General features: G+C 58.7%; 13 protein-coding genes and 1 long non-coding RNA gene across 60 annotated transcripts; 8 read left to right on the top strand and 6 right to left on the bottom strand.

The window, feature by feature from the left end:
* Positions 1-19,053: 19,053 nt before the first annotated feature.
* ABHD16B (abhydrolase domain containing 16B) lies at positions 19,054-20,730 on the top strand. The gene has a single exon (XM_074317627.2). It carries the CDS (start codon positions 19,054-19,056, stop codon positions 20,464-20,466), a length of 1,413 nt encoding a protein of 470 aa, XP_074173728.2. The 3' UTR covers positions 20,467-20,730.
* A 1,693-nt stretch (positions 20,731-22,423) lies between these two features.
* TPD52L2 (TPD52 like 2) lies at positions 22,424-38,020 on the top strand. Of its 3 annotated transcripts, none has more exons than XM_019753401.3 (9): positions 22,424-22,582; positions 24,998-25,143; positions 26,920-27,068; positions 27,945-28,004; positions 30,823-30,924; positions 34,034-34,060; positions 34,966-35,007; positions 35,966-36,014; positions 36,571-38,020. In XM_019753401.3, the coding sequence occupies exons 1-9, from the start codon at positions 22,564-22,566 to the stop codon at positions 36,664-36,666; spliced, it is 690 nt and encodes a 229-aa protein (XP_019608960.1). In that variant the 5' UTR covers positions 22,424-22,563; the 3' UTR covers positions 36,667-38,020. The 3 variants fall into 3 exon arrangements, with proteins under 3 accessions (XP_019608960.1, XP_019608963.1, XP_019608962.1); XM_019753404.3 differs by lacking the exon at positions 36,571-38,020 and adding an exon at positions 36,103-36,405; XM_019753403.3 differs by lacking the exons at positions 34,034-34,060; positions 34,966-35,007.
* A 2,576-nt stretch (positions 38,021-40,596) lies between these two features.
* DNAJC5 (DnaJ heat shock protein family (Hsp40) member C5) lies at positions 40,597-74,367 on the top strand. 5 transcript variants are annotated; one of them, XR_012491207.2, is made up of 6 exons: positions 40,597-41,133; positions 68,830-68,947; positions 69,708-69,921; positions 70,420-70,591; positions 70,673-70,747; positions 71,017-74,367. XR_012491207.2 is itself a non-coding variant. In XM_074317628.2 (6 exons), the coding sequence occupies exons 3-6, from the start codon at positions 68,841-68,843 to the stop codon at positions 71,118-71,120; spliced, it is 597 nt and encodes a 198-aa protein (XP_074173729.1). In that variant the 5' UTR covers positions 40,637-41,133; positions 68,595-68,618; positions 68,830-68,840; the 3' UTR covers positions 71,121-74,367. The 5 variants fall into 5 exon arrangements, 4 of the variants coding, with proteins under 4 accessions (XP_074173730.1, XP_074173729.1, XP_074173731.1 ...); XM_074317628.2 differs by lacking the exon at positions 70,673-70,747 and adding an exon at positions 68,595-68,618 and having other exon boundaries at positions 40,637-41,133; XM_074317630.2 differs by lacking the exon at positions 70,673-70,747 and adding an exon at positions 60,263-60,471 and having other exon boundaries at positions 40,637-41,133.
* A 5,496-nt stretch (positions 74,368-79,863) lies between these two features.
* Positions 79,864-90,841, bottom strand: UCKL1 (uridine-cytidine kinase 1 like 1). 15 transcript variants are annotated; one of them, XM_019753428.3, is made up of 15 exons: positions 90,684-90,841; positions 85,120-85,310; positions 84,777-84,883; positions 84,535-84,705; positions 84,390-84,461; positions 83,657-83,846; positions 83,512-83,573; positions 82,928-82,944; positions 81,111-81,209; positions 80,944-81,037; positions 80,797-80,859; positions 80,588-80,710; positions 80,398-80,505; positions 80,171-80,327; positions 79,864-80,085 (listed from the first exon to the last, which is right to left on the bottom strand). In XM_019753428.3, the coding sequence occupies exons 1-15, from the start codon at positions 90,794-90,796 to the stop codon at positions 80,006-80,008; spliced, it is 1,647 nt and encodes a 548-aa protein (XP_019608987.2). In that variant the 5' UTR covers positions 90,797-90,841; the 3' UTR covers positions 79,864-80,005. The 15 variants fall into 15 exon arrangements, with proteins under 15 accessions (XP_019608987.2, XP_019608986.2, XP_019608991.2 ...); XM_019753427.3 differs by lacking the exon at positions 82,928-82,944 and adding an exon at positions 81,817-81,836; XM_019753432.3 differs by lacking the exon at positions 82,928-82,944 and adding an exon at positions 81,817-81,836 and having other exon boundaries at positions 84,580-84,705.
* LOC141568269 (uncharacterized) lies at positions 89,777-91,075 on the top strand. Its single transcript, XR_012491376.2, has 2 exons — positions 89,777-89,910; positions 90,037-91,075. It is a non-coding gene; the product is annotated as an uncharacterized LOC141568269 (long non-coding RNA).
* LOC109459160 (sterile alpha motif domain-containing protein 10) lies at positions 91,038-108,708 on the bottom strand. Of its 6 annotated transcripts, XM_088789012.1 has the most exons (21): positions 108,408-108,694; positions 106,486-106,667; positions 106,237-106,408; positions 105,667-105,807; positions 99,673-99,798; positions 99,283-99,425; positions 98,810-98,938; positions 98,074-98,696; positions 97,739-97,965; positions 97,561-97,632; positions 97,318-97,464; positions 97,032-97,156; positions 96,866-96,958; positions 96,556-96,654; positions 96,302-96,472; positions 95,931-96,125; positions 95,639-95,740; positions 95,261-95,323; positions 94,759-94,857; positions 94,235-94,479; positions 91,038-91,207 (listed from the first exon to the last, which is right to left on the bottom strand). In XM_088789012.1, the coding sequence occupies exons 1-21, from the start codon at positions 108,496-108,498 to the stop codon at positions 91,060-91,062; spliced, it is 3,393 nt and encodes a 1,130-aa protein (XP_088645138.1). In that variant the 5' UTR covers positions 108,499-108,694; the 3' UTR covers positions 91,038-91,059. The 6 variants fall into 6 exon arrangements, with proteins under 6 accessions (XP_088645138.1, XP_074174068.1, XP_074174067.1 ...); XM_074317967.2 differs by lacking the exons at positions 105,667-105,807; positions 106,237-106,408; positions 106,486-106,667; positions 108,408-108,694 and adding exons at positions 101,388-101,447; positions 101,690-101,815 and having other exon boundaries at positions 91,038-94,037; XM_074317966.2 differs by lacking the exons at positions 105,667-105,807; positions 106,237-106,408; positions 106,486-106,667; positions 108,408-108,694 and adding an exon at positions 101,690-101,833 and having other exon boundaries at positions 91,038-94,037.
* Positions 108,709-110,188: 1,480 nt separating this feature from the next.
* Positions 110,189-146,662, top strand: PRPF6 (pre-mRNA processing factor 6). Its single transcript, XM_019753440.3, has 21 exons — positions 110,189-110,419; positions 112,023-112,191; positions 113,002-113,120; positions 115,523-115,601; positions 116,063-116,239; positions 116,441-116,596; positions 120,942-121,036; positions 121,495-121,651; positions 122,462-122,624; positions 127,680-127,798; positions 128,654-128,872; positions 134,866-134,988; positions 138,147-138,268; positions 139,740-139,878; positions 141,080-141,199; positions 141,529-141,705; positions 142,247-142,380; positions 143,086-143,177; positions 144,026-144,140; positions 145,820-145,946; positions 146,440-146,662. Exons 1-21 carry the CDS (start codon positions 110,349-110,351, stop codon positions 146,590-146,592), a joined length of 2,826 nt encoding a protein of 941 aa, XP_019608999.1. The 5' UTR covers positions 110,189-110,348; the 3' UTR covers positions 146,593-146,662.
* A 153-nt stretch (positions 146,663-146,815) lies between these two features.
* On the top strand, positions 146,816-150,967 carry C13H20orf204 (chromosome 13 C20orf204 homolog). Its single transcript, XM_074318199.2, has 4 exons — positions 146,816-148,431; positions 149,861-150,136; positions 150,227-150,379; positions 150,553-150,967. Exons 1-4 carry the CDS (start codon positions 148,429-148,431, stop codon positions 150,688-150,690), a joined length of 570 nt encoding a protein of 189 aa, XP_074174300.1. The 5' UTR covers positions 146,816-148,428; the 3' UTR covers positions 150,691-150,967.
* Positions 150,968-158,398: 7,431 nt separating this feature from the next.
* On the bottom strand, positions 158,399-160,519 carry SOX18 (SRY-box transcription factor 18). The gene is made up of 2 exons (XM_074317965.2): positions 159,820-160,519; positions 158,399-159,709 (listed from the first exon to the last, which is right to left on the bottom strand). The coding sequence occupies exons 1-2, from the start codon at positions 160,166-160,168 to the stop codon at positions 158,910-158,912; spliced, it is 1,149 nt and encodes a 382-aa protein (XP_074174066.1). The 5' UTR covers positions 160,169-160,519; the 3' UTR covers positions 158,399-158,909.
* Positions 160,520-163,829: 3,310 nt separating this feature from the next.
* On the top strand, positions 163,830-178,007 carry TCEA2 (transcription elongation factor A2). 3 transcript variants are annotated; one of them, XM_074317964.2, is made up of 11 exons: positions 163,830-164,078; positions 164,546-164,678; positions 173,273-173,335; positions 173,635-173,740; positions 174,700-174,790; positions 175,799-175,929; positions 176,154-176,210; positions 176,628-176,782; positions 176,848-176,994; positions 177,524-177,595; positions 177,788-178,007. In XM_074317964.2, exons 1-11 carry the CDS (start codon positions 163,894-163,896, stop codon positions 177,794-177,796), a joined length of 1,149 nt encoding a protein of 382 aa, XP_074174065.1. In that variant the 5' UTR covers positions 163,830-163,893; the 3' UTR covers positions 177,797-178,007. The 3 variants fall into 3 exon arrangements, with proteins under 3 accessions (XP_074174065.1, XP_019608971.1, XP_019608970.2); XM_019753412.2 differs by lacking the exon at positions 164,546-164,678 and having other exon boundaries at positions 163,931-164,078; XM_019753411.3 differs by lacking the exons at positions 163,830-164,078; positions 164,546-164,678 and adding an exon at positions 170,296-170,544.
* Positions 178,008-178,735: 728 nt separating this feature from the next.
* On the bottom strand, positions 178,736-184,550 carry RGS19 (regulator of G protein signaling 19). 14 transcript variants are annotated; one of them, XM_074317955.2, is made up of 7 exons: positions 184,322-184,454; positions 183,748-183,826; positions 181,273-181,367; positions 180,982-181,100; positions 179,899-179,973; positions 179,547-179,778; positions 178,736-179,480 (listed from the first exon to the last, which is right to left on the bottom strand). In XM_074317955.2, the coding sequence occupies exons 3-7, from the start codon at positions 181,300-181,302 to the stop codon at positions 179,289-179,291; spliced, it is 648 nt and encodes a 215-aa protein (XP_074174056.1). In that variant the 5' UTR covers positions 181,303-181,367; positions 183,748-183,826; positions 184,322-184,454; the 3' UTR covers positions 178,736-179,288. The 14 variants fall into 14 exon arrangements, with proteins under 14 accessions (XP_074174056.1, XP_074174055.1, XP_074174061.1 ...); XM_074317954.2 differs by having other exon boundaries at positions 179,547-179,781; positions 184,322-184,449; XM_074317960.2 differs by having other exon boundaries at positions 179,547-179,781; positions 183,748-184,097; positions 184,322-184,364.
* Positions 184,551-187,632: 3,082 nt separating this feature from the next.
* On the bottom strand, positions 187,633-188,812 carry LKAAEAR1 (LKAAEAR motif containing 1). 2 transcript variants are annotated; one of them, XM_074318092.2, is made up of 3 exons: positions 188,393-188,797; positions 188,080-188,202; positions 187,832-187,997 (listed from the first exon to the last, which is right to left on the bottom strand). In XM_074318092.2, the coding sequence occupies exons 1-3, from the start codon at positions 188,795-188,797 to the stop codon at positions 187,938-187,940; spliced, it is 588 nt and encodes a 195-aa protein (XP_074174193.1). In that variant the 3' UTR covers positions 187,832-187,937. The 2 variants fall into 2 exon arrangements, with proteins under 2 accessions (XP_088645137.1, XP_074174193.1); XM_088789011.1 differs by having other exon boundaries at positions 187,633-188,202; positions 188,393-188,812.
* Positions 188,813-192,767: 3,955 nt separating this feature from the next.
* Positions 192,768-200,635, top strand: OPRL1 (opioid related nociceptin receptor 1). Of its 6 annotated transcripts, none has more exons than XM_074317951.2 (5): positions 192,768-192,896; positions 195,158-195,395; positions 197,576-197,787; positions 198,200-198,555; positions 198,791-200,635. In XM_074317951.2, exons 1-5 carry the CDS (start codon positions 192,817-192,819, stop codon positions 199,312-199,314), a joined length of 1,410 nt encoding a protein of 469 aa, XP_074174052.1. In that variant the 5' UTR covers positions 192,768-192,816; the 3' UTR covers positions 199,315-200,635. The 6 variants fall into 6 exon arrangements, with proteins under 6 accessions (XP_074174052.1, XP_088645136.1, XP_019608967.1 ...); XM_088789010.1 differs by lacking the exon at positions 192,768-192,896 and adding an exon at positions 193,320-193,408; XM_074317952.2 differs by lacking the exon at positions 192,768-192,896 and adding an exon at positions 194,588-194,717.
* Positions 200,636-205,230: 4,595 nt separating this feature from the next.
* NPBWR2 (neuropeptides B and W receptor 2) lies at positions 205,231-206,867 on the bottom strand. Its single transcript, XM_019753358.3, has one exon. It carries the CDS (start codon positions 206,864-206,866, stop codon positions 205,862-205,864), a length of 1,005 nt encoding a protein of 334 aa, XP_019608917.3. The 5' UTR covers position 206,867; the 3' UTR covers positions 205,231-205,861.
* Positions 206,868-233,259: the final 26,392 nt, after the last annotated feature.

Genomic DNA, 233,259 nt, shown 5'->3' with positions numbered 1-233,259 from the left:
TGCTGGGCACAGCCACCCTGAGAAGTGGATGCCTCTAGGCCTCCAGGAGGGTCACCTGCCTCCTCCCTTTGAAAGGACAGGGCGTTCTCTGCAGGAGTCCCCCACCTGCCTACCTAGAGCACAGTTGTAGCCTCAGAGGAAAGGTGGCCAGGGAGACTAAGGCAGTTTTTGGAGTGCCCCCCAAACTCGGGAGAACCAGACCCCTATGCCTACCCGCTTCCCTCAGAGAGAGACCCAGCCTCTCCTAAGAAGGCTATGCGCATGTACACACACACACACACGCACACACACACACACACACACACACGCACACAAAACAGTCTTCAAGGAGAAGAACCTTGCTGGATGGCACGTTGTCCAGCTGCCTCCTTCAGAGCATACCGTGGTGTTCAGTCATTCCTCAGGAGGCTTGCCCATGAGAACCAAGACTGTGCCTCCGCAGGGCCCATGCCCCTGCCAGCCTGGGGCTTCCAGTCTTGGGAGAAAGCCTTGCTGAGTCCCTGGAGCCCTGGGACTCCCTCCCCACTCCCCTGTCCTGCATCATGAGGAATCGAGGTTACCCCATACTCTCCAACAGTCTTGCCAGTGACTGGGACTGAGACTCCCATTATTCCTGCTCCAACAACCAACAGAAGGGCAAGGAGCCTGAAGACGAGGCTGATACAGCAAAAGGCAGAAGCAAGGACAGCCCCAGCGAGCCCTGATCAAGCTGTGTCTGAAGGCCACCCTATCTCCAGACTGTCACTGTTCTGTGAGCTGATGACACCCTTTATGATTTAAAAAAAAAACAAAAAAGCAAAAGTACTAATAGCAGTAGCTGGACCTCCTGCAGCCAGCTCAGTGCATCTAGTCTGATGGGGGGTTGGGGGGTGCTGGCAACATGGCCCCAGGAACTCCACACTCAACAGTAACCAGTAGCAGCTAAGTTGCTACTGGGATTGGACTCACAATGGGCAGACGTCAGGCTGGGTTGCAAAGCCCCCTCTCTTGCTGGGGTCCCCTGGACCCGGTGAAGGTGACATATGCTGCACCTCTCCCTGAGGCCTGGCACAGACCCCAGGAAGCATCTGCTGCCTGACAACCAGCGGCCCTTCACTGCCCACAGATGGGCAGCTGTCCCCTGGAAGCAGCTCTGGGAGCAGGCAAGGACCAAGGGGTGGTCCTCAGTGGTGCTTTGACCAGGGCACCCAGTGTCCAGGGCCGGGAGAGCCAGCAGAGCCAGCAGATGGGTGTGTGGTAGGGCCCAGAGGATAAGGTACCTGTGAGTGCCGTGGTGAGGGCCAGGTGTGGCCCTGGCCTGGCTCGTGGACAAAACATCAACAAACGCATGGTCAGACTGTGCACTGATGAGGGCTGCGTGTGGTCACTCTGGAAATTCAGCCCCGCCACGTGGGTGAGCTGGCCCGAGGGATACCGTGATGCCTGTGAGGGTCTGGGGGCCTGGAGAGAAGGAGCAGAAGCACATGAGGGATGGGGACCTGGGGGCCCAGGGGCAGAAGCGGGCACCCGCCGCCCCAAGCCCAGCATCTGCCCCACCCCCACTCACAGACCTCAGACCTTTGAAGGACGGGCTCAATTCTGTGAGCTGTGTGGCTGGCAGGGCCCAGCCCTCTGCACCCACAGCCCTCTGCCTGCCCTCCGACCCCACTGTGGCTTCGGGGGATGGGGAGACCCAGCCTCATGCCCTGTGCCAGGTGCTCTAATGTCACCAAGGGAGCAGGGATCTGCCTCCCAGGTCCTAGCCTGTGAGGGGTCGCCTGGGAGGAGCTTTGGGAAAGAAGACGAGATGGACAACAGATACCCCATCACAACTTCCTTCCCAGTGTCCCCCTGGGCAGCCCCACCCGCCAGGGCCTTCACCACCACTCTCCACCTTCCCCCAAGGCAGCTTCCCCATCCACCCCTACCGGTTTGCTACCGCAGCCACTGGTCAGGGAACCTGCCAGTTTATTCTCCAGCCGTCCCCATGGCAACAGCCCTGGGAGTCCTGCCCCCTCCCCAGAACTGCCATAAGCTGTCCCTGTGCTCTCCAAGCCCCTGCTGGAAGTCCCACGGAGGGAGAGGCGCTGAGGGCAGGGTGGGGAGGGGACACAGCGCTGTGCTGCTGGGGGCCTGAGGATGTCTGGGCTGCTGCCAGGAAGCGCCCTCTGCATGCCATCCTGGTCCTGCCGGTGGACTGGGCCCTCCTGGGCTGCAGCAGAGCCCCACCCACAAGCCGAGCAAGGCTGCCGCTCAGTCTGGTGCCAGCTGGGCCTGCCCTCCTGCTGGGCCTCCCTAGACCACCCTCCGGAGCTGCTCTGGGCCAGGGGCTACCTGCCAACCCCACGGCTGCCCCACCCCAACTGTCCTCCGGGCTTGCGCCCCTGCCAAGCCCCAACTGCCGCTCCAGCTGCCACCGCCAACTGTCACCCCGTCTTCATTCCAAGTGCTCACCCCCAACCGTCCTTCCAAAACGCCACTGCCAACTGCCAGCCCCTTCCTTCCTGAGCCCCAGCTCCCACCACCACCCCCAGGCCTGGCACCACAGCTCTGCATTCCAAGCTGTCCCTCCAGGACAGAGGCTGGGCCACACCCGCCATGTGCCGGGGAGGGGCAGGGGGCAGAGGCAGAAAGCAGGAGAAGGGGCTGGGGGCTGAGGGCCGGCAGACAGAGAGGGGAAGGGTTGGGGAGAGAACAGGGCAGGAGCAGGGGAGGAGGTAAAGGGCACTGCCAGCTGTACAGCCAGGCCAGCACCGCTGTGGGACGGCAGCCAGGGCGTGGCCTGGGCAGGCCGAGGGGGCTGTGGCTGGAGCAGGGGCCTGTCCTCTGAGGGTCTGCGAACAGCCAGCCTGACCACCAACCTTGGCCTGGTCTGGCAATGGTCAGGAGAGCACTTGTTCTCCCCTCACCACCAGGCCTCTTTCTGGGGGCCAGCAGCCTTCCACAGTCCCAGGGGGCCCCAGCTCCTGGGTTTCAGCTGTCTGTGGTCACCCCAGCACCCTGGGCCAGCCTGGTCCCTTTATCCTCTGACCCCTGGCCACCTCTGTGGGTCCTAGCCTTCACCTGGCTGCCCCCCTTCCTCCTATACCTCCCTTTCCCTGTCCACCCTGTGGTCCCTTGCCCCCCCCAGATGGGACCTCTGGGCCCGGCTGCCCCTGGGCACAGAGCAGTCTACATATCCGAGTTGGTCCTCGCCTGGCAGAGCCAGGAGGCACTGCTGCCTGTCACAGGTGCGGGCCGGGGGCTGTAATTCCATCTCTGGCGGGTCCTGGAAAGTGGGAGGCGGCAGGGGACCAGCCAGTCAGCGCTGGGGCAGGGCGAGGAGCCCAGGGGCCCGGTCTCCGCTGGAGGAGCCCAGCTGCTCCCCAGGGCCCAGGCTCGCGTTGCACAGGCCGCTGATGCTGCAGATAGCCCTGGCAGGTGAAAGGGACACCGGCTCTCCCCAGTGTCCTGTCCAGGAGCTGCCAGGCCCAGACACAGTGGGGGAGGTATTGCAGGGCTCTGTCCGCAGAGCCTGACCAGGTTTGATCCCTGGAAGAAAGGGGAGACAGGGCAGGTCTGCTGAGCACATGCTCTGCGCCTCAAGGCTCTCCACATGGGGAGCAGTGGGGAAGCGCTTGCCCCTGTCACCGGGCTCGCCTCCTGTGCTAGGGGCTGGGACGACAGGAAAAGGAAGTGACTGTGCCCCCCCCCCTAGGCCTGCAGGATAAAGGACTCTGTCCTGCCCGGACGGTACAGCCTCTCCCCTCCCACTGGGGTCTTCTGGGGTCCCCTTGGTGGGCATGGAGTGACCCCAACTCTGTACAATGCCAGACTGCAGTCTCGACCTCATTCATTCATTCACTCACTCACTCACTCGGCAACATTCACAGAGCATATGGAACCCACCATGTGCCAGGGATGCTCTAAGTAGGAGCCAGATAAAATCCTTGAATCCCAGGAGGGAGCTGGTTGATAAACAGTCAGCCAAGGGGTTAGCCGGAGCATTTCAGATGGCAGGGTGGACCTGGGATGAGGGCTCAGTGGAGGAACAGCTGTACCAGAGCAGGGGCAGGGAAATGCAGGATGGAAGGGGTCAGGACACACCGTGCGGCCAGGACAGAGGACATGGGAGCTGATGGGAAAGATGTCAGAGCTGGGACCGCAAGAGCCCCAGAACAGCACATGCTGGGTTACCCAGCACTCATGAGGCACACATGCACGAGGCACGCTGACGTGACACAGGGCCACGAGAAAGTGAGTGTGAGCCGGGCCCCCCAGGACACAGGTGGTGTGTGGAATCTCCCTCTAGGAGGCGAGTGAGCTGTGAATGGAAAGTGAGAGGCCCGCCCATCACCAGGCTGTACCCCGACACACTGTGACAGGAAGGGCACCTCACCAAAACTCATGACCCCAGTGTTACCATGAGAAACGACATCACACAAGTCAAAGTGGGGGACATTCCACACACCCCCTGGATGGGTCCTCCTCACAGCTGTCCAGGGCGTGAGAAACAAGAGTGAGTGCCGTGGGGTACCCTGGACAGAAACGGAAAAACTGATGACATCCAAGTAGAGTCTGGGCGGCATTTAGGAAAATGTGCCAGTGTGGGCTTCTTCGTGCTCCTGCAACAGGAGACCATATAACATGGTGGGTGGGGTGGGGGGCACTGAAACTGGAGGGACACACAGGAACGCTGTACTTTGCAATGTTACAGCTTGTCTCTAACATTCCAAAATAAAAGGTTTATTTTTAAAAAGCAAAAACTTCAAAACCCAACCAGACAATCAAACAAAATGCCCTTCAGGCCGTGGTGTCGGGAGCCAAACAGCCCCCGAGTCCATCTGGCCAGCAGCTCACCAAAGGCTCAGGGTGTTCTGAGCTGCCCACTGCACGTGCTGCCAACTCGCCGGACACTGTGCTGAGGGCCGTGACGTGACCTCAGCCTGCTCTCCAGCGGCCCCGCCGGGTCCCTAAAGATCCCGAGCTGAGTCTGTGCTGCCAAACCGCACACAGCTTTGTCCCAGCTGGGCTGTCGGTCCTGTCCCCTCACTGCTCCCTGGGCGTCTGACCGCCTGCCCCGTTTTTCTCTGTCCTCCCTTCAAACCCCTGCTCCTTTTCACCTCCGTTGGAGCTGACGTTTGTGCTGGACGGTCCCCTGCAGCGGTCTGCCCTTCCACAGACGTGCGGTGCTCCTGCTGGGTGTGTGTCTGCACACGTGTCTGTGTTCCTGTTGGCGTGTGTGTGGCTGGGTCTGTGTGTGCAGGAGAGTCCGCCAGTGTGTGCCGTGCACACTTGTGCACGCTCCTCTCTCCTGACTGAACAAGCCCACACCTGTGCTGGACACTGGGCAGGAGATGGTCCTGCCCAAGCCTCGGGAATGACAGCAAGACACACCTGTGGATGGGGAGGGTGGGGGACGCAGCCGTGGACATGGACGAGGGCCAAGCATTTGGGTGGAGCCAGCATGACATGGTCTTGGTGGGCTGGGCCCAGAGGGTGCTGCTGGGGCCAGGTATTCAAAGGCCTGGGGCCACATGGGATGAGCCAGGCTCCAACAGCTACCAGGCTGGGGCTTCCAGGGGCTGCCGCAGGCTATAGGGGGCCACTGAGGACTTTTGAGCAGGAGGCAGACGATGTAACAATGGTTCCAGGAGTCTGTGAGGGTGGAGAGTTGAGTGTCCTGGAAGGAGCTAACAGAGGACATGAGCGCCGGCCACAGGAGGTGGTGGCTGCCTGTTCAGGGTGCAGGAAGCTGGGGAGGCACACGTGAGAGTCACCCTGGTCCACTGGCCCAAGTCTGAGGACAGAGGCCAGGTCTGCAGGGCAGCATGGCGGAGCGGAGGCCTCGAAGGCAGCGAGCGGGCTTGGGTCACTGTGACAAATGGGAAATCCCTTCCCTGGGATCACTGGGACATGCGGCCCCCACCCCAGCATGGCTGGGGTCAAGAGAGGCCATATGGCAGTGGGGTGACCTCAAGGCACCCCTTCCTTCTGCTCACCAGGTTTTCAGATGTCACTTGGACAGGGGCCCGGGCACAGCTGGGCCCTCAGGATGCCTGGACCCCTGTGGCTCCCACAGGCTGTGCCTGGAGATGAAGACTCCGCCCCCTGGTTACTCTTCAGTTTGGCCCAGGACTCCCTTAGCCCCTCCCAGGACACCCTCCTCGATGTGGGGGATCTGTTCTCTGGGCCTTGGGGTCCTCATTAAATGGGGCAAGGTGACCTCCAGTCCTTCCCAGGTGGGACCAGCCCTTGATGGACACTCCCTTCCCCCCACTGCTCCAAGACAGTGATGCTCCCTCACATGGAGCCTGGAGGGTCCCCCTGGGTCATCATGGCCTCAGGGGAGAAAGGGACCTCGGAAACAAAATAGAAAACTGCCTGCTCTGTCCGTCGTAGGTGCTTGGGCCTCCCTTACCTGCCACCAGCCTGCTCAGCCAGCCTCGGCCCACTGCCCTCACCGCCCACCACCAGGCTGTACCTGTGCCGGTCTCCTGATACCTGAACCCCAAGCCCACACACCCTGGTTTGGACAAGACAGTTTGCTAGCTGAGCTGGCGTCCACCCCGGCCCTCGGCTGCTGCCCGGCCTGCCAACACCCAAACCCCACCTGTCCTCGTCCCCCAGGGCATCTGTACCTTCTGTGCCCTCCACTGGGGTGCCTTTCCTGTGCCCACCCAGATGGTTCTCACCTATCCCTGGTCCCCTGCCTACCAAGTCACAGCCCCCCTCCTGCTGGGGAGAGGACCCCGCCCAGACAGGGCCCTGCCTCTGGCCTCAGGCCTGCTCTCTGGCCTTCGCCCTCCCCGTGCCCCAGGAGGACAGGGCCCTGTCCGGGCCCCTTTGTGTCCTGGGTCCTGCAGGCTCTGGGCCAGCCTGTGTAGACTGGGGTCAGCGCCACTGTGATTGGGCCAGTCGCTTCCTCCTCTGGGTCAGTCTGCACCTAGAGAGCCTGCCAGACAGGACACAAAAGCAGCGCAGAAGATGGTCCTTTCGGCGTTACTATCTAAAGGGGAGTTTGGCAAACACCGTGCAAGGTGGACGTGATGAAGGGTCCAGGGCTGGGTGGGCTCGGCTGCCTGCTGCGTTTTAAGTCTTGGGTGTCCTGTGGGCACCTCCTTCCTGCCGGAATGGGGCTGGAGTCATCCGGGAGGTCACTGGGAGCCCCAGGGCTGATAGACCCCAAGAAGAGTCCATGCTGGAAGGAAGGGCTTGCCTGGTGCTGGGAGCTGGCAGCTTGCCACGATCTGGCAGATGCCGGGCACTCTGAGAATTGCATGGGGAGGTACACCCCTCTGGGCCCTCTGCCCCCATAGGCTCAGGTAGGAAGAGCCCAGAGGGAGGGCCTGGGACCTTGGCCAAGGCCTTGGGGGAAGGGGATGCCCTGTTCAGGGGGCACGGTGGCTGGAAGGGGCTGGAAGGAGTAGCCGCCCCACCTGGTTTGACCACCTCTGTTTCACAGCCCGCAGGCCCCCCAGGGTCCAGGGCTGCTCAGAGCCCCTTCTCAGAGCCTCTCTGGGCTCTGCTATGCAGTGGTGGCAGTGGAGCACCAGGGACTAGGCTCCCCAGCTGCCACAGGCTGCGAGGGACTCCGGCTGTTCCTCCCCTGGGGGGTCCTGGTGCCGGGGTGGTTTTGAAGACCGGAGACTGAAGGTCCTTATCAGACCACAGGTTTTCCTGAGGAAGGAAGGGTGGATGTGGGCCTACGGGATGGGCGCCTCCTCTGGGCGTGCCCGGCCTGGTGGAGGGCGCTCACGCTGCCATCCCTCCTAAGGGGGCAGCCCGTCCCTGGGAGACCCCAGCCCAAGAGGCAGCTCAGTGAAGGACAAACAGGCTCCAAAGGCTGGGCCTCGAGTGTCAGGGCCGGGGGATGGGAGGGGCACTTCATGAAATCATGGGTAAATCCGAGATTGCTAGGCGTGTCCCCGTGCCCCCATCGGAGCCTCAGGGGATCTATGACCAGTTCAAACCATGGCCCCTCCACAGGGGTGCCCATGGGAAGTGGTGCTTAGCGTCACATACTGTTTAAAACCAGCCTATTTGTAATAGCCAAACTGGCAAAGCCGACATGCCCATCAGTCCTAGTGCCAGCCAACAAGTGTGGCCTCTCACACAGGGGGATGCGACTCCATGGGCCACCGTGGACTCCAGGCATGTGGCACCGACATGGGGGCAGAGCTGCATCATGACAGGCAGGTGGGACCAGAGGGGCCAATAGGACCTAACATTGGTGGCTTTGGGGTGTGGGCCCGAGAGAGCCTCCAGGGGCAGGCAATTTCCTGATTTCTTGAGCTGGGTGCTGGGGACAAGAAGCGCTCAGCTTATGACCATTTGGTGACCACATACTTACCGTGTGTGTACTTTTCTGTATGTATGTGGTACTTCAACCAAAAGTTACGAAAGAAAAGCCCAAACCCTCCACGGACCCCTCCCTGAAGGAGCAGTGTCCTTGGGGTCCTCTGCTTCCCTCCCTGCCCCATCCTGGACCTCCAGGGACCCTCCCTGGAGAGAGCAGGTGATGGGAGCCCAGAGGGGCTCCCACCAGGCCGACTGCCCAGGTCTGGCTCTGCCTTTCTCAAGGGCAGGGCCAAGAGGACCCAGCAGGGTCAGGGTGGGGGTCCTGAGCCTCGCAGGTGGGGCCTGGAGCCTGGCCCGCTGGCCTTGGCCAGCTGGTGTGGACCCCACCGCCCTGATCTGCTGGGCCAGGGGCGCCTGCCCCCCTTCTCCCACCCCTCCACCCCTTCCTCTCCCAGAGGCCCCGGGGCTATTTTTAGGCTCTTTTTAACTCAGCTGAGCTGCCTGTGCAGAAGGTGGACAGAAGGGGGGTGGGGCAACAGCTGCCTTCCTGTCCCACCTCTCTAGGGGTCTCTAGGCTTTCAGAGGGACTGTCATTCTGGACACTAGAGGGGAAATAGCACTGCACCCCACAAATATAGACAAACACAGAGGCCACACAGGTACCCCAAGATTCAGACACACACTTGGGATACAGATTTAAAGGCATGCGCACGCGCACACATGGGCAGACACACAGGCACGGAGACCACCAGCTGGGGCTGCAGGGAGGACCCTGAGGTCACACAAGCAGATTAATATGGGGAGGGGCCACAGGTGGGGGTGCTCAGCCTGCTCTGCTCCCTGCCGCCGCCCCGTTCAGGGGCCTCTCAGCACCCATCCCGTCAGGCCCCCACCCTCGGCCTGGCTTCTCCTCCATAGTGAGGGACAGTCCCCCATACTCTCACCCACACGGGGCTCAGGACAGGAAACCCAGGAGAGGGACAGGGAGGCAGTTCATGGAGAGGTGGCTTCAGAGCATGCTCAGCCCCTTCCTTTCTCTGCTCCCCACTTCCCCTCTCCTCCCCCAGCCTTTGTTCCGTGGAGCAGCTACCCCCACCCTGCTGGGGGACTGGAGTCTGTCCTGGAAAAACCCCAGGTGCTGGGCTGGGGGCCTCCTTCCCCTGCATCTGGGTCCAGGGGCGGAGGGAGCTGGGAGAGCAGGGGCTCAGGACCCAATGGTGAGTGCGGCCACCACTTTCGACTCCCCAGCACCCCCACATCCCCACCCCCAGCCTAGAGGCCCCAGGGATGGAGGAGGGAGGGCTGCAGGCCTGGAGGACAGGACATCCTCTTGGCAGGACAGAGGACGTAGGCCGGAGGTTCCCAGCCCCAGTCACGGCCACAGGGGAAAAGGTCACTGGGACCTGGGGCTCACCAATTCCAGGACCGACCAGGCCCCAAGGGCCAGTTACTCCCAGCAGTGACTCAGAGAACAGCAGCTCCAGCACCTATGAAATGCCTCAGGCCCTCACCCCGGGGCCCTACCATGGCCAGCCGGAGGCACCAGCCCCAGGACTTGCCCAGGGAGCCCCAGGGAGTGTGGGAGGTCACTGTCACACCATGTGGGGACCCTCCACCTCTTCTGGGGAGCCTACTGCTCTAGAGAAGAACCCTCGCTTGCCCAGGGCTGTCCAGAAGGGGTGAAGGCTGTGGGGACCCCGAGCTCCTGCACCTCCTGGCCTCCCTGAGCTGGCACCGCTGGTGGACACTGGCTGACAGTTTGCTTGCTGCCCGGAGATGAGGGTCCTAGGAGGTGCCTGAAGGCAGCAGATCAAAGGACTTGCTGTGCTTACCTGTCCAGGCTGCTAGGGTCGGGCCAGGGGCTCCCTGGGCATGGCCTCTGGGCCCCTGGAATCCAGACCAGAGCACCCTGCGTGTTGGGGGCCTAAGGGTCCCATCCCTCCTCCCACACCAGTGTCCTGGCCTCCGCCTCACGCCCATCACAGTGCCCTGGTCATTCACGGGAGCTTCTGCTGGGCTGTTACAGTTACCTGAGCAGGAAATGACGTCTCATCTGGAAACAGCCTAGAAAAATGAATTACCTCAACACACAGCTTGAGTCTGGATTTGCCTCTGTTTACCTAAGGCTAAAACTGCCAAAGGGGGTTTTCAGCATGGTTACCACATGACCCAGCCAGTCCACCCCCAGGTGGCCACCCAGAGAAAGGACACCTCTGCCAAGAAGCCAGCTGCCGAAACCCAGCCCTCGTCTCCTTCGCCACCACCTCCCCTCCTCATGTTTTTCATGCTTCCACTCACAATCTTTCCATCTTTTCACAAATCAAGCTTTATTGAAGTATATTTTACATACAGTGAATTCACCCATTTCAAGCGTAGTTTGATGAGATGGAGTCACGTGATCCCCACTGTCACGATAAAGAACACGTGTGTCACCCCAAAGCTCCCAAGTCTGCCAAACACAGACGTGCTCTCTGTCACTGGTGGTCTTTCCCAGGATTTCACACACACAAAATCACACAGTGTGCGGGACCCCACGCTTGTGCAGTCCATTCTGCACCCGCCGTCCGCTCCTTTTCTGCCCACCCTACAGATGGGCCACATTCGTTCATCTACTTCTGGTGGATTTGGGGTTTTCCACCTGGGGCCATTATGACTCACACTCACTGCACTGGAGCACAATTCTGTGTGAGCGTGTGTCGTGTTTTTTGGGTAAAGACCTAGGAGTGGTTTGCTCGGTCATCATTCTGCTTCTCGGTTTCTAAATCTTTTCACATGGTTGTTTGCAGTCTGTTCCCTTCCGCCCCCAGACGGTAGGTCCCCAAGGGTAGAGACCTCACTGGTGCTGCTGATCGCCATGCCCAGAACCTAACACAATTCCTAGCCGAGAGTCTGTTCTCAGCCAGTGGGTCCAGTGAGTGAACAATGTCGCTGCCTTCACATGAGGCTGGATTCCGGTGATGCTGCTGGGCAGGTGACGACACAGGTGATGATGATGGAGGTGACCGGTTAGGTGACAGTGGCAGCGGCTGTTGGTGGTGATGGAGGTGGTCCTGCGTAATGGTGAAGGCTGGAAAGGCCTCCTTTGTCCCTCCTTGGAAGTGTCAGGTACCAATGTTCTAAACACGCCCGCGGAGATGTCATATGGGTCCTTTTTCAGATGCCTCCTCCCCCGCCTCACCTCCACTGTCAGAGTCACACCTGTCTACCTTCTCCATCTGTGGCCTGCATCCAGCTTGCCACACAGCTGCGACACCCACTAAGCCCCCACTTTAGTGAAACAACCCTTTATCTCCCAAACTTGGCTTTCCCCTCTCTGGCTTCCTTCTTGTCCAGTTGAGATTTCATATTTTCTCTCAAATACACAGGCAGTATTAGCATTTCTGTCCTCTCATGGCACCATCTGGAAGAGCCCCAGCCACCCACTTTCTCCTTGCCAATACGTAAGCCACTGCTCACTGATAGGAAGATCAACCAGGGAAGACTGGGGCCACCAGGCAGCCTGGCCTGGGTGGACCCCTCAGCTCCTGGTCCCACCCAGGGCTTCCGTGCTGACCCTCCTCTGCCTTCCCTCCAGCGTAAGCTCTCCCACCCCCAGCTCTTCCTCCACAAGGGAGTGACTTCTCTGAAATGCAAATGTGAGTCTGGACCGGTCTTGCTGAGAATATTTCAGTGTTTTCTGAGAAGTGGCTTTCTTTCAAACTCCTCACCCATCTACAAAGCCTTACCAGCTCTGCCCCCCCATCCCTAGCCTCATTCCTGTACACCCCTTGCCCCCAGGTTCAAGCCACACAGGCCTTGTTCTTTTTCCTCCAAAATGCTAAGCTCCCTTCGGCCCCAGGGCCGCTCCCAGGGTCAAGCCGCCACTCCGCAGGCTAATTCACGGCGTGATTCCTACCCAGCAATCTGGTCTGACCCCTATCCTGACCCTCACCCCCCAGGTTGGCAACCACTGGACGTTTGCTTCCTGAAAAGCCCTCCTTGGGTTAAACTCTTACTTGTGCTCAGCAAGCAACCTGGGGGCAGAGACACATGCCCCTGCTCAGCCCTTCCCGGCCACCAGTGGCTGTCTGCTGAGCAGTTCTTGCTGGATTGCTAACGAGGGAGAATCTGAGGGTAGCACAGTTCAGGTCATCGCCAGGTGCAGACAATGACTGAGCAAGAAAGAACTACCCTCGTCCTGCCCTCCTGGTGTCCATGGCAGGAGACCATCCCAGGACCAAGAGGAGGTCATGGGCTGGGGGACGGCCCACCCTGAGGGATCCAGGAGACTCCTGCCCTATGCAGCTCTAAGGCACTGCCGGGGGCTTTCCAGGGGGCTGTGCCCGCTGACCAGAGCCTTTGCTGGGGGGCCCCCTGGGCACCGGGGCATTTCCTGCCTGGGCTGCCTCCTCCCTGCCACAGGACAGCAGCCCTGCTCCTTCCTCCCCCGCCCCAGGGGCTTTCCACAAAGCCAAGGCCGCTATTTTTAGCTGAGGGAGAAGCACCAAACCCTGGCCCCACTGCCTCACCCACAGGAGCCTGAGCAAAATTGGGACTGGGGTTGGGACCCAGAGGCTGGGGAGACAGCGGCCTGGCAGCCTCTGCCTTACTTGACCCCCCTCCCCCTCGCCCCAGCACACCTGGGCATCCAAGGTGGCTCAGGGGCCTGGGCGACATGCCCAGTGGGCAGGGGCTCAAGGCCTCGGTAGGGAGGGCCCAGGGCCTGGGTGGGCTGCCGCCCACTTCCTGCAGCCGCGCCCCAGCACTTCAAAGGCCGCTGGCTGCCCTGTGGTCACTCCCCGGCTCCCACGCAGCCGGAGGGGCGGGGCGCGCACGGATCCCTGGCAGTCGAGTTGGGCTCCAGCAGCTTCAAAGCAGCCGGGTGGGCAGCCCTGCGGTCAGTGACACCCCCAGGGCAGGATGGGGGACTCGCAGGAGGGCCAATGGGGCTCTCTCCTCTGCTTCTTCATCCTCCCCACCCCACTGCCTTCCTGGGTGGGCTCAGGGCAAAAGCTCAGACACTGTCCCGGCCCCCAGATCCTGTCCTGCAGCACGGGGCCACCTGGGGGTGGTGATGCCTTCCTGTCTGTAGGATGTATGTGGGGTCCAGGTGGGGTCACTCTGGAGTGCAGACCCCATTAGAGAAACCACAGAAACCAAGATGGGGGCACCCCTCCTGGACCCCTCGGGTTCCTGGCAGGGGTAGGGCAAGGCCCGACAGGCTTCCCTCTCGCACCCCTTCACCTCCACTCTCTCTACTTTTTTGCCTGAAGCCTGCACCCACGTGTGGGGGCACCAGGAGGGGAGGAGACAGAGGGAAGAAGGGCCTGCCTGTCCGCCCTGAAGCGGCCCTGCCCCCACCCACCGCAGAGGTGGGCTGGACGGGCTGCGGTGGGGTTGACCTTGTGCCAGCTCCCCAGAGACCCGCAGTGTAAGAAAGGTGGGGGAGCAAGAGCCTCCCGGTCGCCGCCCAGAGTTCAGCAGACTCGGAGAACACAGAGTGCCTGTGAGCAAGGGGGTGGGGGAGGAAGCTTTCAGGGTCCCCTGGGGTCAGCTCTGGGACAGTTGCCGTTTTTAATCTGTGCAAGAGACTTAGAAGGAGCCGCGAGGGCTGTAACCTAGATCCGCTCAGAGAAAGTCTGGGAGGTGCCAGCGGTGGGGCCCAAGCACAGCCCTCCCCCAGCTGTGAGCCCCGCAGGGCAGAGGGGACCCTGGCCGTCCTAGCACTGTCCTGCGGCCCGAGACCTGAGCTCACCATGGCCCTCCCTATCCGAGGTCCGCGGTAGGCTTGCAGGGTTCTGCCTCGCTGGGGGCTGTCCCCCCCCCCCCCCCCCAGCTTCCAGGGCCATCTCACGCTCCTCCAGTCTGGGTGCCGAGGTCTCCGGGGACCGGAGTGTGGCTACAGGACCTGGAGCTCCCCCGATTTAGGGTCATGAAGGAGCCCCACTCATGAGCCTGACGCCTGGGCCTAAGTGGAAGCCAGCTTTCAGCCCACTCACCCCCGCAGGCGGGAAACCTGCGCCCAGGGAAGACAGGCCTGGGGGTCTGTACTGGAGGCCACCGGGACTCCTGGCAACGCCCTCCGGGTCCCCACCGGGGACCCAGGCGGGCTCTTGGCAGCCAGCGACCACCCGGTCCTCGCCGACATTCCTGGCTCCTCCGGGCTCGAGGAGGGCTCGGCTCCGTAGACCCCCCCCACACACGTCACCGCCACCAATTTCTCGTCTTAGGGGTGACGGCGTGGAGGGGATGCTGGGAGGGGCTACGCAGAAACGCCCTCCCTGCGGCAAAACACGCGCCACAGCCGTCCGGCGGAGACTCGAGCCACAAGGCGGCGCGAGTAGGGCGACCAGGCGCTTGGGCGGGGACTGCAGGTCACCCCTCCATCTTCCTAGGGCCGCGGTGTGAACTGCCCCTTCGGCGAAACCTTCCACCTTCCCCGCGCGGCCTCCCACCTTGTGAAAAATGTCGACGGTTCCACGACTTGGAAGAACCAGGAAAGGCCGCGTCGGTGTGCTCTGGGGACCCCGGCCCCCTGGTGGAGTCGAGTCGCCAGGAGAGGCTCTGACCGGGAAACGCGGGCTCTGATTCAGCGGCTGGCGGCAAGCGGGCTCGGTGCCATCTCCGACGCTGGGCTGGGCCCTTTGCCCGCCCCCATTACTGGTTTTTGGGGTCCCATGCTGGCGAGGCAAAACGCGAGGTTCTGGAACGCCAAGTCCCGCCTTTGCGGCCAAGGCCAAAGGTCCCCATCCTTTCCATTCACTCCTCCCGGCGAAGCCAGGGTGGCTGGCTGGGCTCCAGGCCATAGTTTCTATCTGGCCACCACCAAGCCGCTGGCGCTGGGTCCCACAGGTAAGGGGTCTCTAGGAGGCAGAGAGAGAAAAGCGGGATGGATCCTCCAAGTGGTTGAAGGGCTTCTGGTACCGGCCTGGTCAGCGGGTCAGGCTCAGTGAACATTCATTAAACAGACGGCAAAACTGAAAACACCAGCTCCCTCACAGGACTCATAGGCCGGCACCAGCTTGTGGAAAAGCAGTGGCCCCATCTGGCCGTGAAAACACCGCACTTTGATTGCGGCAGGCCCCCGGAATCTGGTGTGTGGGCAAGAGCGCCAGGGGGCTCGTGGCATCCACCGTGCCAGTGACGAAACCACCCTTCTAGTCAGGACTGTAGCGGTGCGTGTAGGAAGGCAGAGCGGTGTGAGCTGACACCCAGCCAGGTCAGGATCTTTGTAGTCCAGGTAGGGTACTAGAAAGCACAGGCAACTTTTTTGTCCTGTCCCACTGGTTGCATTTGAATGACAGACAATCATTAGCCAGCTCACCTTACATCAAATCCTGCACTGGGTGTTACAGTGGTGGTGGGACAAGACCTTGTGCTGAGAGGCTCCTAAGCCAGGAGTGACACTGGGCCCCAGGGTACAGTGACCCTCCCAAGTTCATGTATGGGCCACAGAGGCCACCCCAGGAGGAGGGCTGAGGCTTGCACAGCTCCAGGGGGCGCTGGACTCTGCAGAAATATGCAGATTGTGCACCGTCCAGGGGACTGAGCCCAGGGGAACTCAGCCCCCAGCAGACGGCTGCGAGGCTCAACCCAACCCAACCCAGACCTGTCCCTGACATTGGGGGCAGCGTGAGGAGACTGAGCCCGGCCCTGCAGGGACGCAGGAAACAGAGGGCCTGAACATGCACCGCTCCCCCACCAACCCCACCATTCTCAAGGGCGCCGTGTGACTCTATGATTCCAGATGTCCAGCAGCTGTCCTGGCCATTTCCGCCCCTCTTTGACCCCGCATCCGCCAGGAAGCATCTCCTCCTGTCCTCAGGCTCTGAGCCAGCCCCCACCTTCCCAGCACCCCACTTCCTGAGCAGAGGCGTTTGTGCAGATTCAGCTCCCCCTCCCACGGGGTGGCTTCAGCCTTCCCAAGGCCCGGGCGCGGTTCCCAGAGCTCAGGGCTACTATGGTCGGCTCCCGCCGCCTGGCTGGACACCCTCTGCCAGGGGCTCTGATCCTGGCCCCAGCCCTTCCAGCCTCTGGGACTGGTTTTCTCTCTCTCCCTCCACTCGGCTCCAAGGTTGGCTGGCAGCTAGCTAGCAGCATAAATCAGGGCCTCCAGGGAGGTTAAGCACAACTGGCCAGTAGGAGCCCTGCCTCTGTGGGTTGCTGCTCTCTGGGGTGGCGTGCATACTTAGATGTCTGCCTGGCAACACGGGGCGAGGGAGGGGGTTGCCTCCTGGAACAGATCTGATAACTGGGGACACAGCCCCACCATTCCTGAGCAGATAGGGGCACAAGAGGTCACTGCTGCTGCAGCTGGTCCAGTCTGGGGGGCCCTTCTGGAGAGGGGACACCAGGAGGGCTCCCTTCCTGTCACATGCTTTCCTGTCTCAACAGAGCTGGTGGTTCTGAGGCACTCAGGCTCCTATGGGCTGGTGGGGGGGCGTCAGGGGCCACACCAGACCCAGGGTAAGGGCCCCAGGGGGCCAGCTGCTCTGGCCTGCTGACCTCTGCCCTCAGAATCCGGTCTCTGGTTCGCTTCCTGCTCTTCCAGGGGAGCCAAGGGTAGGTGGGCCTGGCTGAAAAAGCATCTATTTCCAAGCACAAGTCTCTGAACTCACCAAGCTGGGAAACGGTCCCCAGGAGGCTGAGACTCCCCCAAGCCCTATCTTTTCCTGGAGAATTAGGACAGGTGGCGTGGGCCACATGCTGTGTGGACAACCATCCAGGACGCCCCCACTGTGCCCGCTGTTGGCGGCACCCCTCTGGTCTCACAAAATGAGCCTGGAGTCTCTGGGTCTACATTGCCCCTCCCACTGGGATCAGCAGCATCTGAGTTTACGAAAGTGGCTCCTGGGCCAGTAACCTCCAGGCCACCAATCCCCACGGCAGCTCCACCCGCCCACCCCAGGTGTGGAGCTTCAGAAACAACCGAGATCACTCCCTTGACAAGACACATGACACAAGTGCACACCAACGTGCGTGTGTACCTAGGAAGCAGTGTCAGATTTCTCTCCATAAAGCAGTAGTTCTCCCCCAGAAATGATTCCCCCCACTGCCCCTCAGGCCCCAGTGAAGAGGGGAGGCGGTTGCAGGGCAAAGAGAACAGGAGGGGCCCTTGCCCAGTGCACCAGTGGACCGCCAGACACCCTCTTGGTCCCCAGGACTTGACCAATGAGCAGAGCAGTACGGTCCTGGATCAGCTGGCTGGGGGAGGGGTGCTAGGGTAGAGTGGCCAGATTTAGCAAAAACAACAATCAAACAAACACCAAAACAGGATTATCTGTCCAGTTATAAGTATATCCCATGTAATATTTAGGACATACTTATATTAAAAGTATCTGCTCTTTATGTGAAATTCAAATTTAACTGGGTACTCTGTATTATATCTGGAAACCCCGGGAGGACATTCAACCCTCCTAACCCACTCACGGCCACCTGACCCCTCCCGACCCCCCGCCCACGCCTAAGGACAGCAAATGTCCCCTGCTTTTCTCAACATCGTAGGGGCCGAGTGGGCCGGCAGCGCCCCTGACCCAGACACACAGGGGAGCAGAGAGGGGCTGCTGGCTCTGGAAGCCCCTCCCCAGAGGCTGGGGTCTCTGAGGCCGGCCTGGGTCCTGGGCTGCACTGGTCTCGCGGGGGTCGACAAACTCCCTGTTGCAGGCACAGCAACTGCTGAATGAGCCCCGAGTCCGACTCTTCCCTGGCTCCCCTGGGTGGCGTCTCTCCCTGTCACCTTTGCCCTCAGGTGGACTGGCCCTCTCTGATGCAGTAGAAAAAGGGGAACCCATCAGAGGCCTCTAGAAAAGAGGAAGGTACAGCTTGTGGGTGGTTTCAGGGGAGGAGTGCTCGACCAGGGGCTGAAAATGAGGAACCCTGGCCAGGCAGGACCCACCTGGAGAAGGTCATTGCCTCTGCTAGAACCAGAGGAAACAGGATCCAAACCAGACGGGGGTTTCCAATCTGCACTCACCCCCTTTCCTGGGAAGGAAGGTGTGGAGGGATGGGGGCCGCAAGCCATGAGCAAACAGCCTGGGGGCTCCAGCAGCAGCCCCACCAGCCGGCCTCTGCCGCTCCCCAGGGTGGTGCAGCGTGGGATTCCCTGGGCAGCTCCCTCGCACTAGGAGAGCTGGGGGCACCTAGCATAGGCCTGGGCAGGGAACTGCTACCCCCAGCCTTCTCCTGGACACGACTACATAGTCTTTGCCAAGTCTCACACAGCCTGATCCCAGAGCTGCTTCTGCCTGCCCGGCTCCCTTCCCAACCGCGTAGGGACCTCCAGAAGTTGGGGAAGGTCCCACAGCAAGCTTGGTTCAGGGTCACGGGAAGCCCTGCATTTTCCCCAGTGAGATCCCGGCCTCCGCTCAGGAAGAGGTTAAGGCTGTCAACTTCTGGCTTGTCTATCCACCTTCAGTTTGAGGAGAGGTGCTGCTCAAGGTGTGGGTGGCATGGGAGAGGGGAAGGTACAGGCGGAGGAGGGCCTGGGAAGGGTGTGGCCGCCACGGGTGGAAGGCTGTGTCCCGGGGCGGGGCACAACTTGAGGGCCCCCACACCTGGGAACCCTTTGTGAGCCAATCACTGGGTGTCGTGTCTCCCCCCAGCAACAGTGACTCACAAAGCCAGCCCGTGGGGCAGATGCCCATACCTCCTCTGGGCCCTTGAAGGCCCAGGTCACAAAGGCCATTAAGACCAAGCCCTGAGGAGGCATGTCCCAAGACAGCCCCGTGGCGGGCTGGGCCTGGGCCTCCCACCTCGACCCCGGCCCAGGGACTGGGCATTAGGTTCAGCGAGGAGCACCCAGTAGCTTCGACGCCCATGTGTGTCGTCTGCTTCGTGAAGGCGCTGGTGCACGTGTTCAAGATCTACCTGACCGCCAATTACACCTACAACTTCCGCAGCTGGCCGGTGGACTTCCGCTGGGATGACGTGCGCGCCGCCGGACGGGGTGGCAGCGCTTACGGCGCGCTAACATGCGCAGCGGCCGCAGCCGGTGTGTGGCTGCTACAGGGAGCGGCGCTGGGTGGGGACGCGCCTGGGAGGCCCATGCGGGGGGCGCGCAGCCAGGCGCTCTGCCTCCTGCAGCAGATCCGCGAGCTGCCGGGCCAGCTTGCCAGCTACGCACTGGCCCACTCCCTGGGCCGCTGGCTCGTGTACCCCGGCTCCATGTTCCTGATGACGCGCGCGCTGCTGCCGCTTCTGCAGCAGGGCCAAGAGCACCTCGTGGAGCGCTACCTCGGCCGGCGCGCCAAGCTGGTGGCCTGTGACGGCAACGAGATCGACACCATGTTCATGGATCGCCGGCAGCACCCGGGCAGCAGCGGCCGCGGCCTGCGCCTGGTCATCTGCTGCGAAGGCAACGCCGGCTTCTACGAGATGGGATGCCTGTCCGCGCCGCTGGAAGCCGGCTACTCGGTGCTGGGCTGGAACCACCCGGGCTTCGGAGGCAGCACCGGCGAGCCCTTCCCTCAGCACGACGCCAACGCCATGGACGTGGTGGTCAAGTACGCGCTGCACCGCCTGCACTTCCCGCCTGCACACGTGGTGGTCTATGGCTGGTCCATTGGCGGCTTCACGGCCACCTGGGCCACCATGACATACCCGGAGCTGGGCGCATTGGTCCTCGATGCCACCTTCGACGACCTCGTGCCGCTGGCCGTGAAGGTCATGCCCCACAGCTGGAAAGGACTGGTGGTGCGTACCGTGCGCGAGCACTTCAACCTCAATGTAGCAGAGCAGCTGTGCCGCTACCCCGGGCCGGTGCTGCTGCTCCGGCGCACGCAGGACGACGTGGTCAGCACTTCGGGCCACCTGCGCCCCCTGCCGTCCGGAGACGTGGAAAGCAATCGCGGCAACGAGCTCCTACTGCGCCTGTTACAGCACCGCTACCCGGCTGTGATGGCGCGTGAGGGCCTCGCCATCGTGACTCGCTGGCTGCGCGCTGGCAGCCTGGCACAGGAGGCCGCTTTCTACGCGCGCTACCGCGTGGACGACGAGTGGTGCCTGGAACTGCTGCGCTCCTACCGCGCGAGCTGCGAAGACAAGCAGGAGGACGAGGAGGCCTGGGGGCCCCACGGGCTCGCCTTCCCGTGGCTCGTGGGTCAGGGCCTCAGCCCACGGCGGCGCCGGCAGCTCGCGCTGTTCCTGGCGCGCAAGCATCTCAAGAACGTGGAGGCGACTCACTGCAGTCCGCTGGAGCCTGAGGACTTCCAGTTGCCCTGGACGCTGTAGCGCGTCCCCTCGCAGGGCCAGTTTGCATATTCGCACACCTTCTGGGCCTCAGGTCCGTTCTCCTCCCCACACCCCGACCAGTGAAGCTGGTCCTGCCTGGGGATCCCGACCTGGTGTCTGCGGGAGGGGAGGGTGTTCCCCACTCCCTTCTTTCTCTTCCTCCCTCGAACACTTGTGGATGTCCCAGTCTGCTCTCAACTCCTAAAGGGAATGCAAAGATTAAGCTGACCCAACTAATGGCAAGCTGTGTGATGGGTGCCTTGATCACCTCAAAAGGATGGTGGGAGACCTAGGCGGTGCCCTTCGCCTGGCCTGAGTTGCAGCATGGCTCTGGGAAGGATGGTGTGGAAAGGTCTGTGCAAGTCGCCCCTAGCTGTAAAGGACGTTGGCATTGGAGGTATATAGAGCAGGTCTTAGCAGCTGGCCCTTCCTAGAGTGTGATGCTGCTGCTCGGTAGGGTCCCCTCCCCCCCTCCGCTCCTAGCTTCTACCGGAGGCATGCACCGTGGGACCACAGTCTCAAAGAAACAGGTACACACAGCGGTATGCCCACATAGAGCTTCAGACACACCTGCATTGCCACTCACTGCCGAGCACCTCCTTGAGCCAGACCTGGGCTGGGCTTTGTTCCTGGCTCAGGGATGCAATACAGAAAGAGACAGACCCTCTGCTGACCACCACTTGTAATGTAGTTGCTTCCTTGCCATCTGCCCTGAACGGCATGAAGCAGGGACTGCTTGCTGGCTGTCCCTTGCCTCTGGGGACAAGGGCTGGCCAGGGTGGATTGAGCAAGAAACTCTGGAAAAACTGAAAAAGGTAAGCGGGGCGCACATACAAGTAACTGATCACACCAGCACAGGGTACAGCCACGATGCACCTTGGCCAGTGAAAGCAGAGGCAGGTACTTAAGGTGACCAAAGTACCAGGAAGATGTCTGTGACGAGGAAGTGAGCTTTGAGCTGAGACAGGAAGAGGAATTAGTAGGGGTGAGGGAAGGGGCTTGTGTGCCTAGGGATCAGAGTGGCTTGGTTGCAAGAAGAGTAGTCCCAGAAAGGTCAAATCCTAAAGGGTCTGAATACCATCTAAGGATTTGCTTCCAGGGGCAATTAGGTGACAAAGATGGTAAGTTGTAGGACTTGTCTCAGGGAGACAGGTTGCCAGACGGTTACACATATCTCCTATGAGAAGTTAGGCCAACTCTCATTCCAGAGTCTACTAGCTGAGTGACCTTGGGCAAGTGACTCTAACTTAAGTGTCCTCATCTGTAAAGCGGGGAGGGCTCCACCTGGTTCACCCGGTGGCTGTGAAAAAGAACTGCGAGAACACCGGCTGAACGCTGCACAGGGTTGGACCGATTCCCGGCAGGCGTGCTCATGCCCGTGTCAGCTGCGCGTGCATGACGCCCGGTGCCCGCCCGGGAACCTAGACGCCTCCAACCAGGTGAGGGCAGCGGCGCTTGCAGTGCAAGAGGACGGATCCTGGTCACATCTTTTTCTGCGCAACCCCCATACAATAAAAAAAAAAAATCTCCGTAAATGGACGGACTAAACAACAACAAAAAGCCAGACTGGGGGGAAAGGCTAACCCCAAAGTCAGGGAGTCGGGCCTTGGAGGGATCACAAGCGGTCTGAGTCTGACCCGTACAGCTGCGTGTGCTGTGGCGCTCGGAGGGAGCGGCAAGCATCCCCGAGACCTCCAAAGAGCGGGGGTGGAGAGGTTCCACGGCGCCATGTCGGACGGTCTTCCCACTTCCCACCTTCCCAGGGTTCCTTCGGACCGTTCTACCTGTGCGTCTCGCTGGTGGAGCCGGCCTGGGCGGGATTCCTGTCCGGCTTCGCCCTCAGCCTTGGCCAATCGGGTTGGAGCGGATGAACAGGGACTGGGCCAAGCAACGTCCTTATTGGACAGCGCTAGTGGGGGCGGGGCGAAGGCGGAGCGCACGTCAAAGCGGAAGTGGGCCGTCGCCTCGCTGATTACGTAATGTCGCGGCGGCTGAGGCGGTTCCGCTGGCTGGTGTGTGCGCGGCGAGCGACTCCCAGTGCGGCCCGCTCGGCTACTACAGCGCCCGCGACCCCGCAGGCCCGGCCGCCGCCTGAACATGGACTCTGCTGGCCAAGGTACCGGCGGGCGCGGCGCCTCCGTCGCCTACGGGCCCGGGCCGGCCCACGCTCCGCCCCTCCCCGGGATCGCGTCTCGGTCTCTCTGTCGCCTCCTCCGCCCGCCCGCCCGCCCCCCGGCCCGTGGTCAGCTCCCAGGCGCTCGACCACGAAGCTCCCGTGGTCGTGGCGAGGGTCTTCCGCCCGCGGCTTGAGCCACTTCTGTCCGCTGGGACCCTCCCCTCGTCCCCCGAGTTGTGGGTGTTCTCACTCCAGGCAGCTTTCGTTATGCCGCCGCCCGGCGCTTGCCCGCTCGGCCGCCCTCGGGCCGTGCCAGGGCCTTTGGAGACACTCCCGTCTGGATCTGGGCTGAGGCGTCGTGCGCGGCCCGCGGGCAGGGACGCGGAGCGGAGGGGACCCACCCTCGCGTGGAGCGCAGCGCCCTTGGGTGGCGACGCTGCCGGGGCCCAGCCGAGTTAGGGATTGTCTCGCGGAGGGACGGGTGCAGTGAGTCGGGCACACCCAGCACGCCTGGCCTGTTTCCAGAACAGACACCCCGAGCAGGCGGAGATGCCGCGGGGGTGTGGAGCGGGCCCGGAGATTAAAATCTGCAGAAGGGGATACGAGTCAGTCTTCATTCTGAGGCTCTAGGGAGGGGGTGCCGAAGCCTGTGCTGACATAACTTCACGAGAACGTCAGCTGCTTTCCTGCTGTTTGACCTCAAACATCAGAATTCCTGGCTTCTGATGACATTCTGTAGACTTTCCTACTTTTGACGACGGCTTATAGAATAGTTGAGCGTCAGAAGCCCAGGGCTTTGGTAGTTGAGGAGGCTGTTCACTGTTGGACTTGCACCTCTAATTTAGGTCAGTGTCACAAGCCCTGGGTTCTGACCAAGAGACTGACAGGAAACATTAACTGGGCACTAACTGTGTGCCAGACACCTTGCTAAGCTTGTGTGTCAAATGATCTTCTTCCACTTTCAGAATAACCCTGAGAGTAGCGTGCGCCTTGGCTTGGCCAGATGTTGCAGAGGATTATACAGGGGTAGAGAGCTGGGGCTCCCAGGGCGAAGGGCTCTGGCCCCCGACTTGCCTATGGCGCCAGCCCCACGCTGAGTCTCTGTGGGTCTTTTGGTAAGACGCTTGGCTGCCTCGGGTCCTCTGATGAGGCGCCCAGCTGCGGGGTGTGCTGCGGTGGTGTCACCAGCATGTCCAGTGCCTGGCATGTTTGGTAAGTGCCCACTTTCTACCTGGGGGTGACTTCCACGGGACCCAATTTTAGCTTGATAGCCAGATTAGAAGATAAAAACTGTGGAGTTTTCTTAAGGCATTTACTGAATTTGAGTGGGTTCAGCATAAGGGGTACAAATCATGAAGTAGTCAGGTAGGTGATTTCAGATAAACATCAGAATCAACTTCGTTTAGTAAACACCTACTGAGCACCAAGGAAGTGCACAGCTCCAGGTGCAGGACCTGTGGGGGGCTAAGAAGGCATCTTTGCTTTTGAGTGCACTCAGTCTGTATTTAGCAGACTAGGATTTCTACAGTGGACAAACATACCTGCCATTTAGGAGACTTCTACTGCTTTCTAAGCTCTGTGCCTTTTCTTCTAACCGATTTTTAAACGTGCCACACTCCATGCAGCATCTGTTTCTTCACAGAGTGTGCTGATCAAAGGGAGGGTGTTTTCAGCGCTGAGTGTATAAAAGTACTAAATGACAGTCGTATGTCTGGAGTTGGAAAGAACTGAGCAGACCCATGTTTCCTTGCGTGGGATCTTCCAAACTTCATGCAGACGGGAAGCTGAATTGACTGTGAACTGCAGGAACGTGAACCTGGTCTGGGCATAGCAGAGGGGTGGAGGCACTGTGCCCTCTGCACCCACTGGGAGCTGCGGGCCTGCTGGTGAGGGTCCAGGATGGACTCACAGGGACTTTTGTTTTGCCGACTCCCTGCGGGACTGATGACAAGCGTGTGCTCCGTGGCTGTGAGTGTGGTGTGCGCGCTGGCAGATCAGTTTTTGGAAAGTGGTGCTTGTTGTGTGTACAGCCGTATTGTGTTCCTTTGCTCTAAAAATGGCAGATCTGTTAGATTGGGCTGCTTTGTAGCGAAGGTTTCCTGTCTCAGTAGATAGCACTCCACAGGGGAAACAGAGTTAGGGTATGGCTGCTGTGCACCAAGTGTCTTGGGTCCTGAAGCAGCATCGGAGTGGACTGTGGTGTGGCTGCTGCAGTCCAGTGGCCACACCGTCCTCACAGACCCTTTGAGAGCAGAGGCACTGTTAGTCCCCGGCTCCCTCTCACATCCCCCTGCCCCTTGCCCCTGGCCCCCTGTCCTTTCAGCCTTGCTCTCTCCCTTGGTGGAGCCCTCTACCCTGTTTACTTCTCTGTACCTTCTTACTTGCCGCTCTCTGGCCTCATTTTGTCCCTGGCAGATATCAACCTGAATTCTCCTAACAAAGGCCTGCTGTCCGACTCCATGACAGATGTCCCTGTTGACACTGCAGTGGCTGCCCAGACTCCTGCCGTGGAGGGGCTGACGGAGGCCGAGGAGGAGGAGCTCAGGGCCGAGCTCACCAAGGTGCTGTCCTGGGTTACCAGCAGGGGAAGCCTGTAGGCTCATGAGGGACCGCGATGCTGGCTGTGCTGGCAGAAATTACTCTTGAGAGGCCGTCCCCGGAGCCCCAGAGAAACTGCCCTTTGCAGCCTGTGCTTTGTACATGCCTGGCACTGGTCGCTGCTGCCTGAGGATGGCCACACAGGGACAGCCACTCCGGGCACACCCTCTGCTGGCAGTCTCTCTGTTGGAATTAATACCATGTTTTCAAGACCCCACGAGTCTTATCTGCCCTCAATCTTAATTTCTCCTTCAGAAATACTTCTGTAAAAGGTGCCATGTGGTCTTTCTAAGACAGAGTCCCTTAAGAGGAAATAGGAGTTAAGAACAAAAGCCTCTAAGTGTAATTTGTATTAAAAGCAGCTGCCAAGAGTTTCTTTTCACCGTGTAATGCAGAGGGTAATAGTGACTCACTTGACATTCCAGAATCTGGAGAGATGAACTTGTTACCATCTGACCATAGCATCCAGTCAGGCAGAGGCTGACGCAGTGCTTGTCACAGGCCTTTGCTCTGTGTCCAGACAAGCCCTGTCTTGACACATCGTGGGTATGGCCATGGGTCTGAACAAAGCTAGGTGTGTCGATGAACCTACGCCCCTGGAGCAGGTTTTAGGTCACGGAAGCACGAATGAACAAAGGTTAAGAGAAGCAGCAGGAAGTGCGAGGACACTCACGCTTCACGTTTTATTTCCAATACGTTGGCTTAGAGACTAAAACCACAGGTCTTTTTCAGAGTGGAATTACAAAGTGAAGGCGCTCTTATGTCACTTACAATTTTCAACTTGCACGTTCCCCTAGGCAACTAGCCTATGTGCCCTTAAGCCCTGTCAGTCATTGCACCATAAATGAAACGTTCTCGTCACTGGTTGAAACTGCTTGAGTGACTAGTAATAGTTTGGTCTTTGATGACACTGTGTTTTTAAATTATTTCTTGTTTCAACTATTTCCTAAAGTAGAATTTAGTGACGTGCAGGACTCTAAGCTGTGTTTTAGTGCTTTGATCCAAACAAGCGCTCTTTTAGAATAGCTGTTTATATAGGAGCTGAAAATAGTGAGAGCTCTAAAGTAGTAAGGCTCCAACAATGCTCCCTTCTGGTCACATTGGTTTTTTGGTTTTTTTGTAAGACCTGAGGAGGTTCAGGATTTTATTGTCAGGATTCTTTCTGGTGTCCAACTTACATTGCCTTAAGCGCAAAAGCGAATTTGCTTTTGGCTGTGGGACTGGCTTTTGCTGAGGCCTGGAGCTGACCTCAGGGACACACGTCATAAGGGCTGTCTCTGTCACCTGGGTCTCTGGCCACCCATCTGTTTGTCAGCTCTGTTTCCTTACCACTGTATGTGGAACTCCTCCGTGCACGTGGGGACTGGCTGCCGGAAATTCCGGCTTCTGTTCTCCGAGCCCAGACCCAGATCCCCGAGGGACGGGCTTCTCCCCTAACACCTGTGCCCAGCCCCCAGGAAGAGCTCTGGCAGGCCTTGCTTCATCATCCACGGGTAGGCACAGTGACTGGTAGCCCCCTTGGAAGTACTTGTCCTGGGGATGAGCTAGTTCTGCAGAAGAAGCTCGGGTCCTGGTACCGGATAAAAACAGCAGGTGTCTGCCGCAGACTGTCCCTGAGACGATTATGTCTCTGTAGGCAAAAAGTGCTGCATAATTCTAGAGGCCTCCCAGCAGTGTGCAGGGCGCCGGCCACGTCTGCAGCTGTGGCAGCCGATCCTGTCCACTGCTTGCTTTTGCAGGTGGAAGAGGAGATCGTCACTCTGCGCCAGGTCCTGGCAGCTAAGGAGAGGCACTGTGGGGAGCTGAAGCGGAAGCTGGGCCTCTCCACCCTGGAGGGCCTGAGGCACAACCTGTCCCGCAGCTGGCATGACGTGCAGGTCTCTAACGCGTAGGTACCCTGATGCTGTGCGCCAGGCTGCCCCGGGTGTTCACCCTGTGGGCCCTCTGCCCAGAAGCCCCGGGACCTGGGGACGAGGCTGCCCTGAGTGCTTGACCGTGCTGCACCTGTGCTTGTATTGATTCAAATGGCTTGGAGTCTACACGTATTTTACAAGGCGGGTGGACGCCCATGCTAGTTGTCCAAGTGGGATGTGACAAGAAGATGTTTCAGGGTCCATATTGGGGACAGTCAGGTCCTTACTGAAGCCGACTTTCCTCTGGTCCCCATAGCTCAGTGTCTGCTGAAGTGGACATAAGTCCTTCTCATGAGTGTCATGTAGTCACCACGCCAGGACCTCCTAACCAAACATGACTCTGCTCTCTGAATTTGGGGGTGCAGCTGTGGGGCTCCTCTGAAATGTATCCTCCCACGTGAACGCACTGGGATTGTTCCCCATGACCCCACAGAAAGACAGATTGAATGGCATTTCCCAGGTCGTCTGTGCAGAGCCTGTTCCTGTCATAGCAAACTGTAGGTTTTGAATGCCAGGGGTGGCTGTCAGAGAGGAGTGTGGGGCCCCGGGCTGTGCCCTGTTGCTGCTCACAGCACTGCTGTCCCCCGAGACCCTCCTGCACTGAATGACACTAGCAGTCCCTCGGCCTGACAGGAGAAGAGCTGGTCGCTTGTGCCGACCCCTCCTCAGGCCTCACCTGGCCTGCATAGCAGGTCCTTGCACAAGTGCTGTCTGTTCTCTTGCAGGCTGGAGACCCAGCCAGCATCGTGCCAGCCGGAGCTTCTCCGTTTTAGCTGGAATTTCATGTTCAGTTTGAAACCTGAGTTGAAATAATTTTTCTCAATAATTTACCACAGACTTTCTGTTTTCAGCTATGTGAAAACTTCTGAGAAACTTGGAGAGTGGAATGAGAAAATGACCCAGTCAGACCTGTGAGTGCCTTTGCCCATAGCACCCCCTTCCCTCCTCCTCCCGATGCGCCTTACAGCCAGGCAGGCTGGGCACTGGGCACAGGCTGAGCCGGCTGTTTCCTGGCTGTTTTGTTTTAGAAGAGTTTTCTCCTCTCCAACACAAATGAAACGATCCTTTGGACTTGTGGGGTGGGCTGCAGTCGCTGAAGAGGTCCAGTCAGAACCTGGGCCGCACTGCAGACCCCTCTGCCTGGCACGGGGCCCTTAGATAAGAAGCCCTGCAGCATCTTTGGCTTTCAAAGTGGCCAAGTGGTCGAGTGCCATCGGGGCTGGTGTCAGTGGTGACTTTCGTTGGCCTCTCTCCTTCGCTGCAGACTGAGGTCCTGCTGAGCACTTCTCCAGAGCGTCACCAGCTCTTTAGCACTTTGGGGGTTCTTGGGTGTGGGGAGCGGTGTGGGCCGTGCTGCTGGGATCCTGAAGACCCCATGCTGTCAGCCACGCACACATTACCAGTACAGCACGTACGGACAGCGTCGCGTGCAGCCCTGGATGGCGTCTGGCATCTTATTTATCTGTGCTCCCACCTGATTGCAACTCTTTTCAACCGGGTGGGGCCATGTTTAAAAATAGTCATGTTCTGGGATTTTCCGTCTCTTGTTTAGAAGGAAGTGCTGTCGTGGTTTCCAGAGAACACAGCAGAAAGGCCTTTGTTGGGCTGAAAGGAAACGGGCTCTGCCAAGCTTGACTTGGAGGTGCCTGGGACCCCAGCTTGGCTGGCTGTGTGCATGGAGCCTCTGCAGCTGGGTGTGCCCAGGGGCCCCAGCAGGTCGCGTGTTCAGCTGTTAGTGTAACTTGACACACAGCCTGTCGCTGCGTAGGTGTTTAGGGGTGCTGGGAACCTTCGTTCTGCCCAGGATGGCTTTGTTCCCAGGTCAGCTTCTCCTCTGGTGCACGGGGCACCCAGCGCCACAGCCCAACACAAAGTGGCCTGATGGGACTCCCTATGGTCAGGAGCCATAAGCTCTTGCTGGCCGGACCGGGGTCAGAGTAGGGGTGGTGCAGCCCCCAAGGGAGATGCAGCAGAAGGTGCGTCCAGCAGACGCCACTCGCTGATGGCGGGAGGAGGCTGCTGGTCATGGGGCGCTCTGCCGGTGCCTTCCTGAGAGGTGGGAGTGACTCCCCAGGGGCACTGGCCGGGCAGCACCAACAAGAGGCAGGTGCTGCTGCCCGGGCTACATCTGCCTCGGCTTGGCGCTTCCTGAAGGAGACGCTTGTGACCCGTTTCTGCACCCCAGAAATGCCAGGGCTGCGGGGTGCTGCCCCCACGGCCGTCACCAAGGACTCCGGGCACAGGCTTACGCCGCTCTCCAGCCTGCGCCTCCCACACGTGGTCCTGAGCCACAGGGTTCCAGGAAGCTTTCTTTAAACCCTCTGCTTCAGGCCGTTTTATTCCGGCAAAGCAAGAGGGCGTTAACGTGATCGTCTGGACTTGCTGTTTGCGGGGCAACTGCGCTTGGAGACGTGTTCTGGATCTGTGTTTCTAACGACACGGCGCATCTTCAGTTACTCTGTACCTGGTGTTTCTCGTTACCGATGATCGCTCCAGGTGCACAGAAGCCTGTTTCTTGCAGATAATCTAAACTTAGCTCATTTTGAAATGAAAGCAATTTGTCAGGTTAGGTCTTAGTGTGGGGGCTAGCAGGCACTGCAAGTTAGGGGCCCCGGAGAAGGTTCTAGAGCCTTTCCTCAGCAGTCTGTGTGGTGTCACACCTGCCACAGGTGCTTCTTCACCATCATTGCCACTCTTGCCAGACCCTGAGACTGGTCATGGTGCAGGTGGCAGATCCAGGTAGAGATACTGTCAGGCTAGAGAGCAGGGTCCGTGGCAGAAACAGCCAACGTGGGCAGGCTGTAGTGGTCGGAGGCTGGCCTGAGGACGGAGGGAGGGCAGCAGGCACTCCCAAGGGGCCTTCTGCAGGCAGCGGTGGGGAGCAGGTGGGAGGGAAGGGCTCAGAGGACCCACTGCTGGTGCTGTTGGACCCCACGCTCAGCTGTCACCACCGACGCTGGCGAGGCGAGAAGGGCAGGCTGGCATCTTGGGAGCCCTGCCATCCCAAGCCATTACTTTATCGGGGTTGCCAGATTGGCCAGAAGGAGCTCTTGGGTTCAGGCTGCTGTGCCTTTGTTGTGGTAGCAGCTGGAGGAGGGCCGGCAGCTCCAGGCATTGGCTCTCCAGGTGGGCCCAGGCGTGTCCTTGCCATCCCTGTGGCCGAGGCACCCTGCCCGGCCCGCTGATGTTGGGGTCACGGAATCACGTCTCCTGTGATGCATATGTGTGAGGGTGGAATGGCGGAGGGCATAGACGGGGCGGTCCTTGCTGGGAGCCCACACCTCCCTGGAGCTGAATGGTGGCGTGGGACCGAGGTTCCCGGGTTCTGAAGCACGGGGGGTGGGTGGGGCTGGAGGACACTCGGGAGCGCACCCCTGTGGGTTGGGTGACCTGTGTTCTCCGCTGTGTGCTGTCACATGAGAAGAGCCAGGAGCGGCCTCCTGAGGCCGTGGGGAGCGGCCTGCTGGGGCCCTGTGCTTCCCCGGTCAGAGTTGCTGTGGGAGAACTGGTATCACAGTGGGGATACCCATCACAGGAAGGGTGTCTCGCAGGGCTGGGAGGTCTCAGCCTGGCAGTGCTGCTTCTGTCCCTCTGGGGGGCCTGGAGCTTGGACGCATGTCCCTTCCATGGTGACCGGGCGAGCGTTCTGTGGGCACTTTGTCTTGTTGGCTTATAGGTGGTAGCTGCCCCTCGTGTTTGGTTGGTTGAACTGGTGTTTCTTCTTGCCAGCTACAAGAAGACTCAGGAGACGCTGTCTCAGGCGGGGCAGAGGACGTCAGCTGCCTTGTCCACCGTGGGCTCTGCCATCAGCAGGAAGCTTGGAGACATGAGGTGAGGCCCTGACCCCGCCAGCCTCTCTTCCCTGAGGCCTGGCCCTTCGGGGAGGTTTTGGGGACTTTACATCTATTAGAGGGTCTGAGGGCAGCCTGCTGGAGCCCCAGGGCTCAGGACACTCAGGTGTGGCCATACCCACCCCAGACTCTCGTCTGCAGGCTGTGCTGCTCCGTTGGCGGCCTCTTTGCCGATTCTGTATTTCTTGGGAGGGACAGTTGTGGGTGTCTTTGGGTGACTTCTGGGGTTGGGGTTGGTGAAGGAGAGCGCTTCTCATTGAAGTTCCGTGGAGAGAGAAGGACTCGGGCCTGGGGGTCGGCATCAGGACAGGTGTGGGGTCTCCTCGGGTGTATGCCTGGCCCAGATTTCAGACAGTGTGCTCGCACGCCAGGGACCTCGACTGAGTGTCCTCTCCCAGAGGCTCACGCGACCCTCATGGCCACTGAAGGTGACTCTTGAGCAGGACCTGGGGGCCAGGGAGTTCAGTTTGGCTCGAGCACTTAGAGGACCCCAGCCTGATGGCCATGCCATCGCCCAGCTGGGCCTCTGGGCCTTGGAACCAGAGGCAACAGCATGATCCTGGCTCGGCTGCCTCCCTGTACCCTGGGGGTGTTAGGACTACCTCCCAGGGGTTGTTAGGACGAGGTGCGCATTGGAGAGTGACAGCCAGGCAGTGTGCCGTGTGTGTCACCGTCGCCAGCTCACTCCCCGCCTTCAGGGAGTGCCTCCCTGTAGCCCATCCTGAGAAAACCACATGGGGCATTGCCTGTGGGCTTGATGTGCCGAGCGTGATGTTGAATGTGCCCCCCACTCTCACCCCTCGCCAGCCTCTACCCTGGTGGGCTCCCTCCCTGCCTGCCCACCTCCCAGGCCTGGCGGTTGCCTGCTGGGGACTCTGCTCTGGCCACTTAGCCAGAGGCGAAGACAGGTGGTAACACCCCTGGGCACCTGCTCAGTCCCGCAAACGATGACCCATGCCCAGCACCCTGCCCACCTTTTATTTTGTTTGTATCACATAATTACCCCTCCCCAACTGTATCCTGACCGTTTTAAACCTTTAGAGAAGCTGAACAGTCATACGTGGTCTGTGTGTTAGCTCTGCGCATGAGGACTGTGGCCTCCGCTCCTGAGCAGCTGTGGCTGGGCGGGGGGGGGGGGTGTCCCTGTGGATCGCCTTATAAATGCAGGCCTTGCCCACCGTGGCTGTGATTTGGGCCCAGGAGACACCCAGCCCTCTCCCCGCCCCGTGACTCTGAGCTGGCAACAAGGGTCCTGCAGTGACTCCTCCCAGATGTCTCACACTGAGCTGCTAACACTTGCCTTGTGGCTGTGTTCCTGTAACAAATCTGCTTTAAAATAGATGACACTGTCACTGCTGTGCTCTGGGACACCTGCGTTGGCCACCTGAGCCGTGCCGTGGTAAGCCCAGTGACAGACTGATCACATGCCACTGGTGGCCTGGCCTCGCTCCAGGGACTGCGGGGCAGGCGGGGCAGGCCGTCCCAGCACCGCTGAAGCGAGCAGCATGTCAGGTTGTGCCCGCTCTTTCCTCAAAATGCTGGTCTGATGACAGCACTTGAAGGAGGCAGCCCGTCTGCTCTGCGTCACCCGGGACGTTCTCTTTTCCTTTTGGGTCACTCACTTTTGAGTTTGTTCAGACTGCCCTGGGTGGAAAGTGGTGGAGACGGCGGGCGCGGTGCTGATGGCAGTGGCTGTGGACGAGTCTGTCCCAGCCACTTTGATGGTGCAGATCTGCACAGTCTGCTCTGGGGACAGTGACGTATCCGCTTCTGCTCAGAGAACGGGGATTTGCTGCCGACTCGGGGCGTGCAGCTTCAGGTCACAGTGCGCAGGCCGTGGCCAGCAGTGAGCCGGTTTCCTGTCACAGTGATGCTGGGACGGCTCCGTCCCCGTGCCTGGCCTCACTGTGCCTCCCGTGTGTGGAATTGCCCCCTGTGCTCTGTGGGGCTCGCCAGGGCCTGGGACCAGGGGTCACTCAAGGTGCCTGGAGGGATCGTCCTATTTGCTGGGGTGTCTCACCATGGGGGCTTTCATCTCCCACTGGTTTTGTCCTTTTGTGTTTCAGTGGTGCTGTGAACTCTGACGTCTCAGGGTCCTTGATATACCCCACTGTGTCACCACGTGGTCTCAGGTGGTTTCTGAGGCCCTGGCTGTTAACTTCCCCAGTTTAGGGCTTGAGCGTGCGAGTCCATTGCTTCCTGAGAATGTAAACTGGGTCCAGGGAGGTTCTGCCATGAGTTTGGGCCAGTGACCCCTAACTGGTCACTGCATTGCGACCTTTAGGGCCAGGCCTTCAGGACAACTGTCCAGGCTGGAGTCCTCAGTGATCTGTCCAGGAGTAGCCTTGGGGCTTGAGGTGGCAGAACTGGGTTTGGGTCAGAGGATGGGTCTCGGTCCAGCTTGGGGACCTTTGACAAGGCACCCTCCTTCCTTCACCCCCTCCTCCAGCCCGAGGGGAACAGTTCCTGCTGCCTACCTGAGTGGGCCCTGGGGCTGTGTGTGTGGCTCTGAAAGGACCTCCCTGTGGGGCAGCCTCAGTATTAGAAGACCTGGCCTGGCTGGGAGTGGAGGGGGTTGTGCTGCCCCTCCCCGGGCCCTTGGACTCATGCTGGCTTCTAGGTCGACTCCTGTTGTCCGTGGTGATGGGGCCGGAGTGCCGAGTGCTCAGCCCTGACGGCGTCCCAAGTCCTGTCGCCCGGGGTCTGCAGGACGCAGGCCGCTCTGCCAAGGTGCGGTGTGCAGCTGAGCGGGGTGACTTGGTTCCGGGGCGCCTTGGCGCATCTCACACCTTTGCACTGCTCGACCCTTTGGGGCTTCTTCCCTCCAGCTTCCAAACAGGGTCATGGACGTGCAGGGAGGGCCCTTCTAGGTGACCACACCTGGGGGGACGGAGCTGTGGGGTGCGCAGGTGTCAGTTATTGGGCCAGAAAGCGGCAGCCCGCCCCTGAGTCGGGCTTGGGACACGTCCTGCTCTCCTTGGCGGTGTGAGGACTAGAGTGTGGCCTCCCGGAGCCCGAGCAGAGGGCTGGGCGGGCACTGGCCTCCCTTCCTAACCCTGCGTTTCTTCTCTCCTGCTGCCACCTTGCAGGGCTCGTCCGTTCTCGCACTCCTTTAGGTAAGCCTGACTCTGGACACACCTGTGGAGGGCTTTGCTCTGGCTCGGCAGGGCGGGCTCTGCTGGGCCGTGGAGGTGCTGGGTGAGGTGGTGAGGGGCCGTAGGCTGCCTGACATGGCCCCTCCCAGCACGAGAGAGCACACACTGGCTTCTTGAGCTGTGGCCCCCGCGGGCCGTCACCAGCGGCGTGGCAGGTGCAGGGCTCCTCCCCAGGCCTCCCTGCCACCTGGGCGCTGTGGCAGCCTGCCCCACCAGCCTCACAGCTGCCCATCTGCGTTCTCCCCATCTGTTCCCAAAGAGACACGCTCTTGTGTCCTATGCCCTGCACCCTCCTGAGAAGCAGCCCCCCCCCCCCACTTCAAGGGGCGCTCGTCTCATTTGTGACGCGTCTCATTTGTGACACGAGAGCGCACTCTGCATGGGGCAGCACCGAGACCCAGTCAGACCCCTCCCCCACTCCCCGCCGTCTCCCTCCAGTGACACCGGCACCAGTGTCACACACTGTTCTGGATGGGAGGTCTGCGACCTAAATTCAGAACACTCTGCGATGATAAATGTTTTTACCTTCTTGATCTGGTTGTTTCTCTTTTGCCAAAAAGTCATTTCACTTGCTGTGAGGTCAAGTAAGGACATCTGACAGCTGTTTGTTTCAAAAGCTTCTCTGGAGCCCCAGGCGTCAGTCTCCCTCAGCAGCGTCACACTTCTGGGGCGACTGGAGTGGGAGAGAGGAGCCTGGGGTTGCGTTCTCCTCCTGGTGGGGGCCTTACGAGGCTCCCTGGTACTGGTCCCAGATGTGCTGGGGGTGGGGCTCCCGCCACCCACCCCGCGGTGCGGTTTCTGCGCGACCCGAGCTGATGCGCCCTAACTCTTGCTTCCCTCTCTGCTTTTCCCACGCTTCCAAGCAGCAGCTCCGCCATCCGCCACTCGATAAGTATGCCGGCCATGAGGTAACGTAAGCTCCTCCCAGAGCCCGCGGGGCCGGGTGGGAGCGGGCGCCCCCTGCTGGTCAGCCTCACTTCCCGTCCCTGGACCAAGGACGACCCTTCCCCTGGCAGCCTCCTCTCGGATAATTTGGGGAAAGCTCCTTGTAGGCGGAAGAGCTAGTGGGGTTGAGGCGCAGAGGAGGCTGGTGTGCAAAACTGGTCTCTATCCGGAACGTTCCAGGGCAGCCCACAGGGTCGGGCCAGGGAGGGCCAAAGGCTCTGACCCATATCTGTCACCCATGAGGCCTGTGTGGTTTTATGTGCTCCTGGAATGGATCCCTGGTCTCCCGAGAGCCCCAGAAGTCGTGGCCTGTTCTCAAAGTCTCTACCTCTTTCCTCCCGCTCTGCTCCTGTCCTTGTTGCTGATGCCACACCCGAGAGCATGCTGGGAGTCCTCGCCAGGCTGCCTGCAGAGGCCTGGGGCTGGGTGGCGCTGGGGCTAGCCTACTTTCCCTCCTCTGCCTCCTTACCACCCCTGTCCCAGGATGCACTTGGTTGTTCTGTGCTTCACTCAGGGGAGATGTGTGAGGGACACGTGGCACTTTTCCTAAGCCAGCTCAGGTACACATAGGGGCAGCAGAAAGGTGCCCCACACCCACCCATGGTCCAGGTTGGGTCTGCAGCTCGGCCACGTGAGGCCTGGATCTTACCAGCTGGTGGCATGCGGACCTTCTGTCCCTGTGGTGGGCGAGTGTGGCTGACCTCGTCCTGACCTGGTGAAGCTTCCAAATGACCTCGGCTGGGCTCTCGTCGGGGGTGTGCCCCCCCCTTCTTCTGGCTTGTCACATTTGTGCAGTGCGACCTCAGGATGCCACTGGGGATCTTCCCGGAGGATGACCCTGACCCCGAGGCCCTTTACACTCAGGAGGACAACACAGCTGCTTGTCCCTTGTACCGACACCTCTTCCTTTTCTCTTTAAAGGAGCTCTGCAGCCTTCAAGTCGTTTGAAGACCGAGTTGGGACCATAAAGGTAACTGTTCCCGGACCGTTTGAGTCTCCGGCTAGGGTGTGACCTGGCACTTGGGTAAACTGTGTCATCATTGTATATTCACGAGCAGTTATAGGAAGCCATACAGAGGGCCCTGTACCTGTGGCAGTTTCCCCAGTGATGACATCGCAGTAGCACAGCCACGATGTGATGCGTGACAGTCAGGACAGCGAGCAGTTCCATCCCCACCGAGACCCTTCATGGTGCCCACCTCCCTTCCTCCTGCCCTGCCCTGGCAACCACGAGTCTGTTCTCCGTTTACATAGTTCTGTAACGTCAAGAAAGTCATACACCTGGAACTAAACAGTGTGTACCCTTTTGGGATTGGCTTTTGTCACTCTGCATAATTTCTAGGAGATATGTTCAGCCTGTTGCCTGTGTCAGTGGTTTGTTCTGTTTTATTGCTAAGTAGTGAGTATTCACATCTGGAAACTCACACAGAGAATTGAACACCTTGAGTTCCCAGCAGGGTCCTCCGATCAGCCTGGCGCTGTGTGCTCTGTCTCAGTTTTTTCTTTTTTGGTCTTTTTCTATGTAGTCTAAGGTGGTGGGTGGCAGAGAGAATGGCAGTGACAGCCTTCCGTCCCCGACTGGAAGTGACAACAAGCCCCTGCCCGAGCACACGCCTTTCTAAGCCCACAGCAGCTTTGCCCGGCCACAGGACAAGAAGACACCCTCACCGCCACACCTGCCACTGCAGCATGGAGCACCAGCCAGGCCGCGGGCAGGCGCAGTGAGCGGTTCTGAGGACAGTCGTGCCATCCACACGTAGACGTGGCCGCTGCGTCGCATGACTTAGACAGCAGTCTGCACACAGACGCTTTACACTGAAGTCGGTGATGTTGTCACAGGTCACCGCGCCTTCCTTCCTTGGGTGCAGGAAGTAGGCGGGGCAGAGGTCGCGGCCGAGCTCCCTTTGCAATCTTGTTAGTTCATCAGGATGCTGAAAGAACTGGAAGAGTGAGGAGTATCAGTGTCTTTTCTAACCTTGGTCTTCCCTGAGTCAGCTTCTGAGACCCTCCAAGAAGAAACAGATTATCAGCAGCTGCCTAATTGTTACAATAATGATCTAGCTTTAACAGAAGCAAATTCTTTATTTTTTAAATGCAGTGGATTTTTCAAAATTTAAAACTAAGCAAAGCAGCTTTAGCCTCATAGTTAGAAAATATTTGTTTGGACTCAAGCTGAAATACAAGCCTTATATCGCCTTATGCTTTATTTGTTTATAATGTTTTTATATATGAAAACGAGGGTTCCTTAGTGGGTTTTGAGCATAGGATTCTGCATTTAGCCCGAGGGCAGCATGCCTGTACCGTGGTGTGTTTTTTTTTCACTAACGCGCTCCATCCCAGTGGGTGAAACTCGCTTCTCTGTCCTCAATGACGGAGGCAGCTCCCGCTGGCCAGAGGGCTCCTGGGCTCCAGGAGAAGGAAAAGCCAGCACCCTTCATAGTGGTGTGGCCAGGCCCGGCCGGCGTGTCCCTGGTCAGTGGCTCCAACCTGCCTGTTTACCATATGCCAGGGCAAGGTGAGCAGCTGGTGGATCCTGCAGGCCGGGTCCAGGCTGGGTGTGGGGTCAGCTGGAACTCTGCTGTCACCTTTCTCAGGAGCTACAAAGATCTCTCCCATTTTGAAGCTGCCACAGCCCAGCAGCCTCTCACCCAGGGCCCCACATGGCGGCTGTGTCTGGAGGGCCAGCTGTGCCTTACTGGCTCTGAGGGATGGGGTGCACCCTAGCCTGCATGTGCATCTGTCTGTGCCCATCCTGGGGGCCTGTCCACTCAGTGTCCACTTTGGGGGACAGTGATGTGCTCTCTGGACCTGGGTGTCTGCTGCTCCACGCTGGTGCCATGGGAAGACTGCCATGCAGTGTCCTCTCTCCAGAGTTAGAATGTCTCAGATGGGCTGCGGAGAAGGCAAGATTTGTCTTCTCCTTGAAGTAAATATTGGGTACTCCGTCAATAAAGTACTCCTCTGGGGGCAAAGCCACTTTAGCTGTGTGTGTCTTACTTCATTCAGGAAGGTGACGAAAGTGGCGAACAAACCAATGGACACGATTGCTGTGGCGTGAGCCCACACCCCAGGGAGAGGCAGGCAGGAAGGAATGGTGTCAGACAAATTCCAGACCTTCAGTGCTGTGAAGAAAGACTGGCGTGCTGTGACAGCATATAAAGGTGATAAGCCTGTGGGCTCTGTGAAGAAGGGGCGTGGAGGACGAGGGGGAACCAGCAGGTCACCTCATGGGTCAGGTGAGCTGCAGGAGTTGGGCAAACCAGCCAGGAGGCACCCCTTGAAGGGGTGGCCTGGGCGAGGGCTGCCTCTAGCTGCTCTTAGAGCCACTGCTGTGAGCAGCGAGGCCACACGCATCCCTCGGCCAGGTGGCAGAGCTCACTGAGCAGTGGCCTCAGGAAGGAGAGGGTCCTGCTGCTCGGACCAGTGGTGTGCCGGCTGTGACCCCACTGTGCAGCCGGAGCCACAGGAAGAGGACCAGCAAGTGACTGGCCTGAAGAACACAGCAGAGCAGAGTGAATGTGAGCTCAGGCAGCACGGACCCTGCCTGGGGCCTGGGGCCTGGGGCCTCAGAGGGGAGGGCAGACAGCTGCCATGCGGCCTGGCTCGCGGCACTCTTGTCAAGTTTTAAGATGATCCGTCTACAGGATCTGAAACAAGCACAACCAGCCGTGCTCAGAACCCACCCAGCCTCTGACAACCGTTCATCCTACCAGCCTTTGTCCTGCACAAGCCAGCAAATGGAATGCACTCATTCCCGTCCCTTTCTTACCAGGAGATGGCATGCAGGGCCTGCGACCTGCTTTCCCTGCTTAGCGCCACGCTGCAGTGTCAGCCACACCCCCTGCCCAGGCCCTGCAGGGACAGCTGCCTGCTGCCTCGCAGGAGCCCACTGCCCGTCTCAGGTGTTCACAGTGGGAACCCCTTACCAGGGGCATCGACCTCCTTTGGGGTCAGGGAGCCAGGCCTGCCCCAGATGTGACAGGCGGGGAAGTTAGTGACTTGCAGTTTTCAGAAGCAGTCCCCGCATGACAGTCCAGTGCGACAGTGAGCTGGTACAAAGGGTGGGAAGCACCACAGCTGTGTGCAGTCAACAGTTACCCTCATTTATGCTGCAAGTGGGTGTCATGTGGTCTTCGTTTATTAAATGTCCTGGGGGAAGAGTCCACTGGGCTTTTGTGGGGTGCAAGGGTGAATTTGACATGGACCTAGGCCTCGGGAACTCTGCACTTCCGTTTGTGGGGAAGACGGTGTTTCCCTGAAGAACTGACTTGTGTGAGCCCAGGTCCTGCTCTCTAAAGCCTCAGTTCCCTCATCACAGGGTGAGGCTGATGGGTCCCCCTCACCCGATAAAAGGCCATGGGAAGCACACCGGTATCCTTCCTGTCATATTTTCTCCCAACAGGTTGGCTTGCTTGTTTATAAAGTATTTGTGATAAGGGACTTTAGGTAGCATGCGTCTTATTTTGCTCTCAGGAGCAAAGTAAGCCTTTGTGGCCGTTTTCCTTCTTAACTATACACCATTCCTTTTGAATGTGCTTACTTGTACAGTAGGCAGGTTTCCGTCTTCAGTGTTATATAAACACCAAGAGCTGCCTAGTGCTGACAGCTTTTCCTGTATTTGGGAACATTTTCTTAGGAAGAATGTCCCTAAAGCAGAACTCCTAGGTTGGGGGGGCCTCCCTAAGACCTGATTCATTTGTTTTTGTAGCTCCCAACACAGGCTGGACACGGCTTCAACTTCAGTCTGAAATTGGTGCCCACTCCTTGTTGTCTCATTTATCCTATGATTCTGGCCCCAGATCTTTCACCCGCTGAATCAACAGACACAGATATCAGCCTGGCCTTTCTGCTTCTTGGTTTTCATGGGCCTTTTCTTGCTGCCTGCTTGATATTGCACAATTGAATGACTGCCAGGAGACTTCCCGAGCTCTCTGCCACTTACAGGCCCAGAGCCTGGGACCAACTGGGCAGTCCAGGGCCAGCATGATGGTAAAGAGGTGTAAGAGGGCAGAGGTAGATGGGGGCTGGGGCTTGTTGGCCAAGAGTTTGAATTTTACTGTCATAGGAAGCCTTGGATGTCATCAGGTTTCTGTTATAAGAAGACAAATGGCCAATGGCAAGAGTGGAAGCCCGGAGGCAGGAGCACTGACCAGAAAAGCCTGTGGGAGTGGCTTTTAGGATGAAAACCGGCACAAACCGCTCTAGGAGGAACAGCAGGTACTCCGTTACAGGAGTCTAGATAGGGAAGGTCTCCCCTCCCTCGGGGTCAATGGGAGGAGCCAGGGAGGGAAGGGAGTGAAAGTTGGTTTCTGCCCTTCCACGCCGTTTGTAGGTGATTCTGGCGGGGGGGGGGGGGGGGGGAGAGGGTGACTGGATGATGGAAGTGGCCCTTTGGTGACTGCGCAGGAAGGAAGTCCTATCTCTGCGCTCTAGGGAGGAGCAAACGTCAGTCCCCAACAGTGGCTGGTTGTGGGGCGTCCGCCTCCGGGTCATCTCTCACCAGTTCCCTCTCGCGTTCTTTGATGACAATTACGTTTTCTCCACCTTACGTAAAGCGCTGCACACTCAGCTTCGAGACAAGTCCCCGCACCTCTTCTTCCGTGCGGCTCGCCGCAGCACCTGCCCGCTCACCTAGGAACACCTTGGGCATCCGCCGCAGGCCTCGCCACCGCCTGGCGGCTGGCGCTTCCGGCTCCACAGAACAAGCTCCGCCCACAGGTCTGGGGCCTCGGCCCCAGGGCTGTCATTTGGGACTCCGCCCCTAGGTGGGCGGAGCGTCTGCCTAGTGCTCTGGGCGCACGCGCGGCCTGCCTCGTCCGCGACTGCGACCCGCCGGAGCCCACGTCCTTCCGGGGGCGCGCGCGCCGGTGCGGGTGCGTGCGTGAGCGTGCGCGCCCCCGCCTCTGCCGGTACTGCTCCCGCGCCCTCTGCCGCTGCCCCCGCCGCTGCCGCCGACGCCCGGGGTCCCCGAGGTGCAGCCCCGGCTGAGGAGCGCGTCGGCCGGCTGCCCAGCAGCGTCGCGGAGCGGAGCCGCAGAGTCGCGGAGCCGCGGAGTCGGCGGGCGGGCGGGCGGACGGGCGCGCGGACAGGTGAGCTCGCGGCGGGCCCAGCGGGCCTCGCGTCAGACCCGGTGGGTGGCGGGCGCGGGGCGGGGCTGTGGCGGGGCTGTGCGGGGGCCTCGGAATGAAGTCGGGGGGCGGCCTGGTGTGACGGGGACCTCGGGGCGAGGGGCGGCGCGCCCGCGGCCGGAAATGGCGGCGACCCTCGCTCCGGGCCGGGGCTCGGGGTCTGCGGGAGGAGCTTCCCCGGAGCGCTGCTGCGGCGGGGGCCGGTGGCGCTGCGGTTTGGGCGGCGGACCCAGCGGCGGGGCGACCCCCGGGCGGGCGGAAAGGTGCGCCCACCGCGGGGGCCGGCGCCGCGCGTGTCTTTGTCAGGGTCGCCCCGCGGGGTCCGCGCCCGCCGGAAGACGCGGGGTGCCGCTGGGTGCGCAGGGTGCGGCGTGCCCTCGTCGGGGCCCCGAGCGGGCCGCGTTCGCGTGTGGGTGGGGTCGCACTCCGGGGTCTCGCGGGTCTGCGCGGGGCGCCGCCAGGCCATCCCGGCTCTGCGGGTCGCGGCGACCGCGCAGCCGTCTCTCCGCTCCCGCTGTCCCCGTGACAGAGGGTCCTTGCCTTCCTGGGTATCGGTGTCCGTGGGGCGGCTGGATTAAGGAGAGCCTCTCCCATGTGCCCGAGTGGTGGTTTCTCAAAATTCACTCAGTTGTGTCACGCAGGGAAAGGAAGCAAAAGTTTCCGGTTTCATTCTTTCTCTGTCCCGAGGTTTAGGCTTGACGGGGCGTTTTACCCAGCCGGTCAGAACCTAATCGGCGCTGTGTTTGGATTGTTAGACACCTTTTCCTGACTTAGTTGTCTGTTTGAAAAACGTCTTGATGACGAGATCATCGAATCAAAAAGTGGCCCCATCTGTTACCATGGTTGCGCAAAGGCGAAGCTAGGCAAAGGACCTGTGTTCATTTACTTGCTTTTCTCTTGTTAAATATTGTGCTGAATTTCAGGACTGAGGAATGTGTCAGATGGGAGATGAGATGCGAAGCCTTTGGGAGATGTCATACTGGACTGTTCTCCTGTCGCCTGTGTCGCGGTTCTGGGACTCGGTAGCATGGCCGGCCGGCTGTGTAGCAGACATGCCTGGGTGGTGCAGACGGCATTGTCTCCCAGGGTCATTGTGGGTGGTGATCGTGGACCAGCACTGGACTCCGGGAGATGAGCGTTACAGGGCCCCTTCAGCCATGGTGAAGGCAGAGTGTTGGAGGGGTTTTGGGCTGAGCAGACACTCGGGTGTGTGGGGGAGACTGTGAGCCACTGTGGCCTCTGGATGGGAGCCCCTGTTGGGCCGTCCCCAGCCCTGTGTGGCCTGTCTCCTGACTCACTGCCGCCTCCTGTTTGCTGCGCTCTGAGCAAACACACATGCTGTTTTCAGGTCTGCCCGGAACACTCAACTTCCTCACCCCCGTGCTCCCTGAGGCCAGGCCTTCCCTGACTACTCTCCCTCAAATTTCAGCCTGCTGCCTCCTGTTTCCTGTCTCCCTTCCCTGATTTCCCACAGCACCTGATTGTTTTAATGTCCTATTTAATTACACATGTTTGTTACACTTACTATTTTACTATGAGGTAGGGTCCATAGAGAGACTTTTCTGTGCAAAGAACAGTTGCAGGCAATACTGTGTGTCCAGTAAATACTTGTTGAGTGAATGAAAGCTACGAGCCTACTGACAGCTGGGTGATGCGATGACTTTGTCACTTGGAAGTCATCGTGTGTGAGTACTGAGCACTTGGGGGTACTGGGTTCCGAGGGAGGTCTGTGGCAAGTCGCCTCCCTTTGGGCACAACCAGTTACAGGTAGATCAGAGGTGCTTGGGGCCTCCCTGTGAATCTTTATGATTATTTCAAAATAATAAAGCTTTTAAAGTCAGATCTCCACTGGTGATAATGCTTTCAGAAATTTTGTGTTTGGTTATCCCCCCCAAAAAAACCCAAAATCCCACATGCTGGTCTTAATACCAGGTGACATGGGTTGGTTAAGTGGAGGGAGGTGGAGTAATCTGTTGGAAAGTGAGCTGTTGTCACTGTGCTGCTGTGACGAAGCCAAACTGGGTCCTGCTTTGTGACTGAAGGACTCTGGGGTCGTGTCTAGGACCTTCACCTTGTGCCCTTCTTAACTCAGAGCGGGTGGGTGGATGTTCCTGTGTTGCTCAGGCGACTCTTAATGTCCGGGGCTTGAATTTCTGCACCATCTTTGTCCTTGAGTCCCCTCACTTGCAGAGGGTGTGTGCCACTGTGCTCAGTTGTGAGGTACCCTGGAGACCAGTGCCTGCTCACTCTCAGACCTGGGGCTTGAATTCGGGCCTCATGTACTGGTCCGTGTCTGACCTCCTACCTGACACCACTACGCAGAATCCCATAGCCAGCTGCTGACCCAGATATGAGGGGCTCTCGTTGGTCCCGGGATGTAGCAGACGTTCAGTAGTGTTCGTTGAATGAATGACTAAAATGCAGTGAGCCTAGAGGTCATGATAAGGCATGTAAGATGGGAGTTTCCTTCTAGAGTCATGGTATGTACACTTACCGCCCTTGGAAAATGCCTGCCCCTTCCTGTAAAGTACACGGGGCAGGGCTGGAGCGTGCAATGCCCTAGGCAAACCAGACCTCAGCCCACGAAGGCAGCCGGTTTTCCAGTACGGAAACAGACCCCGCTGCCTCCAGGGGACGGATTCTTGCACAACAAGTAGGGGAGACTGCTACTCTTGCTGGTGCCCTCCTTGGTGAGTGCTGTCTGCTTGGCAGTGGAAACTGCGGCACCCCTGGGATGAACCGAAGGGTTAGAGCAGTGCGTTTGGGGTTGCAGACACCTGCTCTGTCCTAGTCCTCCCCCCATGTGCCTGTGGAGTCCGTGCCAGGCTTTCCTTCCTGAAAGAGGACAAGCAGCACTAAAAGGAGGGTCACGGCACTTGCCCTGCCTGCCTAGAGGGGGGCGGGGTGCAGGAGATGACAAGTGGAGAGCTATCTCGTCAACAGAGATGCTGAACAGTGAGAAAACGCTGTGCCCCCCTTGCCAGAGGGAATTGCTGTGCCTTTGCTGCCTACCTGCTGGCCTGGCACCAGGGCAGCTCGATGATAATGACATGCTCAGGAAGGATTAGCAGCGGGTCTGCTGTCCCGCACCGAGGTTTGGGGATTACATTCCCCGGCAGCCTTGCCTTCAGACTTGTGTTTTGTCCTCTGCATTCGTTTTGTGTGAGTAGTGTCAGTGAAATAATGCGTTCCGCCCCGGTTCTTGGTTCTGGCGGATATTTAATAAATTTAGGTCTTCAGCAAATAAAAATAGTGTTAAATTCTAAGAGTTTTGCAAACGCATTGGTAGTTAACACTGAAATTGCAGAAATGAAGTGTCGCATCTCATTCTCTAAAGAAGGAAGTAGGGAGTGAGACCGGCCTTGGGTGTCAGGGAAAATGGCATCCTAAGCAGTTTCCTTTTCAGGACTGGTCTGTAGACATTAAAGTTTCACTTGATTCCACAATCATTCTGCGTTGTACAGGTATCTGCGTGAATGGTTTTAAAACTTTGTCGTGTGGCAGAAACCTTTGTATGTTAAACCTGACTAATAGTTTTAAGTAGTGTGACCCACTGTTAGTTGTCGTGACTATTCCTTGAATGTATGAGTGTGAGTGAGCCTTACCCATCGTCACGGGTCGTTTGTAACTTTATCGTCCTTGTAACTTTTCTATATTGGACGTGTATGGCCAGCAAACGAGGTGTTTTACAAGACAAAAGGTACAGTCATTTGGTGTCTCCATTGCTGTTTCGGAGGAATTCTGTACAAACTGGTTGTAAAGTTGCAGCTGGGAGTCAGAGGCTGGGAATGCTGACGGGCCACCCTGTCGCTGTGCCCGCCCTGGCAGGCTGTGGGGTGGCCGGCGCCTTTCTTAGAGAGCTCTCCCTGCCCTGTGCCTGTTTTTGTCACTTGGTGCAGTGACAAATCTGCTGTCTTGTTCTAACCCCGCGTTGCTTCGGGGGCTGAGGCCCAAGGACACAGGCCACCGTGGGTTCCTGGCAGACAGTGCCTGTTGGGAAGAAGCTGTAGGCGGTGGACAGGAGTGACCCCCGCTCTGCAGAGCAGTGGCTGCCTCCGCCTGACTTGTAGTTTTTACTTCTGCTTTTGGAAGGGATTTAGCAAATGTGTAGTTTTTAGCTAGGCAGTCCCATTTAATTTTTATTAAGTAGCAGTGTTAAATGTATTGTGAGAGGGTTTCGCTAAGATAAATAGTGGAAAATTCTGGATCAGAGAGTACAGACTTTATGATTGTTGTCATCTATTACAAGTTTATGTTCAGTCAGTGTGTGTCTGTTCTCACCCATATGGGATTTTACCACTTTACATCCTGGTGGTCATTGAGCTGCTGCTGTGGTGTTTGATATTAGAATCTGAGGTTTTTCCAGTTGCAATAAAATTTGCTGTGTCCTCTAAAATAGGAACTTAGTTATAAGTAAAGTAAAAAGTTTAGTCATAAACGAATTTTTTTAAAAGCACGAAACCAGTCAACATCCCTTTTTTAAGTTAACTAAAACAGAAGTTGTGTTCTGGAGAAAGGCTTTTACTGGACTGGACTTCATCTACATGTGAAGTTCAGATTTTGAGGCGTCTAATGGTCCTGTTTCATTTTGTGATGAAACTAGAAAGTCTACAGTTACGGATGACGGTTATCTGTGAGGTATTTCGTAACCAGTGCCAGTTAAGTTGCTCTCTGTTTGAACCAGTAGGTTTCTCATGAAGTTCACTTAGAGGATGCCCCTCCCCCATAGGAAACCCCCCCGAAGTGACCCAGCCTGTGTTTGTGAGGGGCCAGGGTTACTCAGCGCACATCTGCCGCGTCCTCGGGGCAGCCTCGCAGGGTAGCTGTTAACCCAGTTTATAGATAAGGAAACTGAGGGTCACGTGTTTTCTCCAGTATAAAGGTGTGGTTGAATACACACAAACACGGCACGCGTGTTAAAGTGACAACACAGGATTTACACCTCGCAGAGTGCCGTTTCTGTTGGTGCTGGTCCCTCCTGCCTCGCCCGCCAAGTTGGCTGATCCTGACTGACTGTCACCAGCCGCGCCCTTTGCTCCCTGGTACTAGTGTTGATGTGGCCCCCGTCCTTGCCTCATGCGTGTGCCCCTGCTGACACTTCATGAAACGCCCCATGCAAGGGGAGCTGTGGCCCATCCTCTGAGGGTCTGTTGGTGGCTGGCGGCCATGTGGACTGGCTCTGGCTCCATGTTGCTCAGGCCAGTGGGTTGTGGTGCAAACAGGTGGGAGTGGCACAGCCTGGCACCCGCCCCGCTCTGGTCTGGGGAGGCGCAGTGCTTGGTGCCTTTTCCTGTGGCCTATCTCAGCCATCATCGTCGCAGTGTATTGTGAAGCAGAGCTGGGGAGACCCACGGCCTCTGCCCTGTCCTCAACTCAGAACAGCCATCCAGCTGCTGGACGGCTCGTCTCCGTGTTGCTGGTGGCCCGGGTGGTCCCAGAGTGAGACTAGTGGACGGCACTCAGTCTGCCTCACTGAGTTAGATGGCAGCCCCTAAAGGCTTCAAGGTAGGTCTCCCCGAGAAGGAACGTGTGCAGCAGTAGTTAATACTAGTGTTCCACCGAACAGTTAAATAAATTATAACCAGCTTAACTTCAACTCAGCATTATAGAATTGGTCTATACGTGTGTTTATTTTTGTTTAAAAAATAAGGGGAGGGCTGATACAGTGCCGTACTCAGGTAAGACTTAATGTGCAAGAAGGCCAGTTGTGGGGCTCAGGAAGACATACCCCCGTTTGTGAAATGGGTGCTGAGAAGCATGCCGGACTCAGTGTGCAGCCCTTCCCGAGCTCAGTGGCCTCTAGTGGACTGCTCCACGTTCTGAGTCTCGGCCTTGTTGTCTGGGAAGCGCAGGTCTTGGTGCTGGCTGCTTGCTGCTGTCCCCTGTGTACCTGGCACTGTCATTAGCACTTGACACGCTCCCTCCCAGACACCGTGCGAGACGATCTCCATCCCCACTGCCAATGGACACGTGGAGGTGTCCACTAACTCGCCCCATCACGGAGCCCAGCAGGTGACCCCAGAGTTGCCCACCCACCCCCACTGGACTAGCAGCCCGAGCAGCAGACTTCTGGGCACGCTCAGTGGGTCCAGGGCGCGTGTGCCCCTCCGTGCCTGCCGTGATAGGAGCTCCCTGAATTGTAGTGCAGTGTTGGCAAATTGCAGCAGTGAGCACGACGTGTCACCATTGTGCTGCTTCCCGTTTTCACACCCACCACCTCTGACACCAGGCGTCTCACAGTTGGCTTGTCACGGTGTAATTGGCACCTTATACTTGGCTGCATATGAGGTTTGAGGAATAGTTTGATCTGGTCGTGGTCACGGGCAGGCAGTCACTCGGAAGCCAGTCTGTCTGCTTCTCCAGAAGCCATCACCATGTGGGACACAGCCAGCTGCCTCCCCCGAGGACGTGCGCGCCCAGGCCGGGCGGTGGTGTTGAGACCAGCAGCTGTGTTTTGGGTGTGTACCTCGTGGAGACGCAGAAGACATACTGCCTCATCTGTCACATGTTACGAACTCTTCCCCACGGGTGTGCCTCGAGCTTCCGTTCTGGAGTGCAGCCCTGTTGGGGCATCCGGTCCACCTTGGGGGCGGAGCTATAGGCAGGGTGGTGGGTCACTTGCTTGTCAGTGTCATTCAGTGATGGCCCTGAGCCTGGGGCTGTCCCAGAATGTTTCAACAGGCACCTCAGCCTGCCTGTCCCGAGTGGCTGTGCTTGTGGTCATGCGTATGTTCACGGTATTTGAAGTTGAGATGACCTGCAGATGACGAGAGCGTTTCTCCTGGTGGCCATTCACGCGGGTAGACTCTGTCTACCCTCAGTTCCCCGCCCTGCCGAGAGCCAGGTGCCTGTGAGTTTTCTGGGGCTGCAGGGAGCCTGGGGAGCAGCAGGTGTCTGCCGGCCTGAGAAGCACGGCGACACTTTGGGTGTTGTGAGGTTGGAGCACCAGCACGTCACTGTCCCAAGGGACACTTTCTCTCCCCGTCAGTTCGTGTTTAGAGTTGGAAATAAGGTTTTCCGGACGTCTTTGGTCATAGTGATGGTTGCGCCCTGGAACCTTCCTCTGCTGCTGTGCACAGGCGAGGGCTTGCTGGCTGCAGTGCAGTGACAGGGGGACCGGCCACATGTCTGTCGACTGTGCTCTGGGGGTAGGGGTCTGAGCTGGCGCTGGGCCCTGTGTATGCATACGAGGGATTGCAGATGGCACCCTGCCCCAAGGCCTCATTGCATGCCGTCCGTTCCCTTCCCTGCTATTCCCACTCGATGGTGAGCAGGAAGGACCCAGAGGGCCACTGGCAAAGGGACCAGAGGCAGCCGCCTCTGCAATGGGCTTTGAGAATGCCCGCGTTGTTTGGCCCTCTCGGACTGACGCTCTTAGCTGCACTTACTTTGCTCAGCTTCTCACCTCCCTTCCCTTTGACTTACTGTTTCCTGAGCATCGGTTCACTACACAATAACCTTACTTGGTGTCTGGGCACACGTCCCTACTACGATAAAATGACTGGTCATTTACCAACTGCCCTGCCGGGACCAGGGCAGTTGCTCGGTTTCACCATTGGGGAGACCACGGTTCTGGACGAGGCGTGGCCCTGGGGGGCGCTTTGCGGTTCTTCCTCAATTGTCTGCTGCCGCCAGGGGTGCCAGGCTTGGTGCTGCTGCTGGCTGTGTAGTCGTGAGGGCAGAACTGGTTTTCTTTCAGTGCTGGAATCCATGGACACTCTGCTTTGTGACCAGCACAGGGTGTATTGACCGTCCCTATGCCCGATCAGGCTGGTTGCCTGATAACTTGAAGGTTGGTGGGAGGTCATCCCTAAAGAAGTGACCGTTTTGTTCTTTTTATTCCTCTGTTTTGAGGCTGAGCATCAGTGCTGCTTTTTATTCTCAGAATTAAGGAGGAAAAGTAAAATCTTTGGGGTTCCTGTATTGCCAGCACCTTGAGGAATTATTTACATTTGAAATTCGTTTTAAGGTAGGAATGGAGATAACAGAAGACTGTGTGACACTTAGCATCGTCTCTTTTCCACCTTCCACGTTTGTTGACTACTGCTTATAACTTCTTCAGATACGAGGTGTGATCAAACAATACGGTGAATGTCTAAATCAAAAAAATTCATTGCACTAAAAGACACATTGCCATGAATCCCACTCAGAATACTCCCCTTCACTTCGAATACACTCAGCCCATCATTCTTGCCACTTTCTGAAGCAGTTCTGGGCGTCCTCTTTCGTGAGTGTCTTTAGTTGCACGGTTGTGGCTGCCTCCATGTCCTGAATCATTTTGACTTTGGGGAAGAGCCAGAAGTCGCATGGTGCCAGATCTGGTGAATAAGGTGGATGAGGACACACCGCAATGTTTTTATTTGACAGAAATTGCAGTACCAGAAGTGATGTGAGACACAGGCTTTCCGTTGTGATCACAAAATACAGTGAATGCTGCTGCCGAGTGCCATCCAGCGGAAAGGCAGGGATCTTCAATACAGGAAGCGGCGCATCGAAACTTAGTAACAGTGTGTGACAAGTTTCAACTTGTTCGGTGCAGTCAGTCGGGAGTGAGCTATGGTTGAGAAGAGGTGTTTCAAAGTGTGCCGTAAACCATCCTCCATCATGACAACACTCCATGTCACGTCCCTTCTGGTTGGTACACGGCAATTTCTGTCAAATAAAAACATTACAGTGTGTCGTCATCCACTTTATTCACTGGATCTGGCACCATGTGACTTCTGCCTCTTCCCCAAAGTCAAAATGATTCAGGACATGGAGGCAGCCACGAAAGTGCAACTAAAGACACGAAAGAGGACTTCTAGAACTGCTTCCGAAAGTGGCAAGAACGATGGGATAAGTGTGTTCGAAGCGAGGGGGAGTATTTTGAGGGAGATTAATGCCAATGTGTCTTTTACTGTAATAATTTTTAAAAATTTAAACATTCACCGTGTTGTTTGATCGCACCTCTGGAGTGATAGGTGGCCGGTTCCTTCTATTCTGCAGTGTGTTCACGTTTTTATTTTGGAGTCGATGATAACACCAGAGCTAGGCATGCTGCTCTTCTGAGCCTTTTCCCTGTTCTCAGCCTGTCCCCAGCACGGGGCGCAGCTGGCTCCCTTCCTGGGGCATGTGCTCAAGACCCACCTGCTTTTTTTTTTTTCCAAAGTTGATTGGGGTGACAATTGTTAGTAAAGTTACATAGATTTCAGGTGTACAATTCTGTATTACATCATCTATAAATCCCATTGTGTGTTCACCACCCAGAGTCAGTTCTCCTTCCATCACCATATATTAGACCACCTGCTTCTTGAGTGCCCTTTGGCCACTGGTTCTTTGCAGATTTTAAATGAAGATTGCTCTAAGGATTAGAATTCAGCTGTCTTCGGAGCAACATTTTTAGTGTTTTTATTTTTAGCCATTTTTCTTGTGTAGGGCTGGGTCCAGTGTGTATGAGGAAAGCGGCAGGACCTTCCCAGACTGCACCTTCTCTCCACAGAGGCGTTTTGCTGCTTCTCACTTGCATCTCACATGCCAGTTTCCCAGCCTTCACCTAACGGATTACATGTACCTTCTGTCCTGAGCTGAGGCTGCGTGCGGCACTTTTGTTCTCCTTTCGCAGTATCACAGCCACCCTGGTAGCCGTGTGTCAGACGTGCGCAGTCAGACGTGCGCAGTCAGACGCGCGCAGTCAGACGCGCGCAGTGCGCTTCCCTTGGTCTGTGCGACGTCACTGTGTCGTGCTCCATCAGCAACACACATTGTCTGCCGTCTCTAACTTGAGTGTCCTTGAATACGTCATCCTTTCCCTCTTCCTCTTCCTCTGAGTGTTGTAGGTTCTACCTTTGCCCTGAGGCAGAGGAATTTACATTGTTTTGTGACCATAAAGTTGCTTGTGTCGAAGTTTATTGCTGAAGATCCATAAAATGCTTACATTATTTCCACATGTGGAAACAATGTTTATTATAGAGCCGAGGTCCCTGCTCTGATTACATTTTCTTGCTAGAGGGCGCCCTCTCTGCTCAGGCTTCCTAATAGCCTTTTCCTTCCACTTAGCCTTTTTCTTCGTAGCTTCTGTAGTTTCAGACTGTGTCATACGCGTACAGTGGGTTATCTTTGTGGCCTGCAACTTTCCTGTGAGCATTCTGTTCTCCCGAGGGTGCCTGTCCAGCACATTCCTGAGTGGACCCGCCACGAGGCCACGGCATCTCAGGCGTCCCCAGAGGCAGTGAGAGGCCCGTGGCATGGCCCTGTCCCCACTGCTACATGGCACCACCAGACTTCAGGGCAGGAAGCCTGGGCTCAGGGACGCGGGGTGGGGGTGGGGCACACACCTAGGTACGGAGGAGGGGGAGGGGGAGGAGGAGGAGGAGGAGGAGGAGGAGGGGGAGGAGGAAGAAGGGGGGAGGGGGAGGAGTGATTCGCTGACTTCCCTATAATTGCCTTTAAAACCCTCGTCTTCCTAATGGATGCTTGTATTAAAATACAGTTGTTTTAGGCAGTATTGTCTAATGATGTGTGTAGAAATAGCAAAGGATTTGGAGCTTTTCTAAAAGGTTTTGACACTGCCTCAGATAATTTTAGAGGTTTTTGAATAAACTGCTAAGGAAAGAACAGAATGCAGTTGACCCATGAGCAGCTGGGGATGGGGTGCTGGCCACCTGTGCAGTGGGAAACCCGAGTGTGACTGCAGCCAGCCCTCTGCGTAGCAGGGCTCTCAACCCTGGAGCTGACCCCTGACAACACAGTGAGAACGCGCGGGTCACAGAAAATCCCACACGTACCTGGGCCCCGTGCAGCTGGAACCGTGCTATCCAAGGGGCAGCCGTCAGGAGCCCCCAAAGCCCTCACCCTGGGCATTTGCAGTGAGCCGGGGTGCTCGCAGCCCAGGGAGGACGGGCCATGCGGGGCTACTGGGACGGGGCCCTGGGCATCACGGGACAGCTGGAGCGCGGCTGTGTCTCATGCCAGGTTAGGCCCAGGTGGAGCAGATCGCCTGTGGATGACAAAACTTTACAAGAAAGTATAGGACAATTTACTTTTGATCTTGGGATTGAGAAGAATTGATTGAACAGAGATGGGGGAAAAATTTGTAGGTTTACAAAGATTTGGTATATTCAGTTACATCAAAATCAAGAACTTGTGGGTCCTGTTATACAACAATGCGTACAGTTAAGAATACTGAACTGTCCATTTAAAATGGTTAAGGTGGTAAGTTTTTGAGTTTTCACCACAACAGAAAAATTGAAGAACTTACATTCATTGGAAGCCACCATGATAAGTGAAAAGAAGTGCAAGCAAACAGAGGATGTTTGTAGCGTTTATAACCAGTAAAGGACGGGTGTCCTGACACGTGGACAAGCCCTGCAGTCACCGGGCCTTCCTGGTGCAGGCACTGGGCACAGTCGCCCCCAGCAGCCCGCATGGGATGGATTCTGGCGGGCGAGGTGCTGTTCTGCCCGTGGACGGGTGGGCAGTGGGCAGTGCCGGTCATGGTTGAGGTGGGGGTGGCCGGAGCACGCAGGTCCGTGCGATGGCCTGGGCGGCCCTGGGCGTCCTCCACATGCAGAGCCTGCTGGGTGTCTGGGACCTGAGGTTCCCTGTTTAGGGACATACCCTACAGAAGTTCTTCCTAAACTGTTTGGTGAAGGACCAGATTTTATTTGATTTTTAATTTCCAGTCTGTCACAGACTGATGAGACTTTTGTAAACTGCAATAAAAATGACTAACTAGAAAACTAAGTCACAGACAAAACATGCAAACCCAGATTTTTTTCTTCTCTTACTTTCAAATAAACATTCGGTAAAATTGACCCTTTTTGTGGTGTGGTTAGTTCTCTGAGGTGTAGCGTACAGATCGGGTGGCCTCGCCAACTCAGGATGTGGGGCGCCCTGCCCACACGCCTGCCCTGGCATCTGCTTCCCCCGCTCTGCCGCGTATGTGGACCCAGCACCCGTGCCTTTGAGGCTGTCTGACGCTCAGCATGGTGGTGTTGCGAGTCACGCGGGTGGCGTGGGTGGCCGCGTCCTTTGTCCATCGTGTCATTCGCAAGGACACACACGTTGCTTCTGGGTTTGGCGGTTACACGTGTCCACAGCAGGTTTTCCGTGAACATCTGTTTTCGTTTCTCTTGAATAAATGCTTAGGCGTGCGGTTCTGGGCCGTGTGATGAGTCTGCTCTCAACTTTATGAGAAACTTCCAGACTGTTCCAGTGTGGCCGCCACATTCGGCATCCCCCGTGCTGAGGGTTCTAGGCGTGCATAGTTCACCCCACTCGTGTTGCTGGTTATTTTTTCAAGCAGTTCTGATCGGTGTGTAGTGATGTCTCGCAGTTTCCCTTCCTCCCTCCCTTTGTTTTATTTTTCAATTGCTGTAGTCTGAACTTGAATTTGCCAAATGAGGGAAGACGCCGAACACGTCTCCTGTGTTTATTTTCCGTTGCTGTAAGTCCCCCACTGTCTAGCCCTGCCCCTCACCCAGGTACGCCAGCCGCTCCCCACCCTGCGTTTCTGGCACTGCCCTCCAGAAACTCATACAGCGGGGATCTCTTGGGGGTGTCAGGGCAGCACTGAAAGAGCAGAGCCGAGCGCCCGCCGACACGAGTGCAGTGATGAGTCGTGGTGACCTCACCGCGGGGGCTTGTCTGTCCTGTGCTGGAAATGAGTGCGTTACAGCCGCAGCCGGCAGTGTGGGTGGACCTGACGGCCGCAGAGGGCCACCCAGTCTTAGACCTTTTTTTAAGCTCAAAAAATTAAAACTAAAATAGTGTTGAGGGAGAAGCACGAGGTAATTTTTAAAGCGAGGGGGTAAATAATTCAGGGTGAGGTACACGGGAGAACACAGGAAGAAGCTCCAAGATGTTGGTCATTTTCTAGTTTGTCAATGGAAGGGGGGTCACGGTATTTATCTTGTCACTATGGATCATGACTTACGTGTTCCATATAGTCCTTTCTGGGCATAAATACTACGTAATAAAATATTAAAAGCAGAACGAACAACCCTTTTAAGATATTTCCAGATCTGTTCTGTGAAGCTAGCAGGTGACGTCGCCCAACAGTAGGTCCCATTCAGCAGCAGCTCTTTAAACAAAACACCTGGAGGCACAGAGTCAGCGCCCCTGCTCTCCCTGAAGGTCCCCGTTTTCCGAGGGGCATCAGTGGGGCCCTGTGTGCTGCACTCACTTGTTCACGGCCGAATGTCCAGCTTGGAGGCCGGAGCGGGACACACGGCATGTGCTTCGCGCTCCAGGCCCGGACGTCGGAGCTGCGGCCAGCAGAGGTGGCCCGGGCCAGGTGCTCTGCGGGGTTCCCAGGTCTGGGTAGGAGTTCCCCACGTGAAGGGAGCAGGGCTTCAGGAGCCAGAGGACTCGTGACAGCACTGCCTGTGCCTGCGAGTCAGTGGTCCACCTGTCATTCCGTAGGCCAGTGGGCGTCCCCTGCTTCCCAAAGGGCCGTGTAGGGCCGGCCGGGGAGCTGTGACGGCTGCGGCCAGTGGGGTGGTGCGGGAGCAGGGCTGTGCTTCACAGACGCCCCGGCAGCAGCACGAAGAGGCCTGCGTCTTCCAGGAAGCCCTCCCGCCCATGCTTGGCGACTGCCGGTCTGGAGCTCATGGCTGCGCCACAGCCTGTGTGTGCCGGCTGGTCCGGCGGCCTGGGCCGGCCCCACTGCTCTTGGTGGCAGCACGGCAGGCTGCACCACACGTGTGCAGAACATGGCCTTTTGTTTTCAGAGATCGATGTCACTGAGGAAGGTGCAGCCTGAGGGCAGGGCTTGACCCTCCGGGAATGTGGCCTGGGGACAGACCTGTGGTGGCACAAGTGCAGTTCACGGAGACGGGCCTGCTCGCCAGAGCTTGACGTGGGCCTCAGAAGTGCCTTTGAAATTTAGTTAAAACCGCTTGAAACAGCTTCGGGAAAACAGAGTGGTGAGGCACTGCTTCAGGCAGCAGCTGGTGTACACTCTGCTTATCGCCCCAAGGAAACGGGAGGACAGCTGACCGTGCGGGGTTCAGCTGCAGACGCGCCACCAGCTCAGGAGCGTTGGGCTGCCCTGGGCTGCAGGCTGGTGCAGGGCACAGCCGGGTCCCCTGGCACTCCCTGGGGCCTGCGCACCGCGTGCTCCGCTGGGAGCCAGGTGCCTGCGGTTCCAGCAGGTGTTGGGGAAACTGAAGAAGGCAGATGACAAGAAAATGAAAGCAGCCCACACTGGAAGCTGAGGACAGTCACCAGGTAGTTCTGCAAACTACAGTGTGTAGGGTAGTATTTTTCAGATGATCTTTTTTTCCTGCATTGGAAAAATGTTTATTTCTTCTAATCATTAAGGTATACCTGTTCGTTTCAGAAAATTAGGAAAATAAAGTATTAAGAAGATGATAACTTCAGGAGTTGCCTTTAATGATTTAAAAACCTCACAAAACTTCATTATTCCTTTCTCTTCTTAACTGTCTCTCTCACTTGGCCTTCCGTGGGATTTAAATCTGTCCAGTTACAAGACGATTCCAGCTGAGCATAAAGTTAAAGGTGCGTGCTGCCTGCGACGGTTAGTTTCTAACAAGAATGCTAACTGGGAAGAGCGTGGAAATGGAGTGATTTCTGTGCTTGGACGGCATTTGTTTCATCTCTGACTTGACATATAAAATAGCCATTTGAATAGTGTTCATAGCAGCTCTTTTTTTTCTTGAAAGGCTGGTGTTTAGCTTAGGGTTACAGCCTGTGCTGAGCCTGGCTGTGGCTGTGTCCCGGTGGCAGTGTGGCCCCAGGCAGGCGGCCTGTCCTGCAGACCCGCTCTGTGCGCGTAACCTGAGGGCGACAGCCGCTTTTTCTTTTCCGTGAGTAGGACTGGCGCACAGGGCAGCGCACAGATGTGACTGAACCGCCCCCTTTTGGTCTGTGTGTCCTCGTGAAGGTGTGACCGAGTCCCTGTCACCCTGCAGGCTCCTCACTGCCTTGTCACGACATTCCTTTTCCTCCGCCTCGTCTTTACACACACGGGACCGTTTTGTGTCTAGCGTTTCTGCTTGTGCTGGTGTGTTACCCTCTCCACGGGGAGGAGTGTCCCGTGCAGCACGGACCCGCCTCCCAGGCCTCCTGCCCTCGAGCTAAGATGGCAGGACGCCATCGGAGGTGGAACCTCAAGCCACGCAGGGCCCTGCCGCCCACTCTCCTTTCCTACAGACGCCCTGTGTGTCTGGTCTTACCTGCATCCCAGACCCACAAGCCAGGGTCGGTCGCTTTGGCTTTCCACAACTGAAATCAAAAGGAGGAAAGGTACCCTTTCCCGAGGTGCCTACCGTTTCCACGGTCTTGTCTTTCCCGAAGGTGCCGGTTTCTGTCTGCTATCATTTCCCTCCAGCCCAGGTAACTCTTGGCATTGCTTGTGTTTTAGGTCTTTGTGAGGGTTGTGTTAGTTCCTGTTTATCTGGAAATGTTCTGTTTCTCCATTGTTTCTGAGGGATGTGTTTTCCGGAAATAGAATTCTGGTTTGACAGGTTTTTTTATTTCAGCTCTTTAAAGACATGCTCCCTGCCTTCCGTGACCTCCGATGAGGAGAGTGTGGTGAAAATGATGGTCCCCATGGAACATGTCCATTTCTCTGTTGTCAGGATTTTCTCTTGGTCTTTGGTTTTCAGCAGTTAGAGTCTGCTGTGCCTGGTGTGATTTTCTTCACATGCGTTCTGTACCTGCAGCCAGAGTGACCTTAAGCCATGAACAAACTGCCTCTTGCCTGTCCCCATCAAAGTAAGTCTTTGGGGCTCTCTTCGCCTGGTTTCAGGTGTCCTCCACCAGGCCCTCTCCCCATCGTCAGGTGTTGGCTGTGCTGCTCACCACAGAGCTCCCAGCGTCTGGCGGAGAAATGACAGATGCCACATGGGAAGACTGTCTTGTGAATGAAGTTACAGCCCCTGAAGCCCCAGCAACACAAGGGGGATCGTCTTCATCCCCACGGTCCCGTAGGGACAGTGTTGCACAGTCGCTGTGCTGTGACGCGTGGCTCCTGGTGGTCACAGGAGCAGGGAAGTCAGCGGACTGTCCCCTGAGCCCTGGAGCAACATGCAGAACAGGGGACTTTGTTTCTGTGACCTTTGGCTTGCCGATGAGGGTCGCTGTTCCCACACCTGATAATCGTGTTACCATGCCAGTCGGAAGCCTCGGAATGTGTTGTGGTGTGTGTCTGGTGTGAGCCGTGGTGGCCTCCACTGCTGTGCTGTCAGGCAGTCAGGGGACCTGCTGGGTGAGGCGGCAGCTCCCAGCCCCCCCGTAGAGGGTCCTCAGATGGCGGCGTGACAGCACTGTGTTTCTTTGCAGTGGTATCTGTTCTGTGGCTTTTGAATTTGTCTTCCGGCTTAAATGTCTCTGCTTGCTGTATGCTGCCTTGTCAGGTACACTGCCGGGGAAAAGAGTGAGCTAACTGGTGAGGAGTGACGCTGAGCACCCTCGGATGGTGTGGGGGCGGAGCCCCAGAAAGAAGTTTCCAGGCTCTCGGCCTCACATAGAAAGGTGCTGGCTCAGGTAGTAAATGGCCAATTGTGATTGCATGGCCATCAGCTGTGGCTAGTTGGCCGTCAGCTGTAACCAGTGAGCCATTGGCCACTAATATAACTGCTGTGGCTACGCTAGAGGAGAGAAGAGAGAGAGAAAGAATGGGGGCTAGCAAGAAGATGGCGGCTGGGCTGGCAAGTGTGGATGGCGGTTTGCGGACAGTGTGGATCCAGCCTCCAGTGAGAGTATAGTGCCGCCAGAGAGAATATAGTGGTATGACTCCCCTACCTATGGCTCCGTGGGTGTTCCTTTTTGGCCTCACCATGTCCTGCGTTCTTGTGTGGGGAGCGGGACCAGAGACCCCGCGGGTCTCCCTGCATGACAAATGGCGCAGCGAGCAGGGTCTCCCGCATGACACATGGCGTAGTCGGCAGGATATGGTGCCGGCCAAAGCTCTCCAAAGGACGGTGGAGCAGTTTGTGCGTGTGAACACCCAGTCTGAGGAAGACCAGGAGGAGCAGCTGCCGGAGAGCTGGACCCCCGTGGAGGGGTGGGAGGACGTGGACGGTTCTCCCACCAGCACAGGAAAAGCCATGCAGCTGCTGCAGAGATGGAGCCCCGTGGAGAGGTGGAAAGATGTGGACGGTTCCCCAATCAGCACAGGCCGGAGAAAGCGAAGGTCGTTGCAGCCCTGTGGGCCGGGGAAGTTCCTGCTCAGGCAGCCCGGATGCAGGACTTATAGTCCCAGGAGGTAACGCTTGCTGAGTCCTCCATGGGAGATGAGGGTGAGGTCAAGGTCGTCCCTCACCCCCAGGACAGCCCTGGTGAATGACTATGGACTATGGGGAATTGCCTTCCATCCCTAATTTAATGGACTGCTTGACTGTTTGTTTGGGAACTGTTGTTAGTGGAACTGGGGGATATTTGCTTTTGTCTCTTGACTGGCCGCCATTGAGAATATGTAAGCACCTTGATTGTGAGTCGCTGTTGTTCCAGCAGGGTACCCTGAGAGGCCCAGAGAGAGTGGCAGTGCGCTGAGAGGTCTGGCTGAGCCCTGAAGATACCCTGGCTGTGCCCAGGAAGTCGGGCTGTTCCCAGAGAGAGTAGTAGAGCCCTGAAGGTACCCTGGCTGTGCCCAGGAAGTCGGGCTGTTCCCAGAGAGAGTGGCAGCGCCCTGAGAAATCCTAGCTGTGCCCGGGGAAACTAGTGGTACCCTAAGAAGTCCAGGAAGTCTGGCCGTGCCCAGAAGTACTGGTGGTGCCCTGAGAAACCCTGGCTGTGTCCGGAAAGACAGGTGGTACCCTAAGAAGTCCAGGAAGTCTGGCAGTGCCCAGGAGTACTGGTGGTGCCCTGAGAAACCCTGGCTGTGTCCGGGAAGACAGGTGGTACCCTAAGAAGTCCAGGAAGTCTGGCTGTGCCCAGGAGTACTGGTGGTGCCCTGAGAAACCCTGGCTGTGTCCGGGAAGACAGGTGGTACCCTAAGAAGTCCAGGAAGTCTGGCTGTGCCCAGGAGTACTGGTGGTGCCCTGAAAAACCCTGGCTGTGTCCGGGAAGACAGGTGGTACCCTAAGAAGTCCAGGAAGTCTGGCCGTGCCCAGAAGCACTGGTGGTGCCCTGAGAAACCCTGGCTGTGCCCAGAGAGCCTGGCTGTGTCCAGGATATTGCATTCACCCCCAGGCTCCTCGCACAGGTCCCCTCGCGGAAGACGCTTGTCGTGTAGATTGTGAGGCGAGAGCCTGTAGGGGTGGAGTGTGGGGGCGGAGCCCCAGAAAGAAGTTTCCAGGCTCTCGGCCTCACATAGAAAGGTGCTGGCTCAGGTAGTAAATGGCCAATTGTGATTGCATGGCCATCAGCTGTGGCTAGTTGGCCGTCAGCTGTAACCAGTGAGCCATTGGCCACTAATATAACTGCTGTGGCTACGCTAGAGGAGAGAAGAGAGAGAGAAAGGATGGGGGCTAGCAAGAAGATGGCGGCTGGGCTGGCAAGTGTGGATGGCGGTTTGCGGACAGTGTGGATCCAGCCTCCAGTGAGAGTATAGTGCCGCCAGAGAGAATATAGTGGTATGACTCCCCTACCTATGGCTCCGTGGGTGTTCCTTTTTGGCCTCACCATGTCCTGCGTTCTTGTGTGGGGAGCGGGACCAGAGACCCCGCGGGTCTCCCTGCATGACAAATGGCGCAGCGAGCAGGGTCTCCCGCATGACAGATGGTGTCTGTGAAAAATGCCCTCACCTGTCACACAGCTTTCCCAGCGGTTTTTATGTGAACAGCGGTGCCTTGCTGCCCTCTGGCCTCGTTGTTCTGTGTGGCAACACATGGCTTTGAATTTTGCCGTCTTGATTAAAAATGTATATTCAGGACATCTCTTCCTTACATCCCTCAGTGTGTGCCTGCATGTTTGTTTTGTATTTGTGCAAAGTTAATTTTGAGGACTAAGCAAGTCACACGCCACGCCTTCCTGTCTATCGTACGTAAGCGTACGTGGGCGCCTGTAAGACCCAACTTCTGACATATTCCCAGGAGAACCATTATATGACCTCTAGGTGCTATGCCTGCTCCTGGAATTGAGTCCGGTTGTGTTGGATCACAGCTGTGCCCCATTCTCTTACATGTTGGGCACTTTCGTGTTTCAGAGGCAGAGGTGGGGACTGCGGACAGGCAACAGACTGTCTGGCCCACAAGACTGAAGAACTTACTGTCTTCCCGGTACAGAAAGCTGGCCAGCGCCTGCTCTGAAGTCAATAGCACTTTGGAGATGGCACCAAAGTAAACCTAAGTGTAAAGTTTGTGCTGACTGCTGTATCTAGCCTGCTCTTTTCTTGTGTTGGTGTACTTGGCTTTGGTAAGTAAATGTGTCAGTTGTTTCATTAAAATATAAGGAGGGTTGGTCTTTCACTCGGAAAAGTCCAAACGCTTTGGAATTAGATTGAGAGGGAGGCCACGTTCGGATGTTTGCCGATGCTTAGAAGAATTTGGGGCTGCCAGACCCAGGTTGACTGGACCCTCCGTCTAGGTCCTTTTGATGGGCCAGTGGCCGAAACAGGCAGACTCCAAATGAACAGCTTTCTCTGGAGTTCTGATGTCAAGGGACTGTTTGCTGGCAAGTGAGCACGCAGGGCTGAGCTCCAGACCCTGGGCTGCAGGGACATTGGTGGCCAGGTAGGCTGGGGTTCTTTCTCAGTGTGGTTACAGGCTAGCTGCTCACGAAAGCCATCTAGGAAGTGACTTGTTGTAAAAGGAGCCTCTGGGGAGGGCGCACACACCTGGACACACAGGTAGACAAGGCCTTGTGGCCACTCACTTTCTCAGAATGACAGCTTTGTGGTTTTATCAAAATGATACATAAATTTATAAAAATTCTAGCAGTACAGAAAAGCATAGAGAAGACCGTGATTTGAAAAATCAAGGAGTGGCATAGAAACAGGTAAAGAAATGGTGTTCAACAAAGAGGAAGTCTTTTCCCCTCTGGTCCCTGGTCCCTGCCAGAAACAACCAGATGGCCAGATACTTCCCTACCAGTCACCTTCGTGCAGTATTTTAAAGAGGAGCATTTGTTTCATTTCCCTTGAATTTGGCAAACAGAAGTTTCTGTCGAGGTGACAGGCCGGAATTGCTGCTCTCGCCACCAGCAAACCTCCACCCTTCTCGAGGGAGCCATCGTCCCCGGTCCCAGGATCACCACCTGCTGGGCGGTGGGGACTCTGCACACCCACACTTCCCGTGTCCCTTCCAGGTTTGTGACCTTTGCGTTGGGCTTTGTCGCCAGAGCTCCCACAGTCCTTCACCCTGGTTCTGACGTCCCCGGGGGCTCAGGCCTGCCTGCGGCCCTGTTACCCTGGTTTCCATGTCACTGCCTCCTTTTGGTTCGCATCTTCACTGGCTGGATTGTAGCACCAGATCGGTTTTTTCTAGAAGCTCTGGTTTCATAAGCTCTCACATCCACGGGAATGTTCGTGTGCTCCTCTGTCTGTGGGGAACTTTCCTGGTTGTGACATTCCTGAGTCACAGGTGTTTGAACGTCCCTCGCTGTGTCCTGGCGCTGAGTGTGACAGGCTCGATCTGCTCAGTTTGGGCAGGGGACGCCACGCACAGTGACTTGGGATGATACCTCGGTGTTCGCTCTCTGGATTTGGGGAGCTACGTCTTCATTAAGCAAGTATTAGCCTTCAGGGTGTGGCTGGCAAGTCACTGGAGCTAAGAAACTTATTTCTAAGGTTTTGCAAGTCTGTGATCCGTACCTGCTAAGAAGGTGGTCGTGAACCAAGACGGGCCTTACCTGGAGCCAGGCCAGTGTGTGGTGGTTCTTCTCGGGCGGCCTGAGAGGAGGGCGTGGTGGTGGCCACCAGCACCGTGACGTGGGGCGGGCGCACTCACCCAGCTTCTGCTGCGTCACCATTTAGAGTCCCATGTCTGCTGGCTGTCGTCAGGCAGGTGACGTGGCCAGCTGCCTCTAGATGTCTTAGGTCGGTCTCTTATAGAGCAGACATTGTCCCGTGGGTGGGGTCCAGCAGCCCACTATGCAGTAGGCATTGAGTGTCTGAGTATAGAAAGTGCTTCGTCCAGTTTGTACTGGTCCAGAACAGCTCCTGCGGAGCGAAACACCAGCCTAGTGGGCAGCAGCTGAGCGTGCACCTCTGTGGTGCTCTGTCATGGACGAAATGGGGCGACACCTGCTGGTGGGGTGCTGGCCAGGCCCGCCCCTTCGTCACCACCCGCAGAACGGCTGCTGCGTCCCACAGGTCTCTGGCTCTCTGCCAGCCCAGCCCCCGGGGTGAGTGTTCTCCTCTCCATCGGCAGGTGAGGAAGGACATGCCCAAGGTCACAGCCAGGCTTTCAAAACTGGGCCTAGAACCCTCACCTCCATCAACTCTCGTGGTCATGCGACTTCGTTGTTTCCTGCCCCCAGCCACACGTCACTACCCAGCGACTTAACCTGGCTGGTGTCCCTGGGCTGTTTGGGTTCAGGTCCTGACTTCACCTGTCTGTGCTTCGTCTCTTCACCTGTGATATTGCCATCGTACCTGCGTCCTGAGGTGGGGGGGGGCCTGACCCCTGTGGACTGCCACACGCAGGGACCCAGTCCAGCGGCCAAGGTGAGCACCGGAGGGAGTTGGGGCCCCGGCACATCCTGCTGTCTGCTGTGAGCGTCCTGTCGTCTGTCCCATCTGCAGTGTGGGTTGTGATTGGGTGTGGGGAAAGGCGTGGGCCTCTGCAGGAGTGTGGGCCACCCCTCACCCGCCCTGGTAGCCACCAGCGCTCTTACCCCGTGTTCTCTTTCTTGAGTTCCCCTTCATTAGATTGGCTGTCAGCGCTTTCCCCAAGCTCTTGCGCTTATGTGTTCTTTCAGCATTACACGAGGTTGATAATAGAACTCTAGGCCGAAAATCTTTTCTGTTTAGAATTTGAAACGTTTTTTGGTTTGGGGAAGTTCTCAGTTTTGACTGGAATGTTCAAGTGTGACCTCGATGCTTGACGGGGCCTCAGTTTGCACACTTGACTCTTCTCTCAGCTCTTGTTTTGGTTTGAATTGACTGGTTTTCTTAGTTGGCTGTGTTCTTTGCCTTTCCGACTCCTGCTGGAAAAGATTTCCTCTTTTCTCTGTGCCGGTTCTCCTAAGATCCTTCCTGAACTGTATCGTGTGGTCCCTGCTTCGGCCTCCGGCCACGTCAGCCCCATGCTTGCGCCCATCTGCTCAGTTCAGACCTTGCTGCCGAGCGGCCATCTCCAAGGATCCTCACCCTTCCACGCTCCTTTTCTGCACCACTTCCAGCTCTGAGGGCTTCAGAAGCTTGTTTGCCACTTTTCCTCTGGGGTCACCAGCTGTTTTTTGTATTTTGTTTTTTAATTGGTAGACAATTTTGTAGAGCAGTTTTAGGTTTACAGAAAAATTGCATGGAATGTACACGAGTTCCCATGTAGTCCCCCCACCCCAGAGTTTCGCCCATTACCAACTAACATCTTGCGTTACTACGTTGCTATGGTCAGTGATGCCATGTTGATTCATTGTCATTAACCAAGGCCGTAGTTTGCACGAGCGTCCCTCTCGCTGTCGCACGTTCTGTGGGTTTGGACACTGTATGATCACAGGTATCCACCGTTCTAGTGTCATACGAGATAGTTTCACTGCCCTAAAATTCCTCTGTGTTCCGTCCATTAATCCTTCCCTGTCCCCTAACCCCTGGCGACCCGTGATCTGTCACTCACTGTCCCTATAGTTGTACCTTTTCCAGGAGGTTGTGTAGTTGGAATCACACGGGTGCAGCCTTTTCAGGCTTCTCTCACTTAGTCATGTGCATTTAAGGTTCCTCCGTGTCTTTTCATGGCCCGGCGGCTCATTTCTTGTTAGTGCTGAGTAATATTCCACTCTCTGGATGGACGCAGTTTATCATTCACCTACTGAAGGACATCTTGGTTGCTTCTGAGTTTTGGTGGTTATGAACACATCGACTTGGTCAGTGATGAGTGTAAACGTTACGTCCGTCCCCTACCTTTCGGGTGGCTGCCCTCCGTGCCGGCTGCCAGTGAGCGGTGCAGCTGGGCGGCTCCTGGGCCTTGGCCTGCCCACCGCTCCTCTCACAGATGCAGACAGATTTGCGAGATCTGGAGCCTCCCTCCGAGGGGCATGACCGCGAAGCTGTACCCCACGTACTTCCTGGAAAGGCAGCCTGTTAGTGTTTGCTAACGTGAAGCAATGGGAACGCTCCTTTAGCAAGTCACAGCTTTAGACAGTGTGTGCCTTTTGGTGTTGCCAGTGATTTTACATCTGGCCTTTGCTGCTGATGCCAATATGTTGCGTTATCTGTAGTTCAGACTTATTTTCATGGTCTAAACTGACCCAGTAACCTTGAATTGGTCCAGTAATTAGCTGTTAATTTCAATTTTAATTGAGATAATTACAGGTTCACATGTAGTTGTAAGAAAGTACACAGACACTGCCTGTTCCCCCAGGGGTGACATTCTGCAAAACTAGTTTAATCTCACAGCCAGGCTGCTGGTGTGGTACGATCGACTGGTCTTCTCCGATTTCCCCAGTTGTCTTTTACGTGTGTGTGTGTGTACACGCATGCATGCACGCACGCTGGTTTGTGTGTTCACCACTAGAGTCACCATATTAAGCGTTTCCAACCGCACAGGGACCCTCGTGATGTCTTTTACAGTCACACTCACCTCCCATCGCTACCCCCTGGCAAACACCAGTCTAATCTGTCTTACAGGTCTAGAATTTGATCATTTCAAAAACGTTACATAAGTGGAACTAGGCCATATTAACCTTTGGGATTGGTTTTTACCTGCTCAGCGTAATTCCCTCCACACTCATCCACGTTGTTCTGTGAGATTTGCAGAGCAGTAGTAAGTGGTATATGTGTACCATTCAGTTGATGGCATCCAGACTGATTCCAGTTTGGGGCTATTACAAATGAAGCTGCTGTGAACGTTTGTGTACAGGTTTTTGTATGAACATATTTTCTTTTCTCTTGGATAAATTACCTGGGAGTGGAACTGCTGGGTCCCGCATGGCAGGTGTGTGCCAAACAGTTGCGAGAGTTGCCTTGGGCCCTTGGTAATCCACGTGTTCTCTGCCCCCACACTCGACACCCATTCATCTGCCTTCTGGAGGTTGCTTTGTGTTTGCGGGTGGGACGGAGCTCGTGTAAGCACTCGTCCGTGTTCCTGAGGGAGGTCCGGCCCCGGCACTGGGCAAGGTGCTGTGAGAGCTGCCCTGGCATGTGTGTTGGCAGCTTGCGCTCTTTGTGCCGAGCATGTCCCTTTGGTGCAGCCCCTCACTTGTTGGTGGACATTTGGGTTCTTTGCAGACTCGGCTGCTGTGAATAAAACTGTCCGAACATTTGTGTACCAGTCTGTGTGTGGACGTAAGTTCTCATTATTGCAGGTAAGCGCCATGCCAGCAGTGGAATTAATTGCTGGGTCGTGTGGTGTTAACTTTTAAGTCCCAGCAAACGGTTTTCTAAAAGGGTTGCCCCGTTGCACATTCTCCGCGCCGACGAGACTTGGTGCTGGTTCCCATCCCCACCCGCACTTGCTGTGACCCATCTCTCATACCGGCTCCTCTAGGAGATGTGTGACGGTGTCTCCGTTCAGTTGTGTTTTTCAATGATGATGAGCATCTTCTCACGTCCTGTTGACCATCTAGGTAGCTTTTGAAGCAGCCACATCTTTTGCCCATGTTTCTAAATTCGGGGATTTTTTTGTCTTAATAATTGAGTTGTGTATGTTTTCATGTGTTGTGGCCCTGAGTCCCCTTTCAGGTGTATGTAACAGGAGTGTGCCCTCGTTCTGTGCCTGCCTTTTCATCAGGACCAAGCAGCACAGGCTGACGGTGTGTCTTGAAATCAGGTAGGCTAAGTCCTCCAGCTTTGTTCTTTTATTAACGTTACTGGGCTAATGGAAGCCCGTTGTATTGCCCTACAAATTTTGAAGCCAGTTTGTCATTTTTCTACAAAAACGCCTGAAGCTTACATTGAATCTGTAGGTTAATTTGGAGAGAATTGGATCGTAACCATCTGAGTCTCCTAATCCATGAGTCTGGTGAATCTCGCTTCCTTCTTAGACCTTTCATTTCTCTCCGCAGCACATAGTTTTCAGTGTGTGGTCTTGTACGTCTTTTGTTAAGTGTTACTCCTAAATGATACTCTGGCTTTGGACGCTGCTGTGGGTGAAATGTATACATACAGCAGCCCCTCCTTGTGCATGGAGGTCACGTCCAAGACCCCCAGTGGCTACCTGACATGGTAGACAGTACCGAATGCTCTATACACACACTTTGTTTTTTCTGTACATACACACCTGTGATGAAGGTTAACTTATAAAGTAGGTCCCGTAAAGGGTTAACAACAGTAACTAATAATAAAGCAGAGCAGTTACAACAATGCGCTGTAATAAAAGGTATGTGAATGGCTTTGTGGCCATTATGAAGTAAAATGAGGGGACCTGAACACAACCAGTACTGGGACAGGCCATCTGATCACCGAGATGGCTGAGTGACTGATGGGCGGGAGCAGAGGCAGCTTTGAACAAAGGGATGATGCACGTCCTGCGGGTCAGAGCGGGACGGCGTCAGATTTCGTCATGCTACTCAGAAGGGCACGCAATTGAACACTTATGAATTGTTTGTTTCTGGAATTTTCTGTGCGACATTTTTGAACTGCGGTTGACTGGAACTGCAGAAAGTGAGATCAAGATGGGGGGACTTCTGCAATAAAATTTTGCAGTTGTTTTACTGCTGTCAAAGAAAAATAGGTTATTTTAAATATTACACTTGTTTCCTGTGACTTATTCTAGTTGGGTTTTTTGTAGGTTCCTTAGGATTTTCTAGGTACACAACCAAGTCATCTGAATAGGGACACGTTTATGTCTGTGTTTGTTTAAAATCTCTGCCATCTTGACCGGAAGTGGGTCTTTTTAGTCTTTGTTGCATTTTCAGGAGCCCAGGAACAGTGTTGAGTGGAGGTGCCAAGAGGGAGCATCCTTGTCAGAGTCTGGTCTTAAGAGAAAAAAGCATTCAGAGTTTCCCGACTGAGCACATGCGTGTTAGCTGTAGGTGTTTGCTTAGCTGCCCGTTCAGACTGAGAGTTCCCTTTTATTCCCAATACGATGAGAATTCTTAAAATCATGACTTGGTGTTGGATTTTACCAAATGCTTTTATGAATCTTTGAGGTGACCATGTGGTTTATCTCACTTGTTCTATTAAAATAGTGAATTGCATTGATTGTTTTGAAATGTTAAATCAAGCTTGCATTCCTGGGATAATTTCTGCTGGGTCATGGTTTATATAACTTTTTGTATCTTGTTAAATTCCATTTGCTAATACTTTGTTAAGTATTTTTGCATCGATGTTTGTGAGGGATTTATTTTGATAATGTCTTTGTCAGGTTTGAGTTAGGGTTGTACTGGCTCCAAAAACAAGTTGGTAAAAGTCCCGCCTTTGTTTTTGAAAAAGTTTGTCTAACATTGATGTCACTTTTCCTTGATATTATTTAGTAGAAAAACCTTCTGGGCCTGGAGTTTTCTATTCCTGATTTGATTGTTAATGACCCTAGGGCTGCTGAGATTTTCTGTTTGATCCTGTGTTCGTTTCTGGTAAATCGTGTTATTCAAGGTATCTGTTCATTTGGTCTGATTTCTTGGCGTCAAGTTGTCCATCATCTTGTCTCACTGTCTTCTTTCCTGTAGGGACTAGCGAGGAGCCCTCTTCCTTTCTTTCCTTGTGCTGCTAAGTTTTGTTCCTTTTTTTCCCTTTATCAGTCTGGCCAGTTATTTATCAATTTTGTTGTTTTCAAAGAACCAACCGTTGGCTTTATTACAATCTGTCTGTTTTCTATTTTGTTGATTTCTGCTCTTTATTATTTCCTTCCTTTCATTTCTTTTGGGTTTTCCCTGCTGCTTTATAGCTTGGACTTCAGGTCTTGATTAATATGTTGTGTTTTGTTGTTATTTAATTTAAAATATTTTCTAATTCCCCTTGCGATTTCTTCTTTGAGCTACATGTCACTTGGAAGTGTGTTGTTTAATATTAAATACTTGAGGTTTTCATAGATACCTTACTGTTTATTGGGTTTCTAACCTAATTCTGTTAAGGTCAGGTAACATACTGTATGACTTCAAACCATTTAAATGTGTTGAAACTTGTCTTAAGGTTCATTATGTAGTTTGTCTTGGTGGTTTTTAAGATGTTGGATGTCATGTAAGTATCAGTTAGGTCATGGTTGATTATGTTCTTCAGATTGTCAGTGTTTTTCCTGGTCTGTTTTTTTTTTGGGGGGTGTCACTTTCTGAGAGGGGTATTAAGATTTTCATAGCTGTGAGGCTTGTCTGTGTCTCCCTTTAATTCTGTCTTCCTGTGTTCTCAGGCTCTGTCTAAAGTGTATCTCTTGTAGATGCATATGGTCGGGTCTTGCGTATTTATCCGTTCTGACAATCTCTTCATTTCTCTCATCGCTTTTTAGCTGGAGGCTGCCATAGGGATGACAGTAAGTGCACATAATTTTTACAGCCTCTTTGGGGCAGGCCACATGCACAGTCGGGCCCCGCCTCACATGTGGGTGCCCCGTCTCTACATTATGGTCCCACAAACAGCCCTGTGACTTTGTGCTTTGAACCGTCGCGTGGAGTAAAGCCCGTCAGCTCTGTGGCTGCAGTTTTTACCTTCACTCTTTGATGTTTCCTTTGCTTCCCTTGTAGATCACCCTGCCATGGCGGACCAGAGACAGCGCTCCCTGTCTACCTCAGGGGAGTCACTGTACCATGTGCTCGGGCTGGACAAGAATGCGACCTCAGATGACATCAAAAAGTCCTACCGGTAAGAGCTGCGCCCCTCCCGGGGGCCTGTCGTGCCCCGTGTGGTTTGCTTTGCACTGACCAAGAACCACTAACTGCATTTCACTGGAATGTTGCATCTTTGCATGTGTGGTGTGTTCCATTGTAGCTTAAACCTGTTACATATACTCCTGTTTTCTTGGCAACAGCACATAGCACTTGTAGTTGCTGCAGACTGTGTGCACTGGAGTGGACAGCTCTGTGGGGAACAGGTGTGAGCTGGGCAGGGGGGCTGCAGGGCGTCGCTGCAGTGGCAGTGCTGTCGCCTTCCCATTGAACTTGAGGGACGTGCCCCTTACATGGGGTTCCATTGACTGAGCTGTAAGAGACACACCATCACTAGTCCAGACGCCTCAGCTGGATTTCCTCTATGTTCTCTGCACTGTGGACTGACAAACGCACGTTCAGGCGTTCTAGTGCCCTCGCCTTGCTTTTCGCTTCATTTAGGAAATGTGCAGTCAGCTGCCAGGCCAGACACTAGACGCTGGCGCTCGGGTTTGCCTGGCGCTGTGGGAAGCTCCCGGGTGACCCACTGCAGGCTGGGCCAGGCCGGCGTCTCCCCTGTGCATGGATGGGGCGGGAGCTTTGGCCTGAAATGACTGCAGAGATTTCTTTTGACCCTGACATTCTTGAATTCTGTGGAAAGCTGTGGCGTGTGCTGGTCCTGGGCAGTTGTGTCTGCGCTGGCCCTCTGTCCAGTGGATGGACGTGAAGACAAGGCACGGCATGGCTTTGGTTTGCAGGAAACTTGCCTTGAAGTATCACCCTGACAAGAACCCCGACAATCCCGAGGCCGCGGACAAGTTCAAGGAGATCAACAACGCCCACGCCATCCTGACGGACGCCACCAAGCGGAACATCTACGACAAGTACGGCTCGCTGGGGCTGTACGTGGCCGAGCAGTTCGGGGAGGAGAACGTCAATACCTACTTCGTGCTGTCCAGCTGGTGGGCCAAGGTGAGGGCTGCAGCCGTCGGGGCTCTCGCGGGGCGTCCCGGGCCGTGCGCCATGGCTCTGGGCCACGGCGGCCTTTGTCCTCGTCCTGCGTCATCCCGTAACACTCCTAGTGCACAGTGCCAGCGTGTCAGCACCGTTCTCACGCTCGGTCACCGTCAGTTCTCCAGAAGGTAGAGCGAGGACGCAGCCTGGCGCGGTGGGGGTGTTTTGTTCCATTGCTGGGAACACTCATTGGAAGTCTCACCTGAGAAGCCTTTGCCGTATTCCCGTGTTGTCTTTTCTTTTTTAACATTCCTCCTTTATCTTACGCGCCCACCCCATGTCAGGCCGAGGCTGTGCCCGCTGGCACAGCGCTGGGCATAGGAAGCCCACCGTACCTTTCTAAACTGTCGTCCTCCCGCCTCTGGCCCCCCCACTCGCTGCCATCCCTGTCCCCCAGGTGGTCGGCCAGCCCTGCTCTGCGCAGAGCCGCCATGCAGGCCCCTCCTCCCCCTGCAGGCCCTGTTTGTCGTGTGCGGGCTGCTGACCTGCTGCTACTGCTGCTGCTGCTTGTGTTGCTGCTTCAACTGCTGCTGTGGGCGCTGCAAGCCCAGGGCGCCGGAGGCCGAGGACGGCGACTTCTACGTGTCCCCCGAGGACCTGGAGGCACAGCTGCAGTCGGACGAGCGCGGTGAGTGCGAGCCGGGCCGCGTCGTGCGTGGGGCGCCGCCAGCGCGGGCCCTCAACGGTGTCCACCTGTCTTGTCAAACAGGAGGGCACTGACACTGTGCCGGGAGTGTGTGTGGTGGCAGCTGGGACTGTTGAGGTGTGAACGTGGACACCAGAGGTAAAAGCAGACGCACAGGGCCGTCCCCGCCTTCACTGTGGTAGCCGTAGTACTGAGGGGGCGGGGCCACGGGCTGGCGGTGACTGACAGGAAGGCGTGCTGGGTGGCGGTCAGCGCACAGCCTCTCCCCTCCGAGCGCTTGTCCCGCAACCTCTGGCCCAGTAGAGGAACCAGGCGACGGAGTGTTGTCACCGGTGGATGTGCTGTCAGGGGCCGGACGGCGAGGCGGCTGTCCTCGTCCAATGAACACGCGTGTGGTTGCTTTTCAGAGGCCACAGACACGCCGATTGTCATACAGCCAGCGTCTGCCACAGAGACCACCCAGCTCACGGCCGACTCCCACCCCAGCTACCACACCGACGGGTTCAATTAAGCGCAGGAGCAGCCGTGACGGGGAGACGCCCGCACCGGCCTCGTCACCTTAGGATCATGAACTGTAGTCCCAGCGTGGGGGGGCCACTGCGCCGGGTCCCCCGACCCCCGCCACGTGAAGCGCGTAGCATGCCGTATTTACAGCCGTTTAGCTACGTCGTCGTCTTCTGTGTCTCCTTTCTAAGCATGTACGGGGTCACGCTCCATGTCTGTCTGTGCTGCGAGCCGGGTGCAGTGTGGCCGCCCTGGCCAGACGCTGGAGCCCCCAAGGCTGCCCCTCCCCGGTATCCCTGGGGCCGCAGTGGGGGCCGTCCCTGCAGTGTGGCCACGGGCATGTCCCCCCAGCGCCCAGTGTTGGCAGCGAGGACAGTTTGCACAGGACCTGTTCGTCTCGTGTGCGTGGCCGTGTGGCGGGGTTCTTCCCGCGGGTGAGTTTGCTGAGACCACGTGCTCTGCCTGTGTCTGGCCTGAGTCCCCACGTCCCAGGGACCCACAGCTCCTGTCCCTCAAGTGGTCCCTCAGGCCACGAGCTGGACAGACAGGGCCCCCCCTTCTCTGCATCACCCTCCACATTCCTTCAGGCCTACCTGGCCTCTTTGTAATCTCTTCTGGACCTCAGAACCACAAGCAGTAGCAGCGGCCCAATTAGTCATAGTCAGAGGGACTGGGAATCCAGGTTGCTGGTGGTGCACAGCTGCACGGCCGCCCTCGGCCCCCCGACGCTCCTGCCCACCCCCTTCCTTCAGATGTTCCCTTCGGCCTCGTGGATGCTTCTGGCAGAACTGGGCCCTCAGGTCCCTGGGGGAGGACCAGAAGGACCAAGGGCACACTCTGGCCGAGCGAGGTCGGGTCCGGGGAGCCCTAGTGCCCTTGGGCTTGTTAGCCAGCAGCCAGACCACGGGCCCCCTGACCACTGTCGCGAGCAGCACCTTCTGTGAACTGCAGAAGTCGTCTGTCTTAACTGTGTCCCAGACCTTGTAGGGGGTGTCCCTGCTGCGGGGACTGAAGAAACGTGGGTTATGATGTGCCCGTGCCAGCAGACTGCATGTGGTGCAGCCCTGCTGGGCCCAGGCTAGCCACTGGAGACCCGAGCGGCCCAAGTGGGCCTGGTTTCTGCAGCACAAACCTGACGGCTGCTGCTGAGCGTCCCTGGGTTTCCAGGAGAAAAGGATGAGCTGGAGAAGCTGTGCGGGGGCAGTTCCCTGGCTCAGAGGGACCAAAACACGTTCCTGAAGCCACTGTCCTCACCCGCTGCCCTCGCCTGCTCACCCAGGGCCGTGCAGAGGGCAGGTCGTGTGGCCAGGATGTGGTGATCAACACAGCAATGTCAGGACAGAACGGACGCTCTGAAAGCAGTGCGCCCGGCCGAGTGCTCTTGCAGGCTGTTTGGTCCCGCTGGGTTTGTTTTCTGCCCGTGAAAAGGATCCTGGAGACATTCGGTGAGAGGGGAGCTGTGCGCTGTGATGCGAAATTAGAAACAATTTGCTGACATCAGGACTCATAAAAGGATATGAAATTCATTGTTTGGCACAAGGGAAGAGACGAGACGGGGGCGTTTTCTCTGCCACCCAGCATGGCAGCTGCGGGATTCAGCCTGAGCTGTAGGCCGTAGGCAACCTTTGTGATGTTTCTGGGAATACCTTAGGAAATGAGTTCTTTTCCCCCAGAATGGCCAAGAACCCGGCTTCAATCTTGCAGTGGCTGTGCTGTCCCTGGGCCTGGCCTCAGCCCAGCCAAGGCCCATCACGTGTCGCTGGGTGTCTTCCAGTTACAGGAGCTGTTGATCCTTTGCTAGACACACGGGCCCCCCTAGGGCAGGTCTCATGGACTTTGTGAACAGTAGGTCGTCGTGAGGACCAGGGTGATGGCCTGGTACCCCAGAACACTTTGCAGTTTCACTGGGTCAGTTTCAGACCCCCGTCCTGCTTCAGGACCAGACCCCTAGGCGCATTTCCTTCTCTCACGTGCTCAGTTTCCCTGCTAAGTAGAGGTGAGTCTGGAGACGCACCCCGTTGGTGTGCTAAAGGGGGGGCTCAGCTTCACTTGGGGCTCCCAGAGTCGGGGCCACATGTGGCCAGTGCTGGTGTCGGTACATGACGAAGCCCCTCGTTTTGCCAAGAGCAGGGCTTGCCGGGCACCAGACCAGTGTGCCTACGGGCCAGGCAGCACTGGCCATGTGTGGCGCAGGGCAGGCGATGGCCGCTGCAGGTAGGTTTGCTTCTCTGCTCAGTGATGTGCTCCTGTCTTCCTCTCCAGCTTCCTTCGCGTTTCAAATTGCGTCTGATGTGGCCCTCAGTGTGTTGCGCCTTCCTAGCTGTCCGGGCGGTCGGGGCGCACACCCAGGCAGCGGCAGGCGGGCAGCGCTGGGTGCCGTTTCTGTCCTTCCCTGGCTCTCGGCACGTCCTGCCAGGGACCTCATTCCTTTCCCATGTTCTGAGCTGTGAACCCACGTGACACAGGACTGACGTTTTGTTTTTTGTTACTTTGGTTGTGACCCATCCTCCTGTGGAATTGGTGAAGCTCCATTTTATAGCCCTTACAAGCACGGTGGGGCGTGTGCTGTGGCTGCAGCCGTGTCCCGTGTGTGCGTGTGTGTGCGCGCGGGCCCCACAATGGTCTCTGGCTCCTTGGCGGGCGAGCTGGGTGGGAGCGGGGTCCCTGAGACCTTCACTGGGAGCACGGAAGGGAAAGCGGACCCTGCCGTGTGCCCGGTTTGTTCGGATGGCCGGGTCTGGCGCCTGAGGGCACTGCAGGGAACGCCCCTGCCAGGGTCGGGTACCAGAGCTGCCAGGGTGGTGAGTGTCCCCATGTGACATCTAGGAGGTGGCTAGAAACCCTCTCCTCCCTTGAAACTTTAAACCAACTTTGTAAGCATCAGGTACAATCAGTGACAAAGCTGCATTCTAAATGGGTCTCTGTCCTGGCCACACACCGGTTGGCCCGAGGGTGGGTCCTGCAGGAGGCACCTTTCGGTAGACGGTTTCACTGGGAAGTACGGTTGTGTTTTGCTCTAAGTGAGGGAGGCAGTTGACAGTGAAGTATATTTGCATTGTTTTTAAGAACTTAAGTGTAAATGCATGGAAAGCCGTCGTCCATGCCCAGTTTTGTCCTGTGACTGGAACCCGACCGCCCACGTGCGCACCGAAGGGCAGGCTGGAGGTGACGGTGGTTTCCCATGGTGACCTCCGTCTTGTATGTCTGAATGTTGACTTAAAGATAACTTGTAAAATAAATGTTTTCACTGCGGACCAGGTGTGTGTCTTACTTAACGATCCCTGCAGGTCTCACACTGAGGGGCTGGGACCTCACTCCTACCTTCCTGCTCCAAGTGTGGACAGACGCCCCTCCCCTCATTTCCTCAATATTCACAGGAGTGAAGAAGGAACGTGTGAGCTGTGAAACCCGTAAGCCAAGGGCAGCTCAGTCTGTGGGGTCTGCAGCCCCCCTGGGATATGTCCAGGCAAGGCGGTGGCCAACAGCACTGCCCCTCCCTCCAGACAGCAGCACCCTCCTTCCTGCTGCTGGGTAGTGACCATCCAGCCTGAGGAGCCAGGCCGCTGATGTCTGGACAGCAGGCCCATCAGCCGGCACTGCAAGGCCGGGGGTGGGGTGGCAGAGGACGCCTGGTGCAGGCCAGCCAGCCCCTCCCCTCCCAGGACAGTGGCTGCCGTGCGCTCAGGACAGTGGCTGTCACGACTGGGCCTGTGCTCTCCTTTGACCCTTGGGTGTCAACCTCTCGTCCTGACTGCTCAGGGCAGGCTTCCCGGGCTTGTCCCCTGCCTGCCCCACCCAGGGCATCCTCGTACCTGGACACCACGCCTGCCTTTCTGGGTCATCTCCAAGCTGGCGGTGACCCAGCACTGTGAAGGGCATCTCCTGGGTAGGGCTCAGCCTCCTACCTGGCCCAGCAGCAGTCAGTCCCCGGGGTCCCTCCCCTGCCACCTGATGGCGGGGCGGGAGGGGGGAGCCCGGTGCCGCACCTTTGTGCCCGTTTTTTGGAGGAAGGTGTGTGGGACGCGGGGGCTTGCGTCCGGTCATGCTCTTAGGTCTGCTCCCAGGCAGGTGAGGTGGGGCCCTGCCAGTGTTGCTGGCACTGACGTGAGGCTTGGGCATCCAGACCCTGGCATGAGGACGGAGGGGCCACCCTGAAGCAGGAGGCCCGGGGGTTGTCAGCAGCAGCCGCCTCCAGAAACCCAGGCCACACGCGTCCCCTTCCACACTGTTTAGGTGAACGTCCCTTCACACCGATGCCTCCCAGAGGTGCCTGGTCTTCCTTCTGTGACCTTGGTGGTAACTCAGGGCAGTGTAAAAATACTCTGGAAAAATTAAGGCAGCATAAAAATACTAAGAAATGTAACAAATACCTTGAAACAATGTGGACGTAAGAAATCAGGAGTTTGATTTAAGATTTTCATTAAAGGGGAAAGGACCGCAAACCCGTTGAGCCTCTCCCAGCCCGTTTTCCCTCCCAGCGTGGCCACTAGCCTTCTGGGGTTTTAAGCCCTGCGTACCGGAGTCAGCATCTGTAAATACATGTCATTGAGGTTTGTGTTTTTTTAATAGGCATTTTTTTCTTTTCTTTTCCCCTCCTCCCACGCCAACTCCGGTTGAAGCCATTGCTTCTCAGTCCAGTTGTGTAGGTCCCAGCTCCCTGGCCCAGGCTGGTGGTGTGGGCCTGGCGCTTCCCGGCTGACTGTCCGCAGTGCGGCGGCCGCTCAGGCAGCCCAGCTCCAGGTCCAGCCGTTGTTCACAATCTTAGCTGTAGAGGGCGCAGCTCAATGACTCGTGTGAATGGGACCAGCGAGCTCAGCGACAGGAGCGCTCCGACCACCTGAGCCACTGGGGCCGCCTCGTCATTGAGTTTTAAAATGTCACATGGCCCTAACGCCACCTACGGATGGGTCTCCCTTTAGTGTGTTTTCTCGTGGATCCAGGTGACGTGTAGGTCTACTGCGGCTGCCCGCACAGCGGCCGGACCACCTCGGACGGGACCACGAGTCCTGCCGGCCTTGCTGGTGGGGAACCTCTGGGAGTGGAGCGCCCCTCCCCTAGGCGCGCATGCGCGCTGCGGTCGCTGAGCACTGAGCTGAAGTCGACGGGGGGGGGGGGGTCCCCCGGAACTGCCTGGCGGAGTGGCCTTGGGGTCCCCAGCGGCTCGCAGGCCCCTCCCCTCCTCGCTCCCAGGCTTCGCGTCCTCAGACGCTTTTCCTTATTGTGTGTGCTTGATTTGCTTAGTTAGGGAGCACGACGCTTATCTTCAGTATTTCCCACGTGGGGTCCTTACAGAGAACCCAAGTTAACAGCGGGCCACCCCGCCGCACGGTGTCCAGGGCCGCGGACCCGGCTGAAGAGCGCCTCGGGGCGTTCCCAAGGTCCGCCTGGCGCCCCACCGCCTGCCAAAAGCGCGACCAGGGACCGCGTTGGGGCGCACGGGGCGTGGTCTGCCTGGAGGTGCGGGGCCTGCCCGAAGCCGGCTCCCCACCCCCGCCCCGCGTCGTGTGTGCTCTCCCGCGCTGAGACCCCAGGTCCGCGGGGGCTTCCTGGGACAAACCACCCGGAAGGGCCTTCCGGAAACAGTGCCCCAGGTCCGGCATCAGATGCCCCTCCTGTCCCCCGCGGACTACGCCAACTGGCGTCACCACGTGAGCAGTTTATTCAAAAAGCTGGAGGGGACGACCGGCAAGTAGCCGTCGCAGTCATGTGTCACCGCGGTGGGGACAGGCAGGGGCCTGGGGACCCAGGGCGCCAAGGCCATAGGATGACTTCTTGCTCAATAACGTCAGCATGCGACCTGGCTCCCTAGGGCGCGCGGGCCGCGGGGTCTGGAGGCGGCCAGCCGGGCGGCAGCTGCAGTGCCCTGGGCCCCTCGCCCGGGTCACCACAGCGAGAGACCCGGCGCCTTCCGGTTCTGGTGGTGGGGCCGCCTATTCCCAGCCTGCGCCCCCGTTCCTCCCCAACTCCAACTCCCAGAGGAGTGGTGGACACCCTGCTTCAGAGGGACCCCTTGCTCCCACCCAGATCGAATCCTGTTGGGCACCCCATTTCAGCTGCGGATTCCCCAGAACTCGGGGAATGGCAGGGACACTTTCTCCAGTGTCTCCCTCCACCCCAGAAGGCCCCTCCATGTCCCCCAGCCAGCTTGGTCAGGGACATGCATGCTGGAGGTTCAGAGCCAGAGCCCATCCCACCCCCAGCCATGTGGCACCAGGGCCATTCTTGGCCCCCATCTGGAAACCGGGTGGTGACCAGATGAGCCAGGAGACCCACGCCTGGACCAATCCCCACCCACAAGGTGGTCAGCCCAGCAGATGTCACCACTGGAGTCCCTCCTCAAGGCTCCATCCTGTGGGGTCACAGACATGGGTCCCTGCAACCTGTGTGTGAATTGTCCCATTCGCACCCTCTAACCCAAGCACAGCCCAAATCCACCTGCTGCCCGCTGCCCGATTCCCTTCACCTCAGAACTGCCTGCCCCTCCACTCCTGCTCCCCTCAAACTCTCAACTTGACCTTGGACAGCCTGAAAGCCCCAGCCTCCGGCCACAGGCCTGGCCCAGGGCCCAGGAATCCAGGCGCCTCGTGGGATGCCCCCTGACTCCAGGTGGCCCCGGCGAGGCACCACACGGGCCGGGTCCTTTCCCAGGTCCATCCAGCCCTCCAGACCCTCCTGCTGACATGTGCAGTGGGCACGCAGGAGCTGCTGAGTCAGCGTGACAAACACGTGCCTAATGCTGGGTCTGGACCCCAGCCTCCGGCCCAGAAGGAAGCCCCAGGCTTCCTTTCCCACTCGCCCTATGGCTGCCACTGCTGGGGAAGGGGGAACACCTCACGGGCTGACGAACCTGAGATTGACCCTGGAGACACCATTCTCAGGTTGGACAGTCCTGGAGGTGCTGCCCAGGGGCAGGTGGTGGAGCCCTCAGCGGATGGGTTCCCCTCGGAGACCCTCACCCTAAGTCACAGGAGCTTCCGGGCAAGTACGGGGAGGGGGCTCCAGGTCTGCATCCCACCCACCTCTCCCCCTCCCAGCTGCGGCCCCATCCTCGCAGCGCCCCTCTCTCCTCCATGTGCCCTCCACCCCCGGCCCCACAGATGCCCAGAAAGGCAGCACAGGAGCTCCCAGCCTCCAGTCAGCCTGTCAGCCCTGGAGGACTCCACCCAAGGCTCCTCAGACTGGAATCCCTCGTGCCCAACAGCTGTGCAAAGCACTGCTCCGGTGAAGTCTGTTTCTGGGGCTGGGAGGCTCCCAAGCGCCAGAGGAATTGCCCCTCCTCTCATTGGCACCCCAGAGACCGCCCCACAGAACCCTGGCAGGAAATGGGCTGAAGAGGTCCCCTACCCTGTGGCCTGGCGTCCCTGAGCTGCCACTGATGAGGGGACCCCAGCCGGAGAAGGCAGGGCCTCTGGTTCAGACCTGCCTCCAGGCTCTGCTCTAGGCCCCCACTGACCCTCAAGAGGAGGGCAGAGGCCATCCGTCCCCAAGAGCCAGTGGCTGGGTGGGGTAGGGACAGCTGGCTCCTCTCGCACACATGTGCCCGCATGTCTGGACGTGCTCTGTGCTGCTGCATGAGACGTGTGTGGGTGTTGGTGCACATGTGTGCGTGTGTGGGAGCTTGTCAGCCTCAGCTGGACTCTGGCAGGCCCACCCGGGAATGACTCAGCCCAGCCAGGCTCCTCAGCAGCTGGTTGCCCCCGTCCTCATCTAGGAAGACCTGGCTGGACAAAATGGCATCTTCCCTGCCTCATGGCGCCCTCGCACCTGCTGAGCAGGGCCAGGCCTGGGGCAGCCTCCAGGTTCCAACACATAGCACAAGGAGTGAATGAATGAGTGAGTGAATGAAGGGGGACCCTGCAGACATGGGAGAGGGATCCACTCACCATGATGGGGAGAAGCCCTCCTGCTGACTTCTGGGCCGAGTCAGTCCTCTGTCCCTGGTGCCTGGCCACTCTGTGGACAAGCCTCCCGCCTTTATCTGCCGCCCTTGGTCTGCCCCCCCCCAGTGACTTCCTGTCTCCGCCCATGACAAGCTTTTCCATGACATGGCCTTTGGGGAGGGGTGAGACCAAGGAGACCAGGAGGGCAAGAAAGAGGCCAGAGCCAGGGCTGGAGGGCAGCAGAAGGGGGAGATGGGTACCTGCCAGCCCACCTGCACCATGCACACCTCTCACAGGCGGGCCTACCAGCCACTGGCCATGTGAGGGGCTGCAGGAGCCTCCCCATCAAGCCCAGGAGCAGAGGGCAGGGCTGGACGTGGGCTTCTGGCCTTGAAAGGCATGGCTGGGCCACTGAGACCCTGGTCACCTCCTGCAACTGGGACTCCTGTGGCCAGCCAGGGGCCAGGACCAGCTCATCACGCCCTCCTCCAGCCGCCCACACACCGATTTCCGCTCGGCCTCCTGATGATACAAACCCGTGGTGGGGTGGGGAGTGGCTTTGGATGACGTCTCTTCTGAGAGCCAGTGTCCTAGGTCCAGGCCAGGTGGCCACCAAGGAGCCCACGTAGCAGAGCCAGGAGCCGCGGGCCCTCACTCTGCCCTCTCCTAAATCTGGCCGAGCCTGGACTGCAAGGAAAGCCTGTCCTGACCACCAGTCAGCAGAGGCCAGGCACCTGGACTCCACCCCTGTCCATGGCGGCCTGGTGAGGACTGAGACAGACAGCTAAACAGCTGGCAGCCTTGGGGCCTCCTCCCCAAGCCCGGGTCCCAGGCAGAACACCAGTCACCCCCCAGCTCATCAGTCACAACTTCGTTTTTCCTAAAGCTTTATTTTATTAAACGTATTGAATAAGTTACATTGGTAACAGTCAAAATAAGTTAAGGTGTCTGTCACAGGCCAGGAGGCAGGAGGAAGTTGGGTGGGGCTGGGATGGCAAGAAACTGCCGCCAGCTAACTTGTCCAGGCCACTTCCTCCTCGTCACTGCCGTCTGGGGCTGCGTCTGTCCCAAAGTAGCGGTCGCCGAAGTTCCCTAGGAAAAAAAGCAGGCCCTTGTGTTGGGGGCTGTGGCCCACCCGGCACCCAGGCTCCCTAGACCGGGGCCAAGGTGGCCTCACCGATGCCCGGGATGATGCGGAACAGGTCGTTCACGCGCTTGTCCACCGCCGTGGTGATGATTCTCACGCGCGGAAACGCGTAGGCCACCGAGTGAACGCCCATCTCCGCCATGAGCAGGGACAGCAGGAAGATCTTGTCCTCAGGCACGTCGTGGTCCTGCGCCGTAAGGCACGGGATGGGAAATGCCGACCGGCCCAGCGGCCCGCAGCCGCCCGCGCCCACTCACCAGGAGCACGCGCACAGCCATCATGGCCGCAGCGCCCGTGGACACGGTGCAGTCCATCAGGATCACGTGGTCGTCACTAATGTCCTTGGGCAGTCGCAGGTAGTGGAGCTGGGGGCAGCCGCAGCATCAGGGCCGCCCGTCGGGCGCCCTCCCCGCCCCCACCCCCACCCCTACGCGGGCCGTCCCGTACCTCGGGCTCCCCGGTGAGCTGGTTGGTCTGGATGAGGATGGTGCCGATGCGCACGTCCTTGCACACGGCCCGCAGCGCGGGCTCCATGGTCTCGCCCGCCCGCAGGATGGACACGCCGGTGATCTGGGGGTGGGGCTGAGCTGTCCGGACCCCGCCTCCCGGGCCGCCCGCCCCGCCCCGCCCCGCCCCAATCCAGCCCCGGCCGGTACCTGCTTCCCCGCGTAGCACTTGCCCGCGTAGTCCTGCCCCTGCGGGGTCTGCACCACACAGCCCTGCGCGCAGAGCGACGGGGGCGCTGTGAGCACGAGGAGCCAGCCGCCCGCCCTCCCGGTCCCCACCCTCACCGCGCTGCGCACCTGGAAGGGCAGGAAGGACAGCGCGTGCTCGATGAGCAGCCGCATGAGCCTCTTGGAGTAGAAGATGAATTCGTCCCGGCTGGTCTCCTTGTCCCTGCGGGCCGTGGGGGGTCAGCAGAGGGGGCCCGCCCGTCCGCCGCCCCGCCCCGCCCCGCGGAGGCCCTCACCTGATGATGGTGTGCATACCCCGCACCTGCGGCGTGCTCTTGAGGACACTCAGCGTCTGGGGCAGGGGATGGCACTGGTGCGCTGAGGCCAGCGCGGCCCTGGGGACACAAACGGACTGGAGACTTGAGAAGGGGTGTTTTCTCCCACGGCCCCATCCTCCTACTCTGCACACTGCGTGGGGGACAGACGTGGTGGGGGTTGCTGCAACCCTGCGGCTGGCCTGCAGAACACCCCCCCCACCACCAGGTGCCCCTGCACCCACCAAGGGCAAAGCCAAGGTTAAAGGACACGTGAAAGGCAGAGCAGCTGATGATTAGGCAGGAAGCGAGGGGCTGGGTGTGGGCCTCCCCTCACAGCCTAGGTCCCCTCCTGCGTGTGGGGACCGGGCGGGAGGGTGGGGCCTCCTGCCTCCAGATGAGCCTTACCCCCAGCAGGGGCAGCTGGTCCCCACCCCAGCACACCTCTCCCTGCTGGAACAGCTGAGCTTTGGGCCAAGCCCTGACCCTTCCCCCAGGTGATGTGTGGCCCCCACAGGAGAGGGGACAAAGCTGGTTCAGAGGCCCCCTGCTGCTCCAAGCCAGGAGGGAAAGGGGAGGACGGGGAGTGCAGGGCAGGGCGGGCATGCTGCCCAGGCGGGGAGGGGCAGGGTGGGTGGGGGCGCAGCCCCAGCCAACACAGTGAGGCACCACAGAGCACTCTCCTCACAGATCCCAGCGCAGCTTCCTCTGCTCGCCAGGTGAAGAGTGTGTTCGGGGAGGGTACAGGGCAGGAAACCCAAGGATTTACAGAAAAGGAAAAGAACAGAGAAAAGACCCCTTAGAGGAGAGCACAGGCGGTCCCTGCAGCCACCAGCTGGCCTGAGGAAGAGAAGAAGCAGGAAGAGCCCTGGAGCCTTTGCAGCTGTGTGCCTGGCTGGCCCAGGCCCCACCTCCCACACCCAGCAACACTTCCTGGGCCGGAGGTGAGCATGCTGGCCACCACTTCCTTGGCTGACCAGAGAAGGGAAAATGTAGGTGTTTGCGTTTAGGTGTTTTCTCCAGTTTGAAGCCCTGGAAACTTTTTTTCTCAGAACAAAGGCTTCCAGAGGACCTGACATGACAAGACCCGCAGGTCCCCGGGCCTGGGTGAGAGACAAGCAGACTCATGCAATGGCAGGAAGCTGGAGGCAGCCGGCCAAGGCCCTGGAGGCGTTTCCAGCACAGCAGCATCGCTTAGGGGCTCTCCTGATTGGTGGCCCCGCCGAGGGCAGGTCCCTGGTGCTGACCACTGCGTACGAGCAGGTGACCCATCCACCCCCATGGGCGGCTCCAAGGCCGCCCTGGCCCATCCAGACCTCCTCCTGGCAGTCTCTGCACACTGGCTGCAGTGGCTAGAGGGCTGGGGCCTCAGGCTACTTGGGTCAGGCAGAGGACGTGCCGACCCAGGCCCTCTGGCCGCTGAGGGACATGCCTGTGGCTCCCACCCAGGGGTCCAGCAGTGCTGGCTCAGGAAGCCTGTGCGGGGTGGGGGGAGTCCCACAATGAGCCCCATTGGGAAGGAGCCTCCAGAGAGGTGTGACCAGCCTAGCATCAGGGCTCTGTGTGACCTTAGGCAAGTTCCTTAAGCTCTCTGTGCCTTAGTCTCATCTGCCTGCGAGGGGAGGCAGAAGCAGTGTGGGGGCCACCACAGCACCCTTCGGTGCCTGAAGCAGGGCTGCCACAGTGGGTGGGCACGGCGGGAGAGGACCCTCTGCCTGCCTGGTGACAACCCAGACTCCTAGCCCCCTGTGGATGCTGCAAATGCCTCCGTCTGTGCAGACAGGTGTGGGAAGTCTTACCTGACACTGAGCTCACGCTGCGGCAGCCACAGGAGACAAGGGAAGGGGCGGTGCGTTAGTGACGGCAGCACAGCTCCCCTTGCAGCCACCCGACAGCACAAACCACTGCCGCTGTCCCGGTCAGCCAGCCCCTCCACCCAGGAGTGGACATGCAGTCCCATGAAAGGACAGTCCCAGGTGACTGGCAGTCTTGTGAAGGGGCCAGCTCCCTATGGCTCTGACCTAGACACCCTCTGGGGTAAGTGGAGGCAGAGGTAGGACCCCTGGGGCTCCAGTCCACAGGCCTCAGGCCTCCAGCCTCCATTATAAAGCCAGCCAGGATACATGCCCTCAGGTCAGGGTCCCACCAACGGTGCTCAGGACGTGGGACTCAGCACCAAAACCCAACGGTTCCCCGAAGGGTTGGGAGGGACGGGAACGCCCTCTTCTGTGCAAGGCCCAGCTCGGGCAGGGAGCCCCTTTCTCAGGGTACAAAGAGCTAACCGAGCAGGCCCAGACACGGATGGCTGGCAGGACACAGAAGACACGTGGGGGCCACATGAGCAGGTGGCTGTGGGTGGTGGCAGCAGGGTCGCGGGGCCTACCTCCTCCAGCTGGCTGTGCACGTGCTGCACGATCAGGTCGATGGCCACTGTGTTCCCGCTCCCTGGGCCGGGAAAAGCGGGTACGTGAGGCGGGCAGGAGGGCGGGGGACAGGCAGGGCCGCCCGCTTCCCCGGGGCAGGCTCACCTCGTGGCACCACGATGTCCGCCAGGCGCATGGTGGGCTGGATGTACTGGTCAAAGGCCGGCTTGACAAACTTGTTGTACTGCTTGATGACACCTGCGATGTCGCGGCCGCGCTCGCTGATGTCCCGCCGCAGCCGCCGCACGAGGCGGATGTCAGAATCTGTGTCCACGAAGATCTTCATGTCCAGGAGCTGTGGCATCGCGGAGCAGGGCTGTCACCAGAGCTCCAGCACGCGGCCCACACGGCACCGCGGCGCTGGGCGGGGGTGTGGCGAGCAGGGGGGTGTGGCCAGCGCTGTGCGGGGGCGTGGCCGGCGCTGTGCGGGGGTGTGGCCGGCGCTGTGCGTGCTGCCCGCCAGGGCTTCAGATGGGGTGCAGGCTGGATGGCCCCTGGGCAGCCTGCCCTACACACAGCCCCACTCGCTGATGCTCTCACACGCTGGGTCTGGCCCCATACTCAGCACACAGCAGATGACCCCTGGAGGGACACTGGGGGCCATGGGGTTCCCTGGGCCTGAGCCCAAACTCACTAGTCTCAGAACCTACAAGGAGTAGGAAGCACACAGCCGCTGCGAGCACTGGCCTCTCGCACGCGCCTCACCGTGGCAGGAGACCCGTCCTCAGCCCACACCCAGTGACCGCACCCTGGGGACAGGCTGAACGAGCGGGGCCTGCTTGGAGGAGGCACGTTGCAGGGGTCCAGCAGGACAGCGTGGCCAGAGCCCCGCCCTCACCTCCAGCAGCGTCTTGTCAGCAAAGGCCATGATGCCCTCGAAGATGATGACATTGGCGCCGTAGAGCGTCTTCTGCAAAGGGGAGGCACCGTGCTCGTGCCCGCCCGCATCCAGACGACCCCGCAGCCCCAGCCCACGGGCCTACCCAGTCCTTCTTGCGGCTGTGGGTGGTGAAGTCATACACGGGCACCTTGACGCTCTTGCCCTGCTTCAGCTTCTGCAGCGTGGACACGATGAGGTCGAAGTCGAAGGCGTCCGGGTGGTCGAAGTTGTAGTTGTTGAGGGCGGCCTGCTCCTGCTGCTGCCGCGTGAGCACCTGCGTGGAGGGCAGCGGTGGTGGGCGGGTGCTCTGGGCTCGGTGGCCGCACAGGCAGGGGCAGCCCTCACCTTGTAGAAGGAGTCCATGGATAGCAGGACCACCCAGGGCACGTCCAGAGCCTCGATGATCATCCTGGCCACGGTGGTCTTCCCAGAGGCACTGCCACCGCCCAGGCCTGCAGGAGGGGCGGAGCCGTGCGTGCCGGCCTCACAGGTGGGTCCCTCGGTGGGCAGAGGCAGGACAGCCCTTTCCAACCAAGTCACCAACCCCCCCAGGCCTGACATGTGACCGAGGGCCCTGAGGCATCCAGGTCAGTGGAGACGCCGGCCCTGGCATCTGACGGTGGGCGGTCCTGCCTAACCCACCCGACTGGGGGTGACGCGCAGGTGGTGGCCTCAGCCGCCAACTCACCGATGGCAAAGGCCTCTTTGGATTGCGTGCCGTGCTCGTTGTACCAGGGCGGCCGCCCGGCCGTGTAAATGGTGCGTTTGCTGGTGCGCAGCAGGGGTGGCTCAGACTTGCACTGGCTGGTGGTACGCTTCCGGGGTGAGCGCCCGGCTCCCATGGGCGGGAGGAGCCTGTCCAAGGCTTCCACACTGCTGCTGGGAGAGGACAGGCTCACCTGGGCCCTGCCCCCATGTCAGGCCTGGCGTGTGGTGCACCATCCACGCAGCACACGGGCACCACCTGCCACCCCATCTACAGGGCCCGTGGCCTCAGTCACCGTTCACACAGGTTCAGAGGGACAGGCAGGGGAGCACCGTCCAACGTCAAGGACAGTGACGACCCCATCAAGGACCGTGTCCCTTCCCAGGACCCTCTGGGAAGCCCCCTCGTTTTGTAAGATCCAATCCCTGTCACCCTGCAGGGCACACAGGGAGAGGATCCCCCAGAGAAAGGCCACTGACAGGAGGGCTGAGCCGGGCGGCGACATGGATGGATGTAGGAGGGGACCCTGGGCTGCGACACCCATGTGGAAGCCACTGCCTCGCTCTCCAGCACCCTGCAAGGTGGACATACTGACCTCTGTCGGTTTACGCCCCAAAGGGGCACCAGCGTGACTGGCCCAGGGCCTCAAATGCTGACAGGGACAGCTTCTGGGAGGCTTAGGGGGTGGAGCGGCCTACTCAGGAAAGGCCTGAGAAGGACAGACGCGAAGGTGTCCTGGAAGCACGAGGCCATGAGAGACCAAACACTAGGAGAGGGCCTGTTATGTGAACACCAGCCAACCCCAGGTGCGTGCCCCTCGTGTGCGTGCCTGAGGGTGCATGTGCACAGAACAAGCTAGACGCAGACCTGCCAGGGTCTTCTTGGGCGCCAAATTTCGAAAAGGGGCTCTGCCACACTTGAATGTTTTGTAAGCATCGGCCCCTGTTATCCAAAAGCGGGCCAAGCCCTGGTCTGCCTCTGAAGCTCACGGCCCTGCCATCACCACGACAACCTGCGGTGCCAGGGCACAGGTGCTGGGAACCCAGCCTCCGGCCAAGGCCCAGCCAGGGCAGCACCAGCTTGCCCAGGGCCAGGACAACTGCCTCCCTGCTGCTGGGATGGCCTGAGTGTCTCCCACTTTGGAACACTGTTGTTCTCGGAAGCCCGCTGCTGCCCAGAGCCGGAGGACAGTGTCTGTGCACATGTGGGGGTGGGGGCCATGGAAAGAGTTAGCTGAGGCCTGACATGTGACAAGTCACATCAGCAGCTCTCGAGGGCACAGAGGACAATGTCGGCACAAATGAAAGCAACAAGAACGCCACCCATCGCACTTGACAGGAGACACATGGCACCTCCCTGGGGACAGAGGACACTGGCCGGGCTGCCGCTGCCCCTCCGTGGCCAGGCCAGCGTGCGGTCGGGAGTGAGCCCCGGGAGTCACTGCCCATCTGTGTGCTCTGCAGCCCTGGAGGGAGCAGGAGCAGTTGCCCTTGTTTGTCTGTGGCAGGGCTCAGCGCAAGTAACACAGTGGGCGCCAAGGTGACCAGGCAGTGAGGTGGGCCTGGGACAGCCCGCAGCACGGCCACCTGACAGTGTGTGTGGGGGACTTGGCCTGGCTCGGACAAGCTGCCTCAGGGGTGCCCCCCACACTCCCACCCAGCCAAGCAGGAGACGCAAACACTAGCATGGTGTCCCCAAGCCCCGTCAGGGCCGGTGCTGGCTGTTCCCCTGGACGCACTTGTCCAGCAACAGTGAGCATAGGCTGTGGGGCCCACCGACGTGCCCTCCTAGCAGCAGGTGATGGCACAGCAATGACAGGTGAGCCATCTCACAGCACAGGGCAGGGAGCTCCGAGTGGCCCTGAAGGCACGGCAGGGAACAAAGTCCAGACCAGCCCCTCCCCTCTGTGCCTTCTGGCAAAGCTGGTTTGCAGGGGGCTGTGAGGACCACCTCGCAGGGGTGACGTGGGCCAGTGGCCGCTTGGGCTAGCATGGCCCCCGTCTGGTAGCCTCTCCAGCAGGAGCCTTCGGGCCCCTACTTGGGACTACTGAGGTGATGAGCACCGAGGATGACTCAGGCTTGCGGTGTTGACAACCCAGGGCAAACACCTTCCCGGGAGGAGGAGAAGTCACCAGGGACTACTGTGCCAGAAATCCGCCCCCCTCGGGCTTGCGAGGTGCCTCAGTGGCGTCAGGCTGGGTCTGTGGCCAAGCCCAGCCCACTGCCTTCTCCAAAGTCCGTGCCTCTGTCAGGGACAGAGCCTCACTGTGCCCTCCGAGCAAGCCTCACTCCATTTTCATGACGGGACCAACTTTGAGATGGGAAAGTGGCACAGAAGACCCCAGTCCCCGTTCACATGTAGACAACAGGCAACTGCAACCAACGGACTGGGAGCCACACCAACAGCCATGCCTGGAACCGCAGACCAGTGCGCCCCCAGCACCTGCCCGGCTGTCTGCTTCCTGGCCCCGTCACGCAGACATGCACCGACGGGGCCAGAGGCAGCCGACACGCAGGGGCCGTGGTCCCCTTGCCACAGCTGCGGGACTACAGGCCTGCCACTCACCTGCCTTCTGCTCCAAGGGCCCAGCACCCCGAGATCCTGATGCCAGGGTAAGCGGGGGGGCTGCTCATGGCTGGGACGCGCTGACCCGACGTGAGCAGGGGCACCTGTGTACTGCCTCAGACCTACAGCAGCCCCGGACAGCCAAGGAGCCACCTGAGTCACCCCTCCACGGCGGGTGGCACAGAGGTGAGCAGCCTGGAGGGGTCCGGGCCTGGCTGGCAGAGGCTGCGTTGCTGGGAGGAGCAGCACTCACCCCGGCCCCAGAGACCGAGGTCACAAGCATAAGACGATCAGCGGCTGGGGGCTGTGCACCCGCCTGGTATTAATAGCACTGACCCTGCTGAAGAGAACAGGCTGGCATGGCCCGGGCAGAGCGCAGGCCAGCCTCCGGTGAGAACAGCCCCTCCAGTGCGGGGGCTGGCTGAGGGCCACTGTGCACCCCTCCCCAGCAGCCTGTCCTGCCTGGGGTTGTAGAGCCAACAGCCCCCAGTGGAACAGCGAAACCTGAGGTGTCTCTTGGCCACGCAGAGCTGAATGGCAACGCTGAGCTGAGCTGGGCGTCCCAACCCTGTCCCCAAGGTGCCTCCTAGAGGCATAAACAAATCTGAAACTCTACCCACCTGCCATCTGAGAATAACTGCCCGCCCCTCCCGCTCCACAGCTGGGCTCGTGTATCCCCCAAGGCCACCCAGTGCTCAGCGCTGGGGGGGACAGAGCCGCTCTCCAGCCTAGCAGCAGGAGGGAGAGCAGGCTCAGCAAGTGTGGGTCAGCGAAAGCATCTTTCCTCAAGTGTGGAAAGGGGTTTGCGCCCACAGCTCCCCGCTGCCTCCTCCCATCCATGTCAGCTTGCCTCCTGACTCAGCTTCCAGCACTGCTCTGGGCGGGCACAGGCTCAGGGGAGAGGAAATTCCACGTGGGATTCACACACCTAAAAGGGGCCTCTCCTGGCTGCCCAGGTGAATGGGTGTCTGCGCCCCCACGAGGCACCTGGGCAGACGGGCAGGGGCTGGGCCCACGCTCAGGGGCCAGCGCTGTCCTGGGCAAGACTGCAGAGTTGATACAGGCAGTGCCAGGTCTCCACTCATGCATGACACCTGTCTGGGTTTTGGGAAGTTTGCCGGGTGAGTAAAGTGGGGCCAGAGGGGGGAGCTGGTCCACGAGGACCTGGCCCAGGGGCCCCGACGGGCTCAGGGACAGAGGTATCAGGGCAGGTGGAGGCTGGAGGGCTGGGAGGCTATAGCCCTAAAAGTGCCGAGACAGGCTCTACAGACCGGCACTGCCCCCCACCTCCCCACCCTGGAAAACCCCCTGCAGGACCCCCTTTCCCGCTGCTCGGGGCCAGCGTCCCTGCACCCACAGCTGCAGCCTCATCTCCACCTGCCTGCACCAGGACGTGGCCTGAGGAGTGCTGGTACTGCCACGGTGCTTGCTCGTGCACTGGCACGTCCCAGGCTCGTCCTCACGGGGCTGACCTTCTAGAGGGCACAAGAAACAATGCCAAGGTAGACAGACCACACCGCTGTAACATGGAAGGAGAAGCTGAGCAGTGGTCAAGGACTCCGACGGGAGCCAGCTCGGGGGCCCTTGGGGGGCAAGCGCTTGAGGAACAGGCAGAGGCCCGTAGCGTGCCAGCACCAGGGGACAGTGTGAGCAGAGGCAGTTTGAGGACAGATCCCGCGGCCTCGGGAAGTCCACACTTACTGATCTCAGGTCCTGGCTCCCTCCTCTGTCCACTGGGGACCATGACCTGAGATGACCTCTGTCTCCCCGGGCACCATGAGGGACCCAGACAGTAGCTGCCACCAACCCGTGTCTTCAGACAATGCTTTTCTCAAGAACTTAACTGGCCTTGCCCTCTCTGATCTTGGGCTAAATCAAAGATTCTTTGCAACCAGCAGGTGTCAGAGACTCAGGTCCTACTAGACCCTGACGCCCTGTGCCAGGCTCCTAGTCACTGCTCACTGGGAGGGTGTGAGCCCAGGACCCAGATGCTCCCTCTCCTGGAGGAGAGCTGTCACTGCAGGGCACCCCTTGCCCCCCATTCTCTCTCCCCCATTAAGAGGCTTCACTGGCAGCACACAGACCGTCCAGGACTCCAGGTCCGGGGCGTTTCTGCCTCCGAGTGCCCACCCGATCCCGGGGACTAGGAGCCCAGGATGCAACAACCGTTTCCTCTGGTGCCCGAAGGGGACAGTTCAGGCCTGGAAGTGAGGAGCCAGTCTTCAAGTGGGGGGGGCGGGGGGGGGCGGCCCCAACACTGCTCTGTACCGCCCCCTGGTGGCGCTGGCCCTGAGGTGGCTAGCCTCTTTCCTCTTGGCCACTTCCCTCCCCAGCCAGGGTGACAGAACGGCTGCTCCCCCACGACTTTCCCTCTTGCAAAGCCCCCACCGAAGCGTCGAATTCCCCCCAGAGTGGCCCCCCATCAGGCGGGACAGTCAGAGAGCATCACGATCGCGACGCGTGGCCTCTTAGTGGGGTGGGACAGATCCTGAGTACGTGCGAATTCCAGAACTGACCACTTTGGAGTGTAAGGCGGCCACACACTGCAGCCCGGATGCCCACGGGCCGTGTCCACTTGGGACAGAAACCAGTCAACCTCTGGTTGCAGCACGCGCTCCATGCGCCGAGCAGCGGACTTCGGCCCCACGCAAGCTAACCCACTAGCCCCTTCCCGCTGGCCTCCGGGAAGAGCGGTGCAGACGCGCAAGCTCACCTCCGGGCTCGGCCCCCAGCCCCCGCCAGGCCCCAGGGCCCCTCCCCCTGCGTCCGGGGGCACCAGCTGGCCAGACCCAGCTCGTTGGGGTCGCCTCTGACCCGTAGGGGTTGTGTGCGTGCGCAAACAGGCCGCCTCGCCCCTGCTCGCGGGCAGCGCCCCCCAGGACTGGTTGGGCTGGGACTCCGGCTCACGTGGCCGCCCTTTCCCACAGCAGACTCAAGGGGCGTGCGCGATCCCAAGCCCGTGCTCGGCCGCCGCGCCTACCGGTCTTCGCATACGGCCTCGCTCATCGCAGCCGGCCGCTCGGCCCCGTCTCCAGCCGCGGGGGACGGCGGGGGCGAACAGGGGGTGTCAGCGGAGGCCAGGGGCGCCGCCATGGAGCTCAGAGGCCTCCGCGCCGAGCGAACAGACGGGGCCGGCCGCACAGGCCGCCGGGAACTGTGGTTCGGCGCCCCGCGCCGCACACCGGCCGGCGCGCCGCGCGGACTACAAGTCCCATGAGGCCTTGAGGCCTTGCTGGCGGAGACTCGGAGTCGGTCGCGCGGCCCGTAGGGCTTCGTTCGTCCGGGAAAGGACCCCACCCCGCGCGTTACCACAAACTCAGCCGCATTCAACCCCTGGAAAAAAAATCAATAAACATTTATTTGATACAGTCATTTTTAATACATACAGTTGATGGCCCGCCCCCGCGCCACTCGGGGTCTGGAGGCAGGTACGAGGACAGGGGACAGATGGTCACAAGGCGGGCAGAGCCCGAGCTCACCGTCAAAACATCTTGCAAATAAACACTTTGTAGATAGAATATATATGTATATATATGGTTACAAGTGATAGCTGGAACCTCTCTTTCAAAATGCACTTATGTACGGAAAACTGGCATTAAAATAACCAAACCAAGAAACCCAAAGCACAGGACGTGTGGCTACCAGGCCCGCGGTGCTGGCCGAACTCCTTGAACCCCAGGGCTCCAGGGCAAGCCACCTGGGGCCCGCAGAGTGAGTACACATGGGTTCAACCCTGCCCTCCGTGAGTCAGGGCGCACCCGCTGTTTCCCTTCCCAACCACAGGAACGGGAGGTGCTGCGGCTGAGAGGGCCACTGGTCACAGCAGGAGGCACCCTCATCTGCCTTTGCACAAGCAAATAAAGTGCATCCTATTTCTGTGAAGTGACAGCCCCCAGTGGGCCCTTTCCCGTTCTCAGGGCAGGTGGGTGGGCTGGGCCAGAGGTAGATCTTCAGTAAGGGACCGGCACTGTGCCCTAGGCTTAGGTCTAGGGCAGAGTGCACGCCCACCACGCCCTGGGAGTCTGCCACTCTGGTCCCTCCCACTGAAGGTGTCGGTCAAGCCAGGCGGTTACGTGGCTGTGTTCACACCCGAGTGGGAGGTGGGCAGACCCTGCTGAGCCATCCAGGGCTCTGCTTCTTCGGAGGGCTCTGCAAACCAGCTTGCCACCGCCACTCATCAGCCACAGCGCAGGAAGCAGGGAGGGAAGAATGGGGAGGGGTCCGACCCAATAGCCACTTTTGGCAGCAGCCCCCACGCCCACTTTAAAGACAAATAAGGGGGTTAAAGTGCTAAACATCAAGTTATCCAGGACCCCACCTCTTTCCACACACCAGGGACCACCTGTGGACTTCGGGAGGTGACCTGGAAACTCACCCCCCAGCAAAAACCAGCCCCCCGCTCCCCAAGGGCCAAGTACCTGAGAGGCTGGGGCGGGCGGCTGTCCCCAGCAGAGGTGTTGAGGTCCAACCTCCTCCAGCCATTGATGACAAGGACAGAGAAAGTGTGCCTGGGGCTCCCATCAGTGCCTGTTCCGCCCTCCCCTCCCCAGGCTGCCCCTGCAGTGGCTTCCTGCTCCACCTCCACTCCATAGTGATACCCAGAACACAGGAAAGAAAGCCCTCCTGCCCCAAAGCTCTGCCCATGCCACCCCACCTTGACCTTTGACACTGGATCACACCCTTGTGCCCACGCCTCCCCCGTGATCAGATCAAGGTGTGTGTGAGTGGAGGAGTCCCCATCTCCGTACCCCCTCCCTAGCACATGAAGCCAGAGCTGCCCAGGATCAGAGCCTTCTGGCCAAAGGAAAAAGCTGAACACAAGCGGAGCTAGGACCTGGCCCCAAAGCCCCAGGGACCTGTCTCCCTACTGCAGGGCCAGGAGAGCGGAGCCCCGCTTGGAGCCCCTTCTCTCCAGGGCTGGATGAGGATGGCAGCTTGGGGGCAGCACATTGCCCAGTCAGCACTGCCTCCCTGAGCAGGGGAGGGACCCCAGGGACCCTAGCCATCCACCATCGGCACCAGGAAACCCTTAGCACCAAAATGTCAGATTGTTGTAAATTTTTTGTATAAAAAACAGAATAAAAAAAAGGTTGTTACTTGTCACAGCAACAAGACTGGCATTCACTACACACCCAGGAGACACACGCACACGGGCAAATATCAAAATTCACATCGTCCAGGATCGGCAAGGCCGAGCCCTCACCCACCCCCACCCCCCAGGGGAAAACAGCCTCCATCCAAACCCAGCAGCTCTGAGCGACCTCGTCTGGCAACGCCACAGGTGGAAGGCAGGGCCCAGGAAGGAGGACACCTCCTCCAGGTGCCTGGGACTCTAGCCTGACCCCTGCCCAAGCTGCAGACCTAGGTGTCCTTAGGGCCCCAAAGGGAGCCGAGGCAGAGCCCCAGAGCCCCCATCAACCCACTGTGACCTCAGCCAGGGCCCTCCCTGTCCTTCAGCTCTCATATCAAAAGATCACACAACCAGAAGGAAGAGACAGGTAAAAAAAGGGGGGAGGGGGCTCCCATGGGAGCTTGGCCACAGGCCAACCCAGTACAGCAGAAGGCTGCCTCCTGCAGTGGTCACTCCTCAAAGCCCCATATGCCACTGGGACCCAGGTCGACCCCAGAGCCCAGACTGACCCATCCCTAACCCGTCAGGCTGCCCCAACCCAGGCCAATGGTGTCAGCAGAACATGTGCCACTTGACCCCAACCCCAGGGTTGGCAGCCGTTCCCATGGGCCTGGAACCCCTATTCCTGCAGGCCCGCAAGTGGGAGAAGCAGAACTCTTCCCTCACCCCAAGCAGGGAGCCCAACTGGGGATGGCAAAGAGTCCCATGAGTGGGGCCGCCTCCCCCTACCATGATGGACACAGGCCAGGGGCAGGGGCCCAAGCACAGCAGGGGTCGCACAGGTGGGGGGTGCTGGAGAGGTAGAGAACAGAAGCAGGAGAACCAGAGGCAGGGAGATGGGGGAGGACTGTCAGGTCAGCACGGCAGAGGTCAGACTCAGGGTCTGTCCTGGGAGGTAGCTGGGGGTGCTGGGGTTCCAGTGTCGGGTAGAGGCGCGAGACTGCTCAGGGACCCTCATCAGGCCAGAACCAGGGGCCCCTGAGCCTTGGGCCTGAGGAAGCAGACAGGGCACGCAGCTCGCACGGCCAACAGGCATCTGGCTGCTCTGCGCCGCCCATGCGCCAAGGCCCAGGCGCAGACCGCCTCCTGCCGTCCAGGGCCCGACTCTGCCAGGCCCGTGAATGTGCCTCTAGGCTATTGCACTTCTGTTGCTGCCACTGGCCCTCCACAGAGAGCCCCAGCCCAGGTGTGCCCTGCAGCAGCCTGCACAAGAGAAGGGCCACCTTCAGAGAGGAGAGAGGGGCTGGCTGCCCCCACTGGACAGATGAATAGGCGAGGGTGGGGGATGGAGAACTGGAGGGCAGGACTCCTGGAGCTAGCTACCCTCACTCTGGACAGAGAGGGACTTGGTGGGCAGTGTGGGGACTGGGCCCCACCCACCTGCCAGCCACCATGCTCACTTCTCAGGCACCTTGCCGGCTCCCACCTTCCGGCCAGCAGAGCCCCGGGCCCCCTTGTCTCTGCCTCCCGGGAGCCAATCGTCCTGGCTGGGGGGCATCTTGGGTGCAGGCTCCTCTGGGGGTCGCTCCTTGGGCTTGCGGCCCCGCTTCTTCCCACCAGCCAGCCTCTTCTCCTCCTTCTTGGGCGCCAATGAGTCCTGGGTCCTGTGTTTGGGAGGCGGGTCTGCTGAAGTACGGAACCAGTTCTGAGAACAGAAAAGTAGCGATGGAGACCCTGAGGCAGGAGGCTGCTGAGCAGCAGGGCCAGGCCCGCCACGGAGCCAAGGTGGCTGGCAGCAGGGTACCCACCCAAAGAGGGACACCCAAGCTTCTGGGCTCTCCCAGAGAAGCCAAGAACCACTCTAAAGAGAAACTGCCACATCTGTCAATGTAGGCCACTCGGCTCAATGACCACTCTGCCCCAGCCTGATGCCTCCATGGGCGAACACCCCGCCCTGGAACCTTCCGCGCCCCGCCCTGCCCACCTCTGCGTGGGCCTTGAGGATGTGGTACTTGACGCCACTCTCGGAGCTGAACTCCTTTGCACACAGCAGGCAGCAGTACTTCCCCACCAGATGGTCCCCCTGCAAGACACCGGCATTCAGCCCCCAGATGTGGGACCCCAGAGTGACCCTGTGGGGACCAGAAGGACCCAGCCCCAGCCAGGACCCCCACCGCCATGACAGGGTAGGCAGCCATAGCTTATCTGGATGGGTGTCCAATGGGTGGGTTTCAGGGACCCATGAGAGTGGGAAGAGGCAGGCACCCAGGGGAAAAGGATCACCCCCATTGCAGAGGGCCCCTCACCCCAAGACCAGGTCAGCATGTCCACTTGTACCCACGCTGATGAGCCCCCATGGGCAGGACAACGCGAGACTGACCAACTCGTGGCTAAGGCTAGGGGATGGCAAAGTGTACTGGGCTGGGTTGGCTATCGGGCACGGGGTAGGGTCTCATGCCCAATGTGCGGGAGTCCCGGGAACTGACCTTGCTGCAGCTGGCAAGATGGGCCTTGAGACCGGACACGCTGGAGTAAATGGCTTCGCAGCACTGGGGGCAGGAGACAGTCAGGGGGGAGGACCTCCAGCGGTGCCCCACACAACTGTACAGCCCGTGGCCCAGCCGGGGACTCTGGGCAAGCGCCGGGGCCTGACCCCAGGCGCCTTGGGGTATGGGCAGGCTGGGCCTCGAGGGCTGAGGTTGAGGCCTTTCTGCCAACAGGGTTCCGTCTGAGGACCCTCCAGGAGCCCAGGGGTCACAAGTAGGCTGGTCACTGGGAAGGTTCCCACCCAGGGCCACACCTGGGCTCTCTGTCCCTAAGTCCCAGTGCCCCCACACCCGCCCCACCAGCCCACCCCAGCTCACGTCATTGGGGCAGTTGACGTGACCTCTCTCCTTGACTTCATTCTTCCACGCCTCCAGCAGCTGGGGGTTGAGCGTGGGGAGGCCTGGCCGAGTGTAGTTGAGCTGTAAAAACGCAGGCACCAGGGTGAGCACGGGCGACTGGGCTGGAGCTGAGCCTGGATTCCCCCAGCTGCTCTAAGGAGGCCCCCGACTGTGCCTCCCCGCACAGACACGTGACCCTGGGGAGGTGGGCCGGTGGGCCAGGTCACAGGGGCCCATGCTGAGGTCCGTCCTCTGCGACTGGGCGGCTCACCCGTGCAGTCTCGGGAACCAGGTCGTCCTTCATCTGCCTCTTGGTCCAGTCTCGGGCCAGCTCGTCCTCCGCAATCTCCTGCAGGTGGAACACAGCCACCTGGGCCGAGGTGCGGCGGACGCGGCCACTGGGGGTCCGCTCCACACCCAGCAGGTCCTCGGCCTCAGCGGGCTTGTCCTCGGGCTCCTCAGGGGGCTGTGGGGGGAGGAAATCTGGGTGAGCGGCAGGAGCCACACGGCAAGTGAGTGTGCGGGGGACATGAGAAGCGGGGCGCCAAGGCTCACCCCCCCACGCACATGGCCCACAGTGGGAGGAAGAGACACATGGACACCAGCGCTCGGTGCCTGGGGAGAGCAGGCCCGGCCACTCACCGGGGCCGTGTGCTCCGAGCGCACGTGGTAGTCGTGGCCGGCCTTGGAGCGGTAGGTCTTCCCGCAGTGGACGCAGGGGAAGGAGGGGCTGTCCACCTCACAGGGCGGCCTCCCACAGCGTCGCCGGTGGTACTGGTAACCCATGAGGCTAGAGAAGGCGGCCCCACAGCCCTGGAGGTCAGGGGCCAGTAAGTGGCCAGCAGGGACGGTGCCGGGCCGCCCCCCACGTACCCACCCCTGCGCTGCCCACTGACCTCCTGGGGGCAGCGCAGCCTCCCCATCTGCTTGAGCACCTTGCGCAGCCTCTCCCGCTCCTCCTGCTCGCTGCCCTCGGAGGCCCCGGAGGCACAGGGCTGGGGGGCAGGCCCAGCCTCAGTGCCCCCGCCACCAAGGGCCCCTGCCCCTGCCCATGTCCAAGGTCAGGCCTGGGGCCACTAGGCTCTGCCACAGTGTGGTATGAAAGGTCAGCGGTTGGGGCTGGGCGGGTGGGGTGGCATGGAGTGGGCGGCCAGGGGTCAGGGGTCAATGGTCAGAGCTGGGCGGCAGCTGGGCCCAGTGGCGTACCTTGGCGCTGTGCTCAGCCATGGTGTGATAGTTGAGGCCGGCTTTTGACTTGAACTGCTTCCGGCAGTGCTGGCACTTGAGTGCATCCTGCAGCTGCGGACATGGCCCTGCCCGTGAGAAGCTGGACCTGGGCACCACCCCTCCCAGCAGTCCCAGGCAGCCTTACCTTCTGGCAAACCTCCATATGCTTCTTGAGCCCCACGAGGGTCTTTCGGGCGACCACCCTGCAGGTGGGGCAGACAGCCTGTCCCCGTTCATGGATGGCCCTCTGCCACTGCTCCTCAGGGCCACCTGGGGGGCAGGGCCAGGGCCTCAGGGGCTGGTGGGGGCTCCCAGCACCCTGGACGCCAAGCACAGGACCCAGGGTCCATGCCCAGCCCCCCATCTGTGTGCTACAGGGCGTGCCCCACAGTTGAGACCTGGCCTGGGCCCCAGCACACAGCAGCCCCCACCTGGGGCCGGGTGGGCCACAGGGGCCGGGACCTCCTTGATGACGGTGCTGGCAGGGGCCGGCACCTTCTTCCGGACGTCCTCAGCGCTTGGGCCCTCCTGCTTCTTGGTGCGGTAGCCGCGGGATTTATCTTCAGCCTTGGCCAGGCCTGTGAGCACACGTGAGGAGGTGCAGGTGTGGGCCCAGGGCACAGGCACGCTGCACCAGCCCAGCCCCACAGGCGCCCGGCCAGCTGGGGCCTCACCTTTGAGTCCAAAGGTTCCTGAAATAGATGGCTGCTCCCCTGTAAACTTCTTGGGTGTTTTCTGTTTCCTTCCTGACTCGGGGGAGAGAAAATGGGGACCGAGATTCTGGTCAAATAACCATCAGGAGGCTGGCCACTGCCCACCCCCCAGCCATCTGCCCCCCCGCTCTCCTCTTACTGTGCTTTGTACGCTCCGCTCCCTCCTCAGGTGGGGACACAGGGCCTGTGGCCCTCAGCACCTCCTTGCCCCCCAAAGGCCTGTTGCCCAGAGAAAGGGGGCCACTGCTGGAGCCTGCGCTCAGCTGGAAGGCCGAGCTCTGGCCCGTGGTGGACGGCCCATACTCCCCGTTCTCTGGCCTCGCCTGCTTGGGTGGGATGGGGCAGGTGTCCAGGCTGTCTGCAGCCCTGCAGGGAGCAGGGAGGTGAGGGGCAGGAAGGCGCACTCGGAGCCCTGTGACCCCAGGCTGCAGCTGGGGATCACCCAAACCCCCAGCCGGGAAGGAGCCCCCATACCTTTTCTTACCACTGCCCCTTCCCGCGGCTCGAGGAGTTTTGTTCTCAGACTTGGTCAGCAGCACCATTTTGCAGGACGGTGTGTGTCTGCTGATGGCTATGGGTCTGCTGACGGTCACCAGCTTGCTGACCACAATGGGCCTGCTGACCGGCACTGACTTGGTGACTGGCACAGGTTTGGTAACTGTCACAAGTTTTGTCATCGGTACCGGTTTGTTTGCAGTCACCGGTTTGGTGACTGGCACCAGCTTGCTGACTGTCACTGGCTTGGTGGTCGGCACAGACTTGGTGACCGGTATGGGCTTGGTGACTGGCACAGGCCTGCTGACCGACACTGGCTTGGTGACCGGCACAGGCCTGCTGACCGTCACTGGCTTGCTGATGCCAATGGGTTTGCTGACTCCCACGGGTTTGCCAATAGTGACAGGTTTGCTCACTCCAATGGGCTTGCTAACTCCAACGGGCCGGCTGATGGTGACTGGCCGGCTGACCGGCCCAGGCTTTGGGGCGGGCAGGGGCCGATCCATGTGGTTCCAGATCTGATGCTTCTCCAGCTGGGTCTTGGAGGTGAAGGCGGCCTCACAGAAGGGGCATGGGAAAGTCAGCCTTTCTGAGATAGCACCCTGAGTGGAGAGGGCAGGCGTGGGGTGGGCCGCCCGGGCCGCTGCCTGGACACACCCCAGCAGCTAGGCAGAGCAGGCTCAGGCCTCGTGCTCCCCAACCCGCAGCCCCTTACCCCTCGGCACCGCTGGTAATGGTACTTGAGCCCGTAGATGCTGGGAAACTCCAGCCAGCACCCCGAGTTTGGACACTTCACCCTCGAGTGCGCCTTGAATTCGTCTTTCCACTGGTTCATCAGGGAGAGCTGGGCGTGGGAAAGGCCGGCTGCTGACCCCTCAGCCGCGCAAGCCTCTGCCAACCCGAGCCCCGGACTCAGCACCCTGCCCAGGCCTGTGGGGCAGAGGGGCTACAGGAGCCCTGGGACCTCGGGAATGCACCCCAAGCAGCAAGGGAGCACTAGACCTGTTCTAGAGGCCTCACGGACGTGGTCAGCTAGGCCCAGGCCACACACGAAGGCCTGAAGCACAGACTGGCCCGCTGATATGGGCCGAGAGCATGCTGCTGGACGTGTGGAAGGCAAGTAGAGGCAGGGCAGTGGCCTCAACAGGCCGACCCCACATGAGCCCACCCTGCCCTCAGGCAGCTCACGGGAATGTCACGGAGGGCCTGGTTCTCAGCTTTCGGACGCCCCTTTTTCTTTCCTTCCGTCCTGTCGCTGGCTGGACTTTCCGGGTCAAAGCAGAGTGGGGCCTGGCTGGGCACTATCTGCCCACCCCGGGCCACCGGCAGCCCTGCAGTACACGACACAGAAGGCTGGTCAGACCTGGAGTGAGCCTTGCTATCCCCACCGCAAAGGCTTGAGGGCAGAAGGACACAGGACAAGAATCCAGGGCCCCTGGCTGCTCCTGCCCTGGGAAGGCTCTCAGGAGCCCAAGTGGCCCACCTGGCACCCAGGAGCTGGACGTCTGGGGAGGTGGCCCACACCCAGCACTAGCTGACCATGACAGCTTAGAGTTGACCTTGGCCTGACCCCCTTACCCAGCTTCGGCGGGTCGTGCCGCACAGGAAGTCGGACCTCATTCCGGCTGCCCTCTTTCCCAGGCCCACTCTTGCTGGACCCCGGGAGCCGGCGGCCGCCTCCAACACCGAAGGGATCGGTCATTGCTGCAGAGCAAGTGGACAGACCTGTGAGGCCCACCAGGGCCCACTCGGGACTTGAAATGGCTGCCCTTATACCCCACCCCCAGACAGGCCTGCTCTCTGGCCACGGGCAGGGGGGCTTGTCTGCTGTGCTCTTGGTCACAGGGAAGTCAGGTGACAGGGGGCTTCTGGTTTAGGAGAGGGGCCAGATGACCCTGGAGACACCATCAGCTTGGAAGGATCCAACCCTGTAGTGAGACCCTCACCAGGTCTGATGGGCTCCCTCCCTCCCTAGACAGAGTCCCAGATGTGCCGTGAACCACACACCTCACACCTGGAGCTGGGCTGGGGGCCCCAGGAGAGGTGGAGTGCTCAGGCGGAAGGATCCCTCCTGGGGGCCAATTACGACACCAGTATGGCTATGGGCCTGGCACCTCGGGACACCTTCCTGCACAGACCCAAGGCAATGCCACACTACCAAGGCGGGTGCCCCTGGATCCTTCTCCCCAGGACACACATGGAAGATAGCCAATGTGGGTGCTGAGGGCTCCTGCCCACTCCCCAAAGGCATGCACCCCCGGGTGGGGGGCAGACCAAGCACTGTGGACCGTGTGGCACCTGGTTCTGGTCCTCACGGCAGTGCAGCCATCCTACCTGACTTTTCTCGGCCTGTACCAGCCGCGGCCCCTCCACCCAGATGGAGTCCTCGTGCTGGGCCTCTCAGCCACCCTCCACCTGACTCGCCTCCTTACCTCCAACTCCCAGAACCTCTCTGTTCCCCACCTACAGGCCCACCAGCACCACTCCTGAGCACCACAGTGGACAGCACCACTGTCCATTGGCCACCAGCCACAGGGAACACCCACTAGCTGAGGCTGGACCTCCATGGACCGGAGAGCTGGAGGGACTCTGTTGGGTCCTCCCACAGGGACACCGAAGCCACAGAAGAGAGTGGGACTTGGGGGTGCGGATTGTGTGGGCAAGTGACCCCGCCCCTGGAAGTTTCTAACTAACTTAGATCAGAGGATGGGAAGGGGCTGCTGTGCCTAAGAGGGTACAGAAACTATCTGGGCAGGATGAAGTCAGAGGTCAAGACAGTCACTGCCCATTGGGGGGGGGCATATCCTGGGCCTGGAGGGAGGTATGTATGGGTCTGGATAGGTCTGTACTAACTTCTGTGGAAGTCCTCACACTGCAACTTCCAAAGGAGATGAGCCACCATCAGTCAGTCACCCCAGACCCATGATGACCCCAGCAGCCTGGGGTGCGAGTACCTGCCGGGACCCCACTTTCCAGTCTTTCTCCAGCTTGGGTGGAGATTTCAGAGTTGGGGGGCCTGGGGCCAGGGCTGGCTTAGGAAGCAGAGACCCTCCTTCCATGCAGGGCCTATGAGTCTGGCACCAGGAGAAAGGGCTTCCGCCCTCCTGGAGGGCCCAGCAGAGACGAAGAAGTGGGACCCTCACGGAGGTAGGGGGCGCCGCGCCCTGACCGCAGGCGACGCTGGCAGCAGGACCACCGCCAAGGCCGCAGGGCCCTGGACCCCGGCTCAGGCCCGGGAGTGCAGAGGAAGCCAGCCAGAGGATGCACACCTGGAGGCTGGCCTCGCCACCCACCTGTCACCTGCGGCCGGGGTGCGGGCCGGGCCTGGCCCCGGAAGGGCCGATCGCGGGCGCCTGGGGAAGGGGGGGCGAAGGCAGTGAACCAAAATGGCGACTTTTTCTGGAGAAGGAGGAGGCAGGAACCTGGCGCCGGCGCGGGGCGCGGGGCGCGGCGCAGGGGGTCCAGACGCGGCGGGGGACGGCGGGCGGGGGCTCCCGCGCGGTGCCCCCGACCTGCGTGCGGGGTCAGGGTCGGGGGCGCGGCCAGCGCAGGGGCTGCTCCGGGGTCGAAGCCGGGGGCGCGGCCGGGCGCTTACCTGCGGCGCCCAGCGGGACGGCGGCGGGGCGGGGGCCGGGGCCCGGCCGGGGCCGGACAGGGGCGCGGGGCGCAGGGTCCGGGCGGCGCAGGCTGCGCGCCGCGCTGCGCACATGCGCGCTCCCGCCCCTCCCACCTTTGACAGTTTTACTGTGGGGGGGAGGGGAGGGGGCGAACTCTCGCGGTATTCCTGCGGCCGCTCCGCTACGGGGAGGGACGGGTCGGGGGGAGGGGGCCCGTCGGGCTAGCCGGCTTTCCGGACTCTCGGGTCCATCACATGCATCCGCCAGGCCTCCAGTGAGTTATGTGGCCCATAGGGCCGGAGGCCTTTTTCAGGCAGTTGGGTAAACTGAGGCACCATAGGGGCGCAGTGTACTGCCCAAAACCCAGCGCGCTCTGGTTGAAGTTGCCGGACTCCTCTACGTCCTGGCCCTGGGAAGGTGTGGCCACCGCCCTCCCAGACCCTGAACCCCTGACCCTTGGGGGTCTTCTGCCTGAAAAGCAGAGTCCGGCTTCTCTTCCAGCTCCCCTTGTGACACCTCTGCCTGTGGCCATCCTCTGAGGCTCGCTGGCAGGCCTTTATTGGGGTTACCACCTTTGGAGCAGCCTCTGTCAGCTTTGGTGGTGGTGGTGGTGGGGGGTGTTCCTAGACCAGCGCCTAGTCTCTTGCTCCTCTTTGCCCCAGAACCTGGTCTTCTGCAAGGACACTGGTATCAGATCTGAGGTGATGGGTACCGACTCCACCAGGACTTGGGAACGAACGGGGAAGGGGTGGCAGTGGGGAAGCAGAGTTACAGGCTGCACCTCCTTCCTGGGGCCCTTCCCACCGCTATCCTTACACTGCACCCACCTGCACTCCCACCCCTCTGTCCACATAGGGACAGGCTCGGGTTCCACTGCTGGTGTGCAGGGCACAAAAGATGTCGCAGATTTGGGGTCTGCCTCTTCTCACAGGGACCCTTGGGATCCACTCTCGATGCCAGCACAAAGTGCTCACACAGAAGCAAGGTGGAGGCCCTTTGTGGAGGGGTCAGTCAGTCAGTCCTTCTCTTGGAAATCAGAGCCAGAGAGAGGTCTGTGTGACCTCAGGAGGAAGAAGGAATGTCCCTCTGTCATTGACTGGGCCCACCCTGAGGACAGGACACTCAGGATTTCAGGAGGGGTCAGTGTTTGTGCCCTGAGGTGCATCCAGTTTTGTCAGCATTCCCCATGTAAGTCTGCATGTCTGTGTGTGTGCCATGTCAATGTCGGTGGGTTTGTGTCCGAGTGACCATGTATGTCAGGTGGCATCCTGTTTGAACATCAGTGTCACAGTATGTCTGTATCCTGTACTAGGTGGCAAGATGCCTGTCTGTAATGTCAGTACCCAGGTGACTGGACATAGGGCATGGGGGTGTGTCTGGATCTCGCAGACGTGTCCAGGCTGCAGCATGTCTGGAGGTCAGGGCGTCATGCAATATCATGTGTTTGTATACAGGGTGTGCAAGGCCCCATGTGTTTCTGTATGTTAGGTGGTCATTGTGTGTCTGGGATGCTGTGTTGGGGTGTGTTGTTGTGGGTGTGGATACTGGTGTCATTGTCTCTGAGTGTTGGTATCTGTGTTCAGACTGCAGTGGTTGGTTTATGCCTCTGTTACTATCTGTGTGTCTGGCTGCTGCCTGGGTACATGTCAGGGCATGTGCTATGACCTGTATATTCCTATGTCAGGGCACTGCCCTGTGGGGGGCTCCAATGGGGGGGTCCCCAAAAGGCAGCCGCATCAAATCCCTGGAACCTATGAATAACCTTATTTGGAAAAAGGGTGTTTGCAGATGTGATTGAGTTAAGGACCTGGAAATTAGATCGTCCTGGATTATCCGGGTGGCGCCTAAATCCAGTGGTAAGTGTCCTTATAAAAGGGAGGTTTGGGAGATCAGAGGTGATGTGACCACATGGTCCAGGTGTCTGTGAACCCAGGAATTTCCAGGCAGCCACCAGAGTTGGGAGAGCAAAGGAAAGTTCTCTCCCGAGCCCGGGAGGAGCAGGCCCTGATGCATTTCAGATGTGTGGCCTGCAGAACTGTGAGAGGAGTTTGTTGTGTTAGCCTCTCAGTTGTCATCATTTGTTATGGCAGAGCCAGGAACCTATCACACCTGTGTGCCTCTGAGTGCCGTCCACCAGCCCGAGCCCAGTTCCAGCCTTTGCCTTCGGTTCCCCCACGCCTGGCATAAACAGGCACCCTGCCAGGATGCGACATCACTGCCCCCTGGTGGTCAGGGCTGGGGGCAGCTGGGCTGGGAACCCCCTCATCCCAGACCCAGGGCGGTGCCCACCCCCACACTCCCTGATGACTTCAGCTGGGCACCACACTGGGGCACTTGAGAACCAGGTTTATTTCTGGTCTTTTTATCAGAATATAAAAAGTGAACACAAAACAAAGACGACAGGACAGGAGCTTGGGGATGGGGCGTTAGGGAAGCAAGACAAAGGAAGGAGAAGGGAGGCAGAGATGGGAAGGGCCCTCTGGGAAGGGCGCCATTGTGATGGCACAAGGTGGACAGGGACACTCAGGGCAGCCAGACAGGACAAGGGGCCTTCCCATGGGGGTACATACAGGATGGGGGGGCACCAGGCCAATTGTCCAAATTCCACACGTGACATGCACCAACCAACCTCCTCTCTGGAAGCCAGCACAGGGAACAGAGCGGGGCAGGGTGCTCAGCCTGGTCTGCACCCCCCCCATCTGAGGTTTTCAGAGCCCCCCAGGGGAGTGGGAGGGCAGAGAAACAAGAGGGACAAGGCAGCAGGACAGCCCTCACTGTCCCCTCTGCTGGGCAGCACCAGCCCCAAACCTCAGCCCTTGGGGCCAGGAGGGAGTGGTTATTCAGGTGCCTGCTGGGTCTCTGGTGGGGGTGGGGGGGCGCAGCCATAGCCCTCAGGACAGTCTCTTTGTGATCTGGATTTCCCCGGGAATACCCGCCCATTCCTCTGTCTCCATAGTGGTCTCCATGACCCTGAGAGGAGGGTAACTTTCCCAAACCTCAGGCCAGGACACTGCTGAGCCCAGTGCTGGGCGCCAGGTAGGGGGCCCTATCGTGCCATGTTAGTTCTCGGGCGCTTGGGCAATCCCGGACCTGCCTCACCTCAGTTGCAGTGAATAGATGGGGGCATGGTGAGGGGGAGGGTGCCTGGCCAGATGGACACTGATGACCATCATCTGGGCAGTGAGTTGAGCCTGTCTGGCAGGGTCAGGGGCTGGGCACAGGGAGCGTTGGCAGTTTATCCCACCTCTGTGGGCAGTTCTCTAGGTGCTGGAGGAGGGTGTTGAACTGGACAAGTGGGTAGACAGACAGACCTCTCATCCTGGGAGAGGGAAGGATGCCCCAAGGAAACGTGACTCAGCCAGCAATGGGGGACAGACGTCAACATGGGTGAAGGGAATATAAATAATCACTCCTTGGGAGTTTGGGGACCATCCAAACCCCACTCTGGCCCCAGGTGGCTGCCCCACATGCTGCCAGCAGCACCAGGGGTGGGCCTTGGTTCAGGTCCTGGGAGAAGGGGCCACACTCAAGTAGCCTCCACGCACCCGACCCTAGGCATAGCCCAGAGTGCACAACCACAGGTGGCTGGACGGGCAAATCTGGTCACACCTGTCCATTGGGCCCGGCTCGGCCCCTGGGGATGCCTGCAGGGTCCAAGAGGGGCTGCATGGCCAGCTCTGCCTCGTCCTTGCCATGGGCTCCGGTCACAGTGCTGGGGTCTGGGATTCAGGCCTCAGGCAGCAGCTAAGACATGTTTCCGAAGGAAGCTATGGGTGGAAGGGGTGAGGAGTGGGGGTCTCTGGCATCGTCCCCTCTGCCATGGGCTCAGGATGGCCCTTACTGGGGTCCCACAGCAGAGTCCAGCCACCCACCCTACACTCAGGGCCTCCAGCCCCGCCCCCCGCCCCCTCTCGCCTCCCCCGCCTCTAAGGCACTCCTGGCTCCTCCCACTGACCTTGGCTGAGCAGCTGCAGGCTCCGCCCCTCTTCGCGCACCTGCAGGCGCAGCACCTGCTGCAGTACCTCCTGCCGCTGCGCCTCCTGCGCCAGCCCCATGCGCTGCAGCTTCTCTGCGTTCAGCCTCAGCAGCGCCCGGCCTGGGGGCAGGGAGAGGGGCGGGGCCGAAGTCAACTTCCGGTGGGCAATCGAAGCCAAGGCACGGGGGGAGGGGGCCGAGACTCAGAGACAGAGAGGGAGACTGAGGAAATGGGGGGAGGGACGCAGAGACACATAGATGCAGAGAGACGGGGGGGGGGCAGGAGGGGGATGGGGGGAAAGGGAGGAGGAGAGAGAGGAAATGGGCAGGGAGACAGACACACCGATGCGGAGAGGCAGGCAGGGAGAGGCAGAGGAAAGCCATATGAAGACACAGAGAGGCTGGGAGACACAGTGGCAGGTTCCGCAGAGACAAAGACCGGAGGAGAGGCTGACTCAGGAGGAAACAGGAGAGGGTAGGAAGAGGAGAAAGGACAAGCTCTCCTGGGATCCCTGTGCCCCCAGCCCCATAGCCCCCAGCCCCACAGCACCGGTAATGGCGTGCTGGGAGAAGGCCTCCACGTAGACGAGGTAGTTGTGGGGACAGTGCTTCTTGAGCCACTTGCAGACGTCCTGCTGACTCCACAGGACCACAGGCCTCGTCAGTCCACCCAATGAGGGACTCGTGTGGTACAGGCCACAGTGGTCAGAGTACAGCCAGCCCTGTAAGGGAGAGGGGCAGCAGATAGAACGAGGTGGTGGGGAGGGCAGGGGCTGAGACGGGTACGGTGGCTGGGTACCTGGGGGGTCTCTGTGCCAGGCTGCTGCAGGAGCTTGACTGGCCGGCCACCTGCTGCCCTCTGACTTCGTGAATCATGCCACGTGAGGCTGGTGCCTGGTGTCCTAGGCAGGTGGCAGGGGATGCTCTCGGTGGACACCGTGTGCTCCAGGAGGGTCCGGCAGAAGCTGAAGTGGGCAGTGGCTGTGGAGGAGGGGTGCCTGGTCAGAGTGGTCAGGGGCCCAGCCAGAGGCTCCCCTCGTCCCTCAGCCCACCTCCCCTCCACTGAGGAAGGAGCCACTTTCCCAAATGCGGAAGGAAGTGTCGAGAGCTGTCTTGAGGGCCCCACCCAGCCCAAAGCTGAAGAACTGGAACGCCTGTACCCTCCAAGTCCACAGTACACGTTCTGGGGAGCCAAATGGATTCTGAGAGCAGACGCCCACGGGGGAGCCTAAGACTTACAGTCAGAGGTAGGGCTCTCCTGGGACAGCCCTCAGCTCACTCTTGCCTTGGGCTGGCACATGCCACACCGAACCAGGGTGCACACACAGGCCCTACCTATGAGGAAACACTGGACCGGTGTCCTGGGAGGCCCGTATGGTGAGGAGACCCCCTGGGTGCACTGCAGGCCTTTTGCCACAGACTGTGCCATCTCTGCAGCCATCCTGGCCACGTGAGGTTTGGCCCTGCCCAGCTGTGCTCACTGGTTGTGACTCATGGACAAGAAGCCTAAACTCTGGGCAAGCCAGCACCGGGATTCCTGCTCCCCCACCTACCACAGGGTTGCCAACCCAGGGTGACGGCTGTGCATGGTGGCTCTGCAGCCGCCATGGGCTGCTCAGCACAGGCCCACAGGCTGCAGCCACGTGCTCAGGGACCCCTAGTGACACCTGGCGCTCTCTTCCCATACCAACTTCATTACACTCGTCAACACTTTGGTTTTCTCATCATTTCTGGGCTGGCTGCTGACCTGAGTGGGGGAGGAGCAGTCGCCTGTTCACTGCCCCTCCCGAGACCTTGCACAGGTCCTGGTGCAAAGGAGGTGCCCAGAAGCATTGTGATGAATGAACGGATGGACGAAGGTTCTGTGTGATGTGCATCTTTACAGCATCCAGGTCCTGACTCAGCAGGGAGACCTTCCCTCCCACGGACACAGCCCCCCACCCCTAGGGCAGGATTTGGCCCTGTGCCCAGATCTCAGTAATGGGGGAAATTCCCATCTTGCTCCCCTCCTTCCACCGCATTCCTGCAACTTTCCACTATCAGAAAACCACAGGTGACTCTAAATTTGAGGTCTAGGGTCAGACTGAGAGTGTGGCCGCCGCCTCGAGGTGGCTTCTGGTACCGTGGGAAAAGAATTAAAGCCGAGACCTTTCAGGGAACAGGCCCTGGGGTCGCATGGCCTCGCCTCGCCAGGGCCAGGCCTGGGTAAACCAGTCCGACACCTCCGTGGGCGTCGCACCTGTCCCGGGTCAACGGGACCCGCCCATTTCCTGCCCGCGCTGGGGGGAGGGATCTCTGTGGGTACGTCCGTCCTTCCCTCCCTCCCTCTCAGCCCCAACGTCGTAATTCCCGTAGAAAATGGGGTGGGGGCGCACGATCACGGCTGTGGCCCCGGCCCCTTCTTCGCTCCAACGCAAAGGCTGGGAGGGTTTTCTCCGCGCGCGGAAAAAAAAGGTGACCGCACGGTGGTGCGAGCTTGGGGACAGAAGCCCCGGCCGGTCACCTCCCCCAAGCCAAGGGTGCGCTGATCCCCAAGGCCTGAGGCCGCCCCACCTCGCCCCCAGCGCAGCACAAAGACACAAGGGACCCCAGATCCGTCAGGACGCGCCCCCTTCTCTGTCCACTGCCGCAGCTCAAGTCCTCCAGGTCCCGCCCCCGTCCCTCTCGGTTCCCAAGCCCCCAGCCCACGATATCCCTGCGCCCGGATTCAGCCCGGCTCACCGTCCACATCCCGGCGCTCCCCGAAGCCGGCGCGCACAGCCCCGGCGCGGCCTCGCGGGGGGCTCAGCTTGGTCCTCAGCTCCGTGAACATGGGGCCCGCGGGGCCCGTGCCCGTGCACACGCCCCTCGCCGGGCGCAGGGCGGCCCGTGTGGCCGGCGGGGAACGCGCGCCACCGCCCCGTCCCAGCCGGCCCCGCGCCGGAGCCGGTCCCCGCGCCCGGCGAGTCTGCGCGGCGAGGCACCTGCCGCTGAGCCCTGAGAGCTGGGCGCGCTCCGGGAGCTCCGAGGTGTGTCGGCGGCGCGCGGGTCTGCGTATGCAAAGAGTGTCTGCCAGGGCAAGGGGCGTCCCTGCGCACCTGGGCAAGGCTCCAAGGACGAGTGACTGGGCACCTTTAGGGGTCCAGGCGTCTGCAGGGGCCTGTGAAGCAGGGAAGTAAGGACACATTCTGTGTGTGTGTGTGTGTGTGTGTGTGTGTGTGTGTGTGTGTGTGTGTCTGTCGTGGGGGGCGTCCTACCCATCCTGGGACCTTCTGCCCCCTGGGGCCCAGGTCAAAGACCAGACCCATCCCTTCAAACAAACCACTTCCCTCCATTTTTCTACCTCAATTTTCTCCTTTAATTCGCATTCTCCAGATCTCTCCAGAGGTCTCTCCCTCAAATGGGCACTTGCTTCCCCAGAGAAGTCAGTTTGACTCTCTCTTACCCCATCACACTTAACTCTAGGAGGACAGCCAGGGTCTCTCCCTTTCCTTCTGTAGCCCCAGAATCGGATTCAGTGCCCAAGATGTGGCTCTGAGAGGAGCTTGGCTGGGGACAGGGAGGAGCAGCCCCAAGGAGGCTGCAGCAGGCAGGAGGGATGTGTTTGCTGCAGGACGCCGGTGAGAAGAGCTAGGGTGGGCTGGGGCGGTCTGGTCGAGCACAAGGCCAGACTTGGGACCTGAGTTTTGCCTGCGCTGCCAGGAGCCTGAGTGCTCTGCCCGGTATATGTGGGGGCGAGAGGATGTCCCACAGCGGAGTGTGCAAAGGTGCACGTGGCCACCCAGAAATGTATGCAGAGTACAGTCAGGCATGCCCACGACACCCACAAGCAGAGATCGGCATGGAATTCACCCAAATTTTGTGATCGCCCACGCCCACATACTGACTCTGCCGACATACCCGCTGCATTGATTTATTTCCTTTAATTAGCTCAACAGGGGTGGGCTCTTGCCCTCACTTGAACCTTCAGGGTATTGCGGGACTGTGAGTGGGGACCTGTGCTGGAATTGGAGCTCAGGAATCCGAGTCCTGAGAGCCAAGGCAGCAAGCAGTGTGTACACAGGAGCACACACAAACAGGTGTGCTCACAGTCGTGACACATACACCCCGCACAAGCTCTACACAGCTGGATAGGTGTGCAGCTCCACTCGGATGTGTTATGGCCTGCCCCGGGGCCAGGGCTACTCTGAAGGGCAGGGTGGGTAGCTACGGCTCAGTCCTAGGGCTCACTGGCAGCTGTGCTGGCTTAGAGACGGAGGGGACCCACGGGTCCTATTGGTACTGCAGGTCTCCGTGGAATGCATCGAGAACACGCAGTAAGCAAGGGTGCCCAGGCTCAGTTTTCAGGTCCCTGGAGGTTTGTCCAGAAAGGTGTCGCCCCTGGACCTCTGGCGGGGCTGCCCTCCGGTCCTCCTCGCCACAAGGGGGCGCTCTCGCCCACGCATCTGCCGCCTCTCCGTCCCGCAGCCGCGGCCGGAAGTCGCCCAGCCGCGTTTCCGGAACTTCCGCCCGTAGAATCCGGGGTGGCCGGGGCTTCGTGCCGACCTGGCGCTCTGCTTCCGGGGCGCGGGTGACGCGAGCGCGCGACCTCTTCCTGCAGCGAAACCTCGGACGTCTGTGGTGTTTTGCCTCCCGCCGCGGTCTCCGGCCCTTCCCTTCCCGGCCCTTGTCGTCACCTGCGCCATGAACAAGAAGAAGAAGCCGTTCCTGGGCATGCCCGCGCCGCTCGGCTACGTGCCGGGCCTGGGCCGAGGGTGAGCCCCGGGGCGGGCCGTGCTTGAGGGGCGTGAGCGGGCGGCGCCGGCCCCGGGCCCCGGGCCCCGGGCCCCGGCCGGCGCGCCCTTGGGGAAGGGGCAGAGGGCCGGTCGGGCCTGGAGCAAGGCCGTCCCAACCCCCCGCCGGCGACGGGGAAGACGAGAGGAGATACGGGCGGGTTGGTTTAAGCCGCGTAGGAAGATAGTTCTTTGGGGTCAGGCTGGACCCGAGCGAGTCCCGCCAGTTGCCTGGGAGCGGTGCGGCCGCCTTAGCGGCGCCTTGGCCGTGAGCCCGTCTGGGGCCTAGGACGGGCAGCGGCACCGTGTGCAGATCGGCTGTAGGAGTAGCGAGCTCCCGACGTGGCTGCCGTGGGAACGCAGCAGCTCCCCCAGGCCAGGCCCGCGCGCGCCCACCCGCGTCCCGCCTCCGCAGTTCCCGGTCATCCCGGCGCCACTCCTCGGTGGCCGCTCATAGTGTCACAGTCTTTCCCTGTAGAGTCGTTGGTCGTATACTGTTTGTTCCAACTCTCAACTCCCGGGCGCAGGGATGGCATCTTTGAGGCTTGTGACAGTCCTCCCTGCCTGTCACACAGACTGCTACCGTAAATTGTTGAGTAAATGAGCAGTCATTTTTATCCTATTTGGTTATTCATCTGATTAGGAAGACTACTGGGTGTCTTTTGTCGAGGATGGTACCGTATGTTAGAATCTGTGGCGGACACATAAGTGTCAGATCGTGGCACCATCTTCAGGGGACCTTCACTCGACTAGGCAAGGTGAGGTACATGCATAAATAAGTACATACAGAGGAACAGATTTAGAATTGGGGTTCCAGTGATCAGGGAATGCTCGATGGGGTGCCAGCATTTAAGCTAAGTTTAGAAGGAAAGCTGGATTTAGGGATGTAGAGATGTGACAGGTCATAGGAGAAACTGATGTTTTGTGTGTCGCACAGTTAGGAAAAAAGATAAGGCATGGAGGAAGGTGAGGGAATAGCAGGGAGTCCGTGGGGCTGGGATGTGCAGGGAGCAGAGCTCCTGTGGGCATTGCAGAGGCGGTGCCTCAGGCCTGCACTCAAGCAGAGGGAGACTCGGGGCAGGGAGGCCAGCTTGGTTCCCGAGGCCTGGGACCAGGGATTTGGAGGAAGACAGTACAGCTCCGTGGCAGGTGGGAGGGCGAGGGAGGCAAGCCACGTGTCTGCCTTGGTGCCCTGGGCAGCACTGCTGTCATCAGTGGAGACAACCCCAAGTAGCTGCAGGGCAGGCACAGAAGAGGAACTCTGACTGGGTCAGGTTGGGTGTGAGGGCCTGCTTGGATGGGGAGGCTGTTGGAAATGGGAAACTGGGGCTTCGGGGGAGTGCTGATGCCCTGGTAAGTCTCAAGGAGAATATGGGGGCAAGATGGCCTTAGTGACCCCTTGGGGTAGGCAGGAGGTTTCCTGTTTCAAGAGAGCAGACCAGGAGTGTTTGAGAGCATGGCCACGCGTAACTCACTGCCACCAGGACCTTTGGAGATTTCCCAGAGGTGTTACGTGACAGCAGTGGAGGGAAGAACACAGGAACAGGGTCACCCAGATCAAGGAGTATCTCGGGGTCTCTTGCAGCGCCACTGGCTTCACCACCCGCTCAGACATTGGGCCCGCCCGGGATGCCAATGATCCCGTGGATGACCGCCACGCACCTCCAGGCAAGAGGACCGTAGGGGACCAGATGAAGAAAAGCCAGGCTGCGGACGATGACGACGAGGATCTGAATGACACCAACTATGACGAGGTGAGTTGTGCTGGGCCCCCGCCGCCTGCAGAAGGCCCACCAGCTTCTTACCGCGCGAGCGGCTTGGCTTGGCTGGTCCATTTCCTGTTTCAGCTCCTCAGGGTGTATCCTTAGCAGAGTGTGAGAGGGGAGTAGGAAGAGTACACAGACACGTACACTTTTGTTTTCTCTTCAGAAGACGTTTACTGAGAACCACTGCATTGGCATTTTATCCTGGCCAATGAAAATTTGAAATGGAATTGGTGATAATATTTGCTTTCCTGTGCTTTAGTGCTTACTCTCTTAGTTAATTAGTGTTTGGTCAATTGAAGTTTTCTTCAGATGTGTTCTAACAGATGGCATTTTTCTCAGAAGAAAAGATTTTAATACTTTAGTTCTGAAATAATTTTAAATGTACAGGGAATTTGCAAAAATAGCATGGAGAATTTCTGCATACCCTTCACAAGTGTCTCCCCATCTTACATGGCCTTGATACAATTACTGAGACAGGAAAGTAACACAGCACTCTTAATTAGTCTAGTGTATTATTTGAACTCCACCGGTTTTTCCATCTGTAGCCTCTGTCAGGCCCCAGGCCTAGCCCCGGCTTCCATGTTGCATGTAGTTGTGTTTCCGTGGGCTCCTCCAGTCAGGATAGTTCCTCCTGACACTTTTGAAGAGTACTGGTTAGTTATTTTGTTACTGGTTTGGGATTATCTGATTGAAAAATATTTAGCAAGCATTTTGCAACTGGAAGTGTTCTCTGTTTCTGCTGGTGGGGATTAAGTTGGGAGAGAAGCTGATCCTCCAAATACATTGTCTGGTTCTCAGTTTAACGGCTATGCTGGGAGCCTCTTCTCAAGTGGGCCCTACGAAAAAGATGACGAGGAAGCAGATGCTATTTATGCAGCTCTGGACAAAAGGATGGATGAAAGAAGAAAAGAAAGAAGGTAAAACTAGTTCCTGCTCTTCACTATCTCTGTCCGACTCTGAACGAAAGTGTTGTTTGACTTATGTGAGACTTGGAAAAAAGTTGCAAGAACCATGCGTGTGTCTGTTCAGCTTTGAGCCCCTGGGTCTTGGCCTGGTGGCTGCGCTTAGATGAAAGCTGGGCTGTCGGACAGTAGCCTTAAGGCCTGGGCACTGGAGTGGAGAGCTTAAGAACCCCATGTCTGGCTTTCCAGTAACCCACAAAATTTGGGGGACTATTCTGACAACATGTTAGGGTTACTATCTTTGAAATGGGTGTAGTGATGCTGACTAATGTATGTTAAGTAATTTGGAAGTTCACTAAAGATGGTAGACGGACATTAAATTCTCATGGGCAGGTGGTTGTGGCTTGAAAAACTCATTGCACACATTCTGTGTTGGGACACGACCAATGGAGTCAGGCTGGACGGACTGCTGTGAGCCTGGACGGAGTGAGGCTCAGGCCAGCCGAGGGAGAAAATGCGCGTGCTTGGTGCTCCTCAGTGAGACCCTTGTGTTTTCTCTGGAGCCCTCGGGGTGGCTTGCACTGAGCTTTGGTCTGGAGAACCTGTTGCAGTTGATAGGACAACTTTTTGAGTTCCCTGTCCTGGTTCTGGGAGATTTATGCAAAGCAAACATGCGATTTGCAAACCATAGTAAATGATATTCTGTGCGAGTTCTTTATATCTTTTTATTAAAAGAATGAGAATACATTCTCATTGTAGGATATTAGGATAATGACATCATGTACAGGGCAGAGGACAACATTTATTCATAAGCCAGGAAAGTGACAGTTGACATTATGGCTCGTTTTCCTCCTTCTCCATGTGATCTTATAACTTCTCATAATAAGTGTAGAATTTTTTAATGTTTTCAGGATGATTTTAGAAGACTGAAATACAGGTCATCAGCGATGTTTGTAAAGCTCGTTATTAAATCCATGTGCGTGAACATAGTAACTAATGTCATGGTTTTGCATGTGAGAGACAATTTGACTCCCACCTCTGGAATTCACTCATTTAAAAAAAACTAAAATGACGTGATACATATAGAAAGTCGTCGTATTAAGTGGTTTTAGAAAAGTGGCTGGTTTTTAAAAACTTCCTGGTGCAAACGTTTCACAGGTAAACAAAGAGGAAGAATAGAGCCGCACATGTGCCCCCACGTAGTCTCAGCTCTTGTTCCCATCGCACATCTGCTTCTCCCACACCCCCAGGTAGTCTTCGCTGGGTCGCGTCAGGGTCACTTCGCTCTCCACACTGAGCTGTCCGTCTCGCACGCGTACGAAGCACCTTTGTCACACAGAGATACACGAACCCTGATTCTTTGTTACCTGATAGGCAGTCCGTGCCCCCTTTCCTGCTTGTCCCCAGAACATTGTAGCACTGCTTTTTTTCCAGACCAGGATACACTCGGGGTCATTCCTCACAGCATGCTCCTATGTCCTCCCCTCCCTCTACCTTGTTAACCTTTGTGTGACATTGGCTTTTTGAAGAGGTCCTTTTGTAGAAGAGCCTGAATTAGGAAAGAATGGTGCCTGTGTCCTCAGGGCATCCTTGAACTTGTTCTGCTCTCAGGATGCCTGGGGAATGGACATTAGTTCCTGAGGCCTGATCAGGGTCAGGGGGAGTGTCTTTGCCCAGAAAACCTGACAGGTGCGACAATGTGTGCTCTTTGCCTCGGGCTGTGGGGACTGACTCCAACTCTGACTCCAGCTCCTGGAGAGGTGTTATCTTTTCCAAGGAATTCATTTGTCCCGTGCATTCAAATTCCTACCTCCAGGTGTTTTCCTTTTACCTTGTGGAGGAAAATGAGAATTTCAGTCTTAGCAAGTATTGGCTACTTGGGTCATGTTTCCCGTTTTTCTTTATGTTCAAATATAATCTGCAGATTTCCTCTGGGTGTCTAGCCCACGTCCAGTAACGCAGTAACTTTCCGTCCCTGAAGCTCACTTACGTGGATGATGATACAGACCGTTGGTTCTGGCAGGTGGAGCAGTGACGCTGGCGAAGGGCTTACTGTTCGTTTACTTAGAAGAGAGGGAAGGAACTACAAGTCAGAGTTGGATGAGCAACTGGGTATTCAGAGGATGGCTCTACCTTTGGAACTTTGTAGAATTTTAAAGCAGCAGATATACTCATGTTCAAATTCAAGTGTTTGTGTCAGAGTAAGACAGCTAGTTTTTGTTTTGGTGAATTTCTGCATGTTTTCATTTGGTGGGTAATTGAGTTATAATGTTCATGGATGTGTCCCTTGTTATGTTGAAACAGACCTGACTAGCTGTTGGGTGTGTGGAATTATTCCTTTTGGTGATTTAATTAAAGCGACTGTTTCAGAATGGTCATCCAGCGTTTCTAATGTATGCATACCTTTTACTTCCTAGGGAGCAAAGGGAGAAAGAAGAAATTGAGAAATACCGAATGGAACGCCCCAAAATCCAACAGCAGTTCTCGGATCTCAAGGTAAGCAGAGGGCGGCATGCTGTTTGTAATGCCCTTCACCTGCCCGTCAGAGTACGGACTGCTCTGGGGTAGACCTGATGAGGCTGTACTAGCTTCGCTCTGTATTTCATGCGGATGGTCGGAGAAGGCCCCTGCTTTAGTGTGTTTAATTATATGGGATGTGTGCAGAAGCCTCTCCTCCCCACTGAAACAGGCAGGACAGAGCAGCTTGTTGTCTTTGTAACTTCAGCTCGTTTATACGTGAGGTTTTCTAACTGTGTCCTCTGGGCTTTGACAGAGCAGTTTCCATTTGCGTGAAGTAGAGCAGAGCAGCGGGCTCATTTTCCTAAATGAGTAGACGATTTCCGCATGGGAGTCCTTTCTAAGGCTTGGTGGGGGCTGGGGGGCAGGGAGAGCATAGCTGTTTTTGTGCGCGTGAAGTGCTGCCAGAGAATGAATATTTCTGGACCGGGTGTTCGCAGAGGAAGTTGGCAGAAGTCACAGAAGAAGAGTGGCTGAGCATCCCTGAGGTCGGCGATGCCAGGAACAAGCGCCAGCGGAACCCGCGCTACGAGAAGCTTACCCCCGTCCCTGACAGCTTCTTCGCCAAACACTTACAGAGCGGAGAGAGCCATACTTCAGTGGACCCTCGACAAACTGTGAGCATGCAAGAGTGGTCAGATGGGCAGTGGGGGGCCTGGGTGGTCCTGGGTCAGTGCTGCTGTGGGGCGCTGGGTGGCAGCCCCATTGGTGCTGGCTGCCGCTGTGTGCAAAGCTGCATCCACAGCCTGCAACAGGCTGCAGGCAGAGGCTCCTCCGTGGGAGGGAATGAGCGAGCAGCTTCCCCTTTCTCTCCCCAGCAATTTGGAGGTCTGAACACACCGTACCCAGGTGGACTGAACACTCCATACCCAGGTGGCATGACACCAGGGCTGATGACCCCTGGCACCGGTGAGCTGGACATGAGGAAGATTGGCCAAGCGAGGAACACTTTGATGGACATGAGGCTGAGCCAGGTGGGCGTTTGTGTCATTTCCTACAGATCATGTTTAAAGTGTTTTGCTTTCTGATTACAAACTAATGTATGTTTGTAAGGTTCATCTTTTGAAGTGCTTTGTCACAAGATAAGCAGAGCTGTGACTGTACAGTTCCCTGTCCTCTTACAGACAGGGGCAGGATTCTTCTGCATTCAGGCTGGCCGGTGCATACAGCTACCAGACAAGCACAGGTGTGGTGCTCGGGGCCCACAGCAAAGGGCCAGCCCTGGCGTGACACCCTGCTCTGTCCCGGGGGCCTAGGAGCTGGCACAGGTGACGAAGGGCTGTTGGCAGGCTGACCGAACACAGGCACTCCAGCCACGTGCTCAGTGGCCGTGAGCCTTACTGTCCATTCCTCTTCCCCTAAAACTCAGATGCATGTATTTTCTTGCTGCACCCTAGGAAATGTGGTGGCCCTGAGGGGGACACAATCCATTTGGGGGACTCTTGGGAGTGCACAACCCTTTCTCATTATGGCATGCACATCAGAAACGGGGAAGGAAAGCACTGTCACATTTGATTACGTACGAATTTAAAACTTGCACGTGGAAAGCACTATGAACTAGAAGAACCAGCAGACTGGGGAAAAGAGTCATGGTGCACACAAAAGCCGGTGGCAGAGTAGAATGTGTATGTTTCCATCTATGTTGGAGAAAAGCACAGCCACACGCGATGTGTTTGCACAACCCCAGGAAACGCCCAGGGCTGCACATGCACACCACCAGGGAGCAAAGTGGGGGTGTGCACTGGGGCTTCCAGGTACAGTTTTTAAGGAAAAATCTCACACTTACTTAGATGTGGAGAAAATGGTACAGGGAGCTCTTCAACCATTACACTTTGGTACACTGGAAACTTACATTTTAATTGATCTTGCTATATTTTTAATTTAAAATGTAATTAAAACTTACATTTTAATTGATTTTGCTATACTTTTTATGGTAAGCAAATGTTTTATGAAAACTAGTAGCGTACAGACTTTAAAAACCACATGTTTTCATGGCGCTAGACATGTACCTACTTTATATTGGAGAGTAGTTCATTGTCATGATTTAGTCTCTGACTGATAGACGTTTGGGGTTATTTCTGTCTTTTTTGCCATCACAAACCATGTTTTGATGAATGTGTGCTTCCATCTTTGCACATTTACGTAAACGTTTTTATGGTATCTTTTCAGTGGAATTGTCAGATCGGCCTGTTTTCACTAAATACCAAACTGTCTCTCAAACACATGGCATTTCCCACTCGGCAGCACATGCCTGTGTGAGCACGTTGGCAGCGCCGGTCGTGGTGCGTCTTAGCCAGCCGGGGAGGACAGCCTCCCCTTCAACAAGCCTCCATTTGCTGTGCATTATCAGAGGTGAAGTTGGGCGTCTTTCCTGTGTGCTAGTCCCTGGCCCTTGTGTTGACGTCTGCACACTTCCCTCTTAAGCTTGTGCTAACACAGTGATCGTTTCTGTTACGCTCCGTGTATTTCTTCTCTAGTTTGTTGTTTCTTTTTCAGACTTGTGTGTGGAATATACAAATATTTTCTTTAAGAAAAACTTTATCACGGTAATTTTGGGGGGTGAAAAATATGGAAGCTAAAACTTACTGTTTTAGCCATTTTCAAATGTCCGGTTCGGTGACACTCAGCACGTTGTGCAGCCGTCACCGCTGTCACCTCCCGAACTTTCTCATTTCCCAGACTGACATGCTGTGTCCACTAAACACCAGCCCCCCATTTCCCGTCCACTGGCACCTGGTAACTTGCATTCTTTGTCTGCGAATTGAGTTCCTCGGGACCTCCTGTGAGTGGAGTCGCCCAGGGTTTGTCCTTCAGTGACTAGCATGTTGCACTTGGCATCCTGTCCCCAGGGTCATCCATGCTGTAGCCTGTGTCGGGATGTCCTCCTTTCTAATGCATGTATGGACCACGTTTTGAGTCCCTGTTGATCCATCACTGGGCACTGGGTTTGCTTCACCCTTCAGGTGCCGTCAGCATCCTGCTGTGAGCCTGGGTGCACTCATAGCTAGTCAGGTCCCTGCTCCCAGTTCTTTTGGGTACGCACCAAGAAGCGGAATTGCTGGGTCACGTGGGAATTCTGTGTTTCCGTTTTTGAGGGGCCCCATACTGTTTTCCACAGCAGCTGCATCATTTACGTTTCCAGCAGACAAGCTGCACAAAGATTTCTATCTTGGCACACCCTCGCCAACATTTGGTATTTAAAAACTTTTTTAAATAACAACCCTCGTAATGGACGTGAAGTGGTATCAGTGTTTTTTATTGCATTTCTGATCAGTGACGGTGAGCCTCTTTTCATGGACTTATTGGCCAGTTGTATGTCTTCACGGAGATATGTCTATTCAAGTACTTTGTTCCTTATCTTTTAGGACATTTTAAAAGCAGTTTTAGATTCACAGCAAAACTGAGAAGAAGGTACAGGGAGTTCCCATGTGCCCTCTGTTCCCACACACGCACAGTCTCCATTATCACCATCCCCTGCAGGTGGGACATATGTCACACTGATGCTGTGTTTACACGTCATCCTCCAGACCCATAGTTTGCACCAGGTTTCACCCTTGGAGTTATACAGTCTGTGTGTTTAGTGTCGCACACAGAGTAGTTCTGCCCTGAGAGTCCCCTGTGCTTCCCTGTCCATCCCTCCCTTCCCCACCCCCTGGAACCCACTCATCTTGCACTGTCTCCTTGGTTTTGTCTTTCCCAGGTCATGTAGTTGGAATCACACAGTATGAGGCCCTTTCAGATTGGCTTCTCTCGCTTAGTCATGTGCATTTAAGCTTCCTCCCTGTCTTCCATCACCAAAGGGACTTAACTCAGGAGAAAGGATTGCAATCTGGTGTGTGCCACATGTGCAGACCTCCGCAGGAAGAAGCAGGAAGGCCTTTTTATAGGGGGGAAGAGAAGTGGAGGGCGGGGCTGGTAGAACCCTGGAGCTCTGTTGTAAACAGGGAGTTCTTCCTGCCGGTTCTGACCAACAGGGTGTGAGAGCTCCTCCCACAGGCCCTCCTGACTCCCGTCTGGTTACCGTCTGTCATAAATGTCAGTCTTTGCCTGTTCTTTCACCAGCACCGCGGTGTCTCGGTTACTGCAGCTTCAGACTGAGCCTGAAGCCCGGGGCGTCGGTCCTCCGACTGGCTCCTGCCTTTCAGTAGTGTCAGCCGTGCTGGGTCTTCTGCTTGCTCTCCGTGTGACGGTCAGAGTCCGTCTGTCCAGGTCCGCACAGTGACCGGCTGGGGCCTGACAGCATTGCCTTGAATCTTCAGATCGGGTTGGGAAGAACGGACATCTTGACAATGCTGATTCTTCCTCTCTGTGAACATGGGCTGTCTCTCCATCTTTAGTGCTCTTTTGGTTTTGTTCATCGGTTTTATAGTTTTCTTCATATAGGTCTTGTATTCGTTAGATTACGTACACTTGAGCATTTCACATTTGGGGGTGCTAGTACAAGTGATGCTGTGTTTTTAATTTCAGATTCCATTGTTCATTGCTGGATTTAGGAAAGTGATTAACTTGTGTCTCACCTTGTATCCTGAGCCTTGTTGAAATTGCTCATTAGTTCCGGGATTGTTTTTTTTTATTCTTTTGCATTTTCCACATAGACTATCAAGTCACCTGTGAAGACAGTTTATTTCTTCCTTCCCAGTCTGTGTCCCTTCCATCCTTTTCTTGTCTTGCAGCTTTAGCTAGAACCTTTGGCCCATTTTTCACTTGGGTTTTGTTGTTGTTTATCATGATAATTTTAAGACTTGAAACTGGAGAGAATGATATAATGAACTACTATATGCAAATTTAAAAATAATTAGTTGGAATGGTCATTTACTTTGTTTTCCAGGTTTCACTCATTCTTTTTTTTATTTTTTTTTATTTTTTATAAATTATTATTGGGGAATATTGGGGAACAGTGTGTTTCTCCAGGGCCCATCAGCTCCAAGTCATTGTCCTTCAATCTAGTTGTGGAGGGCACAGCTCACTGGCCCATGTGGGAATTCAGCCGGCAACTGTGTCGTTCAGAGCTTGTGCTCTAACCAACTGAGCCATCTGGCCGCCTTCACTCCTTCTTAAGTAGATCTTTTTTTAACGTTCAGTTAAGTTTTTTCAGTGGGACTTTTATCGTTTAATTTTTTTGTGTAAATCTTTGTTCCAGATAGGTGAAATTTGTTTATTGTCCTCACAAACTGTTGTTTGAGTAGATTGTTTTCTCCTTTAGCATTTCTGGATCCACGGGCAGTCAGGACTGTGGGAAGGGGTTCCAGGGACCCTCTAAGCACTTGGTGTCGGGCGTTCCTGGCCCCATCTTACCAGCTTGACTTACCTGTCTTACAGGTGTCTGACTCGGTGAGTGGGCAGACTGTGGTCGACCCCAAAGGCTACCTGACAGATTTAAATTCCATGATCCCGACCCACGGAGGGGACATCAAGTGAGTGTTCTGTGGAGCTGGTGGGTCGGGTGGGACTCGGGTGGCCTAGAAAGGTCTGGATTTTCTTTGAAGAATATGCAGCCAAAACAGGATATGGCTGTTGTAAGAAATATGTAAAGTCCTCTGCTCACTGAAAATTGCCCCAGGTGTGGAGCAGATTGATTTCCCTTTAAAATGTACCTGCACCCATCCATTTGGACATTAAATGTGTCACAAAGGGCATTCCCAGTCTGTGCGTGTGCGGAGCCAGAAAATTGCTGATCGCGGCCCATGTGTCTGACCTTGGACTCAGTGCTCAGCGCCTGTTTGTGTGGGTGCTGTGCTGACTGCAGCGTTCAGTCACTCCTCTTTTGGGACTTGACAGCTCGTGCGTGGGTCTGTGCCGTGGCGCCTTCCTCCTGGGCTTGGCCACACCCTCAGCCGCTGGCCTGACCCTGTGCACCGTCCCTCCCTTGTAGTGACATCAAGAAGGCGCGGCTGCTCCTCAAGTCTGTTCGGGAGACAAACCCTCATCACCCGCCAGCCTGGATCGCGTCAGCCCGCCTGGAAGAGGTTACTGGGAAGCTGCAAGTCGCTCGGAACCTCATTATGAAGGGGACCGAGATGTGCCCCAAGGTAAGGCTGCTGTGGGCATTGTCCTGGCAGATGGCACGAGGCCTCCCCGCAGGGCTTTGGTGTCTGTCCCAGGCGGGACACCTGGGGGGTCAACTGGAGGTAGAGGAAAGCTGCCTGCCTTTTGGTGTCGATGCTACAGACAGTAGTGCCGGCATGGGGAGCAGTGAAACGTGGGAGAGGCTCTCCCCTGTTCACCTTCGCTGGGAGTGAAGGCCTGTTCACCATCAGTTTAATGGCAGCATAACCTAAACTCAACTGGACAGCTCTCCTGCCCCGCCCCATATAAAAGCCCTGAAGGTAATGCTAATCCCTAGGAGAATATTCCAGCACTTTTTTTGGAGGTGGGGTGATGAGACCAGTTTTAAAAAGAACGGTGAAGCCCTCTAGGTGACCAGATGGGGTATGTTGGACAGTGGGAGGTGCCCTGTGCAGACTCACCCCAGGACAGGAGGCACCAACGAGAGCCCCGGGCACGCACTTGGCCGCCTGCTATCTGTGTAGCCCTTGCCTGTGGGCTGGCTTCTGACCCCTCAGGGCAAGCTGTGCTCTTAGCTCACGTCGTCATCTGTGTGCTCCACGCCAGTACACGTGCTGTGGCCGCAGTCCCAGGCACTGGCGGGATGAGGGGGTCTCTGGTGCAGCCAGTTAGAGACTAAGCACTGGGCTGTTTGCTTGTAACCGGGGGCCCTGTGGGTCTGATGAGCCAGCCCCTCCTGTGCCGAAGCCTGAGTGTGCCCTCAGGGTGCCCACTGTTCCCTTGCAGCTCCCAGCCTCCGCGTGTACTTACTGTCCTTTCTGTTTACCACACAGAGTGAAGACGTCTGGCTCGAAGCAGCCAGGTTGCAGCCTGGGGACACAGCCAAGGCCGTGGTGGCCCAAGCTGTACGTCACCTCCCACAGTCTGTCAGGATTTACATCAGAGCGGCAGAGCTGGAAACGGACATCCGCGCCAAGAAGCGGGTTCTCCGGAAAGGTGAGCAGCTCTGGAGCCCAGTAGGAGCTGGTGCCCCAGGTCCTGCTCCATGTGACCTGGGTGCTGCCTGGCCCGCGGTACCCGTGCTCTCAGCGTACAGCTTCCCACAGCCTCACCCAGCTTTTTGGTGGGGTTCAGCGGGCGGTGGCATCCAGGCCGTTTCTGGCTGGGCTACGTTTGCCCCGGGGCTTCATGGGGGATCCCAGCAGCCCCAGGTCTCACTCTCGCCTCTCCTGCTGCATGACCTTGAGCGAGCTGCCAGTTGCTGTATGGCCCAGCTTTCCCGGACAGGGTGAGAGCAGAGCTCAGTGAGAGCCCGCCTCTGGGCCCTGGGGATGGAGCATGTGAAGGGCGAGCTCGGCCGGCACCACGCCAGCCTCGTAGGCGTTGGTCATCTGCTGTCACAGGAGCCCGGTGCCACTTGGTTTGAAGTCCTGCCAGAGCCGCATGTGAGCTCCTTCCCGTCTCCTAGAACCTCTGCAAGGCAGCAAGTGGGCAGTGTCTCGCCTCGCCCGGTGTTTTAAACCGGGTGGTGTGTGCCATCGGCTCGTGGCACGTTGAGCGGCTTGCACACCAGGGCAGCTGACTCCATCCAGGTGTCACTGCCAAGGTGGAGCTCTGCGGGCACTTGGCTGGTTTCCCATTGTTGCGAGTCAACCGAAGGAGCAGCTCCCCTCCCTTCACCAGAGTTGGGTGACAGCTGGTGCTCAGGCCTTCGTCCGGAACATGTGCGGGTTGGGCCTTTTAAAGGAAGCCTGAGCTTGTGGCGTAGGCTAGACACGTGTTTTGCGGTGTGGGGGCAGCTTTCAGGGAGCAGGTTCCAGCTCTTTTTTTTAGGGTGTGAGGCATCAGGCCGCACAGGTATGATCACGTAATGTCTGACTCTTTGCTGTGTTTGGGGGAGGCTGGGTGGACCCGCCTGGTGTGTACATCTGGTGTCTTGCCCTGTCTTAGGCCTGCTTTCTGGACATCAGCCCACTATCCATTAAATGTTCAGTGCCTGTCTTTTCAAAGTGAGGCCAGGAGCAGAGAGAGCACACCATTCATGGTTTATAGAATCAACTTCTTACCTGTCTCAGCCAGGAAAATAGTTGTCTAATGACAAACACATTGCAGTCTGGGCAGTTAGCACTGTTTACTTGGGAAGGCTTCGTGAATTCCCCTGCCACAGCGTGATGAATGGCCGGCCGTCTCTGGGGCCGCTCCCTGTTCTCCCCCAGATAGCCTGGCTTCATTTCCACTTGGCTTCAGATTTGGAGGGCAGCCGGCAGGAGGATGGGCCTGCCGTGGAGGGCCCAGTGTTTTTTCCTGAGCCTCGAGGGAAACGGGCCTCCTGGCTCTTCTTTCTCTCAGGCAGAGAAGCTGCACTAAGGTGGCAAGAATGTGGAATCCCCAGCTGGCCTTGGCCCATATGCCCCGGTCCTAGTTTTGGCCTGCCCACCTCCCCTCAGCGTGTTTCCCAAAACAGCATTCTATTTCCAGGAACCTGAGACAAAGCTGGCGGCTGCCCCATATTGCTCTTGGTGAACACTTGACAGCCACTGCTTGATTTTTGAAAACTAAGATGATGCTACTTCCGTCAGTGAGTCAGGACACCAGGCCAGCCCTAGGTCTCTGGCACGTGGACTCTGCTCTGGGTCACAGTTGGGCAGCAGTCTCCTAGTCCTTCGTTGGAAGAACTGGAGCTTCGGCAGCTAGTCTGAGACCTGAGGAGGCTGGGTGTTAGGCTTGACCTCTGTGCTGCAGTGATCTCATTTGCAAGGCGCAGGTGGGCCTGTGAGCATTGTGCCCTGGAGGCCAGGCCATTGGCTGCTTCCTGTCTACCCAGCTCACCCCAATAGGGGTATGGTACTGTGTTACCCTACTAATTAACGGGCAAGTGGACTTGTTTACCCCGAAACCATACAAGGTCACACAGTTAAGTTCGCGAACTCATCCTAGAAAAAGTGCTCCATTCCTCATTGCTGAATATCATGACGGTCACCTTTGAAGTCCTCCCTTGGGAAGCTGTGCACCAACACCAGTGCCTAGTCCACTCTCCTGAGTGATTTAGGAATTCTTTTTCTAGAATGGCCGTCAGAGTTGTCATATTACCCTTGATGTCCTGAATGTCATCCAAATATCTTCCTTTCCATATTTCCTTTCTCTTCGGGTAAAGAAGTCATTGGTGGCCAGATCAGGTGAGTAGGGAGGGTGTTCCAATACAGTTATTTGTTTTCTGGCTAAAAACTCCCTCACAGACAGTGCTGCGTGAGCTGGTGCATTGTTGTGATGCAAGAGCTGTGAATTGTTGGCGAAAAGTTCAGGTCGTTTAACTTTTCACGCAGTCTTTTCAGCACTTGCAAATAGTAAACTTGAGTAACTGTTTGTCCAGTTTGTAGACATTCACAATGAATAATCCGTCTGATATCAAAAAAAGGTGAGCAACATCGTTGCAGCAAGTTTGCGAACTTAATTGTCGGACCTGGTAGACTCTAGCCGATACAGAGCGGCAGCCTGCAGCGGCCCTCACCATCGGTCACTGGGGCCCCGTCTTCTGCTCACAGGCATTTCTCGCTCAGACCGCTCTTCCTGTCTGGTTGTCCCTGAGAGGCTGCTGCCACCACTTCTCCAGGTGGCCTTAACACAGCATAGTAGCTGGCCTCTGGGAGGCGCCTGGCAGGAGCCAGACCGGTCAGCGGTGCTTGGCTTCAGCTCCAGTCCTACGGGCCCCCAGTGGAGGGGTCCCTGCTCTCTCCCAAGAAGTGTACACAGAGTCCTGGGCATTGTGGTGTCTCTGGGTGAAGTCAGTGACCCTGCCGGCCAGTCCGCACCTGGCGTGACGCTCTCGCCCCCCGAGGTGCATTATCATGAGGGAATGGGAAGGGGCCCAAGCAGGACAGGTGTGTCGGTTGGTCTCCCCATTTCTCTGCCTGGCACCTGGCTGGAGGCGGGACTTCCTCCCACTGCCTGTGACCTCTGCTGTGCCTTACTGGTAGGTCAGGTCCTTACCTGGACAGGTGACCGGACTGTTCTGAAGGCCCTGGAGGGCCTGCACCCTCAGTGGCCTTGTGTTTGGGGCTGTACCCATTGCCCTGAGCTCTGGGAGGTGAGAGCACTGAACCAGGCCTGAGGATACTCTGGGCTCCACTCACCGTCTCCCTGCTCCATACACGCCAGCAAGCCCTTGTCACCATGGCCGTCAGGATCACCTCGCCAGCCAGGGCTGCTCCAGTGACACCAGGAGGCAGAGAGCTGGGGCACCCCGCTTGCTGTGGGGTGGAGCCCTGGCTGTGTGCTTTGGTGGACACGTCCCCCTCAGGATGAGACCTGTCGCAGCAGAGCTCCAAGGTGTGGGGGTGGGAAGCAGGCTGTCCAGAGGGCGGCACCCCTGCTTCTTCCCGCACCTGCCTGTTGTGGCTGTGAGAGCCACCACTGCAGGAGGATGTCTGTCACCACCTTCCTGCCTCCAGTAAGGTTGTGTTCTGTTGCTTTAGGTTTCTCTCCCAAATGAGGAGGTAGCTTTTTTGCCAAGCCATTGTTCTGGGTGACAGACCAGCAATGCCAGGGACCCTCAGGGCCCAAGCCCTTTGCTGCCCGGGTTTGGCTGTGAAGTAAGTTTCCTGACACTGGTGCAAGCAGCAGGGCAAACCCGTTCCAGGCCCCTCTAGGTGGGACAGGTCGAGGTTGGCCCGGGGACTCAGCTCGGCGGGGTGTCATCAGGTCACATGTGGGAGGAGCCCGTGTGGGTGGACCTTTGTGCGTCCCATCTGCTGCCGCATCTTGTGTCTTGGTCCATCTGATAGCGCCCAGCTGTGGTGGGCAAATGAGGTTGCTCTGTCACTTTGTGTCCCCAGGCCAAGTGCTCAGTATCTGTCTGGGACACTCACTTTATTCACAGATCTGGAGGGCTCTGTGGCTCCTTGCAGTACCGTGGCTGGCACACAGGCTGGGCATCGTGGGCCTGTGGGTGGAAGCAGCGGCCTGGCACTCAGCCCTAGTCCAAGGGCACTTCCAGTGTTTCATCATAGACGGGAGGTCCCCACGATCCCTGGGCTGTGGGCCCCTGGGGTTTGTGAGGTATCTCCCCACCCCCCCACTTGCCTTGTGCCTCTTGGGTACGTGCTGCTTTCTGCCTGTAAGCCTGGGTCTGGCACAGTGTGCTGTGACCCCTGAGTGGGCTGCTGTCTGATTCAGCCATAGGAGAGGGGCAGGGGCACCCCCGTTTTTACAGGACTTGTAAAGGAGGGAAGCTCCATCTCATGCACAGAGGGGCGCTGCTTCTGCTGGTGAGGAAGGCACAGGGCATCACATCCTGGCTTCGTCCAGGTCCTGCCAATGGCCCCAGTCTGTGCCCTAGTCGCGTGTGAGAAACGGGGGGGGGTCTGCAGATTCTGCTGCATCAGTCTTACGTCTGTTCCCACACAGTCAGCCCACGGGCTTTGTAGAAACTAGGGCTCCTTTGGAAGATGCACAGATGTGTTCTGGTAGCCTGCCTGTGGTCCTAGAGGTGTCACCGTCACCCCTGCCAGGGCCAACTGGGCGCTGGGCCTTGCCCGCCCCTCTGCTCACACTGCCTGCAGGCTTCTTTATTTGGGGCTTTCGGGCAGACTGCGTCCAATGAGAGAAAAGTTTGGAAGTTTCCGGACTGCCTGACATCGTAGCCTCTCCGGGAGCCTGTCCCGTTGCCTGATGTCCCTCTGTGCTGCTGGCCAGGCCTGTGCCTCCCGCCTTCTTGGGGGCCGGGTGAACACAGACCCCATGGTCGGTCCTGCCATCTGCTGAGCTCTCTGCGTGCTCCCTCTCACTCAGCCTGGCCACCGTCCTGCATGCTGAGTGCTTTCTTGTCTGCACTGCTGTGTCCTAACATTGATTTTCACCTGCAAATGGGGGTAGAGGGATGCACCCGTCTGCTGGGGTCCAGACCTGAGAAGACCCATAGAAAGGCAGCTCTGCAGTCCTGCCTGTCACCGGGGCCAGGCCACCCGCGCCTGCTGGCAGCAGCATCCTCGGTGACAGAGGCGTCCGCCTTCAGGCCCCTCATTGTGACCTGGCTTCTGGTTTGACCTCTCCCAGCCCTGGAGCATGTCCCCAACTCAGTTCGCCTGTGGAAGGCGGCCGTCGAGCTGGAAGAGCCTGAAGACGCCAGAATCATGCTGAGCCGGGCGGTGGAGTGCTGCCCCACCAGCGTGGAGGTGAGTCCCCGCTGTCGTCCACTGCCCCACCACATGCATCTGCTGGGTGCTGACCCACAGGATTCTGCCCTGTCCCGCAGACGCCAGGCAGAGTGGGCCGTCGGCCGTTCAGAGTGCCCCTGGCGGAAGTGCAGTGCAGGAGCTCAGCTCGTCTGCCCGCTGCAGGGCTCTGTGTGCAGCTCTGCCTTTCGGAGCCAGTCCTGAGTCAGCCCCGAGTTTGCACCTGAAGGCAGAGGGGGAGAGCAGATGCCCACGTGTCTTCCTGCCAGCCCAGCGTGAGGTTGGCTCTTGGCCTCAACACTAGTTGGATGGCTTCCATTTGAAACATTCTGGTTCACAACCTTCTGTTCAGTGATTTTTAGTCTTGTTTTTATGATAGCCAGTGTGTCTTTAATTATCCTAAAGGGTATTGTGAAATTCTCCAAATGAAATTAATCTTCATTTGTTTGTATAAAAATAAATAGAGCCCATACACGTTGTTGGTGATGAAATATTGCAGAATCCACAGCTGGGGTGTGAGAACTCCAGGAAGCTAAACACCCATGTCACCACTTAGCTTGTGAAGGCAGCTCCACACCCTGGTCACCTTCTGTCCCAGCTCCCGGAATGCGTCTGGCACACTTCTTAACCAGTGTCTGGAACGCACAACCGAGAATCTGTCACCTTTTCATGTTAACCAGAGAGTCACTAAATAAGTCAGAAGCATGACTGAACGGTTATCAGATCAGGTGACAAGTGCTGCTGTCACGTTCCTGGGCTGTTCAGATGACCCTGCAGAGCTCTTAGAATTTTGGGGCAGTGCCGTGGGGCGGACGGTGTTGGATCCCCCTTCTTCCCGCTCTTCTCTCCGTGCAGCTCTGGCTCGCCCTGGCCAGGCTGGAGACCTATGAGAACGCCCGCAAGGTGCTGAATAAGGCCCGTGAGAACATCCCCACTGACCGGCACATCTGGACCACAGCTGCCAAGCTGGAGGAGGCCAACGGCAACACGCAGATGGTGGAGAAGATCATTGAGCGCGCCATCACCTCTCTGCGGGCCAACGGCGTGGAGATCAACCGCGAGCAGTGGATCCAGGTACAGTCGTGGCGGGACCCCCAGTGGCGGTCAGGTGTCCGGTGTCTTGTATGCAGGGGTCTCTCGCAGGCTGGGGCTGCCGGGTGGTGCCTGAGAGCTCCTACATCGGCGAGGAAGCGGGCCCAGGCTTCTTGATGTGATCCCATCACAGCTTTTTACAGTGTCAGAACCCTGAGGACCCACGGTGGGCACTGAAGATTGCTCAGTGTGTGGCCATGTGGCACCAGCACCACTGGGTGACCAGAAGTAACATGACCTAAAGGGAGTGACACGGCCTCGTGGCCTCTCCATTCCTCCCTGTCTTAGCCTTCCCTTCGCTGTGGACTGCAGCTGGTGTGTGTCTGAAGAGCTAACCGCCCTTACTTACCTGGGTGCCCTCTCCTGCCTGCCCTGCAGGGCTCATCTTCTGGGGCCCAGCCTGGGTGGCAGTCAGCTGGGTGAGGGCGCTTTCTCCTGCCGGCCTGCTAGTCCCACTGGAGGGGCCCACGGGGCAGCCCAGACCATCCGCTCGCTGCCCCGCCGCTGCACTGAGCTGGTCCAGGGGACGGGTACAGCCACTCTGCAGTTACTGCTTCCAGGGAGCCCTTCTGAATACCAGCATGGCTCTGTGACAGGGTGGTGTTAAGCCAGAGGGCCTCTTGTGCCATTTTTTTGAAAAACCTTGGGTGCAAGGCCTCACATCTCTCTAAAATTTAACCTCTAGATTGGGCCTTTATTTCTTTAGTGTTTCGCTCTTTCCTTTGTGTGGACCCACGTTTCCTGCTGGTATGACCCTCCTGCCAGAAGGACCTTCTCTAACTTTTCTTAGAGTGCAGGCCTGCTGATGGTGCATTCCTCCAGCTTCTGCACGTCTGCAGAAGATGTCATCTTTGTTTCTGGAAGGTACTTTCTCTGGGTAGAGAATTCCAGGTTGGCTACTTTTTCTTGCAGTATTTTAGAGACATTGCTCCCTGTCTTCTCACATGCTTCACTTCCAGGGAGGCATCTGCCGTCCTCATCTTCGTTCCCCTCTATTGTACGTGGTTGCTTTCCTTTTTTTAAATTTTAAGAACTTCTAGCTATTTTCAAGGTGTTTTTCTTATGGTTTTGAGCAGTTTGTAATATGCCTTGGTATAGATTTTTTTCTCTTGTATGTAGAGTTTGTTCAGCTTTTTGGATCTGTGGATTTATAGAATTCATCAGATTTGCAAAATGTGTGTCTACTGCCTCTTCAACTACCTGCCTCCCCCTTCAGGTACAATCACACAATCGTCAGGCCCCTTGAAGTTGTCCCACAGCTCATGCACTTTGAGCTGTTCACTTTTTAAATTATTCTTTCCGTTTCATTTTGATAGATTATTAAGCTATAAGGAACATTCCATAAAATTTCCATACATAAAGTGTACGGTTCAGTGGTTTTTAGTATACTCAGAGGTGAATCACACTGTGTGGTCCTTTGTGACTGGTTCTCTCTCCATGAGATGTTGTCATGTACATCTGTGTTGTAGCATGGATGTGTGAGGGTTTTTGCCCATTCTAAGATTGAGTTATTTATCTTTTTGTTTTTGCTTATTATGTGTTTTTGGGTTGTATTGAATTATAAGAGTTCCTTACACATACATTCTGGATACAAGTCAGTCACCAGGTCACATGATTTGCAAATATTTGCTCCCGTTCTGTGTCTTGTCTTTAACTTTCTTGATTGGATTGATTGGAGCACAAATGTGTTTAATTTTGATGTAGTCCAACTTACCTAATTCTTTCTGTTGTTGCTCATGCTGTAGGTTTCATGTCTTTAGAAACCTTCCCTGGCCCAAGGTCATGAAGATTTACTTCTGTGTTTTCTAAGATTTGTGTTGTTTCAGGTCTTACATTTTGGTCTATTTGCATTTATTTGAGTCATTTTTGTATGTGGTGTAAGCGAAGCGTTAGCCTCATTCTTTACATAGGGACGCCCAATTGTTGCCGCACCGCGGTGCCTTTCCCCAGTGCACGGTCGCCGCCGTGCTGGAGGTCCAGTTGATGATAAATGCAGGGGGTTATTTCTAGACTCGAGTTGTATTTCACTGGACTGGACTTCCGCCTGCATGCTAGCACCATACGGTTCCGAACTCCGGAAGCTTTGAAATCAGGAAGTGGGAGTCCTTTGTTCTTCACAAGATTGTTGTAGCCGTGCTTGGTCCTTGGCGTTTTCCAGTGTCGGCTCGTCATTGTCTGCAAAGCAGCCAGCGGCATTTCGATAGCGATTGCACTGAGTCCTTCCTTAGCCTTCCTATCTGTGAGCTTGGGGGTCTTTCCACCGACTTAGGTCTTTAGTTTTTTCAGCAACATTTCAGAGCACTGGTATTGCATTTCTTTTATTTTATCTATTCCAGAGTATTTTATTATTTTTGGTACTATTATAAGTGGAATTTTTTTCTTAATTTTATTTTCAGATTGTTGGTTGTTAACATATAGAAACACAATTGATTTTTTCAATACTGAGCTTGCGTCCTATGACTGTGCTGAAATCATTTATGAAATTGTAACAGTTTTAGTGGATTCTTTACAGTTTCCTATATGTAAAATCATGTCATCTGCAAATATTGTTTTACTTCCTCTTTTCCAGCCTGGATGCCTTTTATTTCTTGCCGAATCGCCCTGGTAGGTCTTCCAGGAGATGGTGAGCAGAAGTGCAGCGAGCCATGCCCTGGGCTTATTCCTGGTCGGGGGGTTGTCTACTCTTCCATTGAGCGTGGTGTCAGCTCGCACATCTCATTGATGCCCTGTCACTTTTTTTTTTTTAATTTATTTTTTAAATTTATTGGGGTGACAATTGTTAGTAAAATTACATAGATTTCAGGTGTACAATTCTGTATTACATCATCTATTAATCCCATTGTGTGTTCACCACCCAGAGTCAGTTCTCCTTCCATCACCATATATTTGATCCCCCTTACTCTTTTCACTTTTTTTAATTATTCTTTTTTTTCTCTCTCAGTTTTCATTTTAGGTGGCTTCTAGTGCTTTGTGCTTACGTTTCAACAATTTTTTCTTCTGTAATGTCTGATCTATTTATCTCATCTAGGGTGTTTTTCTTCTCAGATCTTTGAGTTTTCATTTCTAGGAATTTAATTTTGGTCTTGTCAAATTTTCTTTCTCGTATTTTATGTCTCTACTTGACATTGAACATGTGCAGTGCGGGTACAGCAGTTGTCTCTGTCCTCGTCTGCTGCTTCCAACATCTGTGTCCGTTCTGGGTTGTTCTGATAGATATTTTTTCCCCTCATTGTAAGTTGTATTTTCCTGTTTCTTTCATGCCTGGTAATCTTTGATTTGTTGCCAGGCGCTGTGAATTCTCCCTTGTTGGGTGCTGGATATTTCTGCATTCCTGTGAACATTCTGGATTTCTGCGTTGAATGCAATTCTGTTCCTGGAGACATTTTGGTCCTTTGGGTCTTGCTTTGACACTTTGCTAGGCCGAACTCAAGACGTAATAGGTTGGGGCCAGTCAAGGGCCACCTCCCCTGTGGAGATGGGACCGGTCTATGTACTCTGCCCAGTGGCCTGTGTCCCCTGGGGGTTTCCAGTCTGGCACTGTCCCTGGCGGCCTTGAAGGTTGTTCTCGCAATCCTTGCGACGGGCTCTTTCCAGCCCTCGTGCATTGGTTGGTGTTCAGTGAAGACTCACGGGGGACCCTCTGTGGAACAGATGCCAGGGTCTCTGTGCTCCTTGGTCTTCTGGAGCTGTCAGCACCACCTTCTCCACCCGCCCCTCCTGGGGCCCTTTCCCTGCACTGGGCCTGTTAACTCTCCCAGGCAGTGAGCTGGGCAGATGTGGGCTCCCCTTGACTGTTTCTGTGTTTCAGTTCTCTCGGCCCTGTCAACCATATCCAGTGTCTTGACAACCACTCTTTCATAAATTTTGTCTGGTTTCTTTGCCTATTTTAGGAGGGGGGACCTTGGCTGGCAGCGGTAGTGCTTCCTCTGATCCTCGGAGCTTTTCGGTGGCTGACTGCATTCCATGGGGCTCGCTGCACTGCTTCTGAGCCCAGTGACCGTAGGACAGAACGGAGCTGAGGAAGAGCCCCTTCTGTCCCCCTAGAAAGGTCTTTCTGCACTGATTCCCACCCCTGAGCTTCCTTTGGGGTGCACTTAGCAAGTTCGTTCTGCCAGCCTGTATTTCCGTCTTGTCAGCAAGGGTGATGGCAAGTGCCCTGTCCCCTTGGCAGCTCTCAGGCCACCCCTGCAGCCCCTTCATGGAGACTGTGCCAGTGTGCAGAAAATACAGCGTGAGCTAGAGCTTCATTCATTGCAAGCTTTCCTTAAAGTTTCTTTTTTGCTACTGCGCTTACACCGGAATGGAATGCAAAGGGTCTGAATGGATGCCAGCGTAGCATTCAGTCATTTTAAGGTTAATGCTTAAGTTTTTCAGGACGTCTGCGAAGAGTGTTAAGACTTTGGGGTGTTTTGCTTCTTGAGTAAGTCACCATTTATTGAGCACCTACTATGTTCCAGACTCTACTAAATGTCCTGTAATCCTTGCCTTCCCACTTCCCACTCTGTGTGGAACCCGGTACAGGAGGCGCTGACCGCACGGCACCACCACAGACCTGGGAGCCTCCCACATCCAGCCACCCTCACCGGGATCAGTGACATGCGCTCACACACCTCGTCGTCGTCTTGTCGGTCTCTCTTGCTGCTCCTTTGCTGGTTTGCCCTCCCTTCTCACATTCGAAATAACTTGGTGGCTCAGCCCAAAGCCCCTCTCCAAGGCTTTTCTGTGCGTACCTCTGGTGATTTCATTACACCTGTTGATAAGAATGTTTTTTACATGCCAGGAACCCCCAAATGCGGACTGTGCTTTGGGCGTTCCCTGCAGCCCTGAACTCACACCCCTGCTGCCCTGTCCCCCTGGAACGTGTGACGGCACTATAGCCTGAAGTGTCCCCAGTGCATCTCTGCTCTGCCCCCAAACTGGCTCGTCCTCAGCCTTCGTACATCAGCAGGCCGTGTGGCTGTCTCCGCCTCGAGGTTACTGATTCCTTCCCCCCACGTGCGTCTCACCCACTGCCGCCGTCGGCTCGCCACCGTCCTAACGCACCTCCCTGCTGAGGTCCACGTGGTGGTCAGATGGTCCCTTTGGGACACTTCTCCGCTGCTCGCAGGGCCCCTCGGGGCTCTATGAGGGCTGCTGCGCTGTGCTTGTGTCACACCCAGGGAAGGCCTGGGGCCCCTCGTGCAGCCGCCCCCTGTGCCATGCCCACCGCCCTGGCCCACGCCTCACACCTGCTCTTCCGCAGGAGCGCTGCCCGCGTCCGACACTCGGGCCGCCTCACACCGAGCGAGTCCCTGAGAGTGGGCCTGCTCAGCCAGCATGTGCCTCCCGTGTGCTAGAGAACGCGCCATACCCTCCGTGCAGGTTGTCCACATGTGCTCCTCAGCCACGAACAAAGGCCCATGTCCCCACCTTTGCCTCGTGAGTGTGTCGGCACACCCTTCGATGTTGCTGATAAGATAAGAATGGCTTTGAGTTTCTTCTTAGATGTTTCGATTTACGTTTGGAGAACTGTGTGTTTCATGCCTGGTGCATTGTGGGTCCTGTCCTAGTTGACGGCAGGAGATGTCAGTGCTGCTCTGGCTGCCCACCTGCCCTATGGACGGCCCTCGTGATGGTCCGTCCCCCAGCTTTCTGTCTCACCACCTCTGCAGGGCTCTGCTTTGCCCTCACAGGTATGTCTGTGTGGTTGGAGTGTTACTTCCCAACCAGCAGACTCAAGTGTCGTGAACTTGTCTTTCACTCCAGCTACTTTGGAAGTGTCTTGAGCGTAGAAGCCTCTTACAGACAGAGTTGCCCATGTAGCACTCTGCGCACAGTAGGTGCTTATGTGATGTTTGTTGAGCAGGTGTTGTTCAGCCTTTGTGCAAGCAGGACACAGGGTCTCTAAGGCATCAGAACCCTCGGAGCCCACACCACCTACTCGAGGTCACCGTCCAGCTCTGTGCTGCAAATGCAGTTTTGTGTCCCTCTTTCAGGATGCCGAGGAGTGTGATAAGGCTGGGAGTGTGGCCACCTGCCAGGCGGTCATGCGTGCCGTGATTGGCATCGGGATCGAGGAGGAGGACCGGAAGCACACCTGGATGGAAGATGCTGACAGTGTGAGTGGGCTAATGGGCACCAGCGGGCACCTCAGAGCAGGCCGGTGGGGGGCACATAGTTCCCATTATAAGGAATGCAGTTTCCTAAGCCAGGTTTACGGGAAGGGCTGCTGACTGATCGGCCAGCTCTGGGGCTGGCTCGGACTCCAGGACCAGGCTCTCTGGGCCCCAGCTGCTTGCCTCTGGGTCTGGGCTGCCCCCGCCCTCAGTCGCTTTCTGTTATAAATTGTACTGCAGAAAACATTTGTATACGGAGCTTTTGCCCACTTTGAGATTATGTCCTTAGAATAGGTTTCCAGAGAAGAGATCATGGGGTCAAGTTGATAGAGACCTTTAAGGTGTTAAGGTGTTTAATCCCTTAAATGTGACCCTCCTTTTCTAGCTTATTTTGAAATAATTTTAGACTTAAAGAAAAGTTGCAAAACTGTTCAAAGAATTCTTAACCGTGTTTCCCTCAAAATAAAACCTAGCTGGACCATCAGCTCTAATGCGTCTTTTGGAGCAAAGATTTATATAAGACCCGGTCTCCTTTTAATATATTATAAGACCAGGCCTTATATAATATAAGATTGGGTATAATATAACATAATATAACACCAGGTCTTATAATTTTTACTCCAAAAGATGCATTAGAGCTGATAGTCCGGCTAGGTCTTATTTTCGAGGAAACATGGTATATGCCTTTCACCCAGATTCCCCAAATTAACCCGTCTTACCACATTTGCTTTTTCATTCTCCAGGCATGTACACGCACACATACACTCCTTGTTTTCTGAACCGTTTGAGTCAGTGCACGTGTCATAGCTCTTTACCTCTAAATACTTCAGTGTGCATTTCTTTAAAAGAGGACATTCTCTTACGCAACCACAGCAAAATCAGGAAATCACTGTTGGTGCAGCGTTGTTACGTAACGTGGAGACCTTATTTAGATTTCACCAGCGTGTCCTTTTAGCGAAAGGAAAAACCCAGCTGTGTTCTGGTTGAGTAGCTGCCCAGGGTCACGTCCTCGGGCCTCCATGGCCTGGATGGTCTGGAGGAGAGCTCTGGTCTATCTCTGGTTCCCAGGAGTCTGGCGTTTGTGAGGAGTACAGGCCAGTGGTTCTGTGGAGCCCCTTCCCTGGCCTCCACATGTTCCCAGTCGGGTTGTGTCGTCCCCGTGGGCTGTCCTGTCACACACATGTGCCCGTCGATGGACCAGCTCAGATGGCATCTGACAGATTTCTCCCTGGAAGGCTGCTATTTTTCCCTTTTAATTAAGGGGCTTTTTTGTGGGGAGACACTTTGAGGCTGTAAATACCCCGCTGCTCACCAGACTTTGGCCTACTAGTTTGTGGGCCTATTAACAATGTTTTTGGCTTGTATCAGTTATTGCCACAGCATTTGCCAAATGCTGATTTTCTAAACCCTGCTTCTGCATTTTATTCGAGTTTAGCAGTAGGAGTTGAACAGTGATAGAAAGCCCCCTTGCCCCCCCTCCCGTCAGAGACCGGCCCCTCTCTGCTCTAGGAGCTTGCGGCCCCTCACGCCAGGCTGCACAGCCTGCAGACGGCCTGTGCACGCCTGCTTTGTCGGCATCAAAGACTGGCCAACTGACACGGTTTTGTAATAGCTCTTTAGTGCGTAATATTTGCAATGTAGACAAATAGGAGGAATAACTCAATAAGTATCCACACGGGCTCTGTATTGGAAGAAGATCCCTAAACAGGCAAGAGACTCTGGGCCCTGGTTGCTGAGCCTCTTTTTACTCTGATTGCATTTAGATACTCGCCTCTGTCTTCTTTCCTTACGCTTGTGACAGTGCTGGAGGCCTTGGGGGGAGGGGCATCCCCCTGCGGGTGACACATGTGGGAGCAGAGACCACAAGCCATCTCAGGTTTCCTCTCCTTGCCCTCTCTTACACACGTCCTGGAGTAAGCCAGTAAGCGGTTGTCCTTTAAAGAGCTTTTTGTAATTCTGAGTGAGACCCACGTCATTTTTGTGCTCTCACCACCCAGGCACTGGCCGGCCCAGCCCACCAACACCTGAGACCCTGGGTCGCTGTCACTTGATCCCGAAAGGCTGAGTAACTGGCCTCAAGGACCTTGGTCAGAGTCACAGAGAGGGGCACAGGGATCTGATATTCAGCTGGTGTCCTCCCTCACTTCCTGGATGCTCCTGGTCAGGACGTGCCTGAGGCAGGGCCCGTCCTGGTTCCTGTGGTGGTTGACTCATGGGGCCACGTGACCCAGGAGGAGGACGGACCTGCATCCTTGCTGCTGTTATCCCTGCACGCCCATTTCCATGCTGGTGGTCCTTGCCCACCGGGAGGCTTGTCAGTGATCTTCTCTGAGAAGGCAGCTGTCCATCTGCGAAGTGGCCTTGGGTGGCCCAGGTGCCCTCCCTGCTCCATTGTACGCCATGTTTACTTCGCAGTTGCAAATCTTTGTTCCTGACATACTTCCTGATGGCCTTTCACTCACCTCAAGACTCAAACCCCTTCTTGGTGCGAGAGGATTTTCAGAGTGTGGTAGGGTGAGGCAGGCAGTAGGTCCTGTGGGCCGTCAGGGAGCATCCAGCACTGACGTCTGTGGTGGGCAGTGGCCTTTGTCTCATGTGGGGCTGTGTTCCAGTGAGTGTCTGGGGGACGGGCCATCCACACAGGTTGTCACTGCAAAGAGTGGCTGGCTTTCTTGTCCTGCTGCTTGGCACTAGCCAGGGAACAAAGTCTCTTTTGAGTAAGGACAGATACCTCAAGAAAGTGGAAGGGTTTGCGGTAGTTCTGTTTGAACAGACGGCTCTCCTTTCTCTCCTTTGTATTGAACTGTGTGTACAGGTTTCCAAGGAGTGCAGTTTTTCTGACTACACACTACACCTGATTTTAGAAAAGGAACCAAAGTGCGTGGCGTGGTCACCATCGTGCCCTCCCCGCTCACCTGCAGCCCATGCCCTCTGTGCCCGCTCCCGTCCTTTGTGGAGGGCTGGCTGACAGCCTGTCTCAGGCCCCTGTGCTCCTGTTGTGGTGCATGTGTCTCCTGGGATTTCCCTCCTGAGTTGTGCTACTCCTTGGATCACCCCGTATGTGGTTTCTGGCAGACGCTGTCACTGGGGAGGCCAGCGCTGTGTCGTACTCATGCCTCCTGTTGGAGGCCAGCACTGTCTCACGCCTGTCTCCGCTCTAGTGTGTGGCCCACAATGCCCTGGAGTGCGCACGAGCCATCTACGCCTATGCCCTGCAAGTGTTCCCCAGCAAGAAGAGCGTGTGGCTGCGGGCCGCCTACTTCGAGAAGAACCACGGCACCAGGTACGATTCCCGCAGGCAGGCCAGCGCCTACCTTTCCTGCAGCCCTCTGTAGGGAGGGGAGGAGCTTCTGCTTCCGTGCAGCCCTCTGGTGAGGGGCAGAGCTTCAGTGGCACATGGGACCTGGCAGCAGGAGCTGACCTTATGGTTCCTTTTGCCATAAGCTTGTCACTGTTCTCTAGTTGGAAACTGAGGAGTCACTGCCCATGGGAAGTGCCTGCAGCTGAGCCCGTGGGGTGCTGGGCAGGGCCTGGCACCCCTGTGGAGCCCCCATGCTGGTGTGGGCGGCGTGGCATCTGGGCCCAGGCAGGCCTGTTTTCATTTAAGCTGCGCTGGCTTTGGCTTGGGCTGGGTTTGTGCTCCGAGGAGGTCCTTGACAATTTTCTCTAATTGTGCCCTTTAATTGGAAAAACCTTTCGGGTCTGTCTTATTGGCGGGGACTGCTGATTAGATTAGGTGTTGCAATTTCTGGCGTTCAGTGGCCGACCCGGGCATCGGGCCCTCTGCCGCCCTGTTCTGGCTGGGAACCAGCCTTGCCAATCACCAGGCCACAGCTGGGAACCTTGAGCCCTAACTCCTTCTCTTTTGTAGTGTTTAACCTCAGTCTTTTCAGGGTGTCTTCCCGCGTGTGTTGCTGAAGCTCGGGTCCCCTCCTCGCTCCCACCAGCTGGCTGGTGCTTTGACGTTAACTCTTTTGGGAACATTTTGCGATGATGTGCTGGCTCTCCCCGTACAAGTCTGGAGCAGAGCCTCCTACCAGCCGTAGCTTCAGTGGCATGCGGCCGTGGGCCCTGGGTGCAGGGACTGGTCAGGCCCCTGCCTCCATCGCTGGCGCCCCTCCCATCCGGCCGACTCCCGGTGTGATGAGGGGCCAAGTGCTGGGGGCCTGGGCTCCAGGTTGTCTGGGAAGCAGGGTAGGTGCTGTCAGGCTTCCCTCGGACTGGCTTCAGTTCCCTGCACTCGCTTTGTCTTGCTGCTGAGGCCCGAGGAGGTCATGTGTGCCACTGTGTGACAGGTGGTGGGCGTGCGAGGTCTGGGGGCTTCACACCTGAGACCCTGGCTGGAGGTCTTCTTGCTCAGTGGTGACCTGAGATAACTTTCTGCCAGTAAGACAGTGTCTCTAGATTCCAAAGGATAGACTAGGGTCGTAATCTTTATCAGCGGATCTGTGGTTAAAGATGAAAAGGCCTCTCCTGTCACCCAGACCGTGACGTTATCGCTCCCTCCAGGACACACGCTGTACAAGGGTCTCTAAGCTCTGCTGTTAAACAATGCTCTGCTTTGTAGCACCCTCTTCAGTGGTTGGTGCTAGAGCCTTTGTGGAGAGGGACGATTTCCCCACTCTCTCCCCATCGTAAAACCTGGTAAATCATTTACGGTGTCGAACTTTGGAGCAGTAACTGTCTTTGCAGCGCACACGCCACGGCTGCGAGTGCCCGTGTGCTCTGCTGGTGACCGGGCCTCTGTCTTGCAGGGAGTCCCTGGAGGCGCTGCTGCAGAGGGCCGTGGCCCACTGCCCCAAAGCGGAGGTGCTGTGGCTCATGGGCGCCAAGTCCAAGTGGCTGGCAGGGGACGTGCCTGCGGCGAGGAGCATCCTGGCCCTGGCCTTCCAGGTGAGGGTGGCCCGAGCCCGAGAGCGCCGGTGTGCACGCTCCTGTCCAGACCCTCCCCTGTCCACTGGTGGGGGCCGGCCCGAGAGGGGACGTGCAGGGGACGCCGGTGCTCTCCTGGCCTGAGAACAGCCTGTGGACACCTACTTCTTGGTCGGCCACACAGTGTGACCACAGGCTGAATGTACCAGAACACAGAACACAGGACAGACAGGTGGCATCTCTGGGAGGGATGGAGCCCAGGAGCGAGTGACAGCCGTGCTCCGAACAGAAGTTAGGCTGTACAGTCCTTGGAAGAAGAAGCTCTGTGCCCCTGCCCTGAGCATGGGGACATGCAGGGGTCACATGTGAGCCCCATAGATGGGCGGAGTTACGTTCAAACAGCTGCACCCAGCCAGGCTTATTGTGGCTGATGTCATGAGCTTTGCAAGTATCTTATTTTTATTGTCACATATAACATCCTCATACTGTTTGACAGTATGGGTGTCAGGATTTTGCAGCATACTCTGTACAAACTGGGGAGTGCTGTGTGAATGCTAATCTGTTGTTGTAACCCAGGCCTGCACAGCAAAGCCTGTCACTTGAATGCATTCTGTGTGAGGGACTGACCTGGAACTAGCATTTTCTCTCTGCTGTGTTTGAGGGCACTGCCCCTCTCTGAGTGCCCACCAGCTGCCTGGGCACTGCTGCCTCTCACTGTGCAGCTGCTTCTCAGGAGGCTGCAAGGGCCCTGCCCACCTGTCTGCTGGACTCTGGCTTATACGTGGCCGAGTCCTGACCCTCGGGCATCCCCTCCACAGTGTCAGTGATTCCTGGGCATCCTTCCATCCGGCCCACATGGACACACTGGGGTGATCAGTCCCTTGTCACAGGAGTGGGAGAAGCAGTTTGGGTCTGGCGGGTCCATGTGGGTAGGGTGGCAGCAACCCGCTCCGGCTTTGAGAGGCTGCACAGGCTTGGGGGGTCCCGGAGAGGAGGGCTATGCAACGGCTGGCGTTGTTTCTGAGTGCCTAAGAGGCTTCGTGCCCGTAGCAGTGAGCGGGCTGGCTGGTGTTCAGGAAGGTCGGCATGCTTGGGCCGGACTCTGCTCTGCTGTCTGTCAGCCCTGGCGGTGCTCGGCTCCCAGGCCCGCTGCTAGGATGACATGTGATCTGCCCTGACCGCCTCGTTCTGAGCTCGTCCTGACGGCTCTGTGCTCCCCTAGGCCAATCCCAACAGCGAGGAGATCTGGCTGGCCGCCGTGAAGCTGGAGTCCGAGAACAACGAGTATGAGCGGGCCCGGAGGCTGCTGGCCAAGGCTCGGAGCAGCGCCCCCACCGCCCGGGTGAGCAGAAACGCCCAGGCTGCACGGGGCCACAGGGGCCATTCCAGTGTGGTGGGGAGCGGGGGGAGGGAGGGATGGGGACAGAAACCAAAGCCAAGGTGCTCTGAGCTCATTTGCTCAAGCTCCACTTTGAAGTGTCCTCGTGTGTGCACCCCACCTTGTCCCACTAGCTTACCAAGCATGTAAAAGTACAGCAGGATAAACAGCGTGGAAGGTCACCTGTCGCGTGGCCTTGAGCATGTGCCATGCAGGTACCAGCCCAGCCCAGCCCAGTGCTAGCAGCTGGGCCCACGCCGCAGCAAGGGTGCTGACGGCGTGCCTGCTCCCAGGTGTTCATGAAGTCCGTGAAGCTCGAGTGGGTGCTGGGGAGCATCGGGGCCGCCCAGGAGCTGTGCGAGGAGGCGCTGCGGCACTACGAGGATTTCCCGAAGCTGTGGATGATGAAAGGGCAGATGGAGGAGCAGGAGGGGCTGGCGGAGAAGGCGCGGGAAGCCTACAGCCAAGGGGTGAGCCTGGGCCCTCAAGGGTGACGGGGGCGGGCGGGGCGGGGCCTGTGCTGCCCCTTCTGGGTGCTGCGGCTGTCTCCACATGCGGTCTCCCAGGGTCCCTCAGAGTTGTGTATGCTGCATGCAGCAGCCAGGTTAGGGCACCTGTACTGTATAGGCTGCCGTGTGCACACCCTGCACACACGTGCACAGCACAGCGTGCACACACATAGCCTGTACACGCATGTGAACAGCACAGCAGGCACATGCACACATATACTGTACGTACATGTGCACAGCATGGGGTACACACACCCCACACATGTGCACTGCCTGGGATCCACACACCTCTGCACGCGCATGTGCACAGCATGGGGTACACACCCCGCACACGCATATGCACAGCACAGCATGTACATAAAACTCCCAACCCAGACATGAAGTGAGTGGGTCTCCATGGACATAGGCAGCCTGGACTCTGCTGGCTCAGGAGCCGGCCGCAGCTGTCACAGTTCCAGGCTCCAGCCAAGCCTCTGTCTCTTCCTTGTCTTTGCTGCCACAGTTGAAGAAATGTCCCCACTCCACACCCCTGTGGCTTCTGCTTTCCCGGCTGGAGGAGAAGATTGGGCAGCTGACCCGAGCCCGGGCCATTTTGGAGAAGTCTCGCCTGAAGAACCCTAAGAACCCCGACCTGTGGTGAGTCCTGGCCCAGCTCACCCTCGGGCTGTCCTCACGCAGGTGCTCACGAGGAGTTGCTGGTGCGGCATTTCAGCTCAGGCTCAAGGAGAAGAGTGGCAGGTGCTGCTTAGGAGGCACGCCTGCCTCTCCCTTAGGGGTCGGCCTGGTGCTCGGATGGGCCTGTGGATGTCTGGTGCGGTTTAATCTGTGCTCTGGTAGAGGCTGCCAAGGGGAGCCAGGAGCTAATGGTGAGGAATCAGGGATAGGTGAAGCCAAAAGAGCAGCTCCACAGAGGAAGTGCCGTCGGGCAAGGCCTTGAGGGAGGAAGAGGAGTTTGTCAGGTGAAGCTGGCATGCTTTCCCTAGGAAACTGCGTGCAGAGATGCAGCGTAGGGCTCAGAGTGTCAGGGCTGGAGAGTGACAGGGAAGCTGGAGGAGACTCCAGAGAGAGGGGCAGGTCGCTGTCCCTGCAGCCACTAGCATTCCAGTCTGCCCTCGTGCTCCACACCTTCACTTGCATCTGAGTGACGTCAGCGTCCCAGGTCCACACTGCAGTGGCAGCTGCCGGTGGGCCTGACAGAGAGGGTACTGATGCCTCACTGCTCTGTTGGCGGGGTGGCAGCTCCGGCCACAGTAGCTCCCCAGTAGCTTCCAGAAGTGCGGCCGGGTGGTGGGCAGGTGGTGGGCGCCGGGTACTGGACCCTCCTCTTGGCCTCCGTCGCAGGTTGGAGTCGGTGAGGCTGGAGTACCGTGCGGGGCTGAAGAACATCGCCAATACTCTCATGGCCAAGGCTCTGCAGGAGTGCCCCAGCTCCGGTGAGGCCGCGCTGGGCGCGCGCGGGTGGGCAGTGCCCTGGGTGGGTCTCAGGGTCCAGACACAGTGCTCACAGGTGTGGTTCAGCTCCACGTGGTCCTTAAGAGGCGGGAACTGGCCACACTCTGGCGTTCCTACTCTGAGGTGCTGCCATTGCTGTTTTCTCTAAGAGTTTAAGTTGTTTTCCCCCACAGTCTGAGTAATGCCCATGCGATATAAACAAAATTTGGAATAAGAATAGGAAATCACCAGGAAGCCCGCCACTCAGAAATCCCTGCCCTTAGTTGTTTTGCAGTGCTAACACTTGTGTTATTGCACAAAGTTAGTCACACTGGGCGGTTATTCCTTGGCCTTTTTTTAAGGGGAAAATTTTGTGAGAATTTTCCATTATCGTTGAATTTTCAAGAATGTAAGTTTTTTAGTGGCTTCATAGAATTACCTGTAAATATGCCAGAAATGCACTTTTTACCTGTTGTTCGATTTTTAATCTGATATTAATTGAAGACTACCGTCTTTTTGCAGGAGTCTTTACTAGCATTTCTGATTGTTTTAACCAGTAAATTCTTAAATGTGAAATTACCAAGTTAGTGGGAATGAAACCTTGAAGGTTGTTGGTACTTCTGACCTATGCCCTCAGAAAGTTGTCCAGTCTGTGCCATCGGGGCAGCTGTGGCTGCAGGCGGACTGCAGCAGGGTGGGTGAGCACATGTGGCCTGTGGCTCTCCCGTAAGCAGGTCTGGGGACACACTGGGCTAGAATTCTCGCAGGCCCATTGAGCAGCCTGTGTGTGGATGGGTCTCTGAGAGCAGAGGTAGGAGTCTGAGGGCCAGCATCTCTGTCTGAATTGCAGGTGTCCTGTGGTCTGAAGCCGTCTTTCTTGAGGCAAGGCCCCAGAGGAAGACCAAGAGTGTCGATGCCCTGAAGAAGTGTGAGCACGATCCCCACGTGCTCCTGGCCGTGGCCAAGTGAGTGGGGTGTCCCCATGGGGCTGCTGACCCATGGGGCCTGGGGGGCCTCTCACCAGAGTCCCGCTGGTCCCTGGAATTCGGTGGGCTCCCCTGAGGCTGGAGCATGTGCGGGCAGAGGCCACTCAGACATGTGCTGCCTGGGTCGTTGCAGACCCCCAGCAGGGCAGCCTCCTCTGGGCACATGTCCTAGACTCCTGTCATGGGGTTGCTCTTCTGTCCATGCCACTTGCTCATGTTTGTCTGAGCTCCTTTGGCTCAGAGGGCTATAAGCAAGGAAATGGTCTTCCCCGCGTTAGGGTGAGAAGCCAGACGCTTCCCCTTGGTGCCCTGGGAGCGATCCAGGGCCTCCTGGTCAGGCCCAGTCAGTGTGCCCTGGTTTGCAGAGATGCATGGCAACAGGAGGTCGGCGAGTGACTGAACACCATGCGCTGGGTCGGGTCAGGGGTCGGGCGTGGGGTGAGCTGGGGTCTGGGGGAAATGGTGAGTGGAGCAGTGAGAGCCACCTGGACTCCCCAGGGTCTCTAACCTTCTAGAAGGAGGGTTACGTCCTGAGAGGAGCGGGACCAGAGTGCAGGGTAGGGGTTTGTTGTGGTCAGGAGGCGGGAGGCGACTGGTGCATGTGGGGAGGGGGATCTTTTCACAGAGCCTACAGCTGGTCGCCTGGGGCTGCTGCTCAGGGCTCTCTCCTGGGGGGGTGGTACATGTGGCCCCAGAGCTCCTGTGTGCCCTCAAAGCCTGAGCGGGAACCTGGCCCACCCCGGGATGCCGCAGCGGCCCCCGCACCTCCTCCAGCTCCTTGGGGGGCTCCTCCCTCCTGCCCTGTGCTGCTGCCTCCCAGAGTGACTTGTGTGTGCCACTCGGTTAGGCCACCATAAAAGCTCATAAAAGGCTTTGCTAAAGTAAACAAGTCACTCCTTGCTGTCCCCACACTGGTGTTCCTCTGTGTGTCTGCTATCTGGATTTGTGCTCTTTACATCGCAGTTTATCTAACACCGAGCAATTAAGAATACCACAAGGCTTAAAAAGCAATCAAGCTATCAGAACATAAAGTCACTCCGTTTGGTGAATGAGACCAGCCCGAGCAGCTGCCTGGGGCTGGGGTCAGCGGTGCAGGCCTCTGCGTTGGCGCCTCTGTCTGCAGAGGGGGCGGGGCTGGGTGGAGCGTGGCATTCTGTGCTGCCCTCCCTGACGTGTGGACGGCTCTTGGATGGTCCTCACGCGTGCCTGCGTGGGCCCAGGTTCCTGTGCTAGCCTGAGCCCCCCTCCTCAGGGTGGGCTTGGGCTCCCGGCTGGCTGGGGCAGGCTGACAGCTCCCCTCACTTTCCTTAATCGAAGCCGTTGTCTCGTTTCTGTCAGGTTGACTGTCCTCTTGTGTTTTACCCAGAGGAAATGAATAGCTTAGAGAAGTTGCTGCTGTGTGGGTGTTTTCAGAAGCAGTTTGCTCAGACTCGTGGCAGACGGTTGCGGGTCCGTGGCGTGGAGTGATTTCCGGGTAGCCAGTCCCCACTCCTCAGCCCTCCTGCTGGGAGCTCAAGGGCTCGCCGGGCGGTGCCAGCCACAGCGGGGACCCCACACGCGCAGCAAGAGCCAGGCCTCCCACCCAGGCCGCCTGTTGCTCATGGTGGTACCTGCACTTGTGCGGCCGCTGACGCTGGGTCCCGGCTGTGTCCCCGCAGGCTGTTCTGGAGTGAACGGAAGATCACCAAGGCCAGGGAGTGGTTTCACCGCACAGTCAAGATTGACGCGGACCTGGGGGACGCCTGGGCCTTCTTCTACAAATTCGAGCTGCAGCATGGCACAGAGGTGAGGGCCTCTGCTATGTGCCCCGCGGGCTGTACACCGTGTGTGGGGGGGCAGGCGGGCCGGCCTCTCAGCCTGAACTAATGACGTTTGGGCTATTTCAAGTGGCCTGGTAACATCTCTTAAGGAGCTGGCCGGTGACTGGGTCCTGGGGTCACAGTAGAAATGGGCATGGAGTCCCGGCCCTGAGGGCCATCCTCATGTCTCACTGGCTGCTGACCTGAGTCCGAGCCCAGTGTGGCTTCCCGGCAAGCCTGGGCTGATGTCCCCTCACAGACCCGAGCATTGTCAGAGCTGTGCTCACAGGGCTGGGCTGCCCATGGGAAGTCCTTGTGCAGGGCAGGGACTCTGGGCACGCGTGGGAGGTGCAGACGGGGGGTGCAGGCTGTGGGGGAGCTCGGTCCGGCCAGCACCTCTGTGGCCGGTGCCCAGGAGCAGGGCAGGTGTGGGGAAGGACCTGGGAGCCCCCGCTCACAAGCCGGTGCTGCCTGCCCAGGAGCAGCGAGAGGAGGTGAGGCGGCGCTGCGAGAACGCCGAGCCGCGGCACGGGCAGCTGTGGTGCGCTGTGTCTAAGGACATCGCCCACTGGCAGAAGAAGGTCGGCGACATCCTCACGCTGGTGGCCGCCGGCATCAAGAACACCTTCTGACCCTCCCGTCCCCACGGGGCCCCCAGCGTCCATCCTGCTCTGTAATTAAAGGTTTTCTAGGTAGCGTTTCGAGGTTGGTGGCCGGCTCGTTTTTCCTGGGCCCTCCTGGCGTGCGCTTTGGTCACCAGCGGGGCTGTAGTTTGGCCTGGTTCTTCTTTGCGAGGATGCCTCTTACAGATAGCCCTGCCCTCAAGGAAGCACAGGAGGTTTTGTGGGAGGAAGTGCAGCTTCCCTGCTAACTCTTCCGTCCCCTCTGCGTGTGGGCCCTCCCCTCAGAGCTGCATGGAAGTGCCCACGGTGACATCCCTGAGTGAATGTGTCCAGCGGCTCACGCCCAAAGCGCCTCCTAGAGCCTGTTGCTAAAGGGTTGCTGGAGGCCCCCTCAGGCTTGCATTGGAGAAAGATGTCGCCAGTAAGAGGTTTGCTCACATTTGTAGGTGAATTAATTTTTGCTAATTTATAATCAGCAAGTATTCCAGAGCACTTGTAATTGTCCTCACCTTTCCATTGAAAACTGCATTACCTGGGAGTCTTGGCAGGTGTGAGGATAAAGGACCTCCCAGGGCCTTGGGTCCCTGCGCGAACCTGTGCGCGTGCATCTGTACTGTTGGAGACCAGCCAGTTCTCTGGGAAGGGGCTGTGGTCATGGCTGGACTTCCTTTGGGATCTGCCTGTTACACTGAAGAGCAGGTCCTGAAGCTTTTAGGGACTTGAAAGCTGGCTGTCTGTACAGATGTGAAAACCAGAGCCCAGGAACTGGCCATGACTTGGCTGTCACAGGGCTGCTGTGACCCTCTGTGCCCCGGGTGGGGCGTGGCTTCTCCTGGGCACTTCCTCTGGCCTTGATATCAGGTGAGGCCTGCAGAGCCCTTGGAAAGTTCCAGAACATCTGGATTATCACGCGTGAATGTCTCGGGGTTGTTTTCTCAAGTGCTTTGAGATAGTTAAAATACTTTTGGAGGGGGTTGTACTTTAGCTTTTCTTCAGCTGACATTTTTTCAGCTCCGTCTGAAGGCTAGTAGGTTACAGAAGCTGTGTTGCTGTGGGGAGAGTGACAACCCCCGACCCTCCCGGGCGAGGTGCTGTGGCCCAGTTCCCTGCCAAGTCTGTTTAGGCACACGGCCATGGCCTCCCCAGGGACAAACCCCCTCAGCCCACAGGGGCAGGCAGCAGGAGGCACCTCTCAGCTGAGCCCTGGGCCAGTGGGAAGTCCCAGCCTGGGACCTGCTGGGGCAGGACCCCTGGATGTCGGGGTGCATGGGCTGGCTGCTGTGGGGGTAATTAGGTCCCACTCACCTGGTTCTGCCAGCAGCCAGGTTCCTGCGGGAGAGGTAGCTCCTGCTGACCACTAAGGAAGACCCTGATCGAAGCGTGCAGGCAGTGCCTCCACTTGCCTGGCTCACCTCTCCCACCTGACTGAACTGCTCTCTGCCCACTGGGCACCCCCCCCCCCCCCATAGCACATCTCCCTGGGGTTGATGGCTTAATCCAAGACCCACTGGATGGGAAGAGAGCCCAGCACCCTGGGCTCCAGGGTCAGGTTAATTGAAGAAGCGATTGGATAGGGGGTGTGGAAAGGGAGGGGGCAGGGCTGGGATCCTGGGGCCTCCCTCTGGTTCCCTCCCTCCTCTGATCGGAGGAGCCAACTTCAAAAGCCTTGTCCGCCTGCCGCCAGCCGCCCTGTTGCAGCCGACCAGGGAAGCCCGTTGGGTTGCCGGGGTTGGCTGGGCTTGGAGCAGGACCTGGAGTGGCCGCCTCACCCCCCACCTGAGGACCCCAGGATCATGTTGGAGACCCACTGGCGGGAGTAAGGGAGGGCCTGACCCTGAGAGGCTCATGGTGAGCAGCTTCAGGCCACTGGGGAGGGGGCTTCCTTGGGCTGAAGGGTGGGGAGCGTGCACAGCCCAGGAGAAGCTGCTTGTCCCTCCGGGCCCCACCGACTGGGAAATCCCCGGTGGTTCCCGTCACCAAGGCCTGGTCCTGGGTGCTCAGCCTGGTGTTTCCCGGCATGGGGGTTGGGGGTGGTGTCTGCTGGCTGATCCTGTCCTCACAGGCTGGGCTGGCCTGAGACTTGGGCCCCTCTGGGGGGTGGGGACGGACACACAGGCCTTCTGAGTACCTCTGGGCAGCCAGCCTACCCCACTGGGACATTCTTCCCGCCCCAAATCTTGTTCTCTGCTTCTCACTGTGACCTCTGACCCACAGCAGGCAGAGGGGCGACACCGAGTGGATTGGCCCTGTGTCCAGCACATCTGGGGGAGTTGAGAAGGGGCACAGCTAATTGCATCTGCTCTTTGGCCTGGCTGCTAGGTGCCCCATACAGGAGCCCCCGCAGACGCCCAGGCCCAGGTGCAGGTTAGGGTGCTGCTCTGGGACCCCCGGCCAGGGCTGGGAAGCCGAGTCGAGTCCTGGTCTCGCTCTGTTCACATGATTAATTTTCCAGTTGCTGTCTGACTCCCCCCGGGGGGCCTGGGGACAAGCCACTCTTTCTGATGTTTGGGCTTCTGCCCTTGAGAGCTGGTCCCCTCCATTCTCTGGGAGGGGGGCCATTAAAAGAGCTGTCCAGTGGAACGACATGTGGCCCCCTTCCTTCACCTCTGGGGGTTTCCCCAAGCCTTCCCCTTCCAAAGGAGTGTAGCCTTGAGCTCCAGGCCCTCACCGCTGTCCTGGTCGGGTTGGGGGTGCAGGGGACCTCTTTTCCTGTGGCTCTCAGCTGTTTGTAGCAGAGCCTTTGGTGGTGGGAGCAGGTTGGTTCTGCCCCAGGTTCCTGTGGGGAGGGCAGAGCGACAGCAGCCCCGTGCTGTGGGCACCCAGAGGTGAGCAGTGTGCTGGGGCCTGGGGGCACTCAGCAAGAGGAGAGCCCAGCACTGTTGGGGGTGGGGAAGGGTCGGGGCACGCACCCCAGACCAGGGCACCCTGCCCTGCACCATCTTGTGGGCACATGGCTCCTTACCCCCATGCAGAGCAGAGCGCCTGGTGCTCCTGCCTCTGGAACCCTCTGTCCTTCCCAGCCTCTCACCCTGCAAGTCTCAGCACTGGGCTGTCAGGCCTGCTGTTTCTCTGAAGCCTAAAACAGCAGGGATTGGCCCTGCCAGCCCTGTCGCAGGCCCCTTGTTGGATGGCTCAAAGACATCTCCATCATGACATCTGCTTAGAGACTCCCCAGGTTGGGGGAAGCGGTGGCCCACACAAACTGCCTGAGAGGCACTGGAAGGAAGTCCCCCTCCACAGGCCTGGGTGCCCTGCCCTGACCTTGTGACTCTTCCAGGTGCCCCCCAAGACAGCGCTGTGGGTGCTACTGCTGGTGCTGCTGGGCATCGCGCCCGTCTGGGCCGGGCTCCGCGCCTGCAGTGTCCCCGACGTCCTGCTCCACTACCGCGCTGTCATCTTTGAGGACTTGCAGGCTGCTCTGAGGCGGGCAGGGCCCGGGGCCGAAGGGAGCGGGCCAGGCCCCGGACACCCGCATGTCATCCTGAAAAACCAGACTAGAGCACCCTCCCCCCGTCGGGGGAGTCGGGTGGGAGCCTCCTGCAGTGCCCAGAAGGTATGGGCGACATGACCCCATCCACGCCTTTCTGAGGCCTCTCAATAGCGCTTTTGCCACAGCCCCCGATTTCCTCCCTCCCCTCCCCAGGAGCACAATATCCTACGGTCCATCGCATCCCTGGGTCGGACCCTGCGCGGGGCAGTGGCTGGGGGCCGCCGCGGGGCACTGGAGAAAGCGGCATGGACCGTGGCCCTGCGCACCGAGGCGGTGATGCGGCGCCACTGCTGGACGCTGCACCAGGTGTGCGTCCCCGGGTGTGTGCGTGTCCAGACCCCGGGACCTCTGTTCCCACGGTTTAGGGGCTTAACATCTGGCCCAATGACCAGGCCGCGGCTCCCTCAAGGGCTGGACGTGAGCTGCGGGGGGCGGGAGCGGGGACCGTGCGCAGTCGCTGACCGCCCCGTCCCTGACAGCGGAGCCGGCGGCCCCAGACACGCCCTGGCCGGCGTCGCGGCAGCCGGAGGCGGCTCCTACTGCGCGCCCTGGACGCCGTCGCCACCTGCTGGGAGAAGCTCTTTGCGCTGCGCGCCTCGCCGGCGCAGGGCTCCTAGAGCGCCCTGCGCAGGGCCCGGCCTCGGTTGGTGACAACCGCGAGCTCTCCGTTTTGTCGACCTTGGCTGACCGCTGGGTCCCGGCTCCTGCCGCGTCGCGGCCCGCGCTCCCCAGAGGGCCCAGGACTTGGAGATGCGAGACCTGCCGGGTACCTGGCCGCCCTCCACTCACTGCAGGAGGTCTTAATAAACTGAGCTGCTGCTGCGGGTCCTGTTACTGCCTTCGCCTGCCGGCTGTGGGGCTGGGCTGTCCTGGGGTCTGCTTGGTGGGGAGTGGGCCCTGGGCCACCGTCGCGCATGGGTGGGGAGCCTAGAGGTACACTTCCTGCCACGCCACACGTGGCTGAGGCAGTGCTCCCAGCCTCTGGCAGCAGGGGGCGGATTGGGACACTGGGCTGGATTCCCGCTCAGTCCCCATGCCTTTAGGGTGGGGTTAGGGGTTGGGGGGGACCCCTGCGGTCCTAAAAAACGTTGCGTATCCGTCTGCTCCACTCTGGAATGGGGGAAGGGGTGGAAATGGAGGGGAGGGGAAGGCCGAGCTTTGTGAATTCAGAGCAAAACAACCGGATAAAGGAAACGGGCCTGAAGGGAAGCCAGAGTCGCTGGCCCTGGCTGCAGGCGAGGCCAGGCCATTTCCTGCGGCCCTGGGAGGGGTGGCCATGGCCCCCTCTGTGGAACTGGATAGGCTGGCCTGGGACCCACTGTCTCGTGCCCTAGGGCCCTACGCTTGCTTGGCAGAGTGGGATGCCAACCCCTGGACTCCCCCACTCACAGCATAGGCCTGGGGGTGCACGGCCCCCTCCTGAAGCTAGTCTGGGGAGCAGTGTGGGGAGAGCAGGCAGAGCACCTGGCTATGGTGGACTCAATGCCTGTCATCACGTTTCTCCTGGACAGGTGGGCACCCAGGAGGCATCAGGCTTTCCTCTAAGGCCCTGGCAGGGCAGGATGCAGGAAGGCCTTCATGGTACAGCCGTTGGCATGGATACAAAATATGGACCACAAGAGCTCCCGCTGGACTTGTGTTAACATGTCTGGTCTGCACAACAGGAACTATTGTCCCTGTTTTATAGACAAGGACACTGAGGCACCAGGGCCTTACAGGGCATGCCCCAAGTCACAGCCAGGAAGTAAAAGGGCCAGGACAAGCCCCAGGCACGAGCTCGGCTGCACCCCATGCAGTGCGCACTCAGCCCCTACTGCACTGAGAACAGGCTTCCAGGCCATGAGGTGCAGGTCAGATGGGGGCCACAGTCATGATGAGGGTGATGCCCAACCTACACGCCCCATGGAGTGCTCGGCGGGGCTCCATCCGGGCTGAGGCACAGGGCAGGGGCACTGACTTATCCCCAGGTAGTGCGTCCCAGAGCGTCTGACCTGAGGAGGTGTCAAGAAAGACCCCTGCGTGGGGAGAGGGGGACCTGAGGGACTAGCCTTGGACATGAAGAGTTGAGGGGAGGTCTAGGCAACCCCAGGGTCCTGGCCTGAGCACCTGGGTGTGTCCTCTTGAACTTGGGACACTGGTGGAGGAGCAAGCTGAGGGGAGCACACCTGTGTTGGATGGAGCAGTCCCATCCTGGGACTCTTGCTGTGTGCGCCAGGTGGACACAGGCCCGATTTGGCTGGAGCATAAGGTGTAGGGGCTACAGAAGGTCAGTAAGAGTGTCCAGAGGTCTGGGTGCAGGGGCAGGAGGACACGCCCTCCATGGAGGCCCCCACCATGTCCGTTTCCCCGAAGGCCTGGGGAGAGCACTTCTCTCCTGACGTCACCGAGGCATGGCCGCCTGGTAGTCGTGGCTGCTACCCACCCACACTGCGCCCTTCCTGCTGCTGAGAGCAGTCAGGCTGCACCAGGAGGAGGTGGGTGGGCACTGGGCAGCCCCTCCCCCGCCCCCCCTCACCCCGTGTGCCTGAGCAGAGCCTCAGGGGTGGGACACAGTCCCCACTTGAGTCCTAGACCATGACCACAGGGGGGGCCCCCGTTCCTCTGTGTGCTCGGGTTGCCCAGGAGTGTGTACACACAGATATGTTTGTGTACAGGTCCGGGCTCTGCTGCCGTGCCCGGCAGAGCTCCTCTCTCAGACAGGCCCTCCTGGTCTGTCCTGGCAAACTGAACACCTGGGGGTGAGGATGGGAGGCCTGTGGCCCAAACCAGTGGAACCCAGTGTCCCACCCCCAGCCTTGCTCCTGAGTCCTCAGCGCAGCTCCCCTGCCCCACCCCCTCCACCCTCTGCCCTTTCTCTCAGGGCCTGAGATGTATCTAGGGGACTCAGCAGTGAGCAGAGCCTCTCATGTCTTGCCCAGTTCTGCTCCTGGCAAGCCCCAGGTGATGGGCCAGCATCATGGGTGTGGAGCACCTGGGCTCCCGCCCCTTATCTCAGAAGCTGTCTGTATTCATTTTGTGGGGCCACTGTAAAAATTAGCACAAACTAGGTGGCTTCACACTGTAGAAATTTCCTTTCTCACGGTTGTGTAGGCCAGAAATCCAAAATCAATGTCACCAGCCTGAAATCCAGGTGTCTGAGGGCCGTGTTCCCTCCCGGGGCTGTAGGGAGAACCCTTTCTCACTCCTGGCTTCTGGGGCCTCCATCCGTGCAACCCTTGCCTCTTCTCTCTTACAAGGACACTTGTCACTGGATTTGGGACCACGTAGGTAATCCAGGACGATCTCCTTACCTGGAGATCCTTAATCACATCTGCCAAGACCCTTTTTCCAAATAAGTCCCCACACACAGGTTCTGGGAGAGAACATATCTTTGAGGGGAGGGGGCAAGAGGGGCTCTGGCTTCTGGGACAAAGTTCACTTGTCTAGGGAGGGGACGCCCCAACCAGACAAGGTCTGGGGGCAGGTGCACACAGCCACCCCGAGCCGCTGAGAGACAGACTGGGGGAAAAGCCGGGGTGCCCTGCTCAGATCCCTAGATGCTGGCTCTTCTTCAGGTTTAGTTAGCACTGAGACCCTCTTTGTGGCTTGTTCACTGTGGCACACAAACTGCTCAATAAATGTTTGCTGGCTGCAACAGATGGACACCAACATGGAAAGAGACTCAACCATGGGGACAGGGCCGCTGGCCATGGAGCCACCGAGGACAGAGTGCCAGTGGCATGACTCCATGGACAGATGGGCCCTGTGTGTCCCTGGCCTCGCGGTGTCTGCCAGCCCGTGCACACTGCTGAAGCATGTGGCCTGAGCCTGGCTTTTCCAATGTAACCATTTCTGGGGCTCACACGTGGTGGCGCCTGCACCCATTGGTGCTGTCCCACACATATGCCTTCTCAGCTGCTTCCGTGAGGGGGGGTGGGGGGCCTGGGACACAGTGGTGGGGCTGTGCCAGGGTGGGGCCTCGGGGCACTACCAGGGTTGTGCAACTTCAGAAAGCAGAGAGCCAGACCCCCCATGTGCAGGGCCTTAGAAGAGCAGGCCAGGCCGACTTTGAAGGGTAGCCCGGGTCCCACAGCTTCCCCAGACTGGGAGCTTTTGAAAGAACATCTGGAATGGGCGATCGGCAAACTAGTCTCTGGATTCGAAAAACCAAAAAGTTAATTGTGACTTTGCCACTATGTGTGCCCACCCCCGCCCACATGCGTCTCTCTCCCAGCCCCACCTCCCACCTCTGCCCCTTCCCGAGCTACCAACAGTCCACGGGGGTCTCCATGCCAGCCCAGCGCACTGGCCCTTCTGAGGCTGCAGCCGGCCTGTGACCTGCCTGGGGTGCTCTCATGGGCTGCAGCACTGCCCCCCATCCTGCCCCCACTGTCCACCACCCCAGCCCACTGAGCAAGGGGAGGTGGTGGGAAAGATGAAGGTCGGCCAGCCCAGGCCCCTGGAGACACAGCTCCGGTGTTAAGGGAGCCAGGCTGGGGACAGGACGTGAGTGAGCCAGGCCCATCTGGTGCTGAGCAGAGAAGGCCAGCACTAGGGGGAGGGGAACCTGGGAGGCCCAGGAGGAAACACCTGCGCCCAGACCTGAAGGGGGCGCTGGCCTTGCCTGGCTCTTGGCTCTGGAGAGTGAGCCTCAACGCGGGCTCCCCATCCCTGCAGGTGTGCAAGGAGACTGCTTGCTCCAGCTGTGGTTGACACGGAAACACACAGGGATCCCTACTGCAGGAAGCAAAGCAAAAACTTGGCGGGGGGGCGGTTGTGTGCCAGGTGTTGAAGCCCATTGTCCCTGCCAGTGCCCTGTGGGACCCTGGGGGGGGGGCAGAGACAGTCCCCATCCTGGCCCCTCCCTAGGAAGAGCCTCAGCTTTGTAAACACAGAAACAAACAACAACCTACCTCCCAGAATTACCCCCGCCCCCAAGAACCAGCAAGGAGCCCGCACCTGCTGGGGGAAGCGGTCCTTGTTTGGGGGTAAATGGGGCGGTCAGCACGGGGGGGGGGCAGGGTAGCCTGTGTCGTGGGGCGTCCTGGGGTTGGACCCTGGGGTCTCCAATGGTTGGTGTCTTGGCAGGATCCCTGTTCACGTCGGTAGAGGGGCACAACCTGGCTCAGCGAAGCCCTGTCGCGGGCTTTGGCGCCTCCCTCCACAGCGCAGTTGGCTTGGGGGTGAAGCGGCAGGGCTCCCCGCCAGGTGATCAGGCCCTGTCCTGACGCTGCTGCCGCCGCCCCCCGCGTCCCCCGCGTCCCCTGCCCGGCCTGCGCAGGGCGTGAGGCCAGGGGTCCGGCTGCGGCCCCAGATAAGCTCCGCACCCGCCGCCGCTTCCTGCGCTTCCTCCCAGCGCCGTCGCCGCGCGCCCCTTCCTGTTTCCTCGAGCGGGCGGGCGGGGTCGTGGGGATGGCGCGGGGTCCTGGGCGACAACGTGGAAATCAGGGCTCTCACAGCCCTTGGCCGGCCGCACTGCCCGCTCCGCTCGCTGGGAGGTTGGGTGTTTGCGAAGGTGGAGCGGGATGGGCTGTGGGCTGAAGGAACCTTGGCTCCCACACTTCCTCCTCCCCAGTCCTGGGCCAGCAACTCCCACGCTCTTGGCCGAAACCCTCCGTGGACTGGATTGCAGTCTGGTCCTTGGAGCCCCTCCCCAGTCTGGGGCAGGAGTGGGGCGTGGGCTGGGTGGAGGATTGAGGCTTAGTTTTGGGGGGCTGTTGGGACTGGAGGTCAGCAGCTCTGGACACCCCCGACCTCCCGTTTGCGGGCAGCTGCTCTAGCTTGTGGACTTAAGGTACTTAAAACCTACCTGCTCAGACTTGGTCATTAGAAATACAAATTTAGGGGCAGCCGGTTAGCTCAGTTGGTTAGAGCTCTGTGCTCTTAACAAGGTTGCTGGGCTACTGTGAGCTGTGCCCTCCCCAACTTGATTGAGACAACTACTTGACTTGGAGCTAATGGGTCCTGGAAAAACACAAATTAAACGTTTTTAAAAATAAATACAAATGTATGTAACTCTAAGAAACACATATCCACGAAAAGTGCTGTGCACAAATGTTCACAGAGGCATTATTCCTAGTAGCCAAAACATGGAAACAGCCTCTCAGTGAAATGTGGTCCATCCATACAATCAATGGACAGTGTTATTCAGCCTGAGGAAGGAACAAGCACAGTGCTGATATCACTGCAGCGTGGACCATCCTCCACAGCACGCTGTCAGGGGACAAAGCGAGACTCAAAAGGCCGCTTATTGCGTGATGTGATTCCGTTTATAGGAAGCGTCCAGAATAGACAAATCCACAGACAGAAAACAGGTCAGTGTTTCTCAGGGGCTGGGAGGAGGAAGAATGGGAGTGCGTGCTGATGGGCACGATTTCTTTTTGAGATGATGGGAAAGCACCAAAAGGAGACGGCAGGATGGTTGTACAGCCCTGTGAATACGAAAAACACTGAATTGCCCACTTAGCATGTATGTGGATTTTGTGGACTGTGAGCTAAGTGGTTGGATTGCCTGGAATGTTCAGGGTGAGTGCGTGCCTCCTTGCCCACCCAGCATGGCCGAGTTGGGGTTGGGTGTGTGAGCAGTGTTGGTCCTCGTGTGCCTTTGGGGTGGCGTGTGGCTGTTTGTGCTGCTTCCCAGAGTGCCTGAGATGATGACCGGGTCTGTTGGGGAGAGGGGTGCACCTCACCCGCTCCCTGCCCCACCTCCCTGACCTCCTCCCCTGGCCTGGTTGCTGAGGACGGTTCAACACCTCCACCCAGGTCAGTCCAGGGCCAGGCTTGGTCCCGGGCGTGGGAGCTGCGGCTCGTGCCAGAGATGGCTGCTACAACTTCCCGCCAGGAGCTAGGCAGCCTGGGTCTTCCTGGCTGCCCTGACTCAGCGGGAGCTGGGGGTGGGGACTTCCCTTCTCCCACCCTTGGGGAAGCAGGTGGGTGGAGCCAGGAGGGGGAGGGGTGGGAAGTCTGACCTGTGGCTGGAGCCACCCAGGCCCTGGGGCTGTGATCCAGCGAGGGCAGAGCCAGCCCCTTTGGGGAGCCCCTCAGGCAGGGCACTGGCAAAGGGTCCTCTGAGGACCCTACCCCCACGACCAGCGCCTCTGCCGAGGAGCCACTATTGGAAACAGCTGCCCTGGGTGGCAGGCCCTTTCGTGTCCTCCTCCTGATCCTGGTTCTGGTGCGCCCCCCCCACGCCCCCGTCCCTGGCATGGGTCTCCTACAAATTGGGCCCCCACTGGCCTCCCACCCAGTACTGAGATAGTGGCTTCTGGGGAGCAAGCTGCTCTGCAGCCACCGGGTCAGGAAAAAGGGGGGCACCACCCCAAGGCATCCTTGTGGTCCCATCCCATGGGCCTTGGGGGGATGAGGGTGGGGTGAGGAGCCCAGAATGTAGGATGTGAGGGTATTGCCCCAGAAAACAGGAGAGACAGACAGACGGCCCTCTCTGCTTGCCTGGCACCTCTCTCTGTGTGTCCATGGGTGTCTCTGGGTCAAGGGCACTGATGGGACAATGCCTGGGCCCAGGCAGGGTGGGCTGTTTGCATGGCTCTAGTCAGAACAGAGGCTGTGCTGGGCCTCCCTTCCCTCTGCTCTGGCCAGGGGTGGGTGCGGGCAGGGCTGCCCATACCTGAGGCAGAACTCCGGGACTCCTGTGGCTCCGGGTTGCTGTCTGTATTGAGGCTCCCCCACAGCGGGGTGCCCCGCTGACACAGGTCTCCAGTGGTGGGTCACCTGTCCCCCTAGCAGAAGCAGACCCAGAACGGGAGTTGGTGAGCCGTGAGAGCTGGGTGTGGCTTGCACACTCATGGGCGATGTGCCCTTCTCCACATGCATGAGCATTGGTGGCTCAGAGCCCCCCCCCCCAGTGACGAATGTGCCTGCTACTGGACAGGTCACCCTGGGGAGCAGCATGGGTGTGACATGGTGCTGCTCTCTCTGGGGACACTGGGTTGAGAATGACAGACAGGGCCCCTGGGATGCCATGTCTGCATCTAGGTGTCAACCCTGCCGCTCCCTTTGGAGAGGGGCGCTGTTGGGGTAGTCCCTGGGCTTGAAGAAAATTTTAAAGAGATGAGTTTGATGAAACCTTGGTGGGGGCATTGCTGAGTGTATGCTTGAGTTAAAATGGGGGGGACGGGAGGGACATGGGGGGATGGGAGGGTGGGGAGTACCCATGTCTCCTGCCTCCCACCAGCTGTGTGGGGGAGTGTCCCTGAAAGACAGAGAGTCAGGTCTGTGGGGTCCCAGCTGGTGGTCAGGCTCTCTGGGGGAGAGTGGGGGGAAGAACATGCCTAGGGCACTTGGGGGAACTGCACCTTCGTCCCCCAACAACCATAGACAACGCGGGTGTTCAGAGGAAAGGGTGAGGCGCTTTATTGGGGCCTGGCCTGGCCCAGGGGGACCCGACTCCAGGGTTCTCCTTTACAGTAAAGAGATATTGTTATTCCTCATGTTTAAAAAGCCCTTGCTACATTGATGCTTTTGATCACTGAAATACCTTGGAAGAACATGTTTGCAAGTTTAATTAAAAATTAAATATGTTGTATTATGTATATAAAAAAGGCAAAGTAAAAAATACAGCCTGCTTCTAGGAAGTGCACTGCAGGAACAGGATTACGATTAGGCGCTTCAAAAATTTAGCCCTGGCAGGCGCAGCCAACAGGTCCCAGGCCTGGGCTTCCTGGAAAAGCCCGGCAAGCGTGGGAACCACCCTTGCAGGGCGCCCGCGGGCTGGGGCCGAGCGTGAGCGTCGTGGTTCCTACCGGACTGTTACAAGGGGCCGCAACATACACTTGCGACAGCGACAGAGCAGTGAGGCACAGCGATGCGGCTGCGAAGCGCGGGCGGACGGCGCGGCGGCCTAACCGGAGATGCACGCGCTGTAGTACACAGCGCTGCTGGCGTCGGACAGCGCGGCGATCAGGCTGCTCTCCTCCGGGCAGGACATGGCGCGCGGGCCCAGCTTGGCCAGCGCCACGTGGTACGGAAGCCCGGCGGCGTCGGGCCGAGTCCGACCGCAGTTGAGGTACTGGTCGAACTCCGTGAGGTCCACATCGGCCCAGAAGTCGGCGGCGGGCCCCAGCGGTTCGGCGCCCTCCAGCGGCGGGGCCTCCGGCGGCGGCGACAGCGGACCGGGATACGGGCCCGGGCCGGGCGCGCCCAGGGCACTGTAGTAGAGGCCGGAGAGCGGCGCGGCGGGGGCAGGCGCGGTCCTAAGGGCCTCGGCCAGGGGTGCTCCGTAGCAGCCTCCGGGGTCCCGGGGCAACTCGGCGGCGGCATAGGGCGCGCGAAAGGGCCGCAGCGCGCAGTCCTCGGGCGCCGCGGGCGGCGGGAAGAAGGCAGCCTCGCCGGGTTCCAGGCCGTCCAGCGGCGAGCGCTCGGGCGTGGGCAGCCCCAGGCCGTCAAACTCCGCGCCCAGCGTGGGCAGCTCGCGGAAGGCACGGGCAGGGCCGGGCGCCGCGGGGAAGGGCTCGGGCGGCGGGGGCGCCAAGCCTTGGAGCAGCAGGCCGGGCTCCAGCCGCCGGGCCTTGCGCGCCTGCTTCTTGCGGCGCGGGCGGTACTTGTAGTTGGGGTGGTCGCGCAGGTGCTGCACGCGCAGCCTCTCCGCCTCCTCCACGAAGGGCCTCTTCTCCGCGGTGCTCAGCTCCTTCCACGCTTTGCCTGCGGGCCGCGGGCGCGGGTCAGCGGGCTGCCGTCGCGCGGGAGCGGCGCGGCCCCCTCCCGGACCCGCCCCGGGCGAGGTTCCCCCCGCCCGCCTCCGCGCCACTCACCCAGCATCTTGCTGAGCACCGCGTTGTGCAGATCGGGGTTCTGCTGCGCCAGCCGCTTGCGCTCGTCCTTCGCCCACACCATGAAGGCGTTCATGGGCCGCCGGACGCGCGACTCGTCGGCCGCCTGGCGCTCCCCGCGGCCCACCGGGCTGGGGCCATAGCGCCCCGGCTCGGGGCTGCGCGTCGGGCTGCGCGGCGGGCTGGACGGCGAGGCGGGCGCTGCGGGGACGGCGGGGACCGCGGGGAGGCCGCGCAGCTCAGCGGCGGCCCCGGGGCCCGGGACCCACGCACAGTCGCGGCGGGCTGGCGGGTCGTCCTGTGCGCCGTAGCCGGGCGGCGATCTCTGCATTCCAGCTGGGCGCGGCCTGGCGGAACGAAGCGCGGGAGCGCGGAGGGCGGGCGGTGGGCACTTTGGAACCGGGACGGGCGGGTGCACGGCGGCGCGGACACGGTTCGGATGGCGGTGGCCTCGCGCCGGGTGGGCGCCCAGATATAGCGGCGCGGGGCCAATAGGCGGCGGGGCGGGCGGGCCGGGGCGGGCCGGGGCCGCCCCCTCCCCGGGGGCTTCCTTTCTTCTCCGCCTGGCCTCCTCCGCGCAGCGCCCCCCGCACCCTCTCTGAAGGAGAGACCCCCCGAATGTGAAAGGGCCACTGATGTGGCTGGAGCTTGGAAGGGGGCGTCCTCACGGGGCTGTCAGACTTTCAGAGATGAGCGGCTGCCCCCACCCACGGAGTCAGCCCCTTGGGCGGTAATTGGGGGTAGCTGCGCCCCCCCCCCCCGAAATTACAGTGGGAGGAGGGGGCCGTGTTTTAACACCATGTTCTTGGAAGGCTGACTTCCCAACAGCCCCGTAGGTCCTTCCACGACTGCAGCTCAAAGGTTAGGAGCACCTCAGGACGAGCGCCCTGCACCTTGGGGGAGGGGCATCATACCCCGCAACCCTTCACACGCATGTTGAACTTTGAGCCCTGGGGGCGCCGAGCCCTGCCTAAGCCTGTCCATGGGGTTATAGGAGAAGATGGTTTTCGTGTCCCCTCACCCCCTCCCAAACCTCCTCAGGACAGGACAAACCCGGGGAAAGGGGGACCCTAAGTGGAGGAGCATCGAGAAAGTGCAGAGCTCCGGCCCCTTCGTCCTCCCCAGGGTCTCTTGGGAGGGGGGTGGGGGTCTTGGACCATTCATAGCTGCTTACCCTGCCCAGCCCAGACCCCAGGGCAGCAGGAGTGAGTGAGGCTGGACCCAAGGTTGGGGCAGGTGGGGAGGAAGGGGCGCACTCCCCCACCCCATGGGCCTTCAGATCTGAGAGGGTTTCCAGATCTTCCAGCCTCTTCCCAGGCCCCACCCTGGGCTCGATGCTGAGAGTCTGAGGGGTCTCCCCCAGGGCAGTTTCCCCACTCTCCTCTTGCACACCCATTTGTGGCCCAGGAGCTCTGCAGCACCCCCTTGCCACGCCAGGAGCCCCCTTCCTCAGTGTTATGAGCTTCATGGTGTGTGACCCCAGTTGTTAGTGACCCTGGGTCTGTGCTCACAATGCTCTGTCCCTTTGGGGTGTGGGTCCTACAGCTTCCCCCAGGGGCCCTCCTGCCCTGGGGAGAGGCCAGAACCCCCACAGGCACCTGACCTGAGGGCTGTCTGGTGTGGAGCCTCCACATCAGGTTCTGTTACCTAGGGTCTCACGCACAGGCTGGAGTAAGGGGCTGGGTGTTCTCTGGACCCAGGGGAAGAAGACGCTTTCCTGGGAGGCAGGCAGGAGTACAGGGCACAGGCCACTCCCAGTGGTACCAGCTCCCCTTGGAACAGTGTGAATGTGTGGCCCCAGCCGGCTGTGGGGGACAGGGGTAGATGTGGGAAGAAGACTCCAGGTTGAGAGGTAGGTCCAGGGGGCTGCACCTGGCAGAGGTGCAGCCTTCTGGGCGTGGTCTGCAGTCACCAGCGGCCTGGCTTGGCCGGGCCAGCAGCTGGTCTGGGATGATGGTCACTGAGGCTCAGGAAGGAGGTCCAGTGTCCTCCACTGCAGTAAGCCCACACACACTGGGATGGATTTTCAGCTCCCCCCCAGGAGCCCTGCCTGGCCCTCTGCAACCCCTGACAGGCCAGAATTGTCAAAAGTGCTCCAAAAGCAGTGGCAGGCAGCATCCGGCATTGCCTCACCACCCCCCTGCCCCCGCCCCCCATAGCCGCCTGTCTTGGAACCAGCCAGTGACCCTCCCTCTCTGTCAAACTGTGCAACTCAGGTGTCCGGCTCACATGTCCTGTGGGATGGGGCTGGGTAGAGCAGGGGGGAGCCCCGGGTGCCCCCTACTTCTTTGGGGTCAGCTGCCCACGCCTGTGTGCTGCCTGGTAGGGGGGTGGAGGGTCGCTCCGGCCCACTGTCCAGATGGGAAAATAATGTTGGTGGTGACTGTGGCTGAGGGACTCTTCAGGGCTGTCCTTGGCCGGTGTGGGTGTGGCTGGCTTGCTGGGGGGAGGGGCATCAGCCGTGTGCTTGGAGGTGTGTGGTCTGTGTGTTTGTCTGCCTGGGCATGGGGGTGAGGTGGGCTCTGGTGTTGGGTACTGCCCAGGGCCTTGGGAGCCGGACAGGCTGGACTCAGAGTGAGGAGATGGGGTCCTATGGGACCTAGAATGGGGGTCCTGCTCAGGGAAGTCCTGACCCTCAACATTCACCGAGGGAGGGGGTCCCCAAGATTTCTCTGGCCACCAAGCTGTGACCCCAGCTCCATCCAAAGTGCGGGTGATTCATGAGTCTGGGGACATTCTATGCCTTCAAAACCCACCTCAGGCTGGCCTGGCCTGGGTTGGCTGTTGCCCACCCTTTGGGAAGCCCTGTCTGTAGCCCCCAACTCCGAGACAGAAAGGTGGAGTGAAGGGCAAGCTTGGCCTGCAAGTGTGGGGCTGTCTTGGGTGTCGAGGGGACACTGCTCTCTCTGCCCTCCGCCCACTCCCTCTCAGCCTGGACTGGAACCCCAGCCGCTGGGTGAAGCCTGCAAAGGATGCTGGGTAATCCCCCTCGGTGGCTCTGGGTGGGGGCTTGGCTGGGCTCCGGGGGTGGCAGACCTCCCAGGCGCTGCCCGGGGCACAGACCTCACAGGCTCCCACCCACCCAGCCCAGCTGTTGCAGGAGCAGAGGCTGGGACCAATTACTGAGTCCCTCAGGGCTGGACCCTCCTGCTCCTGGAGGGTGGAGGTGGGGTCCCCACTGGACGTAGGTCCAGGTGGAGGGGACTCTCTGGTCCCCTGAGACCTCAGTTTTGGATCCAGGCTGCCCAGTCCTTGAGACCAGGGCAGCAGGCCTGGCCCGCCTTCTCATGAGGCCGCCCTGGGGGGCTGGGGCAGGGGGATATGAGGTGCAGGGCTGACCTCAATCTCTGCCTTGGAGTTGGAGCTTCTGGGAAGGCTACCAGATGGCCTCCATTCACATGGTCACACGTGAGTACATGTGTGTCTCTTGCCCAGTGACAGGTGTGGTTCAGGTGGACACTGGAGCTCGTGCCTGGTGACAGCGTGCTTGCCCCACCCCATCCTTCCTGCTCTCAGCCCTAGGGTACTGGGCCTGGTGTGCACACAGCCTCTCTCCTGTGGGCCGGAGTGAGTGGGTTTGGGGTGGTGTGTGATTCACCAGCCATGTGGGCCTAGAGTCGCAGGCAGAGCTGGGTGCTGTGGGGCTGGGTGTCAGAGTGCTGTGGGGGTTGGGTTGGCTGAGGGTCTAAAGCCTTTGGAGAAGGCGAAACAGGTGTGTGGGGAGAGTGGGGGCTGTTGCTCATCTAACGGGTTGTTCATGGCATCAGGTCTGCCCCTTGGGCCAGCAGGACTGAGTGGGTGGGGGAGCATCGCAAGCAGGGGGTGTGAAGAGGCCCATGAGTGACTAGGGTGGCAGAGAAGCTTGGACAGCGGGGGTTAGGTCACATGTGGTAGGAGTGACTCTTGTGGGTGTTCCAAGTGTTGGGAGTATTGTGCTGTGTGAGCTCTTGGGGGCCTTGTGTGGCCGTGTGTGTCCTGGGGTGTTGCTGCAAGCTGTGTGGGCCCTGCTCCCTGCTCAGCGGGGGCTCCATGGGAACCAGGCTGCTCTAGGTTTCCATGGCAACAGCAGGGCGGAGCCAGGAAACACCAGCTCAGGAAGGAAGGCTGCAGCTGCGAGGAGGGAGCCAGCCCAGGGCCCGCCTGGCTGAGCAGGCGCCAGACACTCTGTCTGTCCAGTCGTCCGGCGTTCCTGCCCCTGGCCGTGCCCCATGCCACCCAATCTGGACACGGGGCAGCTGCTGGTATGGCTGTCTTTCTTCAGATCTCAGTGCCCTGGGCCTGGGTCTGGGGGTGTCTTGTCCTACAGGAGTTGTGCCCTGGTCCCCCTTAGTGGCTCTTGGGGTGCCCTGTGTGGGGGGCCATGTGTTGGCACACTTGGGTATCTGGCCCCTGGGAGTGCGGTGCCCATCCTGACCGCCCTGTCCTGTGATAGCCTGGCCCCTCACTCTCCTGCCGGGCTCTGGCAATCCTCAGCGGCCCTGAATCACCGAAAGGAGAAGCAGAGCCACCAGGTGGGCACTGCAGCTGTGTGTTTCTTTTCTGCTGCTGCCCTAGCTTCGGTAACAAGTGGCTGTGATGGGCCAACCAGCTGGGGCTGTCCAATGAGCTGGGGGGCAGGGCTGTGTTCTTGGGGACCGTCACCCCTCTTACTCAGTGCAGGAGTCATTCCTTCGCCTCTGTGTGTTGCTGACCACCTGCTTTGCACCAGGGCCTGTCCTAGGAGATGGGGTTTGGCAGCAAACAAGTCAGACCCAAGTCCCTGCGATGGGGAGCTCAGTCCCGGTAGACAGAGACAATCCAGGACTCTACAAACAAGGCCGAATGTAGGACGCCAGGCCGTGGTACGTTCTGTGGGGGATAGTGCTGCCCGGTACCTGCAGAGAGAGGGGCTCTGTTGGGGTGCTCAGTGACTGCCTTTCATGAGGTTACACTTGAGCCAATCCTTGAAGGAAACATGTGAAAGACACGAGGGGAGAGATGGGGAAGAGTGTTTTACATAAGAGGGACCAGCACGTGCAAGGGCCCGGGGGCAGGCAAGTGTGGGTCTGTGGGATGAGCAGGGAGTGCACAGGGCACAGGCAAGGGGCTGTGTGGGGCCTGGAGGGTCTGGCTTTTTTCTCTGGAGGAGACTTGGCTACTTGGGAGGGCTTTGAGCAGAGGACCAGTGTGATCTGCCAGCTCCCTCAGCACAGAGCCGTGGAGATGGGTCTGCCCAGGCCCACAAGGACGAGGACGGGCTCAGCACCAGGTGGGAAGGGCAAGGAGTCTGCTGCAGTCACCTCCCAGCCCCCATCGGCCTCCCCCAGGAGTTCCTTTGATTTATATCCAGGAGGGCGGGCTGGGTGCCTGGACTCCTGGGTTTGTTGCCCTGTAGTCAGGCCTCCTCCTTTCACCCATAGCCCCTGACCCCACGGCCCTGCTGCCTGGGCCCCTGGGGAGGGGGAGGGGGAGGGGGAGTGGCCGCCAGGCTGGCGGGCTGGCAAGGCAGGGAGGGCGGCGTTTCTGGGAATTGTGTGGGGGAAGTGCATTGTTAGAGCGCCCGGAGCAGGCCACTGGCCTCTGGGGGTTGCCTTCTGCCTCCCCTTAAGTGCTGCCTCTGGGGTGGGGAGCTGGGCCTGGGCCAAGGCCCAGGGTTGGGTTGGGGACTTTCCGAGTGACACTGCCTTGGGCAGGCGGCTGTGCCCATGCTGCAGACTGAGAGACTGAGGCCCAGAGAGAGGGCTGCCAAGTGGCAGAGCCAAGAGACCCAGTGGTGCATGGGACCTGAGTCCCTGGTCACCGCCCTGCCTGACCTCAGAGGCCAGGATGTGGGGGAGGCACAGACGGAGTTGGCTGGGTCACCGTCCCATAGAACTCCTGTGGCAGGGACCTGTGGCCTCATGGTGGGTTGGAGGGTCTGGTGAGACACGAGAAGAAACAGCTGGGTGCCGGGCCAGGAAGCTGCAGGGTCCCCTGCCCCTCGCAGCCATGGGAAGTGAGGGGGCTCCGTGTGAATTTGGCAGCACCGGCCTTCCCACCTAGGCCCCTGCCCCAGCCAGAAGGGAAGCAGGGATGCGACCCATGGGGGTCATGGCAGGCTTTGCACTGGCAAGGGGGCGGGGGACACAAATAGAAAAATAAATGACAAGAGCTTCCGATGTTTCCGTGGACTGAAGACAGGGGTGGGGCTGGCCTCGGGGCCAAAGGTGTGGCCGGGCCTGTGCGGTATGAACCCCAGGGGGTGTCAGGGCTGCATCTGTCCCCTCAAAGCCCTGGGATAAGGCCCAGTTCCTACAGAGGGCTCCTGAGGGCAGACCCATGTCTCCATAAAGGGACGGGGTGTGGGAGACTCTGCAAGAGGGCACGCAGCCCTTCAGGAAGAGCTGAGGGAAGTCAGCCCCAGGGGTGGGAGCCGGCATGGGGCTTCTAGGGGCTGCTTCTTGGGGACCATCGTGGGCACCGAGCGAGGCCCCCTGGCGGTGGGCCGGACAAGTGTCCAGGAGGGTGTTCTAGAACAAGGCAGGTGGGTGGGTCTGAGAAGGTTAAGTGCCGCTGTCCCCCACCCTGGGGGCTCCTTCTGATTCATTTCCACCTCTGGTCTCTAATAATAAGGAGCCCTCCTCGATGTTCTCATCCACGTAGCTCACAGCCTCCAAACCCAGCCCGGCCTCCCTTGACTTGGCAACTTTTTCTGGGGTACATCTGGCCCTCAACTCGGTCCCATCTCAGCAGTGGCGGAGGGTCTGCGGGCCCTGCCTGGGTCTAGGGGGTCCGTGTCAGGGGAGGTCCATCCGGGGCCTGTCTGTGGGGCTACCCTGCATGGCAGCAGCTGCTAAGTGTGGGTCCCTTCACATGTGCCCTTGCTGCTTCCTTCTTCTTTCTTGTTGTATGTACTTACTGAGCACCTACTAGGTGTCTTGGGGTCGGGGGATGCGGCAGGGGACCCAGGCCACGTTCGCAGAGGGTCTGTGTGTGTGGTTAGCGTGTGCCTGGTGTGGCACGTGTGAGCAACCTCCGCGTCCCGTGTGACTGGGGCGAGTAGGCGTGTGCATGCCCAAGACTTACCAAAGAGGAAGTGAGGCTCTTCACCTGCAGAGGGTGGGTGGGATGTGGACGGACCCAGCCCTGGTGGGCGCCCTATGGAAGCCTCGGCCAGGCTTCCGTGACGCCTGGAAGCAGAACCCATGATTCTGTCACCCTCTGGGCGCAGCCCTCTGAGGGCACAGGAGGGTCTGGGGGCGGAAGTCCTGAGGTCGGGTAAGGTCCCTGAGGGGCTTGGGGTAAGGTGAGACCGTCCAGAGCAAGGTTCTGGGGATCGTGAACTCATAAGTGGCCCCAGGACCAGAGACTTCTAAGGTGGGGAGTCGGGAGTTTGGGGCTGGCCAGCGCGACACCAGCTTGAGCTCTGGCGAGGGTGGGACCCACCTACAGCCTCCACGAGAGAGGCCCTGTCTGCAGGGCTAACCACAGTCCCACTCCAGCCACTCCACCGTGGTGGCAGGAACCCACTGGACCTCCCTAGGGGGTCGGTGGTGGCCTATGGCTCACTCCCGCCACCTAGAGGCCAATGCTCAGGGTGGGTCCCAAAGGCCTGGGACTCCACAGCGCCCTTGGTGTCCTTCCGCCTGCAGCCTCCCCTGAGACTTGCTAGGCGCCTTGCGGGCTGTCTTGGTGTCCGACCCCGGAGGCTCTGGAGGTGGAGACCACCTGGCTTCTCACGGAGGAGCAAGGGCTCAAGGTGGGCCGGCAGCCTGGGCCCTCCACTGCCGCTGGGTATGGGAAGGGCCCTAGCTGGGCTGACGGCTCCCCTCTCCTCCCTGCTCTTACTGGTGCCACATAATGGGCAGTGCCCAAAGTGAAATTCATAGGGTCACAAAGTACACCAATTGCTCCGAAACAGTTACCAAAGTGTTTTCTAAAATGTGTGATGCAGAAAACTGAGTTCCCCGCTGCAGTGAGCTCGTGTGTGCGGTGGTCAGTGCCCACCCTGCTGAGCCTAAGAAAGGACCCCTTCCGCTTGAGATCACTGGGATTCCTTCCCACCGATTCTTTTCGCATGGGGTTGGTCCCTGACCCTTAGTTCAGACCTGTCGGGGTCTCCTTCCCACCCCACCCGGCCACCACCTCAGCTCCCAGACCTGCCCTGTCTCCATCTCCCCCACCCCGTGGCGCCTCTCCTGTGACCCCCTCTGCCCTCTCAGCAGCTTGAATGTCATAGGGGCTGGCGTACAAACTCCAGGCCACTACCCACCTCCCCGTCCTGGGACACCCTCTGTACCCTTGGGACACCCTCTGTACCCTGACACCTGTAGACAAAGGACAAAGACCCCAGGGCCCCACTCCTAGGGGTACAAAAGGCAGGGGTCTTCATTCTTAACCAGCTCCTTAGTCATGCTTGAGTCACCGCGGTAGCACACCTTTGTGGCCTAAAACATTCAACCCAGCCAAACACTTAGAAGCATCTCTTATGCCAAGCCCCTTGCATGGGAGCGTGGGAGACGTTTCCTCGCCAGGCTGTCCAGGCAGGGCCAGGGTAAGTCCTCAAGCTGGTTTTCTGGGGTGTCTGCATGCCTGCTCCCCTCCCCAGCACTTTGTGGTTATCTGTCCCGTGGAGATCACATGGGGACTGGCCTTGATGCTGGCTGTTTGTCCAGGGGGCTGTGCTGATGGCCCAGACCCTGCTCCAGAGGACACCTGTGCCAGAGTTAGGTGTCCGGAAGAAACCCTTCTTAAAAGCCCAGTGATGCATCTGAGAGGCCTGTCCTGATCCTCTCCTTTTGGCTGTAATCTTCAGGACCTGAAGCTGTTCTGAGGGCTCTTGGACACACACCTCCCTGCTCCAGACGCTAGAGGCTGTGGGCTCTGCTCTGTGCTGATCATCTGGGTTGACACTCCCTCCCCTGTGCTCCAGCCTTTGCTGAAGCTGTGGCTGAGCTCTGTGTCTTGGCGCTTGGAAGCGTCCAGCATGAGGGGAGTCCCCTCCAAGTGGTCTTCGAACCAGCTCACCCGTCGGGGAGCCCCTGTGGGCTTTGGGGAGTCAGTTCTGAGTCTTTGCAGCCTGATCTCAGAGGTTGAGAGGTTCCTCTCAACCTGGGGTTCCTGCTGGTTATTGTTTTACAAGATGCTGGCCAGCTGTCTGTTGAGAGGGAGCTTGAAGGCTGTGTGGCTGGACCCTTAGAGGCTGCACACTCACTTCGACAAGGTGATTTTGGCCACGAAGATGTGCTTGGTTGGCCTGGGCTCAGAGCTCTGGCCCAGACTCACAGTGAGGGGCAGAATCAGAGCCGGACTGTAAACCGGAGGTGCTGTGTTCACCTGTCACAGAGCATCCGTTCTGGAAAACCTTTGCTTTTTGAATTCCACACTTTTTCCTTATAATTACTAAGGAATCTCATAACCTACCCTGGTTCGCTTTTCAGCTTGGCTGTCGGGAAGCTCAGTTGCATCTAGTTAATGCCACTCAGGGTCCAAGGCATGGTCAGCCTACGTCATCTGAACATCCCCTCTGCCACCTGGCCTGTTACTTGGCTTGAATTTCAGTGGCTGTGGGGCCCACAACTGGAGGCCCTGTTCCCTGGCCTCTACCCTCCCCCAGAATTGTGCCCCTTCCAGCACACCACCCAGCCTCTGCATCACTGAGGAGGTGGTACCCACCTGGTGGAGATGCTCCCCTGCCCTCCTCCCCAACCTTCCCGGGGCCAGGCCATCCCTTCAGCTGAGTGCAGTGGGGCCCTTCCCAAGGACCTCCAGCAGCAAATTGCTCACACTGTCTCCCGCCCTGAATAAGCTCACAGCAGCCCTATGAGGTAGACACCGAAAACATCCCCATTACACAGACAGAGACGGAGGCACAGAATGGTCAATGACTTGTTTGAAGTGACAGTCAGGGATTCACACCCACTAGCTGACTCGGAGGCAGGGGCCTTGCCCACGCAGCCCCTCCAAGAGCCCTGGCACCTTCCTACCCCAGCTCTGGCTTCTACACTCCGCACCCGGCTACTGCTCCCTCCCACCTCAGGCTCCCCAGTCGAGGCCTCAGAGGCCAAAATCTAGGCCAGAGCTCCAGGGAGTCTCCCGCAGGACTTCGCTGTAGGGCACGGGAGTCATGGTCCGGCTGCCCCCGGACAGCGTAAGGTGCTAGAGGAGGGCTTAAAGGGGATGGAGCGGGGGAAATGCCTTCGCCAGCTCCGCGCAGTCGGGCCCCCGGCCGCTCCCGGGCGGAGGGTCCGGAGGGAGGCTCCGCGGTCCACGATGCAGCCAGCACGCACTTCCTAGCCCCACGCAACACCGCAGCGCCCTCCATCGGCTGCCCGGCCGCGCGAGGGCTTGTGGGACTGAGGGTCGTTCGGCCCCGCAGGCCTCGAGACTGCCCGCGTCAAGACTACCATTCCCAAGAAGCTGTGCGCGCCCGCATGCTCCTGGGAGGTGTGGTCCAGGGCGGGGAGGGAGTGCGCCAGACAGGAGGCATCGGGAACTACATGTCCCAGGATGCAGCGCGGCGGGCGCGGGGCCGGGGGTTTGAACCGAGGGTCTCCCGCCCGCGGCAGGGCTGCGTCGGCTGCGGCGGGTGCGGGCGGCGGCGACGGCCTTGGCCGGCGCCTGGGCCGGGAGGCTGAGACTGGCGCGGCGGGCGCTGGGGGCGCTGCCCCTGAGGCAATGATGGGCAAGGAGGAGGAGATTGCGCGGATCGCCCGGAGGCTGGACAAGATGGTGACCAAGAAGAGCGCGGTGAGGGGCGCGGGCCGCCAGGACCCCGGGACCCCCGCCCCGCCGAGCCCCCGCCGAGCCTGCCGAGCCCCTGTCAGGGCCGGGGAGACCACCCGGGGTGCAGCACGAAACCCCGCCCGGGCAGAGACTCCCGGGACGCGGGGAGACCCCGCTGGTGGCAGAGAACCCTGCCCTGGGCCAGCCCTGCCCTTCACCCTCGCACCCACGGCAGAGGCCGCGATCCGGCCTGGACCTTGTCCCAGCAACCACCCGCTCTGGACTCAGACTCCAGCTGCCAGGCTGATATCCCGCAGGCTTGAGATCCGCCCCCTTTCCGGTCCCCTAACCTCAAAGCCCCTCCGGGAGCCGGGCCAGCGGAGACCTGCCTCGGCCCCGCCCCTCCAGGCCTTGCGACGCCCCCGCCTGTTCAGCCCTGTCTTGCTGGCCTGCTCGCCCTCGTGCCTCCCTCCTTCCCTTCCTGGGCATCCTCAGGGCATCCCCCCCGCCCCCATCATCCCCCTGCCCCAGGTCTCCCACACCTATGCTCTGCCTGCGAGAGTTTAGAGTGTGAGACTGGCCCGCTTTTCCCCTGGAGCCTGAGCCTCCCCTGCCTCTGCCGGGCCTGGGGCCTGGGGCCCGGCCCTCGTCATCTCCTTCACAAGCAGGTAGAGGCCTTTCCTGGTCCTGAGGCCCGTTTTCTTATCTGTCGCCGCCCCATAAAAACCGGGTTTCCTAATAAATTATTTCCCTTCTTTAGCCAGAACTCAGCTAGCAGCAACTGGGGAGTGGGTAGGTAGGCAGGGACCCTGGGGAAAGAGACCTAGGAGGTTGGGCGAGACCCTGGCCAGCTGTGCCTGCTGTGCCGCAAGCGAGCCTCTGGAGGTCGCTGTGCCCTGGTCTCTGAGGGGCCTGCCAGATGTGGCTCCAGTTCCAGTCCCCCTCCGCTACCAGACCTCGGCGACTGCGTACACTCACACGAAACATCCTTGGTGGGTGGTACCTGCCTCCAGCGTGAGTGAGTGTGTGTGTGTGTGTGTGTGTGTTCCTGGCTGGCTCCTTGGGAGGCTCAATACACACCAACCGTGCTCCCCTCAGACTGCTTTTGGGGCCAGCGGAGCCCTGGCCCCAGAGGTGGGTCCAGGGGACTCAGTCATGGACTTTCGAGGCCTGCACAGCCACCCCATGGCTGTGCTTGTACTGCTAATTTGGGGGTAACTGGGTTGAGCCTGGGTCCCTCCTGACCCTGGTTTCGGACAGGGGTCTACACTGGATCTTGGCCAGGGGCTGGCTCCCACTCATTCATCCGGCAAGCTACCCGCCATTGTGTTCCTACCCTGGGAGGCCCTGGGCAGCGCTGAGCAGTGGTGTGGAAACAATCTAACCTTTTCTAGAGTTGACCAGAGAAAGAAGCGACTCCCTACCTCCCCATAAACGGGACAAAACAAATGACCCCTCCACTGTGGGGACAGAGATGGGCCCAGCAGAGTGGTGTGTGGGGGTATCCAGATGGGAGCCCAGCATGAAGCTCCAGGGGAGGAAGAAGGGGAGCAGCTGTGGCAGGGACGGTGGCCAGGGGGCCTGGGGGTGCTGTGGGGTGAGGAGTGAGCTGGCAGCGCTGGTGCTTCCACTGCCTGCAAGTCCCCTGGGTGGTCAGGGACTTGTTTAGGCCTCTCTGGTCTGGAGCAGGACGAAGCCTGAGGTTCCTCGTGAAGATGATCAGTGAGCAGCACTGTGCTGTGGGCTCTGGTGACCATCTGTCCCCACTGAGATCACCCCAAGGCTGGACTCCACAGCCCCAGGGGCAGGGCCTGCTGGAGGCCATGAGGAGGGTGTTGTAGCCTGAGCAGAGATGCCACCCAGGTTGGTGGCAGTGTGTGTGTGTGGGGGTATAGGACAAGGCTTCCCATGACCTGGGCTGCAGAACATAAGGCTCTCACAGCCTTGGGTGGCTGGGCTGATCATGTCTGCCTCTTCCTGTAACGGGAGACACACATGAAAACGCATCAGCACATCAAAAAGTGAGGTGTCTGGAGGAAGGCAAAGGGGGGGGGGGTGTTGCAGTTTTAAGCAGGAGGGAGAGGACTTGCTGAGACTATCTCTTTTGAACAAAGCTCTGGAGGGAAGGAGGACAGTCTTTAACAGCCTGGGCGATATGTCCGTGGCAGTGGGGGCAGCAGGTGCAAAGGTCCTGGGTCAAGCAGCTTGGCACACGAGCACTGAGGAACTGTGCCTGGAGTGGAGAGATGCAGCCCATTTGTGCACGGCCAATGTGAGGGCTTTGAGGAGACAGATGGGCGGGGATGAGGCAGAGAAGGGAGCCGGGTCTGTGACAGTGGTCCAGGTGGAGGGGTGGCTGGCCAAGGGGTAATTTGAGTCCTGGAGACACTGATGGGTGGGGACTTGGGGATGTGGTGTGAGTGGAGGTGCCCTGAGGGTTTGGCCTCAGCTGCAGTCACTGTTCCTGGGTCGGCCCCTTTCAGCCGACAGGTGAGCTACTTTGGGAAGAGGCTGCCCGACCCACCTGGGCAAGGGATGTGGGACTGGACACCACCAGGTTGTGGCTCTCAAAGGTGTTTCCCATCCTGTGTGGGGCGAGAAGTCGCGTGACCTGTGGGTGCTGGGCTTGAATGCATAGCCGCTTCCCTTCTCATTCCCACCCTCCCTGAGCACCTGGTCCCAGGTGCATTTCCCAGTTGTCACTGCCTTGTGATCTCAATGTCATTTATGAAGATACCCCTTCTCCTCCTAGGAGGGAGCCATGGACCTGCTGCGGGAGCTCAAGGCCATGCCTGTCACACTGCACCTGCTGCAGGTAGGGCCCTGCGTGTCCCCTGCCCAGACAGCCCCTGGGCGCCTCGCAGGGCTTCCTTGGTTAGCACAGATACCTGCCTGAGGAGACAGTCTCTGCCTTTTTCAGTTGTTGGAGATGGGGAGGGGCATTGAGGGTAACCACCCTGTCCCTCACAGAGGCTCCTGGGTCCCAAATGGGGCAGTAGCCTGGGAGAGAGCGTTCACCTCCCCAGCTGGTCCTGGGCGCCCGCCCTGTGGGAGCCTCCCACTGTCTGTGCGGAGGTCTGACCACTGCCCCAGCCCAGACCGCTTGCCTTGCAGTCCACCCGCGTCGGCATGTCCGTCAACGCCCTGCGGAAGCAGAGCTCCGATGAGGAGGTCATCGCACTGGCCAAGTCGCTCATCAAGTCCTGGAAGAAGCTCCTGGGTGGGCTGAGTGCGGGGGCAAGGGGCACCCCAAGAGCGCAGGCCCCTCGCTGGTCAGCACTGTGGGGTCACCTGGGAAAGGGACGGACAGACCTGGTCCAGAAAGCCGGGGCTCAGGGCTTCTATGTGGAGCTAGGAGAGAGGAGAGTTGAGAGTGGGGGCAGGGCTGGGAGAGTTGCACAGGCAGCAAGAGGGCAGGCAGCAGCCCCTGACCAAGCGAGCAGGTGACCGGAGGAGGGAAAGGGGGACTTGGGGGAGAAGAGGCAAGGAGGTAGAAGGGGGGGCAGTACTACTCAGAGGGAACAGGGCAGCCTATTCCTGGGGACAGCGGGGTGACTGGGAGTTGCAGGGATGCCCATCTCTGGACCCTGAGGCCTCTCCTGGGTATGTCCAAATCCTTGCAAAAGCAGATGTGTGTCCTGGGCCTCCCTCCATCCCTGTGTGGCCACAAGGCCATGTGTTGGACAAGTGTGTTTGCTCTGGTGGCGTCTAGGATGCTCGTCCTATGAGAAGGTCCCCAGCGCAGGATGGGGTTTCAGGAGACTTGTGGGAGACATGCTCAGTGGGCAGGCTCCTTGTGGTGCCTGAGGCCCAGGTGGGGAATGGCCATGTACTGCCTGCCTGGGGTGGTCAGATGCTTCAGCTGTGGAGGCCGTCACTGCAGGGTGTTTGTACTTAGGGATTATCCTGGGTGGACGGGCAGCAGGGAGGATCCGAGAAAGCCCCATAGGCAGCCGACTTGAGTGGGAGCCGTGTCAGGACCTTCTAAGGCTGGGGCTGAGGGCCCCAGTTGGTCATTAGCAGGAAGGCTCAGCGGGCAGGACCTGGTGGGAGCAGGGTGGGTGGGCTGGCAGGCCACTAAGGCTGTGCCTGGGTGGTGATCTGCTTCCCCTGGCCTGGCCCTGCCCTCTGGGCCTGCCTGCTCCTAGCCAGCTCCCCACCCTTTCTGGGCACCTGCAGATGCTTCAGACGCCAAAGCCGGGGAGCGGAGGAGGAGCGAGCCTCTGCCCACGTCATCCTCCAAGGAGGCCTCCGAGGCCAAGGATCCCAGGTACTCCCTGCACACCTGGGAGGCAGGTGCACACCTCTGGCTACCAAGCCCCACTTGCCCAGCCTGAGGGTTCTGATCTCTGTGCGCCCTGGATGGCTGAGGCCACCGAACACGGGCCCTTCTGGCTACTCGGAGGGGCCTCTGCCCAGGGAGCCACGCCTGGCCTGGTCGGCCTCCTGATGGACACTTCCCCTCCAGAGCCCCTCTGGACACTGTCTTCTCAGCCCCCGCCATTGGGGGGGCGAGGCTGTGTCCTGGCTGCCAGGAGCCGCTGTCTCGCATCCCAAGTGGGGCTGTGGGAGCCCCTGCCCTCGTCCCCTGCCCCATGCCCCCTTCCTCGGTCGGGTTCTCAGTGGCCAGCTCATGTTGCACCCCATTGAACTGGCCTCACTTCCTGTGAGCCCCCCTCCTTGTGGGTGCCCAGGCTGCAGTGGGGAGTGGCCGAGGCTGCTTTGCCTTTGACCCCTGGGCAGCAGTGGCCGGGGGCCTGGAACGGCTGACCTCTGGACTCACCAGAGGCTCATCTGCCACCTGCCCCAGTTGCTTTTCCTCCTAGAAGCTGCTTCCACTGCCTTTGTGGGGGTCACAGGGTTATGAGGTGCAGGGCACGAGGGGAGGGCTGGTGCAGCCTGGACGTCAGGTAGCTAGGGGTGGGGGTGCCTGGTCCTGTGAGGGCATTTGTGCTAGGTGGGGGGGACCCCCAGCCCTGTCTGCCTCTCCCTGACCTGGCAGCTGGTATTGGGTGGTGTGGCCCTGTGTTCTGGGCTTCCCTGAAGGCGGGGACCCTCATGGGCAATGCTGTCCCCATTGTGACCCCATTGTTGAAGGAGCGCAACCCCAACGAGCCTCACCGCCTCTGGCCAGCTGGGCAGGCCCCACGGGCATGCTGGGCTGGACCACGGATGGGCAGTGTCATGGCCGCTCTCTGGGTGGAACAGATGGGGTTGTCTTTCCTGGGGACGGCATCTCACAGGTTCACATGGCCTGGCCGGGCCTGTCTCTCTTCAGCCGCAAGAGGCCAGAGCTGCCCAGGACACTGTCGACCCCAAGGATGACCACATTCCCCCCGGTGCCGGTCACCTGTGACGCTGTGCGTGACAAGTGCCGTGAAATGCTGACCGCCGCTCTGCGGACCGACCGTGAGTGCCCAAGAAGGTCGCCACCCGCAGAGGCCCGCGGCCAGAGGGTCCTGGGGGGGCCCCTCTCCCCAGCCCACGCTGCCGACCCCAGGTGGGCTCAGGGGTCTTTGGGGACACAGAGCACCAGGATCCTGGGCTCTGCTGCTGGGCGCCGGACAGGCTTAGAGGTGGTGGGTGGAGCCAGCGAAGGGGGGAGGCTGGCTAGTCAGGCCTGCTCCCTGCAGGTGACCACGTGGCCATTGGTGCAGACTGCGAGCACCTGTCCGCCCAGATTGAGGAATATATCCTTTGTACAGGGTCTTGGCGCTGGGGTTTCTGAGGGGAATCTCAGGCCAGCCAGGCTCAGCTCCCCCTAGTGGCCACTGCCTTTGGCCAGGCAGTGGGGTGGGCTCACCCCTCCTGACCAGTGCGGCCCCCTCCAGATCTGCTGCGCGTCTGATTCTGCCTGCTAACGGGGCCTGGGTCCCTGGGATCTTCAGCCTGCAGCTGGGTCTCAGCCAGGAACAGGTCCAGCGGGAGCCTCACCCAGCAGCCCTTCAGCTCGCCAGCAGGCCTGGGTGGGTAGACTGACCCCTGTGTTGCTGGGCTCCTCGCCCCAGCCCATCCACCACCCCACGCAGCCCCACAGGGAGGCCCTCGCTGGCCCAGCGGGGCAGGTGGAGGGTAACAGCCTCTGATGGGTCCTTAACCGCCTACACGCATCTTCCGGGATGTGGGGAACACGGACATGAAGTACAAGAACCGCGTGCGCAGCCGCATCTCTAACCTCAAGGACGCCAAGAACCCCGACCTGCGGCGGAACGTGCTGTGCGGCGCCATAACGCCCCAGCAGATCGCAGTGATGACGTCGGAGGTGAGCCCTGTGGGAGGGGCGGGGCTGCCCTGGGGTTGCAGGCTAAGCGCGGCCCCTCGCTGCAGGAGATGGCCAGTGATGAGCTGAAGGAGATCCGCAAGGCCATGACCAAGGAGGCCATCCGTGAGCACCAAATGGCCCGCACGGGTGGCACACAGACAGACCTGTTCACCTGTGGAAAGTGCAGGAAGAAGAACTGCACCTACACGCAGGTGGGCCAGCCATCCTCTCAGGGCCCGTGTCCTCAGGGCGGTACACAAGAGCGCACACTTGCCCCCAGCTCTGCAGGCTGGGGTCCTCTGCCTCACGCCCGGACACATGCGGCGTGCATGGTTCCAGGGCTGGGGTCCAAGCCCGGGAGTGATGGGTCACTTTGGGACCTCCCCCCTTGCCCAAGACCCCAGGTACTCCAGTAAGCAGCATCTCGCTGTGGTTCCTGCTTGCTGAGGGGCACTAAAGTTGGGGGACCTGGCCTGGCCCTGTGTGGAGGGCCACCGAGGAGTGTTGCTGCTGGCAGGAGGGTGGGTGTGGTGTGCTGCCTGGAGGTGGCTGCAGGACTACGCTCAGTCAGACCTATGGAGGTAGACGCCGATGTGGACCCCAAGGCATGTCAGGGGCCCTGGTAAAAGGAGAGTGGTTAGGGGCTGGAAGGTTGGAGTCACTGGTGCAGCCTCAGCGCAGGGCGCACACAGGGTCCCCAGGACCTCCCTGGGCTGCGCCCCTCACCACACCTCCCCGTAGGTGCAGACCCGCAGCTCTGATGAGCCCATGACCACTTTTGTTGTCTGCAACGAGTGTGGAAACCGCTGGAAGGTAGGTGGGCATGCCCGGGCCACCCTGCCCGTTCTCTGGAGGTGGGTGTCTGCAGCCTGTGTGGACTCTGTGGTGTGAAGTGGGGGACACCCCCACCCAGCCAGCCTCCTGGGAGCTTTGGAGATGGTTCTGGAGACGCAGCGGGGGTCATGAAGGCTGCGTGGCTGGACCCTCTCACATCCTTCCTTGCAGTTCTGCTGAGCCTTTGTGTAGAGGTGCCTGCAGCCATGGGCCCTAGTCAGCACTAGCCGTCGCCCTCCTCGCGTCCTCTGGACACAGCTTCTCTGGAGACCCGTCCTGTGCCCTCCTCACCTCCCCCAGAGGGCAGCACGCTCTGCAACCCCCCAACCTGTCTGTAGTGTACCTTTCTCCCTTCCCCCCCAAATTATTAAATGTTTTTTTGTTTTGGTCACCATGCTGTCCTTGGCCTTTGGTCCTTGTGGGCCATGCACAGGCTTGGGCTTTGAGCTCGGTACCCCACCACCACTGGGGAGTCTTCCTCCATGGGGTCAGGTGACACTTGCAGTGCTGGAGGGAGGAGCCTGCTGGCCCTGCCTGTGTGCGTATGCTCACCGGCATTGGCCAGGTGAGAGGGCCTTGGGAACAGACCAAGGGTCTTCCTCCCCAGGCACTGCTGCTCAGGGCCCAGGGCTGACTCTGGGTCCCACAGCCCTTTATGAGGGCTGGTCCTCACCGCACCCCAAAGCAGCATGGATGGGGGCAAACCCTAGATCAGTTGCACAATGAATCGCTTTGCCTACCGGAAATCCAGGGAAGGGGGTGGCAAGCACACGTCTCGTGGGGCCTGAGGGACAGTGGGCTTTGAGAGAGCTCATCCCCATCAGTGTCCGGCCCCAGCCAGCCAGCCTCTGGGGACGACCTTTGATGTATGCCAGGGGCCCCTGCCCAGCCATGGCCTGGGCAGTGTGTCTCACTGCATTGCCAATCTTGTTGAGGTGTCATGGGGGCCACAACTGCCCAGGTCATGGCACCGTTGCTGGTGCAGGGCCCTCACTGAGGAGGGGTGGGGTGGGGGACAGCACATGGGCCCAGGTCCCCTCACAGCCTGTCTGCTCCCCTGCCCCGGGTCTAAGACAATTCCTGATCCTCTAATCTCCCCCAAAGGTGGAAAGAGGAGACTTTTGCTTTAAAAATATCTTCAATTATAAGACATCCTATTTTGGGAGGAGGAGGGATGGAGATAAATATGAAAACATTTTTTTCTTTTTTTGATAAAACACAGTTGAGTACATGTTTCCAGGTTTAAAGTTAACGAACATAAAAGAAACTGGGTCCTATGGCCTGAGTCTTGTTCTGAGGCCTGGGTCTGAGTCCGTGCAGACGGCTCTTGTTGGAGAGTGTCTCCATGACAGAAGTAGGCAGTATCGGGCTTCTCTTCTCCACTGCAAGTGTTCTCCAGGCCCCCCGCTGCCTGGGGAGGGGCCCTAGTGAGGCTGGTGGGTCCAAGATGCCTCCTAGGAGGGTCCCTCCTCTCACCAGGCGAGAGCCCCAGCAGGAAGGGCCGCTAGGCCTGAGGCTCACACCTGCCTCCGCTGTACCCTGGGGCCCGGGCCCCCTGGATGGGGGGAGCTCCTGCCTGGGAGTTCCCCCAGAGTGCTGGGCCTGGTGTGCCTGCCACCTGCTGCCACCCATGGATGAGGGTGACCCCAGAGTGTGCTGGGCAGCGGGCAGCCTAGGCCTCGTGGGAGGACTGGGGGGCCCCCCGAAGCAGCAGCGCACGGTAGGTTGGGGAGCCGAGGAAGCGGGGGTAGGAGTCCCGGTGCATGAGTGTGTAGATCTGCAGCTGCGCGTCGTCGAACGTGTGCGCCGACGGCTCCTGCATCTTCCTGTTGATGCCCTCCCGGACACGCGAGTCCAGGCTCACCTGCGGGACAGGCCATGGTCAGGGCCCGGAGGCGCCCCCCACCCACACGTACCCACCGCGGCGCACCTCCTTGGGGGACAGGATGGACACGTAGTCCTCATAGATGAGCCGCGCCTTCTCGTCCACCGCGTGCTGGTTGGCCTCGGCCTTGAGCTCCTCGCAGGCCAGCCAGAAGAGCATGTTCTCCTCGCTGTACTCTGTGCGCAGGAACTCCCGGAAGGCCCCGCGGCCCGCGGGGCTGCGCATCAGCTTGTCGAAGGACTGCGCCCAGCTCTGCACCTCCTCGGGGCTCGGCGTGCTGCTGTGGGCACCCGCCGCCAGGTCAGGCCAGGTCAGGCACCAGCCGTCCGCTCACACCCTCACCCCAGGGGCAGGCGCGCGGCAGGGGGCGGGAGCTGGGGGGCGGGGCCCAACTCACCACGCCTCGCAGCTGGGGAGGGGCTGCAGCTTGCTGTCCTGGGAGGCCCGCCACGCCCGCCGTCGCTCTTCATTCCTGATGGCACACAGTCAGGTGGCACAGCCCTCCTCCTCACACACACACACACAGGCACGCGTGTGGACACGAGGCCCGGGGCTCTTGGCACTGTGTAAACCCACTGCGGGTGGCCGCCCGGGGACCTGCTTCTTCCACCCTCCCGTCCGACTTCGGACCCCAGACCACTGCAGTCTTTTTGCCTTTGGGACTTTCACGGGATCCTGGTGCATGCACCGCCCCTTCTCCCACAGGCCCCACTAATAGAGTGGGAAAGCCCCAGCCCACGTCTGGCCCCCGACTCTCCCTAGGGGACCGCCTTCCCTGCTCTGGCTCTAAAACCCTTACCTGCAAAGCTCTCTCGAGGCAGAACCCACTTCTGCCCTCCCCACCTGCCAGAGCTCCAAGCTCTCAGTGAGTCCTAACTGTTCGCCTCCCTCCCCCAGGCCACCCCTCCCATCTCAGGTCTGGGCTCAGGCCTCGCCTGCTCACTGATCAGCTGATCGCCCTCTGGTTCCCACAGCCCTGTCCACTCATCAGCCAAGGGCCGGAAGCCTGGATGGGGCCAGGCCTCTGCAAGGCACCAACGACCAGCAGCTTCCCTAGAAAACCCTGGTACCACCAGGAGCCCCACGCCCACCCCAGCCTACAGCTCTGGAAGCTTGTCCCCGTGGCCCGGGGCCCAGGCCTCTGCTCAGCGCCCTTCCACCTGACATAGTTTGGAGGGTCTGCTTTTGTCTTGTTATGCTGTAGGGTCCTCAGAGCCAGTGGGGGCCAGCAGGCTCACAGCTGCGTCAGTAAGCATGCGTTGGGCAAAGGGAGGAGGGGCCCCTGCACACAGAGGCCTGGGGGCTGGCCACTGGTCACCACAGCCCTACAGCCCCTGGCAAGTGCTGCGAGTGGCAGGGCATCCTGCCTGTAGGCAACACCTCAGAAGACGCCCGAGGGTCCAGGGAACAGGCTCCTGGGCCCAGGTCTGCTCCACCCACGATGCCCACCCAGGCACACCGTGCCCCAGTCCCCACGTACCAGCAGCTACAACAGCAACACCAGCAAAGGCAGCAGGGGTTGCGGCTGGAGGCAGCTGGCGGGGCCGCATCATGACTGGACATCGAGGGGGGCTGATCTGCCTCCTCTGGCCCTGTGTGCTGCAGGTAGATGGGGGCCATCTCAGCCACCCTGCCAAAGCTGCGGGCCCACCCCCTGCCCGCTGGTGGCCATGCTCCCAAGGGCAGGACCCTTCCAGCCCCCTAGGTGTTCGAGGGCCTCTTCTTTCCCCCAGGCCCCCGGGGACAGAGGCAGGGGTGTGGGGCGCTGCACCTGTTTCTCAACCTCATGCGTGGTGGGCATGGGTGGGTGCAGGTCACCCAGGCTCCGTGGTGCCGGCTCCGGGACCCTCCCCACAGCCTGGGGTTCTGAGAAGAGAAGCCGAGGTTCTCAGAGAACCTAAGACCCCAGCCCCTGCATGCCCCCTGGGAGGGGTCCTGAGAGTCTTGCCCTCCTCACCCCTGCCCCACAGGGCCTGCTTCCTGCGCTCACCCCAGCTTCCACCAGGGCTGCGAGAGGTGCAGGGTCAGTGGGGAGAGGAGCCCGACAAGACCTCCACAGGAGGTTCCGGGACAACCCCCTCTGCTCAGTCCCTGGGAAGCCGGAAGCCTGGGTTCCTCTTTCTTGGTTTCCGGCTCCTGGCCCCTCCCAAGGGGGCTTGGGGCCCCAAGCCTGGGGCTATCAGGTTGGTGCATAGGGGTGGTAGTCAGACATTCAGAACGCCACCCCAGCCCCCTCCATCCTGTGGTCGTTTGGGGAGGTGGGTAGGGTTGCTTCCCACCAGGAGTCCAGACCTGCCTGGGGGCCCCAGATTAGGCCTGAGGCACAGAGGGTCTGAGTGGGACAAGGGGCAGGACTTCCTGAGGGTGCAGGAAGTGGGGCAGAACACGGGTGGGGAGGGACATGCGCTTCCAGGGGACCTCGGTCCTAGACGCTATGCTTGGTGCCCCCTTCCCCCAGCTGTCAACTAATGCCCCCGGTCTCCCTTCCCCCTCCCCCCACCAGGCTGCGGAAACCGCTGCGGCCTCACCACAGGGCGGGGGTGCCACGCCAGCCTGTCGGGGAAGCGGGGGAGGCAGTGGGCGGGGGCGTCTTGCTCCCGAGTCGGAGCTGCGGGGTCCCTGGGGGAGGCGAGGGGCGCGTCCTGCTCAGCGTCTGCGCCGCACTTTCTACGCTGGAGGCGCGAGGGGGCGCTGAAGGCGTGAGCCGGCGAGCAGCCCCCGAATGCCCCCGGAGAGACCGACCGCAGATCCCAGAGTCCGCGGGCGACAGTAGCCAATCAGCGGCCTGGAGGCAGTTTTGAACACCTCCCCACCCTGCCCCTGGCTGCGCCCACCTAGGCCCAGGTGAGGACCCACACGGCCTGGGGAAGCCCCCCTGCACTCTGCCACGAAGACCTTCCGTGGCCAGGAGGCTCACGACTTGGTTTCACTTTATTTTCTTATTCCTCAGCTCGTGGCATTTTAACCCCTGTTTGGCCCATGTTGGTCTCTTGGGATCTCGGTGGTCAGGAGGGCAGGCAGCTCCTGGAGCAGAGCTCCGTGTGGGAGCGGTGCTGAGGTGACAGCAGCGACTCATGCACTTAGGACACCCCTGCCTCCAGGGCTTGGGCACACAGAGGCCCCTGCCCTGACCCAAACCTGGGGGCGAGTGCAGGGTCCCCTGGGGCCACAGTGCCTCACCACCTGCCCGGCTTCCCTCAGATCATGGGGGGCTCCTCAAACGTGGTCCTAGGGCTCCCAGCAAGCAGATGGGGAAGCAGCAGCCCCACAGCCTTTCCCTCAGGGGTCAAGTTTCTAGGGAAAGGAAGGGGTGTGGCAACCTCTGAGGTTTGGTAGCTGTACCCCAGACCGGCTGTGACTTCCCCAGGCAGAAATGCTCTTCCTCCTCTGCACCCGCACCCACTGTGAGTGGGGGCAGGGCCCCAGTCCCACCCACCCCCAACCTAGTACCTGAAGACTATACCCACCTCTGCTGCCATCTCCAGCTCAGCTCTGAACCGGAGGAGGGGACCTGCCTGAGAGTGCATGGCCCAGGTGCTAGGGGCCAAGTTTGGGGCAGAGCGGGTACCAGCCCATTCTGTCTGGGTTGCAGGCCCTGGACCTGACTCCCTGCACCCTTCTCAAGCTGGCTGGGGCCACCAGTGCCCCCAGGGCACCTGCTCTCTCCTGTGGGTCTGTCTGGGTTTCTTGCCCTTCATTCTTGCATTCGGGAGGGGCTCCTTCCCTTCCCCCAGCCCCCCCCCAAGCTTTGACCCCCCAGTCTGGGACAGGAGAGGCTGGCCAAGCAGCAAGTCTGGCCTCTGGGGACAGAGGCTCCCTCGGGAGCAGCTGCTGCTTTGCTCCACAGAAGGAAAAAGAACGTCCCCGAGCCCGCCCAGTCCAAAAAAAGAATAAGAAAATGTGACAATCCCAGAAAAAAATGCCATAACCTTTGGGAGGGGGTTGACAGAGGGGCTCTAGTCCCTGCTTCTGATCCTACTCAGTACCTTTCCTAGCTGCTGCTCCCCACCCCCCAATTTGGCTGGTGGGGGAGCCCCAGCCTGGCTTTACAAGGCCGGTCAGTTTTCCTAACCCTGGTGACCCTCGTCCCCAGCCCACCTTTGCAATGGTGGGGGCGACTCACTTCTCTCGCTTTCTCTCTGCTGGTAGGGTGCCTGGAGGAACCTGTCTCTTTCTGCAGGGACCCCTTCCAGTTTCTGACGTCCCCACCCCTACCTCAAGGAACTCGCCATGGCGCCCCACTCACCAGCGACCCAAAGGCGAGGTGGGGGCGGGAGGGGCCACGTTCGGTCTGCACCCCACCCTGACTGCCGAAGGGGCGTGCACTGCAGCAGCAGGGATTCGAGTCAGACGGCAGGGGACTCTCCTGCGGCGCTCTGGAGGGAGGTCGGCGCCGGGGGCCCCGATCGGCTGGGGCCGGGGGCACAGCGCCTCCCCTGCGACTCGCAGGGCTCAGAGGCTGCCAGATCCAACGGGGCGGGGGCGGACAGGGTGTCCCGCCTCGGTCCCTCCCCACCAGGCTGAGGGGGGCGGTAGACGCGGAAACCTGGGTTCTTCCGGCCCCCCCTTTGAGCAATCACTTCCCCAAGCTTTGAGCTGCAGAAAAGGGGAACCCGATTGCAGCGCCCCCTCCCCCCGCGCGCGCGGTGGGGACGGGCTCCAGTCCGGCCGCGGCCCAGGGTCCACGTGGACCCCGCGGCGGGAGTCCTTGGGGTGCGGATCCCGGAGCCGGCTCCCGAGGCTCCCGCCCCACACGGCCCCGGGGCCCCGGGCCCGCAGGGGCAGGGCCGCCGTCCTCCGCGCCGCGCGCGTGCACTCACCGGCCGCGCTCTCGAGCCGCTCGCGCCGCCGCCGCCGAGCCCGCGCGCTCCGAAGTCCGGCCGGATCGTCGGGGAGGGGGCGCAGGGTGCAGTGCGCAGGCGCCTCGGCCGCACTTCCCCAAAGCGCGGGGCTGGGACTTCCTCGCGCGGGGAGGCGCCCGGCCCGCCCCGCCCGGCGCGCCCCGCCCCGCGTTTGGCTGTCTCTGCGCCCCATGCGCCCCCTCCCCACCACCCCGTAGAGTCCGGCCCAGCGCCTTGGTCCCCGTCGTCGCTTAGGGTGGCCCGTGGAGATGAGGTGCTAATATTGGGGTCTCTGGCCTCCGGGCGGCCTGAGCTGGCACTGTAGTAGGTGGGGGTGTGGCCGTGCCCCCGACTCGACCGGGCCATTCCAGCTGTGCCATTCATGTGGGTCGGCCATGAGCTTCCTGCCAGATGTGTGGCACGAGAGTCCTAGAGACGCAAGTGTCCCCATACGCTACTTGCCCCTCTGGAAAGGACTGTGTCGTGGTTACTCTAGGCCCCACCCTTAGCCTTTCCCAGACTGGGTGCCCTCACCTGTAAAATGAGGTTTAGAGCGTGTTATCACTGCACTGTTACCACGCTGTAGGGGGCTTCCCACGGAGGGGACGGGGGTCCTGTGCTGAGGTGACCCTGGATGCTGGGGTATGCATTTTTGCTCCTGGAGTCACCACATGTCTCTATCTGTGGCTGCTGGTGGCTCCCTTCTGACCCCTTCAGTTGCTCCAAGGTGTCATGCAGTTTAAAGCCACACTGTCCCCTTCCCTCGAAGGTCCTGTCTCTTCTCTTTGGCTGACTCTCCTGGTACTTTATGACCTGGTACAGCTGTTACTTCCATTTCTTATCCCAGCATGCTTACGGCCAGTGTCATAGTGGCCTTGACCCTGCTCTGGAAATGGTCCCCTGGTCTCAGACCATATGTAGCTCCTGTCCCCAGTGCAGGCACTCGGCCTGGTGAGCTCCTGGAGCCGGTCCGGCTCACAGAGGGCCTCCCAACCGCACAAGTTGTTGAGATGTGAAGGGAAGTGGAGATTTTCCATGCACTTTTCATCATTCAGCAAGTTTCTGGCTGTCCCCTGAGCGGGACCTCGCAGTGAGCCAGACAGACCAGCCCTAGAGCAGACGAGACCTAGCCCGCAGAATGGGTGAGAGGTGAAGAGGGCCAGGGAGGGTAGAGGAGGCCGCGCGGCAGGGGGTCAGGCCAAGCTGAGAGCCGGGAAGGTCAGATAGGCCAGAGGGCCCTGGAGGCTGGGGCGCCTCTTGACGCTGTGTGCCCAGGGGCCCTGGCTGCCATGTTGGCAGGCTCCCAAGACAAGGCCCAGGCTGGAAGCCTGTCCAGACAGGAGATGACTGCTTCTCATTTACCCCAGATGACAGTCCTGAGAGGTAACAGTACAGAGATGGGCCAGCACCTGGCCACACAGCTAGGCGGATCCCACAGTGCGTGTGTGGCATCTCCACCCACCGCCTAAGACATGTGTAGGGCAGCTGGTCATGGGTGGGGGTCAGCACACTTCCCTCCCTCCTCTGGCCAGTCCCCCACACCTTCTGGGTCTCCCGTACCTCCCCTGGGGAGTCTGTCTCTGCAGTATCCCCGCAGCCCATGGAGGATCCCAGGTGGGCTGGGGAGGAGCCCCTGAAGGCCATACAGCAGGCGATGTGAAGATCCGACTGACCCCAGGGCCCCCTGTCCAGAGCACAAGCCTCAGCCCGGGATCCCACCTGATCCCTCACGGCCCCCGGGACATGGTGCCGGCTTTGCTCTCGCAGAGCAGAAGCCACCTCCAGGCCCCGCCACTTTCCTCAGCCACTTTCTGAGACTGGTCTGCGGACCTAGGGCCTGTCCCTGGTGGTATCAAAGGGCGCCCATGTGCACAGCTGTCTGCGAGGCTGTCCTCTTGCTAGCCCTCTCCTTAGGGCTTTGTGCGTTTTCCCTGTCCCTCTGTCCTCAGGTGCCTGCCTAATGCAGTGACCCTGCCTTAGGAGCAATAGCTGTGGGGCACGTGGCATCTCTGACTCCGTTTTAGAGAAGAAGAAACAGAGGCTTAGAGAAGTGGTGAAATAAAATGTGCTTCTACTAAAATGATGAAGTCATTCTAGGCACTCAGTGTGTCCCCCAGAGACAGGGTGCTGGGTCCAGATGGCGGGGAGCTGGGCTGGGGGCCAGGGCTGGCTGTCCTCCATGCCTGTCTGGGTGCCAGTGGCCACCACTCCTGGGCAGAGGTTGCTTCCCCTTCCCTGTCTCTGTCCCTGACCCAAGCCACCTTCTCTACCCCCCTCCCTCTCCCACCCCCTCCCAGCACATCCACTCCCCTTCTCACCCACCACTACATGCAGCTCCCCCCACCCTCCCACTCCACACATAGTTCTGGGTGTCCATCGAGGCCAAAGGCAGCAACAGATGGGGAGAAGGGCTTGCTGAGGGCATGGAGGGCCCAGGTCTTCATTCTGAGCCAGGTCAGGGAGGGGCAGTGACTGCCACTGAGCAGGATTCCTGGCCAGACCCCAAACTCTGACCTCTGCGCTCCTCCAGGGTCAGTTCTGCTGCTGCCCACTCAGCAGGAGCCCCCTGGCAGGGGTGGGGCTGGTCTGGGTCCCCGAGCCCCCACTGGAGAGGTGGCTGAGAGAAATCCCAGGTTCTGCAAACAGCCTGTGTGGGAGAACAGTGTTCTTGAAGGTCTATCCAGAATCATGGAGGTTCTTAAGGAATCCAGAGGGTTTGTAGGACAGGCTTGTCAGAATGGGACAGGGGCGGCTTCCTTCTGGTCTTGGGTATGTATGTGGTGAGGAGGTAAGCGAGGCAGAGGGGGCAGACAAGGCCATTCAGGATGGAAAGGAAAAACAGAGGGTGATTTTCTGTCTGGGGCAGCAGGGTTCCCCTGAGGAGAACTTGCCCCTTCTCCAGTCTCCCAGCACAGCTGACGCTCCAGATTTTTTTAAATTGGGGAATATTAGGGAAGGGTGTTTTTCCAGGGCCCATTAGCTCCAAGTCATTGTCCTTCAATCTAGTTGTGGAGGGTGCAGCTCAGCTCCAAGTCCAGTCACCATGTTCAAGGTTGCAGGGGGGCGGGGCGCAGCCCACCACTCCATGAGGGAATTGAACTGGCAACCTTGTTGTTTGTTGAGACCTGGAGCTCTAACCAACTGAGCCATCCAGCTGCCCCATCCAAAGGCCAGCTTTGTGTGCAGCTACTTCCTTTGCCCATAATGTCACCCTCCTCTCTGACACCCTGATGGGATGACCTGCAATCTGGGGGACTCCCACTTCAGCCCCTGTCTCTCCCTGAGGCTGCTTACTTCTGGGGGTGTGACTTGCTAAGCCACGTTCTTCCTCCTGCCCCCCATGGACTCAACAGCAGGAGGCTGCGGATTTGGGGGGTGAGGGGATGTCCTGGTTCCCTGTTAATGACGCCCGCCCACTTGCAACTTCCTACTTTGTTCGAGGAGCTCCACTCTGTGTACCCCAATGTCTGTGACGTCCTATGTAGGAGAGGCAGCATCCATTCCCTCCTTCTCTGCTCTGGGACGTGGAGACGGAGGGCAAAGACCAGCAGGCTCTTGGAGAATGAGAACTTTATGTGGGCAGTTGGGGTCGCCGTCAACGCGGGAAGATGCGGCCATCCACTGTCTCCTCCAGGATGGTCTCCAAGCGCCTCCGCTGCGGGGGAGAGGGGTTGGGGCCAGGTGTGTAGAGAGGCGGGCGGGGCCCTCTCTCCCCGCCTTCCGGGGCTGGCAGGCACCTCTTGACTGTCCAGGGGGTCCGGGATCCTCGTGGGCTTCAGTTGCGGAGGCAGGAACAGCTCCAGCCGGATGGCGGCGCGCGCGGACTTCTGCCGCTGGATGAGCAGCGAGATCTCCTCCGCCTGCGGACCGGGGCGTGGCACGTGGGGTGCCTCTGAGCCAGCGCGACGTATTGCCCTGCCCCGCCCCTCCCGCCGCGAGCCCCCGCGGGTCCTCCAGCTCCCTTTCCTCAGGGTCCCGAGCCGGCCTCCCCTCCCGGCCTGCCCCCCAATTCTCGCCTGCCCGCCCCTCCCTCTGAGCCCCCGGCCTCACCCGCAAATGGTTGTAGCGCAGCCGCAAGGCGCGGATTCGTCCACGAGCCTCGGCGGCCTTGAGGACACCGAGGAGCCGGTTTTGGCGCGCAGCGGGTAGCTCGAGTGATTGTGTCCACGCGCGCAGGTCGGGCATACGGTACCCCAGTTCCACTGACTCACGCGGGAAGATGGAAGCGGCCGCGCCCACGTCCTCAAGCAGGTCGCAGAAGAGCAGGTGGCGATGGCACTGAGCGGGATGCATGGCTGCCAGTCCCTCCGGTGTGAGGGTCCAGCCCGGCATGGGGAGCTCCCCCGCGGGCGCCCCATTGGCGTGCTCCTCACGGGTCTCTGCACCCTGCGTGCCCTTCGAGGCTCGGTCCCGCGCGTTCCTGCGCCCGGCATCCTTTGCCGCCGGCGGTTGCATCCTCGGCCCTTGCCAAGGGGAAGAGGCATCGCCTTGTTGGTGCCCAAACGGTGTCCGTTTGGCACCTGTCCAGCCCTCTGGCCTGGCTTGGCCCCTCCAGAGTCCCCGCAGGCCCCACCCCCGCAGGTCCTGCACCTCCAGTATCTGCACCTCCGCTCACGCCCACCACAGTCCGCATCAGCTCAGCCTAGCTACTCAGTGCTGCAGGCATCTAGAACTTTCTGAGCCTTTCGGGAGTTTTGGGATATTCCCTTCCTGCCCACAGGCTGTTTCTCTGTCCACTGAGAAAATACCGAGACCCTTGAGTTGACCTCAGGCCCTACCCAGAGGTTTAGACCAGGTGACACTGCTTTTGGTGAAGCTCGGTGGATCCTTCTCCACGTTGATGGACCCTCTCTGCGCTCCAGTTCCCTGTGTTTCCGTCACCGGTCAATCATCAAACCCCCAGCCCACTGGAACCCCAGACGAGGCTCAGAGCCAAAAGGACAGCCGCTTCATTTGTTTGCTTTGCTCATGCTCCTAGCCTGTCTGGAACTGGCTCTAGGTGGAGGAAGGGAGAGCAGAGCCCAGGGAGGAGGTAATGGGGTGCGGAGAAACATCGCCAGGGCCCGGTTCAGCCCTGCAGGGCTCCTTCCTTCCCGGGATCCAGCCCACAGCTGCCCGGGACCCTGAGCCAGGTCCTCCCCCGACCCGGTCCCCACACCTCATACTTTCGACTTCCTTGACTCTGAGCCTTCAAAACCCCTACTCTCTGGGCTTGTTGACCCGGTTGCCGGGCAACCGGGAGTCCCGCCTCTCCTCCAACAGGGTGGGGGTTGGGGGTGGTGCGGAGCAGCCCCTCAGGAGGGGCGTGGGCAGGTGAGTGGAGGGCGTCCCCATCACCGGGGCGAGATGCCGGCAGCTGCCCCAGCCTGTCGAACTCCGAGGAGGTGGTGACTGCCAGCTCCTCCAGCCCCGTGCGCTTTCTTTCCTTTCTGGGGTGTCCCAGAGGCAGTCTTCTGGGCCTCTGCCCTGGCTTCCTGGCTGGAGAGGTCTCTGGTGGGTAGTTTTGGAGGTAGGGGGCTGAGGCCCTTTTTCTGCGTGGTCCTCCCACAGCCGCTGGCGTTCACAGAGAGGCGAGACTGGGGCAAACTCAGAACCCCTCACCTCTTCCAGGGCGAGTTTGGGGTCCCAGGGGTCCCACAAGACCAGACCCCTTTGTTGCTGAACCCTAAATCTTGGGGTCCTGGATTTCTGTAATCTATTCGTGTATTTGTTAATTTCATAACATTGTATAACTAATTCACTGCCCAATTTATTAATTCTGTAATTTATTCATGCACTCATCAGTTTGTTGGGAACTCATTTATTCATATGCTCACGCCACAGTTTATGTTAGAACAAAATTAGTGTATTAAGCCCATAATTTGTTAATGCGTGGGCTTCCACAGTGTGCAGGCAGCTCTCCCCTTCACTCCTGGATCTGGGTGCTGGGGCCTGTTGAAGGCGCCGTTTGGGAGTTCAGGACCTGAGCCCTTGAATCGAGGATGGTGCTGGCTTTGGGATGGGGTCACAGCTGAGGTCCTGGCCTCTGTGTAGGAGGCTATTGACTATTCCCATTGTTTTGGGAAGCTTGCTCTGACTTCCTATGACTCTGTGCCCCTATATCCCTGAGCTTGCACCCCTCAAGCTCCCACCCTTAAGCCCCCAGGGCTTTGCATAGCTGTTCCTTGAACGTTGGCCCCTCCTGCCCTGTGCGTGCCTTTGAGGGATGGCCTGGGCCTTGGGACTCAGCACCAACTTGGTGGCTTGTTGAAGATGAGGGTCTCTGGCTCCGGAAGAAGCAGTGAGGGCTTAGGAAGGCTGATTTAGCAGGCTACCTCCTCCAGGCAGGCCTCCTGGATACACATAGTCCAGGCTGGGGCTGCCTCTGGCCCCCACTCCTTGCTCCCACGTGGGTGAGTCCGCTGAGACAGGAATCTGGGCCCTCCTGTCAGCTTCCCGGGGTCCCAGCCAGGACACAGGAAAGGAGTGGCTTGCTGGCTCCTGGGGCTAGAGTGGGGTTACAGGTGGAATGGGGGCATGCTCTCCTGCAAGGAGGGACTTGTGACTTTTTGTAGGATTGAAAACTTTGACACCTCCTTCCCTCTAATTCCGGGAGGGCCTGGTGCCCATAGAGCTCCCATTCCTGAAGACATCTTTTTCCTGCTTCTCCACATACTGGGTTCTACTGGGAGGGAAGACGGCCTGTGTGTCTGGGGCTCAGTGACCAAGAGAGACCAGCAGGCAGGTGTCTTCTCTTTGTTTTTTGTTTATAAATTTTATTGGGGAATATTGGGGAACCAATGTGTTTTTATAGGGCCCATCAGCTCCAAGTTGTTGTCCTTCAATCTAGTTGTGGAGGATGCAGCTCAGCTCCAAGTCCAGTCGCGATTTTCAATCTTTAGTTTCAATCTTTACCATCTCTTGCGGGAGTGGAACCCGCAACCTGTTGTTATTAAGAGCTCTCGCTCTAACCAACTGAGCCACCCGGCCACCCTTCCCTTTGTTTTTGTTTTTTGGGTTTTTTTTTGTTTTTTTGTCATATATAAAACTCTATTTGAACTATTTGACAGAATTCAACTAAATGAAATAAAACATTTAAATCACTTAGAACTGTGGCTGACATAAAAAATGTTTCAGTAAATGTATGCTAACAATATCGTCATCATCATCATTATTGCTTAAGTGACATATGCTCACTTTCTGTAAGTCTGACAGGATTTTAGGTACTAGACCAGCACATCTTTATATATGTGTATATATATATATATGTTAAAAGTTTTAATCGTGTAATAATTTTACATTCACATAAAAATTCTTCCCTTTGTTTTTGTGTCCAGGGTTTGTGGGGTTTTCAAGGGCTGATGGAAAAGCTGACATCTAAATGTATGTTGATTGGCACCAAAGTTTGACGATAAAACTTCACAATGAAATTGATAAGCTTTATTAAATGACTACCACATGTAACATATTGAAACTCTGCAACTCAGTTCTCCTGTTGCTGTATACTGGGGCTGCCGAAAAAATGTAAACAAGTGGATACTTTGGTCAGAGTTGCTCAAACAGTAGGTCGCCATAATCAGAAGTGTCTGGACGCTGATGGTAACCACTTTGAGCACTTCTTGTAATTGCAGACGTCAAACGTGACTTGTATTCATCTTTCGTTATCCGTATATATTATTACAATTTTAATACAATTTTCCTTTCTTAAAATGTGTATACTTTTTTTGGCACCCTCTGTATAAGTATTATGAAGGTAAAATCACAAGGACAAAGTAATTCATTACGATGAAACTCAGAATTATTACAATCCTTTTTTTTTTTAATTGGGGAATATTGGGGAACTGTGTTTTTCCAGGATGTCAAGTTGTTGGTTTTCAATCTAGTTGTGGGGGGTGCAGGTCAGCGTCAAGTCAAGTAATTGTTTTCAATCTAGTTGTGGAGGGCACAGCTCACTGGCCCATGCAAGACTCAAAACAGCGACCTTGGTATTATGAGTTCACGCTCTAACCACAAGCCAACAGGTCACCCACCGGTGGCTCAGCTCCAAGCTCAAGCCGTATTCAATCTAGGTGTGGAGGGTGCAGCTCACTGACCCACGTGAGAATCAAACCGGAAACCCTGTTGTTCATAGCTCCTGCTCTAACCAACTGAGCCACTGGGCCGCCCACAAATGCTCTCTTATATAACGTGTGTCCCGTGCTCTCCCATGTGTGACACGTATGTTCTGTCTTACCCTTGCTGCCCAGGGCTCAGGAGAGGCCTGGGCCATTTCCTCTGTGCCATGCCCCCCTTTTGTGGGAGCCCTGAAGGGTACAGGGCTGGACTGCAGCCACTCCCAGGGAGTGTAGTCAGCATCTGGGCCTGGCCACCCACCAGCCAGGTGACGAAGCCTGTCCTTTGGCTGCGACTGTGTCTGTGAGAAGCCAGTTCTCCACCTGTAGCTGTCTGCTGTGCTGGCTCTGTCCAGAACTCACAACCAGCCTCGAAGCAGCCTCATGACCCTTTGCTTTCCCCAGCCTGGGGCCTGGGACACGAGGCAGCTGACGGCCATTAAGAAACGTGGCTCTGCAAGCTGGTGAGCGGCCAGGCGGCCCAGGGAGCCAGGGCAGGGACTCTGGCTGGCTGCTCAGACCTGGGTGCGCCCAACCAGGGGTGGCGGTGGGAGCTGAGGTTCTCGGGTCCCTGGGGTCAGCCGGATAATGCTTCACTGGGAGAGGCTGGTTCACGTGTGTGGCCGGGTGTCTGGGGCCTTGATCTTTGTGTCTGTCTGTTCCCACGTGTCTACTCGCGTGCCTTGCACACACCTTGGTGTGGGTTTGCATGTGTGTGCACGCCCCTGCGAATGCCATTGCATTTCTGAGCACGTACCCGTGTCTGTGTGTGTTCCCATGGACCTATTTGGGCATCTATGTGTGTGTCTGCAGGCATGTGACTCTGTGTGTCCCTGTTTCCTGAGTGTCTCTGTGGACACATGTCCACACGTGTCCCTGAGCTGGCTGCGGCGAAGATGCAGACAAATCCTGGGGGACACTTTGGGATGCTGAGTCCTGGGGCATCTGCAGGCTCCGTCCTCTCCAGATTTGCCAGGTATCCTAGCGACGCTGCTGCCAGTCACCTAGCAACCAGGTCCATCCTGGGAGACGGCTTCTCAGAGCAGGATCTAGGCTATGGGCAGAGCAGGTACAGGAAGAATGACCCCGTGACTGGTGGGGGCTGATGACTGAGCTCAGGGGTCACTCACACGGCGTGTGACCCCAGTGCTGGGCAGGAGGCCTCTCCATGGCAGGGCTCGGGCTGTGAGAAAATGATGCCCAGACATTACTCTGGGAGTCAACTGCAGTAGAGACACCCGTGGTGTAGCTCAAAGTGACAGATAGACCTGGGTTTGAACCGTCTCTGCCACTTTGACAAGTGGTTTCATACCCAAGGCTCAGTGCGCCTGTCTCCACAAAGGTGATGCTGACAGCAACGACCAGGTGTGGTGGTGACGCAGGAGCTCATGTTTGTGACTGGCCTGGAGCACAATAGGCATGTAGGGCACACAGTAGGGTCTAGGCATCTTGTTTCTTGACAGCAAGGCTCTGGTCCACTCCAGGCTGGCCAGGCCGGGACACCGCTGTGTGTCCACCTCCCTGCCCCCGGGACCTGGCTGTGGGGCGCTATTCTGGGCATGGAATGCCAACCAGGGCTGGTCTGAGTCTGTCCAAGGCCATGTGTCTGCATGTGAGATGTGATCCCATGTCTGTGTGTCTTGCATGCTTCTCCCGTGTCTGTCCTTGTGTGTGTGTCTGTCCCTGTGTGCCTGTCCCCCAGTCCCCATGTGTCCTGTGTGTATGTCTGTCTACATGTCTGGGTTCCTGTGTGCATCTGTGTCTGAGCCTGTCCCTGTCTGGGCTCTGTGGGTCTGAACCTCTCACATTTATATCTAAATGTCATTTATCTCTGGTCCTTGTGTCTGTCCCCACCCAGTGTGGGGCCTGGTGACCCCTCCCCTGCCGCCCCCCCCTCAGGCCTGCGCGGCCCCGCCCCCTCTAGAGCTGCAGCCTCCTCCCCTCCCCCACTGAGCGCTAGGCTGCGCGTCTGGTCTGGCGTGTACTGAGGAGCAGCCGCGGTGCAGTCCCATCCAGACTGACTGCTGAGTGCCAGCGCGCAGGGCTCCCCACCCTGGCCGAGGGGCAGGGTCTCTGCTGTCCCAGCTCCCAGTGAGGCTGCCTGCCCGGGTAAGAACTGAGCCGCTGGATGTGGGCTGCGGGCTGTGGGGTGACCTGCAGCCGGCCTGCAGCTCTCAGGGAGGGGCAGGAGGAGGCTGTGAGCAAGGCCGCCTCCCCTGTGCTGTGTCCCAGGGCTTTCCGGGGATGTCTCCGTCCTTTCTGTGCCTGTGTGTGCATGAAGACAGGTGGGCATCTGTGCGTGTATATATGTGTGTGTGTGTGTGCGCGTGCGCGCCTGTGTGTCCCTGCGTCTGTGAGCACACAACAGCTGCCTGTCGTGAGTCTCTGTGGGTGGACACGTGTCCTGGTGTGTAAGTACCGCCACACATCCCATGTGGGAGTCTGTAAGCCAGATAAGACCGTGTTCCTGAGCGTGCATGCATGCTCTGTGTGTGTCCCTTTCTGTGCTTCACATCTGCATGTCTCCATGTGTCTCTGTATGTGTGTCCCTGTGTAGACAGACGTGTCTCTGTGCTTTGTGTGTCCCTGTGCCTGTGCGTGTGCCTCTGTGACTGTGGCTGCCCGTGGGGGGGCCACGTGCCTGCTGGGCCCTGCACACTGTGCTGGAGGCCTTGGCTGGGGGTGTCAGGCACTGTGCTCACGTGTGCCTGTGTTTCACACACAGGCGGCAGCATGGAGACCCTCTTCCCTGCCCCGCTCTGGGAGGTTCTCTACAACGGCCACCTGCAGGACAACCTGTCTCTCGTGAGCCCCAACCACAGCTTGCCACCCCACCTGCTGCTCAATGCCAGCCACAGTACCTTCCTGTCCCTCGGGCTCAAGGTCACCATCATGGGGCTCTATCTGGCTGTGTGCATAGGGGGGCTGCTGGGCAACTGCCTCGTTATGTACGTCATCCTCAGGTGAGCTGGGTCCTGATGGGTGATTCTCACATAGCTGCCAGGGGAAACTGAGGCAGCGGCTGTTCTGGGCGGGCCTGGCAGTTGGGGATTTCCTGCTCCCCCCATTTCATTCCTGGTTGTCCTGTCATGGAGCAGGGCTAGTCCTGAGGCCCTGGACGCTTGACTCCTCTGGGTGGGGCATCTGGATAGGGACAGAGGGACCAGCCCTGCTCTGGCCCAGTCCCTGTGGGAATGGGGGGTGCAGCTCTGTCCCTGATGGAGTGTCACCCTGAGTCCTGACAGATGACGCCACGCTCCTGGTCTGAGCTAAGTTGCTGCGTGAGGATGGATGGGTCCTGCAGCGACCCCAAGAGGCAGCTCTTGTCACCCATCACAGGGCTGGTCCCCAGGCAGGTGGGCAGGCAGCAGAAGCCCCTTTCCTCTGGCTCCAGGGCTCCTGTTTACTGCTGGCATGCAGGCCAGCTCCAGCCTCTGTTGGTGCTCAGAATGAGAAAGCTTGTGGGGCCAAGAGGGGCAGCCAGGCTTCAGGATTGGGGGTGAAATCATTGGGACAGTGTGGGGGGGTGATGCAGTGAGAGTGTGAGAAAAGCATGGGGACAGGGTGGGGACAGAGCAGGGACATGCACAGGAGCACCTGTGTGCAAGTGTGTGCACACAGGTGTATATGCATGCATGTGTGAGCGTGTGTACTACGTGTGAGCGTGTACCATATGCTGTACATGTACGTGCACTCACATCGTACGAGTGTGAGTGCACCATTTGTTGTGCTGGTGTGAGTGCTGTGTGTGCTCAGACAAGGGGTTGGGGTGCCGGCTGCCCTTACCAGTGCTGGCCCGAGCTCTAAGCCTGCCTCCTTTTAAAGATTTAATTTGTTAGAGCAGTTTTAGGTTCACAAAAAAGCTGAGGGCAAGGTACAGAGGTTTGCCATAGGACCCCTGACCCCCACGACAGCCCCCCATTGCCCACGTCTCCTCCAGAACAGTACAGTTTACAATTGATGAGCTTATTTTGGTACTTAGGGTCCCTCTCAGTGTTGGATGTTCTGTGGGTTTGGACACACGTGTGATGTCATGTACTCACCATTACAGTGTCACACATAGTAATTCACTGCCCTGAAAGTCCCCTGTGCTCCTCTGTCCATCCCTCCCCCACACACACCCCCTGGAACCCACTGGTCTTCACCGTCTCCTTGGTTTTGTCTTTTCCAGAAGGTCATTTAATTAGAATCACACAGGGTGCAGGCTTTTCAGGCTTCTCTCACTTAGTCATGTGCATTTAAGGTTCCTCCGTGTCTTTTCATGTCCCGGCGGCTCATTTCTTGTTACTGCTGAGTAATATTCCACTGTCTGGATGGACAGTTTGTTTATCCATCACCCACTGGAGGACATCCTGGTGGCTTCCAACTTCTGGTGATTGTGCATAAAGCCGCTGTAAATGTCCGTGTGCAGGTTTCGTGTGGACAAGCTTCCAGCTCCTTTGGGTAAATACCAAGGAGCGTGATTGCTGGATCCTAGGAGTATGCTTAGCTCTGTAAGAAACTGCCAAACTATCCTCCAAAGTGGCTGCACCGTTTGCTTTCCCCACAGTGACTGAGGGTTCCCGTGGCTCCACGTACCCGCCGGCGTGTGGTGTCAGTGCTCTGGGTCGTGGCCTTCCTGACGGGTGCAGGGCTGTCTCGTTTCCTTAATTTGCATTTCCATGATGGCGAGATGGGGAGCATCTTCTGTGCTTATTTGCCATCTGTGTATCTTCTTGGGCGAGGTGTGCTCAGGTCTTTGGCCCATTTTTTAAACGAGTTGTTGGTTTTCTTATTATTGAGTTTTAAGAGTTCTTTGTGTGTTCTGAACAACAGCCCTGTATCATGTGTGTCTCTGGCAAATCTTCTCTCCCATCTGTGGCTGGTCTTCTAGCTCTCTTGACCCTCTGTTTTCCACCCTCCCTGACTCCCTGAGAAGGACACTTGGATTCTCTGAGCCTGAGTGTCCTCCTGCATAGAGTGGGGATCAAAATAGCATTTTTTGGAATCTGAAATGAGGTAAAAGCCCTGTGAAGAGCTTGGCACAGGTATCTGCCATCGTCATTGTCATGGCTGCTGTTATCTGGTCATAATAAGGCCTAAGTGCTTATTCTTAATACCTCTTTAAGGGACAGAACTGACCCTCCGATTTCCCCCATGGCAGCTTCAGCGTCGTGGAGCATTGTTCTTTCTGGAGTTGCCGCTGCCATCACCATCACCACCTGCACCACCGTCACTAGCAACACCAGCGTCCCCACTGTCACAACTATTAATTCATTCAACAACTATTACTAAGCACCCACAACTTCCCCAGCCAGACCTCATCCGAGCCCCTGCCATCGTGCTCACTTCCTTGGGGTGGCCGAAGCCTCTGCGGTGTGCTCTTCAGACTCTGCAGCTCCGAGGCCTCTGGCTGTTGTAGAAACAGCATTTAGTCCACGGGGTGGGATAGAGTGGGGGTCTTCGGGAGACTTTGAAAGTAGGAGGACAGGTTCTTTCTCTTAGATTCCTGCCCCTTTGCTCCTAGACAGAGCCTGCTGTGTGCTCTGCTGCCCCTCACACCCAGCTCTCCTAAAGCAGAACAGTCTTTAGGAACCCTTTTGTGTACTTGTGGAGCTTGTTAAAATGTTTGCCCCCGGGCTCCATGCCCTTAGTCTGGGCCCAGAAACCTGCCTTTTAACAGGGTCTCAGAGGGGGTGCTCCTCATGGTGGCCAAGGCCCCTTGCCTTTGCTGCCAGGTCCAGACAGGGCAGCCAAATGAAGCCCTCCTTCTCCGTCCTCTCTGCAGACACACGAAGATGAAGACAGCTACCAACATTTACATCTTTAACTTGGCCCTGGCAGACACCTTGGTGCTGCTGACACTACCCTTCCAGGCCACAGACGTCCTCCTGGGCTTCTGGCCATTTGGGAATGCCCTGTGCAAAACGGTCATTGCCATCGACTATTACAACATGTTCACCAGCACCTTCACGCTGACTGCCATGAGCGTGGACCGCTATGTAGCCATTTGCCACCCCATCCGCGCCCTCGATGTCCGCACGTCCAGCAAGGCCCAGGCTGTCAATGTGGCCATCTGGGCCCTGGCCTCTGTCGTCGGCATTCCTGTGGCCATCATGGGCTCGGCCCAGGTAGAGGATGAAGGTCAGTGGGTGGCCCCTCCTCCCCAGTGCTATGCTCGCAGGTTCGGGGTGACCCCTTCCGGGCTCCGGGACCCGACCCCGACCCCCGACCGACCCCGCCCTCACCATCCCCGCCCCTACCCCGACTACGCCCAGCTCCATCTGGCCCCGCCCTATCCAGCTCCGCCCCCTGTCTGGCCCCGCCCCACCCGTGCCTGACCCCGCCCACGGCCCTGACCATGTCTCTCTCCCCGCAGAGATCGAGTGTCTGGTGGAGGTCCCTGCCCCACAGGACTACTGGGGCCCCCTGTTTGCTGTCTGCATCTTCCTCTTCTCCTTCATCATCCCTGTGTTCATCATTTCCGTCTGCTACAGCCTCATGATCCGGCGGCTGCGCGGCGTCCGCCTGCTGTCCGGCTCCCGCGAGAAGGACCGGAACCTGCGGCGCATCACCCGGCTGGTGCTGGTTGTGGTGGCCGTGTTCGTGGGCTGCTGGACGCCTGTCCAGGTCTTTGTGCTGGTTCAAGGGCTGGGGGTTCAGCCGGGCAGTGAGACGGCGGTGGCTATCCTGCGTTTCTGCACAGCCCTCGGCTACGTCAACAGCTGCCTCAACCCCATCCTCTACGCCTTCCTGGACGAGAACTTCAAGGCCTGCTTCCGGAAGTTCTGCTGCGCATCTGCCCTGCGCCGCGAGGTGCCAGTGTCCGACCGCGTGCGCAGCATTGCCAAGGACGTGGCCCTGGCCTGTAAGACCTCTGAGACAGTACCGCGGCCTGCATGACTAGGCGTGGACCTGCCCATGGTGCCTGTCAGCCCGCAGAGCCCGTCCACACCCAACACGGAGCTCACCCAGGTCACTGCTCTCTAGGCTGAGGCACCTGAGCCCTGAGCCTCACCAGCCTTGGCCGCCTTGCCTGTGGCCCAGAGGGCCTGGTGACATCACGGGACAGGTCAGAGCATTAGGGCTTCCCTGTGGATCCGGTCACACTAAACCTGCTCTCTCGGTGCAGGTGGGGCTCAAGGACTGACCAGTGAGTATGCCTGGCCAGAGCTCACACCAACACACCCACGCTTCACGGGACTCTGTTGGCATCTCCCCTGCTGCACCCTCGGGTGGGCACACACCTGGAGGGGTGCCCCTGTGCTGTGTGCTGTCGTGATGGAAATGGCAGTGTCTCCTCAGGCAGTGCCTGACACTGCCTGGGGAGTCCAGCAGGCATCTGTGGGCAGTGGGACTAGCCCTGAGCTCGGATCTGCTGATGTGGACTTGCCTGAGCTGCATACTGGAGCAACTTAATCACTCCGACTCCCGTGTCCTTTCAGACGCTACTCAGCGAGCTTTCCCTCCAGAAATGCAATGAACCATTGTGCTGTCCAAGTGTGTGGAGGTGGCTGGGGGCATCACGTCATCACCGCAAGCAGCTCCATCACCCTTAAAGCGGCCCTGTTCCTCATCTTGGTTGCTTGGCAGGACCCTGCACTCTATCTGGGTCTTGGTGGCCTTGGAAGAGTAGCAGCCACGATGTGTTTTGCTCTGCATCCCCACTGCTTCATTTAAGGTGTCTGTGGGGGCAACCCAAGAGTTCTGCTGCCAGGACTCATCTTAAACTGTGCCAGATCAGAGGATGGTTTCACCTTCAGAGCTGGGTTAAGGGTAGGGACAAGCTGTGAGGACTGTCTGGGCTGTGGGGACACTAGTGTGTGTGTGGGGTATCTCCCTGCTGTGGTCACTGGAGAAGCACCATCCCCAGGCTACAGATGGAAGCTACAGGTTCCTGCAATGTTGAGGAGACTCCATCCCGCCTCCACCCGTGAGCTGAGCGCAGTCCCGGCCAAGTGGCCTTACGCTCTCATAGAGGACAGGAAGTCCTGACCCTGGGCTTGCTTCTGCTTGGGGAGCCCTGGCCCTAAGGGCAGTTCCTGAGGGCTGGCGCCTCTGTAGCTTCGGTGCTTTCTTGGCATGGCTGAAAGATTTGTGAACCTGCCTGTCTGTGTGATGTATCTCATGTATTTGTGCATGCAACAAGTGTGATTTCCCCTGCATGCAACCAACCTGAACCTAGGGCCACGAAGTGGGGCCATAATAAACCCCTCCCATTGACCAGGTGTTTCTGATGCCTGCAGGCGGGGCTGTTGGGATAACTTCTCTGGGATTAGCATATGGAGCCCTCCCACCTGCTCCATGCTTCTCACCTGGCCAGGCTCTGTCCTTAGTGGAGGGTCCCCTGGAGGCTACAACTTTGGTAGGGGGTGTGACTAGTTCATGGGGGCTGTTAATTTGTCTTCAGCACAAATACTCTCTCCGTAAACAACCAACCACTGGACTCTTCCCTGAAATGAGAGGTTCTCTGTGGGTCCAGCGTGTGGGGTGCAAGTTTTTTTCACCCCATTTAGTCTCAGCAAGCCACCCACCCTACCTAGCCCTGTCCTCGTCCCTTGAGCAGATTGAAGGGGAATTTTGATGAAAGATGAACAGAACAGCCTCCCTTGACGGCCATGAGAGGCTGGAGGCTCCTGGCTTCTGTGTGGGCCCAGTTCTGCCCAGGTTGACCCTTCTAACAGATGACCCTATCAGAGACAGGGGCTTTGGAGGGGTAGTGAGGGAGACCTTGGGCCTAAGTGCTTGGTCACAGGCAGACGGACCAAGGTGCGGTTGTATACACATTTTAATGCAGGCACTTTGCTGTTAAAACAAAAACGTAGCAATCAAGGGGAAGTTTAGGAGGAATGTGCCACTCAGCTCAGTTAGTTGAAGGGAGCTCAGAACGTGGTATAGCCCGCGGAGGAGGGGGCTCGAGTGCGTGTCCTGGAGGCTGGGACTATCCCGCCGCACAGGCTGTGAGTCCAGGGCGACCCCACAGAAAGCATCTGCGCGGACTGGCCAGGCCAGGCATGGGTGAGGGGCAAGGAGCGGCGGCGGTTTCCCTGATCTCCAGAACTATGCCCGCCTCCGCCCCGTCCTCAAGCGTTTGGTACTTGGAGTCCGAACGCCAGCCCCTGCTTCGGCCCCACCTCCCCGCCTGCCAAGCCACGCCCCACCCGCCTCCAGCCTCACCCACCGCCCACCGTCGCCCCGCCCCGCCTTCAGGCCCGGCCTCAGCCCAGTACCTCGCTCCCGCCCCCAACCTCGTCCCCGCCTCTGACCCCGCCCCTCCCCGCCTCCAGGCCTCTCCTTCCGTTCTAGCGTGCCACCGACCTCGCCTCCGCCCCGCCTCCAGGCCCCGCCCCGCCTGCGGGTCCCGGCCCCGCCTCTGGCCCCGCCCACGGCCCGCTACTGCGGGCCATAGCCCGGGGCTTGGTCAGATCTCCTGGCTTCTCTGAGCCTCGGGTTTTTTGCCTGTGTGGAAGGGATGGCTGAATCTTGCCTGCGGGGTTGTGGGGAAGGCCGAATCTTGGGGAGGGATCAGCGGCCAGGTTGGACCTCAGGGAAGCTGAGGCCTGCCCGACACCCTGTGTCGTGCTGGGAGGCCTGCAGGGTCTCTTCTCCCGCTCCCCATACAAGAACGCAGGATATGGTGAGGCCAAAAAGGAACACCCACGGAGCCATAGGTAGGGGAGTCATACCACTACGGTCTCACTGGAGGCTGGGTTCACTGGACGTGCGACCTGCTGTCCGTTTTGTCTGCAACCCACCGACAACTCTCTTTCACTCTTCCTACCTCCTCTCCGTAGCCACAGCAGTTATATTGTGGCCAATGGCTCACTGGTTACAGCTGACGGCCAACTAGCCACAGCTGATGGCCATGCAATCACAGTTGGCCATTTACTACCTGAGCCAGCACCTGTCTATGTGAGGCCGAGAGCCTGGAAACTACTCTCTGGGGCTCCGCCCCCACACCCTGCCGAGGGGCCAGGCTGGGTGTTGCTCTGCCAGAGTCTGGGCAGTGGCAGTGGTATTTGGGGACCGGGGGAGAAGGCTGTGTTCTCCCTGGGATCAGGAACCCAGAGCATGGGGACACTCTGTACCCTCCACCCCCCAAGGCGGGGGGTGAGAGGAAAAGCTTCCTTGGCGGGGTGGGGGGAGTGGGGAGGGCAGTGTGGGGACAGAGCCCCAGAGAGCATTTTCCAAGCTCTGGCCCTCACGTGGAAAGGTGCTGGCTCAGGAAGTAGATGGTCATCAGCTGTGATCAGATGGCCATCAGCTGTAACCAGTTAGCCATTAGCCACTGATATAACTGCGTGGCTAGACTGGTAAGCGCTGACTGCGGCCAGCAAGTGGGGTTAGGAAGCAGATGGTGGATTGCCGATTGTGTTGATCCCACTTCCTGTGTCTACTCGGCCGCCAGCAAGACTGGGGTGCAGGAAGAACCCTCATTCGGTATTAGCAGATGTTTGCTTTTGTGTGTTGGCCAGCTGCCATCGAGACTATAGTGGTATGATTCCCCTGTCTATGGCTCCATTGTTGTTGCTTTTTGGCCTCACCATATCCTGCATTCTTGTGTGGGGAGCGGGAGCAGAGACCCTGCAGGACAGCAGCGACTCCTCTGGGCAGGATTCTGGTGAGGGCTCTCTCTGCCTGTGTCGGACAGGGTGTCAGGCGGGGTCTCTGCTCCCGCTCCCCACCTAAGAATGCAGGACACGGTGAGGCCAAAAAGGAACACCCACGGAGCCACAGGCAGGGGAGTCATACTACTATATTCTCGCTGGCGGCTGGGTTGGAGAAACAGAGAGCAGGAGCCACACTGTTTGCAACCCTCACTGCACTGCTTGCAGGTTCAGCCACCATCTTCTTGCTAGCCCCCATTTTTTTTCTGCTAGTGTAGCCACGGCAGTTATATTAGTGGCCAATGGCTCACTGGTTACAGCTGACGGCCAAATAGCCACAGCTGATGGCCAACTAGCCACAGCTGATGGCCATCCAATCACAGTTGATGGCCATTTACTACCTGAGCCAGCACCTTTCTATGTGAGGGCGAGAGCCTGGAAACTGCTTTCTGGGGCTCTGTCCCCACAGCCTGCTAGCCCATGGCTCCCTGGACCCTGCACGAGGACCCTCCCTCCCATTGGATGTGGGGATGGAGCTGGGGCCTGTGGACCGCTTGGCCCTGTGGATCTGCCTTGGTCCCCATCATGGTGTTTCCAGTGGAAGACTTGTCGCTCCGTTGCTGAGCTGTGGATGGGGGCAGGAGCCACCCAAGGGAGTAAAGGGTCTGGGCTATTTTAAGGAGGCTCCATTGGCACCTTCTCTGCCTTGGACATGCTCTGCTGGGGCCAGAGGGCAAACTGGGGCAGAGTGGGAGACTCAGGCCACAGGGGCCTCTTGCCACCGCCCCTCCCCTACGTTCCTGCCAGTTGCTGCCTCCACCCCCGCTCCCTGGCTCATTTACACCTCACACCTGCTCTGTCTTACATGGGTGTCATCTCAACTTCTCGGCTCAAGGAGCTCTCCAGGGCACAGGACGAATGTGGAGGCGGTAATTACTGCTGCCGCTTCAGAGGTGTGACCGCCACGCAGTAAGGAGACAGGTGCAGGAACAGCTCGTTCTCCCCAGGAGAGGCGTAGGTGTCAGTGGTGATTTAAAAAGTGTCCAGAGCCCTGAGCTTGGGCTGGACTTAGTGAGTCGCTTCGCATGAGTAGGATGTGTCTTCTGAGATGGGTGTTCCAAGGTGCTGAGGCTGCCTCCTGGCTGTGTCACTGGCTCACCCTGGAGATCCGTGCCCTGTCACAAGATGCTCAAGCAGCCCTGTGGAGGGTCTGCATGAGGAGGAGTCGAGGGCTCCCACAGATACTGCCGGTACCACTCCAGGTGACCCCACTAACGCACATCACACGAATGCTTTCCCAGTGCATACACAAGTTCTCTTACAGCACAGGGCAGCCTGGTAGGTATGCAATAGCGTTACACCTAGAAAACAATACACATACCTCAGTCAAGACGTATTAGTGTGGAGAAGTGCTGACTACAATCCGGGCCTTCATTGAGCTGCAATCTTTTTGCTGGTGGAGGGTCTGGCTAGATGTGGACAGACACAGTGTCTGTGAAGCACAGTAAAGCGAGGTCTGCCTGTGATTCTGTGGGAAAGCTGTTGACAGCAGTAGATTACAGTGTCCTCAGGGAAGGGAAGAGGATGCAGGTAGCATTTGAGTTGTTTTGGGCTGAGAGAGGAGAGGCTGTAGGCCTGAGTTCCTCGGGGCACAGACAGGCAAGGGACACATGTGACTGGGAAAGCTGCAGTATGTAATGGGTTGCAGAGTCAGTCACGCACCCTGGGGGATATCTCAAGGGGTGGCCAACGGTGCTACGTCCTGAGTGCCAGCTGGATAGACTGGTCAGAGCTCTGTCATGAGGACTGAAAACAACCTGGGGCCCCGTGAGCTGAGAAGGGCTATTGGGAGGTGCTGGGTGACTCACAGAACGGCAAGGCATGGGACCGGCTGGGAGCCACAGAGCCAAGACCCATCAGGGTGGTGTTCAGGGACCCCACCCCTCCCACAGGGGAGAAAACGCTCTCGAGCAGCCAGCACCTCAGTGTCTCCACTCTGACCCTGGACATTCAGCGTGGAGCCCCTGCTGGCTGTGTCTAGGCCCCAGGCCCAGGGGGGAAAGGGTCCAGAGGCATGCCCCTCCAACTGACTGTTGGCATCCAGAGGTCCTGGCAAAAAAGCCCTGAGTCCTGTGGCAGGACATGAGGGGGCCACAAGTTGTGGCATGGAGGGCACAAGGGACATGGGCCATGACACTGGGGGCCTCGAGGGGGTGTGAGCCACGGCACAGGGAGCAAGAGGGAGCGCGAGGGGGCACAGGCTTCCTGAAACCTGGGTTTCTGGCCATGAGAGTAGATTTCGTGGTCTCATTTGAAGCACATGTCTGTGGCTTTTGCAGTGACCCCTGGCTTTGCGGCCCCAGGTGCCCACACTTTTGCCAGCTCCCAGTCTTGTCTGTCTCAGAGGAGCCGGAGGGGTCTTGACTGTGGAATGCAGTGCTGGCCCCAGGACAAGGTCACAGCTCGGGTCTGTTCCAGGGGCCCCACGGCCAACACAGCCAGCACCAGGACCGTCCCCTTCCGCTCTCTCCAGACCACCGTGGTCAGGAAGGATGGGGAAGGAGCCGTCCAGGGAGGTTGTCCATCTGTCCATCTCTGTGGTGAGTAGGCTCAGGATGTCTCTTGTGCCAGGGCCTTCTGTCTGGCTCAGGCAGGGTGAGGCCAGGATCTGTTTCCTCGCAGGTGACCATGCAAGGGTTGTTCAGGAGGCAGACACAGGCCGTGGCTGTCTCTGCAGGGTCAGTGGCCAACCTTCGTGTCTTTTTCTGTCTACATGGAGAAAATGGTGACAGGATGTGAGCAGGTGGAACGTTCCTTGAGCCGGGCCCTGGTGGGCAGGGTGGTCAGGCCCCCAGGCACCGGAAGCTGGCGTGGAAGTTCCTGCGGAAGCTGGTGTCCAGGAAGGCATAGAGGAAAGGGTTGAGGCAGGAGCTGGCATAGCTGAGGCCGGTGATCCCATAGGAGATGCCGATGATCAGCGGTGTCTGGGGCAGGTCTGTGGTCAGGGCCACGATGGAGGCCAGGTGGAAGGGCGTCCAGCAGAGCAGGCCCACGGCCAACACAGCCAGCACCAGGACCGTCCCCTTCCGCCTGGCCCTGTCCAGAGCCTTGGCTCCAGAAGGGAGGTGCAGAGCCCGCAGCCTGCGCAGCAGGTCCCCGTAGAGCACGCCCAGCGTGCCCATGGGCACCACAAAGCCCAGGACCAGCGTGTAGATGCGGCTGGCCTTAAACCAGGCCCGCTCGGGCCGTGGGAAGCTCAGCCCACAGCTGGTGACCTGCAGCTCGTTGCTGTAGACCCTGGCGAAGGAGAGGAAGGGCAGCACCATGATGGTGACGCCGAACCACACGCACAGGCTAGCCACCTTTGCTGCCCGGACGGTGCGCCAGGGTGTACGGCGGGACTGGGCGCTGGCCAGCACCACCAGGTAGCGATCCAGGCTCAGGACAGCCAGGAAGTAGGCGCTAGAGAAGATGTTGCAGTGGTCAATGGCCAGCACCAGCTTGCAGAGCGGCTCCCCGAAGGGCCAGCCCTGCAGCAGGTGCTCGGCCACGCTGACCGGTAGCACCAGTGCAAAGAGCTCGTCGGCGATGGCCAGGTTCAGGAGGAACACGTGGGTCACCGTCTTCATCTTAGGTGCCCTGAGAATCACATAGATGACGGCCGTGTTGCCCACCAGCCCCACGGCGCAGATCACGGAGTACACCACCGGCAGGAGCACGTACAGGACCGGCAGTGGCTCGGGCATGGTGACATTGTGTCTGGAGCCATTGTCCCAAGAGAGGTAGGTGCCCACTGAGGCCAGGACAGGGGCTTCTCTGCTGTTGGGCTCCAGCCCGGCAGCCGGCATCGTGAGGTGGGACAGCAATGACTCGTACCCTGGGCAGGTGCCCGGTGCCTCGGACTTGGAGATCTGGGCCGTGGCCCCCTCGGGCTGGCTTCTGAGAAAGAAACAACCAGAAACTTTGGGATCTGGCTGTGAGCTTAGAATAGCAGCTGCCTCGAGCTCTCTGGCAGAGGTTGTGGCCACTTTGCCAGGGTTGAGGACACACGGGGTGTCCCTCCATCCACCCCTGTCCTGTGGCCACAGGGAGCCTGGTGGGCTGCTTAGGGGGCTTCCTCTTGGGCAGCACTTTCGGCTGGTCAGTTTCCTTCCCCAAGCCCCTCCCCCTGCAGAGGGCAGCTGCTGACCTCACTCCTGGGAGGGAGGACTTGGATGCACCCACGCCAGCCCCTGTTCCAGCCATGGCCCACTGCACTCGCCACGTGGGATCAAAGCAGTCCCCTCACATGCACACCTCCCAGGCATGTCCCAGGCCCCCCTGAACCAGGAGTCTTGGAGCGGTGCCCTCCCAGTCACTGCACAGCCTCCCACCTGCTTTTCTCCTCACTGACCTGTCTGGTGATATGTGGCCAGACGTTGGTGGCCTTGGTGGGCATGTGGTGGTGGCCAGCTCAGGCAGTGGCAGGGTGGAGGAAGGAGGTGCAGCCCCCACAAGCAGGCCCACCGCAGGGGCCCAGTCTGCTCTGCACCACCTGAGGAGCTTTCCAGACCTGCTGCCAGCAGCCTCAGCTCAACTGGCTTCCCCACCAGGTTCTCAGCCTGGCGGCAGCACTAACGCAGGAGGGAGGGGAAGAGGGAGGGAGGGGGCGGGCCCACTAAGCTGATGTGCAGAGGCTGGGAGGATGGGGAGAGAGCCCAGGTAGCACCTGCAGTTGTTCCCAGGATCACTGTGGTTCTCTCGCTGGGAGGCCCTGGCGTGTCTGTGCACGTGTGCCTTTGTGTCAGGACAGACACGCGGGGGTCTGTGCAAGTGCCCTGCTCTGTGGGTTCCACCGATCACATCTGAGCCTCTGCACGTGGGCCTGTGTGTGTGTGGGCACCTCTGCGGCTCTCGTGGACCGTGTGTCGTCCGCGTGGGTTTCTGTGGCGACGTCGGAGGGTCTGGGTTGGTCCACAGCAGTCTGGGTCCTTCCTGTGGAAGCAGCGCTCGCTGCTCACAGACAACCCAGCTTTTTTTCCCTAAAAGAGGAACATACGTGTGCCCAGATCACCCGAGGCTGCAGAGGGAAAGGCGGTTCCCTTTCGCCTGGCTCCAGGTCCCTTCCTGAGCTGGCCTCTGTCACCAGCCGCTCTGCAAGGAGGCTGTACAGGAGGTGAGAGCCGCGGGCTGCTCGGCACCGTCTTGCTTTCCTGCCTGTTTCCGCACATTTCTTCTTTAATGGGATGCACCCTGATCTATTTCGTCCTGAGTGGGCAGCTGGGCTGTCCCTGGCTGTGCTTTCGCAAGCAAGCTGCAGCTCACCAGTGCCTGGCACCATCTCTGGCCCGTTCCTCAGTGTGAACTTCTGGGTCAGAGGGTCTGCATATTTGTAGCTTGGGTGGACGTGGCTGTCACCTCGCCTTTCTTCACTAGAGTTGCAGTCCCTGTGTCCCTGTGGCCTGGGTCAGGACAGGAGCCTGACAGTGAAGTCGCCAGGCCTGAGGCTATGTCCAGGGCGCCAGCCTCCCCTCCTGTGCACCCAGAGTGGGCATGAAAGGTGGGGGGCCCCGCTGGCTTTGGGAGACCTGAGGGCTGCAAGCCTCGCCAGGGGTCCCAGCTGTCCTGCCAGGCTGAATGCAGGCTACCCCCAGGTGGGACCCACCCCACTAGCCCTGTAGCCCCACAGATCCTATGCCTCCAAGGGTGCCTTTATGCCATCTCTGGCTGAGGGGGGACCATCAGTGATGGGGGAGGTGGCAGGGCAGGCATGGAGTCCCATGGTCACATGCTTGCTGTCTCCCGTCCCCGTTGCACTGGTGCTGGGGACATGTGTGTCTCATGGTGTGTTTACAGCATCTTGCCCACACACACCATGTTCACCTGCCCTGGGGTGTTTGCTCACCCCCAGGCTAAAGTGAGCACACCGGTGCCGTGTGGGCGACTTCCGTGCCCCGCCTCAGGTCTGTGCATGGGGGCCACACACGTGTTCCTGACGCTGAGTCTCATGTGCAGGCCTAGAGGCTCCCCCACAAGCTTCTGGCCGTGGGTTACTTTCAGGGGGGCACTGCCTGCCGCCCATGCCTTCTCTGTGGTCTCTGGTCAGTGAGTGGGGGCCTGCTGTGTGGAACCCTGGGTAGGCAGGGTGGGGACTTGAGTCTGAGGGACTGAGTGAGACCGAGGAGAGTCCAGTCTCCTGAGGGGGGAACGTTGTTCTTGGTGCCCGGGGAAGTACAGAGGTTTGAATCCAGACTGGGCAGCCCCAACCCCCTAATTCTGGCCTCAGTCTGTTACCAAGCTATGACATCAGCTGGAAATGGAGAGGGTGGGAGAGGGCCTTCGTGCTACAGTGCTGGAGTTAGCAATGGTAACTCCACATTCAAGGAGCAGGCCAGTGCCAGGCCAGGCCGGGGCATCTGGGATGGGCGACACACTGGTCAGTTTGGGTGGGGCCCTATGGGGACACCAGGGGCAGCAGGAGTTGTGGGCGGAATTCAAGGCTCTCACTTGGAGTGGAGCAGAGCCCAGGCCAGCGAGGGGAGCAGGATGGAGGTGGTGGTGGACGTGAGTGAGCTCAGCCAGGATCTGCATCCGCCCAGGGCCTGGCTGAATGGGGGCCTCCCGCTGGTCACGGCCTCCTGCACCCAGAGCCCCTCCCCTCCAAGCTCTTCACCCAGCCTCCCTGTGTGGTCCTCACTGGACTCGAGGCCTGCGGTGCGACCAGTGTGTCCTCAGAGCTGTGTCTAGAGCCCAGGACCTGGGTGTCCTTCCTTCCCAGGTGTCTTCTTGAAGCCTGAGGGCTGGCCGGGGCCTGGAGGAGGACAAGTGCCCCAGGCCCAGCCCTGGGTGAGTCAGCAGAAAGGCCCCCATGTGTGGGTTCTCCTGTCGCCATGGCAACCCTGTTCAGACCAGTCTCACTCAGAGACATTTCTTGGTGCTCACTTTGACTGTACCCTCTCCAGAGCCCCTCTCCTGCCCATGATCCTGGGGCTCCCAACGTCTCCTTTGTGGGAAGGAGGGTGTCCAGGTTTTCGCACTGAACAGTGCACCCCACGGAACCCCTTGGTCCTGGACAAGCCATTTAACAGCAGGGCCTGCCCGGGCACATAGCAGGCTGCTCCCCCAGGAAGGCTGCCTGGTGTGGCCCAGGGGCCGTCTCCTGGTTTCTCTGGGTACCTGCCTATGGTGTGCCAGGCGCTGGCAGAGGTACTAACACACTGTGTTTCCTGTCCCTTCATGAACAGGTGGTTCTGGGGGTGCTTCTTAGCCACCATCAGCAACATCGCAGAAGACACCCTAGGGCCAGCCCTCCTGGGACCCCCATGCCCCTCAGGACCTGGCCCTCTGCAGGCAGGTGCAAACTGGGGGTACCTGCTTCCTTTGCGGGATCGAGGAGGGTGTGCGCGGGCTCACGCTCTCACCTTGGAAACCCTCGGAGCTGGTGGCTGCTGCTGTGGACACGGGTTCTGCCCAAGGCCTCTGTCCACAATTCCAGGTGACGGCTGGGAGTGCAGGTCTAGAGCCAGCTGTGTCCTTGCTGTGTGACCCAGGTGAGGTACCTACCTCTCCTAGCCTCCATGTCCTCATGTGTCAAACGGGGTGTGAGGAGGATTAGGGTGAGAGGACGCATGCCGAGGGTGGGTTCTGCTCACTGCCTGCGCAGCTCGGACCCAGTATCAGCTGATGCTGCATGTCCACCTGACGTGGGGCTCCAGCCTCAGCTCAGGCAGCTACGATGGACCTCTGGAGTGAACACTGGGCTCGTGTCCCTGTGAGTGGGACAGGAGGCTGTGAGCTACAGGCAGCAGAGAGACGGCTTCTTGGAGGTGGGGTGTGGGGGACCACCAGCCTGTGCAGGAAGGTGGGAGACCTGGAGGCCAGTCGTTGGCCCGAGATGTGTGACCCTGCCTTGGAGGGAAAGCACCTCGAAGCCCCTCTCCTCCAGGAGGCCCTCTGCCCAACACGGCAGGGCAGCCATTTCCCCCAGGGCTGGGGTATAGATAGGCAGGGTCCCCGTCATCACCCTGGCTGGCCCGCGGCCTGCACGATGCAGTCCAACCCTGCCCCCAGTGGCCAGTTCTGAGCACTGCTGCAGACTGGCCAGAACAGTTGGCGTGGGGGTGACTCAGGGGTGCCATGTGACCCCAGTCAAAGGCCCTTGGCACCCTTCCTAAGGAATCACCTGGACACACCCAGAGGAGGCCTCAATGGTGGGACCCAGTCTTGGTGACAGAACTGCACATGGTTCATTCCACACATTTGTGAACTCTGAGGATTCAGGGACAAGAGGGTCCTCGTCTCCAAGGAGTTCCATTGTGGAGTTGTTTGTCATGTTAGAGGCTTGTCTGTGATGGACCAACCTCGATGAGGGTCAGGGCAGGCTTCCCGGAGAGGTGACCTCAGAGCTGTGCTAAGAGTGAGCAGGGCTTCAGGGGAGGGTGGGGGAGTGAGCGAGTCTGCACGTCTCAGGCCGGAGTCAGGGAAGGGGTGAGGCTTGAGGGCAGGCAGGGCTGAACGGGGAGGAGGCCAGAATGCTATTCTCTGCGGGCACTGGGGGCCACAGACGGTTTTAGGCAGAGGAGTGACATGGCCACGTTTCTGTTTCATAGCAGTCATCCTGGCTGCTGGATGGAAGATGGACAGAGCATCAGGCCGGCAGCTGATGGCCAGTGGGAACTGGAGCCATTGAGACCCCAACCCGGTGGGGGGAGGAGGGCACTGGCAGGGAACGTGGGGGTGTGACTTGGAGGACAGTTATGGAAGCCAGTGGATATTGTGACGGGGGAGGAGCTTATGGGCCTCAAGTGCCCCATGCTAACCTGGGTCCCTGGGGAGGCCTCAGTCTGCCTCCTCCCCAGCAGTGTGCTGTGATGAGGGGGACACTGGCAGCCGAAGCCTACATCTTGAGGTAGTAGAGGGGAGGGCCCCGGGGTCTTTTGGGGTTGGGCAGGTGTCTGGGCAGTGGGAGGCCGGAGCCTGAGAGAGGTGCGGCAGCTGGAAGGGGTCCAGGAAATGGTGGTGTCCAGAGGGGCTCCGGGGACCTGCCGTCTGTGTGAGGCTGTCATCCCTGCAGTGGGGGAGCTGCTGGGGTGGGCACGCATGTACCCTGTGTGTCTCGTGTGCCCTGGGCTGGGAGTTTTTCCCCCCTTTGAGTGACCCCTCCAGCCTGTTCTTTACTTGACAGCGAGTGACTTTCTAGCTGTCCAGTAGGGTCATGTCATTTCTGTCTCTAAAAGCCTTAAAACTATGCATTTCAATATTGATGAATGAGATGGTGGGATCATGTTTGGGATTTGCTTCAAGGAGGCCCCGTGAGTGTGGGCATCCAGTCGGGCGGGCAGGCGGGCGAAGTGGCCCCTGCCCATCTTTGCTGAACTTTGGTGGCGCCCACATGGGCCGCCCCTGGGTCTCTCCACTTCCACTTGAGATTTTGTCAGGATAAATTGCAAAGGACTTTGAAATGTCAAAAAAATTATGGGTGTCCTGTTGGCTTACTCTTCCAGATTTTCTGTCTCTCATTATCTTTGAACTATTTTAATGCTCTATAATTGCAGAAAATTCATAGTAATGCAAACAATTCTTCATCGAAATGCAAATCAGCAGTGTCCAGTGCAAAACAAATGAGGACTGCGCTTTGGGTTTGACCAGTTTCGCTGTGGCTGACAAGTCCATGGCAGGATTCCTGATTGCCTCCCTATGTGTCTGTGGTTTGGGTTCTCCTTTGAACTGGGCCGTACCATTTTATTGCTTTCTCCATTAGTGAGTGTTTGGGTTGAATGCGTCTGCAGAAAGATGCCGAAGTCCTAACCCCAGGAATGTGAGTGTGTTCTTACACGGAAGTCAGGTCTTTACAGATGTGATGTTAACACGAGGTCAGACCGGAGTCCACTCCTTAGAAGAAGAGGAAATTTGGACACAGACATAGAAAATATAGAAAGGATGCTAGGAGATGGTGCAGGCAGTGATTGGGACTATGTGTCCACAGGCCAAGGGCGCCTGGGCACCGGAAGGTGGAGGATGCAGAAAGGGCCCTTCACTGGATCCTTTGTAGGGAGAGGCCCTGTGCACACCTGGATTTGGAGTTCCTCTGTCCAGACTGTGCAAGAAGAAATCTCTGATGTTTAAAGCCACCAGATGACTGGCACTCATCTGATGTCCTCAGGAAATGCTTACAGTGCACATGGGAGGTGCCCCCAACAGAGACACGTGGGCAAGGTCTTGTGTGCAAGGCCTCGTATGCAAGGCCTCTGCGAAGTGGTGAGGGGGTTGGCCTGGTGGGAGGGGGTGGGTCATGGAGAGGAGTGTGGACTTTTCCCCAAAGGCAGTGGGAGACTTTTGAAAAACCCCAAAAATAAAAATAAAAAAAACAAAAACCTCATTCTAGAAAATATTAAGATATATTTGTGAAGTCATGACCCTCACATCAAAGACTTTACTCCGTATGTAGTTATCACGTACGGAGATGGGGAGTGTCTGCTTGGGTGGGGCAGGGGTCGTAGACCGGGCATGCCTGTGGGAATGGTGGGGGAAGGCCCTGAAGGTGGAGCATTGGCACCCCTGTCCTGGATGGTTGCACTGTCACTTGGTCCACAGATGGCAGTGGAGGTGGCGTCCAGCAGTCCTGGCTCCAGACGTGTGTGTGTTTGTACACACGCATGTGTCTGTGCAGGGATCACCAGGTGGGTGCACTGCAGTGTAGACACGGGCGGGGGATGGAAGCACGTGCTCTGTGTGCATTGCAAGGTGGACCCATGTGGAGAAGCAGGTCTCAGAGTGGGCGATGTGGGCTGTCTGTCTGGTCACCACGACCTCTGCACACCAGTGCTAGAGGCGTCTGGCTGGGCCTGTGCTCCAGGCAGGGCAGGCAGCTGAGGACACTGCTGGGCTGGGAGCCAGGAGGGACTGGGCAGCCAGGGAGGGTGGGGCTGAAACTCAACCCTCAGCCCAGGTGGGGTACTCTGGTGAGGGGGTCCTCTCCAGCCGTCCTGCTGTGGCTCATCTCTCATCCTGCGTCTGTCCTGGTGGAATCCCAGGGCTGGAGGGTGTGTCAGGCCGCGGGTCTCCCCCGGGTCCTGGTCTTAGTCTGTGCAGCACCTTGCAAAGAGCTTGAACACTTGCTTCAGTGGCATCTGGGGCCCCTGTCCACCTTCAGACCCTCCCTCTGCCACGGCAGGTCAAGGAGGAGCCTGTAGTCACCTGGGTTTTATTTCTTTATTTCCAGCTGAAGCACAACAAACACACTGACACATTCAGACCACCAGTGTGCACCCTCATAGCAAGCCCCGGCCACACGCAGCGTGACCCTGGAGGGACCCCAGCTTTCACAGGTTCCTCGGACCCCACCTGAGTCCCCACACAGTGTCTCCTCCCTCCTTCACCAGAGGGTGGCAGTGTCTCCTTACATTTGCCCACTAGTGCAGCCTCCAGGGCCTGGGGGAGACCCATCTGTGGGGCGCTGGGACTTGTTCCCATGAGACATTGAAAGGAAGTAGCAACCTGTTGCTCCCAGACAGGACCCCCAGCACTTCAGAATCTCTTCAGGCTCCCCACCCCGGGGTTCCAGGGTCAGAACCTCTGGGATTGGCAACAGAAATGGGTGTTCAAAACTGTATATTTAAATATTTTAATGTATTTTATTTTTCTTGTTTTGGGGGCAGGGGAATAGGTCATACATGAAGACGAGTCAAAAAGAAAAAAGCACAAGGAAGGGACATGGTGTCCCCTACTCCTCGGCCAGGACAGCCATCAGTCCTGCCTTGGGTCTCTCGTGGGCCCTGGGGGCAGTACTGTGCGTGCTGATTGACAGGTAGGTTGTCTCCTACCTTTTTTCAGGGGCACTGGTGGCAGCAACGTCCTTGACCTGTGTGTTCCCAAAGGTGAGAACGTCCCAGGGTAGACTCCTGTTGGTGCTGCCAAAAGCGAGTGCGGTTTAACTTGGAAAGATCTCCTGCGGCTGCTCCCCCGGCCCCCCCCGCCCCCCCGCAGAGCTCGCCGGACACGCCCACAGCAGCCGGGAAGAGCTGGGTCCCCACATCCTTCCCGCACATCCCACATCCGCGGTAGGAAAGCTTCACCTTCACCAATCTGAGGCTTAAAGGAGAAAGTCCGCAGCTTAAAATTGCATTTCTCCTACCATGAGTCAGGTTGAACAACTTTTTTTTATGTCTTTGAAAGTTATGTTTTCCCCTTGTTCTGTAAACTGTTTCTATCCTCGACCCATTTTTTTATTGGGTTGTCGGACTTGGTCTTATTGATTTCTACAGGCTCTTTACATACAGTTTCCCCCAAAATAAGACCTAGGTGGACAATCAGCTCTAAGGTGTCTTTTGGAGCAAAAATTAATATAAGACCCAGTATTATAGCAAAATAAGACCAGGTCTTATATTAATTATTGCTCCAAAAGACGCATTAGGGCTGATTGTCCGGCTCGGTCTTATTTTCTGAGAAACACGGTAGTAAGGCTTTATCCCTAAATATTTATAAATATTTATCCTTGTTTGTTATTTGATTCTTGTCTTTGTTTAAAGTAGTTTTGCCATGTAGAGATTTATTTTTTATTATGTGAGGTACTTAATCTCTTATGGTTTGGGCTTTGTGAGCTCATAATACTCTCCCCATGCTTTCCTCTAGTACTTTTATGGTTATTTTTAAACGTTTGTATCGTTGACCCATTTAGGATTTATTTTGGTATAAGATCCAAGTTAGGGATCTGTGTCAGTTAGGGTCCAGGTAGGAGACTGACGTCACCCTCAAAATGGGAAATTTGAAGCGAAGTGAATAAAGGGATTCAGGTGTAGTCAGGGTGTATCTGAGAGGAACCAGAGGAGGCTGCCCAACAGAATCTGAGACGTGTGGGTGAAGGCCCTGCATTGGGGCTGGGGGAATAAATGCCCCCGTCTCCTGCGGGGCTCTCCCCAGTGGCCAATCCCCACTGCAGCCAGGAGGCAGGCAGCCCACAGGGGCACCTGCATGTCACCTCTGGCTCTGGGAGGGTGGGACACGTCCCCACAGGATGTGAATCACTTACTGAGTCCACATGTGACCTGGGATAGGCTCTTTGAGGGGCTCCCCAGGAGACTTGGACAGAGCCCCACAGTGTGCGGGGTGGGCTGGGGCCGGGGGATGGGCGTGTGTGGCGAGCTGGCCACGACTAGTCTGGACAACATGGAGCTCATGGGACCAGGTGTGTGGGGTGCATGGGTCCCTGGCCTCCTCCCAAAGGGGGACCCGTAAACGAGGCTGTACCCTGATCATTCATTCATTCATTCATTCATTGACCATGTGTGTGTGGAGTCCTTGTCAAAAAGTTACGATCTTCCACATAAAATTCAACAAAAAAACATTAAGCTAGTGATCAGTGTAACAAAGACCAAAATGATGACTATTTGGACCCATGTGAGAAAAAAAAAAAGCCAAATTCTTAAAACAATTGTTTTCGAAGCCCTGCTTTGATGGCTCCCTAACACTTCTCCCCTGTCAGAAATTCCAGGCCCAGGTGGGTGGCCCTGTGGGCATGCAGATGGGGACAGGGGTGGGCGCAGGCGCCAGGGAGAGGAACTGCTCTGAGAGACGCCTGCACTCTGAGCCAGTGTGGGGCAGGTGTCCCCAGGCTCTGTGGCCTCTCCCTCCAGGAGAGTGGGGAGGACTGCAGAGCTGGTGGCATGTTCTTTGGGGCGCCAGGACCCACAGGAGGCCGTGCCCCACAAGGCCCTGAGCACCCGGCTGGGGAAGGGCATCCAAGGCAGCAATTGCTTCTGCTGGTGAATGTGAATTTGAGGGACCCACGGGGGCCTGGGCAGGTACACGTGGGGGCTGAGTCCCCTGTGTGGGGTACGCTGAGGGGCCAACCGCTGCTTGTCTGACCCTGTGGCCCACCACCCTGGTTTGCCTGGGTGAGTGGGTTTCGGGGACTGTTTTAAAACCAGGACAGTCTGGCCAAACCGTGATGAGCTGGCTGTCCCACTGTGTCTTTGCTCCTGATGTAGCCAGCTGGTCACAACTGCCCCCCCCCCCCCCCCCAGTGTCTGCTTGGCCAGGGCCCTGCAGGAAAGCATCCAAGTCAAAGGTCAAGCTACTTCTCCTGCCCCAAATCAAGGGAGCTGTGGACACAGAGCAGCCCTGGGCTCACCGGCAAGGTGTCTGGCCCACCCTGCAGGGGCTCGGCCACCGGGGACTCCCTGGCTCCCCTGCTCCATGCAAAACAGTCTGGGTGTTACTGTCCTCTGCCTACCTTTGTGGTAGTGGCCCCAGTGTGCGGGTGGGGGTCACCAGCACCCTGTTTACCTCTCTCCCTGTCTGCACAAAATTCTGTGTTTTCATGGCAAATGTGTTTTCCGAGCCATTGTTGAAATTCTGGAAGCAGAGAAAATGCATTTGCTCCATCACCTTTCCGGATGTGACAAGTCCTATAAAATCTATTAAAGCCTTTAATGAGATCCGTGCTCAGAGCTGCTCTGTGAATGAATGTGGATTGGAATTTAAATTAAAATGTTGTTTTTGTAGCCTGGAGGCTTTGCCTGGGAAGAAATTAAAGGGGCAGCTCACCTTTTTGCCATCATCCTCATACTTGGTGGGTGTGGTGGTTGGTGACCCTTCCTGCAACCCTGGTGCTCGGTGAGGCAGCAGCTGTCCTCAACCCCAGGCTGTCCCCACCTCAGGTTCCCCTGAGGACACCATGCAGAGGGAAGGCAGGTGTCCTTAGGGACCAGAGATAAAGGTATTTCCTTAGAAGCAGGTGCAGTCCACTCATGGAGCCCACAGTGTGGGGGACAGACATGCCCGGAATAGGTGTCAAGGGCCCAGAAAGGTAAGTGACAGAAATGGTGGGGAGTGTGGGAGAGTTGGTGCAGATGCGGAGAGTTGGCTAGGACAGGGCAGGGAGCAGCATGATATTGCAGACAAAGGGAACTGCAGGAGGGGTGGGGGCCGGTGCCTGCTCCTCCCAGTCGTCAGGCAGCCATGCCTTCTCTCCCGCAGCTGGGTCCTGCCCTGTGGGCGTCAAGCAAGCCCAAGGCCTCTCTCAGCCTCGCTGTCCTCACAGGACATCCTGGAGAGTCTGCCACCCTCTCCTCACTGTCCCTGCCAGGCACCCTGCCTGCTGGGAGAGACACATACACTCAGGACACCAAAAAGCTGCTTTTTTTCCTATTTTCCAGGGGGCCACGTCACCCCATTTTTTCTGTGATGCAAAGAAGTACTAAAACTGACAACTCGGGCACACCACGTGCATGTGAGTACATGTGACGTGGTGAGCTCCGTGCCGTGGCAAGAGGGCGGCCGCCAGAAATCCTGGACAGTCTCATCCACTGGCAGTGTCACCCCGCACCCAGGGTCACCCCACACCCAGGGTCACCCAGTACCCAGGGTCACCCTGCACCCAGGTCATTCCAGACCCAAGGTCACTGCACAACTAGGGTCACCACACACCTAGGGTCACCATGTACCCAGCTGCAAGGAGACAGGGTTGTTGAAAATGCACTTGTTATGACCAAAAGTGGACATGGGAGTCCCTCAGCAGGAAAACAGATTTTATCCACTCCCTGTAATGCCACACAGGGTTCAACTCCGGCAGACCTCAAAACTAATGCCGAATGATAAAAGCAAGTTGCAAAGGGCTGTATTCCGTGCGGCTGCATTAATGTGATCTGCAAACAACGAGGCACCAGCTTCCGAGGTGCTCCCTGGGGAGTGTGCTGAGGTCCCAGTGTTCACCGTTGGCTGTGAGTTTGACCCCTTTCATGCCTAAAAATGAAGACAGAGATTGATGGGTGGGAAGAGAAGGCGACAGGCTGAAGGAGGCCATCCCCTCCCCCCCGGGGGGGAGGGCTGGCAGAGAACGACTTTGAGGTAGGATTTTGTAGGAGGAAGAGGGAGTGAGGGGAGAGTCCAGAGCACCTGGAAGGGTGGGGCCAGGCCAAGCAGGTGTTTGTATCTGGCCTCAAGACAGGCTGGTGCAGAGCAGGTCATATGGGGGTACATTTGTGGGAACGTGGAGCTCAGGTCAGGGATATGCACCGCGAAGAAATGCAGGGTCTGGGCAGGGGAGGCGACGTGGCCCAGGGAGGTGTCGGCTCTGGTGTCCCTTCAGGGTCCCTTCAGGTCCTGGATCAGGACGGGGCAGGGCGTAGAGATGTGAGCCAGAGAGGGAGGGAGAGCTGAAGACGCTGAGAGCACACTTACAGAAGATGTGGCAGGAAGCAAACAGTATTAGAGGCTGGCTCAGCTACGGAGAGCTGTTGCCTGCGGCTCAACAAGTTTATAATAAACACAATTAAACTTTTATTTATGGCACAGCTGCTAATTGCACCGTAAACATTTTTTCATCAAGCGATTACTGCTCACTCATTTGCCAATCAGCTCATTATCCAGCTACCTCTCTTCCTGTTCCAAATATCCCCACTTTGAACATCTCACTGTTTGTCACGTCGCCCCCTGCAGCTGTCCCCCGGGCTCAGAGCCGTGCCCACCCCCTCCCTGCGGGGCAGCCGTCCCCTACAGGCTGCCCAAACCCTGCTGTGTCCTGCTGGCCCTGCCCTAGAAGAGTGGGTGCTTCCGTGACCGGTCCTGACCACCCCGACTGCCCCCCTTCTTGGGCGCCCAAACCTCAGACCCCGGCATGCCTGACCTTGCCTCTCTCCCCACCTTTGTCACAGCCCCTCAGCTGGACCCAAGATCTCCCCACCAGTCTCTCTACAAGAACAGGAATTATGTGAAACAGAAAACTGGGTTCCCAGGGTTCATCCCTTTCCCTCTGCAGGACACAATGGACAGAACCCTAGGACTCAGCCCTGCTACTTGCTCGTTGGTGCCAGTGCAGCCCCTCTCCCAGGATGCCCGTCTCCTCGTGTCCAGGTAGGTCTGGCATCTGCTCAAACCTGCCTTCATTCATCCCACCTTGACCCTTCCTGCATACAGGGCGTGGTGAGAGTCCTCCTGCCAGGAGTTCGTGTCCCCTCCTCATGTCCCCTCTGCAGGCTGGCCACAGAGTGAGCCAGTGTGGGCCTGAAGCTAAGTGGAGCTCGAGCTGGGAGCAGCTCTGGGTGGAGCAGACACCGGCCAAGCCTGGTGCGGGCCAGCCTCTCCAGGCCGCTTGGTACAGAGAAACTGGCTGAGCACTTCCTGTGGGCCAGGCCTCCCAAAACACTCCTTGGAGAGAGTCCAGCCAGGTTGCAAGGCCTAGCCTGGGAGGACACATTTTCCCTGGAGCCTCTTGGGAGGAAAAGGAGAGACTACTCCCATCCCACCAACCCCTTCATTTTTAGGTCACACATGATTAGAACCACTCTGATGGGCTGGGAGTGTCCAGACAGGCATTGGCTGGTAGGAAAGGATGCCAGGGCCCCTCCCTCAAAGGGAAGACCAGGTTCACCTTGAGGGCCTGGAGACTGGGGGACACTGGGGGACAATGTGGAGAACCCCCAGGCTTTGGGTGTGAGCCATGCTTAAGCTGATCAGGCAGGATCCCTGCTCACTGCAGCCTGTGGGATGGGGCAGAGACCAAGAAGCAGGAGCCAGTCACAGGGTCGTGTGGCAGGCCCCCTTTGGGCTGTGCGACCCTCCCGATGCAGGGGGTGGCTTTGAGGCAAATCGCAACTGTACTAATGAGGGTCTGGAGGCTCTAAGACTAACCTGAGAAAGGAGAGCCCAAGTCCACATGTGTAGCTCGAGCTGGTGAAAGACTCCTTACACCCACTCCCCTCCCCAAATGTTTGCCGGCCCCTTCTCTTGAGGTCCAGGGAAGGGTCTGGCCTAGGTCAGCTTTTTGGGTCTCCTGGTTGGGTGGTGGAACAAATGTGTCATATTTGCATGGAAGTGGAAGCTGCACGGAGGTCTGTGGGAGCATGGCAGGCCCCAGGGTCCTTTGTGCAGAGCTCTGGGCCTGCTGGGGTGGGTTCTGCATGCCAGGGAGACCACGGGGTGACCCAGCCTCGGGTTGGACATGCCCTGGGTTTCAGTCTGTCCCCTTGTGGGGACAAAGTCCCGGAGAGCAGTTTCCAGGCTCTCGGCCCTACGTGGAAAGGTGCTGGCTCTGGTAGTAGATGACTGTCGGCTGTGGCTAGTTGGCCGTCACCTGTGGCCGGTTAGCTATTGGCCACTAATGTAACTGCCGCGGCTGCACTGGGGAGTGGGAGTCGGTCGGTTGGCAGAAAAGTGGACAGCAGGTCGCGCATCATGTGAATCCAGCCTCCAGTGAGACTATAGCGGTATGACTCCCCTACCTAGGGCTCCGTGGGTGTCCCTTTTTGGCCTCACCATGTCCTGCGTTCTTATGTGGGGAGCGGGAGCTGAGACCCTGCAGGCTGCCCCACATGACACCCCTTCTCCCAGTACCTACCAGGCCCAACGCCAAGGCTGGCAGGGGGCTTGCTAGGTCTGGGGTAAGAAGAAAAACAGTCGCCCAGCTCAGATCCTGGGCTACTGAGGGCCTCCAGCTTGGGCTGGGGGATGGGCCCCTGACTTCTAAGAAAACACCCTTCTCTTCCTTCAGTCCCACCCCAGACTGTTTTCAATCAGTTCAATTAGTACAACTTTAAAGCAATTAGGGAGAATTAGTGTCGGGCTGCTGAAGGCCACTGAGTGCACTCTGCCCCCACTTACCCCACCCCCCTCTGCCCCCCAGTCTGGCAGCTGTCACAGGGCACAGCCTGTCCTGCTTCTCCTACAGGCCAGCTCAGGCCTCACCCTCTAGCGAGTCTGAGGAGGGGAGGATGGGCAGCTCAGGGAAGAGGCCCCCACACACAGAGATCTGAGCTTGCTGAGCATCTCAGCCCCAGAGCCAGGGCTCAGGTGCAAACTCAGAGCCCTGTCCCCGTCCTCTGTCTCCCCCTCCTCTCCCTCCTCTTTAACCCCTTCCTCCTCTTCCTCCCCTCCCTCCTCTCCAGGCTCTCTTCTCTTCCACCCTCCCCCCTTCTCCCTCCTCTCCCCCCTCTGTCCCCCATCAGCCCCTCCCTCCTCCTCTCCCATCCCCTCCTCTCCCTCCTCTTGTCACCCCTCCCCCCTTTTCTCTTACCAGCTCCCTCCTCTCCCTCCCCCTTCCCCCCATCCCTGCCCCTCTCAGACCCCCTTGACCTTCCAGCTTAGAGGAGGAAGAGGAGGGTTAGTCCTTGCCCTCAGGGTGTTGAGGGCACTGGGTGGGTGTATCTGTGACATTCCTGCTCAGGACAGCTGCTTTCACTTCTGTGATCTCTGCAGGGAGGGCAGGGTCTGCAGCAGTTTTCTGGGGAAATGTGCCAGCCTCTGCCCCCCTCCACTGACCTCCAGGGGCCCCCAGCCTCTGTTGGGGGCTCTGGCCTCTGCACTCAGCCCACGAGGGCGAGTGGGGGCCCAGCCCTGTACCCCTGCACACCCAAAGGCCTTCTGAGCAAGCTCTAGAGCCACAAGGAAGAGGTGACCTATCTGTTGCCCACCCTGGTGGGAGGCGCAGGCCCCTCCCCCAGGCGAGTGGCTGGAGGCGGGTTAGGGCAGGTGCAGGGCTCAACTTTGCAGACAGAGCCCTTTGTGTGGGGACCCACCCACCCCCACCAAGCCTTCCGGCCCTGCCCCTCCCCACTCCCCCAGCCTCTCAAAGGAGGCCTGTTCTCTGAGCCTGCTCTGGGAGACCCCCACCTCGCAGCCTCCCTCAGATGTGTAAGGGGCGTCAGCAGTGCTACCAATGTCCTTCCTTCACCCATCCACACTGCTCTAAGACTCGGGCCAGCCCTGCGCCAGGCGCTGGGTAAGAGACCCACGCTGTCTCTCACCCTCTCTCTGAGGAGTTGGATGCTGGACAAATGATGACACAATCACTTGTGCAATTCCATCTGTGATAAGGGCTGCTAGGAGGAGGGGCCAGGGCCCCGGCCGGGAGAGCTCCAAGGACGCCCTGACCTTATCTGGAAGCTTCCCAGAAAAGCTTCAGCAGGAGGAGCCTGGGGAAGGAGCTGGGCGGGACTAAGCCTGGGGAGTGGGAGGGGCCTGTGGCTGTGCTGGGGGAGGGGCTGGGCTGCGGCCAGAAGGATGGGGCCTTGGGGGTGGGGGGCACAGGACAGGATGGTGGCTGCTGTCATTGGGTGCAGGGAGGTGGTGGGCATGGACCCCACCTGTTCTCCAGCCAAGGAAGGGGCATGCCTGACTCAGCAGAGACACCCCCTATCCCCTCACCTGTCACAGGGGCTAAGCCAGGTAGACAGCTGTAATGGTCTGAGGTGGGCTCTGTGGGTGTTTGACCATCGATGGCAGGAGATGAGGGAACCAGCGTGCCCCCATTTGTAAACTGATGCCTGTGTCCAGCCATACCGTCCTGATGTGGCTGTCCTTGCCCACGTGGGCTGGCAGCCTTTGCTGGGCCCCATCAGCTTGGCTTGAGCACATGCCAAGGTGAGTGCACCAGGAAGGTCCCCTAAGGAAGGGATGCTGAGGGGTCCAGGCAGTGGGCTCCAGACTAAGGCCTCACAACTCAGTGAAACTGCAGTGGAAGTGGGGGGACCACTCACAGAGTTGCTGGCCACTGTGACCTGTTGCCTGCAGGCCAAAACAAAGTGTGTTAGATGCTGAAATCCAGGTGGCTTCCCGCTGCAGACTTTTCCTCTCGTCCTAACCTCCTCTCTGACCCTGCACCGGTCCCTGGGGTGGGGGCCTCAGCTTCCTGTGCCTTCACCCCAGCTCCTGGGTGCTTGTGCACAAACCAGGCTGAGACCAGAGGAAGGTGGAGGGTTCTTGGGCCAGGGATGCTTAGTGGCCAGAGCACTCTCTCCCTGGGTCTTCCCATCATGCTATTCACTTTCTGATGAGGCCTGAGTCATTTCCAACACAGTCCCCACATTGCAGGATAACTGTGAGAAGTCACCAGAAACAAGGCGCCAAAGACACAGGGTCGTCATGTGCAGGAGGCAAGGCAGCTGTAAGCAGCTAGTGGCTGTAGTCTGCGGACACACCTCCAGGTCAGGTTAGAGAGGGAGACCCAGCAGGCACTGACAGGCGCTCTCTCAGGGCCAGGCTGGCACCCAGGTGCCGCTGCCGTCCAGTGGGAGAGGCACAGGCTGACCACATGCAGTGTGGACGCAGCCAGGAGGGCAGAGCAGGGCATGGGCTGGGCTGTGGGCCGAGTACTGGCCACAGTGTATCTGCTGTGACTGGCACGTGCGAGGGCTGGGGGAGCAGGGCCCCAGAGGCCTTAGTCTGGGGGACACACAGCCCACCTGGAGGAAGGCCTCATGGTCTGAGAAGAGGGCGGAGGGCAGTGTGATGGGTCTGGTTGAGAGGGATGGAAACACCAGTGGGGGAGGAGGGTAGACCTGGGCCCTGTGTCCAGATACTCACTCATTAGGTGACGGTTGATGGGGGTGGGTCCGTGGGGGTCCTCTGTGGGGGAGGGGCTAGACCTGCAGCTCTTGTGCTTTCTCCTGCCTGGTCCTCATGGTGGGGGAGGAATGGTAAGTGCACACAGGTGTGCATTTGCGCTCATAGACGTGCACATACATGTGGACACACCAAGTACAAACACAACTGTGGACACACATGCACAGATAAGCACACACAGACGGGAATGCACATACACACACGTGCACACAGAAACCTGCACGCAATGCACAAATGTGCACACGTGTGCATTCACACATGTGTGCACAGCACTCACACAGACATATACACACGTGCACACAGCACTCACAGATGTGCACACACGTGCACACACTCACACAGACATACACACACGTGCACACAGCACCCACACAAAGAGCTCCCCTGTGCAGCTCTGCTGTCACTTCTCCCCGACTGAAGGCTCTCGCTTCTAGACTGTAATGTGCAGGGACAGGAATGTGCTCTCTGGAGGCAGAAGGCCTGGGTTTGAATTCTGGCTCTTCTCTGGGCCTTAGCTCTGGTCTGTGGACTGGGGGGGACTGGAGTCTCTCTATCATGTCGCTGGAGGGGGTTGGGTGTGCTTATGTGGTCAAGGGTAGTAATTGTTCTTGCAAGTCCATGGTCTGCAGTCCTGGCGTCTGTGCTCTGGGACCCAGGAGTGGGGTGGATGGGCTGTTTGTGGGTGTGGTAGGGTCCACATGGCCAGCAGGTCCCCCCCCCACGTTGGGCTCGGTCTCCTGAGGAGCATGACCCCCAGTGCTCCCTCTGGTACTGTCCTCCTGGAAGCCAGGCCCTGGTAGGCCATCCCTCACATACCCCACCTTCTGGTCTAAAGGCCAAGTGACCGGGGTCGGGGTTGCAGTTAGACTTAGGGTCAGGAGGGCGGCACTGAGCGGAGAATTTTCACCTCTGAACCCTGATTCACGGATGAAGTTTGCAGCCCTGTGGAGGGCTGGCTGGGGTTGGGACTGCACTGGCCCTGGGATGGGCTCTGGGAGCCTGGCCACCAAGCCCCTGAGCCAGCTGACTCCCTGCAGGTGGCTTTGTCCCCTCGCCCCTGCAGGGTGGTCAGCGTGTAGCCACCTCAGGTCAGGCCAGCGCTGCAGGGTCACAGCTGGGTGGAGCAGCCACGCCTGGCCTGGCTTCTGTGCCCAGGGCTCAGAGTAGGCAGAACTCACTGGTGTGGGGTTTTGGGGGGGATGCACTCCTGTTTCTGACCACAGGAGTGTGGCTTTGGGCTTTTCTGCCACTCCAGGCACCAACTTGCCTGCTGAGAAGTGGGTGAGCGAGCGTGGGGTCCGCAGACCTCTAGGGAAGGTGGGGACAGGTTGAGGGGCCACTTGGTCTTGGGCTACAGAGGTTCCTGCTTCTGGTTGTGGTTTCTTCGAGGGGCACAGGGACCCACAGCTCATGGCAGATTCAAGGCCAACTGTCCCCAAGCCAGTGAACTGTGTGCTGGTCTTACTCTTGTCACTCATTCAGGAAGCACACGGTGCCCGGGGTGGAGAATGGGCGAGCACTGTTCTGTGTGTGTGGGGTGCCAGAGAACGGGGGTGCTGGAGGAATGGTGGGTCTTGCTTTGTAGAGGGCCCATGCCATGGAAAATGGTTAGGCCGACACACATGTCCTAGGTCACCAGGAGGGGTATGAGGACATGGGGTAGCTGGACAAGTGTCAAGGAGGATTCTCAGAGAAGAAGGGAGCTAAGGAGCTGGCTGTGGGGAGGGCAAGAGTCAGCAAGGCTGGGGCTGTGTGGGGCTGGGCTGGATGGCAGGGCCTGGCCCCAGGAGCAGTGACAAGTGAGGGTCTCTGTGGGCAGCCACTGGAGGGCCTGAGCAGGCTGTGAGGTGACTTGCGCTGGGAACTCACTGCACAGGTGTTTAACATGAGCCCTGGAGGTTCCAGGAGCTGCTGTGGGGACTCTGGTGTCTGTGCATGCCACCCCTCAGTGGGCAAGAGATCTACACACCTGGCCAGGTTTATTCCATGTTCCAGGTAAGTGTTGGGGACAGCAGGGCTGGGCGTCCAAGGTGCTGGGGAGCTCAGAACCAGCCAGGCTGAGCATGAGTCCTGCCAGGCAGAGGATGGCAGCCCCTCTGTGCGTGAGGTGTGGGTCTGTCCAGGGACAGAGGCTGCCGGCCATGGCTGTCCATCTGTGTTGCACTCTGCAGACATCAGTGGTGAACACTCAGCTGCACAAAGGAAATGGCGGGAGAGTGTCGGCTGCTTGTCAACTTGGAGCCTAACGCGGGGTCTAGAATCTTGGTCTGGAAGCAAGTGCCAGGATGTGCCCACGTGTCTGGGTCCTCAGTCAAGCTGGCGGGAGGCCCAAGAGGAGCAGGGAGGCTGCGGACAGGGTGTGCATCTTCTGTGCCCTCTGGACGTCCAGCTGAGTCTGCCACCTCCGATCTGACCCAGCGCTTTGTGGGGTCTCGGGACTGCGTCCTGCCCCCCGCCCCCACCCGGCATGTACACAGTGTGCACACGCGCGTCTGTCCCGTGTTCTGCGTGATTGCACGGGACATCTGCTCCATCTTTGCTGGCGCAGGTCAAGGAGCCTGTGCAGTGGCCACATTGTGGCCTGAGTCCACGGACCGCAGAGAAGCCCTTCTCCTTTCTGAGCCCACAAAACAGGTAGAATCAGTCTTACCTGAAACTCGGATGGGTCACTGCGATGGCTGTGATGACAGCAGGGCCAGGTTCAGTCACTGTTCTTCCTGCTGCCGCCAGGCGACCGACCTTTGTGATTGTTTTATGGAACTCAGACTGGTCTGTTGTGGTGTTTCCAGGCCTACTTTGCAGCTGCGAGAATGGGTGGTCCGGCAGCTTCAAGTTCACGTACTGACTGCTGTGCCAAGCAAGGTCCACTGTAAGCCCACGCCCCAAGCGTCCACGGGGCGCCCCTCCCAGGGTGGGACCCTGTCGCTGTCCTGAGCACATGGATGTCACCCCTGAGGCAGCCCTCCCCCGCCCCCCTCTCCAGCTTCTCCAGCGTGGTGCACGGAACCGTCCCTCCCTGTGCCATTTGCATACAGGTGTCCCTGGGGCAGCTGAAGGGGTGGGGGCGGGGCCAGCAGCAGGGGAGCACAGGTGGTAGGACAATGGCCACTCAGAAAGTGGGTTTCACTCTGTTGTCACCACCTCAGAGCTGCAGCCTCGCTCCCATGCCAGTGGGGAAGGTGAGGTCTGGTGTTGGGGGTATCTAGGGAGCCCTTGTTCTGCTGTTAGGTCCCCCTGGAGCCTAGTCTGAGCCTCAGTTCCTCGGCTATAATTGGGGTGATGGGGCCAGGCTGTGGGGGAGTGGCCTGCAAGGGCTGTGTAAGGAGGAAGTGCGCCCAGTCCCTGGTGAGGCTGCCGTGGGTGGGGGTCTCCCCAGGCAGGATGGTGAGGCCAGCAGGCTTTTCCTGATTCCACTTGTGTCTCAGGGTTTTATAATTTATCAATTACCCAGAAATAGTTCAACTGTGAAAAGGGTTGAACTTCCCGTGGAAACGCTGCATGTGTCCCCCTGTTTCTGTAACACTGCTTTGGCCTTCTCTGTCTTCCATTAGTCGGGGAACCCCACTCCCTGATGTCCTCAGGTCCTGGTTACCACCTTGGTGAAGGTGGTGCAGGTTCTGGGCTCACGGCACCCACCCCCAGCCAGCCCTGGGCACTCTTCAGGCAGGCTCTTCCACTCTGCTACCCCAGCCTGTGCTCCTGGGACCAGGGGTAGCCGTCTTCAGTCGGTCTATCGCTCTCTCCTTTCAGACAAAGGATGACCAGCCGTGTGGAGTTGGGGTTGCCTTGCCTGGATGTGCTCAGGCCTCCAGAAGTGTGTGGCTGTGTGGCACGGGTCAGGTAGGCAGGGACACATACGGTTCTGGGCTATAGGGCCAGTGTGGACTGCTATACTGGTGGCCCCCAATGAGCTGTGTCCCCTGTGTCCATGCCAGATGTAGCCCATCCACATGTACTGATTGGAACCAGTAAATCTGATGCAGGCATCCATCCACTCAGCATCTATCCACCATCCATCCATCCATCCATCCATCCACCATCCATCCACCCACCATCCATCCACCATCCATCCACCATCCATCCATCCATCCATCCACCCACCCACCATCCATGCACCATCTGTCTATCCACCATCCATCCAGCATCCATCCAGCATCCATCCATCCATCCATCCATCCATCCATCCACCCATCTACCCACCCACCCACACACCCACCATCATCCATCCATCCATCCATCCATCCATCCATCTACCCACCATCCGTTCACCATCCATCTATCCACCATCCATCCACCATCCATCCACCATCTATCCATCATCATCATCCATCCATCCATCCATCCATCCATCCACCCACCCACCCACCATCCATGCACCATCCATCCATCCACCATCCATCCATCCACCATCCATCTATCCATTCATCCGCCATCCATCCATCATCCTCCATCCATCCATCCACCCACCCACCATCCATGCACCATCCGTCTATCCAGCATCCATCCAGCATCCATCCAGCATCCATCCATCCATCCATCCATCCATCCATCCATCCACCCATCTACCCACCCACCCACACACCCACCATCATCCATCCATCCATCCATCCATCCATCCATCCATCCATCCATCCATCTGTTTAGGCCCACTGGCTAGTTGAGACATCCCAGATTTACCAGGCTTGAGGCCAAGAAGGCCCTGTGCTCATTGTTCCCTGCGTTTGTCCTCATGGATGTGTCCTTCAGGCACCTGCCCAAGACCCTGGTAGCCCCCCTGTAGCTCCTGCACTTCAGGCTTTGCTCATGTCCCCTGCTCATTCCAGGATGGCATTAGGGTGAGGTGGGAGAAGCCTCTGTGCTCTGTCTGCCTGTGTCTCACCTTTGAAGCTGGGGGAGGGGGAGACTTGGCCTCCCCAGAGGCTTTCACTGGCTGCGCCGGGAGCCCTTTCACAATAAGCCCTCCGTGAAGGCATCAGAGGGTCTCTGTGGTGCAGATGGCCCAGGCTGGGCTTTGGCTCCAGAAGGCCCTGGAATGCAGTCCTAGCTGTCCTGGGGACCCGCTGGCCTTCGGCACTTCAGAGTCACCTCTGCAGGTTGGGAACAACACTGTTGACCCTGCGGGGGGGACTTTATGAATGGACGTGCACAGCGCCTGGCACAGATGTGATGTCTCCTGGACTGAGTGACCAGTGGGACAACCTGCCTGGCTTGCTAAGGGGCTTGGTGTGCTTGTTGGGCTGATGGGAGCACTGGGCCCAGGATCTGTCCCACACACTAGTTCTGCTGAGGGCTCCAGCTGCCCTTTCCCCCTTCAGGGCTCTGCGACACCACCTGTCACCTCCAGCCCTCCACAGAGCCCTGTGTGACACTTCCCTTCTCCACCCACCCAGCACTGCCACCCGACTAGCTCTTGGGCTCCAATGCTGGGTGTGGCTGGACCCACCCCAAGCTCAGTGTGTCCTGAGCTCCCACCCAGGCATCTCGCGACTGAGAGTTTTGGGGGAATTTCTCCCAAAGTGGCCAGGCTGTTGTCCTCAGACCCCAACCGGTGCCCACGGCTCCACCAAGCTCCCTTGCTGCTGCTGTGGGGGCTGGTGTTCAGGCAAAGGGCTCCCCTCCCACGAGCCATCTTGACATTTATGGGTGGCTCTCTCATGGCCCCATAAGCAGACGCCAGCAGCCTGGCCTGCCATGGCAACCGCCCTGGCCGTACTCTCTGTCCAGGCTCCGGGCAGCTTTATCTCCGAGGCCATCTGTTCAGGGAGCAAGATTCCAAAGCCACTTAAGCAGCCTCTGGAGCAGGGCAAGTGGCTGAGCCCTCCGTTCCCAGCCCTACACGTCCTCCGTGCATGCATGCGCCGACACGTAAATGAGGTGTGACTCCACAGGGTACAAGGCCATGAAAAGGACAAAATCAGGGAGATCTCTGCCCGGCGCCCACTATCGTGGGAGCCCTGGCGGCCTGTCTGCTTCTCCTTTTCTCAACTCTCCTCACTTCTCTGTCCATCTGTGTGTCTGCGTCCGGCTGATTTCTGCCTCACCTCTCTGCCTTTGTCCCCACACGGCTCCTCTTCTGCCTGTTTGTGTCATCTCTGTCTGCCCCCTTGACCCTGGTCTCCAGCCCCGCCCCACCACTGCCTCCGCACATTGGCACATTGGTCCTCCTGTGTCTCTCTCCTGCCTCCTACGGTCAGCTGCCCTCCCCCTTCTCTGTCCTGGCAGGCGAAGCCCACAGCAGGCTCACTGTTCTGGACACACCTAAATGACAGGGGGGCCAGTTTACTCACCACTCACATCTGGACCTGTCTGCGCTCCCACACCCCAAAATGGCCAGGTCAGGGACAGGGACATTTTAAACTGCACCCACCTTCGTGGGGCCCCCACACCTGAGGGTGACCTCCCCTCAGCTTGCACTATGACCCCTCCCTCTGGGCCTTTCACTCTCTGGGCTCCTCACTCTCTGGGCCCCTCCCTCTCGGGCCCCTCCCCCTCTGGGCCTGTCACTCATCCCTGTGGGAGGTCCTCACGTCCTCTCCTGCTCCTGAGCAGTAGGCTCATGGCTTGGTCACGACTCTGGAAGCCCCTCTGTCCTTGGAAAGCTGAGGGGAGGGTGGGAGGGTGCCCGGGCCTCTGTGCTTCAGACTATACTCTGAGAGGCCTCAGGCAGCCTCTGGGTCGTGGCACAGTGGGCACAGGAGCCAGAGGGGCAGACCCGAGGGGCTTCTTAGGTACACATGTGAGGCTCTACAAAGCACCCCTGGAAGCTGGTGCCACCTGAACTGCTGACGGTCCCCATAGGCCAGGCCCTGCTCTGGCTGCCACTTGGGTCATGCCGCTGAGTGCTGGGGCCTGTGTGGGTCTCAGCTGGGAACACAGCCATTGCAGGTGATGTCCTCAAGGCTTCCCTTGGGGTGGCTTCTGGTCCACGGGAGGGAGGTGGCTTCTGGTCCATGGGCCTGTAGAGCCCCTGAGGGAGGCTGGTTGTGACCACTGCCCTCCACAGCCAGAACCCCAGGGCCACTGTGGCCAGAGGCTCCCGAGACCCTAAGGGGCTGCAGGTCACCTGGGGTCCTGTCAGTCACAGCTGCGTGGGGGCTGGGGCTGGTGATGGCCCTGAGCCCACACTGAGTGGGGTTGGAGGAGCCTTGAGGACCCCAGCCCCCGGCTTGCAGCCCCTTAGGCCTTGCTACAACAGCCGCCTTCCTCTCACCTGACTCTGAGCTTGTCCAAGTGGTTTTGTTATTTGATGGATTAGAAGACTGTTTGGTTTCATTAAAGGAAACAGCACAAGTGAGCATAGATCCCCCCTTGTTTCTTTAAATAATCAATCTTAATTAACTCCATTTGGAGAACACATTTTCCCCAAGGTTAGGACGCCGGTGAGGTGGAGAGGCAGGAATTGCCAACTTCTGGTACCTGGTATCTGTGGTGCCGCAGGGGCCTGTGGGCTTCTGGGGGCTCCAGGCTGGGAGGCTGTCAGCCCTGACTCAGCAGCAGCCAACCTGAGCCACCACTGCCCTCACTTTGCAGATGAGGAAACTGGGTCTCAGAGGAGTCAAATAACTCACCCTAGGTCAGTTCTTTGTGAACACACCTGTCAATGCAGACAAGGGACAGTAACAGACCAGAGGCACCTCCCACCCTGTGCCAGCAGCACCTGTAGCCACCTGCCCCCTGTCCTGCTCTTCTTGTGTTGTCCTCTAACCAGGTGACTCACCTTTTGTTTCCAGCCCAAACTTGGCCCTGAGCCTCAGACTGAACCCGCATCCTGGGACACCAGAGTAGTTGAGTCCCACAAACCTGCCCCCACCCCCCTCAGTAAGTGGCTCAGGCCAAACCCTGGAGTCCCACATGGACCTCATTTTGTCCCCATCCTGCCCCTCAGCATCCTGGCTGATCCCTCGGCCGGTACCCCAACTGGTTCCCCTTGGACCTCCTGCCAGTTTATTTTCTGCCCATTCTGCCCAGAGGCCTTGCCGCAGACACGGAGACATTCAACTGTTTTCTGGCATTGCCGGGGCTATGGGGGTGGGTGGGGGGGAGGGTGCACCAGGAACACACTAACTGGGCTCTGTCCAAATCCACCTCTTCCGGGACAGTGAAGCCTGACCCCCCAAACCCATCCCTCCAGCTTGCAAGGTGGTCTGGGACTGCCCAGGGTTCACTGCTGGCCTGAGGGGTGGTCTGTGTCACCTCAGCCTTCACTGAGGGATGGGTCTGTGGGGCGACAAGAATTGGCAATTCCTTTTCTAGAGCCCAGCACCCAGGGGCAGCTTTGAGGCTTTCTGCTGCAGAGGAATGTTCCTGGAAGCCTTGGGCTTCATATGCCACCTCCCACCTCCCAGGGGTCCATCCTTGAGCCCCTTCATAGAAGCTGGGATGGAGGGCTCCTGCTGTGGGGGGCAGCACCTGCACATAAGCAGGTGAGGATGCACGGACGATGGGATGGAGACCTCACCAGTGGGTGACACCTGAGTTGTCTCAGGGTGAGTGGGAGTCAAGCTGTAGGCTGGGAGTGTCCAGTGGAGTCGGGCAGTGGCCAGGCTATTGCTGCAGAGCGCTCCCGTGGGCAGCACAGGGTGAGGCAGGAGGTGTCATCTCAGAAAGGTCTCCCAACCCCCTGCCCATCCCTGATCTGGACTGCTTTGCCTACTGCTGCCAGAGGTCCAAACCCAAATTCCTGCCCCTTAACCTTTCATCCCTCAAGGCCTTGGGTCCTGGTCCTCTCTTCACCCCCCCCCCCATCCAGGGCTCCCCACCTGGGTGGGGGGTGTCCACAGTTCAGGGCCTCAGGGGTCTGCCCCCTAGGCAGCCAGTGGTTGTGTTGGGGGCAGGCCAGGGTTCCCCAGACCTCATCCCACCTCACTTGATCCTGACTGATCTTCCACCAGGTTTCTGGCCTCACCATCTGGGGGGAAGGGGGAGG

Source organism: Rhinolophus sinicus, chromosome 13 (assembly GCF_057876585.1).
Source record: "Rhinolophus sinicus isolate RSI-liver-muscle chromosome 13, RSI-T2T, whole genome shotgun sequence".
NCBI classification, from domain to species: domain Eukaryota; kingdom Metazoa; phylum Chordata; class Mammalia; order Chiroptera; family Rhinolophidae; genus Rhinolophus; species Rhinolophus sinicus.
The sequence above is the reverse complement of the archived record's forward strand: the minus strand, read 5'-3'. Positions and strand labels throughout refer to the sequence as shown.

Coding starts and splice junctions, on each gene's coding strand:
- LKAAEAR1 (XM_088789011.1), bottom strand. CDS start 188,797: ATGCAACCGCCGGCGGCAAAGGATGCCGGGCGCAGGAACGCGCGGGAC. Junction 188,203..188,392: donor TGCGCTACAACCATTTGCGG/GTGAGGCCGGGG, acceptor CCCGGTCCGCAG/GCGGAGGAGATCTCGCTGCT.
- C13H20orf204 (XM_074318199.2), top strand. Junction 150,137..150,226: donor CCTCCTGCAGTGCCCAGAAG/GTATGGGCGACA, acceptor TCCCCTCCCCAG/GAGCACAATATCCTACGGTC. Junction 150,380..150,552: donor ACTGCTGGACGCTGCACCAG/GTGTGCGTCCCC, acceptor CGTCCCTGACAG/CGGAGCCGGCGGCCCCAGAC.
- OPRL1 (XM_074317951.2), top strand. CDS start 192,817: ATGACCCTTTGCTTTCCCCAGCCTGGGGCCTGGGACACGAGGCAGCTG. Junction 195,396..197,575: donor GTTATGTACGTCATCCTCAG/GTGAGCTGGGTC, acceptor CCCCCATGGCAG/CTTCAGCGTCGTGGAGCATT. Junction 197,788..198,199: donor GGGTGGCCGAAGCCTCTGCG/GTGTGCTCTTCA, acceptor TCCTCTCTGCAG/ACACACGAAGATGAAGACAG.
- LOC109459160 (XM_088789012.1), bottom strand. CDS start 108,498: ATGTTCACGGAGCTGAGGACCAAGCTGAGCCCCCCGCGAGGCCGCGCC. Junction 98,939..99,282: donor AGGCCCTCCGTGACATTCCC/GTGAGCTGCCTG, acceptor TCCCACGCCCAG/CTCTCCCTGATGAACCAGTG. Junction 94,480..94,758: donor TCCTCAAGGCCCACGCAGAG/GTGGGCAGGGCG, acceptor TTCTGTTCTCAG/AACTGGTTCCGTACTTCAGC.
- DNAJC5 (XM_074317629.2), top strand. CDS start 68,841: ATGGCGGACCAGAGACAGCGCTCCCTGTCTACCTCAGGGGAGTCACTG. Junction 68,948..69,707: donor GACATCAAAAAGTCCTACCG/GTAAGAGCTGCG, acceptor TTTGGTTTGCAG/GAAACTTGCCTTGAAGTATC. Junction 70,592..71,016: donor GCTGCAGTCGGACGAGCGCG/GTGAGTGCGAGC, acceptor GTTGCTTTTCAG/AGGCCACAGACACGCCGATT.
- TPD52L2 (XM_019753401.3), top strand. Junction 25,144..26,919: donor TCAGGGCCGAGCTCACCAAG/GTGCTGTCCTGG, acceptor TTGCTTTTGCAG/GTGGAAGAGGAGATCGTCAC. Junction 28,005..30,822: donor AAAATGACCCAGTCAGACCT/GTGAGTGCCTTT, acceptor TCTTCTTGCCAG/CTACAAGAAGACTCAGGAGA.
- NPBWR2 (XM_019753358.3), bottom strand. CDS start 206,866: ATGCCGGCTGCCGGGCTGGAGCCCAACAGCAGAGAAGCCCCTGTCCTG.
- TCEA2 (XM_074317964.2), top strand. CDS start 163,894: ATGGCAACAGCAGGGCGGAGCCAGGAAACACCAGCTCAGGAAGGAAGG. Junction 173,336..173,634: donor TCACACTGCACCTGCTGCAG/GTAGGGCCCTGC, acceptor CTTGCCTTGCAG/TCCACCCGCGTCGGCATGTC. Junction 176,211..176,627: donor GTCCGCCCAGATTGAGGAAT/ATATCCTTTGTA, acceptor AACCGCCTACAC/GCATCTTCCGGGATGTGGGG.
- PRPF6 (XM_019753440.3), top strand. CDS start 110,349: ATGAACAAGAAGAAGAAGCCGTTCCTGGGCATGCCCGCGCCGCTCGGC. Junction 141,706..142,246: donor GGGAAGCCTACAGCCAAGGG/GTGAGCCTGGGC, acceptor TTGCTGCCACAG/TTGAAGAAATGTCCCCACTC. Junction 145,947..146,439: donor AGCTGCAGCATGGCACAGAG/GTGAGGGCCTCT, acceptor CTGCCTGCCCAG/GAGCAGCGAGAGGAGGTGAG.
- RGS19 (XM_074317958.2), bottom strand. CDS start 184,535: ATGGGGCGCAGAGACAGCCAAACGCGGGGCGGGGCGCGCCGGGCGGGG. Junction 179,974..183,747: donor ACCTCGCCTTTGGGTCGCTG/GTGAGTGGGGCG, acceptor GTGTGCCATCAG/GAATGAAGAGCGACGGCGGG. Junction 179,481..179,546: donor CCATCCTGTCCCCCAAGGAG/GTGCGCCGCGGT, acceptor CCTGTCCCGCAG/GTGAGCCTGGACTCGCGTGT.
- SOX18 (XM_074317965.2), bottom strand. CDS start 160,168: ATGCAGAGATCGCCGCCCGGCTACGGCGCACAGGACGACCCGCCAGCC. Junction 159,710..159,819: donor GGTGCTCAGCAAGATGCTGG/GTGAGTGGCGCG, acceptor CGCGGCCCGCAG/GCAAAGCGTGGAAGGAGCTG.
- UCKL1 (XM_019753427.3), bottom strand. CDS start 90,796: ATGGCGGCGCCCCTGGCCTCCGCTGACACCCCCTGTTCGCCCCCGCCG. Junction 85,311..90,683: donor GAGGCCGTATGCGAAGACCG/GTAGGCGCGGCG, acceptor GTCCTCTCCCAG/CAGCAGTGTGGAAGCCTTGG. Junction 80,711..80,796: donor AGTGCTACGCGGGGAAGCAG/GTACCGGCCGGG, acceptor CCCCACCCCCAG/ATCACCGGCGTGTCCATCCT.
- ABHD16B (XM_074317627.2), top strand. CDS start 19,054: ATGTGTGTCGTCTGCTTCGTGAAGGCGCTGGTGCACGTGTTCAAGATC.